This window comes from Sarcophilus harrisii, chromosome 5, assembly GCF_902635505.1.
Source record: "Sarcophilus harrisii chromosome 5, mSarHar1.11, whole genome shotgun sequence".
Classification (NCBI taxonomy): domain Eukaryota; kingdom Metazoa; phylum Chordata; class Mammalia; order Dasyuromorphia; family Dasyuridae; genus Sarcophilus; species Sarcophilus harrisii.
Window position 1 is genome coordinate 39,621,639 of NC_045430.1, and position 288,358 is coordinate 39,909,996.

Genomic DNA, 288,358 nt, shown 5'->3' on the forward strand with positions numbered 1-288,358 from the left:
AGAGGTTCATTATTGAGTTTAGAAGTAGGAGATAGGTGAAGGTAGAGATAAGGAGGGCACTGGACAGAGGATCCAGTGGACAGAGGGTCCTCACATGGCTAGCTTGTTTGGAATCTCTGCAAAGAGGGGTTCCCACCGTGGCCCTTTTATAATGGGAGACTTAGCTCAAGGGGCTTTTGAGTGTAGCCCCAAAGTTGGCTCAGATGTGGATGGGGCTGGGACAGGTCCGGATCTTCTATTGGAATTCAAAGGGACCAGGATTTGTGAGTTAAAGGGTAATTACATTAAGGAAGGGGAAAGGGGTGTTGGGAATCAAAGATAGGAATCTTTCCCACAGCACTTTAAATGGAGCTCAAAACTGCTCTCATTCCCTTTCTCTCTAATTATTACTCCTTATTCTCTGGCTCCTTTCCTACACTTATGAATAGGCTCTCACCTCCCCCATTCTTAAATTTTTTACTTGATTACATCCTTTCTAAGTGCCTTACTACTCTTCTCACCTCCCTTTCTTTCTCCCTCCCTTACCTACAAATGCTCTTAAAACCATTTTTGTTTTCTCTTTTGCATCTCTGAACCCTCCCAAGATATCTTGGGATTTACTGGCTAGATTTCTTTCCAGAAGACCATGTTTTAAACCAAAATCATTATGATTTTCATTGGACATCAACAGGTGCTAGGCCAAGCTGCATTTGCTTATAATTAGGGTCCCAATAGATTCAGATTTAATGTAAATAGCAGCCATTTCTCCTTTGGCCAGAAACCCTGAGGGTCTTCCCCTCCCCTCATTCATTCATTAATTTATATTTTTTTGTTTGGACTAGGTAAAAGAGGAGGTTCTTTGCCTCAATTGCTACCTAGCCTTAGTCATGGAATAAGTGCAGCCTCAGTCAAACAGTGAACTGTTGAAGACTTTAGATTCAAAAGGCCAAGGTCTCCATTTCATACACGGCCATTTCCAGTCATTTAGATCTATATCTTGTTACTGGACCCAGATGGCTCTGGAGATAAAAGTGCAGCAGGTGACTTTGCTCAGCCCTCCCTCATTTTAATCCAAGTCACTTGTATGTCATGGCATCACCTTTCTCCTGTCATGGTCCTCTTCAAGAATGAAGTACAAACAACAACCTCCCTTTCACACCAAGACACAAAAAAGGCAGCCTGTATTCATTGTCTACATTTTTTCACCTCACAGTTACTTCTCTCTCTGGAATAATTACCAATTGCACAGCCTACTTAGTGCTCATTCACTTTGACCTCTGGTAATGCTTAACAACCATCTTTCTCTTTTAGTTTTCAGAATTGTGTTCCCTTCTGGTCCTGACCTATCCATCTCAGTTTCTTTTACTCCTATTCTCCTATTCTTATATATATCTTAGGGCCCTCTTCTCTTCTTCTCCACACTTTCTTGATGATCTCACTGGATATCATGAGTTTATCATCTATGCCGATGACTTACAGATTTCATTTATACATCTTTTATATACAAATATATACCATCCTATTATCTCCCCTTATCCATAAGGACCTTCAAGTCATATACAAAAGAACCTTTATTATCTTTTCTAGTCTCTGTCCTCTTTTTCTAACTTTCCCATTTCTGTTTTAGGGTACAGCTTCTAGTCATTCCAGTTTGTTACTCTGGTCTTCCACGATCTGTTCTCTAACTCATCCAAAAAGCTGTCAACTCTAACAGTTGTAACATGAGAGACTTCAGAGATGTCAGAGAGGTCTGGAGAGACTTACATGAACTGATGCTAAGTAAAATATGCAGAACCAATGATGTGGGGAAAGATTCCAATCTTTGATTCCCAACCCCCCCCTAGTTAATGTAAATTACCCTTTGATTCACAAATCCTGGTCCCTTTGAATTCCAATAGAAGATACGGACCTGTCCCAGCCCCACCCGGATCTGAGCCAACTTTGGGGCTACACCCCAAAGCCCCTCGAGCTAAGTCTCCGACTTAAAAGGGCCACACTGGGAACCCCTCTTTGCAGAGATTCCAAACATGCCAGCCATGTGAGGACCCTCTGTCCAGTGCCCTCCTTATCTCTACCTTCACCTATCTCCTACTTCTAAACTCAATAATAAACCTCTTTTATCAATCTAGCTCTCCGGGCCAATAAATGCTTTTATTGGGAATTCCCTGGCGCTACTAGACCTCGTATACCGCCGTATCCTTGCACCAAATCCAAGAGGGTTGCAGGGGAACTCTGACTCTCTGTACCCCAAACCTGCCACTAGACTTTAACTAAACCCTAATTTCATTTAGGTACCCCAAATCTAGACCTCAGAGAAAGGTGGTATAGACATTCCTTAATGTCATTAGACTATCAGTAACCTCCCTCTATCAGGTTATCCCCACCTAGGTCCCTCCCTTCTGTCATTGTTCTTGTTATTCCATAAAAGGCTTGCTATCCTGATACTCGGGGCTAGACTCTTTGAGATGATAGTCTCATCTAGCCCTGGGATCCATTGGTCCCAGTATTTCTCTCCATTTAATAAATTATTGAATTGGTCTCTAATCTCTGTCTTGCTCAGTTTCTTTTGGCATTACACAAGCAGCATTTATTTTATCCTTAGCTAGTATAATGTCTGGCACACTGTGGACACCATATTACCAAGTTAACCTATATAATTTGTAAATCCAGCACTTGGCTAACACAATGTTGGGACACAGTAGGTAATAAAGAAATGTTGCTGTATCTATCTGTATACCCAGATTTTGCTTAGCACTATCTGGTACACAGTAGGTCCCATGTAAATGATAGCTACTATAATCTGTAACTTCAGCACTAGGTAACACAACACTTGGCTCACGGTAAACGCAATATAATTATATTTTATATATGATTTATAGCCCAGCACCTGACGAGCATAGTTCCTGGCTCACAATCGAAGCTTAACGAATCCTCTCCGGACCTGCCCAGGTGCATGGAGCACCGGAAAGGAAGGAGACTTGAACCCAAGTCTTGCAGAATCTAATCCACTATTTCACATCGCACCCAGCCTGTTTCTCCCAGGGCTCCACAGAGAGAGGTGCGGGAAATCAAGCAAAGAGGGAACTAGGGTGGAGGTAGCGGGGTGTGTTTTTCCCTCCCCCTCTCCTTTCCAATAGGTGGCCGCATTTCCTCTGGCAGTTAGTTGAGGCAAAAGAAACTTTTTTTCATCTCGAGGAGAAGATGGTCACTGCGAAACCGGGGCTGAGGGAGGGTAAAGTTGGGGCGCTGCTCCTCCACGGTCCTCCTCCCTTGCTTTCCGAGGTTGAAGGAAAGGAGGAAGTAGGCTGAGGAGGAGGTGACTACGGGCTCTGCACTCAAGAATCCCGTGCCAGGTGTTTCTTACTGTAATGCCAAAGGTCACTTTTCATGGGGTGACCAGTTCCTCCATTTGTCCTATTTCGTATTCTGCCTTAAGGTTATGACCGTCCCCTCTTAATGGTTGAGATAAAGGTCTTATAGACATTCCTTAATGTCATTAGAATATCAGTAACCTCCATCTATGAGGCTATCCCCACCTAGGTCTCTGCATTATGTCATTGTTAATGTTATTCCATAAAAGGCTTGCTGTCCCCATACTGGGGGCTAGACTCTTTGAGATGATACTCTTGTCTAGGCCTGGGATCCATTGGTCCCAGTATTTCTCTCCATTTAATAAACTATTGAATTGGTCTCTAATCTCTAATCTAATCTAATCCTGCTCAGTTTCTTGGCATTACATTACCTGTCCCCCCCACCGAGGAGACGAGAAAAGTCAACTCTAGACACCAGTCCCACGGGAAACTTCTCCTTTTCCCACTGCAAGGAGCGGGGCTGGAGAAGCTCCAGGGCACTCCTCAGACGCTTCACAGGTAGGGCACCACACGCCGGGAACTGGCCAGCTCCATGTGCTCGCTCAGGACTACATTTCCCGGTATGCAATGCATTCTGAGCATCAGTGCTCACTTCCTCTCCGGTCCCCTCCAGTCGCCTCACTCCGAACTCGGGTCGTAAAGCATCGTCCCGCAGTCGTGAAATGTAGGCTCAGCATCCGGGACTCTGGGCCGAGCCGGGGTAAGAAGAGGGTGGCTTTATAGATCCATTGGGTGGGAACCATCGGGTCGCCTAGCAGCAGCAATTGTCGCCGCCGCCGCCGCCCTCCTCAGGAGAAGACCCGTGGTGGAGACGCAGCACGGGAGCGGCGTCCTAGACTGACAGAGGAGGGCGGGGGCTCTGCGGTACTTTCCCGCCATCACCTCCAGACTCTGGTCAGTGAAGCGAGCCGGGGAGACCTCCCGACTCTCCCTCCCTTCCCCCGCTAGATGCTCCCTGCCCCGCAATCGCCACCCGTACGCCCACCGTTAGACGCCACTTCTCAGGTCCCGCATTAGGAGTCAGTCTGGAGGAGTGGGAGGTGCGGAGGCCTCAGTCACTCTCTACAATCACGGTGGCGTCTCTGAAGATGCCTTGTAGCTCTAACTCCGCGAGGTCTTCCAGAGAAGGCCAGAGTAATGCTTGTCCCGGACTGTGGGGGGCAGGGTCGGGAGCTGCCCCTTAATTTAGTGATCACCACCACCACTTCCCATCACTGTAGGTGAGAGCCCGCTTGTTTTGTTTTCACTGACCCTCCCCCAGGACCCGACTATTCACCTCACCTCTGCCCCCTGGGAGACAGTCGCCTTTCCATTCATTAATAGTTACAAAGTATCTTGCTTGTGTCTGGAGTGTAACTTTGTTTATTTCTGCTGGTTACCTTCCCCCTTCTCATCCTGGGAGCTCCTTGGGGCTTTCTTTTGTTTGCTCCAGATTTAGCTCCATGTTTTGGCATGTAATAGATACCTAATGAATGCTTCAGGATTTAATTCGATAAGGAATCCTCTTTTTTTTTCAAGTAGAAAAAACGTTTTATTTATGTGGAAAAAGCTACAGTAAATAAGTATCCGTGAGAATATTATATTACCTGTGGGTACGAAAAAAAATCAAATCTTCCTCCTTAGCAGCGCAATTCACATTGCAATAAAATTTAAGTCAAATATGCAATAAAATGAAAACGAGTTTTTCTCCATAATCAACATACTGAGAATTTTAGTGTAAAAGATCATGTTAAGTTTTAAGAATCTGCAATCAGTCTTATGGAATATGCTAAGCAAGAGGAGGCGCCTAAAGTGTTCATTCGTTTCATTAATAACAGTTGTATTTTGTCAATACGGTGCACAGGAAGAGAAAGTCACACGAGTTTACTTACATGGTAAATAAAATATATTTAATTTATACAATAAAAAATAAAACGGAGGACATTTTACACAAACACATACAGTAGCTCATGTAAAATCATATAGTATCAGCAAAAAGTAATATGGTTGTTTTACAACTGTACTATGGGTCAAAAAATCATTAATGTCTTTTGCAAGATAAATAAAAGGATAAATCACAGTCTTAAGATTATGTTTGGAAGTTTGTTTTGTCTTACTCCAGAAACACATTTCAAATAGATAAAAATCAGAATGTTTCAGGGTTCACTGGTGCTCAATTTACTTCATATATTGAAAAGAAAACCCTAGATTTTACTCTGAGTTCATTCTCTCTCATGTCTGTTATGTTTTTTTCCTTGTCAGATTTATATATCTGTGCAATATCTAGTACTAAGGGGTCAACCAGATTTGGACCACAAAGTAGTGAACATATGGACCACAAAACTTTTGATACAGTCAGAGCTGGTAATCACTGTGACCTCAGGATTTCAAGACAAATATTTCCATTGCTATTTATGTTGGTGGCTTAAAAAGGTAGTCTGTTGGGAAATGTGCATCGCGAAAGAAGGCTCCACCTTGAAATGTGCTGTTAGGAGGTCGCATAATAATTGTTTGCTGGTGGAACAGGTCATTTCCTACAGTTCCTGCTGAGCACTGGGCTGGAGGTTCAAACTGCAGATCACTTAATTCTTTCTGGATCTGCTTCAGCTCCTAGGTTCCAGGGGTGGGGAGGAGGGATGTTGGGCTCCTCCTGCCTCAGATGCCAGGGTTAGGGTGCAAGCATGAGTGTGAGGAGTGTCCGCACCTCCCCCGCCCCCACTTTGTTAGAAGTGGTTCTTTCCTTCTCCAGATGGACAGGCACTCCCCCATGGCTCCTGATTAGGAATCTTCTTAACTCTTTTCTTACCAGGAGTCATCCACCCTGAAGATGTAACTGCCCCTGGGGATACTATTTAGACTCAGGCTGGGGTCCTCAAACTACGGCCAAGAGACAGAAGCGGCAGCTGAGGACGATTATCCCCCTCACCTAGGGCTATGAAGTTTCTTTATTTAAAGGCCCACAAAACAAAGTTTTTGTTTTTACTATAGTTTGGCCCTCCCACAGTCTGAGGGACAGTGAACTGGCCCCCTATTTAAGAAGTTTGAGGACCCCTGAAATTTTAGAGAGAGGCAACTGGTGGGAGTGCAAAAAGTGTTGAAGTTGGGAAGAATTCTGTGCTGCTTGAGCTTCAGTTTCCCATCCAATTATTCCATTAATATTTCCTACCTGCCAAAGTTGTTGTTAAGAACAAAATAAAATAAAATAACTTGCCATTATAAACACATGAATTTGTATTATTGTGATTATTAGCTTCTTAATGGGTTGTTGTTTATTCAGTGTTTTCTTACTTGGGGTTTTCTTTACCCTGACTAGAGTGGTTTGTCATTTTCTTTCCAGCTCATTTTACAGATGGGAAACTGAGGTAAACAGGCTTAGATGAATTGCCCAGGGTCACACAGCCAGTAGGTGTGATTCCAGGCTTGATACTCTATATGTCTAGCTGCCTGGTGCTCTGTAGACATCCTCAGACCCTCATTTGTACAAATGTAATACAGGCTAGGACAACAGGAAATGGTGGTACCCTGTCCCATTTCCATTTGATTGCAATTCAACCAGGTCTCTGTGTTTTGAAAGCCTTTTGTTTCATGTGTTTAGAGATTATGAATTTTTGTGATAGTGGCATCTATTAAAAACATTTTATGAATAAGTATCATATTTGGAATATTTTAGGAAAGTTTGAACATTTGGAGGTCCATATAATGTGGACATTTATTGTCTGTTAATCCATGAAAATGGATTTCTAATCCAATTCTAGCTAGCTGGTCTTGTGATGTTATATATTCAGAATAAAACATATATATATATATATATATATATATATATATACTCTCTATATATTATATATTCAATTATATATTTAGGTGCTAAATTTTTATAGCAAAAAATGGAATTCACTGTTTGCACCATTTTCTTGCAAACATTACCTTGATCAATAAGTCTGGTCTTATTACTATTGTTGTTATTGTTATTATAATTCTCATTGTTAAGAAATTTTTCCTCAACATCACTTCACATTTTTGCCAGTAGTTGTCATTGCTCATAATTTTTCCTTTTGGAGCTTATAAATTTAATTGGGCTCTTTATTCAAATCACTGTTATATTAAGTATACATCTGCAATAGAAAGCTTGAGATTTAAAGCTAGAAAAGATCTTATCTGTCACTTAGCCCAACTTTCTCATTTTACAATTGAGAAATTAAGGCCCAGATAGGTTAAATGACCTATCCAGGATAACAGTTGGTAAATGACAAAGCCAAGATTTGAACTCAGATCCCCTGACTTGAAATACAGCATTTTTTCCACTGCGCCTAACTGCTTCTGATTCTAGTGGATCTCTTCCAATTTTGCTTTAGTGAATTTTACCCACTTTGCTGTTTTGGTTTTTTTCTTTGTTTATATTAGCCATGTTTTATATCATTATGTTTAATGTAGACATATCGATGTATATATATATATATATATATATATATATATATATTTATTTATTGTAGGTCCATAGACAACAGTGAAAGTAATCAAGATGCCTTTGGATTGGAAAACATTATGGAGAGTTAACCCAGATGATTTGCCTCGCCAAGAAGAATTAGCAGATGATTTACTGGTTTCTCTATCTAAGGTATTTTTAAAAATATATTAAAATATTCATGGTTAAAGTAAAATGCTCTAAAAAGTCATGGACTTCTGAATTGTTAGAACTGGAAGGATCTTTTTACTTTTATACTTGATTGACTTAAGTTTTATGTAGACCATTAAGTGGTAATAAAATCTATCTTCTTCCATAGGGAAGAAGTGAGAGAATAGTATACCCAGAATACTATATACTCAGTCAAAAGCCATTATTATGTTGGGTACTTTTGCTTGTTTACTTTGTTTTTCTTTGTCTCAAGAGAAGAGAGGATAGAATAATAGTAACAGTGAATTTTAAAAAATAAAAGGAATAATGAGTAATGGTTGCTACTTTGTTTACATAGGTTGAAGTAAAAGACTTAAAAGATGAAAATCAAGAAAATGTGGTTCATCTTTTCCAAATCACTCAATCTTTAATGAAGGTTTGTATCAAGCAGAATAATCCTTACTGGTCTTTAAATTATACTTTGTATAATCTACATTATCACATATTTATAAAACTCAAACCCCATTAGCATTCATTAAATGCCTACTTTTGCAAGGCAATAGGAATAAAAGTGTGGGGAGACAGACTGTCATATATATATACATATTAATGGAGTAGCAGAATTTGAAAGTAATAAGAAGATTTGAGGTGGAAGAGATCCACTTAAGAGGGCTCTAGGAAGCATTGTGTAGGAGTAATATTTGAAAATGGATTTTGCATAAGGAGAATACATTTGGAGAGAATCAATTCTTGGCCTAGGACAAAGCTTCTTAGCAACTGTGGGTTGTGATCCCATATCGGGTTATATAACTGAATGTGGGGGCCATAAAATTATGGTTTATTATCAGTAAATATTTGATTTATATACTTATTTTATATACCTATATACTTGGGGTCATATAAACATTTCTCAGGCAAAAAGAGATTGTTTGTGAAAAAAGTTTAAGAACCCCTAGTCCAGGGGACAATATGATAGAGGCCAGGAGATGGGAGAAAGTGAGATAGGGATAGCAGTACATAATCTAGTGTAGCTGGAACAAAGAGTATATTAGAGAAGTAAGATAAGGAAAGAACACATACAATTAGGTTGGAGTTTGATTATGGTGGGTCTTGAATGTTTTATATGGGAGACGAGAAGGAGCCATTGAAAGTTTTTTGAGTAAGAAGTGACAAGTATACTAAGAAGCTTACTTGAGTGATATGAAATCAGAGGGAAGATAATGGAAGTAAAAAGGCTCATAAAAGATGATTGTTGTGGACCAGAAGAGATAATGAAGACCTGAACTAGGACCTTTCAACAACAGTAATAGTGGAAAAGGGAATGGAAACCCAGAACATTGTGGAGATAGAATTAACAGGACTTGGTAGTTAGTTGATTGGGTGTGGGGTGAAGAACCAAGGAAAATAAAAGAGAACTGATGTCAAGTTTTGATGCCTGTAGGTTGTTGGGATTCTTCATAAAAATAAAAATGGCAGGGGATAGACAGGAATTCTTTTGAGGGAGAAGTTAATGAGCTTGGGGTGCTACTAGAATATCTAGAAATGTAGTCAGTAGGTAAATATGGAACTAAAGCTGTGAGAAGATGTTGCTACTAGAGGTGAAGATGTGCATGTGATCTTTGTAGACATGATTATTGAGGCCTTAGAATTGAATGAGATCTCCAAGTGACAGGGAGAAAGGACAGGAATAAGATAGAAACATATGAGATACCCATTTTGAAGGGAGGGAGATGATGGCAACCCAATGGTCAGAGAAAGAATTGTTAGACAAAAAGAGATAATGAATTTTGTAAATTTGTAGATTTGGTAGATTGTAAAGCACAATCTAATAATTACTGTTTGGCCCCAGACATTATGCTAGATCCTCAGGTTACAAAGAGGTAATATGGGGAATTTATATTCCATCTAGAGAGAAAAAAAAAAAAAAGAGAGATAGAAGGATTCATTTTAAAGGTTCCCCGAGTGTCTCTGGAAATATACTGATGATAAGAAGAGAAGGAAGAGAAGGGAAGGGAGTAAATATTTATGGAGCACTTACTGTGTTCCAGCCACTTCTAAGTACTTTTTACAAATATTTTCCAATTTGATTCAGTCATCATATTGACAAAGGCTACAAGTGTTTAAAGGAGGGGAGAAGTCACTGGAGACTGGAGCTCTTGAAAGGATTTGGGTTGTGGTACAAGGTACCCAGTGTGCTATTTTGTAAACTGTATACAAAGATTAAAAAATGAAATATTCCCTGCTTCTTATGATGATTAGACTTAGCTAAGTGAGGAAGAATGGAGATGATATTGAAGAGGTGCTTGGTAACAAATCTTAGAAGTAGAACTGTTGTGTTTGCTGTTAGTATATGGCTTGGTTAAACTTGTATAAGATAAGATGAGACAAGATTGAGGGGAACCATGAATCTCTAGATTTTATTCTGTCCATAATTAGGATATATTTGAGCAGGAGAATAAAGTAGTGATATCATCATTGGATTTGTAGTTAGCAGGGCCTTTTGAAACTATTTAGTCCAGTCTCTTCATTCATCTTATAGTTGGGGAAACAGATTCATAGTGCCCAAGGACATTCAAAATGAAGATTTAGCTCCAAGTCTTCTGGCTCTGGTAGTTTTTGTGCCATTATCCAGTGACTCTCCCAGATCTTCTGGATTTGTAGACAGTTTGTATCTCAAAGCTTATTTTTAAGGCCTATCCCATAGGGTTATTGAGAGGATCAAATAAGATCATATTTTTAAAACATGTAATATTTCAAATTGTATGTAAATGTCACCTATTATTGTTGCATAATTACCTTAATTTACAAGATGGCTTTAATTAGGAAGTCATTACCTTTTCTCTTTCTCTCTTTTTCTCTCTTTCTCATGCACGAGCGCGCACACACACACACACACACACACACACTCACACACTCCTCTTTTCAAAAGACTGAAGAATTTAATGAGGATTGCTACTAAGATAATTTCCATTGCAATAGTTTGCTCACTTAAACTCATAATAACTTCTATGAATGGATAATTAATTTCTAGCACAAATCCTAAATACATTTCTACAGATGAGAAAGATTACATCATAAATCCTTAATTCCCAGGAGTCATGTTTATGATTTAACAGCACTGAGATCCAAACAAGATGAGAAGAAAGGAGAAATATTAAAATTTTCTAATTGGATTTTAAAATGCTTCCCAACTGAGTTGCTCTCTCTGTCACCAGTTTTCTTATGCTCTACTTTCTTGTATATGAGCTAAGTCAGCAACACTAGTATTCTTGCTACTATTCCCATGTCTTTTCACTACTATTCTCCATAACTGGAATATTCCTTGTCCTCCATTCCTCCCCCCGGACCCTCCAAACTTCTGCCTATTCGATACTCTATCTTCTTTTGAGACCTAGCTCAAAATCTGTCTTCTGCAAAAGGTCTTTCCTATACTCCCTCACTATGAGTCCCTTTATTCTGAGATTAACTCCCATTTACCATGTCTAAATAGACAGATTGACAGATTTATTAATAGGTCTACCTACTATAGATCTTATTTATACTTAAATTGTTGGCTTGGCTGTTTCTTAAAATGTCAGCTTCCTGAAAGTAGGGGCTGTTGTTGCTATCCTTTATATCCTTAATCTTTAATTCAGTACATTGTAAATAGTAGGTGATTAATAGGTGTTTGTTGATTGATTGAGAATATTGGAGTGTGCAGAAGAGGGAAGAGTTATACTTTACTGTAGAGGATGCTTAGTTATAGTCTTCTGGCCACCTGCCAAACAAAAAGCTGATGAAGTCTGTCCTGGCCCTTGGCCCCAGGCCTGGCAAGAAGAAAAAGGTATTCAAATATGGCCTATTGTGACATAGATGTATCTTCTCTATAGTCTTCTTACTTTCATCTTAGTAAGATCTGTCAGAAATATTCAATAATGTTGTGAGAGTGCCTGTAAACTGTTTCTCAGCTTTCTCTAACATTTGGAGGCAAATTCATACAAAATTTCAATGGAAGTTTGCTTCCTGAATGTCATCAGTTACATTTTACCCTGATAAGAGCTTAGGAAAAGCCTGCTTGGTCCTTAAACTAAGAGGTATCTTCTCAACCTCATCAACCTGCCTGGAAAAGTTTCCTTTTGTTCAAATTCTTTTTTTGTCATGTAAGTCCCTCAGATGTCAGAAAGGCAGAAAATAGCTGTGAAATATTAGCATATCCCAATACATGTATCTAGATCAGGATGAAAGAACTCTGACAAGAGGCAGATCGTCATGTTTGGAGGCTCCTGCAGTGACTGGGCTGGAAATGTTGAGACTTGAAGATGTAGTAGTGTGAAAAGAAAAGGGGGCATAGTGGATTTAAACAATATCCCAAAGAAATTATCTCTGCAGCTATATAGTTACTTATCATTTATGGATGTAAAGTAAAATGTCAAATAGAATCCCAACCATTCCTTCTAAAGTGGATAACAAGTCATGCTATATTCCTTTTGTTATGTTTAGATGAAAGCCCAAGAGGCAGAATTAGCTTTAGAAGAAGTAGAAAAAGCTGGAGAAGAACAGGCCAAATTTGGTAAGTACCTGGTAAAAAAAAAGTTTAAAATAAATAATGCGTCTTTGAATAATGAGAAAGAAATTGATTTCCCAGAGTCCACAACGAATTGGCTTAATTCGGGTCAGAAAATGTGCACATGCAATGTGACTTAGCATTATGTTTGAATATTTACTATGTGTTGCTAACTCATACTAGCAACTTTTCTGATAATTTTCATATGATTGAGGGAAAAAAATGTATTTTTCTGGGGACAGAGAAATAGACTTTAAAATGTATTCCTTAGTAAATTCAATAAAGTTAAATATTTGTTCTGGTTTCTTTCAACAGAAAATCAATTAAAAACTAAAGTTATGAAACTGGAAAATGAGCTTGAGGTATGTATGTCTACCATGCAATTATGTTAGTCATATCTTTATTAATAATATGAAATCTGTTCTTCTTGATTGGAAAGTTTCATAAATCTTACTTCATTCATATTTAGCAAAATCAGTTTCTTTTGAGGGAGAACCTTCATTGTTAATCAAAATTGTGTAGGCATCTACAGTTAAGTGAGCAAGATTGAACACAAATACAATACCTATAGTGATTGATTCTAGATCACAACATCCTAATGATTGATTCTAAATCACTAAGAATCTTTCTTTGAAACCTGTAATTAGGTTTGACCAATATGGTGATTTTTCATTTTTCTTCATAACTGTTACTGAGAGATGCATATTGTAAAGCATAAAAATTTGCCATTATTACTTCTTTATAGTTATTATTTGGATTGTTTCATGAAGCAGTTTAAAAAACAGTGGCTTTCACTAATACCCACAGCTCCACATGGACACTTTCACTTCTAAGCTTCTAGCCCCAGGGCAGTCATTAACCAGGACAGCAGGGTTCTTTGCAGGGCACTTCCACAGCTTGGCTGTGCAGGCCCATTGGGGATGGGAGTAAGCTCTTTCCCAGAGCACGCCCATTTCTGCTACTCTTTGTAGCAAGTTGGCAGGACTGCTGCCCATCCATACATCAATCCCTGTTCTGCAGAGGAAGCTGGTAACCTCTTGGCCCTGAAGGCAGACCCTACAGGCTTTTAAAAAAAATCAAAAGGACGATTGATAGCTTCTATACAGAATAAGAGCAGGTTTTCAATCCCGAGGAGACTAATAGCAGACAGTCTGCAGACAATTGTTGGTCCCCAACATAAAAGGCTCTTCTAGAAGAGACTATTAAAAACCTTAAAAGAGAACTAGAAGAAAAATGGAGAAAGGAAAGAGAAGCTATGTAAAAGAGCAATAACTTCCTGAAATGTGAATTGGAAAAGGCAAAAAACTCCCAAGAAGTGCAGGGAAACAGAATTCGTGAATTGGAAAAGGGAAAGAATTCCCAAGAAAGTAGGATTTGTGAATTGGAAAAAGAAAATAACTCACTAAAAAAATTAGTGAAATGGAAAAAAATTCCGTAGAGCAAAACAACTCATTTAAAACTCAATTGGACATATAGAAAAAGAAGTAAAAAAAGCTAATGAAAAAAATAAGTCACTAAAAATTACAACTAAATGAATAGAAATGACTGATTCATTGAGACATCAAGAATCAGTCAAGCAAGATTAAAAAAATGAAAAATTAGAAAAGAATGTTAAATATTTACTTGGAAAAACAACAGACCTGGAAAATATATCTAGGAGAGATAACCTAAGGATCATTAGACTTCCTGAAAATTATGATGGAAAAAAAATCCTACATACTCTTTTATAGGAAATCATCAAAGAGAACTCCCCAGATGTAATAGAACCAGAAGGTAAAATAAGTGTTGAGAGAATTCATTGAACACCTTCTGAAAAAGACCCTAAAATAAAAACTCCAAGGAATATTGTGGCCAGATTTCTGAACTATCAGACTAAGGAAAAAATATTACAAGCAGCCAGGAAAAAACAGTTCAAATACCGAGGTGCCACAATAATGTTCAAGAGCCGCCCCCAAATTGGATAAGGTTCTGGAATCGAATTCTGGGGGCAAAAGAACTTGGAATGCAGCCAGGAATAAACTACCCAGTTAAGTTGAGCATTTTCTTCAGTGGAAGAAGATAGACATTTAATGAAACACAGGAATTCCATTTGTTTCTAAGAAAAAAACCAGATCTAAACAAAAAATTTGATCTCTAACCATAGAATTCAAGAGAAGCAGAAAAAGGTAAACGGAACTCTTGAGAATTGTATTTCTGTTGTGATATACATAAAGACCACACATATAATTTGATTTTACAAATATAACATAAAAAAGGGAAGTAGAAATGGAAAGGAAATAGTGTCAGAAAAAGGGAAAAGGGGAGATAAAAAGAGGAAAACTACATCCCACAACCTATCATATCTGAGGGAACTTAGAACTTAGAACATTATGTGAATCTTACTCTTATTAGAGTTGGCTCAAAGAGAAAATAATTGACATATTTGTTGTATAGAGAATCTTCTTTCACCTCATTAAAAAGTGGAAGAGGAAAAAGGAAAAGGAAAAAGAGGCTAACAAGAAAGGGGAAGGGATTTAGAGGGAGGAGGGAGGGATCCTAAAGAGGGAGAGCTGTGTGACTCAAGTGGGGCCCTTAAGTTTAATAATTAACTAAGGAAAGGGGTAAGGAGGGGCAAGAAAAAGAAAAGCATAATCTGGGGATATTATGATGGCAGGAAATACAGAATTAGTAATTTTAACTGTAAATGTGAATGGGATGAACTCTCTCATATAGTGGAGGCGGATAGAAGACTGGATCAAAAGTCAGAACCTTACAATATGTTGTTTATAGGAAACACATTTAAAGCAGGGAGATACAAGCATAGTAAAGGTAAAAGGCTGGAGCAGAATCTATTGTGCTTCAGGTGAAGTTATAAAAGCAGGAGTAGCCATCCTTATCTCAGATCAAGCAAAAGCAAAAGTTGATCTAATTAAAAGAGATAAGGAAGGAAACTATATCTTGCTAAAGGGTACTATAGACAATGAAGCAATATCAATACTAAACATATATGCACCAAGTGGTATAGCATTTAACTGACTAAAGGAGAAGTTAAGAGAGTTGCAAGAATAAATAAACAGCAAAACTATAATAATGGGAGATCTCAATCTTGCACTCTCAGAATTAGAAAACAAATCACAAACAAGAAAGAAATTAAAGAGGTAAAAGAAATTAGAAAATTAGATATGATAGATCTTTGGAGAAAACTGAATGGTGACAGAAAAGAGATTTTCTTCCTCAGCAGTTCATGGAACCTCACAAAATTGACCATAATTAGTACATAAAGACCTAAAAATTAAATGAAGGAAGGAAGAAATAGTAAATGCTTTTTTTAGATCACAATGCAATAAAAACTACATTCAAAAAAAAGGGTAAATAGAGCAAAAAGTAATTGAAACCAAATAATCCTCATCTTAAAGAATGATTGGATGAAACAAAATTATAGACACAGTAACTTCACTCAAGATAATGACAATGGTGAGACATCATACTAAAATTTGTGGGATGCAGCCAAAGCAGTAATAAGGGGAAATTTTATATCTTTGGAGGCTTACTTGCATAAAATAAAAAAATGACAAAATCAATAAATTGGGCTTGCAACTTAAGCTATAAAAAGACTAACTAAAAAACCCCCAATCAAATACTGAACTTGAAATTCTAAAATTAAAAGGAGAAATTCATAATATCAAAAGTAAAAAAAAAACTATTGAATTAAAAAAACTGAGTTTTTATTTAAAAAGAAATCTTGATTAGAAAAAAAGGAAAAAATTTTAGGGGGAAAAGGGGTTTAAATAAAGGAAAGGGTTAACTTTTGCCCAACTTTTATGCCAAAAATTTGATAACCTAAGTGAAATGGATGACTACCTCCAAAAATATAGGCTTCCCAGATTAACAGAGGAAAGGAAAGTAAAATTTTAAATAGTCCCATCTCAGAAAAAGAAATAGAAAAGTTTATTAATCAACTCCCCTAAAAAAAATCCTAGGACCAGAATGGGATTTACATGTGAATACACCAAACATTTAAAGAAAATTAGCCACAATGCCATATAAACTATTTGAAAAATAGGGAAATGAAGGAGACCTACCAAATTCCTTTTATAAATGACATATACTGATACCTAAACCAGGTAATTAAGTTGAAAAACAGAAAAGAAAATTATGACCAGTCTCCCTAATGAAAACTGATTAAAATCTTAAAATAAAAATATTAGCAAAAAGATTCAGAAAATCATCCCCGGGATAATACACCAAGAAAGTAGGATTTATACCAGGAAATACAGGGCTTTCAATTTAGGGAAAAACTATTAGTATAATTAACCATATTAATAACCAAATTAAAAAAAACCTTATGGATCATCTCTCAGAATTTGAAAAAGCATTTGATTAAAAATCCAAAATCCATTTTATTAAAAACTTGAGAGTATAGGAAAAATAGTCTTTTCCTTAAAATAATCAGTAGCATCCATTTAAAACCAGTAGTAAGAATTAATGTAATGGGGATAAACTTGAAACCATTTCCTTTAAAAGATCAGGAGGAAACAAGGGCCCACTATCACCCATTACTATTCAATATTGTATTAGAAATGCTAGCTTTAAAAGAGCTGAGAAAGAAATTTAAGAAATTAGAGTAAGGAATGAGGAAAGAAATTATCACCCTTTTGCTAATGATATGATGGTATACTTAGAAACCCCCAGAGATTCTAATAAAAGCTATTAGAAACAATCTTACACCTTTAGCAAAGTTGCAGGATGCAAATAAACCCACATAAGTCATCAAACATTTTATGTATCACTAACAAAATCCAACAGTTAGAGTTACAAAGAGAAATTCCATTTAAAGTTACTACTTATAGTATAAAATATTTAGGAATCTATCTACCAAGGGAAAATTAGAAACTATATAAAAATAACAAAACACTTTCCAAAAAATAAAGTCAGATCAACCAATTGGAAAAATATTAAATATTCTTTGAATGTTAGAAATATAATAAAGATGGAAAACTACCTAAACCATCTTATTTATTTATATCAAATTCCAAAAAACTATTTTAATGATCTAAAAAATAAACAACAAAGTTCATATGGAAAACAAAAGGTCAAGAATTTCAAGAAAATTAATGAAAAAAAAAGTCAAATGAAGGTGGCCTAGCTTAAAAGATCTAAAATTAAAAGAGGGTTAAAAAACCATTTGGATTGGTTGAAAAGACTATTGATCAGTGGAATAGGGAGGTTAAAGGACAAAACAGCCAATAAATTTAATAATTTAGTGTTTGATAAAACCCAAAAGATCCCAGCTTTTGGGATAAGAATCAATGTTTACAAAAATTTGGGGAAAATTGGAAATTAGTATTTAAAGAAAAGGTATTAACCCACCTAAAATTTAACCAAGATAAGGTCAAAATGGGTTCATGACCCAGATAAAGAAATTTAGATTAAAAAATTGGAAGAGCATAGGATAGTTTACCTCTCAGACCTGTGGAAGAGGAAGGAATTTATGACTAAAGAAGAACTAGAGATCATTATTGATCACAAAATATAAAAATTTGGTTATATCAAATTGAAAATTTTTTGTACAACTAAAACTAATGCAGATAAAATTAATAGGGAAGCAATAAACTGGGAAAACATTTTTACAGTCAAAGGTTCTGATAAAGGCCTTGTTTCCAAAATATATAGAAAATTGACTCTTATTTATAGGAAATCAAGCCATTCTCTAATTGATAAATGGTCAAAGGATATGAACAGACAATTCTCAGACGAAGAAATTGAAATTATTTCTAGGCATATGAAAAGATGCTCCCAGTCATTATTAATTAGAGAAATGCAAATTAAGACAACTCTGAGATACCACACATCTGTTGGATTCTAGAATGACAGGGAAAAGATAATGCAAAATATTAGGGGATTGGAGGGAAAACTGGGAACAGATAAGGGTTTGGAATTTGAACACATCTAGCCATTCTGGAGAGCAATTGGAACTATGCTCAAAAAGTTCAAACTGCATACCCTTTGACCCAGCAGTGTTACTTATTGGGCTTATATTCCCAAAAGAGATTTTTAAAGAAGGGAAAGGGACCTGTATTTCCAAGAAAAGTTTGTGGAAGCCCTTTTGTAGTAGCCAGAAACTGGAAACCGAGGGATGCCCATCAATTGCAGAATGGGTTTATTACCTTGGTATATGAAATTATTATGGAAATTATTGTTCTGTAAGAAATGACCCAAGGATAATTTCAGAAAGGCCTGAGAGACTTTACATGAACTGATGCTATGAAAATGAGCAGGAAAAGATCATTATGTACCTAAACAACAATACTATATGATGATCAATTTGATGGACCGGCCCTTCAACAATGAGATGAATCAAATCAGTTCCAATATAGCAGTAATGAACTGAACCAGCTACACCTAGCAAAAGAACTCTGGGAGATGACTATGAACCACTTCTTAGGATTCCCAATCCCTCTATTTTTGTCCACCTGCATTTTTTATTTCATTCACATGTAACTGTACACTATTTCAAAGTCTGACTCTTTTTATACAGTAAAATAACTGTTTGGACATGTATACATGTATTATATTTAACTTATACTTTAACATATTTAACATGTATTGGTCAACCTTGCCATCTGGGGAGAAGGGGGGGAGAGAAGGAGGGAAAAAGTTGGAACAAAAGGATTTGCAACTGTCAATGCTGAAAAATTACCTATGAATATATCTTGTAAATAAAAAACTATAATAAAAAAAAATGAGAAAAAAAAAAAAAACAGTGGCTTTTAAGCAAAGACTTTATTTTAAAATAGTTTGCTAATTCCAATAGACTTGTGATGGAAAGTGCCATCCACATCCAGAGGAAGAATCATGGAGACAACCTCATCAAATCAAATCAAAGCATAGTATTTTCATCTTCATAGTATTTTCACCTTTTGTTGTAATGACTGTTGCTTGTTTGCTTTATTTTCCCTTTCTTGTGGTTTTTTCCTACTTTTAGTGTGATTTTTTTCTTGTGTAACATGACATATGAAAATATGTTTAAAAGAATTGCATATGTTTAATCTATATCCTATTGCTTATTGTCTTGGGGAGGAGATAGAAGGAAAAGAGGAAGAAAATTTTATAATGCAAGGTTTTACGAAGATGAAAGTTGAAAACTATCTTTTTGTATTTGGAAAAATAAACTACTATTTAAAAATTCTAAAAAAGTCTGCTAAATTAATAGGAGTTTAAGTATAGTCACTAAAATAGGTGAAAATTTTAAATTACTTTTTATCTTAATTTCTATCATTTTAGATTTTGAAATTCTTTTGATTGATCAAATAAAATCTGATTTGATAATGACAAGAGAATTGTATTCAGGCAAATACATTTTTATTTTGTTATAAGATGGCACAGCAGTCTGCAGGAGGTCGGGATACACGGTTTTTACGAGATGAAATTCGTGAGCTAGAAAAACAACTGGAGCAGAAAGACAGAGAATTAGAAGATATGGAAAAAGAAATGGAAAAAGAGAAAAAAATCAACGAACAAGTAAAGAGCCTTTCATTTTCATTCTTTATCTTTCTCTGAAGTCTGGCTTTCCTTGGCACTTATATAGGATATATTGATGATGTTTCCCTTGAGAGACAGGCGTGTATACAAAGAAAGCTGATTTTGGAATCAGAAGATCTGAATTTGAATCCTTACACTGGCAGTAGCTCTGTAACCCTGGGCTGTCACATAATATTTCTGAAACTTGGTTTCCTTATCTGTTTAAATGGAGTTAATCAATGTATAACATTGTTATTTTTAAAATAAGTATATTGGGAATTATATAAAAATATATAAAGGACAGTCTTGGCATTGGGAATACCTGAGTTCCTAATTCTGCTTCAGAACTTTGCTAGCCATAGGACTCTTAAGCAAGCCTTTTAGCTAATTGCTTCATTGTCTTCATTGGTAAGATGGGGAGCCTTGTGTCCCCTGGGATTTTATAAAGAGAACAATGAGACCATATTTGTAAAGCACTTTATTTACTATGTAAGTGACTAAAGAGTATGTGGTTTTACTGATGACCATTAATGATCCAATTTACTATTTATGGTAAAGGAGGACTCACTTGTAGTATTATATTTGTTTAAGATATTGTTGAGCTCTGTGCTTCCCTCTTATACTGTGATTGATGTAGGTCCTAGAGCAGTCTGTGTTTTAGCATTCTTTTGGAGAGTTGAAATCACATGACTGATTGCAAAAATACTCGCCTTCTACTTTGTGCCCATATCTTGGTCATATCTTCATCTCATTTAGGGTGACTATGTCTGGTAGCATCACAAATGTAGCCCCTCCTGCAATTATTATAAAACCTGATATAATGCTTACACAAAGCAGAGTGGGTGACAGTGTTAGGGGAGCATCTTTGACATATACACCACTAACCATAGTGATTCATGACTTTTGTCCTTTCTAGAGGTTTTCACTCTTAGTAGCTAATTCAATTATTCCAGTTGGGCTAGCAGCACATTGATGAGCACTTGGGATCTTGTCTCTGGTCAGAGAGAAAGAAAAAAAGAAGTGTTGAGTAGGAATATTTTCTTATTCTCTAGAGCCTATAATGGAGGCTTCTAGAGAATGAGAAACAAGATTCACTGTTATTATAATCATAACATTATATATTATATTATAATCATATATAATCATTGTATGTTATATCACAATATAGCAATTTGCTCATTTAGTTAGTATGATAGAAGAACTGCAAGTGAAGCCATGTCACTTTTAAGTAATGCTATTTCCTTAGTTAATGTTGATTCAGAGTTAAAACGTATTTGAGGTTTAGCAGATAATAGTAGATCTTAAACTTAAAAGCTAATCATTTCAGTTATTTATTTTAATTTCCCTAGCAAAAAAAGTATATATACACATACACATTTCCCCCTATCCTTGTAGTTCTTCTGTTTATTTACTTCATCTATTTCCTAAGTGGTTTCCAAAAGATTCAGTTTAATATTCATATTTCAGAGAGAATTGAAGTCATGATGTGAGAATTGATTGTTTTTTAAAAGAGAATTTTATTTCAGTTTGATAAGGTTACTACTGTAATTTTCCTAATGAAATTGCTTCTAACTTTTAATTTTAGTTTATTTTATAAATACCTTTTTTATCATTCTAGTTGGCTCTTCGTAACGAAGAGGCAGAAAATGAAAACAGCAAATTAAGGAGAGAGGTTGGTAAAATAAATAGATAAATGTGACATCATTTTATATGTTTATAGTTGGTAATCCTACAAAGTTAATAATTAGGAGTACCTCATTCAACTCAGATTGTTTTTAAGACATGTAGTCTAAGCACTTGTTCTTTTGAATTTAATTTTTTTTATTTGAACTTTTCTCAAAGACTTAGAAATAAGGTGAGAAATGGAGATAATAAATCTGTCAACTCTCAGTAATAAATAGATATTTACTTATGAATTGATTATTATATGGTAATTTCTATGATGACAGGCTAACCATATGCTCAAACTTATGTTATTAGCTCAATTTATCCACTGTTAAAATTAAAAGTTACAGTTGCTTAAATTCTCCCAATTTTGAAAATATTTTAATTGTTGTTTTTAGTATTTATTTAATCTGTCTTTAAGGTAGACAGTCATCTTTTACTTGTTTTCTTTAATAACTAATATTGCATTCTTCTTTAGTTATCTAGAGTAGCACATTTAATGCTTTATTTATCTTTTTTTTCTTTTACTTTAAATATTAATCTCTTTATTTCCATTAATTTTTTTACTATCTTTTTTGGAGAACAAACATCTGAAAAAAAAGGTGAGGATTTAAGGATTTAGAAAATATATGGACATTTAAAGAAAGGCAATGGGACCATTATTTAGATAATAATTTTTATTGCACATAATTTTAATAAGTGTTGGCGGGGGGGACTTTGGTTTATATACAGAATGAACAGCTTCGTCAAGATATCATTGACTATCAGAAACAAATAGATTCACAAAAGGAAACACTTATGTCCAGAAGAGGAGAAGATAGTGATTATCGATTACAGTTGTCTAAAAAAAATTTTGAACTTGTGCAGTATCTGGATGAAATTCAGGTAAAAAAAAAGTGCTGTTTAGTTTTTTTAAGAGTAAATTCCATAATGTATTCCTGATTTTTTTTTTTAATGAATTTGATCTGGACTTTATAATATTGTGCTTTCAGTGAATTGAGACCTTCAGGTAAGAATTGTGTATAATTTATTTTTTCTCCCACACAGTGGTATGGAGGAACCTGTCAGATTAGCATTAATATGTGACTTAATATTTTTAAAAGAGGAAATATTTTTAAAAATAGGCAGTAAGTCAGTCTGTAGATGTTGCATTTCATTTATCTCCTTTGCTTATCTTGGTTGGTTTACTTTAGGACCTTTACTGGGAAGTATCTAGTAGGGCCTCCTTACTAAAATGTTAAAATTTTTCTTTCATTTAATTGGCAAATGTCCATCTACATTGAAATGATATACCTGTATAGAGTTGTCTTTTCTCTAGTAAATATTCAGAAGGTCTAAAATTTAGAATACAGTTCAAGGATAAGATTTAAAATTATTTAACTATGTGTACAAAATGGTATTCATTACTATTTCTGTGATTTTTATCTTTAAAAGAATTTAACAGAAGCGAATGAGAAAATTGAGATTCAAAATGAAGAAATGAGAAAGAACCTGGAAGAATCAGTTCAGGAAATGGAGAAGATGACTGATAAATATAATAGAATGAAAATTATTGTTCAACAGACTGATGATCTAATGGATCAGTTAAAAAAAGAAAGGCTTCAGGTAAGAATTATGCTTAACTGAGGTTGTCTTTCGACATAATGGTATGGAATAAGCTGTGTAATTTTGACTTAAAAACAACTGATTTTTTTTTTTTTTAATTTAATAGCCTTTTATTTACAGGTTATATGTATGGGTAACTTTACAGCATTAACAATTGCCAAACCTCTTGTTCCAATTTTTCACCTCTTATCCCCCCACCCCCTCTCCCAGATGGCAGGATGACCAGTAGATGTTAAATATATTTAAATATAAATTAGATACACAATAAGTATATATGACCAAACCGTTATTTTGCTGTACAAAAAGAATCAGACTCTGAAATATTGTACAATTAGCTTGTGAAGGAAATCAAAAATGCAGGTGGGCATAAATATAGGGATTGGGAATTCAGTGTAATGGTTTTTAGTCATCTCCCAGAGTTCTTTCTCTGGGCGTAACTGGTTCAGTTCATTACTGCTCCATTGGAAATGATTTGGTTGATCTCGTTGCTGAGGATGGCCAGGTCCATCAGAACTGGTCATTATATAGTATTGTTGTTGAAGTATATAATGATCTCCTGGTCCTGCTCATTTCACTCAGCATCAGTTCGTGTAAGTCTCTCCAGGCCTTTCTGAAATCATCCTGTTGGTCATTTCTTACAGAACAATAATATTCCATAATATTCATATACCACAATTTATTCAGCCATTCTCCAACTGATGGGCATCCACTCAGTTTCCAAAAACAACTGATTTTTGAAATTTGCTACACGAAACTAGAAATTTTATTAAATTTCCTTTAATTATGGACAGAAACAAATATATCACCAGAACACCATTAAAGACAACCTTTGGTCAAACTATTTAGAGGAAATTGGATTAATTTTAAAAATAAACATATTGCATGTTCTTCTAATCAGTGATGAGTATGTATGAATATATAGTTGTTTCAGAGGTATTATGAAAAGGGTAAGGGTTGAGACCCTTGTTTTTTTTGGTTTTTTTTTTTTTTTTTTTTGGTATAGGAAAATCCCAGATGACAATTCTCTCACAAATGCAGATTGGCATCTTCTTTGCTTAGAATTTTAAAAGAGTTACCAAGTACACTGAGAAGTTGTGACTTACTCACCCTGTCTGTGCCAACATAAGGAAAACAGTACTGCATCTAAATCTACCATATCTAGTTTATTTGTACATTAAGAATAAAATATTATTTCAAAATTTGTCAAATTGGTAATTTTCAGGTACAGGAACTTACAGAACTTCTAAAGGCAAAAGATGAAGAAGATGATCCCATTATGGCTGCTGTTAATGCAAAAGTTGAAGAATGGAAGGTAGTTCTTCAAAATAGTTGTGCATTTCCCTTAAGTCAAATTTTAGGTAGTGTTCTTCAGAATTTCCAATTTTTATAAAAATGCTTATTATTACTTGATTTTAGACAAATCTGTGTGTATACCTACATGCATTTATGCATGTATATAGTTGGATAAGGGTGTGTGTGTGTGTGTGTGTGTGTGTGTGTGTGTATGTGTGTATGTGTGTATGTATGTGTTTTATCCTTTGTGGAAGCTCTTTTCTAAAGGCTTTTCATGGCACGACCTTGATTCTGGTACCTCCATTCCAGTGGTCCTCTGATATGATTTGACCCCCTAGAAAACCTTCATAGATGATCTTCATGGAATGTAAGTGCCTTCATTTGAGCATTGGAACAGACCTCTCAGGTCATCTCACCCTCACTTTACAGATAAACAAACTGTGAATTAAGTTACACAGATGGGATGTAACCAAGTGCTTCTGGCTCAAATCTTTTCACTATTTAAATTAGGAAATAGTAATGAAGAATTTTTATTTTGAGAAGAGTTGGAAGGTGACGAGCTCTAAACATTACAAAAACAACCAACAAAAATCCTGGAATTAACTGTATCTTGACAGAAAAAAACTGAAGCAAAATTAGCTATCTATGTACTGTTCATGATTGACTGATTAAATTAGGAGTTAAAGTCAATACTAGGTTATAAGAAAGGATAAATTGGAGAGGTTATTATATATAATTATGATTGGTTTAATTGGCAGTAAGGTGGTGCAGTGGAGAGAGTACTGGCTCTAGGGCCACAATGTTATTTCTTCCTGAGTTCAAATCTAACTTCAGACATTTTGGGCAAGTCATTTAATCCCGTTTACCTCAGTTTCCTGTCTATAAAATGAGAAAAATGGCCAGCCACTCAAGCATTTTTGCCAAGAATACCCTAAATAGAGTCATAAAGAATCAGATTAAAAATAACTGAAGAACAAATATGGAAATAAGTTTAAGGGCAGCTAGGTAGCACAATGGGTAGAGCAATGAACCTGAAGTTAGGAAGACTCATTTTCCAGAGTTTAAATCTGTCCTTAGATATTTAATAGTTATATGACAAATCACTTAGCCTTATTTTCTTTGTTTCCTCATCCTTAAAATGATCTGGAAAAAGAAATGGCAAACAATTCCAGGATCTTTGCCAAAAAAACTCCAAATTTCATTATGAAGATTTAGACACAAAACAAAACCAATTAAACTATAACCCAGTTGGAATTAAATTTTTAAAAAGTGGATCGACAGTTATTGTGTCTTAGAGGTATAAAATTGCTTCATGATAGAGAGGAAAATAAACAAGAATGTGTTATTCCAGACTTGAACAAATCCTACATTCCTTTTACAGAGAATTTTGGCTTCTAAAGATGATGAAATAATTGAATATCAACAAATATTGTGTAATTTGAGAGAGAAACTTAGGAATGCCCAACTTGATTCTGACAAAAATGTTATCGCTCTACAACAGGTAATCTCCAAAGTTTCATTTTTCTCCAATATTTTCAGAAATTTGATGATTTTGCCATGTTTTGATTTATTTTAATGGTTTCTCTTTTAACTGTAATAAAAGTATAATATTTATGAAGGGTAAAATTTCCAACTTTCAAATTAGCAAAAATATTTTATGTTTTATGATATTTCAATCCCAAGTATACCGTGGCATTATGTTGTTAACATTTTAACTGTGGTTGATCATGACTTTTTATGAGAGAATAATAGTTTGTACTCTAATTGACTAATGACAAAAAAGAATTTCCAGATAAAATTTAGTTGTTAGTTAAATTTTCATCATTTGTGTCATCCAGACATTATATAAATGAAAGAAAAAGATTGTTAGTTTATAAAAGGATAATAAAGTATAACTAGAACAAAATATCCTTTTTAAGAAGAGCGGTAAAATAGGGAAAAATAAATTCTTCAGGAAAGCATAACAAAGAATTACAGAAAGTTTAAAAATATTTTATAATCAAATTAGATCTCACAGAGTGACAAATTCACTTTCTTTTTTATTGACATAAATTAAATGAAGTATCAGTGAGAAAGAGGTAACCTTGATTTTATTTTGAGTAGATGGAAAAAAAGAGATGAAGAGTTTAACATGTCAGAATAAATTAAGATACCATAATCAAGGTATTTTCAATCAGTTAGCTCATTAATTACTCAACAATGTCTCTTACATTGTGCCAGGCAATGCTGGGGTTTACAAAGAAAAATAAGTCTTCATTGCTGACTGCCAAGGAACTTGCAGTTTATGCAAGGAACTGATCTATTCATGTTTAGTAATTAAGGACAAAACATTATACAGATAGTACAGAATTATTGCTTTTAAAATATTTCTTTCAGGGCATACAAGAAAGAGATGGTCAAATTAAAATGCTAACTGAACAAATTGAACAGTACACAAAAGAAATGGAAACAAATACACTGATTTTTGAAGACTTGAGAAATGAACTCAGACACAAAAGAGGTAGCTAATCATCACTGTAATTCTTGATGAACTGTGTTACTTCCATATAGGAGTATTTTCTAAATCTCAATAAATTTATAATTTGGGCCTTCCCTATTTGAAAAGTATTTGAATTCTCTCTCCCACTTATTGCATAAATGTCATTAGTTAAACAAATGTATAGTTAACTTTTTAAGATACTTTTCCCCCCCAATATATTCCTTCTCTTTTGGATGTTGTCTGTCATCTTTTGGACCAGATCAACAGCAATAAAAAAAATTATTGACATTGAATTTAATGGTTGAATAGAAAAAAAACCCTTAATTTTGGAAAGCATTCATACAATTAGTTTTCAAGGGTAATTTAATTAGTCATTTTGAATAAATCTTTACTGTAGTATGCATATGTAGATCCTTACTACTTCTCATTTTTATTATTAAGTGCTTTATTATTATGAAGTGCTTACCATGTATCAGTAAGGAGCAGAATGGTGGTACAGCTTATAGAGCACTGGGATGAAATCAGGAAGACTGCTATTCATATGTTCAAATCTGACCTCAGAGATTTACTAGGTGGGTGACCTTAGGCAAATCACTCAAACCTTTTTGCCTCAGTTTCTCATTTGTAAAATGACTTGGAAAAGGAAATGACAAATTACTCCAATATCAAGAAAATCCTGAAATGAAGTCACAAAGAATTGGATATTACTGAAATATCTCAACAACAAATATGCCAGTGATTGGGTTAAGGATTCAAAGAAGAGGCAAAAACCATTCCCTGCCCTCAAAAAGTTTACATTCTAATAAGAGAGAAATCCACTGAAGATATAAGAGGGAGTATAATTAATACCACTCATATAGCATGCCAGTTAATATCATACTTTCAATGAAGACTAAATTCTTTGGTGACAATGCCTTTTATGTTTTTTTTCTTTTTATTATTAGCTTCTTGCACATAGTTAATACTCAGTTAAATATTTATTTTTGATATTGTAAAACTTGTAAGACAAAAGTTATTTAAGTCAGTTTTGAGAAATATAAACATGAGGCATTTTTGTTAATTATATTCAATTTTTAACAGAAGGTTGATTAATCCATTATATAAAGGGAAGAATAGTCAACTTTTAATTTTTTGATTATTTGTATTTTTAACCACTAGGTTCTTCAGTGGTATCTCAGTTGAATCATTTTGTAGAAATGCAAAGCAAGCTTCAAAATTTAGAACAGAAAAATAAAAATGCTGAGAGGACAGCGGAGCTGGCTGAAGCTGATGCCAGAGAAAAGGACAAAGAGCTTGTTGAAACACTGAAGCGACTAAAAGATTATGAAGCGGTATGGAATTTATGTTAGAGAAGAAAGAGTTCAGACAGTCTTTTTAGTTGTCTTTATATCATCTTTTTATTGTTACTGTGTTTTATTCACTTGACTTTTTTTGGAAGCTTACAGTGTAATGTTTTTAAGATGTTTTTAAAAATTGCTTTTTTTTCTTAGATATTGTGATTACCATCTAATGAAAATCTTCCTACATGTCACCTTTGCTGACCCATTGGATTATAGTTATACTTTGGGGAAATAACTATTTATAACTGCAGATTTAATTTCTAGCTTTAGCCATGTTTAAAATAAAATCAGCGCATTTTCTTAAGTCCTTGCCAATTTTATCAACATTTATTTTCATTGTAACTAGTGTTGTTTGTAAAGTTATGTTAAGAATGATTTTGGACATAATGTGTTATTTATTTAACACAGGGATTCTTAAACTTTTTCCACTCTTGACCCTTTTTTGCTTGAAAAAATTTTATGTGACCTCGGGTATATAGTATATAAAATAGGCATACAAATCAAACATTTACTGATAATGAATCATAATTTCACAACCTCTACAGTCAGATATGAGACCCCTACTTGATGTTGCAACTCAAAGTTTAAGAAGCTTAGATTTAGTGTATAAAAATAACCTTTGTTTTTGCTTTTTTCTATTTTAGAGGGTTAAGTATATCCTTGGCATCTCAATAGTGGCTGTAACAATCTGTTCTCCTGAAATATTTTCTGGGCCATTTCTTTTGTTTTTTTCCTAAGTATTTCATTTATATGACCTCTGCATTGTTTTGCTTCTAGAATTCTCTTCTTATCAAAGTCAAGGCTTTTAAATCTCTTTATTCTTTATACATAATTAGGAAATAAAAAGTAGTACAAAATCAAAGAATTAATGGTATAAACTGCCACTATGTTTTTGTAGACAATTTGAATAAAAAAACAGTGATTATGTATTTTTAAATTAGATCAGAAATTCCCATTTTAAAACTAATGTTTTTCTTCTTTTCATTCTAAAGGGACTGTATGGTCTAGAAGAAGCTGTGGCTGAAATAAAGACTTACAAGTCTCAAGTTAAAATAAGGGACCGAGAAATTGAAGCATTAACTACAGAAATGAACAAACTTGAGTTAAAGATGAATGATTTCCTTGATGAAAATGAAGATCTTCGGGAACGTCTGGGTAAAAAAAAATGTCTAAAACTTTCTTTGTGGTATAAATTGTTACTAAATATTTTGAAAAGTAAAATATTTTTAGTATAAAGCATTTAGTACAGTGTCTGGCATATAGCAAGCACTATATAAATATTATTTACAGTAATAATACATTTCTACACTAGTAGTTAGAAATTAGAAGTAAATTCACTTATTTACTAACTTCTTGGAGGCCTTGGCAGTGTTTACATCTTTTCATCAGTAAATTGCTTGGTAAAATGCTATTGACTCACAAATTTATGACGTTTACACATTTTCTTTAAAGCTTTTTCAAAGAACTATTCTATTTACATATTTGGTTCATTACAAACAATACAATTTTTTTTGTTTATGTCATCTGAAGTAAGTGTTACAATTTTATCATATTTATTTGGTATCAATGAGAAATTAGTAATTATAATTAAGTACTTTTCTGGAGAATTAGGAAAAAAATACTGTATTATAAAAATTCTTTTCAAGATATTGGAAGGAACTTAATAATCTTACATAACTCCTATCAGAACTGGAGACTCCTAATGTGTATGTCAACTTGATGGCACAATATAAAGTTTATTGAATTTGGTGTGAGGAAGAATTTAGTTCAAATCTTACCTTAGACACTTACTAGTTGTAGACTCTGGACAAATCACTTAACCTGTCTAAGCCTGAGTTTTTTTTTTTTTTTTTTTTTCTGTAAAATGGGGATAATAACAGTCCCCTTCATAAAGAGGCATTTTAAGAATAAAATGTGAAAAAAAAATAAAGTGCTTTTTAAACCTTAAAGCACTATTGTAAATGCTCATTTTAGTCATATATCCTAGACAAATGGCTATCCAGTCTCTACTCAGAGAAAACTGTAGCCCATTACACTTTTGTGGACCACTCCAATTATTAAGATCGTTTATCTCTGAAATTTGTCTCTCTGCATCTTATGGCCATTGTTTTTAGTTCTATCCCTTAGGACAATCAAAGCAATTCTAATCTTATATTTATAAACATAAAAAGGTTTATAAACATAAATATATGAAAATGGTTATAATGTGCTAACTACCCAGAACTATTTTCTTCTTACTAGCATCTTCAATTTCTGTAATCAATCCTTTAAAAATAGCTAATAAATGTTTATTCAATTGATTGGTTTTGATCCTCCTGGACATTTTAGTAACCTTCCTGTAGTTTCAGTGCAGGTATATCAGCTTGTTAAATGTGACTGGACCTGAAAAAAAGAGATTGAGAACTGTTCCAACCTGGCTAGAATACAGTAGAACTACTGTTGCCAACTTTAATCTGGATATTTTGCTTTTGTTAAAACATCCCGAGTTTACACTTAAGTTAAAATTTTAAGTTACTAAAACTTTTATTTTAAAAATATGAAATGTCTAACTATGTCCCCTCTCCATCCCATATTTTTACAATTCATTTTCTGGATACAAGTGTAGGACTTAATATTTAGTCCTTTTCTATGTAATTTTTCAGAAGTGGTTAACATCTTTTTTATTGCTTTTTTTTTAACATCTTAAATATCTTTTGGTATTGTATTAGCAGTCACTATCAACTTTCTGTTATTTGCAGATTTCATAAATATATCATATCAATCTTTATTCAAGTCATTGAAAACACTCAGGCTAAAGATGAATCCCTGCAATATTCACTAAGTATAAACCCAGTGTACTAACTATTATTATTTAGATCTGCCTTTTTAAAGAGCTTGAATCTACCTCATGATGCTGTAAATGTTTTAGCTTAACTGAAGTACCCTTTTTCCTTGAGTCCCATAACTAGAACAAATCTCATTATTTTTGCTTTTTATTTCGCTCTTGCTTTTTTCACCCCACATCCTTTCTTTTATTATAATTATTTAATGTAATTGAAAAAGCCCTGATTGTGTAGTCTGAGGATTCTGGTTCAGGGGCCTTTACAACACACTACTTAGGTGACTGAAACATCAGCATATTAATGAATAAACTGAAGTCTTTCTTTGTTGTCATCTTGCAGTTAATGAAACTAAAAGAGGTAAAGAAGTTGCAACTAAATGGAAGGCCAGAATACACATTTTCCTTAGATTGAATAGATTTGGTTTCACGTACCCAAAGAAGATAAGAAACATAATTTTATGAAACACTTGACAATCTCATCTTAGTTGACACAGTTGACTACAATCCTCTGTGGAGATAACTGTCACTTATTTCCCCAATCTCTTTTTCAGAAAAACCCAACAACAAAGAAATAGCAAGTATTTAAAGAACTTACATGATTTTCCAAACAAAGTAAACAACTTAATAGCTGGTGACATAAGTTTAAAAGTCACCACAGAGAAAGACAGGAAAAAAAACTATTGGCTTAACAAATGTATAAGAACAAACATTTGAGCACCCTATAACTTCATGCTTTACATCACAAATACTTCAAGAAGAATGTTAGAAGGTACTGGATTTGATGAACATAGAACTGTTTTCAAAAGAAAAGAAAAGAAAAAAAAATGCCTACTGCTTCCAGACAACAATAATCAGTAAATCCCTAAGGAATTAGAAAACATGATTCAACATGTTCTGAATAAATGTACACTCCTCCCTGATTTCTATCAAAGTAAACTAGGCAAATAATGTTTGTGATAGCCACTTCCATATTAAGGATAAATTTCTTTCTCTACAACCAAAATAAGTTGGATATAAGCTGTAGTGTGGATAGTCTTGAACTTGAAGTTTGACTAACTCCATCAGGAAGCTCTGGTTCATCTTTCCTTTGTATTCAACTCTCTGCCTTCATGATTTTCTGCCTTCCTTTCTCCCCTTACTCATTCCAATACAGGAAAGATTTGCTTCAGGATAAAGCAAACTTCACCAGTGCTCAAGTATGTATGAACATACTGTTTTCTCTGCACTTGGTCCTAGATTCAATTTCTTTCCATATAGTAAATTCATCTGTCAAGGATTGTTCATTGTCAAATGATCAGTAATTCTTTTCTAGAATCCACTTCTTTGAGTATTATAATTTCTTGTTATAATTTCCTATGGGCAGCAAATAGCTTCAACGGATTGTCTCCACAGGACCCCCTCAATTCTTTGCAGCTATTTTGTAACTTAGGAGATTACCCATTTTTTTAAACTGTCTTGCTAATTTAATGCAAAATCAGTGATAGTCTAGTTGTAGTACTTTATTGACATAGATTCATCTTCTACTATTAAGTCAGTGTTCCAACATTTATTTTCATCAGTAGCATATAGTGGCCAAGAGAAGTTCTAGATTCTCAGCTATATTTTTCTTGCAGGAATGCCCCAGTGCCTTGAATGTCAGAGATGGTCATCATTCCTTACATGGGTTTTTGATATATGGAACCTATAGGTTAGAGCATCTACAGTGATTTTGATATTTCTCAGACATTAATGAATGTTGAACTCATAATTGGTAAACATTGCTACATATCACTGGCTGGTTTCATCTTCTGGTGTACTTGCTTTTAATTAAGCTCCATATCCATTATTTTATCTTATCAGTGACAACCATCTGAAAGGGAAGAATTCCATTTTATAGAAAAGATGAGTCATACTATCTGTGATGTTTCTTTTGGCAAATAAAATTGCTGTCTTGTAGCTATCAGCATATTCCCCAAACTTCTACATTAATATCAGTGGATCCAAAGAGTTTGCTTGGATCTGAAAAATCCCTTACTAGTATGTGCTGATCAAATTCTTAAGGGGTTGCTCATATTTCTTATGCCCCAAATTTTTAAACAGATTAGAAGCAAATCTCATTTAAAATGTGTATATGGATTGAATTTCTTCAATATATCTGAACATAGTAAAGAATCCAAGCAAATGAAAGATGATATTTCTATCAAAAAAGAGAATGGAGGTGACTTAGTGGTTTCATATTATCTACTTTAAGTTATAAAATATTTATGAGAATGATTTCTGCATCTATCAAGGGTATGTTTATTAAAAATATCAACAGAACAACATTCTTTCTCAGTCTTCTAGACTAGAGCACATATTTATTGTCAATATAACCTTTTGTGTCTTTTAATTATTTGAAAACAGCCTTCAGCTTAATAAAACTAAAGAGAATCCTTAAAGATTTTATCTCAAGCAAGCTTCATCATTTATGACAAATTCAACTATTAGAAAATTCTATTTATTGCTTCAGTAATATACCATTGACTCTTTTAAGTGCATTACATTGTCTCAAACAAAAAAAAGTTTCCATATCATTGATATAAGTCCCTAAAACTTGCCTTTCGTAGAAGGCTTTACATTAATTACATAGTGCCCCAGAAAGCTACAAAGGACAAGCCAGTTATTTGAAAATGGTTGGATTGACCATCCACACTGGAAAAAGCAAAGTGGGTGAAGAGCACATGTTACTAAGATTGTGACATACAAGTGAATGTTGAGTTAGCTTGTCCAAATGTATTTTGGGAAAAAACATAGTTAAGATGAGAAATTGTACATGGAATTGTAAAGAGGATTGGGATGGATCTTATTTGGGAAGCTAAATAGTGCTTTCCATTATCCCAGTTGTTTGTTGCCATAGGGGTTTAACACTGGCCAAAGTTCTCTCTAATAATTTAATCTCATGAATATTACATCTTAGAATATTAGAAGAAGAAAATCAAAATTCTTGTTGACTTAACTGGTAACAGATGTTCAATAGATGTAATCAAATTTAAATCTTGAAAATTAAACTAAAATTGATCAGTGATCTCATTGATGTAGAGACTTTCTTAATAGCATAATTTATCTGTGCTTTTCCATTCTTCACAATTCTTGTCTATATCTTCCTATAAATTCATCCTAAAAAGCCTATCCAACATAGTAGAGCTGTTCCTTTCTCTTGACATCTCAATATTTTGATTGTCTCCCTGTTATATCTTATCTTTTGATAAGACCATTTTCATTTTTAATTCGATGTTCCCTTAATGATGCCCTTTACTTCAGTTCCATGTAAAAGTTCCCTATTTATTACTTTGTAGCCTGTCCACTCCCACCATGTGCCTCCATATTGTCTTCTATGTGACACTCATTTTTAATTCTTTGGAGACTGTTTTGTTCCATATCTTAGAGCCACATAATAACAATGGTAGAATACTAATATTGAAAAAAATAGTAGCTTGTTTTTGAGAATAGTTTTGGGCTGTTAATAAAGATTTACAATTTTTCAAAGACAATTCAGCTTACTCTTCTATTTAATTCTTGGCTCAGCTTGTGCTACTTGGCTGAGGAGTGACTTATGTTAAACACTGATAGCTACACTGGTAAATAATGGGGATTCTTTTCTTTTTTTTTTTAAATTTTTTATTTAATAGTCTTTTATTTCCAGGATATATGCATGGGTAACTTTACAGCATTAACAATTGCCAAACCTCTTGTTCCAATTTTTCACCTCTTACCCTCCACCCCCTCCCCCAGATGGCAGGATGACCAGTAGATGTTAAGTACATTAAAATTAAAATATTGATATGAAGTAATGTTCTTTTATCCAGAGACAAATTCAACTCACCAGAACACAGCAATGAAGATATAACTAAGTAGAAAAATGTATGAAGCTATTGAAATAGTATATGTACTTTCCTTGACAGGAAAGACTTCTTAGTAGTTTTTATACTCTTAAATTTGATCTTAGCTGAGTTGGGATATTTAATTTCAGGGCATGTAGTAGATTAAAAATGGCAGGTTAGCAAAGAGGTATGGGAGTACTCTTAGAAGTGGCCAGGCCTCCAGTATAAAAGTTGAGTTAAGGAAAAGTCAGAAAAACTCAAAATCTTGCAGAAAGCTCAGCATATTGTAGCAGTTTGCTATTTGGCCATTGGCCATTAAGTGGAAGAGGCTTTGGCCACAGGAACTTGCGATGATCTGGTATCTGGGCTACTAAATGAGAGTCCATGTTAATGAGATTACTGGTATTTCATAGGATTTTAATATGGTTTACTGTAGCCTCTCAGGGTTGTGGTTCACTGTGATAAACCTGAATTTTTGCCTTGGAACATCTGTCCTATACTGATGATCTCCTATTGGTAGAATGCCCTAGAGATTTCCATTTTGGGATAAGATTCAAGTCTTCCATTCTACATTTCCCTCTCATCTATGTTCCTGATTTATTTACCATGTTAGAAGTTTTCAGCAGAAGATATGTGAGCTGTCAACTCTATAAAAAAGTGCAGCACCATACAGCTCATAGATTTAGAGTTACAGTGGACCTTAAGGAATCATGCAGTCCAGCCTCTCATTTTGTAGATGAAATACTAAGTTCTAGAATAATTTGTCCAAGTCACATATGCTAAATATTAAAACCAGGATTGAAATGTAAAACATTTTTTAAAAACTTTGGTTTTCTGATAACTTTTATTTTGGGGGGGGGTTGTAGTAGGAATGGTAAAGGATAACATTTGTTTAAAGATTTTTGTAACACGAGCTTTGGAAGAAAACCAATTTTCTATAATAAGAGTTATGGTTAAATTTTATGTTGATATAGTGAAATATTACATAGTTAAAACCAACACATATAATGTATATAAAGAAATATGGAAAGAATTGTTAAATACTGCAAAACCAAAACCAAAATCAAATAAGAGAATGCTAGTTATACCATGTAAGACGATGAAGAAATAGGAATTAATAGACATGCACAGAATGTTAATGCTAATGTAAAGAGAGTGATTGAAGAAGTTTTGGGGCACTTTACATGATAAAATTGATTTAATTAAATGTGAATATTTGCAATGCAAAATTTGTCTATAATTATATTTAACATTTAATTTATGATTACTTTTTAAAATAAGAGGTTATATAGTGTTCAATTATATGCAGTTTTATGTACTTTAGTGGGACTCCCATTAAATGTTAATAAATACAACTTTTAAAAGTTAAAAAACTTTTAAAACTTAAAATAATTTAAAAAATTTTTTGCAAAATTTCATTTCCTTATTTAAGATATAGGAGATATAGGGTTGTAACAGTTAATTATCTTATTTATTTCTATGTCAAGTCATAATTTTTAATTCTTTATTTTAGGTCTTGATCCAAAGACAATGATTGATTTAACTGAATTTAGAAAAAACAAAAATCTAAAACAGCAACAATATCAAGCTGAAAACCAGATTCTTTTAAAAGAGGCAAGTATTATGTTTAGGAAATTCTTTTCTTTGGTTAATATAAAGTACAATATTAACAGTTCATATTTTACAGATTGAAAGTCTGGAAGAAGAAAGACTTGAACTGAAACAGAAGATTCGAAAAATGGCTCAAGATAAAGTAAAAAAATCTGGAACTTTAGGTATAGTCATTCCACATTTTTTGAAGCAGGACAGTGCATTGATATGGGGCTGAAAATTTCTTCATTGAGAAAATATTTTTTTCTTCTTAATAGTTTGTTCAGGTTCTATTAGAAGCAATAAAAATATGGTATAATTATTCAACATTTATATTATAAGAGTAGGCATAGTTCTGAAATGTAATCTAATCGCAATAGTTTTCTCAGTTTCTTCATCTATAAAATGGGAAGTTTGAACTTAGGGACTTCTGCAATACATTTAAAGCTCTAAATCTGTTATCCCATTACCCTATGTAAAAAAGACCATCTTAGCCCATACCACCTAAAGACCAAGTCTTTTAGATTTTATCATTTTTCTTAGGTATTCCCTGGTACCCTTAAGAAAATATCTAAGTTCTTTGCAAATAGCTCTGTGGTAGGTTTCCATCAAATGTCCTGCACCTTGTTCCTCTTAATCACTAACTGATTAACTTTCATGTAGAAATATTTACTTCAAATAGTATAATTAGAAACATACTTACTCTTCCAACCCATGGGAGACATGATCTTTCTCTCCCCATGAATCTCCTCATTGTTTGGGGAAGGAGTAGGGTACATAGTTATCTCATTTCTTAGAGAAGTTAAAGTAATGAAACATAATCAGCTATAGTTAAAAATGCAGGGGTAATAATCATGATTTCAAACAAAACAAAGGCAAAAATAGACCTAATTAAAAGAGATAATCAGGGAACTATTCCTAAAAGATACTACACACAATTAAGTAATATCAAATAATTTTACAGCAAGTTTCTCTGATAAATGCTTCATGTCTCAAATAGATGGAGAACTAAGTCAAATTTATAAAAGAGGCAATCCCTAGTTGATAAAATGGCCAAAGGATATGAATGGGCAGTTTTCAGAAGAATAAATCAAAGCTATCTATATGAAAAATGATTTAAATCACTATTGATTAGAGAAGTCAAGTAAAACAATTCTGAGATAAAACTTCACACCTGTTAGAAATGACAAATGCTTTTCTGGAAGGATTGAGGGAAAAGAGATATACTAATAAACTGGTAGAGTTGTGAAGTGGTCCAGCCATTCTGCAGAGTGATTTGGAACTAAGCCCAAAGAGCTATAAAACTGTGCATGCTTTTTGACTCAGTAGTACCACTATTAGATCTATATCTCAAAAAGATCAAAGAAAAAGGGGAAGAATGTGCATGAACAAAAAAGGAGGGGGGGTTGGTTTGTGGTGCCAAAGAATAAGATTTTTATTAATTAGGGAATAACTGAACAAGTAGTGAAGTGCTATTGTACTATAAAAAACATGACATGGGGACGTGGTTTCAGAAAAATATGGTAAGACATTTATGAACTGATCCAAAGTGAAATGAAAAGAACTAGGGGAACAGTAACAGCAATGTTGTAATGATGATCAATGTGAAAGATTTGATGACTACTTTGATCACTGCTTTGATACAAGGTAATTCCAAAGGACTCATAATGAAAAAAATGTTATTCATCTAGAGAGAGAACTGATGAACTCTGAATACAAATTGAAATGTAATTTTCTTACCTTAATTTTTAATTTTTGTTTTTTGTTGTTTTTGTTTTTATGCAATATGACTAATATGGAAATATGTTTTTCATGATTTCACATGTATCATTGACATCATATTCCTTGTCTTCTGGCAGTTAATGGGGGAGGGAGGGAAAAAATTTAGAACTCAAAATTTAAAAACAAAAGAATGTAAAAAAAATAATGAATTTTTAAAAAAAACCATCAATTCTAATATGTTGACATAAAGTCATAGATCATTTAGTATTTACATAGGAATGTGGTAGCACCTATAACCACTGGAGATCATGGAAACATAAACTACCTAATGTGAGTAATTTTACAATTAAGATTCTACTTTTTCTTTGCTTTTGATTTTTTTTTTATGCATTTGGTATGAACAGCTGATGACCTACATATGACTAACGTCTTTAATCAGGAACTGAGAATGGAAGAAAGAAAATCTGTGGACTCTGGAAACATTGATGAATTTAAGTTAAAGGTAAGCTCCTGGAAATGACAATTAAATAGAATTTGTAATAGATTCTGCTGAAGAGGAAAAGGAAAAATTGCTGAGACTTTTTTCCCCTTCCTTTCATTTTGTACTTTGAATATTTACTCTGTATTTTTCTATAGTTGTTAATTTTTATTGAAAAAGTGTATACTTAATGATTGAGACATGAATGAATCATTGTTTACTCTGAATCCAGATTAGAAACTCAGATAAAATAGAATCAGCATATTAGAGAGCACCATGCAGTAATCTACAGTCATAATACTCCTGAAAGAATTTTCTTAGGATAATTATCAAGAAAAATTTCTCAGATGCTTCAAAGTGGAGATTAGGCTCCTTTTGCCCATTTATTGAGTGATTATTTACTTATACAGACCAGGCAGACCATATCTGCAGTCTATAAGAAATTTAGAATCCTACATCTGTAGTCAAGAGTCAGGAAGACCCAAATGACTATTTATATTCCTTTTCTAATTACTGTCTAAAGCAAGCTTCCACAAGTCATCGGGCCCTAGAGAAAAATAGTCACATAGTGTCAATAAGTTCCTTAAATTTAATGAAGCAAGATTCTCCTCTTGCACAGAGGCTAACACTTAGCCAGAAGTCATCAATTTTTTGTCAGCTTATTTACTTTAAAACAGCTGTTATAGAAAAATCACCAACAGTTAAATCAAAGATTGAACAACTTCTTACTTCAAAAAATTTTTCTGCTGATACAAGTGATTTGAAAGATGAAGTATCAAAAGAGCATACAAGCAAAGATTTTGAAGAGTAAGGTTGAAAGTAGTCTTCATACCACAAAGTCTTGGCATAATATAGCCCCAGAAAAATTATCTCATTTAGGTCCTGTTGTATAACAACAACTGTAAAAGGAATTTGTATTTCTTAGGTCTAAGGTAAGTTTCCTTCCATCAAATGGTCTAAGGAGTGGTTTAATAAGTTTCTTCAATCTCAGATTTAACCAAGTTCAGTCTGAATATATTTTTAGAGCATTAAGTACATAAAATTTAAAAACCCCCAGCAAATTCCTTCAGGAGAAGTTGCATTTTAAAAAGTATTAACAACAAAATGTGTATTTAAAAAAGCAACATGAAATCAGTATAATTCAGTATCTTAATTGTTCATCAAATGTTCCATTAGAATTAGCTGATGTTCCAGGATTTGTTGATTTAAGGTAGTACAAAGCAGAGATGCAGAATTAAAACTTAAAGAAACATAGGAGCCAGGCAGAGTAGATAGTGTCCAAATCTGACAATTGAAACAAGAAATTGATTGGACTGATTTGTATAAACATTTCCCATTGTACTTTTTTGAGAATGGAGTGTGTGTGTGTGTGTGTGTGTGTGTATGTGTTGGGGAGAGTGGACAACAATAGGGGAATGAGTACTTTTATTTGTTAAATTTTTTTTATTATTATAGCTTTTTATTTACAAGATATATACATAGGTAATTTTTCAACATTGACAGTTGCAAATCCTTTTGTTCCAACTTTTTCCCTCCTTTCCCCACCCCTTCCCCTAGATGGCAGGTTGACCTATACAGGAATGAGTACTTTTATATTTTTTTTTAATAACCCTTGTTTGTGAACCACAATTAATGGTAAGTAATGCTTAAATGGTGAACCTTGGTGAAAAGACATATCAAATATTGTCAGTCTAAAAAATACAAATCACATTTTTGTTCATTCATTTCTTTCCCCACTGATAGAATGAACATCTTTCAAAGGAACTAAATGAAAAGGAGAGAGATTTGGAAAGGAATAGAATAGTAACAGCCAAGTTCCAAAACAAAGGTGAGTTATTTTTGAATAAAATATTATGTTTACTTCTGTTTTATTTTAGAGCAGCTTTCTTATACTTGATTTAGAATCATAAGAGAATGAATGAATAAACAAAAAACAAAAATTATTAATTAAGAGCTTATTTTCTGCTAAGCATTGTGAATGAGTTCCCATCTCAAATTACTTTTCTTCTTTGGGAAATGTTCGTCAGAACAGGATGATTTGGTCTGAAAAGCGATAGAATTGGTACATGAACAATAAGATTATTTGTGGACCCATCCTTCCTAGAGACTCTGATAATAGGAGTGATTTGATTGTTATTCTCTATGCAAGAAGTGGGAAATGGGAAATCAGAGAATAATCTGGGTAAAGATGAGAAAGGAAAACTCAGTGGTTCCACTTCTCCCAGGCATGATATCTGCCAATTCCATTTAAATGATGAGTCCAGATTAATCTGGATGCTGTAACTCATTTTGTTAGGGAGAGCATTGACTCTGAGGACAGAGACTGGGTTTAATCCCTGCTTCCTAGATGAGTTTGGTTATTTCAGCTCTCTGGGCCTGTTCCCCATCTGTAAAATGAGAGCTTTGAGCTAACTATCCTCTAAGTTCCTCTCTATTTCTGGATCTCAGATTTAAGCTGTTTCCACATTAGAACTGGACAGGTTAGAGTCCAACTTTAAGCACTTCATAGTCTCATTTTTTAGTCATTTATTACCTTAACATCTCGCCTCACAAGGTTTGTGCTATTCAAATCCTTTTTGTTGGACCTAAATCTGTTTCAGTATTCAGTAAATGAGTATTAAGTACTTATCATGTACCAATTCCTGGAGTGCAAAGGCTCCTGCTTTTAGGAAAAATACAGTCCCATGGGAGAGTCAGTGTATAATTAACTGTGTACAAACCAAGTATATATATATAAAGTGAACTGGAGATAATCAAGACAGAGACTCATCCTAGAATTAAGGGCAGTCAGGAAAGTCTCCCAATGTAAACCCCATTTTCTGGAACTGAGAAGGCTTTCCTGATCCTTTTTAATTTAGTTATTTATTTTGATTTAATTATAAATAAATAAATAATTAATTAAATTTAATAACAAACAAGTTGGTTATCTCTCCAATTAGATTGTGAACTCCTAGAGGGAAGAGCCTATCTTCAACCACAGTTTTTATCCTCAGCTCTTAACACAGTACCTGACACATAGTGGTTGCTTTATAAGTGTTTATGGATGAACTATCTAATTTTCTTTTTAAACTGTGAGATAACTAGTTAGATTTATAATGCTAATTAATCTATTTTTAAAAGTTTGTGTTTTTATTGTTATCTTTCTACTCAAATGGTAACCTTCTGTTAGCAGTTTGTGTGTTTCTACATGAAATATTCCTAATAAATCCCTAAGTTGGTAAGAACCTTAAAAGTAATCTGATTAAACTAGTGCTTGAAATAGGAATACCTTTTATAGTTTGTCAGTCTTGTTACTTAATAAACTTTGCTTAAGTTACAATAAATCTTTATCAAAATAGAACAATATATATTTAATTTCAGTAAAAGAACTTGTAGAAGAAAAAGAACAGCTTGAAGAAGGTTTGAAAGAAATATTGCAGACAATCAAGGAATTGCAGACAGAGCCTGGTATTAAAGGAGAAACACCTCTGATCATACCTAGTCTTGAAAAATTAGTTAATGTAAGTTTTCTTCATATGAATGGGTTTATTTTAGTTCCTTTAAGACTATTGCTTTTGGAAACATTTATCCTTTTGTACCTATTGATCTTGGGAAAATAGACACAAAATATGAAAACTATCACCAAGCATGTGACAATTAAATATTTGGCATATATTAATTTTAGCATTTCAAGGCATAGCAGCAATTCTCTGAACTAGTGATGTCTTTATCTCCCTCCCATCATCCCTTATTATTTCTTTAGAGACTTCCATATTCTCATGAAGGGATTTGTCTGCAGCCCAGTCGTAAGCTTTCTTAGTCTCTTCAGTTTGAAGAACATCCTTTTCCATTTTATTGTTACTTAAAGACTAGTGATCAAGCCTGAACCAATGACAGGAAAGAACTGCTTCCAAGTTGCAGGTTTTGGTGGTCAGAGTTTAGAATTTCGGTTCCTGATCCTCATCTCTGTCATCTGTCACTAACACTTAACCTCAATCTTTCCCCCTGTTGTCACTCATAGATCTTTGGCCCCATTCTTATTTTCTGGCTTCAGCCATTTCTATAGTGGGCTCTGGGCCCATAGTCTCTTCCTTTCATGTGTCATTAGTAATTGCTATGGATTTCCTGTGTCCTGATGTGCTCTTGCTGTCAGCCTCCACAACCTTATTACTTGCTCACTTCACCCTTCCACGGCTTAAGGTGGGTCATGACTTGCAGGAAATAGGCATGTAATCAAGGTGATTTCACTTGCTGCAGTTTGACTGTAGGCAGCCTTGTCTGCACCTCCTGGCTACTTCTTCCTCCTCCTCCTTCCTCCTTGTCAATGCCCGATCTCAGCCACTGTAGCTATTGTTCCATATCTTTTTTCCTCCCAACCCCAGCTACATTTTCCTTCTTCCAACCATGAAAAGAGACACTTTTGTTGCATGTGAGAGGATTCAGTCTCTCCAAAATAGGTTCTCTTGGCTGACTGTCCCCATTTCTTCTCTTCTTGACATCTCCACTATCTCTATCTTTGTCTGCTGTGAGTGTCAGTAAACAGTCCACAAGCATTTGTTAAGTACAGACTGTGTACCACATATTATGCTAAGTGCTGAGAATACAAATGCAAATACAAAGAATGGCAATCCCTGCTTTGAAGGAGCTTATGTTGTAAGGGGAGAAGGAAATCCACAAAAGAAGCTGGAATTGGGGGAGAGAGATTTAGAAGAAAGAATGTTCCCCTGCTCCAAGTCATGAAGGGGAGTCTGCAGCCTGGGGAGAAATGTCACATAACTGGTATAGGAGGTAGTTGTCTTCTATATTTGAAATATCTTAGGTAGGCATGTGTGTGTATGTATATGTTTGTGTGTGTATGTGCACATTTTATATGTGTTTTATGATAGACATTAGTATTCATTGTTGGATTGTTGAACAACATCCCATAGTCTACTGTCATAGAATTTGGTTTTGTTTTTAACATTGTTTCATGTGAGATAATGTCTATGTGTATCTATGTATACACATAATCACTCCCCCCCACATACACACTTTTACAACTTTGACATTTCAATGTCAATGACAGTACAGAATTTTTATGTGCTTAAATATGTCCAACCTAATGAAGATCATATTCCAGTAGAGTATGATACAGACGATTTAATTAATTATTCAATCATAACGTGTTATGTATATTAGAGTTCCAAAGGAAAATATTCTCTGTAATTCTAAGATTATTATACCAAGATTCTATCAGTATTTAAGTATTTATTTTCTTATTTAAAACGCATTCTTAATGTATTAGGCTCTAGATTCAAAGAATGCTGCCGGAGTTTTTGATGCAAACTTACATTTGAAAGCCCAAGTTGACCAACTTATTGGACGAAATAAAGAATTAAGAGAAGAGCTTAAAAACGCTCGAAAAGAAGCTACAGATTGCTCTCAACATTTGGCAAAAGTAAATTTAAAGGTATGCAATTTGTTAAATAAAAAGTTAATAGGAAGTTAGAGTTTGAGTTAATAAAGTTGAATTAGTATGAAAAATATATGTTTTTAATAAAAAAATAAAAATAGCCATAGTTAGGTACTTAGTGTGGTAATTTATTAAAAAAAAAAGTTGTTTCTTATTCCTACTAAGAAGTCAGAAATGACTTCTTATATATAAGAAGTTGAAATTTATTTATATAAGTTGAAATTTGTCTGTGAATGTGGGAAAAAAAAAGTGAGTTCATGTCTTCTTCTAAGTAGAAACTAAAGTATGGTTTACATACTTTACACTCTATTTGCATGCTTTCTTTCTCTGATAGGTAGGTGAGTACAAAGGGAGATGTAGAATTATAGATGTAAAGCCTGATTTTTATCTGGATAAAACATTCTTATTATAGTAATTGAATTCTAAGATTTTTTCTGGTTTGTTTTTAGGTGGAAAATCTTGAAAAAGAAATTTGTCTTTTACGTAAAGCAAAAGGATCAAATGTTGTATTCAGAGGAATTGATCTACCAGATGGAATGACACCATCTAGTGCAAATATAATTAATTCTCAAAATGAATACTTGATACATATTTTACAGGTAGTTAACTTTTTATGATTAAATCACATGATTTCTATTGTTATTTTAATCTTAGTACACCATTTGGGAATTCTTTAACTTCTTTATACAGGGATATATTATTAAGTTTTAATGTACTTTAACAAGAAGATTCAGTTCATCTGATTCAGACATATACTTGACCTTTGAGTTAGCCATAGGAGAGGGATGTAGATCTCACGATAACAAATAATTGCTGCAAAGGAACAGTAGGAACCAGAAGAGAAAGAGCTTGGAGAGCACAAAATTTGCTTGAATTCTTTTTTTGCCAGACTCAACCAGTAGGAAGAACTTTTGAAATTAAAAAAAAATTATCTTTTCTTGTCTCTTTCCATTAAAAAGGTAAGATGAAGCATCATTGAACTTCAATTTCTCTGCAGCTTACTGTGATAGTTTTGATGATTCCATTCTTCCCTAAGATGAAATAAGATAAAGTTGAACAGTATGGAAAAAGAACAGAAAGAAACTTTCCATTATTTTATTTAAGGAGTCTATTTAAAAGCCAAAGAAAATTAATCTTCACTTTCTGCTACTATTTCTTTTCACCAATTTATATTATGAAGAATTAGACTTTCTTCATTTATAATTAAGTATAACAACTTATAAAAATTGTTACATTAAAAAGAATTTATTTTTTGAGTTTCTGATTTTAGTGAGTGAAATATGATTCTACATATATTTTCATTTGAGCCTTACAACAATTTTACAGAGCTATACCTTCTGATTTAAATGTAATCAGGATAAAAGAAAGAGAGAAAGACATTTCTTGGTTAGTAAAACTGATGATTATCTGTTATTCTGATTTTGTCATTCTTATTTCCAACATAACTTTAGGAATTAGAAAATAAAGAACAAATGTTAAACAAATTAGAAGATTCACTTGAAGAATACAATAGGAAATTCTCAGTCATCCGGCATCAGCAAGGCTTGTTATATAAAGAGTATCTAAGGTACAACTGGGGAGCTTTGTAGGGGAGAGGAGGGTTTAACAAAGCATTTTAAATTAGAATCAATAAAATGTCATGTTCAGTATTTAAAATACTAATTTGCTATTTATGTGTTACTGTATTAGTTTTTTGTATATAAAAATTTTCACTTTTGTTTACTTCTAGCATGTGTTAACTATTATTAATTTAATTACAAATGTGTTATTCATAGTGAAATTAAATAAAAGTGATTCTTAAGGTAGATAACTAGCTTTGATGTATTTGTATGATCTACAAAATTTTCTGCCTACAAAAATGTGGGACATGTACACATACACATGCACACATAGATATACCCGCTCATATACACATGCATGTACATATATATAATAGTGACTACCATTAAGAGATTATTATCTTTTTTTTTTTTTTTGTAGGAAAATAGGCAGTTTTCTTCTTACTGTCTATGATGGCCATTTTAGAGAACTTTTTTTCTTCCTAATTGTTTTCTGGTCCTTTGAGGTATAAAATTTTTTCAGTAGATAAATATTTAGCTTTATACATTAAAATGGATTCAGATCATTGAAAGTCTTGTTATTTAAGGTGAAGAGTATAAATCTAACTATCTTTTTATCTTAGATCACATGTAATCTTTAAAAGTTCGGAAGTATTATGAATCATTGCTCACAATAAAAGTGATTTAATAAAAAGAAATTTTCTGTATTGTATGTCATAGCTTCTAGCATACTATTCATGGCTTTTGATAAGAATCAAATTTGTAGTGATCATCTGCTCTACCATTGCATGTCTTGGTGTTCTTTTTCCAAAATCTGTCAATCATCTATAGCCTCAGATATTGATTCATCAAACTAAATAGCTTAATAAAATACATTAGGTTTTGGTTGTTCTGCTTTTTTTTTTTTTTTTTTTTTTTAAGCGAAAAGAAAATCTGGCAAACAGAATCTGAAAAACTGAGAGAGGAAAAGAAAAAACTTGAGGATCAAATTGATCACGATGCTATAAAAGTAAAAGAATATAATGTAAGTATCACACTATTCGGAAATAACTCAACATTGCTAATGGTGGGGCCTTTATGAATGGCTTAGGGCAATAAATAACTGAAATATTTCTCCCTTTTTGTTACTCAGAACTTACTTAATGCTCTCCAGATGAATTCTGATGAGACAAAAAAGTTTCTTTCTGAAAACAGTAGGAAAGTCAGTGTCTTGCAAGTTAATGAAAAGTCCCTCATAAGGAAATATACTACTTTATTAGAAATGGAGCGGCATTTAAGAAAAGAAAACAATAAACAGAAGAATGAATTCATAGCCATGGAGGCCTCAGTGGCAGACAGAATTGGCCATTTGCAAAGGTTCAAGGTAAGCTTTTTCAGAATATTTAAGGTCTAGATTTTGGAATTTCTTGAATTTATATTAGATTTATAAGAAAGCAACAACAACAAAAAAGAAATTAAGGGAAAATTACAACTTTTTAAAACATTATCTTTATTAAAAGTTATGTAAGATTATCATTTTTAAAGAAAGATTTTATTATGGTCCTATTTGAGAAAGAGAACAATTATTTTATCCCAGTTTGAGAAAGAGAAGAAGTTTTTTAATTCCATTTACTGTATTAAAAGGATTTTGAGACTCAAAAGAGATGATTGCTTTCCTTTTTTTGTACTAGATGGGTCAAAGTCTTATAAACAATCTAGTTCTTTTGATAATCGGGAAATTTGCATGTATAATACGATTTTGGCAAGGAATAGAACAATTATAAAACCTTTCATGTAGACGACAAAAGAATTGAAATTATGCTATTTCTCGCCAATCCTGATTAAATTAGAAGTATGGTTTTTGAGGGTGTTAGGAAGAAGAGAAGGTAAATAATAAGAGATTTTTTTTTATTAAAGAAAACAATAAAAAGAGGAATGTTCTGGAGAGATTTGTATCAGTTCAAAAATAAGAGTAATGGAATTCAAAAGTAGAAAAAGAACTACAACTTTTTTTGGTATTTCTTTATTCCTCCTTCCCTAACATACCTCTTGGACTGGTTATTGCCACAAGTTTTTATTTTCCCATAGTTCCTTATTTTAAGACACCTTTTCTGTGATATTTTTCTTTTATGCTTTTTCAATCCTATTAGTACTGCTTGGTAGTATTTAGAAGTAAAGGAGAATTAGAAATATTTTTGCCATATTCTGATCATTAAAAAACTAACAATGAAGATTTATATAATTAAGACTTATTTTGGATAGGCAGGGAACTGAATCATTTTTAGACTTTGGTTTCTGTATTGAACAAAATGTAGTACCAAAAAAGAATTTACTTTTGGGTTGAGAAGATAACTTTGCTTATGGTATAAAATTGGCCTATATTCAATGCTTAGCTTAAACAAGATGGAGAGATGGACTATAGTTGTGGATTCCCAGGACTATACAGAGCTGTGTATGTAGGTAGCTTCACTTGTGTGTGTTCAGCTGTTATAAAACAACTTGACTTTTTTGTTTCTGTAAAATTTCTGACGAAGGCATTTATTGATTTTAATTGATATCCTTTTTCTCAAAATAATTTAATCTGACAGTTTATTGCAATAAGAAATATTTTTGAAAATAGTAAAATGTGCTTTGCCAGAGAATTGTTTTTATAAAAGAAGTTCAGTTAAATAAGAATTTTCTTATATATTTTGAAAATCATTCTAATCAACTTTGATTTATCACTGCATAATGTTAGTTCTTTTAAAGTGAAAACCATGTTTATCTCTAAAAGGAACAATCTTGAAATATAACATTGTTACTCTTATTTACATAGGAAACAACCACTTTCAGAATTGCAGCTCTCCAAAAACTTCTAGATAATTGTGTTCCTCTCTCAGAACTTGAATTGGCCAATAAGCAATACAATGAACTGACTGCAAAGTATAGGGACATGCTGCAAAAAGATAATATGCTTGTCCAGCGAATGAGCAGTTTGCTGTTGTTGGAGGTGAGATGGATATAGTTCTTGATTTTTGATAATTACAATGACCTTTCTGTAAGTATTTTCTATTCTTGGAAATCTCTGGAATTTTATTCCCCTGTTCTCAAGGGAATTAGTAAGGGAAATTAGCAATTCCAAGCTTATCAAGTTCAGCAAGTAGAGGAGAAAGGCAAATAGGCAAATAACCACAACATGAAACAGTATATGATCAGGGCCATAAGAGGGGCTCAGATAAGTAGGTATAGGAATTTAAAGAGAATGAGCATGCCCTGCTGAGAAGGCAAGAGAAAGTTGTGTGAAGGAGAGGACACTTAAACTAATATTTGCAATAAATGACAATTATATTGAAACAATCATACTATTGGTCTGAATTATACTTTTAAATATTCAAAGGTATTTCTCTTTTACTTAGTGTGAAAATAAATCCCTGAAAGAACAGATAGATGTCATAAGTAAGGAATTGGAGATCACCAAGGAAAAATTTCATACTATGGAACAAGCATGGGAACAAGCCACGAAATTAGGTAAGTCTTTGCTCATGGAATGAATGTGATACAATGTTGTTTAATTATGTTGTTTAATCATCTTTTGGAATGTCAGTTTAAAACAAAGTTTTCTTACACAAGTGAAATAGTAATTATCTGTATTGACAGTCTAATTGCTTAGATTATGCAGGATGTGGTGGTGTCTTTTAAAACAAATGGACTATATTAATCTTGATGGTAAGGAAGTCCTCAGCAGGATGATTTTTTAAAACTATGTTTTGGAAAATTTATAATGAAATATCTGCCTGACATTTTCTAATTTTTTGTAGTTATTAGCCCAACACAAGTTGTTTGTTAGGATTGTGAAAAAGTCCTAGTTACATACAAATAACAAGCATTAGGTACCTATATTGGTCACGAACTTGCTGTATACATTCTTTCTGAGTTTATTTTTCAGATTTCTTTCTGTCATTCACAGTATTTTTAAAAAATCATTGGCAGTCACAATGTTATTGTTAGTAGCTAAGACCTAGCATTCTGGTGTCTCTGGCAAGAGTATTGACCTAAGAATCTCCTCCTATCTGTGAGCCTTTCCTGGTTGCTGAGTTGGTGATGCCCTCTTTCTCCACAAATTACCTTGGGTAATTAATTATGTTAGCTAATATTTTTGTCTTTGGCCCACTAAGCCAGTTATAAGTTCTCTTATTACAGGTATGGTTTTGGTTCTGCCTTCATGCAGCTTCATGGATCATTAGCAAATTAAACACTGGGGCCATTAACAAACATGGCATATCAAGGAGAGCATTCATTTTCCCTACTCATATTCAGGGCCAAAATCAGTGAGTGAATTATGGAACGTTCAACTTTATTCTTTTTCCTTTCCTTTATTTACATCATTGTCATCATAATGGTGATAATTTTCCTGGTTCTGCTTACTTTCCTATGCAGCATTTTCTGTTTTCTCAAGCTTCTCTGAATTCTAGACATTGATCATCTCCATTTTTGGTCTAGATTTGTGATTTCATTTGTGTCATGGAGAGCACCTATTGAAGAAAGTCCCTCTGCCTATGGCTACTGGCCCTTTTTCTATCCCTCTCAGACTTAAAGTCTTTTAAAGCACTAAAAAGCTTCCAAGTCACACAATTAGACTGTGTCAGAAAGAGCATTGAATATGACTATTTCTGACTCATTGACCAGCTGGTATCCACTGTACAGCGTTGTTTTGTTGTGCCTTACAGAGTAGAAATATTCCATTACAATAATGTGCTACTGTTTGTTTACCTATTCTCCAGTCAGTGGGCATGTGCTCTGGGAAAATACACACACAATGATGAGGGCATTGTGGGGCAAGGAGCACCTTGTATAAAGATTTACAATAGGATCTGGACAAGATTCATTCAAGATGAGAAGACATGGTAGAACTACAACCTATACCAGAAGAAAGAACTCCAATAAAATATTGTCAAAATTTAAGTCAGTTCTTGAGATCCTGTTCAGGCTAACACTTAACATACTCCTGCTTATGAACATAGAAAACTATGTCACCTCATTTAAAAAATTAGCTTCATAACTGAGGAATAAAATTCATGATGAAATATTATAGATTTTTTAATATAAAGTATTGAATTGATTCTATGACATTGGCAAAATATTTTAGAGATTGAAACTTTAGTAAATACGATCTTAAAATTAAAGAAATTGCCTGCGACCAATATGGACTTCATATTGTTCACCATATTTATCTTGTCTTACTTGTTTCATATTCAGATCTTTCGCATTTTGTCTTAATTTTAAAACAACTTATTTAGTTTGACTAAATAATTTTTCATCATAGGAAGTGATTCGGTCCTGCATGAAACTCAAAAAGCTATAACAAACAGTGAAATTGTTTCCATTTCTAAAAAGATTACAATGTTGGAAATGAAGGAACTGAATGAAAGGCAACGTGCAGAACACTCTCAAAAAATGTATGAACACTTACAGGCTTCATTAAAGCAAGTGGAAGAACGTAATTTTGAATTGGAAACCAAGTTTTCTGAGGTTAGATATTCTTATTTTTATCTTTTAGAGTTGAGATTGTAAGCCTAGCTCTTTACGTAATCAAGTAATCAATTATATGATTAATCCGGTCTTTAGATTTTCTTAGAAATAGCAGTTTAATGTAATACTGTTATTATTAGGTAATGAAGATGTTTGAAATCTGAAATTAATGAGTAATCCCAAAATAACATTGTAGCTGTAGCATATATATATCTTTGTAGTTGTGTCACTAGTCAAAGACCTGTGGTTAAAGTAGATACACAGAAAGGTAGTAAGTAATAACACATTATTTTTAGTCATGATGCTATGTGCTTAGAATGAGTGTTTTTAAAAATCCGTGCTGATAAATATGACTTTTTTTCGTTCAACTTTTAACCACATTTTTGTAAGTGATGAATTTTTAAAAAATTAATTTTCACAACATGTCTATCTCGCTTATCTATCAGTTTCAGTCTGTGAAACAACCATCAAGAATGGTACTCGTTCCTTTCAACTATTCAATCAAGAATCTAATGAGGGCTGTTTGGATCTAGCTTCATAAAATGTGAGGTTAATAGGTCCAGGCACTTAGTATAGAAAAAATTTGTTTATTATGTGCACAGCTTAATCATTATTTCTATTGTGTTATTAGGATTGAGTTAAAATGCAGTCTCCCTCAAAAATATCCAACAATATTGAAATTTCTTTTATGGGAACTTGACCTTTTTTCCCTAAGATTTGCTCCAAATTATATGTAGTAATACATATTGAAATTGAATGACATTTTAAATTAGTTTTGGAAATTACTTAATTTTTTAAATGTTTTAAAATAAAAGTGCATAATTTAAATGCTGTTAAGCAGCTAGCTCTTCTATTTGTTTGCCATTTAAATATTTGCATATTTAGATGTATAAAAGATACATAAAAACTTATAAATCTGAGAACTCAACTATATATGAAGGTTGATCAGGTACACAAATCAGAATTATTAGATGTTATTCCTCTCTCCCACCCTACTTTACTTGTGTCATTTTTGGTTCCTACTTTGTCTCCTAAACCATTCTTACTATTTGCCTAATGGAATAATGGGCGTTATTTACTTTTTTCAAGCCAGTGAGAATTTCAGGCATAAAACTGAAAAAAAACCAAACAAGCAACACACAACTTGATAATGAATATATATATATATGTTTTTATTATAGTAACTTTTTATTGACAGAACCCATACCAGGGTAATTTTTTTACAACATTATCCCTTGCACTCACTTCTGTTCCAATTTTTCCCTCCCACCCTCCACCCCCTCCCCTAGATGGCAAGCAGTCCTATATATGTTGAATATGTCGTCGTATATCCTAGATACAATGTCAATGTATGTGTGCAGATCCAAACAGTTTTCTTGTTGCACAGGGAGAATTGGATTCAGTAGGTGAAAATAACCCGAGAAGAAAAACAAAAATGCAAACAGTTTACATTCATTTCCCAGTGTTTTTTTCTTTGGGTGTAGCTGCTTCTGTCCATCATTGATCAATTGAAACTGAATTAGGTTTCTTTGTCAAAGAAATCCACTTCCATCAGATTACATCTTCATACAGTATCATTGTTGACGTACATAATGATCTCTTGGTTCTGCTCATTTCACTTAGAATCAGTTCATGTAATTCTCTCCAAGTCTCTCTGTATTCATCCTGCTGGTCATTTCTTGCAGAACAATAATATTCCATAACATTCATATACCACAATTTATCCAACCATTCTCCAATTGATGGGCATCCATGATAATGAATATTTTTAAAGCCAACTGCATATATTGCACATAGTTAACCTATATTGATTGCTTGCTGCCTTAGGTAGAGGTGGAGAGGAAGAGGGAGAAAAATTTGGAATATGAGGTGGTTTTGCAAAGGTGAATTGTTGGAATCTTTACAAACTGTTAAGCCATTAGAGTTGATAGAGACAATAATTATCTAATTTAGCATGGTTCAATATGATTGATTTGATCTTAGAAGGAGATATTTTGGGCCAGAACTTGAAACAAGGTACTAAGTACAACTGACAGAAACGATGCTTGTGTTCACACCTTTAGCGAGCTCATAGAAGCAAGAAATATTTAAGTACTCATTGGAGTTCACGTGTTTGGGAGATTTCAGGGTTTAGAAAAGATATCGGAATTCACACCTCCCTTGAAGTTCTTAGGGTTAGAGATTACTCTGGGAGATAGCCCATAATCGCTGTCTTTCAGAGGAGGAGTTAAACCTTTTGGAGATCATATATAGAGAGAAAGCTCTTAGAGCTTGGATAGACTTATTCCGGAACATTGACTGGGGTTGGAGAGGAGCACTCTGGGAGGAAGCCCACAAGCTCTCTCTTTGAGGCAAGAGAGATTCATTGCATTTTCCACCTTGGTGCTGGCTGGAAGCTGAAGAAAGCAGAGGTAGAACCCAAGGACAATGCTGCAAGAGCTCTTGGAACCAAGCAGAGAGATAGGCCTCTGAGCTAACCGGGCTATATTGAGGGACACAATAAATGATCTGAACTTTTATCAGCTGGCTACGATTTATGCGATTATTTACTTGTAACTGAAACTAAAGCTGCCTCCAGAAAACCTCACCCAGAAACCCTCTCTCCCAGAGAGAACGATCTTATATTTTAAAGAAAAAAAAAATACAACAGTGAATGTTGAAAACTATCTTTGCATGTATTTGGAAAAATAAAATGCTATGAAAAAAAGCCAAATATTTATCCCCCCCAAAGCAGATATTGCTATCTACTCATCTTTCTGTGTTCCATTTTGATATTTAGATTTGATATTAATAAAGACTTCACTGTGGTTATCTATTTATATCTTCTTCAGAAAAAATGAATATTCTAGAATACAAAGTCTTTTTTCCCCCTTTTGCATTTCTAGTGCTACAAACAAATATTAATAATTCAGTTGGAACAACATTGGAACAAGATATGAAAAACTGACATTTTTTCTACTATTTCTATGTCGTTTACTTTTCAGAAAGATAATAAAATTCTGTGATAGTACTTTAAATCTACTTTCAAAAACATATAAGTAGTTTACTTTTTAAAATTTTTATCTCAGATCAGGTTTTTTTGGCCTAACTTGGAAAGAGTTAGATACAATTAGATAAGGTATGTGCATTTATATATCTCTGCATATGAAACATATATACAAGTCTCAGAAATGCACCTACTCATGAAGTTTTCCACATTTTATCCAATATTTAAAAAAAAAGAAAAGATCCTGGCACAGCCACTATTGAAGAGCAGCCAAGGTCATTTCTGCATAAGAGGGAGGGAAGTATTTTTTCCATATTTCTCCTTTTTTTGAGACCAATGTTGGTTATTGTTATTTTGTAGCATTGTATTACTTTTGTTTTATTATTATTCTTGTTTCTAGTTCACTATTTCACTGCTTTGAATGCTGTTTTTCTGGTTCCTTTTATTTTATTTTTATAAATTCATATAAGTTCAGTTCTTCTGTGCTTTTCTTTATTCATCATATTCATCATTACTTAGAGTGTAGTAATATTTTTCCATCATCGGCATGCACTATAATTTCTTTAACAGACCTTCTGTTTATAGGAATCTTACTTTGCTTCTAGTTCTTCTTCCTTTGGAAAAAGTGTTGTTATAATATTTGAGGAAGAAACCTGGCACACTTGAGTAAAAAGACTGGTTTTGGAATTAGAATTGATAGATTCCATCTGCACTGGTCACTGTCTGGGAGACTTGAGCCACATCATTCACTTTTCCTTTGCTTCAAGTTATTTATTTGTAATCTCAGGAGATTGGGATTTATATGGCCTCTTGAAGCTTTTTTCTATTCTGGCTCTCAGGTCCTATGGTATATGAGGGGAAGGAGAGTGTTTTTGTCATTGACTTCTTTTAATATTTATGCAAAAGAACTAGAAGCAAAATTGATGTCTTTAGGTAGTTCATGTTTATTTAGAGAAAAAGAGAGAGACAGAGACAAATCCAAAGAGACAGTGAGACAGATATAGAGAGAAACACCCACACACACACCCACACACACACACATTAAAGAGAGATAAGAATGAATGTGTGTATGTTTCAATTGTCAACAGCCATTGTTAGCCCTAAAAGATATCCAGCAAAATAGTTAGATGTGTGTTATAATTGTACATACACTTAGAAAATGAACTTCATTTATTCCTTTCTGAGCCTTTTGCTGGCACACCTAGAAGAACCATAAGAAAGAATTAAAGGAGAGGGTGCCCCATTCATGGTTGGCTATTTCACAAAGAAGTGCAAGGTAGTTGAGATATGTGCTCTGTAAAGATCATTGAAATGTTTCAAAAACATTTTAATACTGGACATCTGAATGTGATTAAATTTAATAAGGAGGAAAAAGGGGAAAGATGCATAAATATTCCAAGAGCAACGTTTTAGTTGTCCTTATTTATTTATTTATTTATTTAGCTTACTAAAATCAACTTGGCTGCCCAACAATTGGAACAAACGTTAAGAGATGAACTAGCTGAGAGTGTGAGTAAGCAAGTAAGTGATGCTGATAGGAAGCGGATCCTGGAGTTAGAAAAGAGTGAAATGGAATTGAAGGTGGAGGTGTCCAAGTAAGTACTTTAAATCTTCATCATCACCTACATGTCTTGGTTTTTATTTGTGAAAGTGTGATAAATATAATCCAATAATTTTTTTGAATGAAAAAAGCATTAAGTGACTTTGGAACATAAAAGTCTACTATTGCTTCGGACTCATTTTGTAAGTTCCAGTTATTTTACATTTTTATAAATACTCACACTTGTTAATCTTCTTGATTTTTACATTTAAGTATACGAATATAATGAAAAACTTTATATCTTCAGAAAATTGTTATAGAAACCTTAATGCATCAGATAGACTTTTGCATATAGGGTATAAAATTTTCATTAAATATTCTTAAATAGACTGTTCAGTACTTAAATTTCTAAAGGACATTTTTTAGGAACAGTGAAAAATTCCATCTTTCAGTTCCTACTGCAATTAATTTTTCACTGAGGATAATTTTAAAACTTTGACCCTAAACTCTGGCACTTTTAAAAAGCGATAGAAAAGATGTAGCTCCTACATCCCTCTCAACCCTGAAAATATACATACAGATACATTTTTAATAGTCGTTTTACATCTTATCTAATCATGTCTTAAAGTTTTTCAAAATGCATTAAAGAATATAAAAGGAAGAGAGGGCCAATACTGAATCTTGTAGCTATTCTGTGAAATTGTTGAGAAAATGAGGTGTGGTAGGCATTGTCTCCTTTTAAAGAATAGTAAAAAATACATAACTATTTGGAGATACCCTAGATAAATATATTATATCCAACAGCCACAAATCATCTGGAGCCTTTGGTGTCCTAATGAAAATATTACTTCTTTAGAGTCTTTGCAGTACTATTATATATCTTAATTTACTTCAATTTGTAATTGTATATATAGTATTGTAGAATTATATAGCATTGTAAAAATGTTTCAAATTGACATAGTGATAAGTGATTTTCAAATTGTTTTACTTATTGCCTTTTGTATTTTTCAAATATTACAATCATTTCTCAAATTTTCTCGTATTGAATCTTAACCTTCATAATTAAAAAACAAAACAAACAGCCAATCTAAATGACAAAGCCACCATTCTTCCAAGAGAGGCAATGTATGTTTCATTCTCTATTCTCTGAAACCAATATGGTTGTTTGCAATTAATCGACTTTCAAGTGCCTTTTATTCATGTCTTAATTTATATTTTTGTAGGCACTGGGAATATCCTTGTAGTGTTCTTCTTTTTCCAAATGCAGCTAGCTGTTAAAATCTCAACGTTTATTTTCTCATTCCAAGTCTTGTCTCTTTCCTTGGGCCCTGTTAGCTTTCTTAGAGGCTTTTCTGCTTGGTTCCAAGAGCTCTTACAGCTTGTCTTTTAGCTCTTCCAGCTTCTGCTTCTAGTTCAACTCCAACTCCTGGCTTCTCAGTCTCCTCCACTGACTTCTCACTTCTCAATCTCTTCAAGTCTCTTGAGTGAAACTCTAAGAGCTTCTTATATATGATTTCTTAAAGGTGTGAACCTAAAAGTTGACTCCTCCTCTGAGAAATCGGGAGTGTGGGAGGTGTAAACTTGTGAATCTCCTGACTTGTGAACTCTAATGTGTGAGCTAATGTGCAAACTCTCTTAAAGGTGTGAGCTCTAATGTGTGAATCAATTACATAAGCATTGCTTCTATCAATTCCATTGAGTTAACACCTTGTTTCAAGCTCTGGCTCATAACATATCCTTTGTATCACTTAATTTCATTCTTCTCATTTTTCTCTGAATTGCTTACATTTAACCTGTTGTTTGCTACAACAAACATTTGCTACCATATTTGTTTAGCTATAATCTAACTGATGGGTACTCACTATGTATCTCTGGCTTTGAAAAAAAATTAAAAAAAATAAATGGAAGGTAATTTCAATTATGTCTAATTGTGGGATGTCTTAGTTAAGTGTTAAAAGCTTAGTATTTAATTGCATAATTCCATACTGTTTTCCAGAATTGGATTGATTTGTAACACTGCCACTAATACATTAATGTTACTGTCATCTCACAACCCCTCCAGTTTTGACACTTTATTATCTTTGACAACTTGAAGAGTATAAAAATAAAATTTGAGAGTTCTTTCAATTTATGTTTACCTGATTTGTAGTATTTTTCATGATAATTGATTATTTTTACCTTATTTTTTGAATGTTCTATCCATCCATTTATGCTTATTTATTAGGAAATAGCTCTTAAATTTCCTATAATTGTGTCAATTTTCTAAATGTTTTGCGCTTCTATCATAAATAGTTGATTCAGAGAATTCCCTCTGCCAAGAATCACATTTGGCTTTTCTTCTTAATCTAACTGTTGTTTGTGCAAAAATTAATAATGTTTGTACAAAAAATTTTATATTTTATGTATTTAAAATTTTATGCTTTCCGTTTTTTATTGGGCATGTGTGGTTCAGAATGGTGAGTTTAATAAAATTTAATAAACCATTTAATAAAAAAAAGCTGGAGGTATCTCTAGGTGCAAAACAAAAGTTTATTATACATTCTCACGAGAAGCAGGTGTCCTTCCAGTCAAGTATGCAATCAAAAGGAGGAAGCACTTTTTGGGATAGGTTTATCACTTCAAATAGTCCCTAATACAAATATCCCTTCCACCACTGACCCTCCTCCTCATTGGCTCAGGATCTAAATGCGAGAACTACCCAGGAAATTGAATTTTGGCCAATAGGTATATAACTGCCCATATTTGATCGAGGTAGGAAGAAAATGATGTCATGGGAGAATAGCAGGAAAGTTATGTCCTTGACTCAATGCCTAAAGACTACCCACTCCAACTCTGGGGTAGATGAAGCCTTATTCTATTTTCACAACTGTCTTGAGAGAACTCACTTCATTTCATTCAGATAGGATCATGTAGTAGATAGAATGATGAATGTTGAATCAGTAAGACTTGGGTTCATATTTCAGAAATAACCAGTTATTTGATGACCTGGGAAAGCCAATTATAACCTGTGGGCCTCAGCTCAGTTTCTTCAACTGTAAAAAAGGTGGTTAGACTCGGTGATCATTAAAGTCCTTTACAACTCTGCCTATGACCATATGAACACCTGATTTCTTTCTTTTTTTTTTTTTTTTTTTAAATAATTTCCAAACATTTTTATTTTCCTTTTTATGATGTCTCTTTATGTTTAGGTTATATATCTTTGGAGTTTTTCATTCTGTATATTGCAAAATACTATTTTAAATGTATATGCTGCCAAGTTGCTTTCTAGTTTTATTTCTTGTTAAACAGGAATCTTCCCAATATTTTGTGATCTTGGTCAAAGAATGGACTATTTGGTCTATAAATTCACTTTAATAGAATTGTCATTGTCATATTGGCAGGGCTCTGCCCTGTAATCTTCTCTTCCCTTATTTAAATTTCATTAATTTAAATTATTCTTGTTTGATATTTTATGCATTGTGTAGTTATTTTGAATGAGACTTAACTTTTCATAATTATCTCCTTGATTTTATTTTTAACAAAATGTAATTATTTACTTCATGTGTTTCATAGTAAGCCATCTTTTCATCCTTAATATAAATTCAACTTGATCATAGTAAATGATTTTTTAATAAATTGCTGTGATATTTTTAACAAGGGGTTCTGTAAGAACCTGTTCTTTCCTTGGTAATTGTACTTATCTAAACTTTCTTGTGCTTCTGTGGTTTGGGCTGTTTGCCCAAATGTGGAATGTTCTGCTTGTGTTTTTGTTTTTTTGTTTTGTTTTTTTTTTTTTTAGTTTTCTTTTACAGGAATTGTTCAAAGGGCTCTCTTTGGTTGATGTCCTTTTTAAAAATTTTGTGATTGGGCTCATTTACAAGATACATCATTCAGGGTGTAACTTGACTACTTTTGCTTTTCCCTTTTATTCTTTCTAATGGATGGAGCCAAATCTTGTGTTATTCAAATTTAATTTCCTATGTATAAGAAGGTGTTATCCTACTTGCTTATAGAATTTGTCATTGAAGTAGTTAATTTAATTATTCCATGTCTCTGAGGTAGATATATACAGATTTCTTTACTTGAGGTCATCTATAGATATAGATTCCTGTGTTTCTTTGTTGTCTATATTTTCAAATGTTAGATAGTTTTTTTTATAAAATGTTTCCATGACATTCAGATATTTTTGATTTCTTGAGTTCTTCTGAGAAATCTCTAATCTGTAAATTGACTACAGTTTTTACACAGATGTCATTGCCTTAGATGTCATTGGCTTTGGCTATGATAGACATAAACATTACCTTTCCCCTCCCTCTTTTTCCATATTTTCAGCCACTTGAATATTTTTAGATTCCAATTATTTTCATCATTCTTTGGCCTTTTTGAAAAAACTCACCATCATGATTTAATTTTTCCCCCAGTCTGCTAATAAATTTTTAAAATTTTTTCATTTAGAAATGTAAATTCAGATATGTATACATATATATGCACATATATTCATAATTTGTTATGGATTTCATTTGTTGAATAATTATTTTTGAACAATTCTGAAATTTCTTGTTGTCTATTCTTTTGTAGTAATTACAAAAAAATGTTTCATAAGAAATTAGTTCATTTTCCTTTGTTATATAATTGTCAGGAAAGTTTTAATCTCTAGTTGTTGGCTCTTTTCTGTTCATTTGTCAATTTGTGTTCCACATTTTTATTTTTTTTCCCTTTTTATGTTTCATTCTTATATTCTGTCACTCACTTGCATGCTTGACCTTGGGGCTCTACTGCCATACTTCTTCAGCTTTCTCCCCACTGGCACATGTCAGCCTCCTTGGGGTTAGGACTTCCTTTCTATAACCTGTGGAGAGATAGGGCTGACTGCAGCTGGGTTCCAGTCCCCTTTCCTTTAGGCTTGGTAGAGCTACTTATAGCAGCACCTTGTCTCAGTGCTTCTGTTGACTTGCCTTCCTCTTCAAGGCTGGCATTATTAGGGTATGTGACTTTTTACAGGGTTGGAGAGCAGTGGAAACTATATTCTGAACTCAGTCTGCTGCAGCTTTTGGAGTCCTTAAATAAGGACCCTTTAGACAGAAGCCCAAATGCCATTATTCTTGAAGTGTTGTGAAGAGCAAGCAGAGGATGACTTGAACTGGTTTTTGAACTGTTTTTACAACAGAAGGAGATTCTTAAATGGGCCCAGGCCCAGGCCCAGGCCCAGGCCCAGAAAGACCAGTATTTAGGTTCAGCCTCTTGATATGTACTGTATTTATGACCCTGGAGAAGTCCTACTCTTACACAGTTTTCAGGTAACTCTCTAAACAGAGTTGCAGAGAAGGTCCTGACCTATACTGTTAGAAGAATTTCCCCATCCAAGACTTTCCTATACAAATGAAATCCCAAGTCTAGTCGCTGTACCTGTCTAGTGGGGATTGGGGAAAGCATCTAATCTGCCATCCTGTTGATAATTGTCCTAATATTATAATGTGTCTTGTATTCAAACCATTGCATATCAGCTATAAGTCTGTTTATGTTAAATAGAAAACCTACAAACCAGTCTTAAAGAATGGAAACGCAACATTATGATTAATTTTCAGAAACAAATCCTAATTTTGCATTTAGAAAATTATGTGCCTAAATGGTGTTACTATATGATTGTATGACTTACTAGACTGAAGGAGATTGCTGATATTGCCAAAACTCAAGTTGAAGCTCTGAATTCACATCAACAGTCCAGAGAAAAGGAAGTAGAATCTCTGAGAATGCAAGTGTTAGACTACCAGGTGAGAATAGCACCAATTCTTCACAAGAGGTATGAATTTACTAATTTTTAAAAATCTAGTTGGACAGAGTTCATAAATCACTTATAATGATTTAGAAACTTCAAGGCTATTCACCTTTGGTGGAAGTCTGGTAAAAACTGGTTAGAATATCCTGCAACTGAACCTCTCTGTGGAATAGAAAAGGGGGGGAGAGCAAAAGAGAGTTGGGAAAAAATAGGTGTGTGTTTGTATGGATCTAGCATAGGCCCATGAGCTGATTATGAGATAGATAATACTGAACAAAAGTACATAAATACCTTAAGGTAAGCTATAGTTCTGATTGTTTTTTTTTTTTGTTTGTTTGTTTGTTTTCACATTTGGCTTTTCTTTAAAAAACAAAACCAAAAGCCGTAAATATCTTTATATGCTCTACTCTATTTTTTATTAGAATCACATCATTCCCATAAAATAGGGGCTAGTAGTATAAGTATTGAAAATAATTAATTTGGTATCCCCAAATGAAATGGCTGCTTAATGAAGCCAGGACTAGAATCAAAGTGTTCTGATTGAGAATTCTTTCATTGGTTGATTCAAACTTAGAAGATAGAATGGTCTTTGTAGGTTATTATAGTACGTGCTATACTTGAATTTGAATTGCATTATAACATATTCATAAATACCACTTTTATATGAAAATAGCCTCTTTGAGTGAAAATTTGTTAACTGACAGATATGTTATGTTACCAAACTATGTGACAAGGAAGATAAGTAAGACACAGTTCTTGTCTTTGAACATTTTACCATTTTCTTAAGGAAGTGGAAACATGTATTAGTAGCAACTGTAAAAATGCTGATGCAGTATGATGAGGGCTTATAAGTTTTTAGAGTTCCAAAGAAAAGCAGTTCATTTCAAGGAAGTCTTCTTGGAACTGGTCAAAGTTGAGCTAGGAAAGGAAGCACCTTTCTTTCTCACCCTCCTTAATTTCTTTTGTCACTAGGCACAGTCAGATGAAAAAGCCCTCATTGCCAAGTTGCATCAGCATATTGTTGCATTGCAAATGAGTGAAGCCACTTCTATTAGCAAGTTGAGTCAGTGACTTCCAGCTGCAGAAGATGGAGACCTACAAATTGCGTCTTGAGCAAAAGCTTGATGAGAAGGAGCAGAGTCTGTACTTTGCCCGCCTGGAAGGAGAAACAGAGCAAGCATCTGCTAGCTTACATTCAGGCCTTGCGGCGACAGTTCAGTGGGGCCTTGCCCTTGGCCCAGCAGGAGAAATTTTCAAAACAATGATTCAGCTCCAGAATGACAAACTGCAAGTCATGCAAGAGGTCAGGACTTGTCAGGAGGAAGCGGAGAACCCACTGGAAAACAAAAGCTGGAGCTGGAATTAAAGTTGAAAGGCCTTGAGGAGCTAATAAGCACCTTAAAGGATGCCAGGGAGCCAGAAGGTGGGGTGTTCTTGGTCTTAGATGTTAAGGTTAAAATCGCATGTAGAATTTGTGTAAGATTCTGCTTCCATGAGTCATTTTCAAGCTTGAGGATGTAGGAACAGGTGGAACAGGGTGAGGAGCCTAGCCTATATTTTCCTGGGAATAGAGAACTCCCAAATGAACAAGCTCTTACTTGCAGGCTTACAGACTTGCTTAGAGTATGGAGAGTCTCACCAACTTCCTGAGCCTGTGTCACACACCTGGGATATGAGGGCTGAAAGACCAAAATTCAGATCCTTCCTCTGACATTCAGGTCATCTCATCTCTCAGGGCTTGGTTTCCTCATTTATAAAATGGGTGTGGATACAAGAACTTTTAATGACCCTCTTTTTTTTTTTTTTTTTTTTATTTAATAGCCTTTTATTTACAGGATTTATACATGGGTAACTTTACAGCATTAACAATTGCCAAACCTCTTGTTCCAATTTTTCACCTCTTACCCCCACCCCCACCCCCTCCCCTAGATGGCAGGATGACCAGTAGATGTTAAATATATTAAAATATAACTTAGATACACAATAAGTATACATGACCAAAACATTATTTTGCTGTACAAAAAGAATCAGACTCTGAATTATTGTACAATTAGCTTGTGAAGGAAATAAAAATGCATGTGTGCATAAATATAGGGATTGAGGAATTTAATGTAATGGTTTTATCATCTCCCAGAGTTATTTTTCTAGGCATAGCTAAGCTCAGTTCATTACTGCTCCATTAGAAATGATTTGGTTGATCTCGTTGCTGAGGATGGCCTGATCCATCAGAACTGGTCATCATCTAGTATTGCTGTTGAAGTATATAATGATCTCCTGGTCCTGCTCATTTCACTCAGCATCAGTTCGTGTAAGTCTCTCAGGCCTTTCTGAAATCATCCTGTTGGTCATTTCTTACAGAACAGTAATATTCCATAATTTTCATATACCACAATTTATTCAGCCATTCTCCAACTGATGGACATCCATTCAGTTTCAGTTTCTAGCCACTACAAAAGGGCTGCCACAAACATTACGTGCACATACAGGTCCCTTTCCCTTCTTTATAATCTCTTTGGGATATAATCCCAGTAGTAACACTGCTGGATCAAAGGGTATGCACAGTTTGATAACTTTTTGAGCATAGTTCCAAACTGCTCTCCAAAATGGTTGGACCCGTTCACAACTCCACCAACAATGCATCAATGTCCCAGTTTTCCGCATCCCCTCCAACAATCATCATTATTTTTCCTGTCGTCTTAGCCAATCTGACAGGTGTGTAGGTATCTTAGAGTTGTCTTAATTTGCATTTCTCTGATTAATAATGACTTGGAGCATCTTTTCATATGACTAGAAATAGTTTCAATTTCTTCATCTGAGAATTGTAATGACCCTCTTCTAAATCTGATCCTGTGATATGTGCAAGGCCCAAATCAAAGTCAGGCCTTCCATCTTTAAGGCCAACATTCTATTCACTATGCCACCTGGGTACCTCTAGATGGGAGCTGGGCTGAAATTTTCCTTTTTGATGTTTTTTGGTATAAACCAAGACACAATTGTACTTGACTCCTGGATTTAGTTTTTTTTTTTTTTTTAAGTGGATAACTACACTGGTAGATAATGACAGTGCTACAGATAGAGATGTAGATTTCAGTAAGGCTTTCAGGTACTAGGTGACCTCTGAGCTTCACTTTTTTGAAGATTTTCTATTCAAGTTAATTGTGGAAACAAGAATGAAGGGGAAATGGCAAATGTGATCAAGAGAGCAAACATCTACTAGCACTTTAGACTCATTCATATATAAATAATTTTGGTCCTAATTTAAAATTTCCTTATCATTCCTTGTACTAGGTCTTAAATTAATTTTCTTCATACATTAAAAGCCTGGTTTCTTTAATTTGTTTATATATATCAATTATATATATGTGTATACACACACACACACACACACACACATATATATATATGAAATTAGCAAACTTATATTTCTTTAGAAATACCTTAGAATTCGTAGTTTGTATTATTTGAACTAGTCTTCTAACTAAAAGGAATTAATGAAGTTTTATTGTTGCTGTTTTGGACCTAAGTCTAATTATTGAGAATTGCTTATTCAGATTTGGGACACTCTTTCCAACAGCGAAACATACAATTTATCTAAGTGAGTGTCAGTTGGGTAGATAATTCATTCTAGCTAAAGTATAATGGTTACATTTATTTTATTTCCTCTAACTAGAAAACTTTGAAATATCACTAGATAAAGGAGTTTGCAGTGCACAACTTTATTATGGAAAGCTTGATATATGATCTAACACAATTGAAGTAATTAAAATGAATAGTATTTATGTTTATTATACTCCTTTGTGTGCCTCATATAGTATACCCACACACACATACACATTTATAAACATACATACACATTTCTTTATTTTTTGTCTTGTCTAGGTAATTGATTGGCATATGAAAATAGAAGAACTTCGTCTTCAAGAACTCAAACTCAACAGAGAATTAGTGAAAGATAAAGAAGAAATAAAATATTTGAAAAATATAATTTCTGAATATGAACATACAATTAGTAATCTAGAAGAAGAGATTGTACAACAAAACAAGGTGCATAATTTTTTAAAATTTTTTCTTTTTTTAATAGCTTTTTATTTACAAGTTATATGCATGGGTAATTTTATAGCATTGACAATTGCCAAACCTTTTGTTCCAATTTTTCCCCTCCTTCCCCCTACCCCCTCCCCAGATGGTAGGATGACCAGTAGATGTTAAATATATTAAAGTATAAATTAAATACAAAATAAGTATACAGGTGCATAAATTTAGATGTAAATATATGAGACCCAGTTTTTTTTCTTATAGGATCTTTAAAAATCTGATCTGCTACCCATGTGAATGCTATAAGTCTCCTGACTGTAAGGAGTTCCCATTGTTATTGTAATACAGCACAAATTCAGTTCTTATTGTTTAAATCATTTAAAAAATGAATGATTTTTATAATAGTAAAGATAGAAAGCATGACAGAAATGGTAATATTATGGTTTACACCTTTGCTCAACCTATTTCATTAGCTATTCCAATTACGTATTTGCAAATTTCTTCCAATTTCCTCTTTGTTATTGAAGTAAATTGTTTTTCCACAGGTTCATGAAGAACAGCAGATGACCTGGGATCAAAGAGAAGTTGAGTTAGAACGCCAGCTAGATATGTTTGATAGTCACCAAAATGAAATCTTGAATGCAGCTCGGAAGGTATGTAATGATTAACAATGAATTATGAATAGAACACAAATTTCTTGGTATATAGCAAAATCTAAAATGTATGTGGATGAAATTTTTTTTTCCCCAATCAGGTAAAATTGTTATTTGCTTTATCTTTTGATGTTTAAAAGAGAGGTAGCATTTAAACTATGCTTATAATACACTTGTGAAAAATGAGCATTTTTCTTTATGTTAGAACTGTTTTTTGCAAATTTGTATTTCCCAACAGTTTGAAGAGGCTACAGGATCAATACCAGACTCTAGTTTGCCTCTTCCAAATCAACTTGAGATAGCTTTGAGAAAAATCAAGGAGAATGTTCGAATAATCATGGAGACACAAGCAACTTGTAAATTATTGGAGGAGGTAATTAATTTGCCTTGTGATTATTACATATTAATATGTTACTCCTATGTTGATGTATGTTCATGAAGGTGAAGCTTAGAATTAATTGTTACTTATAAGTAATTTAAAAACATATTCCTGTCACTGCTTTCAAATCCTTTCCCTAATATAACTGATATGAATCACTAAGTAAAAAAACAGAATTGATTTATTTGGATTTTTCTACCTGATCTCTTTTGCTTTTGGTCTTTGGGCATATTGATGATCAGTGACCTATAACGTGGCAGCTAAAAAGCATGAAGTAAATGTCTACAAATACCTGATACTTCACTATTTAATTGAGTATTGTTTCTAAATTTTCATTCTATGTTACTTTATTGTGTGAATCTCATGAATCTGTTCCCTATTGTGTATACTTTGTAAAATGTCACTTGTCAATAAGGACTTAGAAATTGATTTAATTTTTGCTTTTAGCAAAGAGATCCCCCCAGAAAAGCTTTATCTGAAAAATTTAACATAACAATTTTTAAAGTTGCTTGCTTTCCTTCTTATTTTGGCTGCATTGCTTTTGTTTGTGCAGAAACCTTTTAGTATCATATAATAAAAATTATCTGTTTTACTTCCCATGATCCTATCTATCTCTAATTTGGTGGTAAACTCTTCCCTTATCATAGATCTCATAGATGGATATTTTCGTGCTCTCCTAGTTGATCTGTGATATTACCTTTTATATCTAAATGATTTACCCATTTTAACTGTATTTTATTATGTAATGTAAGATGTTGGTGTGTGCCTAATTTCTGTCAAAAATGTTTTTCGAATTTCCCATCAATTTTTTTTCAAATGGTGAGTTCTTTTGCTCAACTCTTGGATCTTTGGATTTATAAAACATAAGTTTACTGTGGTCATTTACTACTGTCTAGTGTACGTAATCTGTTCAATTGACTACTACTATTTCTCAGCCAACACTAGATTATTTTGATAATTACCACTACATTGCTTGAAATCTAGTAATTCTATGCCATATTCTTTCATTTATTCTCTTGATTCCTTGATATACTTGATCTTTTGTTTTTACAACTGAACTTCTAATTTTTTTTTTGGTTCTATAAAGTAATTTTTGGTAGTTTTGTATGTCATTGAATAAGCATATTTATGCAGAATTGACTTTTCATTTAGTGTCTTGACCTACTCATGAGCAATGGATATTTCTCCGGTTGTTCAAGTCTGTCTTTGTGTGATAAGTTATTTTGCAATTGTGTTCATGTAGTCCTTAGGTTTCTTTTGTCAGGTAAGATTCCTAAAGTATTTTATATTGTCTGTGGTTATTTTAAGAAGAATTTCTTTTTATATCTCTTTCTGTTGAGTTTTGTGACATGTAAGTATAACTAGAGGTGACTTGTGTATACAAGTCTTTAACTTCTTTAAAATTCATTGTTTCAGTTTTTTAGTGTATTCTCTAGGGTTCTTTTAGAATATCATCAAATCTTGTCTTGTTTATAACTAGCATATTTCCAGTAAAATACCAAATAATAGTGATTATAATGAACATCATTAATTTTCTTATGTTTTTGGAAAATTTGCATTCCAATAAATTCCTACTGATTTTCATTACAAGTAATGCTTACTTTTGATTTTAGGTTTATATTACTTGAAAGCCTTCATTTATTCTTAGGGTTTTTTTTTTAGTGTTTGTAATAGGAATGGATTTTTTTTTTTAATCAAAAGCTTTTTCTATATCTGTGGAGGTAATAATATAATTTTTGTTGTTTTTGTTATTGATTGTTTATGTTTTTGATATTGATATTGATATCATTGTTAATGATGCTTATTATAGTTTTAATAATGTTGTACTAGCTCTGTATTCCTGGTAAAAATCCCATTTGTTCAGAGTGTATGATTTTTGTGATATATTTCTCTTGTCTACTTCCTAGCATTTTATTTAAAAATTTCAATAAGGAAATTTGCTTGCAATTTTCTTCAGCTATTTTTTTCTCTCCCTGGTTTTGGTATTAAAGTTTTATTTGTGTCATGGAAAAAATTTGGTAAAATACCTTTTCATATATTTTATTATTACTTTTTATTATATATATATTTATTATAGCTTTTTATTTACAAGATATATACATGGGTAATTTTTTAGCATTGACAGTTGCAAAACCTTTTGTTTCAGTTTTTCCCTTTCCCACCCTCTCCCCCAGATGGCAGGTACACCAATACATGTTAAATATGTTAAAGTATATGTTAAATACAATATATGTATACTTGTCCATACAGTTATTTTGCTGCATAAGAAGAATCAGACTTTGAAATAGTGTACAGTTAATCTGTGAAGAAAATCAAAAATGCAGGTGGACAAAAATAGAGGGATTGGGAATTCTATGTCGTGGTTCTTACTCATTTTCCAGAGTTCTTTTGCTGGGTGTAGCTGGTTCAATTCATTACTGCTCTATTGGAAATTATTTGTTTCATCTCATTGTTGAAGAGGACCATGTCCATCAGAATTGATCATCGTAGAGTATTGTTGTTGAAGTATATAATGATCTCCTGGTCCTGCTCATTTCACTCATCATCAATTGATATAAGTCTCTCCAGGCCTTTCTGAAATCATCCTGTTGGTCATTTCTTACCAAACAATAATATTCTATAACATTCATATACCACATTTTATTCAGCCATTCTCCAATTGATGGGCATCCACTCATTTTCCAGTTTCTGGCCATTCCAAATCACTCTCCAGAATGGCTGGATGTATTCACAATTCCACCAACAATGCATCATTGTCCCATTTTTCTCACATCTCCTCCAACATTCTGCATTATCTTTCCCTGTCATTCTAGCCAATCTGACTAGTGTAGGTATAGTGGTGTAGTGGTATCTCAGAGTTGTCTTAATTTGCATTTCTCTAATTAATAATGATTTGGAGCATCTTTTCATATGGCTAGAAATAATTTCAATTTCTTCATCTGAGAATTGTCTGTTCATCATGGTCATAAAATTGACCATTTATCAATTGGAGAATGGCTTGATTTCCTATAAATTAGAGTCAATTCTCTATATATTTTGGAAACAAGGCCATTATCAGAACCTTTGACTAAAAATGTTTTCCCAGTTTATTGCTTCTCTATTAATTTTGTCTGCATTAGTTTTGGTTGTACAAAACCTTTTCAGTTTGATATAATAAAAATTTTCTATTTTGTGATAAATAATGATCTCTGGTTCTTCTTTGGTCATAAATTCCTTCCTTTTCCACAAATCTGAGAGGTAAACTATCCTATGTTCTTCCTAAGGTATTCATAATCTCATTATTTATGCCTAGGTCATGAACCCATTTTGACCTTATCTTGGTGTACGGTGTTAAGTGTGGGTCAATGCCTAGTTTCTGCCATACTGATTTCCAATTTTCCCAGCTGTTTTTGTCAAACAGTGAATTCTTATCCCAAAAGCTGGGGTCTTTGAGTTTGTCAAACACTAGACTATTAACGTTATTTACTATTTTGTCCTTTGAACCTAACTTTTTTCACTGATCAACTAGTCTATTTTTTAGCAAATACTAAATGGTTTTGGTAACAACTTCTTTATAATACAATTTTAGATCTGGTACCACTTTCATTTGATTTTTTTTCATTAATTCCCTTGAAATTCTTGACCTTTTTTTTTCCCCCACATGAACTTTATTGTTATTTTTTCTAGGTCATTAAAATTATTTTTTGGGAGTCTGGTTGGTATAGCACTAAATAGATTAGTTTAGGTAGTATTGTCATCTTTATTATATTTGCTCGCCCATTCCAAGAATATTAAATATTTTTCCAATTGGTTAGATCTGACTTTATTTGTGTGGAAAGTGTTTTGTTATTTTGCTCATATAGTTTCTGATTTTCCCTTGGTAGATAGATTCCTAAATATTCTATACTATCAGTAGTTACTTTAAATGGGATTTCTCTTTGTAACTGTAACTGTTGGATTTTGTTAGTGATATATAAGAATGCTGATGACTTATGTGGGTTTATTTTGTATCCTGCAACTTTACTAAAGGTGTGGATTATTTCTAATAACTTTTTAATTGATTGTCTGGGGTTCTCTAAGTATACCATCATATCATCTGTAACGAGTGATAATTTGGTTTCCTCATTATCTACTCTAATTCCTTTAATGTAATGGGCCAGAACTCTGGAGAAATATTCTTGAGGCAAGGATTCTTATAAGGTGTCAGCTCAATGGAATTGATAAGACAATAGTTATCTAGTTTGGCATGGTTATTAATAGTTTGCTAGTTTAGTATGAATGATTTAATCTTATAACAAATAATGGTTTCCTAGTGATATAATGATTGGCTTTTATTCAGTATGATGAATGAATTTAATTGTAATAGAGTATTTAAGTGGTCAGAGTCAGGAGGATAAAAAAGAGACTTCAAGATAGAGACCCTCGTGGTGGTCTGTCGTCCTTTATTTCTCCACTGAGACCAAGGTCCATATGAAAGTACTCCAGAAAGCTAGCCTGGTCCCAGGTAAAGGAGACAGACTGTGAAGGAGATAATAAAGACTTTGGACTTTATTCCTGACTATTCTTGTGATGATTATTCTGCTGAAACCAAGGCCCATTCAGAGGACCTCCAAAAAGCTAGCCAGAACATTACAATTTAATTTCTTTTTCTTCTCTTATTGCCAAGGCTAGCATTTCTAATACAATATTGAATAGCAATGGTGGTAGTGGGCAACTTGTTTCACCCCTGTTCTTCTTGGGAATACTTCTAGTTTATCCCCATTACAAATGATACTTGCTGATGCTTTTAAATAGATGCTACTGACTATTTTAAGGAAAAGTCCATTTATTCCTATGCTCTCTAGTGTTTTTAATGGGAATGGGTGTTGGATTTTATTAAATGTTTTTTTCTGCACCTATTGAGATAAATCATATGATTTTTATTAATTTGGTTATTGATAAACTCAATTATGCTAATAGTTTTCCTAATACTAAACCAGCCCTGCATTCCTGGTATAAATCCTACTTGGTTGTGATGTATTAACCTGGGCATGATTTTCTGTAATCTTTTTGCTAACATTTTATTTAAGATTTTTACATCAGTATTCATTTGAAGGAGATTAGACTATAATTTTCCTTCTCTGTTTTCATCTATCAGGTTTAGGTGTCAGTACCATGTCTGTATCATAAAAGGAATTTGGTAGGAGTCCTTCATTCCCTATTATTTCATATAGTTTATATGTATTGGAATTAATTGCTCTTTAAATGTTTGGTAGAATTCACATGTAAATCCATCTGGTCCTGGGGATTTTTTCTTAGGGAGTTGATTAATAGATTGTTCTATTTCTTTTTCTAAAATAGTACTATTTAAGTAATTTATTTCCTCTCCTGTTAATCTGGGCAATCTATATTTTTGTAGGTATTCCTCCATTTCACTTACGTTGTCAGATTTATTGGCATAAAATTGGGCAAAGTAACTCCTGATAATTGCTCTAGTTTCCTCTTCATTGGTGGATAGTTCTCCCTTTTCATTTTTGAGGCTAACAATTTGATTTTCCTCTTTTTTTTCTCTAATCAAATTAACTAAAGATTTATCTATTTTGTTTTTTTTCCATAAAACCAACTCATAGTTTTATTTATTAATTCAGTAGTTTTTTTAGTTTCAATTTTAATGATCTTTTCTTTAATTTCAACTTTCATACTTAATTGGGGGTTTTTAATTTGTTGTTTTACTAGCAAGCCCAATTTATTGAACTTCTCTTTCTCTATTTTATGCAAGTAAGCCTCTAGAGATATAAAATTTCCCCTTATTGCCACTTTGGCTGCATCCCACACATTTTGGTATGTCATCTCATTATTGTCATTCTCTTGGGTGAAATTATTTGTTTCCATGATTTGCTGTTTCATCTATTCATTCTTTAGGATAAGATTATTTAGTTTCTAATTTCTTTTTGGTCTATTTTCCCCTGGCCCTTTATTATGTAATTTTTTTGCATCATGATCTGAAAAACATGCATTTACTACTTTTGCCTTTCTGCCTTTAATTTTGACATCTTTATGTCCTAATATATGGTCAATTCTTTTATAGGTTCCCTGAACTGCCAAAAAAAAAGTGTACCCCTTTCAGTTGCCATTCAGTTTTCTCCAAAGATCTATCATATCTAGTTTTTCTAGTATTCTATTTACTACAAAACGCTTTCCACACAAATAAAGTCAGATCTAAACAATTGGAAATATATTAAGTGCTCTTGGACAGGTCGAGCGAATAAAGATGACGATACAATCTAAACTAATCTATTTATTTAGTGCTTTAGCAATCAGACTCCCAAGAAATTATTTTAATGGCCTAGAAAAAAATAACAAAATTCATCTGGAAGAGCAAAAGTTTAAGAATTTAAAGGGAACTAATGAAAAAAAAAAATCAAATGAAAGTGGCCTAGCTGTACCAGATCTAAAACTATATTATAAAGCAGCGGTCACCAAAACTATTTGGTATTGACTAAGAAATAAACTAGTTGATCAGTGGAATAGGTTAGGTTCACAGTACAAAATAGGCACTAACTATAGCAATGTAGCGTTTGAGAAACCCCCAAGCCCCAACTTTTGTGATAAGAAGGCACTATTTGAAAACTGCTAGGAAAATTGGAAATTAGTATGATAGAAACTAGGCATTGACCCACACTTAACAACAAGTTAAGATCAAAATGGTTTCATGATCTTGGCATAATGAATGAGGTTTTAAATAAATAAATTATAAATTAGAAGAACATAAGATAATTTACCTCTCAGACCTTTGGAGGAGGAAGAAATTTGTGATCAAAGAAGAACTAGAGATCATTATTGATTACAAAATAGGAAATTTTGATTATATCAAGTTAAAAAGCTTTTGTAGAAAGAAAACTAATGCAAACCAGGTTAGAAGGGAAACAATAAACTGGGAAAACATCTTTATAGTTAAAGGTTCTGATAAAGGCCTCATATCCAAAATATATATAGAAATGACTCAAATTTATAATAGCTCAAGCCATTCTTCATTTGATAAATGGTCAAAGGATATGAACAGACAATTTTCAGATGGAGGAATTGAAACTATTTTGTAGCCACTTGAAAAGGTCTTCCAAGTCATTATTGATCAGAGAAATTCAAATTAAGACAACTCTGAGATACCACTATATACCTCTCAGATTGGCCAAGATGACAGGAAAAGATAATGATGAATGTTGGAGGGGATGTGGGAAAACTGGGACACTGATACATTGTTGGTGGAGTTGTGAATGGATCCAACCATTCTGGAGAGCACTTTAGCACTATGCTCAAAAAGTTGTCAAACTGTGCATACCCTTTGATCCAGCAGTGTTACTACTTGGCTTATATCCCAAAGTGATATTAAAGAAGGGAAAGGGATCTGTATGTGCCAAAATATTTATGGCAGCCTTTTTTATAGTGGCTAGAAAGTAGAAATTGAATGGATGCCCAGAAATTGGAGAATGGTTGAATAAATTGTGGTGTATGAATGTTATGGAATATTACTGTTCTGTTTTCATAAGATCTAGTTTTCTGTGCTATTTATAAGATTGTGCCAAATGTATCATTCCTGGAGAGAAGCCGGTATCTCTATGCAGGTACAAAAAAATTGTAAGAATATAAAACCTTATCTATGTTCACCTGTATGAGCCATGGGGAATTCTGTCTACTTCCTCCCCCTTTCTGTTTACCAAGAGTGGCTTTTAGGATGCGATGGGCCCATTCCACTAGGGTTTTTTCCACTGGGAGAGGGCCTTTGGGGTACCAAAACCAATGGTGTGAGTGTAATATGAAAGGTGGTACCCAAATAATTAAATTAAATTAAATTAAAAATTCTGTGGAAGTGGTATATAAACTGAGGCTCCACAAGCCTTCAATATAACTCTACCCCATAGTTTGTACCGGAGACCTTTGACCACCAGGAGTCTGAATATCCTCTGTTAGTCTGCAAACTGCCAGGGCAGGTCTTATGCTGCAATCCATACCTGCTGTGCTCCTCCCATCCTGTTAACTATCTGCACAAAGCTGCCAAAAAAAGGGGGCCAGAAGAGCCGTGAGGTAACAGACCTATCAGCTGTGGTGTCAAGTGGTCTTTTAAATGCTTGTTTATGCTGCATCCAATTAATGTTAGAGTCTAGCCCATCTAAGAGAGGGAGTGCCTGTGCTATTAGCTCACCCTTATTTAAAAATGCTGGTGTATTATGTGGATTAGTCACCACAGCCTGAGATTGTTTTGTTGTAATAACTGTGGTATGGACTATAACAGGGTATAAAATGTCAAGCCCACCACAAGTGCTGTTCTTAAGATTGGGTCTAACCTGGTTGCTGGTACTAAAGTTGTATGCCCTGGGTCAATTTGGAAACTCCCCCCACTGTGAAGGGGAAACCCACACCACCTGGCAGAAGCCAGAGGTACTCCTGCTGTAGTTCTGATTGAGTCACTGGAGAATGCCTTCCCTCCACTTGATAAACTTGTGGCAGGGCTTTGAAGTGACCAATCTTCCCACCTTGATAACATTATCTTGGTTTCCCTAACCTTCAGTCCCTCTTATGACTCCTTCAGAAATAGCGAGGGCATCTATTTGAAAGGTACTGGAGCCACCATTCGAATTCACATCTTTTTATCCTCTCCTCAAGGCTTGTGTTCCCATCTAAAGAGAGCATGACTTTCTGGCAGGGGCCCGCAGCCCTAGCTAATTTCCTGATAAGAAGACGGGCTGCTTTTCCTTTACCTACTAATCTCTCAATAGCCACCTGTAGGCGGGCCACAAAATCAGGGAAAGGCTCATCTGGGCCCTGTTTAATTTTAGTCATTGAGCACCTCCGCTTTCCAGAAGCTTGCGTTTTGCTCAGTGCTCGGTGGGCACACTGGGACCCAGCTGCATGTACTGCTGCATCACACTGCGTTTGATCCTCCTTTCTTTCATACCTTCCCACTCCTACTATTTTGGGGAAATCATCTTGTGGGGTGTGGCCCTGCGTCTCTTCCTTAGCTTTTTGCTACGTCTGCACGCAGAATCACCCATGGCAGAGACTCCCCAGGTGTAAGGCAGACTCCAGCCGTAGTCTTCCAACCATTCCGGGTTAATATGGAGCTGGAGGCCAAGAGGGTCAGCAGTTCCTTAACATAGGAAGATTCAACCCTTGTTAACTGCCTCTTACAGCTCCTTAAGCTTCTTCCACCTGATGGGACCCACAGCCTTCCCGGGGCCCGTCAAACACAGCGCAGGCATCTGGCCAAACCCTCGCTTCCTGGTGCCCCTTATTTCTTGTCTCTGTAACATACGTCCGGACTCTCTGTAAATCTCCACAGCCTCCACAAGGGGGCGCGCAAGGGACTGAGGAGAAGCACTCCTCGGCGGAGACCGGCGCGGGGAGTAGTAGAAGGGGAGAGTTTGCCTTGTCCCCCTGTTTGCCTTCTCTTCCCTCATCCTATCCCTGCCTCCTCCCATGGCCCCTCTGGTTTTTCCTTACCTCCCTCTTTTTGCTTCCTCCTTCCTCATCCTATACCTGTCTCTTCCTGTTTGCTTCCTGCTTCTTTCCCGTTGCCTCTTCCTGTGATGGCACATCCACTTCCTTCTTGCCTTACTACTCTCTAACCTTATTGTCTCAGCACCTTCCCATCAGGGAACCTAAAAAACCTGTCTTCCTTCCCAGACTTATTATCAGTATTGGGGTCTCATCTCCCTTCCCATGATTGGACCAGCTGAGTCATGGGGTCCCTGGCCTAATCCTGCCCCACGTATGGGCGCCACTTGTGCGGGACTGAACAAACACTCTCCTAGTTGCCAGGGCCACATTCGCCAGCCTTCGGAGCTTCCTCTGTATCATTCCTCCACTTTTTCCTCGTCTCTCTTCCTACTTCCCTGTTAGATAAGATAGGTGACTACCCCCAATTAGATATTTTTCTATATCTTTCCATATTTAAACCGATTTAGATGAGAGGTATATTCAAACATTGCTAGGTTCTTCCTACCTCAACTCATTTTTCCCCTTAATATAAAAGCTCTTTTTTGTATGCCCCTATTATGTGCAATAATTTTCCCCGTTCCTTTTCTCCCTGACCCTTTCTTTCAGTGCATTCCTTTTTCTTTTTTTGTGATCGTCCCAAACTCATTGACTCGCTCCCATGTCACTTGCTTATGTAGAGATCTTCTTATTGACCTAATAATACTAAACTTCTTAGGAGTTACATGTATCGTCTTTTAATATAAGAATTTAACTTTATTAAATCTGTTAAGATTTCTTTTTCATGTTTACTTTTTTATCTTTTTAGTTTCCTTTTAGTCTTGTATATAAAAGTCAAAATTTTTATTCAGTTCTGGTTTTTTCTTCAGGAAATTTTGAATGTCCTCTATTCTATTAAATATCTCTTTTTTCCTTTGAAGGATTATACCCAGTTTTGCTGGTAAGATATTCTTTTCTTTTCTTTTTTCTTTCTTTCTTTTTTTTTTTTAAAGGCAATTGGGGTTAAGTGACTTGTCCAGAGTCACACAGCTACAGAGTTTTAAGTGTTTGAGGCTAGACTTGAAGTCAGATCCTCCTGACTTCAGGGCTGGTGCTCTTATCCACTGTGCCATCTAGTTGCCCTTGAGTAAGATATTCTTGGTGTAATCCCAGCTTCTTTGCTTTAGAGAATATCATGTTCCAAATCTTCCACTTCTTTAAAATTTAAAGGTAAATCTTGTGTAATCCTGACTATGGTTCTGTAACCTTTGAATGGTTTCTTTCTGGCCACTTTTAGTATTTTCAGTATGACTGGGAGCTCTGGAATTTGGTTGTAATATTCTTGGGAGTTTTTATTTTGGGATCTCTTTCAGGAAGTGATTGGTGAATTCTTTCCACTTCTATCTTACACACTGGATCTAGGACATTGGGAAAGTTTTCTTTTATAATTTTTTTCAAATAAGATGTCTAGACTCTCTTTTTTTAATCATGCTTTTCATATAATCCAGAAATTCTTAATTATCTTTCCTCAGTCTGTTTTCCAGACAACAACTGTTTTTCTATTGAAGTCTTTTACATTTTCTTTCATTTGGCTTTATTTTATTGTTTCTTGATGACTCTCTTGAAGTTGGGAAGGTACCCCTAAAAGTTGGGGTCACAGATCGGTTTCATGGTGTCTCTAAAAAAGAATTTGCAAGCTTGAATCCATTTCCAAGTCAAGGGGGCAAAATTTATTATAATTGTAATGCCAGTTCAAGCAGTCTAAATTCCAAGAGAATTTAGCAAAGAAACAGGAACAAAGAGATACATTTATCTAGTCCTGATGTTATAGATATGCTAATTTTATGGCCCAGAGGTAGAACCAAGGAGTGGTCTCAGGAATTTCATTCTCACTGACCAACAGTTTATTTTTCTAACAGTCAGCAAGTAATTGAGGAATGGTCCACCCACTACTGTCCCAGGAATCCAGTCTGTGGAAGCCCCTCAAGGCCAGAAGACCCCAGAATCAGATAGATTGTTAGTCTTAGGTTGGGTGAGGGGATGCATTCTCCTTAGATTCCAAAGCCAAAAGACTTTGGAATCAGATAGATTGCCAGAACAGAAGTCCCCCAAGGTTAGGAGACCTTAATATTATTTTTGTCTCTCCTAGAAGCTATATTATATCATTTCCCTCTCAAGCATCCCAAATTCAGTTGAGACAAAGGGATAGAGATCTCATCTTCACGAGCTGCTTCATGTTGATAAAGGGTATACGAGCTGCCCCTGCCTAGTGGAGTCCAAAATGAGGAGGGGGAGGCAGCATTCAGAGGGGTGCTAGGTGTCGGAATAAGTTATATGATGGTATTCAGGGTGAAAAAATAGTTGGAAGTTCATAACTTGGAGTTTGGAGGAAACAAATAGTTGTCAGAAGATTATGAAAAAGCTTGAAGAAAAAGTGGTGTAGAAGCAACATGAGTGAGTTTGCCAAAATAATTTTGGAATGGATATCCTACAGTTAAATGTAGGTAAGAGATACTTTCTGGCAAGAAAACAGGAGATAGGTTAAAGTTATTTCCATGTGGAGGTAGCTAGTACAAATGCAGTGGCATCCAGGGTGGAGATGGTGACATTTGGGAATGGGGTCTTTGTAAATATTGCATCAGATTCCATCTGTGGGCTGCCTTGAGGATGCTGAAGGGCCACCCAAAAATCCTGAATGCTCCACTGCCCACAAAGTTCCATAGCTAACTAAACACTAAGGAGTTATCTCCCCACTGGTAGGGGCCCACAGAGCAACACCAAGAGAGATGGAGAGAAAATACTAAGAGCAAAGCTCTCAGCTTTGGAGGGTTGTTAAAGATACACTGGGAAAAGTGGAAAATAACAAGAAAAAAAACTAGAGTGAGGGAGAGGACACATAAAATTTCACTCTTTTCTATTCAGTGTGTTTGTGTTTCCAGGGTTTCCAGGAGTCCTGAGAAAGAGTAGTTTCAGGTCCTCTAGGGGTTCACAGGAATATTCAGTAATGTCTGAGGGAGAATAAGTAACAGGAGTAGCACTTTTAATTCTAGAAACATGAGTCCAGCTAGGGATCCCTTCAAGTTTGCATCTAATTCTCTAGAATTTCTAGGCACTCTAAGGATTCACTTAAAAGTGTGATTCATTTTCTCCACCTTCCAGAAGATTGAGGCCTAAAGGCAGGATGGAGATGATAAATAATCTTAAGTGCCTTAGCCACCTTCTGAGTTAGAGAAATGAAGGTTGGGCCATTGTCACTCTTCAAAGAGCTGGGCAGGCCAAAGCCAGGTATGATTTCTTTTAGCAAACACTTTGATGTCTCCCAATCCTTTTCAGTCTTACAAGGGAAGGCTTTTAACTAAATAGTCAACAAAAGCCAAAAGCAATTTGAAGCTTTTCAAGTTCTAAACTGTGGGGGTATATGTGTAAAATCCATCTCTCAGTTCTCCTCACATATGTACCCTTCCTCCAGATAGGGTTCAGGAGGGGAAGGGTTAACAGCCCTTTCAGAAATTATTTGGGTATAAACTGAATAGATCTGATGGATGTTTAATTATTTCTCCTAGCTTGTGAACAGTCAAGATAGGTTTCACGTGGGATTTGAGAGCATTTTTTCCCAAGCTACCCACTTGGCCAAAAAGAAGTTCCCACAGACTTGCCTCTGGGATTAGAGGCTGGCCTAAAGGTGTTTGAAACCACCCAGAAGGAGAAAGGATATGTCTGCTTTCTTCCTCAGATAGTTATATGAAGGGGTGTAAGAGTCAGGGAGCTGGGGAAGTAAAGGTGCCATAGTCAGGAACAAATAGGCAGCAGCATTGGCAGCTGAATCTGTAAGCCTGTTCCTATTGACCTGAATCTCCCTTCTGGTGCTCTTTATAAAACATAACAGAAACCTCTCTAGTTGGTAGACAGCTTGCAATAGCTATAGAATTTCCCTTGCATATTTAAATAGGATTTTTTGCTGTCAAAAATTCCCTTTCTTGCCATATAGCTCCATGAGTGTGCAAAATGTGAAAATCATATTTGGAGTCTGTATAGATATTAATTCTCATTCTTTTCCCTAGTTCCAAAGCCCTAGTAAGGACAGTGAGTTCTACTTTCTGGGCAGAAGCCCCAGGGGGAGTGGCTTAGCCTGGAAGGGTCACCACAGAATAACCTTGCCTTCCTTTCCTCATTTACACAGAGGTTCAGAGAGTGATGAACAAACTGATAGACAATGTTGGGCCTTTAGACAAAGAAATTTCATAGCCCTGGGGGGGAAGAGAGGGGAGGGGAAGAAGGTAGGGGTTTCTGTGACTGCAACCAGAAAAGCCTCTTGGGTGGGGCTGCAGATCAAGATATCATCTACATTCTGGATAGCCAGGGCCTATCCAAATATATGGGGGCTGTCAGGGAAGCTCTGAGCTACCCAACAAGCAGCCTCTCCAGCGAGGACAAACAGCATCTGGCGGTGGAACTCGCAGACACCAAAGCCAAGCTGCGGAGGATCCGGCAGGAATTGGAGGAGAAATCAGAGCAACTAGTCGATGCTCTGCATGAAATTGATCAGCTGGTGCTAGAACTGCAGAAAATCAAGCAAGAGGATATCCACCTTGGGGCCGATGCTCGATCTGCATGAGCCTACCAGGATGAACTGGTATTATATTATATGTTGGAAGAACAGCTGACCGCTGATCGACCTCGAGGTGATAAAGTCCATGAGCTGGAAAAAGAAAATTTGCAATTGAAATCTAAACTTCATGATGTAGAAGTGGACAGGGACACGGATAAGAAGCAAATTGAAGAGCTTTTGGAAGAAAACATGGTCCTGGAGATTGCTCAGAAGCAGAGTATGAACGAATCTGCCCAACTGGGCTGGGAGTTAGAGCAGCTGCCCAAGAATGCAGACCTTTCAGACGCGTCCAGGAAATCCTTTGTGTTTGAGTTGAATGAGTGTGCCTGGAGTCAAATTTTGAAGCTGGAGAAGGAGAACCAGAGACTTCAGAACACCATCCAAGAGCTGAGAGATGCTTCCCTGATTGCAGAAGAAAGCAAATTAAAATTTGTGGAGCTCGAAACAGAGAACCACCAACTCAGCAGAAAGATTGAAAAGTTACAAACTCAGCTTGAAAGAGAGAAACAGAGCAACTAGGATCTCAAGACCCTCAGTGAGGAGCTGATCAAAGAGATGGAGCAGCTTCAGAGTCACATGGAGACTAGGAAAGACAGATAAAGGACCTTGAACAAGAAAAAGACCATCTCAATCAACTAGGTTGGTCCTTAAGGGAAAGATCTCAGGTCAGGAACTAGCCTCAAGTAAAAGACATTGAAAGAGAAAACAAATCTCTGCATGAAACCATTACGGAGATGAGCAGCAAACTCAGTAAGATTGAATTTGAAAAGAAGCAGTTACACAAGAATTTTGAGCATGTTAAGGAAAAGGTAGAACGGGTGGAATCCGGCTAGAAAGAGAGAATGAAAAGTTGACCCAGAAAATGACGTCCATGAAAATGGTTACAGAGAAAGTCAAAATCCTGGAGAACGAAAATGGGTGTTCTTGTGGTGTTCTTGTTCTTTAAAATATAAGAGTTCTCTCTGGGAGAGAGGTTTCTTGGGGAGGTTTTCTGGAGGCAGCCTTAGTTTCAGTTAAAAGTAATAATCACCCAAATGCAGCCAGGTGATAAAATGCAAACGTTTATTTTCTCCTTCCAAGTCATGTCTCTTTCATTGGGCCCGGATAGCTAGATTCTTAAGAGGCCTATCTCTCTGCTTGGTTCCGAGAGCTCTTGCAACTTTGTCCTTTGCTTCTGCCTCTGCTTTCTTCAGCCTCCAGCCAGCACCAAGGTGGAAGATGCAATGAATCTCTCTTGCCTTGGAGAGAGGGCTTGGGTTATATTCATGACTGTCCATATTAATTGGTGGGGGGTTCTGTTCCTCTGGATTTGCTCCTTCAAGGCACAAAAAAAAAAAAAAAAAGTGAGTCTTTTTGCAATGATATGCAAAGGAAAGTGTCTTTAAGATCTAAGCTAGAAAACTATCATATCCCCTGGGATACTTGTATTGGACTCATGGCTTCTACTGACCATTTGCTCTAATTATAAAAATTTGCAGTAAGAGGAAAAAGCAGGGGCATGATTATAATCAAAAACTGGTACTTCAGGCACCAGCCTGAATGACAGGATAAAGCATCCTTACATCTGTTTGACAATCAATTGTGCAGTAATAATTCCATCTCATAGCCAGACTCAGGAATAATCAGATGGGAAACAAAGAAACAGAACTGGGAAACTGAATCAGAAGAATCCCACCTTAAGCAGAGGCCAAGGTTATCCTTCCAGCTCTTGCCCAGATAAGTTGTCCATCTAGACATTTAAGGAAAGCATTTTTTGAGTAGCTTATGTCATTTCTCTCAAATGGTGGGCTACTGACTTAATGATTAAGCAATCAAATTCAAAACTCAAAAGAATATCATTTACATTCCCAAGAGATTTTATCTTTAATAACAAATTCTACTAATTACAGCTTAGGGATAGATACATTATTTTAAAAGGGTTCCAGGACTTACATGTATACGATTTTTGTTTAACATGTTTTATATGTTTAAACTTATCCTGGTGCAAAGAATCAATGATTAAACAAGCTTATAGAGTCTTAGTAAATGCATTCCTTGTTTAGAAACTATAAATCCTAAACAGGCTCATTTCTCAGAGAAGGGATTGAGCTTGCTATTGCCCACCCCAACTATTATTAGTGTTTTCATGAGCTGTACTGTTTGATGCCTCCTCCCACTCTGTGAAAGGGGAAAAGGTGTTGTTCACCTCATACTTGGAGGTGAACTAATAAGGATTTCACCTCATCCCTTTTGTTCCACATACAATAATTACCAGTTTTAGATTTAACATCATAACAATAACTCCAAATAACTTAGTTAACAATTTTAGAATTTTCCTAAGTAATAGCCAAATAGTCTTAGCTATAATTTCCTTTAAATAAGTTTCCCTTTTATTGTAGGGAGAAAACAAGACAATTTTAAAAATTGAGATAGAACAGATTTTAAAGTTGGCTTAACTTTGTTAGATTCCCTAGATTCTGATTAAATATTCTAGACAAACTGAATTGCCACTTAGTTATTTTCCAATTTATGCGAATCATTTCTGTTTTTGTGAACCAGGAAAAGGGTTAAGGTGCCATTTTTTATTGACAGCGCCCTCAGAAGTCTGACTCTAGATATCCAGAATTTTTTAAGTAGTAGCAAACTGCTTTTCTGTTTCCTAAAGTTCCCAAACTATTCTATTAATATTATTAGTGTAAATAGATTACAATTTACATATTCTTTTAGTGACCTTTAATTAGAGCTCCTTTCAAATTGCTTTTACTATTATATTTCAAATTTCCAAATTATTTTACACACACATAGAAATATCATTTATCAGTTGGTCACATCTAAAAAATCTGTAAAGTTACCAAATACGAAGCAATTATATCCAGTAAAGCAGTTAACATTCATATAGCATGTTTTATGCTAAACACTTTTATGATCATGTGATCACAACTATTTCTCTTTTGCAAATCAGAAAACTGGGCAGAGATAAAATAATTTGCTATACATTATGTAGCTAATATATATCCATAACTGAAATAGAGAATGGTGGTCTTACAAATGCAGAGGCTGACTGGCTTTCTTACCTCACATTGCCATGTTTGGTATTGCGAAGGGTACCTGAATTCTTCCAAGGCAGCTTCTGGACAGAACCTGCTGCAAGCTGTGGGGTGACTGGTGCAAGGATATCCCTTTGATGGTAGTTTCAAGTGCCAGGGCTCATGGAATGCTAACCATTGGACCATACTCCTACTCTCCCTGGGTTGGGGAGATGTTTGGGCAAGGTTGTATGGGATCCCCACAGTTTTGCTGCTTCCCCTATTTCTACAGATGAGGCAGAATTTGAATTCCCCTACCCCTGAGATGAAAAGAGTTAGCAAATAGAGGGACTTGGGCTATATTGATCTTGTTAGCAATACACCCAACTGAGATATACTCAGGACCATTTCGGGGAGTGGAATGAAGATGGTCCCTTAATCCCTTCTGGGGTGCTTTCCCAAAGGAGCAGAAGGGGGATTCTGGACAAGATAGGAGTCAAGGAATGGTTAATAAAAAGTTGTCATTTACCTAGTTTGTTTTTCCATTTTCTTGATTTCAGATGAAATAGCTTACTGGAATTATCCTCAAAAGTTTCAGGAATTTTTCTTGCCATCTTAAAATAACTGTCGAACTTCTAAATCACTACTCTCAAATCTTTGAGAATCTGCTAAGATGTTATTTTAATTTTAATTAGCTAACTTTTTTTGTGTAGTCCCCAGCTTGGCCAGAGCTGAAGTCCACAGGAAAAAGTTAGGCTTTTAAAGAAATTTTCCCAGCATTCTAACTATAGCATAGTTTGCTAGTTGTGTTTTAAATTTTTCCAAGTAACAAAATCTAGCTCACAGAACAAACATCACACAGACATTCTGCACAGAGACATAGACATAGACAAACTGATATGAAAGAGGGCTATCCCATCTTTGCCAAAAGCCATAAAATTTTGCCAAAATCCATCATATAGAATTTTATCTTCTTTGGCATCCCAGAGATGGTGAAAGAGTGGCAAAGGTTCCCTAAGAACTTTGCTGAAAATTGCAAGAATTTCCCAGTCTGAGCATCTCTAGTCAAGGAAAACTTGCTGAAGCATGGAACTTGGGTTGACCCAGACAAGCCTTTTCCAAGTGGCTTGGGGTGTCTAGCTATAGGATTGTGGGAGAAAAAAATAGGGGGCTTATCTTGACAAGAAGGGAATTAAGCAAGGGGAGGCAAGATTCTCCCTGTACTATACCAGGCTATCTATAAAACTCTTTTTTAAATCATTCATCCAATTCTGTTTTTTAAGGCGTTTTTTTTTTTTGGGGGGGGGGGTTGGCTTTTTTTGTGAATTGTTTTTCATTTTCTTCCCTTACTCTCCTTTCTTTTTCCAGTTTTTTCTCTATCACTCTTAATTAATGTTGAAAAACACTTTGTAGCTCTTCTAGGAATTCTTGTTGAGCTTGTGTCCAATTCACTTTTTTTTTTATTTTCTAGGAAGCTTTGCTTATAAGTATTATGTTCTTCTGAGTTTATGTTGATCTTCCTATAGGGAAGCTTTTTAGTAGCTCACCAATAGCTTTTTATGGTGAGGATTTTGTTGTTGTTGTTGTTGTTGTAGTTTACTTTTCCCCAGCCTATTACTTGAAGTTGAACTTTATGCTAAAGTTGCACTTTGTTTCTGTGGTTGGGGTAAAGAGGAGCTTCACTGCTATTTTCATAGCAAGTTCTGGGGGGTTGAAAATTTTCACTTCTTCCAAGCTGATGTGATATGGAGAAAGGTATGGTCACTGGCAGGATTCTAATCTCTTTCTAGCATAAAAAATACTGTTTTTCAGGGCCCCTGCTCCCTTGGGACCAGAAATTATAATGCTCCTCAGGTCCCCTATTCCCTTATAACTACGTATCTCCACTTACACAGTAACTTAGAAATGGGTATAGGCAATGGAGGTTCCAAAGAGTGTTTGGTTGCCTGTCCAAGTCTAGGTCAGGGCTCCTCTGTGGTCCCTTTTTGACAGCATGCCAGGTTCCCTTACCATCTCTGCCTTGAGAGCTCCCAAAGCTGCTGCTGCTACTGTTAATAATCCACCTGGGTTCTGGGTGAACTTCCTCCTCATGTCACAGATACCTCTTTCCAGTCTCCTAAGTTGTCTTGGGCTGAAGAATGTCTTAGTTTGACCTTTCTGGGTTTTGCCATTCTAAAATTCAGTTTGAGTAGTTTTTTTATTTTTTATTTTTTTTTTAAAGTTGATGGGGCAGAATGTTGGAAGCACTCAGCTGAGTGCTTTCTCAGTCATTTTAACTCTATCCCTGCTTTGTTTTTCTTGTGTGGATGGTTAGGCGAATTTCCCTTGAATGGTGTTCCTGAGCTTAATGTCACTGATAAAGTGACATTATCTTATTATCTTTTTCTTTGTGAGGCAATTGGGGGTGAGTTGCACAGGGTCACACAGCTAGGAAGTAAGTATTCAGTGTCTGAGGATGGATTTGATCTCGGGTCTTCTTGACTCCGTGGTTGGTGCTATGTCCACTGTGCCATCTAGTTGCCCCAGTCACCCATCTTATTTGTCACACTTGTCTCTCAATAGTTTTGGAATTTATTCAAAAATCAAACTTTTAAAGAATCAAAATTTGCTATTATTGGAGATAGTCAAAAAAAATTTGTTATAGATTTTAAAGTTAATAACAAAGAAAGGAACACAAAAAGTGTTTCAACTCTTCCTAAGGGGATTATTCAATGGGAAAATATTGAAGTAGAGGCATATTTTGCAGTTTATTAAATCAATTCTATTTCCTCCTATTCACATATAAAGATATGTTACATGATTATTGCAAATATGATAATGTTGTTACTTTGAAAATGCTGAATCTTTCACTTTTATTTTTTGTTCTTTATCTTTTAGCACTTAGCACGGTTCTCAGTACATAGGAAGGGCTTAATAAATGTTCATTCATTCATTCATCTGTATGTGTTCTTAGCCATCATGATCCAGATTAGCTAGATATCACATTCTCCTTGACACTATTTGCTGCTATCTGGAAGAGTATATCTCTTCATCTTCCATCATCCTGCTTTATTATGTGTTAGAAATAACCTTATAAAATAACTGTATGTTGCCTTTTGTAATAGTAAGAATATATAAATATTTGATGGTTAATATTGTCTTTGGACATTATTGACATCCTACATTGGTCACTCATGCAAGAGTTAAACTTTGTAGGTAAATTATAAACAATTCTATGTCTTGTATCTACCTCCATTTTTTTTTTAGTCTAGAGATATTAGATTGAATTAGATTATGGTATTCTCTTTCATCTTTAACCCTTTTTCTAATCTGTTTAATCTTTGCTTTAATTAATTTATGATCTCACAGCACATGTATCTGGTTCTAATATAATTTCAGTATAATTTTCCTTTCTGTTTAAATATAGATAGGTTTTTATAGTTAATCAGTACTTTTTATATCTAGCACTGGAGTTATGTTTAGAACTGAATAAAAAATTGTGTTAAATCATGAGGAAAATATTGTTATTGAGTGATAATTTTCTATGTTATAGAAACTGAAGGAGAAAGAATCTGCCTTATGGGAAGCAGAACAAAATGTTCTCTCAAGAGACAGAATAATCAATGAACTCAGACTCCGCCTGCCTGCAACAGCAGAACGAGAGCGACTCATGGCTGAGCTCAGTAGAAAGGAAGAGGACCCAGAGAGCCATCGTGTTTTGAAAGTTGCTCACCAGGCCATTGCCAACATGCAAGCGAGATTAAATCAAAAGGAGGAGGTCGTAAAGAAATACCAGGATCTACTAGAAAAAGCCAGAGAGGTACCTGAGTTGTAGCACAGTGTGATTTTCATAAAAAGCCTTTTCATGATCACGTCCATTTTACTGCTAAGGAGGGAGAGAATTTATTTTGTAATTTCAAAATGTCTCGTTTAGGAAGAATTACTTGACTCTGATTAGTCAGTAAAATTAGTAAAATTAGTCAGTTTGTGTTTGTGAGAATTTTTTATATGTGTACATAACAAGAGATAAGATGATCAAATAAGTGCTTCTATTTGTGTTTACAAAAGAAAAATGCAATAAAGTGAAGGCAGAAGGGAAAAAATAGAATAAACCTAGTTAGATGAGTAGTTAGAGGTTTCCTGTGGTCTGGAAAGAAAAAAATCTTGAACCTTTAAGAATTTCCCAGAGAACACAAGTGATTTGAAGATAATTTTTTTTTATATGAAGAATATTTTATTAAATGCAAGGGTAGACCCATGTACCACATAATGATGTACTGGTTCATGCAACCTAGCCCTCTGTTGTTCTCAAAAGAGCTCAATCAAGTACAAACACGCATTCTATCTCAGGGATTTAGAGAATATTACTTTTCTTTGAACTTTGTTGAGTTTAGCAGCTAGATTCTCATTCTACACAAATAAATTTTAATCTCCTTTTGAATTTCCATTAGGTAGGCTTGTGTATGAAATCTACTATTTCCTTCCTTGTGCCTAACATGTTGTCTTGCACAAAGAAGGTGCTTAATGAATGTTTACTTAGTAAAACTGCTGATGCTGAAAAATTTATCTGCTGGAGGCCAGCTTTTTAGCTTTGAGCTTATTTTATGTTTAAAATCTTGTCTGAGTCCAATTTAAAGAGTGCTTACCTAGCCAGCCACCTACATTTTAGGGTCAGACCCCTTACACAACAAAGCAGAGAAGCAGGATGCTGTTATACTTCAAATTTTAAAGATTATAAAATATTTATATTACTTTAAATTGAAATTATATGATACTACAGTCTTCAGAGGTAAAGGAACTCTGATTTAATGTTTAAATAGGAACAAAGAGAAATTATCAAGAAGCATGAGGAAGATATTTTCATTCTTCATCAAAAATTAGACCTGCAGGCTGACAGTTCACTTAGCAAATTCAAACAAACAGCTATGGTAAGATCTTTTTCAGTTTTTCTTTTTTTCTTTAGTTATTTTGCTTTAAGTGTTTATATAAGTTTTAAAATTGTATTCATTCCTGTCTGTTTTAATAAAGGCAATATATATAAGTAAATAAAGCACCTTGGCATGTCACTATGTATAAAAAAGGTCTGACATTAAATAGCTTGTACAACAGATAATAGTCTTGTTCCCTAAAACCAGTTTTAAAAAGTGGTTCCATTTCAACCTGTGGTATTTTTTGGTCTGGACCTGAATTTTCATTGATGTAAGGAATTCCCAGGAAGAAGCTTCTGTCTACCAAAAAGCATAAGTCAATGCCTGCTCTGCAACTTATGTTTTGAAGAGTTGTCTGAGTCCTTGAGACTTTGGGTGGTGAGATCAAGGTTTGAATCCAGATCTTCCTGATACCCCAAACGTCTCTCTGCCCACATGCCAGGCAGTCTCTCTGTTTCAACAATGTGAAAAAATAGAAAAGAAGGAAAATGTGACTGGGGCAAATATCTCTAAACAGGCCATGCTTATTCAGAAAGTAGAAAATCATGATTCATCCCAAAACATTAGCCAATTCTTTTAACAGTATTTTGACCTGAAACAACAAAATTTAAATCTGACCGCTCCCAAGAAAAAGAAAATTGTAAGAACTGAAAGAGATATTCCACCCTTCTGTGGTTTCTATGGGATAATTGTGACCCAAAGAGAGTAATTATCTTGCTCAGGAAGCAAGCAAGAAAGTGAAAGAAAAGGCTTCAAGCTCTTTGTCATCTCCATCCTATTGTAGGGCTCACAGAATAGATTGAAAAGTGTATTAGACTGCCATTTCTCTGAGAATGACAGTTTTCTTTCGGTATGGTCAGATTTCATTTTCACACTCCCAAGTTTCTTGGCTTTGAGCTTGTTCAGTAGATAAAAGGACAAGACTGCACCAGAAATCAGGAAGGCCTTAGTTCAATTTCAGCCTCACATACTAGATGTGTGACCTTGGCCTTACCTTCTGTGTGCCTCAGTTTCGTGAGGTATTTGTGGAGATCAAATAAAGAGAATATTTTTTTTTTAAAGCACTCAGCGCAGTGCCTATTACACAGTAGGCACTATATAAATGATGTTCATCATTATTATTACTATTACTGATATTAACATCATTATTTTTTTAAAAATAACTTTATAATATATTAGAAATATTTCAGAGCATAGTAAACTTAATTTTGAAACATTAAAATTTTTTTAACTTTCTAAAATAAAGACATTATAATTTATCATTTATTTTTCTTTCACAAGTATGAAAAAGTCTTTGATATTATTGGTACTTGAAATGTGATTTAAAAAAATTAAAATATAAGTAAATATCTTCCTTACACTGAAAATGTACAGGGAAGGACATGTTGATTGTGTAAACCTTCTCCTTTTCTGTAACTGTTTTCTGTCTAATGAAAAGGCATTGCACATTGAAGAAACTGTATTTCTTTGCATGTATCTTTCCTTTTTTCTCTTAAATACTTACTTTTTTTCTACTTAGATATTATATGTATGTATATATTGTGTGTTGCATACACATGTGCTCTGATCTGTACTTCAGATTCTCTGCAGGTGGATTAACATGTTTCATCATGAATCATTAGTACTTTGATCAGTTAAATGATTCTTTCAAAGTTGTTTGATCTTTACAGCTCCTCACTTTGCTCACTTTAGTTTGCATAAGTTCATATAACTGTTCCCACATTTCTCTGAAATCATCTCTTTACACTGTTTCTTACATTACAGGAGTATTCCATTCTATTTATGTACCGTAATGTGTTCAGCTATTCCCTAATTAATGTGAACTCCCTCAGATTCCAATTCTTTGCCATCATGAAAAGAACTGCTCTAAATATTTTTGTATAAATGAGATCTTTTTTTCTTCATTTAAAAAAAATTTTTTAGAGGTCTTTATAGATTCCAGTAGTGATATTGCTGAATCAAAGGGTATAATGTTCTGGTTGGTTTTTTGGAGGTTTCTGGAGCAGTTCTTCATTTCAGCAGATTAATCACCACAAGAATAGCCAGGTGTTAAAGTCCAAATTCTTTATTTGCTCCTTGCCAGTCTAGTTAGTTTCTTTGCCTTGGGCCTGGTTAGCTTTCTTGAGGCCCTTCAGACTTGCCTTGGTCTCAGTGGGGAGAGCAGGAAGATAAGCCAGCCACCACAAGGCTGATGAAGATGGAATGAATCTGTCTTCTTGGCTCAGAGAGCTTGAGCTCCCACCTCCAGTCCTTTGTCTTCTTGGAGTCTGACTCTGGCTGAGTTTGTCCTAGCTTTATATGCTGTATTTTAATTATATCATCATAGGTATGAATCTTGTAGAATAAGTGTCAATCTTATAGAATTATATTAAGTACTAAGTACATGTACTGAACTAGAGAACTACTAATCACCATGCTAAATTAGATAACCATTGTTTTATTAATTCCACTTAGCATCTTGTAAGAATCCTTGTTTCAGGTTCAGAGTTCTGGCCCATAACAAAAGGATATGAAGTGTTTTATAGTTTTGGGAGGCATAGTTCCAAATTATTTTATAGAATGGCTATACTAGTTCAAAGTTTCACTGAGAGTACGATAAAATACATATTTTTTCCCACTGCCCCTCCAGCTTTTGTCAGTTTTCTTTTTTTTATATATTTTAGCCACCTGGAAGCGTGTAAGATAATTACCTTAGATTTATTTCAATTTGCATTTCTCATTAGTAATTTAGAACTTTTTTTTTTCTTATGGCTATCGATAGTTTATATTACTTCTTGACACTTGTTTATATCTGACTATTTATCAATGGGAAATAGCTCATATTCTTATAAATTCAACTCAATTCTCTGTATATTTTCTTTAATTTCTAGTCATATCCAGTATACTGAGTTTAGCTGCAAATTTCTTGGTATTTACAATAAAAAAGAAAATAAATTGGCCACTGTAGTTCTCAGTGTATGATAACAAAAATATACAAATATCATAAGAAACTAGCTTTAATTGGCTGTAGAGGGCTGAAACTATGCACTGAGGTCGGGACTGCTGAGTGCTTGAGGCTCACTACTAATTGAACAATACTCTATGGGCATATGCTTGGAAAATGGTCCTTTCCACTATCCATACTGGCTCAATGATTGGAGTATAGAGGATTGTAGGAGGGACTAGGGAGTGCAGTAAGACCAGCGAGGGACACACTCTTGGCAGTGGACAAGGGAGAAGGCAGTCTGGTGGCAGAGATTCTGCTTCCATCATGTTCAATCCTGCGTCTAAAGACTGAGAATAAAGATTAAGGACTTTTGCTTATCCTGCCTCCGGCTGATTCTGGGGTATCCTGGGTGCTAGCGTGGTTGTCACAATTGACTCTTCAATCAGGAAAAGAATTTAGTAGCTGGATCTTCATATTGGTATTGCTAAGTTAGTGTCTTCAACTGTGGTCTTATAAATGACACATGTTATTTATCCATGTTAACATGGATTTTTCTCATATTGGCTTTCTTTTAAGATTAAGGATAAATATTAAATTTAAAATTTAGTTCCATGTTATTTGTTTTCATGCTACCCCTTGTCCATCCTTTTCACATCCACCCAGGTAACTCTTCTTGCTTCTCCCATTCATCAATAATAAACACTCTTGTAACAAATAAGTACCATTTATTCTGCTAAATAAATAAATTGTCAGTGTCTAAAATATGTACATTCCATTCTATACTCCCTCTATTGGGAAGCATGAGGTTTTCTTCAGTCTTAGTGTTTTGAACTCATGATGGGACAGTGAATTCATCAGACATTGTTGTACAGTATTCACCAGGTTCTTCTTATTTTGGCCTATTATGCTGGTCTTCACAATTTTCTCTAAATTTTTCTCATTCAGCATTAATATTAGTAACTAGTGAAACTTTATGATGTCTAATTAGTCATTTTTTCCATATGCATTTTTTAAATATTGAGGACAAATTAGTTATATGTTTACATCTAGAAACAAGAAAAAGAGCTTAGGGTATTGTTGAATGCTCAAAAAGTATTCTTAAGAAGAAGTCTATGGTTTGACAGCTGTCTGGGAGTGTGATCAATCCTATCATAAATATAACATGGAAAGTTCATCTCAAAACTAAAATGTAACATTCTGCTCAGTTGATGAGTATTTAGTATTGAGCAACCCTGTGTATATTGATGCATAGTGAATCTGTAATTTTGTAATGATAAGGCATGATAAAAATTCAGATTATAGTGTTTGAATAATTTAGAAATAAAATTAAAATGTGGTTATTGTAGTTTTGTGTTAAACATAAAAATGATGAACACTATCCATATTTTATAGGAGTTAATGAAAAAACCTTCTGTACCAGTTGCTGCCAGCAAGCATTTTCTGCGTCTGGCAGAGATGGAACAAACGGTTGCAGAACAGGATAATTCTCTTTCTTCACTTTTGACCAAAATGAAGAAAATGTCACATGAAATAGATATACAAAAACAAATCACTTTAACCAAAGTCAAAGAATTTGAAAGCACCCGAACCCGGTAAATGTTATAAAGTTGTTGTGATTACTATTGGAATGTGTACCATGACAGGTATTAGAAAGCCTAAGGTCAAGTCTTGCCTTGGTCCAATATTGAGAGCTGATCTTTCTGAAAGCTATATTTGTATCGATAGTTCTGTTTTTCTGTCATCCATATTTATAACCTTTCCCTATCACAGAGAATCATCTATTAAAAAATTTTTATCATTGAGATAATTTATTCTATTTTGATTAACAAATTATGATTTTTAAGGAAAAGTTTTCTCTCCAACAGCAATAGAAACTTAATGGTAGTTATAGATAAGTGATCTTTTAGCATAAAAACTTTATTTTTAAGAGCTATAGTAGTTTTATTATTTTATACTAGTATTTATACAATTTTACAAAATATTATAGTATTTTAATTATATAAAATGTATCTGAATAAGGCCACTTGGATGTATTTTAATTGTTATCTATAATATAGTGAGTATATAGAAAATAATCATGTATTTGGATTAATTCTTATGCATTATTTAGGCCTGGTAGGTAAAGTAAATGTTTTATATTTTAAAATCCTTCTAATTTTCATTTGAAATATCTTATTCAAATTTTACCAACCCTCATATTTACATTAGCAACAAATACAGTTAGATATGGTATATTTTGTGACAGTTATTGGACTTTTGATGTTTGTTCGTTGAATTTATTTTGTCCATAATCAAAATAAATCAGACTAAAGTTACTTCCCTTTCCCTCTACACCTACTCCTCCATAAGTCAGGTTTTAAGAATTTGCATAATTGTCTAAATAATTGTCTTTGCATACTCTTTCTTTAGCTATGCCTACTTGTGCATACTAGAATTAGACACAATGAAAAGATTAATTATCTTCTTTTCACTTAACATTGTAAGGAACCAAAACATAGTGTTGTTCCCAACTACCCAAGAAGCCATAGGCTTGTTAGACATATTGCTTTTATTGCCAGATATATTATTTTTATTCAGTTGTAATAGCCACTTATAAAATTAGGTAATAGAGTCTTTGGAAACTTAGAACTTTAGTAACATTTATTATTTGGCAATAACATTTTTTCTCATGATGATTAATAAATTTCATCATAGTTTGGAAAAATTTAATATTTTATCATGGGAGCAAAGTTGGCATTCAAACTGTATTTAATTGTTGAAGCTTGTGAAAACATTGATGACTAATATGGTCTCTATCATAGACTATGACTTGAATAATAGAATTGTGCAATCTCAAAGCTTTGCAAAGTAAGCACATGAATTTGGAGAAGAGCCCCCTCACTTAGCAATCCTTGTTGAAGAAATGTTTCCTGGGACAGAATATTGTTCTTTTCCAGTTTTGAAAGCTCATACTTATAGGAGTCTCTTTTTGCATTTGTGATATAATGAAGGAAGCTTTTTTGTTCATTTAATCCCAGAAAACATTCACCTAGCAAAATCAAGGTAATTTAAATGCATTTTTGTTGGCTTGTCCTAGCCTTGAAGAAAATCATGCAGAGGTTGTGAAAAAACTGCAAGCTGAGATAGAAGACTTAAAATATTCTATGTCCCAGACAGAGAGAGAGTTGCAGTACTTTAAATCTGAATTACAGGTTCAGAAAGAAGCCAACACAAGAGCTCCAACAGCCACCATGAAAAATTTAGTAGAGCGGCTCAAGAGCCAATTAGCCTTGAAAGAAAAACAGCAAAAAGTAAGTATTCAACATCACAGTTATTAATGTAAGAAAGTATGTGGTATATTGCTGTCATTTATAAGGTAATGTTAAACTATTTGCTTTATATATTTCAGCATTTTGTTTCAGTTGAAAAGAGCTTCTTGATTTCTTATTAATTGCTAAATTCTGGAAAATATGGCCTTTACTAAATTACATTTAACTCTATGAAAACCTGTTTTGCCCAATGTAAGTGCTTTAAATGTACTCAGTAAACTAAGAGAAGATAGAGGTATTCTAAAACCAGTTTGCGGCTTCCCTTGATGACTTGAAGTCCCTAGGCTAAGATTGCTGTAGCCTTTGAGACTTGATTTCCCTTTCTGTATACCTTCCTCTCACTAGGTTTTCTTCGCACTCCTCTCTCTTTGTCCTTCTCTGTCCTCCTAAATCTCTTTTGTTGGATCTTCACCCAGGTCATGCTTGTTCAATGGATGGAGATTCTCCAAGACTTATTCTCGGTCCTCTTCTGTTCTTTCTCTATATTATATTGCTTGGTGATTTCATCAGTTCTCATGAACTGTTATCCTCTCTAATCCCTCTCTTACCTCCATTCTCTCATTCCAACCTTCTATTAGAGATCTTGAAGTGGATATTATGTAGATATGTTAAATTCAGATGTATTCAAAACAGAATTCATTTTCTATCTTCCCCAAAACTTCTCTCTTCCTAACTCCCATCTTATACTTCTAGTCACCCAGATTCTTAATTTGGGTGTCATTCTCTGTAATGTTCTTGTTGGTTTTCTGGTGGTCTCTGGGGCAGCCTTCTTTTCAGTAGATTAATCTCCACAAGAATAGCTAGGTGTTAAAGTCCAAATCCTTTATTTGCTCCTTGCCAGTCTAGTTTCCTTGCCTGAGGCCTGGTTAGCTTTCTTGAGGCCCTTCAGACTTGCCTTGGTCTCACTGGGGAGAGCAGGAGGACAGGCCAGCCACCATGAGGCTGATGAAGATGGAATGAATCTCTCTCTGGGTCCCCTTTCGAGTCTGTGTCTGGCCCTTCTGACTCTCTCTCTAAGCTCTTCTGAGTCTGTCTCTGGCTCTCACTCTGACTGAGTTTGTTACAGTTTTATATGCTCCATTTTAAGTATGAACTAATTATTATATTACTAGGAAACCATTATTTGTTATAAGATTAAATCAATCATACTGAACTTAGAGACCTATTAATCACCATGCTAAACTAGATAACCATTGTCTCATCAATTCCACTGAGTTAGCACCTTGTAAGAATCCTTTATTTAAGTAGAGTTCTGGCCCATAACAATTCTCAACTTTCTCATCCACCATATTCAGTTTCCCCCCCAAATCCTGCCTTTGTAGCATCTTTGGTACATATGTCCTTCTTACTTCCCACCATCCTGGGGTAGGTCCCCATCACCTCACACTAGACTACTGCAGTAGCCTCCTGGCTGCTCTTCCTGCCACAAGTCTCTTTCCCCTCCCTCCAATACATCCTCTTTTAGCTGTCAAAGTGATCTTTGTGAAGCACAAGCCTGACCATGTCATTCTACTATTCAATAAATTCTAGTGGTTCCCTGTTAGTTCCAGGATCAAATATAAAATTCTTTGACTTTTAAAACTCTTCGTAATCAAGTTTCTTTCTATCTTTACAGTCTTATTATTCTTTAATTCCTTTGTCATATTCTAAAGTCCATCCAGGTACATCAGCCTTCTTGCTATTTCTCACATTAGATAGTGTATTTCTTGAATTTTTTATCTTTTCATTGACTTTTCCCATGCTTTGATTCTTGCCCTTCTTATGTCTATCTCCTGACTTTCTAGCTTCCTTCAAGCCTTAAATTCCATCTTCTGCAAGAAGCTCTTCCCAAACCCTCTTAATTTAATGCCCTTTCTCTAAGACCATCTCCAAATTATCCTACTTATAACTTATTTTCCCATATGAGGTTGTTTCTTGTCTTCCTTATTAGATTGAAGACTTATTGAGTGTGTGTATTTTTATTTTTTGGCTTTCTTTTGGTTCACAAAATTTAGCATACATCCTTTTACAAATAAGCAAGTGATAAATGCTTGTCAATTTGACTTTAAAATCATGTTCACATCCTGAAAGAACTTGTAGATATGATTGTTCAACCACTATCAGGGCTCTTTGAAAAATCCTACAAATTGGAAAAGGTGCTACAGGATTGGAGGACAGATACCTAGAGCAGCAAATATTTATTCTGTCATAGATATGTGGTTGAAAGGAGCATAAATTTAGAACTAGTATGGACTTTAGAGGGTATTTAGTCTAACCTACTTTTTCTAGATGAAAATCCTGAGGTTCAAAGATATAAAATATGTTTTAGGTAGTAAGTGAGAGAGCCACAATTTAAATCCAGGTTGTCTGACTCCAGATGCCATGGGATAATCCCACCACCTCTCATCCAGTCATGATTAATTCAGTGCTTTAGAGCATCTGATTTCAGAGTGCTTGGGGTTTTTAGCTCTTCATTTGGTTGGAAACTCAGTCCTAAATCCTTTAGCTTCTTTTTACATATATTAGAACAATCTCTTTAACATCTTAATTCCTTTCCTCCTAAAAAAAAAAAAAAAAAAAAAAAAAAAGTTTACTCAGTTTGGTTTTTTCTTTCAGCTTCTCCATAACTTTTTATAGAATTGTCTCTATAAACTTCTTTTCCAAAGATTTCCTCATTTAAAAGAAAAATTTTAAGATTGTTCTTGTAAGAAAGTTTGTCATTACTCCCATTTTTTTCTCCCACATATTCTTCATCGAGTCCTGTGATCAGGGGTAATGCACATGCATGGATGCCACAGGGAGAACTACTTTACTTCAAGCCATTTCTCTAGCACCATTTTTAACTTTTAGCACAAACACTTTCTGCAGTATCAAATTTAAGTTCTTAAAGTTATGAAACCTATCTGAGCTCCTAAAGAGACAAATTTAGTTTCCCAATATTTGGCACTCAAAAAATGGTTTATATGTGTATCAAATAAAGATTGAAATAGATGAGCCATCAGCTAAGATTTTATAATTTAAAAGGAATACTTTTAGAAAGTGGGGTTAGCTTTACTCTGTACCAGTGGGGACAATTTTCATCTCAGTCAACTCAAAGAGGCATCAAAATACTGAAATAAATACATACATGAATATGTATTTATGTTTGTTTTATTAAAACCTTTTTCCTTGAGTTATTTTTAGAAATTCGTTATGTGTGTGTGTGTGTGCGTGTATGTGTATGTGTCTGTGTGTGTGTGTGTATTTTAGCAACATTTCTTTCAAATCATTATTTTTCTGAAATGCTTTTTATGGAATCGAATATCCTTAGGCCCTTAGTCGAGCCCTTTTGGAGCTCCGAGCAGAAATGACAGCTGCTGCTGAAGAACGCATTATTCTTTCTGCGTCCCAGAAAGAGGCAAATCTCAACGTTCAACAGATTGTTGATCGCCATACTAGAGATCTCCAGGTGAGCACCAGCATTTATTTGTAAACTAAAAGTTTTCTTGAAAGACAAGTTTATTTCATTATACAGGTGAGCTAACCTAGTGAATGAGGTACAATATATAATATATTTGATTGCACATTTTTTAATGGCAGAAAATTTTATTTTCTGTGTCATTTAGGCATTTATGTGATAAGTTAAATTGTTTCTTGTAGTATAGGACATAAAGAGAGAGGTTGGTCAAAATATTGAAAAATGTAAAGATAATTTTCATATTTTCCCTAGGGCTCACAAGTACTCTATCCTAGCTCTGTATGAAATTACTTTTAAAAAAATATTGCCTTCACAAGCCTTCAGTGACTCAGTTCTACAAACCTAAAGCCTGTTCCCGAGTGCCAGCTCTAAGAAGCAGCTAGCTGCTATGATAGAGAGATTGGAAATTCTTAAGTGGCAGAAGGTTGAATATCTGAATTTGGGAGGAACCCTTCTCATTTTCTTCAGATGGTGAGAGGAGCCAGTTCAGATCCTCTCCTTCACTTTACCCTGATACCTTAAGCTTTCTAGAACTATAGCACTTATTTTTATCTTGGGTTTGAATTCTCTAGAGAAAGGAGCTGTTTCTTATCATACCCTTATTAAAATTTCTTTTATACTCAGAGGATGTTATAAATGCACATATTTTTGATTTGTGAATAACAAATTATTTTTTTCTGGTGATTGGCTTTCCCACTAAAGAGTTTCCTGGCCTTTCTCTACAGAGGTCAGATTATATGTGTAGTTATGGTTCAAGACCATAACTATTTGTAGAAGATTGCATTTTTTGACAAGAAATGCTAGGAAAAATGCAATTTGACAGAAATTAGTTTTAGACCAACCAATGTATATGACAAGTAGCACAATAAGTGGGTAAACAACATGAATATAACAGGTTACATCATTTAAAAAATAAGAAAGTACAGGGTATACTTCACCACTACAACTAAAAGGATAATGCTTAAGTTAAGAATAAAAGGCAAAATAGACCATTTCAGTTATCTATAATTAAATTTTTACTTTTGAGAGAAGTTAATGAACAAGGATAAAAAGAAATCTGAATGCAGAAAATATTTGCATTAAAGATCACTGCTGTAAGTTCAGTATCAAAACTTTATAAGAAATTGACAGAAACATAAGAGATATACTTCAATATATGAAGTGATTTTCTTTTTTAAAGTTTTTTTACATTAAACATGTTAACATATACATTAAATCCTATATATGTATACACATTTATACAATTATCTTGTGTACAAGAAAAATCAGGTATTAAGTGATTTTCAAAAAAAGAATTGCAAAGTATAAAAACATTCCAAATCTGTCATAGAAAGGCATTGCAAAGGAAAAAAACTGAAGTTTTGTTCTGCAATTATTGGGCAGCAGGGACAGAAAACTGAAACAGTCATGTCACACAAAGGCTTTAAAAAGATTGGCAGTGCTCTTAGGAGAATGATGACTTGGTTCAGCCATTTTAGATATTTGTTGGAATCTTTACAAAGTGTTAAACCATTACAGTTGATAGAGACAATAATTATCTAATTTGGCATGGTTCAATATGATTGATTTGATCTTAGAAGGAGATATTTTGGGCTAGAACTTGAAACAAGGTACTAAGTACAAGATGCTTGTGTTCACACCTTTAAAGAGCTCATAAGTATCTAAGTACTCAATGGAGTTCACACATTTGGCAGATTTCAGGGCTTAGTATGGCTTATTATGAGATATCCGAATTCACACCTCCCTTAGGGCCAAAGAGCACTCTGGGAGATAACCCAGAATCCCTCTTTCTCCAGAAGGAGGAGTTAACTTTGGGAGATCATATATATACAGGAAGCTCTTAGAGCTTGAGAGAGTTTTCTTGGGAACATTGACTGGGGTTGGAGAGGAGCACTCTGGGAGGAAGCCCACAAGCCCTATCTTCGAGGCAAGAGATTCATTGCATCTTCCAACTTGGTGCTGGCTGGAGGCTGAAGAAAGCAGAGGCAGAAGCCAAGGACAAAGCTGCAAGATCTCTTGGAACCAAGCAGAGAGATAGGCCTGAGATAACCGGACTATTTGAAGGACACAATAAAAGATCTGAACTTTTATCACCTGGCGGTGTTTTGGAAAAAGAACACCACAAATATTGGCTTAAAATTATGTAAGAAAGGGGACTAAACTGTTGGCACTTTTGATCTAGCTAGCAGTTTCCCTGCTGGGCAGATAATCCAAGGAGGTCAAATAGAGAAATCAGCACCCATTTTCTAATAGAATATTCATGAGAGTTCTCTGTAGGTTAGCAAAGGCTGGAAAGAAAACACATGATCCCAAATTAGGGAATGATAAAACAAAAAACAAAACAAAACCACACAAAAAAAACATTGTAGCATGTAAATGTAATTGATAGATTGTTGCATGATGAGAAATGATGAGTATGAGGAATTTAGGGATATGGAACATTAATATGTTTTGCTGCAGTGAAATAATTATATCTCTGTATATATGTATGTATGTATCTATCTATCTATCTATCTATATCTATCTGTATAAAATGGCTACAATAGTGTGAATTGAGAAGATCATAGTGAAACCAAAGCCTTAATGATGGAAAGGATAGTGATGGTTCTGGGGAATAGATGATGAAACATTTCCCCAGAGTAAAAGACTAATGGGCAAAATGTTGTATACCTATCAAATATAGTTGCTATCTTGGCTACATGCCTTTGCTCAATTTTCTTATTAAAAAGTTTAATTTTGGGATGCATGTAATCAAGTGATTTTGCCAGAAAGAGTTGATATAAAAATAGTTAATCAGTCTTATTTTGTAAAAACAAAACATGACATTAACAAAATATTTCTCTTTCTCTTTCCCATCTCTGTAAAGATTCATATAGAAGATTTAAGTGAAAACCTTCTGAAATGTAAAGAAGCTCTTAAAACAAGCAAAAGCAGAGAGGACTCTCTGAATAAACAGTTGGATGACTTAAACAGGGAAATGCAGAAAAAACAGAAAGCTTATAATAAAATACTAAGAGAAAAGGAAGAATTAGAAAAAGAAAATGAAGAACTGAAAAAGCGAATTAAAAGGTTAACCTTTGGATTGCAGGTAAAGATTTTCCATGTATATAATATTTTAACTCTTACTTTAACGATTTATGTGGCAGTAGAGCAATTTTTGTATATACAATTTTTCTTCAACTTGTCATTATTGAAACTCTACTTATGTAATCAAAATTGGTTATCAGATCAGTTTGTTTAAAATGGCTATCTTTTATTAAGTGACATTTAGAATTAGAGTAGTAGCAATAGTATGCCTTTTTCTTACTGAGGTACAGAAAGTTATACTTGGTAGTGCATACTTAGTATAGTATTGTTTATTTTTATTAGATGTAAAAATGTTTTCAAAATATTTCCCATAATAAGATGTTACTTTACATTTTATTTTGGTATTTTATTGATTAAAATGCATGTGTCCTTTAACTTTTCAGAGCAAGCCTACTGTAGATAACAAACAGAGTGTGATAGATGAACTTCAGAAGAAAATTAAAAATTTAGAAAGTCAACTAGAAAAATTTAGTGATGAAACAGAAGCAAAAGAAAAGGTATGTAAAGAATAGTTTATCATTATTATTCAAGATGTCCTATATATTTTTCTTTTTTAAAGTGTATTTTATTTGAAGAAACAGAATAAGCAAAAAGAAAAACAGAAAAGAAATACAAAACAAAAGAGAATAAATATTATCATGTGCCCAACTGAACATGGAGGATTCAAAATATATAACAACAAATACCAATTTAATTATATATATATTAGTAGAAGAAATTATATTCATGAATGTCTGGCTTTTCTTTATTTCATTGTGAATTATTCTTTTTTTCTCTGTGGCACACCTTAATTTCCTTTCATCCCCTCCCCTGCAAGGAGGCTATAGTTAAAAAAGGATATATATATATATACACACACACACACACACACATATATATATATATATATACACACACACATATATACATACACACATAGACATACATATCTATCTTTCCTCATTCTCACAAGTTCCAAGCAACCTACAGTTAAGAAAAGATATATATGTATATATTTGTAGATATATACATTCACATAGAAACATACACACCAGATACACACATGACTTTTCTATCCCTCCTGACTCATTAAATTCTGTTCCATAACTTGGCTACTAGGGATCCCTCCCTTGTCTTCTTCCCTCATCCTTTCTGCCTCTCTCTCTCCCCCCATATCTTTTAATAGATTTTGGAGGGTGCTATAGCTTCATGTATATGTAGTGTTGCCTATTGAACCCATTCCAGGTTAACTAGTTTTTCAGAACTACTAGCCCTTCCCCCCTTCTCCCACCTAATACCTGTGTCTCTTCCTCTGCACCTCATTGTATAACATTACTGTTTTTATCTTTTCTCTGCCAGTGTTTCTTTTGAGCTTACCCTGTCGTTTATGTAAATCTTAAACATAAAGTATATATTTCCTATATAGAAAAAAACATAAATAATTTGTCTATATTTAAACAATTTGTCCATGTCAACATGTTCCTTTAAATTGCTCTTTGATATTGACTCTCACATGTTAAATTTTCTGTTAAGTTTGGGTTTGGTTGATAGAAAGTCCTGAAAATCTGCAAGTTTGTTGAATGTCCATTTTTTTTCTCATAGGAAATTGTAGAAAGATTTTCTGTATATGATATTTTTGGCTGAAGGCCTAGTTCTTTTGCTTATCTGTAGATATTATTCCAAGACCTGAGGTCTTTTTATTGTAGCTACTGATAAGTCTTGTAAATTATAATTGTAGAGATAGCATATTTGAATTGTTTTTTTTTCTTGTTTCTTAAAAAATTTTCTCTTTGATTTGGGGGTTTTCAAAATTTGGCAATAATAATTCTATGTGTTTTCCAAAAAGGGTCATTGATGGGTGTTTTCTATTTCAGCTTTCCCCTTATGTTCAATCATTCCTGCACTATTTTCTAAGATTGTTTCCTGCATTATTGTGTCAGCATTCTCTTTTTGGTCATAATGTTCTAGCAGGCCAATTCTTATAATTTCTGGTTCTGATCTTTTCTGCAAATCTGTTGTTTTTTTTTTTATGAATTGTTTCACATTTTCTTCTGTTTTCTCATTTTTTATAATCTGTTTGTTATTTCTTTATCTCTCATAGCTTCACTGACTTCCCCTTGCCCAATTCTAATTTTCAGAGTTATTTTCATCTTTGACACTCTATACCTCTTTTTTTAATTGGTTAAATTTTTTTCATAATCTTCTTGTTTTTCTTGGATGATTTTACATTTTTTTAATTTAGTTTTTCCTCAATGTCACTCATTTGTTTTTTGAATTCTTTTTTAAGTTGTTCTATGAATTCTCTCTTGTCAGGGAGCCATTTCACATTACTCTTTTTTTCTTTCTTTCTTTCTTTCTTTTTTTTTTTTTTTAAATTAAAGTATCCTCTGAAGATGAATTCCAGTTTTCCCTGTTTCCATATGTTTCAATGATGGGATGCTTTCTTTGTTGGTTCATGTGCCTCACCAGGTGCTGGCTCCCTCTTAACCAGGGCCATGTCTCAGCAGCACAACTTGGCCCGGGGTTCCCAATCAGCTGGACTCAAACCCCAACACCACAAATAGTCTGGGAAATACAAGTTTCTGTGGTTCTTGGTGAAGTTTCAGCCACAACCAGCTAGCCTGAAGGATTCCCACTTGGTGTTTCTGTGAAGTTGGCCCTTAGGTGTTTGCAACTCAGACAGGTTAATCCCTGTACAGGGATCTTTCTTCAGATCTTGTCCAACTGTATCAGGACCACCCCTGTTATGTCCCAAATCTTGGTTTTTCACTAGTCTGTGTTTGCCCTGAGGTGCAACTTTGTTCTGTTTGTGGGGGATATTGGGAGAGCTGAAATTTGCCAACCTACTGTGCTGTCTTCCCAGAATTGTCCTTCTATATTTCTTGATTATCTAAATTGCCCTATCAGTTAACAAATGATGGCCTACTAAATATTCAGACCTGTGCTATGCTCTTTGTGCAATATAAAAATATATATTATACTTTTCCCTTGATAGTTTAGGACTAGTTGGAGAAACCCCCACTACCAAATAGGAGACAGAAAAAGCTTAGCTAGGCTATATGATGCTGAACATCAGCACAGAAGGCAAGCACATAAGGGAGAGATCACTGGGATCTGGAATTGTCAGACCAGACTCAGCCTGGGCTTTTAAAGCTAAGTTACTTCAATAGCAGAGGAAAGCATAGCATTCCCAGTGGTCACTCAATCAACATTTATTAAGCGCCTGCTGTGTTCCAGACACCGTAGTGAGTCCTGGAAATACAAAAAGAGGTAAAAGACAGTCCCTACCCTCACAGGACTTCACAGTCTAATAGGGAGATAGTATGCAAACAGACAGGCATGCAGCCTGTACATAGTATAAATGTGGTGGAGGTTCTGTCATTGCTGACTCTTTGTGACATCATTTAAGATTTTCTCAAGAAAGATGCTGGTTTGCGATTTCCTTTTCCAGTTCATTTTGCAGATGAAGAAACTGAGGCAGAGGGAGGTGGTGTGCCCAGGGTCACACCTCCAGTAAGGATCTAGGCTGGACTCCAGTCTTGGTACTCTGTGCCCTGGGGTGCCACCTACCTGCCCACAGGAGAAGTAGGAAATAATAGTTGTAGAATTAAATGGAACTGGGAAAGATTTCCTTTAGATGAGGTTTTAGTTGAAACTTATAGGAAGCCAGGAAAGCCAGTGGGTGGAGATGAGAAAGGATGGGTGTTCCAGGCCACAAGGGCCACTGGATCAAAGACTATGTCTAATGTCCGGGCTAGCCCTCTGGAGGGTCTCAGCACGGGCCTTGGTCTTTAGGTGGAGAAGTGATGAAGGCAGGAGAGCCACCATGGGGCTAGTCAAAGAGTTCCAAATCTTCTTTGGACTCTTTTGTGTCTTAGATTCTCAGTTCTCACAGCCCTTAAATACCTTAAATACATCACTGAGCATGCCCCAACTGTGAGGAGAGCCGCTACATCACTATATCACACTAAGTATGTGCTTAACTAGAGAATTATTATCTTATCAGTCACACTGAGTAGGTGCTTAATTATAAGCACCCTGCGGTCAGTATCTTAAGTATACCTTTTCAGAGTTCTGGCTCTCTACAACTATGAGCTAGGGAAGCTCTCTAGGAAGAATGGGACGGTGTGGAGTGGGGGGAGCAGGAGATGTGGTCCATCCTGCCTGATGAAACTAGAGGTAGACAGCAGGAGAGAGGAGAGCTCAATCTCAGCTCCACCAGCAGGAGAGAGGAGAGCTCAATCTTGGCTCCACCACCAACTTGCTGCTTGACTTCTTGCAATCCATTTGACCTCTCTACTTCTCAGTTTATACTAATTAATCCTAAGTTCCCTTCCAGCCCTAAGAGTCTAAAAGGTGATGTAATTATAAGGCACTGGGTTGACACACCTTGTCACAACTGTGAGAGGCAAGTAGTAGGGGTATTATTATCTCCATGTTATAGATGAGGAAACAGAGGCTTGGTGATCTTAACTATCTTGCTTATGATCATGTGGCTATTAGGTGTCCAAGGGGAGACTCAGATCTGATCCTGACCGTAGAACTTTTCCCACTATTTTACTCTTTTAAGAGACCCACTACTAGAGAATGGGAGGTTGTGTTAGGAAATGGTAGAAAGAGCAGTAGTAGGAGAATAGTTTGTTACAAAAGTTCTTAAAGGTCTGGCAGAGAAGTTTACACTTAATGCAATAGGGAGTAACAAGGATTTTCTGAAAATTAGTCAGACTCTAGGTGTATGTGATAGTTGAATGTGTGTGTGTGTATAATTGAATAATTAGGGAAATAACAATAATCCTAGTTGAGGAGTGTTTGGAGTGGGGTGACAGCAATGTGAATGGAAAGGCCAGAAGATCTCAGATACATTTTAAAAAGAAGAAATGACAGACCTTGATGATTAGAGGGTGATTGGAACAGGGAAGAAAATAGCAGCACAGTATTAACAAGATACATTTACTTGAGAAATTTAGGAACAGGAAAGAGGAAGCGTGGTGGAGTACATTTGGGTAAATGTGAAAGCAGGTAGAAATGGAAATGATACTGCCCTTGGAGTCTACTGCATTGAAAGAAAAAAGGAATAGGTTAATTTGGGAAACAGATCATAATCCTAGCAAAGATGCAATGTAGTAGTGTTAAGGAACTTCACTTTTCCAAATGGTTGCTTGAGCTTACTTTCTATCAAAAGCAAAGCAGGTAATAATTTTCTGACATGCCTTAATGATAACTTCTTTCTTCAAAAGATATAGGAGCTATAAAAGGGAAGTTTTCTTTTGGATTTGATTCTCATTAATAGGGAAGAGCTTGCTGAATGGTTGAGAATGAAGGGAATATTAGGGGAGCACCTAAGTGTTTAATGAAAAAGAAGAGGAAACTGAGACTAGTTTAATATGTACCCTGGATTTGGTGGGGAACAGATTTCTTTGCATGCAGGAGGATAAATAGGATCTACAGGACTAAAATTCTACAAGAGATCAGCCCAGTAGAAAGAGGAAACCTTCAAGAATGAAATCCTGTTGCAAAGAGAAACAGTTCCAATGAGGAAGAAAAAACTGCTTGGAAAAGATCAGTGGTAGTTTACTGACCAACTGGGAGTTTAAAAATATTTATTCACCAAGGGGAATAAAGGAGAGGTAATAGGATATGACCTTAAAGAAATTCTCTAAGGATTACTGAAGCTCAGAATGAGGGGAAGGTGAAGGAAAATAAGGAAAACCAAAAGGAATCATGGGTTTTCTGTTCTCATGGTGGAAGGGACAGGATCTCTAGTAAGACTGGATCGGGTGATAAAGACTGACAGCAGAGAGCAGTCAGAGCAGTTCAGTTTATACTTTGCTTCTTTTTCTTTGCTAAATAAATGATTTGTGTGCTAGAAAGGGCAGGGCAAAAGTAACTCATAAACAACTGATAATGACTCAGGTATTTAAGGAGATACTTGATGAGTTCATATCATTTGATCTAGGCAGGTTCCATACCTGGCTTTTGAAAGAACTGCCTGGTAGATGAATGGATGTGTATGCTGAATCATAGTCAGCGGCTTTTGAAAGGCTGGAGATCTGCTGCATAATTAGAGGACAGATATTGTTTTAAAAGTGATCAAAAAAGGAAAAAAAAAAATATATGTAAGTAGTATTGATTAATTAACCAAGCTTTTCTAGTACCATATTTATTGATTGACTACTAAGTACTCATATCTTTGCTAGGTGCACATGGATTAAGGTGATACTTCATGTCACAGGTTTGTTTTTTTTTTGTTGTTGTTAATCTTATAATATAAATAAAATCTAATATTTTTTTTTCTGCTGTTATTTTTACAGAAATGTCAGGAAGAATTAATTAGATGGGAAGAAGGTAAAAAATGGCAAGCTAAAACTCAAGGAATGCGAAACAGATTGAAAGAAAAAGAAAAAGAAGTGGATACTCTAACCAAGCAGTTGAATACTGTAAAAGAGCTTTTGGCCAAGTAAGGTTAAATTTATTTCTGAACCTCATTAAATGAAAAACATCTTTTCAATTAATTTAAAGCAACAGTATAACATTAAGGTATCTAAAAATAGACATAATCTATATCATTCGTTCTGATTGTAATCTAGAGCTGTTTTTGTTTTTAAGAAATGTATTTTAAATGTTTTTTTTTATAAGAATTATGTGAATGGTATTCCTAGTTTTTAATAAATTAAAATCAAATATCATCTTTGATATATTCTAAGTAAATATATATAGGCATATGTTATTAATAATGATTTACATCTTAAATTCCACAGGTCTGATAAAGATAAAATCACATTGCAAAAGAAACTAAAATCAAGTAGAGTGACTGCTGATCGAGTTATGGGAGTACATGCTTCAGATTTAGAAAAAGAATTAGAAGAACTTAGAAAAACAAATATTGAACTAGAGAATGAAATAGGCCATATGAGGTAAGCTATTTTAAAGAATGTTTCTATTTAAATGAAGTACAGAAGTTTGAATATAACACTCTTTTCTGAATCTTTAAAATATGTTCACCTACTTTGTGTTAAAATGACAGTTTTCTGTCAAAACTCACTTAGAATAATAGAATTGCAGGATTAGACAAGGCCTCAGGGATCTCTTAGATCCTACTTAAAGCATAATACTTTTAATTGACATTTTTGTTGTACTTTCAAGTTTGCAATTAAGAAACCTTTTCCTCATCTTGTATATTATATACAGTTCATGAATTCTTTCCATATCAAAGCTCATTTGCTCCTCACAGTCTGTGAATTTCATTTTAGAGGGCCATTTCTTGTGGTCCAGTACTATTTCATTACGTTCATTTAGCCCTGCCTTAGTTGATAACCAGCTGCTTTGTGGTTCTTGATAACTACAAAATCTGTTGCTACAAGTATTTTGGTTTATGTGGGGCCATTTATGTCTTTGGGTTCCTCCTTGGAGTATATGAGCATGACTTTTTAACATAACTGTGCTAAGTAGCAATCATTAGAAAGCTATGGTTTTATGTAAGATGTAAACTTTTCCCCTTTCTGACTCCTTGCAGGATGCATCAAGCTCTTCCTCGAGATTCTGTCATAGAAGACTTACATTTACAAAATAGATATCTTCAGGATAAGCTTCATACTTTAGAGGAACAGCTTTCTTTAAAAGATGCATTTTCTAAGCATTCAGTAAGTCTGATTTTATTTTGTTAAATGTCAGTTGGTAAAATAGGAATCACTTGCTAAAATTTCAATTTGCTTAAGAATCCTGCTAGTTATCTTTCTTTTTGGTTCTTTTCTTTCATTTCAGAGAGTTAATTTGTAAATAAACATGGTAGCATAACTCAAGTGATTGTTTCTTGTCCAATATTGGCAAAGGTATAAGACCCACTATGCATTCCTATTCATTATGAATATCTAGTATGGCTTACTTTTGCTATTACCATTGAAATTGTTCGTGTGTGTGTGTGTGTGCGCTTAAGAAGCAGAGTGATAAAGTAGAAAAAATTAGGCACCATCATTTCCAACAAATGAACTTAGTAGGTGCCTGTTTTTTTCTTTAAAAATGACTCAAAAAATGTGTATTTATTTGGGAAAGCCTTAATGTAAAACATTCAGTACAGGTTTCTTTTCTATCCTTTTTTTCTATGTCTTCTTTTCATACTTCATCTTGTCTTTTTCTTTAAAGCAGAGCTCTGCACGTGACATAAACACTGTCTCCTCTCTTGCTACCCAAACTAGTAAACACAAGTATTTTGTCTTTCCCAAAAAGAAAAGTTTATTTGGGAACAAAAAAAATCCTGTAACAGTCTTCTCAGTCAAAAACATCAAGAAAAGAGTTGGCAATGAAAGCTTGAATGATCAGTCCCATCAGATACCTAGCAGTGGGCTGCCCTATAGTCAATGTGTTGATGCAAGCACTAAACTGGATGAGGCTCTGGGACCTACTTCTTTGGAGCCCTCTGATCCCAGGGAGTGCAGTCTGTTGAATCCATTCAGGCAAACTGATGCTGACCTGGGACATTTTACACCTGATTTTGAAAGTGAACCAGATGGAGAGAAGGAAAGACTGAATCAAGGTTGTTACAGAGATGGAAATGGAGTACATGGAAGTCAAGAAGAGAAAACAGAAATGATTGAATGTGTACAAGGAAACACAGAAAAGATGAGAGACAGATATCTGTTGGACCCAGAAGAATCTGCTATAGGAGAGGGTGAAAATGCTGAAGGAAAAGATGGTGTAAATCCACTTTGCAAAGAGAATATACAAACAGAAAATGATACTGAGGGGATCAGATTAAGCCAAACATCTTCTGGGAAAATTGTTCAGGTTTGATAACAGAGGCAGTCCTTAGCGAGATGGGTGGTATGATACCGAAATGTACAGAATGTCTTCTTTTCACTCTTGATTTTGGGTATTTGTGTAGCTAGACTTCTTTCCAAACTTGTAGTTTAATTTAAATTTTCCAGAAAATAGCATTTTTTTTTAGCATGGCAGGAATACAATTTATTTTTAGTTGAAATTTCTAATAACTAGTTTCAGTTTTTTTAGTGTTAGTATATATTCAGAAAGCAGTTTGATGTCTAAAGCCACAATAGAAATTTTCCAAGAAAATTATTATTTGAACAGATGAAATTATAAATGAACTATTACAGGAAATGCCAATTCAAAGCAGAGTGGTAAACAGTATTAACAATAACGTCGTTACTGTGGATGTGGATAATTCATAGCAACATTACTTTATAGATCTGATTACAACATGATTATCTTTATCATATGTACCTTTTTTCATCCTTTGTGTTGGGATAATAATCATTTATGAAGAAATAGTTGAAGGTGCAGTGTTTGCATTGTAGTATGGAAGAAGAAAAGTCCAGCTGAGATATAATTGAGCTCTTTGAAATTTTCTGATAATAACCAGCCATTTAGTAGCATTACCACTCTCCCTGTCTTAACAACTTCGTATAGAAAAATCCACCATTTTCTCACCATAACAAATACTCCAGAAGTAGGAATAGACACAATTCATATGTTTGGTGTCTGGCATTAGCTTCTTTCCCTCAGGTTATATGCACTTTCATTTCCTGACTTACTTCACTTAACAGAAGCTTTTCCTCATGCCAGGACTGCAATCCTTCATCTTCTCTAAATCCTTGACTCCCCAAGCCTTAGTTCCTGTGCTACCTTCTCCCTGATACCTTTCCCTCAGTTAATGTTTTCCTTCCCCCAATTATGTTGTAATTTTGTTGCCTTCCCAGTACAAAGTTAACTCTGAGCACAAAGAACTATTGGGTTTTTTGTCTTTGAATCCCCAGTGCCAAGTAAGTGCTCAGCACTTAAGTACTCAGCTTAATGGAAGATTATTGACTTGCAGTTATTTTTATTTGCTAAATAACGACAATAATGGACACTCTGTTGTGGTGTTTCATCTTTCACTCTTACAGGATAAAAACCTGATCTGATGACTCCTTACATAATTTAAGATAATTTTTTTCTAGAATCTAAAGAAATCAACTCATTTAGAAATCCTTTTTTTCCCATTTCCTTACTTTGATTTTCCCTGAATCTTCTATAATTTATCTGCCTTCCTTTCACAAAGATCCCCTTTTAGAGTAGGTATTTTCTTCTGCAGTTTATTAAACATTTCTTCCTATTTTATGTTCTGAAGCCAACAGAATTTGGTGGTAAGTCTAACAGAGAACAGTTGCTTCAGAAGGAAAACCTGAAGGTCTCATCTGAAAACATTGAACTAAGATTTCAGCTTGAACAAGCAAATAAAGATTTACCAAGGCTAAAGGTACATTTCCCTATATTTTAGAAATATACTCACAAAATCTTTGTTTTTTCTATTGTTGTATATCATCCTAGCTTGTAAGAAATAAAAGTAGAAAATCCTTAATTATAACCATTTCAATTTGCTGATAAATGTGTACTCTGTGTGTGTGTGTGTGTGGGGGGAGGTGTCTGGGTGTGTGTGAGTGTGTATGTGTGTGATTGTTACTTTGGAACATAAGAAAATTCATTCACACCTTTATTAAGAATTGACATATTGTAGTATAAGAATATACTCATTTGTAAGAAATTATGTTTTGTAAATGTCACCAGGTATATACTGGTATTTATTTAACTCTGATTTTCCTAATCTAAATCCGTCTGCTAATATGTAGTTTCCTTTTTGTCTCTGCTACCTAATAATTTTTAAACTATTTTTTTAATATAACAAATGAATTATTAGATTTTCCAGCCTCTAAATGCTATAGTTGGGTATCAATTGAAGCAGTTCTTTGCAAGATTATTCCTGGTCAGTAAATGAGAAAGCAAACTAAACAAAAATGTTTATTGATTGATTTAACTGAGTAATTTTCTGGGCTATTTCATCAACTTCAGTGAATTATAATTTGTGTTAGAAATTCAAGTGTATCAGTATAACATACCAATATAGTAATGCAGTTCTCTTAGCTTATAAATAGACTGGCATTTAAGATGTTTGTTGAATTACTGAATGGAATTAAATAGGAATTCATTATTTCTTTCAATTCCTAAGATTGCTATAGAAGTATGGAGACTAACTTTTGGATCTGCTGGATTCTCTAGACGACTTATAGATTAAAATAAAATACTATGCTCTTCTTTTCACACTTTGTAGACTTTGTAAATTCATAGTGATAAACTCTGTTAATAGCCCTACCATTGCCCCCGTAGCATCTCATAACAAGTTCAGCATATATTTGAAGCCTCTTATCATAAGAAATTTACTATTTCATGAGCTGGTCTATTTGGACTGTAATTATTCAGAAGTCATTTTGTTCAGAAATATATCTTCCTTTAGCTTTGTTTTCTAAGTCCAAGCAGAATGGTATCATACCTCTTATATGATATTTTGTAAAATAGTTGAAAACAATCTTGTCTGCTATAAAAACTTTTGTATTGCAGGAAAAAACACATTATTATGATGGTAGTTAAGGAGGGGTTACAATCCAGGGAAAATTTCCTTTAAGGTTTTATGATGTTATTTTTGTTGTTTTATTTCGTTAGAGTCAAGTGAGTGATATGAAAGAAATGTGTGAACTTCTGAAGAAAGAGAAAGCAGAAATTGAACGGAAACTTGGCCAAGTTAGAGGGGTAAGTTAATATATATATGTTGTGACCTTGTCCATTTAGGATTCCTGACCTGAAAAGGAGAAAAACATTTCTTCATATAAATTACTTAAAAAGATGGTCTTTGGCTACTGCCCTCCTTAGCTTCTTTTCAGGAAAATGATCCTTTCCATAAAATAAATTGCTTTGTCTGTTTCACAATATAAAAACATGACTTACTGTCACTGTTTCTTTGAATAAGTAGGTCAAACCTGAAATTCTCATTCTAGCATGTAAGATGCTGAGATCAGAAGGATAGCAGATTCTATTTTCTCTTTAGACTAGACAACTGTTCTAATAATAAAGCTGCTCCACCTGCCCTATGCTGGACATGATCTCAGAGACCTCAGAGGTCATCTATCTGACCCAAAGCTGAGTCCCAAAGTCTTCAGCCTTTGCTTTAAGACCTCTGCTCTGCTCATTTCTATCTTCACAACTTTGGGGGCTTTCTCTTCCATTTGATACATTTTTCTTCCAACTTTCTGCCAAGTCACAGATCTCTTCTCATTCCTGATGGTGAAGGTTTCCACTGACAGAGTTTGATACATGTATATACTTATTTTATTCACTATTCAATTTTATCTGTTGTTATATTGCACTTTAAAGATGTGTTAGGATTCTTACAAGGTGGAATTAATTGTCAGTGGAATTGATGAGATAATGATTCTCTAATTTACATGTACTTAGTACTTACTATATAATTCCACAAAATTCAGAACTTTAAGAGAGCATATATAAGGAGGAGCTCTCAGGGCCAAAGAAGAGAAGCCCATTAGAAGGTCTTGGAGGAGGAGACAGATTCATTCCATCTTCCATCTTTGTGCTGGCTGGAGACAGTCAGAGGGAGCTAGAAGCAAAAGCTGGCAGAGACAAAAGACTAGCGGCAGGAGCTCTGGGAACCAAGAAGAGAGATAGGCCTCTATTAAAGCTAACCAGGTCCCAGGAAGGAGACAAGACTTTAAAGGACACAATAAAGGATTTGGACTTTAACTCCTGGCTGAATTTGAGATGATTATTGAACTGAACTGAAACTAAGTCTGCCTCCAGAAGCTTCCCAAGAAACCTGCTTCCAGATAATACTATATTTCAGAGAAGAATATTACGAAGATGTTTCTCACCACTGATACACAGGAGTCAGAACAGAGATAGAGTCAAATCCTTTACCAGAGACATAGATATGTGACTGTTGGCAAATCAGAACCTTTCTGAGTCTCGGTTGTCTCACCTGGAAATGGGTCTTATAATAATTAATACCAATAGAATCCACCCAGGGAGTAGAGTTGTAGTAAGCATTGTTAATAAGATAAAACATGCATGATAGAAGCAGCAGTGCAGAAGTTCTGGAGATAAGGACCCTCTTCTCAAGACATTTGTCCTTTTCCTTTTTATGTTCCCAAGTATGATACCACAGTGGATAATGCCACAGTGAGTGCTGAGTAAATGATGCTCAGGGAACAGGATTACCAGGGTACTGTAAGACCAGGCAGTTTCACTCACACAAACACCCTAGTTGTCATGACTTCCTGTTTATCTCTTTTTAGAATATAAAATGTCATAGGGTGGATTAGTATGATAGGCCCAGGACAACCTCGTTATATTAGGTTAGTTACTTTATCAAGTTGCACAGATATGTTTCCCCTGAAGTCCTGCTCTGAGGCCTAATCACATGAGAAGACAAATGCTGGTGAAACCTAAGCTTCAGGGGATCTGACAAACAGACTTTTTAATGGAAGTCTGACAATATGCTTTATGTCTGTTACCTGAGGACCAGCCTTGCTAAATTTCAAATAATGTCTTTGGGTCACCTGCAGGATGATGACATGTTCGGTCTCAGAATGTCTTCAAGACAATCTGCTGTGAAGTGATAGGGAGCTCTCTTCTGGGTGGAGCAGGGTGCCTCCCTACTGACAGAATCCCAATGCCTTGAAATGTTGAAGAAATGCATTTCAATGACTAGATTTAAGTAGCATTTGCATCCTTTGTGATCATTCATCAAACATGGGAATATTTATTAACAACAATAATAGGAACTGGCACTTGTATAGGATTTTTTTCAAGGGGCTTTATGTATATTCCCTTGCTGGGGTATCAAGCAACCATGTGGGACAGGTATGACCAGTATGATATTCCCCACTTACAAAAGAGAAGACAGGCTCAACTGAGTCAGCGAGGCAGCCCAGTGGCCAGTGCAGAGTATGGAGTCAGGAAGACCTGATTCTGAATGTGGCTGTGTCGCCTGAAACAAATCATTCAGCTTCTCTGCTGGGGCCTCAGTTCTGTATTCTGCAAAAGGGGAATGGTGATAACACTTACCTCTCAGGATTGTTGTGAGAATCAAGTTAGACAACTCATAAAATGCTTTACAGAACTTAAAAATTATACAAATGCAAGATACCATTATTGTCATTATTATTTTTTATTGCTAAGAGTCCAGTGACTTTGCTTCTAGTCACAAAACTAGTAACTCTCAGTGGTAGTGTTGAAGCCCAGGCTTTGTGAACTCCAAGTTCAGCACTCTCTCTATGATACCAAGCTGTCTCCCTGTATAAAGTGTATCAGGGCATTTTCCTTAAATCTGTCCAAATCCAGTTTTTAGGTTTTTTAATTTAAAAAGTCCACTCATATTCTGGCATAACTGATCTTTCTCTAGGACTTAGAGATCACATAGAGTCTGCTCTCCTGGATTAGGCGAGAAATTCCTTGGGCGTTCTGAGTCTGCATAGTGAACCCTGTGTTTAATGTTATGGCATTCAAATAAAATAACATATACTCTCTTTTAAGTATAGAAACTTTCCCTATTGTGTGTTTTTGTAATACTGGATCTTTTATTTAATGTACAAAAGTGTTGTTTCTAGCAATGATATAATATAGTAATTTCATACAATTTTTTTGTGTAGTCTGGAAGAAGTGGCAAGACAATTCCTGAACTAGAAAAAACTATAGGTTTAATGAAAAAAGTTGTGGACAAAGTCCAGAAAGAAAATGAATATTTGAAACAAGCATCAGGAATAATGACAAGTGAGAAAATGTCTTCTCTTGAGCTTGAAAATAAAAATTTGAAGGTAACATTTATATTTTAATAGTTGTTTGTTCTGCTGTGCAAAGCTTGTAAAATATGTTAGAAAAGTTGTAATTATACTGCATTACTTTATTCTTTATAAAACCATGTTAGGCTTTTTTTTTTAATTCATTAGTCATTTATATAAATGAGACTCTGTTGTACAAAATCCTAGTTAAGTGTGATTTTGGAGTAAGAATGAATAACAAGGATGAGTATAAAATCGAATTGGCTGGAACAAGAACATGGGACTGAGTAGGTAGATCCATGTAGATTTCATATTTGTTATAGCATAAGAGAAGAGGGCTTCATGAGATTTTACTTTGAATCATATAAATGTAGTCTCTAAAACATTTTGTATTGAACTTATAAAAACTTTATTCATGTTCATTTATTTCCCCCCCACCTTTTTTTTTTTTTTTTTTTGGATGTGAACTTTTAAAATTTAGAGTGAATTAGAAAAGTTGAAGCTTCATCTTGGACATCAACTGAGCTTGCAATATGAGTTTAATGCCAAAGATCCAGAGAGTGTCATGGTTGAAATTGACAGTCTTCATAAAGAACTTAAAAAAGTATGCATAATTTTATTTATTATAACTATATTTTTGGGCTTTTTTATGACAGATCTTTTAATTCTTAAACAAAAAGAAGTACATATTCAGTGAGATGCCCTGTTATAAACAGCAAAGGCAGTTTTCACAGTCCACACCCAAGGGCATGATATGATGGGAGTTTTTACTTAATTTCTGTTCCTCTTAATTCAAGAGTTCCTAGCTATTTTTGGCATCGCGATTCCCTTTGACAGTCTAGTAAAACTCATGGACATCTAATAATAGTATTTTTAAATGCATAAAATAAAATACACATTTTTAGAAAGAAAACTTTTTATATTGAAATAGTTATCAATTTTTTTTAAAGTGGTTAGACTGAGATTAAGAATCTTAATGTATGGGAGATAATGTTGATGCATCTTATATCTGTTCTTTTCTAGTGTTTCTATATTGCCTATACTACTTTTGCTCCTAATTTTCACAAACTTTAGTTATCTAAGCCTTCAAAAATATTTAAGTTTCAGTAGAATCCTTCATTCCTTTTCTATCACAGTAAGTTGTAAAAGTGAGAGACTTGGAGGAATCTTCACTGTCATGGACTACAATTGGATGATGGGACAGTTTTTTCTTTCCCCTTCCTTTTCCTATTGTAGAAATTATTTTGTGATTTGAGCCCAATAGCTGAAGTCCACAAGGATTTTTCTGAAAGATTCATTGTGCTAGAGTGAAATTTTGATAACATATAATACAATACAAGCATTTATTAAGTACCTAGTATGTTTAGAGACTTTTGAAATGTTGACTATATAATCAATGATACGAGTATGTATTAGGAACTTGCTATGTTCAGAATCCTTTGTGGGGGCAGGAGAGATACAAATTTTTAATATATTATTATCCCTGTCTTCAGGAGAGGGTATACATAGATAATGACAATATCATGTGATAATTCAGTAGAGAATTATTTTTTACAATGTCATGTAAGAGGAAAGACTTCCAAAGAGACATGGTCATATTAATACTCTTAAAGACTGAACAATGACATTCATAAAGGATCTTTATGGAATTGATATAGAGTAGAGGACTGTGATGACTCTGTTAATACCTAATAGGATGAGTGAAAAGTTAAATCAGGAGAATGAAGTTACAATTACCATGAGTTCTCCTAGAAGATTGATGGAGGGAGGTTGGGCTAGGTTAGCTAGACTTGCTAATAGTCATCAGGCGCATATTAGTGGAAGAATTATTTGGAGGCCTTGAGTTAGGATAAGGGTTCGGCTGTGAATGGATTCGTAGTTTGTGTTGGCTAGACAAAAAAGTATTGAGGAGGTAAGCCCATGGGTGACTATTAGCACAGTAGCACCTATGAAGCCCATAGGAGATTGTATAAGGGCTGCAATGATTACTAATCCTATGTAGCTGACAGAGGAGTATATAACATTTTAAAAGAAGGCACTAGAGGACATTCTAGACACATGGTACAGCTGGAGTGGGGCAGAGTACCCAGGAGAGGAATGAACTATGTACCCTTCTTTGGACTGGAGTATTCCTAGTTTCTTGCAGGATTCAGCTTAAATAGTCTCTATCTTAAAATCTTTCTAGATCTATTTGGTACTTCTCTCCCACAATTGCCCTGTTTATCTTGAATATATTTTGTATACACTTATTTTTTGCACATTCACTCATGTTGTGTTCATTTATATAAGCTCCATAGGGCAGGGATTGTTTCCTCATTTTGTCATTATATTCCCTGCACTTTTCCTCATGCCTTATTTGGAATAGTGGAATCGTAATTTCAGATTAGATCATCTAACAAAACTCTTATTTCATATTTGAGAAAAATGAGTCTCAGAGAGGTAACATAACTTGCTCCTCAGGGTTGTATGGCTCGTTTCTGAATTGAGATTGACTTCCAAACCCAGTGCTTTTCTCTATCATACTTTCCTCTTCATGTGGTCCCTGGAGTTAAGAAGGTTGAACTTTGCTATAAGTTATTTGGAGTAATAATGTGAGGAGATATAGTACATTTATAAGTCTGTGCTGCATTTCATTAAGCTCTTCTCTCTGAGATACTAGTACTACAATTAATGAAGTCTTTTTTTTTTTTAAATTTTCTAGCCATAAATTTTTCCTTGCATTAGACAAATGGATATAACTATCTCTAAGACTGACCTAAAGCAGAGGGAGTTTTTTGGAATCTTGATGTTCCACATAAATGAATAGCAGTTATAAGAGAAAATTTCAATGCTAGTGATGTTTATTTTTTTCTGCTAAAGCATTAAATACAAAATTATGCAGATATCAAAAACACTTATTACTCATCACATTTTTTTGGTTAGGAAAATGATTTACTTTTCTCCATTTGGTACCCGACTTTATCCCCAAGTCAGTCTTCTTTATTTTCACAAGTTTCTAAATACCTCAAGTTTTGGACTAACATTTATGGGGACTCTTAATATTTTAAGCTCCTAAATGTTTATCTGAAATAACGTCGTTTCTCATTTTGCTCTGGAAAATTAGGTTTTTGTTTTTTTTTAATATCACAAGGGAAAATATTATAAAACACTAGATATTACATGCCAGAAAGGTAGTTCTGTAGGGATAATCAAATAATCCAATTTTTTCAACGTTTAGTAACTGAAATATACTCTATTAAACGTTCAGTCAACATGGTTTTTGGTCATGGTTAGGTCACAAGTGTAGGAATATGGGAGTTCAGCTCGAAAAGACAGCTTTTGCTCTTCTAAATTATCAACTTTGTGACCACTCTTACAGAATTTATTACTGCTAATATCCTCATTAATCACTTCTCTGATAGAAGGTAGAAACTTCTGAGATGCTACAGATGGAAAAAAATGACTTGGAGATAACAGTTGAGAAGCTAACAGCCGAGCTGGAAGAGATGAGAAAGAGAATGCATCTGATTGAAAGCGGAAATCTACAGCTGGAACGGGCTGAAAGGCAGAGTTTGAAATCAGTCATTGACACAAGGTAAGAGAAGGTTTCAGAAGACTGGCTTGCCTCCTTCATTATTTTTAAAGATGTGAATCTGTTCCATCAAGTAGCTCCAGTGATGACATGGTTTGGATCCTCTGAACAACAGGGATTTGATATCCTTGTTAGACAGTGATTGTTATTTGTTTCTGCTATTGCCAATGGGGCTAATCAGATTTCTTCCAAAAAATTTAACTACAGGATTTATTTAAAATATCAAATGAAAATTGAATTTTATTCATTACCTCATTCTACCATGGTCATTGTCATGAAATTCAAATTTTCAAAAAAAAAAAAAAAATCACCAGACCCTCACTGCTGTTTCTATTTTTTTTTCCGATGTTTCTTCATTCAACAAACATTTTACAGCTACCAGGTATGGGATATTCCACTAAGCCTTGTGGGAGATAGAAAATGACAAATTATAATGTTTTTTGTCAGTGATTTGAGAGTTTCCTGCATAGTAGGGTAAGGTGTGATAAAAGGTAAAACAAATACAATTAAAGGGTTTGAGCATTTAATGGAGGAAGGATAAAGGAGCCATGGACAAGGGATATTAAACCTTGAAGTATGGGTAGGATTCCAACAGGTTGATATGACGAGAAAAGGATTTCAGAGCTGAGGGGGCATCATGAGGAAAACTGTTGAGATGGGGAATGTGGAACATATTCAGGAAATAGTTAGAACAGCCCTGTGGCTGGACATTGTGGCTCACATGCCCAGAATTCTATCAGCTCAGAATGACATTCACCTACGTATGAGGAGTACTCTCCTTTTGCCTTGTTGGGCCTTCTGGTTTTTTAGCCCCTCTCCTCTACACAGGTGCCAGGAGAACCTCCTTGCAACAAACTTAGAAATATAATCAGGACCAAGAAAATCAGTCAAGGAATTCTCACTATCAGGAAAGGACATTAGATTACTTTTATAATGTTATTTATTTTTTCTACTCTGCTTATGGAATTGTTCCTTCACTAAAAATCTAGAAATACTAGAAATCTGTAAATATTTTCTTTGGGAAATCTATACTTTAATGTTATGCCTCCTTGCAACTGATACTTTTTACAGCATAATGCTCTCCATATAGTAAACCTTCTAACTTTTTTTTCTTAATTATACCCCCAAGACTGAGACTCTTAAAAACTTCCCTGAAGATATCTGCTCAGAGCAGATCCTTAAGGGAGAACTACAACATATAAGATAGAATTCCATGCCCTTATCCTTGATATTTAAAAAAAAAAAGGAAGAAAAAACATCCAATTCTGTTGCTTCAGTGTAATGTTATAGCTATGAATCCTGCAATAAATCCAGAGATTCACTGATCTTAAGCAGCTCCTAAAGGAAGCAACAGAGAGAGAGAGAGGAGCAAACCAAGAAATATAATCAGGACCTAGAAGATCAGGCAAGGAAGGACTTTAGAGTACTATGCGTTCTCTATGAGTGTTAGTCAGGGATACTGACCCCTGAGATTGGGACTGCTGTCAGAGGAAGTCTGGATGATCAGATGTTTAGATGGCACTGGGATTTCATGCACACTGCTATACGTGCTTTGTAGAGACTCACCAACTGCTTCAGGCCTTTCATTCTTTGAATATCTCCCTTTGAATTACCAAAGCCTGCCTATCTGTGCTCTGTTGTTCTCTTAAAAGGCCATTTCCAGGGGCAGCTAGGTGGTACAGTGGATAGAGCACCAGCCCTGAAGTCAGGAGTAGCCAAGTTCAAATCTGGCCTCAGACACTTAACCCTTCCTGGCCATGTGACCATGGGCAAGTCACTGAACCCTAGTTGCCTTAAGGAAAAAAGGTCATTTACTTCTCCAGCAATATATTGCTTTTTATTTCACTTGTCATACATAAATCATGCTTTTAGCCACTATCCATTTCTGTAGTCACTTGCAATTTGATTCAAATAAGGAAAATGCTTCCATGGGGCTGTGATGGGAAGCCCTTCCAGGTATCTACATTTCTGCACCGTTAAGTCAGCCAGACTCAGGTAGACAGTACGTGATCATACCACCAGCCTAAAGATCAAAAAGGATGAAAATCTGAAGAAATTACAAGGTTGTATGTACATGTGTATGGAGGAAAGTTGTAGAGCTGAAATAATGCATGCATGTGCCAGTTGAAGAAGCTTCTGTTGCTTAGGATTGAATATCAAATACCCAGACTAATTTCTTTTTTATTTATTTATTTTTTTATTTAATAGCCTTTTATTTACAGGTTATATGCATGGGTAACTTTACAGCATTAACAATTGCCAAACCTCTTGTTCCGATTTTTCACCTCTTACCCCCCACCCCCTCCCCCAGATGGCAGGATGACCAGTAGATGTTAAATATATTAAAATAAAAATTAGATACACAATAAGTATACATGACCAAAACGTTATTTTGCTGTACAAAAAGAATCAAGACTCTGAAATATTGTACAATTAGCTTGTGAAGGAAATCAAAAATGCAGGTGGTCATAGGGATTGGGAATTTAATGTAATGGTTTTTACAGACTAATTTCTACAAGGCTACTGGCCACAGTGTCTAATCCTGAGTTTCCACTCTGTGTACTGTTCTTATTGTGTTTTGTTGCCAGAAATCATCTTTTGCTTCCTCTTTGCAACCTACTCTGACTTTCACCAGTTTTGGCTCCGTGATATACTTTATAAATAATGGGTCTTAAGTCCTTTTGCTACCTTTGGGCAGCTGGGTGGTGCAGTATATAAAATGCTGAGTACACATCTGGCCTTGGATACTTATTAGCTGTATGAATCTGGACAAGTTATTTAACCCTGTTTGCCTGTTTTGTTTCCATGAAATGAAAAACCACTCCAGTATCTTTGCCAAATTCCAAATGGGATCCTGAGTTAGGACGACTGAAAACAACTGAACAACAGCCTTTTGCTACTAGATCCTATGCATAGTCCTGCATACTCTATATTCCTGCTTACATCTAAAATTATTTTAAGTATTAGAACAGTACCCTAAGTATTATAAGAACTCCTCTGCATGTTTTTCTATTAATTTTTCCTATATCATCCTTCTTGTGTTTCAGGTTAACCACTGATGTAGAGAAGACAAAGATCAAATTAGTTCATCGAGCAGGAACTAGTCAAGAGGAAATTGAAGGGGAAAATATTGTTTCTGGTAATGAATGTATGCTGAATATATTATTGCTGAGTATTAGACTTGTTTTAGTTTACTTTTATGAAGGCACTCTGAATTCTGCTCCATTGGTTTCCCTCTCTAAAGCCATGAGCCAGTCATGGGCCTTTTTCATTCTAAAATCAAATTGCCCCACTTGTATCATTAGGCTCTTGACACCATTTGGTGTATTGTGTGTCCATTGGTGTATGTGGATATATGGTGTATGAGGATGTTGTACTGACTCCTTTCTAGGATTGTGGCTCCTAAAAACATGTACTTGAAGTACATGTGTTTAAAATGTAAATTATAATTTATAATATTTATAATGTATGATTTATAATGTATAATTTATAATATATTTATAAGTCATTTACTTCCTCTTGCGTTCTTTAGTCAGATATGCTCTTACCAGCCTTTGAACCTCTCATTACTCTTATTTCAAGACATATGACAAGCATTTTGAAGCAAGGCACAATCACATGTCTCATCTTACCAAGTTTTTGGTCCCTGTGAGATTAAATTTGCCTCCTTATTTTACTTCATTTTGCTTACTACCTTGTTGTGAATTTTTGAAAAAGTCATGAGTTAATAATGCTTCTGTGGTTTTAGACACCAGTATTAAACTTAAATTTCATTAAAAATTTGTATCAAATTATGATTAAGATCCTTTGACTTAGATAACTTGTCATATGCTGAGGGATGTTCTGTGGAATCTGCTTTTATCTGTTACTAGTTTTTCTTTTTCCCAGTCTCATAAGGAAAAAAATACATATTTTTGTAGTTTTTCTTCCATTTTCTGATAACTGAAATGCATTTTCAGTAAAGTATGAAACCTATTGACAGATTGAGGTGAGAATCTCATTTATTACCTAATTATTTCTGGTTTTCTCTGGCTTTTTTTCTATCATCTTATTCTTTTTATATTCTTAAAAATTTTACTCACAATTTCCTTTTTTGTTACATTAGTCCTTTCTGATTATATCCTTCTGTGCCCAGAAATCTATCCTTTGTGACAAATGTTTTAAGAGAGAAAAAAGTGGTTCAGCAAGACCATGCTGATCCTGTGAGACAATGGCGGCAATATTCCATATCCAAAGCCCTCAGTCTCTCTTCAGTGAAGTCTTTATAAGTAGCCATAGCCATTCCAGTCATCAGCCTCTACTGATTTTATCTTGTTCTCCCACAGCCCATATTCTGTTTGATAATCACTGTCACTTCTCATCTCCACAAATGAGGGTCAGTCTCAAATTTCCCTCTACCCCGTTTGCAATTCTACTTTATTATCCCTGTCATACTAAAAATACTTATAAAGTATCGAAACTCATAGGTTATTCAGTTTTTCCTTTCCCTTTACTGTTCAAGTTTCTTTTTCTCCAAGTCATTTTTTTCTCATTCTTTTCTTTTACCACTCACAGTTCATTTTTAACATTTCAAATAGTTTTTCTTGACAATTGTGTTTGCCTTTCATGTGGTTACTTGTATCAGTTGCTCACTTCTGGTTTCTTTTTTTAATAAGCAATACTTCAAAGAGTTCTCCTTGATGTGATGGTCTGCCTTTTTTCATTGCCAATTAGGCTATCTTGCAAGATTTTTTTGGGTTACACTTGAGCTTCAAGACATTTTTATGTTCATTATAATTGATGAGTAACCTTAGTTATAATAGGTATTCCTTTGTGTTTAAAGACTTTTTGGTTTTAAAACAGGCATTCTCTTGTAATTGTCAAACTTGCCTAGTTCATGTTTTGAAATTTTAAGTGGGGCTTTTCTGTAAAGGGGTTTTTCTAAAGAGGTGACTGGATATATTGTTTTCTAGGTGGTTTTCATATATTAATAATGCAATATGTTATTCAGTGTTTGATATTTTTAGCATTTGGAGACCTATAATTATCTCTGTATGTGATGTCTTAAACATTCAGTTATAGGAGCCAAAGTAAATGTTTATTTTCTGTTATCTTTGTGGTCAAAAGCAGTTCTCTTTTTTTTAGAGCTACTTCAGAACCTAGGATTTGCTAAGTTTTTTTTTTTGTTTTTTTTTTTAATTCAGCATCAAAAGCATCTGGTTCCTGACCTCTTATTCCTAATTTATTTTCAGTTTTATTTCACATCTAAATCATTCCTGAACTTGTTGGTTTTCTTAAATTTGTGAGCTAGGTTTTTATAAAAGGCTCTTTAGGCTTTTTGATCACCATACAGCTATGTGTCTCTGGTATCCTTCTTTTCTCTTCAAGGAGTTAGGGATTGGGTGGTGGGGAAGAAGGGGAAGAGAGGAATTGGGGAGGAAGGGGGGTGAAATTATGCTGTAGATCTTGAATGGGACTTCCACTGAGTCCCTACTATGAGGTAGTTTCCTCAGTGAAGTTCCTAGAACAATGAAATCATAAGATATTATTACAAAAAGCAAAACTGCTACTATATTCCTCAGTTGTTAAGAATTTCTCCCCTGTGTCTAGGAATACACAAAATTCTCAAAATTTGGCTTCCCATGGTTATCTGCATCTAATGAGCATCCAGTAGTCACACTTTTAATACCTATATAGGATGAAATGTGGCCAGAAAGTTACGTTGAAGGCCTAAGACACTGTAAAAAAAATTTTTCCATTGTATCACTTTTGAAATTCTATATATTAAGTTTGAGTAGAATGAATGGTTACATCATGTAAATTAGCATCCCAGCATTGTATTTTTTTGTACCTAACATTGTCCTTTCTTTGAACAGATTTTGAAAAAATAAAGCCTTCACAGGCATCTCCAATTTTAGATCCAGAAAAGGAAAAGTTGAAGGTAATTTAGTCAATTTTTCTAAAAAAAAAAATTTCAGAATTACATTTGATACTCTTAACATTCATGTTAAGCCAGCTGTTATTTTTTCATGATCCTTATTTTGATAGTGAACATTTATAAAAACAAAAGATCTGAAGAAAAATGTTAAGGAAATATTTTTATCCAGTCATGAAAATGTTTATTGGTTAATACTCTTATATTAATTGGCAAATGACCAAAACTAAATTCTTCATAGGAAAGCCACTGAGATGAAGTTAACCTTATTTTACCTTCTTTTGTACTACCTAAGTATATGTTGCATGTATAAGTTATTTGTATTAGTAGCCAAGATAGCTATTTAATTTGAGGGCAAAGAAAACATTTAAAGTGAATTCTTAATTCTTCCTTGCAGTTGGAATGTTGTAATGGGCATCCCCACATTTTTTTTTCCATTTTGAATTGTCTTAATGCTTAAATTGATAACTATTTAAATTTTAAATGTAAGATTTGGAACGTAATTTATACAGTAGATAATAAATTTCATGGGTTTTTGTTAGAAACTTGCATTTGAGAAAAGCTTATGGAGGAAAAATGTATACCTTCACAAATGTCTTTTTATATCATTAGCAATTTATAAATTATACCACTTTGTTCTACCTTTCATCTTTAGTTTATTTAGTTCAAATCTTAAATAGTTCCTATATTTTATTCCTCTACATTTTAATGTAACTTGTTCCTATTAGGCAGAAAACAAAAAGCTTAAAAAAGAACTGAAGAACTTGGATCCCTCATTTTTTGAAGAAATTGAAGACCTGAAGTACAATTATAAAGAAGAAGTTAAAAAAAATATCATCTTGGAAGAGAAATTGAAACAACTTTGTGAACAGTTCCATATTGAATTGGAGAGTGCTGCTAATGTTTTTGAACATCTGGAAGCTGAAAAATAGCATAATAACTTAGCGAACTATTTTTTATAGAAGTTGTAAATAGTAATTGAAAGCAATGTATTTATATGAAATATCCTTATTTTTTTGAGTTTCCAAAGCTGTCATAATGTTCTTGTAATACATTAAATGTTGAGCTGACCCCTAAAAGGGGATATACATAGGCAATTTAAATACTATAATGCTTCTTAAATGAGGTTGTTAGTTTTTTTAACTTGGTTCCCAAAGTAATGTGCTACTACAGAAAAGATCATGAAACTTTGAAAATAAATGATACAAAAATATTTGGTCTAATATAGTCTTTGTTTGAAGAAGGAAAAAAAAATATAAAACTGTTGTCCTTATAAACCTTTCATGCAAATATGCACCAATTATGTTTTACTATGTCAAGCATCAAGATTTATACTTCAAGAAAGAAAGTTTTATGTTTTACTGTCAGGCTTCAAGATTTATACTTTAAAGAAAGTTTAAAAAAAAAAAAAAGTCTGCCCCTAAATTAACTTTTAATTAACACTAGCATATAGTTAACATTTTAATGTGTGAGATATTTCACTTTTCAACCAGGCAAAAGACTCAATATTCAAAAGTAATAAAGATAATAAAAGCTGGTTTTCAATTGCATTTTCACCTCAAATACCTACATCCAGTTTTATATCTTTGAGTCTGCCAAATTTTTGATTATCTAACTTTGAAAAATGATTAAACAAACTCTTGGAATCAAAAGCACAGTCAAATTTGTTCATGTTCATATTAATAACAACTGGTCGTGAATTCATGTAAGTTTCTGGAATGGGCCACCGTAAACCAAGATGATGACGATGAACCTATTAAGAAAAAAAAAAAAAAGATTATCAGCATTTGCCCATAAATACTAAATTCAGAATAAAAGTAACTCAGACTAGAGTGCTAGAAGAAATGAATGTGGTCAGGGGGAAAATTCCTAAAAGATTTGTCATGGCCTTCAATGTCATCCTTGATTCGAAAATCTCAATACCAAGTAAACTTTCAGGAGTTTGGTGGAACTAATCTTAATCTAAAGAAGGCAAACAGACAAACAGTGCAATGCCTAAGGGGAAGAATTCTGGCAAAGGAGGGAAGAAAAGGGGTGGGCAACTTGTGGGAGTGAGGGTGCAGATAAGAAGGCTCAGGGTCCCAAAGGTGGTAGAAATGCAATAAAGATCCGATATATTGCTTGGAGAGTACAGTGAAAATAAAGTCTAGCATGGGGGAGATTTGGGCTCCATGGAAGGCCCGTTCCAATAAGTAGCATTTTCCTTGCCTGTCAGTGCCTGTGTACACAGATCCTTCAGAGAAAACTAAATTTGGATACCACATATCATAAACTCTGATAATTGTGATTTTTTTTTTTTTAAAGTAAACAATTTATAAAATTTGAACCTGGTTCAAGATCAATCTTCCAATTGTCAGATGCTGCATTACTGCTGAATTAAATTAGTCCCACCAAAACCCAATCCCCAAAACCTTTGGCAAATACAGCAGTAGAAGAAATTATTTTTATTTGAACTGGAAGCAGGGTGCTTTTCATTTCTTTAAGTAAAGGAGAAAATAAAACAAAAAACAGTATTCTGGGATATTTCTGTTTCTTATTGTGAGGAAGTTTAGACAAGCTGTTTTTATATAATTACCTTGATTAAACAGCCATCATTGCAATGCCAAACTATTCCTTCAATTTTTCCTTCTCTACAACCTTCAAACCAAGACAAAAGGTCTTCATGCTTCAGTGTAGGTTGGTTTTTTATTTGAAATGCTCCATGTGGTACAAGAAAATGTATTGGATGCTTTTTGCTTCCTAATCCTGAAAGACAAAAATTAACCTATGGTGTTAATTATATACATTAATTTGTAGACAATTCCACATACCCACACAAACTTTTTAAAATAGCTAGGAAGAAGACGAGTCAGCTTATATGAACAGAAGTAATTTCTCAAAGAACACTCTTTGCTAGAATTTCATTGTTACTCCTGTCTTCAAATGTATCTGGCTGGTCCCAAAAGACAAAATAAGGACCAGTTGGAAGTTGTAGGGAAGTAAATTATGGATCAACTCAAAAAAATCTTCCCTAAAATTAGAACCATCAAAAAAATTGAAGTAGTTACATGCTAAAGTAACGATTCCCCTATCAGTTGATGTTTAATTAAGGAACCATAAAATATCATATGGAGCATTCATATTTAGATTGACTTCTCAGTTGTCTTCCAATTTAAAGATTCTATTGATTCTATCTCCAAATCCATTCCCTATTAAATTATAAATCTGAGAGTAGAAATCACATCTTATTGAATTTTGTGACAATCTTTAGTCAACTAAATACAGAATATATCAAAATCATTCCCTGACCCAGGCTTCACTTTGCTTTTCAATTCATTTCCCCTTTCATTTTTTTCTCTCTCACCCCTGATAAGTCTTTTAGATGGAGGAGATATCACTATAAATTATATAAGTATCCCCCTCTTACAGAATTGTCCAAATTCTATCATTTTAAGCATAACAGACCATTAAGACTTAAGTTATTCAACCTATGGAGTTCTGTCTCTACAACTAGACTGAAAAGTCTGTCTAGGACAAGGGCTTTTCCCCTTTTCTTTTAGATACCTCTCATCCTCTGCCCCCATAATGTTCACCAGGCAACTAGGAGGTGCTGTGGATAAAGTTCCAGGTTTGAAGCCAGTAAGATTCAATTTTCTGAGTTCAAAAATGGCCTCAGACACCAGCTGTGTGACTCTAGGCAAGTCACTGAATCCTACTTGCCTTGGTTTCTCATCTGTAAAATGAGGTCCCAAAGAGTCAACATGACTGAACAACAAATAATTATGTTCAGTAACCAATTTATATTCAATAGTTGATAAACACATCTTAATTTTAAATTCATACCTAATTTAAGTGCACCAGGAACAATTTAATTACAATCAAATGGATCCAAAATGCATAGTAAACTGATGAAGATAAATCTTATTTTATACCTAAGACAGAAAACATCCCCATTTAGATCACCAATAATACTGAAATTATGCATTTTTGGTGGAAAGAAATGTTAATGATGTCATAATTTTAGAAGATTTTTAATCTATAAATAATCTATTTTAAAATGGGATACATTCTTGTAGTAATTAACTCTAGAAAAGCATCTATAGATCAATGAATAGATATTTTATCAAATAACAGATTGGGTGACAGCTGCTGTGTATTAGATGCTAAGGATAAAAAAGACAAATAAACAGGCCATGCCCATGAGAAGATTATATTCTGTATGGAGAGATACATATAAGGTATAAACAAATATAAGATGCACTTTTAGTAGGAGGGGCACTAGTAGCCGGGGAATATGAATTAGGCAAAATCAATATTAGAATATTTAGTTACTGTTGACTGACCAAGGACCAAACCTAGTGAAGGAAACAAGTATCAAATCAAAAACAACTAAATCACAAGGATAACACTACCTCATCAGTGGCTGTTTCCCCAGGGTGCCCATGATGCCCTGATCTCCTGGGAATCCAGGAAATTCTAACCAGTAGAACACTTCACAGACTACTTGCCACAGAAAACACAAACAGAAGATTTTCCTTGAATATACATCAAAACCTTCAAAGTCATAGAGAAGACATACAAGAAAGGAACCTAAAAAAACCTTGAGTTAACTGACTAAGCTCTCTGGATCAAACACCACTCCTACTTAGGTTGGTTTTTGTTTTGTTTCTTGCTCTGCTGTAGCAGAATAGTGATGACTAGTCCTTACACAGTATTTTTAAACTTATTATGTATATATTCTTTAATGTTCCCACTCAGATGCCGCCATAAACTTCAACTCTGGTATTTTACTCCAACATACTGTTCAGTTCTATATTCCTTTAAATTCTTTGTTATATCTGTCCATTTCTAAAAAAGAAACAAAGTTTCACAGCATTGTTTTTACCAATTTTTTGTAACTCACCTAATTTTACCTTTATGAATTTGCCATATCATTAGGTATGTATACTTAGAATATGTATGTATATTAAATAACATGTTACATGCACCTAGTTAAGATAAATAACCTGAGGGTTCCTTTAAATATATTTTCTAGTTCTGTTTTAATGCTGTGCTTATTTTGCTTCTATTAGTATGATTGCAACTCGGGCTTTCTGAGGGAATATAGCCTCTCACTTTCATCCCCTATTTTAGATGCTCGTAAATTAGCTGTTTCTTATACACAGAAGTTTCTTGGGTTTTGTTTTCTTATTCATTCTGTTACTCTTTTTGTTTAAAATATTCATGTAAATTTATTATTTGTTAGACTTAATGTTCTCTATTTTTGTTGTATTGCTTTTTGTGTATGCTGTTACACTATATTTTGATAGATATAATAAAGGGCCAGGGAAAAAAGAAGCAAAAATTAATTGGAAACTAAGTAATCTGATCCTAAAGAATGAGTGGGTGAAACAACAAATAGACACAATAATTTCACCCAAGAAAATGACAATAATGAGACAATATACCAAAATTTATGGGATGCAGCCATTTAGGGGAAATTTAATATTTCTAGATGTTTACTTGCATAAAATAGAGAAAGAGAAGATCAATGAATTGGGCATGCAACTAAAAAAGCTAAAAAAAGAACAAAGTAAAAACCCTCAATTAAATACCAAACATAAATTCTGAAAATAAAAGGGGAGAAAATAGAAAGTTAAAAAAAAAAAAAAACTATTGAACTAATAAAACTAAGAGCTGGTTTTATGAAAAAAACCTGCAAAACAAACCTTTTAGTTAATTTGATCAGAAAAAGGAAAGAAGAAAACCAAATTATTAGCATCAAAAATGAAAAGGGTAAACTTCACCAATGACAAGGAAATTAAGAGCAATAATGAGGAGCTATTTTGTCAAATTGTATGTTAATAAATATGAAAATGTAAGTGAAGTGGAAGAATACTTAGAAAAATATAGCTTGCCCAGTTTGACAGAGGAGGAAATAAACTACTTAATTAGTCCCATTTTAGAAAAAGAAATTGAACTATTAATCAACTCCCTAAGAGAAGATCTCCAGAGCTAGATGGATTTACATGTGAATCCATCTCATTACAAGCCTCTGAATTAATGCCTGACTGAAAAAAAAAAAACAAAAAACCCACAATCAGTTACCAAGAGAAGACATCCTTGAGATTTGCCAGGAAAGGTCTGTTTTTGCTTGAGGGCGGGACAGTTTTAGATCTGGCACAGGCTGAGGCAACAGCAGTGAGAGTTCGGGCAGGAAGCTCACAGCCGAGCAGACCGGAGGGGGTTGGGGTGTGATCTCAGCTGTCTCTGCGGGGAGAGCTTCACTACAGGATTGGATACTTGCCCTGGCAGCAAGTCAGTAGCCCAGCAGAGAAGCTAAAACACCTGGGGTGAAGAATACAACCCTCAAACAGCTGGAGTTCCTTGAGACCGCCACCCCTCCCCACAGCTGCCCTCAGCACGCCTCAGAGTCTCAGAGTGCAGGCCAACACAGTCCTGCTATAGTGCCTCGCTGCTGCCCCTGCCCCGCAGTCTGTAGAGGAAGCCTGGAACGCACCCAGCCCTCCCCAAAAAAAGCAGATTCCATTTTGGGTTTTTTCTCCTTTTTTCTTTGCTAGTTTGTCCCTAATCTTTCTCTGACAAAATGAGCAAAAAGTTAAAAAGGACTTTAACGATTGACAGCTTTTATACAGACAGAGAACAGACTCTAAACCCTGAGGAGACTAAAACAGATTATCTTCAGGTGAATCCTCATTAGAGGAGATCATCTGTTCCTCACACAGATGAATCTCTATAGAAAAATTAAAAGGCTCTCACAAGAGAGCTAGAAGAAAATGGAAAGGAGAGCGAGGCTTGGCAAGAGAGACTGAGAAGCTCATTCCACCATTTAAAGACAGAGTGGATAAAGAAAACAAATCCTTGAAAATAGGATTAGTGAACTGGAAACAGAAAAATAGCCTACTAAAGAATAAAATGGGGAAATGGAAAACATTCCATAGAACAAATTGACAATTAGAAAAGATATAAAAAAAGTGAGTGAAGAAAAACACTTCATTGAAAATAAGAATAGAACAAATGGAATTGAATGGCTCAAGGAGACAAGAAGAATCAATCAAGCAAGACCAAAAAAACCAAACAATGGAGAAAAATGTGAAATACCTTCTGGGAAAACAACAGACCTTGAAAACAGGTCTAGGAGAGACAATCTGAGAATCACTGACCCCAGAAAAAATACGATGAAAAAAGAGCCTGACACCATTTTCCAGGAAATTATCAAAGAGAACTGCCCAGAAGTCATAAACAGAGGGTAAAATAGACATTGAAAGGATTCATCATCACCCACTGAGAGGGATCCTAAAATCAAAACACTAAGAAATAAGTGGCCAAATGCCAGAACCCTCAAACAAAGGAAAAAATACCCAAGCGGCTAGAAAACCAATTCAAATATAAAGGAGCCACAATAAGGATCACCCAAGATCTAGCAGCATCCACATTAAAAGATCAAGGGTCTGAATATGATATCTCGGAAGGCCATAGGAACTCGGTATGCAAACTAAAAATAACTTATCCAGCCAGAATGAGCATCTTTTCCAGGGAAGAAGATGGTCATTCAACGAAATAAGTGAATTTCACCTATTTTTGGTGAAAACCAGAACTCTAACAAGAAGTTTGATCTGCAAATATAGAACTCAAGAAAAACCTAAAAAGGTAAAAAGACATCTTGGGAACTATTATTTCTGCTGTAAAGATGTATAAAAAATACATGTATACCTTGTTCTAGAAATTAGAGGTGGAAAGGACATTGTATCAGAAAAAGGTTAAAGTGGGGGTACTATTATATCTCACAAAGAGGCAAAGGAAACCTATTATATCTGAGAGAAAGAATGGAGGGGATGAATATAGTGGGTATTTTACTGCCATAAGAATTGACTTTAAGAGAAAAAATGTTAGACATATTCAATATATGGTGAAGCTTCTCCCATCTCATTGAAAAGTGAGAAGGGAAAAGTGAAAATAAGCTAAGCCAGAAGGGAATACAGAAACTGAGAGGGAAAAGAGTAAGATAGGGGAGGAACTCTAAGGTGGGGGGAAGGATCCTAAAAGGGAGGGGCTGTGAGAAGCAAGTGGTGCCACAAGTTTAATACTGGAAGGGGGTAGGGGAAAGAAGGGAGAAAAGCATAAATAGGGGTTAACAAGATGGCAAGTAATACAGAATTGGTAATTTTAACCATAAATGTGAACGGGGTAAACTCCCCATAAAGAGGGAAGCAATTAGCAGAATGGATTAAAAGCCAGAATCCTACAATATGTTGTTTACAGGAAACACACCTGAAGCAGGAGATACATGCAGAATAAAGGTAAAAGGATGGAGCAAAATCTACTATACTCAGGTGAAGTAAAAAAAGCAGGGGTAGCCATCCTGATCTCAGATCAAGCAAAAACAAAAACTGATCTAATTAAAAGAGATAAGGAAGTCTTGCTAAAGGGTAGCATAAATAATGAAGCAATATCAGTATTAAACATATATGCACCAAGTGATGTAGCATCTAAATTCTTAAGAGAAATTAAGAGAGCTGCAAGAAGAAATAGACAACAAAACTATAATAGTGGGAGATCTCCACCGTGCACTCTCAGAATTAGATAAATCAAACCACAAAATAAATAAGAAAGAACTCAAAGAGGTAAATAGAATACTAGAAAAGTTAGATATGATAGATCTGTGGAGAAATGAAATGGAGACAAGAAAGGAGTACACTTTCTTTTCAGCAGTTCATGGAACCTATACAAAAATAGACCATATTAGACATAAAACCTCAAACTCAAATGCAGTAAGCAGAAATAGTGAATGCATCCTTTTCAGACCATGATGCAATAAAAATTACACTCCAACAAAAAGCCAGGGGAAAGTAGACCAAAAAATAATTGGAAACTAAATAATCTCATACTTAAAGAATGATTGGGTGAAACAGCAAATCATAGACATAATTAATAACTTCACCCAAGAAATGACAATAATGAGACATCATATCAAAATGTGTGGATGCAGCCAAAGCGGTAATAAGAGGAAATTTATATCTCTAGATGCTTACTTGCATAAAGTAGAGAAAGAGAAGGTCAATGAATTGGCTTGTAACTAAAAAATGCTAGAAAAGGAAACAAATTAAAACCCCAGTCAAACACTAAACTTGAAATTCTAAAAATAAAAGGAGAGATCAATCAAAATTGAAAGTAAAAACTATTGAATTAATTAATAAAATTAAGAGTTGGTGCTATGAAAACCAACAAAATAGACAAACCCTTTAGTAAATCTGATTAAAAAAAGGAAAGAGGAAAACTCAAATTGTTAGTCTTAAAATGAAAAGGAGAACTCACCACTAATGAAGAGGAAATTAGAGCAATAATTAGGAATTACTTTGCCCAACTTTTATGGCAATAATCTGACAACTTAAATGAAATGGAAGAATACCTTCAAAATATAGCTTGCCCAGATTAACAGAGGAAGAAGTAAATATCCTAAATAATCCCATCTTAGAAAAAGAAGAAAAGCTATTAACCCTAAGAAAAAATCCCAGGACCAGATGGATTTACATGTGAATTCTACCAAACATTTAAAGAACAATTAACCCTAATGCTATATAAACTATTTGAAAAATAGGGACTGAAGGAGCCTTACCAAACTCCTTTTACGACACAGACATGGTACTGATACCTAAACCAGGTAGGCTGAAAACAGAGAAAGAAAATTATAGACCAATCTCCTAATGAATATCGATGCTAAAATCTTAAATAAAATATTAGCAAAAGATTACAGAAAATCATCCCCAGGATAACACACTATGATCAAGTAGGATTTATACCAGGAATGCAGGCTGGTTCAATATTAGAAAACTATTAGCATAATTGACTATATCAATAAGCAAACTAAAAAAACTATATGATCATCCTCAATAGATGCAGAAAAGCATTTGATAAACATCCATTCCTAATAAAAACACTTGAGAGTATAGGAATAAATGGACTTTTTCTTAAAATAGTCAGGAGCATATATTTAAACTATCAGTAAGCAATATGCAATGGGAAAACTGAATCTTTCCCAGTTAAGATCTGAGGAAGAAAGGTGCCCACTGTCACCATTATTATTCAATATTGTATTAGAAACACTAGCCTTGCAATAAGAATTGAGAAAGAGATTAAAGGAATCAGAATAGGCAGTGAGGAAACCAAACTATTACTCTTGCAGATGATATGATGGTATACTTAGAGAACCCTAGAGATTCATCTGAGAAAGCTCTTAGAAATAATCCATAACTTTAGCAAAGATGCAGGTTATAAAATAAATGCCCATAAATCCTCAGAATTTTTATATATCACCAACAAAATCCAACAGCAAGAGATACAAAGAAAAATTCCATTCAGAATAACTGTCGGCAGCATAAAATATTTGGGAATCTATCTACCAAAGGAAAGTCAGAAATTATATGAGCAAAATTACAAAAAACTTCCACACAAATAAAGTCAGACTTAAACAATTGAAAATATGAAGTGATCCTGATAGGTCGTTTTAATATAATAAAGATGACAATACTCCCTAAACTAATTCATTTATTTAGTGCTATACCAATCAGACTTCCAAGAAAATATTTTAATGATCTAGAAAAATAACAACAAAATTCATATGGAATAATAAAAGGTCAAGAATCTAAAAAGAATTAATGAAAAAAATCAAATGAAGGTGGCCTAGCTGTACCTGATCTAAAACTATATTATAAAGCAGCAGTCACCAAAACCATTTGGTATTGGCTAAGAAATAGATTAGTTGATCAGTGGAACAGGTTAGGTTCACAAGACAGAATAGTCAACTACAGCAATTTAGTGTTTGACAAACCCAAAGATCTTCACTTTTGGGATAAGAACTCATTATTTGACAAAAACTGTTGGGATAACTGGAAATTAGTATGGCAGAGCTAGATGGATTTACATGTGAATTCTACCAAACATTTTAAGAACAATTAATTCCAATATTATGCAAACTCTGGAAAATTTTGGAAAGAAGGAGTCCTACCAAATTCTTTTTATGACACAGACGTGGTGCTGATACCTAAACTAGATAGGGTCAAAAAAGAGAAAGAAAATTATAGACCAATTTCCCTGATGTATGTTGATGTAAAAATCTTAAATACAATATTAGTTAAAAGATTACAGAAAGTCATCCCCAGGATAATACACTATGTATGACCAAGTGGGATTTATACCAGAAATGGAGGGCTGGTTCAATATTAGGAAAACTATCAGCAAAATTTGCTTTATCAATAAGCAAGCTAATAAAAATTATATGATTATTTCAACAGATGCAGGAAAAGCATTTAACAAAATCCAACATCTATTGCTATTAAAAACACTAGAGTATATAGGAATAGAGTTTTTCTTAAAATAATCAGTAGCATCTATTTAAAACCATCAGCAAATATCATATGTAATGGGAATAAACTAGAACCATACTCAATAAGATCAGGGTTCGTGAAACAAGGTTTCACCACTATCATCACTACTATTCAATACTGTATTAGAAATGTTAGCTTTGGTAATAAGAGAAGAAAAAGAGATTAAGGGAATTAAGAGTAGGTAATAAGGAAACCAAATGATCTGCAGATGATATGATGGTATCATACCTTAAGAGAATCCTAGAGAATTAACTAAAAAACTACTAGAAACAATTCACAACTTCAGCAAAATTGCAGGATAAAAAATAAATCCACAGAAAAATCATCAGCATTTTTATATATTACCAACAAAGCCCAGCAGCAAGAGATACAAAAAATTATATTTAAAATAACCATAGATAATATAAAATTAATATAAAATATAAAAAAAATAAAATTTTGGGCGCGTCTACCTGCCAAAGCAAAAAAACTATATGAACACAATTACAAAACACTTAATACATAAAGTTAGATCTAATCAATTGGAAAAATATCAAGTGCTCATGTGTAAGCCAAGCTAAATTAATAAAAATGATAATATTACCTAAATTAATCTACTTATTCAGTATCATACCAATCAAACTCTCAAGAAATTATTTTACAGAGTTAGAAAAAATAATTAACAAAGTTCATTTGGAAGAACAAAAGATCAAGGGTTGAAGGGAATTAATGAAAAGAAATGCACCATGAAGGTAGTCTAGCTATACTAGACCTAAAACTATATTATAAAGCAGCAGTCATTAAAACCATTTGGTACTGGGTAAGAAACAGAGTAGTCGATCAGTGGAATAGGTTAAGTTTACAAGACTAAGTAGTCAATTACTATAGTAATCTAGTGTTTGACCAAAAAACCCAAAGACCCCCGCTTTTGGGATAACAACTCACTATTTGACAAAAATTGCTGAGAAAATTGGAAATTAGTATGGCAGAAACTAGGCATTGACCCACACCTAACACCGTTATACCAAGATAAGGTTAAAATGGGTTCATGATTTAAACATAAAAAGTGATATTATGAGCAGACAATTTTCAGATGATGAAATTGAAATCATTACCACTCATATGAAAGTGTTCCAAATCATTATTAATCAGAGAAATGCAAATTAAAACAACTCTGAGATACCACTACACACCTGTCAGATTGGCTAAGATGACAAGAAAAACTAATGATGAGTGTTGGAGGGGATGCGGGAAAACTGGGACACTGATACATTGTTGGTGGAGCTGTGAACGAATCCAACCATTCTGGAGAGCAATCTGGAATTATGCCCAAAAAGTTATCAAACTGTGCATACCCTTTGACCCAGCAGTGTTTCCACTGGGCTTATACCCCAAGGAGATACTAAAGAAGGGAAAGGGACCAGTATGTGCCAAAATGTTTGTGGCAGCCCTGTTTGTAGTGGCTAGAAGCTGAAACTGAGTGGATGCCCATCAATTGAGAATGGTTGTAAATTGTAGTATATGAATGTTATGGAATATTGTTGTTTTGTAAGAAATGACTAGCAAGATGATACAGAGAAGTTTGGAGAGAATTACATGAACTGATGCTGAGTGAAATGAGCAGAACCAAGAGATCATTATATACGTCAACAATGATACTGTATGAAGATGTAATCTGATGGAAGTGGATTTCTTGACGAAGAGACCTAATTCAGTTTCAATTGATCAATGATGGACAGAAGCTAGCACCCAAAGAAAAAACACTGGGAAATGAATGTAAACTGTTTGCATTTTTGTTTTCTTCCGGGTTACTTACCTTCTGAATCCAATTCTGTGCAACAAGAAAACTGTTTGGATCTGCACATACATTGTATCTAGGATATACTAGGAAATATTCAACATATATAGGACTGCTTGCCATCTAGGGAGGGTGGAGGGTGGAGGAAAATCGGAACAGAAGTGAGTGCAAGGGATAATGTTGTAAAAAAAATTACCCTGGCATGGATTCTGTCAATAAAAAGTTACTATAAAAAAAAAAAAAGAAAAAAAAAAAAGCTATCAAAATGAGCATACCCTTTTATCTACGGGGCTTTTATTCCAAAGAGACTGTAAAAGAAGGAAAGCAACCCACATATGCAAAAATGTTTGGGGCAGCCCTTTTGTAGTGGCAAGAAACTGGAAATTGAGTGGATGCCCATCAGTTGGAGAATTATATGATATATGAATGTTATGGAATATTATTGTTCTGTTAGAAATATCAGCAGGATTTCAGAGAAGCATGGAGAGACACATTAATTGATGCTAACTGAAGTGATTAGAATTAACAGAACAATTATACACAGCAACAGCAATATATGATGACCAATTCTGATGGACATGGCTCTCATCAATAATGAGGTGATTCAGACCAGTTCCAGTGGTCTTGTGATGATGAGAGTTATTTACACCCAGAGAGAGGACTGTGGGAACCAAGTATGGATTACAATTTAGTATTTTTCCTTTTTTTTTTTTTTTTTTTTGCTGTTGTTTGCTTGCATTGTGTTTTCTTTCTCATTTGTTTTTCTTTTTGATCTGATTTTTCTTGTATAACATGATAATGTGGAAATATGTAAAGAAGAATTGCACATGTTTGACATATATTGGATTACCTGCCATCTAGAGTAGGGGGATGGGTGAAGGGAGGAAAAAATTTGGAATTTAAGTTCTTGCAAAGGTAAATGTTGAAAATTATCCATGCATATATTTTGAAAATAAAAAAAAAACTAATTAAAAAATTAAAAAATCCCCCCCAAAAACTTTTAAAGCATCACTTTCAAAAGCTCACTTTTTTTCTAATCATCTGTATCTTTAATGTCTTTGTAGGTCTTACGCAATCCTCCCCATTTTCTGCTACATCATTCTTAGAAACATCTGTTTTTATAGGATCATAGATCTAAAGTCAGGAAGGAGCTCAGATACCATTTTCCCAACATCTTCATTTTATAGATTAGAAAACTGGGAGTCTAGAAAGTAGAGTGTCTTGCCTAAGGTCAAGACACATTCACATTCTACAATCCAAAGATCCTACTGTTGTTAGATATATAATAAGTATTTGATTACAAAGCAAAGAGAGAAAGGCTTCATATACTTAAAAATTTATACCAGCCATGTTGTTGGTATTACTAGAAACAAAACATATGCCCACTGATCAGGGCATGACTCAAAAAACTGTAGTACCTGAATATCATGAAACCTTAGTGAGTCACAGTAAACTGCAATGATGAAGACAATAGAGAAGCATAGAAAGGCATGAACATCTGATACAAAATAATGGAAACAAAACCAGGAAAACAATAGATACAATTAATTATATAACCACTAATTCCAATGGCTCCCTGTTATATGTAGTATCAAACATGAAATACTTAAGCGTTTAAAGTCCTACACAACCTGGCTCCTTCTTATATTTTACTTCCCTCTTTGTGTTCTATAATCTTATGAAATGTTTTTTACATGCTGTGTAAGGCTATTGCACTGGTTCTTCTCCATGCCTGGAATGCTTTCCTCACCTCAGCTCAAATCCTACCATCTGCTAAAGCCATGGAAACATGGCCCTCCCCTATTGTCAATGTCTTCCCTCTGTGATTTTCCAGTTTGTCACGTTTATACCTTCTATGTACATTGTGATTTGTATGCTGTCTCTCCAGCAGAATGTGAGTTCCTTGAAGGCAGTGGTTCTTTTTGTCTTTGTACCCTCTTTAGCTGGCACATAGTAAAGAATGTAATAAATGCTGAGTATGATTTCTCAATCAAGATAAAGGTACTGCCACCTCTTATTTGTAGACTTGTATGAATACAGAATCCTACACGTTTGAATCTTATGATTTTTTGGTGATTTTTGATGAATTGTTTTTTCTTTCCCTTTCTTTCTGATATTCTGCCTTATAGGTCATTTCTCTGAGATGGAAATTAAGGTAATGTAAGAACAAAAGAGATCAGTAAAACATAAAAATATATATCATTTTTGAAGGGAACAACCAGATAAATCATTGCTGTGTATTGGAATTTACTCTGTATCTCAGGGTAGTAACTAATTTTAATCATGAGCAGTCCTAGCCTGGTGGAACCCAAGTTAAGCGTCTTATAAATAAATGCTATTCAGCCCAAACAGCAGTCACAAGTATTATCTCCCAAAATCAGCATAAATTAACCATTGTGTGCTGGACTAGCATCTTCACATTCCCTCTTGTTACTAATAAAATAAATAAGTAAAAGTCTTTACAGACCATAAGGATTTCCATTAATGTTTGTTCCTATAAGCTCCAGTGTTTGTTCCAAGAGATCAGACAATGGCACTGCACTGATTTCCAAAAGTCCAGGGTCATCAGCATGGCGATTCAATACTAGTGCAAGTTCAAACTCATAACTGACCACAGAGGAATGCCAGCAATACTGTTTGTTATTTTTTTCTACTGGTACCCAACCTATAAACAATGTGGTAGAAAAAAAATATATCAATTCATCAAGTTCATTTTGTTTGTTTTATAAATACATACATGTCAAAAAAAACTCAATCTGATTTATATGAGAAAGGAAGCTTAGAAGCTTCCCTAATTCTGTCCATTTGAGTTACTGACATAGAGAACAATCTTTTATGTAACAGGGCATGTAAATTAGAGAATTACAAAAATTTAACCCTAGGGAAAACGAAGAAATCATCTAAGTACTACTCTTACTTTTAACATTTGATCTTTGTCCAACAACCATTATTGGAGGAAGTTAACCACAGAAGGCTTCTAAAAGCACTGACTGGACACTTTCTGGAAGATTTATCAAGACATGAATAAGTGTTATAATTTCTATTCAATGGAAGGAGCATCCTCACCCATGAAATTATCCACCGGATAATTGTACAGATACTCCTGATTTCATACCCTTCTGTAAATGGTGGGCTTTTCTATAAAACCATCAATTAACGTTTGATTTGTTACTTTTATACAACATTATACTTCAAGGGATCTCTGATTTATTCAATGTCAGTGCCCCTCTAATGGTAAAGTTGACAATTCCCATGTAGTTCTCCTTGTCCTATACTACTTTATTTCAACTTAACTTGTAAATCTGCATAGAGGCCACTTGGTATGTTGGGAGAGTGGTGCTCCTCTTGGACTTTGACCATTATTACAGGTACCAGTACAAAATGGGGTTATGATCCCTTCCTTTCCCTATATAATTGACCTCATTTTCTAGGTTGTATCTTTTTGAAGAACTCTTTTAGATCACTAATTGCTTTCAAGTCATTGTTTATAATATACTGGAGTCTATTAAAATGCCCATACCTTTCCCTCCCCAATGGATCTCACAAACCTTGAGAGATTGTGGCATTCCCTGATCCACAGTGACATATAGTAATATCAGTCTTAAAAAGAGGGGTTTGTTTCAATGAGAAGGTTAGGGTTGTAAAAAATGTGCAGTTTTCCACTTAGAATCCAATTTACTCTCTTCCTCTAGCCCATCAATGGTTTCTATACAATAGATGTGTATTGACAGCCTAATTTAAGGTTGACCATGAAATTGTATATGATGGTTAGGATAATTTATTTTTTCTGAACAAACTGTTGGCTAAAGTCTTATATGTCTGTGGCATTTAGAAGGTCTTGTAAGGCTCTGTGGCTTAATTCAATGAGCACATCTTCATCCAAACAAGTTCTGGAGGAGATCTCTAAAAGGAAGGTTATTTCCATTTAAAATACACACTAGAAATAACCTATGACAAGGGTAACACCTTTGGTGTGCATACATCTTGTTTTATAGCTCACTTATAATCAGAGGACTATCAACTTTATCACTGTTGGTGAGGAACTAGGGTTAGGGTTAAATTTTGTTCTACTAAATCAAATCTTTTTTTATAGTCAATAAACAAGACAAATAAAGAACTATTCATAAATCACTCATGTTTGACATAGATGGCATAAAGGATCATTTATCTTTTCCTATCATTTCTGACTGAATTTAAAAAAAAAAATCTTTCCACAAGTAAACATAAAAAAATATTAGAAAAGAATCAGACTTTTATACCCGGTATATGCCCATTTTCATCAGGTACTGGATTTCCATTTAACTGTTCTATATCCTTTGCTGGAATCCAATACTCTGGAATAGATTTGAAATCCTCTTCAACATTCCAAATAAATTCTTAAAGGAAAAAGAAATGAAATTATTTATGGTAAACACTTTTTTTAAAAGCATAAAGCACCATACAAATACAAATTATTATTAATAGCAATCTGATATCAAAAGCTTTTTGGTACTAACTCTGGAGTGGATAAACTTGAGAAATCTTTCCAATCTTGTGTTATTTATAACTAATTTATAAAATCAAAATTCTCAATTTATGTAAAACAGAGCAAAATTCAATACTTTGGTTATAAATGTATAAATCAGTACTTTGTAGTTTTTAATAAAATAGTTAACCATACTTCCTATACAAAAATAAAACTAATCAAAGAAATGTGATTTAAAAATAATAAATAATATAGGCTTATAAGTTTTTTTATACATTTAAAAATATGTTCACTATGTACAAAAACAGATCACATAGGCTAGAGACAGAGACTGGACCTGTGAATTCACTAATATAATACACTTCAAGATGGAGCCACTAACTTAACAAATGCAGATCCTTAAATTGTCTGCAACTTTAATAGTCTTAGCTGCCTAGAGGTTTGAGAGATTAAGTAATTTTTCCAGTAGAATCATATGGCTTCAAAAAAGAAACTTTAAAATTATTTTTCTTCTAAAATCCTTATTTAATATATTCTAAGAAACAATTTTTTAAATTGCCACCACAACAAAGATAGTCATTTGAAAATGTACCCTATTTTAAACCACCAAAGTAACAATATATACACTAACCTTTTGAGTTTTCCTTTGAATACAGGAATCTTTTAAACCTTTTCTCTGCTTGCTTATTTGGTTTCCTATCTAATCGAGCCCAAAGATATGGCTGACCTAAAAATTCAAGAGTCATTCACTTAAAATATGTTAGGAAAAAAACATTTTACATAAAATTTCTTATAATGTGGCTATTTAGAAAAGATAATTTAAGTGCTGCAGAAACCTTCACTGAAATGTTGAAAAGGATTTAAAGATATGCAGTCCCACAGAACCCTGTGTGGGATCTTATATTTATACATAGAAATGGACATCTTTGGTTAAGAAGGAATATTAATGAAGTGTAGATCATGGGATCATAGATTCAGAATTAGAAAAGACTTCAGAGATTACTTGGTCCAACATTCTCATTTTTAAGATGAAAGGTCCTGTAGTAAAATAAAAGAAAATGATGATGATGATGATGATGATATTAATCAATAATTAGTAAAGGTGAGTCATAGTTTGAAACTAAGTCATTTCACTCTAAATCCAGTGCTGTGAGGGATAAGACAGAACTGAAGAAATCAAGTGATTTTATTTAAGGTCCCAAGGGTGATGAATTACAGAGGCAGGATTTGAATCCAAGTCTTTCTTCTGACTCACAAATTTTCTCTCTCTGTTGTATCATACAGTTTCACATATGTTCTACTGAGAAGACCAAGAGGGAGCATGGGAAGATCGGAGTAGGCAGGAAAAAAAATATCAAAAATTCAGTCCACAAAAGCTCTGTTCCATTGTCATCATTTAGTTCTAGTTGGACAATTCTGTATCATGGACCAGAAAGAGAACTAAGAGTGATCAGAACAAACACATCATACCACAATGGAAATATGATCGAAAGCAAAGAGCCTGATTACTAAATTACTAAAGTTAATTCTTGTATAAAAGAAAGAAGCTTTTCTTCACAGAAATGTAAAAAATTAAAATAGCTATTAAAGTCCCAACAGATTTTCTATAATTCCCTCTTAAAGTAGATGCCAGAGTTCTCTTCCAATTGCAGCTTTTTATTATGTTTAGCTTTCTTCCTCACATTGAAATTTACATATCTAATATGATGATTACATATAAATATGACCATTAGAGGTGATCCCAGCAGTCCACAAAAAGACTTCATGATTGAATGAGAAGGCCAAAATAACTATCATTTGGACATTAAATTATGTGTGGGAAGGTGTGCAGCACATTGCCAGCAAATGGCTCATACACGCCAGAAGTAGAAAAGCAAAAGAGAGAGACTGTGTGAGGGATGCAATGGTATCTACATTAAGATTAAAAAGCTATAGGGAAATGTTTCCAGGGTTTTTGATGGACACTTTACTGAAGAATGAGAAAGTTTTGAGGAGGAGGTGTCACCTCCACAAATGGGGATTTGGAAAAAATTGTCAAAAGACAATGATAGGTGATTGGGAGACTTGTACAACAATGTTCATTCCATAGCTAAGAGAATGGCATGAACAAAGGAACAGACAAGGAAAAGGACAGAAATGGAGGGCAAGGAGTAAACCAATCTGGCTGCAATGTATACAGTACACGGTAATATGATATAAAGCTGGAAAAGCGAGTTAGGGCAGACTCGGAAGAGCCTTGAATGCTAGGATGAGGAGTTAATGGTATTCAGGCAGATCATCTAATTAAAGGCTGAAATATACCATAATGCTCATCTATTTCTAGACTATCATTTTCAGAAATGATAACTGAGACTCAGAATATTAAGCAACTTGCCCAACATCACAAAATTATTCATTTTAAAAGCAAGTGCTCTCACTGTGAATTCAGTATTCTAAATGACTAGACATAGGAGTCTGGAGAAACCTGTGATCAAATGTGACCTCTGATACTGGATGTGTACCCACAGGTGCTCTAGCCTCTCTGGATCTCAATTTTTTCATCTCTAAAATGAGCATCATAAAGCCTATAGTATTTGCCTCCCAAGGTTGTGATGAGCATCAAATGAGAGAAAATATATAAGGCACTTTGCAAACCTTATATATAAATGCCAGATATTACTGTTACTATCATGATTTTTATTTTCACTATCACAAAGAGAAGACTTAGTGTCTTAGTTTCTGTGTAGAGAGGTTATATAATCATTTATAAGATGAGCAAGATAAAGGATACACTGGAGAGGGAATAGGCCAAAAGTAGGAAAACCAAATGGGTCTTCTTCTTCTAAAAATGGATTAGGGGAGAAAAGTGGAGCTGGTTCCAGGAACAAGAGGATGTTGAAGGAAAACTTAGGTTTCCTCTAAGGGAAAACCTCAGCTAAACCCCTCATTTTATACTTGAGGAGACTGAGCTCCAGGGAGGTGAAGGTGATTTACCCACATTATACAGGGAGTGTCAGAGGTGGGACTGGAACCCAAGTCTTCTGACTTCAGAACTCATGTTCTTTCCATGTACCAGCCTAAGATTAAGCAGGGAGCATCAATCAAACCTGATTTCGATGGATGTTTAGAGATCCCACTAAAGAAAGTTACATAAGACGCTAAAGAGTCTTTGGTAGGGCAGCTAGGTGGTACAGTGGATAGAGCACCAGCCCTGAAGTCAGGAGGACCTAAGTTCAAATCTGCCTCACACATTTAACACTTCCTTAGCTGTGTGACCCTGGGCAAGTCACTTAACTCCAATTGCCTCAGCAAAAAAAAAAAAAAAAAAAAAAAAAAAAGTCTTTGGTAACTGGAGCAGTGATGAAAAGCACTATTACCAGGAAAGCAGATGGGAAAAATTGGCCTGGGCGACTAACAATGTATTGGACATAACCTAGGGACAGACCTTTCGTGATAAAATAAGACTACAGGTTGCTATCTAGCAAACCCTTTAACATTTCAATTTAACATCTTTTTTTGCAACAACATTAAGAAAAAATAGGACTCAACGTTCACGCTAAGATGAATAAACTCTAATACCTTACCTTTGTAGGTAGTAACATAACAACATGTTCCATCTACTTTTTCAGTGGGAATGGCATTGTATATATCTGCATCCAATGCTTTATAATTTATAGTTTCTGTAGCCAAAACTTTAAATGGCTTAAGGAAAAAAAAAGAAAACATGATTTTAGAAATACAAGATATTCTTACTGTTCTCTTTTACAACCTTCACTTTGTGTCACTAAAGCTTATTTTTTTAACCTCCATTTTAAGAATTACTAAATTCTGTAATATCCCTAAGGTCCCACACAAAATATTTTTTCCCTTTTTTAAACAGAATAGACAATAAAAAATAAATTTTATTATACATTCATAATAAGGGATTAGAGATTGGATCACTTTAGTTAAAAGTTATCATCAGCCAAGTTCTTCATGTCTCAATGGAAGATCTGTATCTTTATCTCCATTATGGTCAGGTCTCTCTGTATTCTCCTACAGCCATGCTCAGAATTTTACTTTCTTTTCCCTGGGACTTCTGCCAGTTCCAAAAGATAATGATTCTTTCTACTCCCCTTGACTTTTTGAGTGAAATATAGAATCACAGATCAGTTCCAATCATCTTGTGATGAGGAGAGCCATCTACACCCAGAGAGAGGGCTGTGGCAACTGAATGTGGACCACAACATAGCATTTTCACTCTTTCTGTTGTTATCTACTAGCATTGTGTTTTCTTTCTCAGTTTTTTTTCTTTTCTTGTTGATCTGATTTTTCTTGTGCAGCAAGATAATTGTATAAATATGTATATAAATATTGGATTCAACATACATTTTAACATATTTAACATTTATTGAATTACCTGCCATTTAAGGGAGGGGTGGGGGGGAAGAAGGGGAAAATTTGGAATGCAAGGTTTTGCAGGGGTCAATGTTGAAAAATTACCCATGCTTATGTTTTGTAAATAAAAAGCTTTAATAAAAAAAAAAGAAATATAGAATCAGCAGAATACCTGAAAGCTAATCTGGATCAAAATGCAATATATTCCATATTACTTTATATGGATATTAACAACCATGTAATTATATTATTTCTACACAGGAATTTCAATATGAATAGGTAGGCTAGAATGTCTTCTGAAGATATACTTATTTTTAAATGAAACTTTTATTTCTGCGGCCATTTCTCAGTCACACCTGACTCCCTAAGACTCCATTTAGAGTTTTCTTGTGTGCCATTTCCTTCTCCAGCTCATTTTACAAGAAACTGAGGCAAACAGGGTTAAGTGATTTGCCCAGGGTAACACAGACAATAAGTGTTTGAGGCCAGATTTGAACTCAGGAATTTTTCTTTCATTATAAACACATTTCTTAAAAGTTAATAGGCTTCTGTCCTCAGCATCTATATCTTTGAAGCAAGTTATAACATACTTCTTATTGTTAATCACTGCTTTAACAGTGTCTTAGCCAAACAATTACTTACTTGTTTTATCTTTTCCCAATATGATCATTAGTATTCCAGAAATTCCCTCTATTACTCTTCATTTTGACGCTATTCTGATAGTTTTCACATATGGTTCTGAACATTTTAACATAATTATGTGCTCCTCAGAGATCACCTAGTCTAACCCAACTGCTTTTGCAGATAAGGAAGGCCCAGAGTATTGATTTTCCTGAGTTCACATAGACATTATGTGGTAGAGCCAAGATTGGAAGCCAGACCCTGACTCTAAATTCAATTGCAGTTTTATTCTAACACATAACCTGAGTTTTATTCTAACACATAACCTGGAAGTATTAATCAAATCACAAAACATTTATTAAGTACCTACTATGTACAAGGTATTATATAATAGGTACTAGAGATACAAAAAGAAAAATATAAGTTTACACCCTCAAACTCATATTTTTGGGTCATATATGTAAACTATATAACAAATAAATGCAAGGTCTTTTTGGGGGGTAGGGAGGAAAGCACTGTATTTGGGAGTTCGGTAGAGACTCTATGTAGGAGGTAGCATCTGAACTGAGTTTTTAAGCAAACAAGGGATTCTAAAATCTGGGCTTAATAGTGCATTTCTGACTTTTTCCTATAATTAATTTCTTCTCCAGGCTGACTGTCACTGGACAGTCCTTCAACTTTCTTCAACTGATTTTTCAAATGGTATGGCTTTGAGTCACCTTAATACCCTAATACAGAGTGCCCTGCACTCTGAATGTTATCAGCTTCCCAACAGCTGTTACAACAGCTATGCTTAAAACTGAAGAGGCATTCCAGAGGTGACATTCTAGATGGGGGCCATTCAATCCTCCACTTCTGGTTTCACAGAGACTTTTCTGATGACAACTATTCTGACACATGAGACTCAGAGATCCACAACCTTTTCAACTCCACTGGCTTTATTTCAGTGAGAATTGACTGTATCTCAGATCTTACAGTGACTTAGAATGGATCTCCATCTGTGGCACTGGGCAGCAGGAAAATAAAGAACTCAAATTCCTCCTTAGACTCTTAATTATCTAAATTTAGAAAAATCACTTAAATTTTCTGAGCTTCAATTTCTTCATCTATAAAACTCTGACAAAGCTGTTGTGAGGATCAAATGACAATATCTGAAGTACTTCTGTAAAGTATATGTCTATACACTGCTTCAAACCATAAAATGAACTATTTTTCTGATGATTATCAGCATTATCATCATCAATCAAAAGGTGTGAACTTAGTCAAATCCCCTTAAACGAATCAAGACAAAGTTATAACAACCAAGTTATAACAACCAATGTATTCAGTACTGTAATTAAGTTTCAGTAATTTTTTCTCTACTTTGACACATAGTTAAATTTTTGTACAATACTAATTGGCCACAATGATGTTCTAGTCTTCCTTTTTTCCTACATGCAGCTTACTCAGGATTGTTACCTTTCATTTTTCCTGATATTTTGTTTGCTTTTTAAGTTTTTGTTCATAGTGCTCATTTCAATTTGGGGCCATCTCTTAAAATCCGTTATTAAATGTTTTTTACCTATTGGATTTAGTTTTTTTTTTTTTTTAATATTCATGATGACAAACAGAAAAATATATCAAAGAAGAAAACAAAACTGTACAGATACTTCAGGTACTTCTAATTTATCTGCAATATTAACAGTTATTGAGTGCTTTAAAGTTTGAAAAGCACTTTACATTTTAAAAGTCATTTAATTTTCTTTTGAGAAGAGTCCTGTTAGATTAGTGTTATCCCTATTTTACAGGTGAGCAAACAGTGCTCAAGGTTAAGTGACTTGTCATCATATCCCTGGCATCAGAGATAGGATTTAAATTAGGTGACTTACTGATTTTAAGACCAGTGCTTTATCCACTATCCTAGGTCGTCCTCTATCAAAGGGTCATCTTCATTTTGGGGGTCAAAAGGGGAACGAGATAAAAATTTTACTCTGAAAATTGCCATAAGAAGCTTCAGATTAAGACTATGTCTGATCTTACTCTGTGAACAGTACACTCTAAACTATTTTAAAGAATTATAATAATTATAAAATATTTAGACTTAATAAAATAAAATCATCCTTTATAGAGAATCAAGTCAATTTATGAATTTCCTTTGCATGAAAAGTGGTACTGACAGAAATATCTTCAAAAAAGATCTTGATGCTTATGTTGAATAGAATTTCCATAAGGCATTTTCACAGGAAATGGATGTTTGAATACTACATACTTTTCTAAATGAAACTGACATCAAGGAAAAAATTTGTCAGCATACTAGAACTCATAAATGAATTGTGAGCATCTAGAAAATGTCAATATAATCACAAAGAGCCAGGCACCATGAGTTTCTCAACAAATTCATCGAAAACAAACTCATTTCCCTTTTGGCAGTGTTGCCAACACCAGAGTACACCAGAGACATTTAACAATATCTCCCATGCTGTCCTTAGGAACAAGATGAAAAATATTAGGTAGGTAGATTACTATCTAGAAACATAACAAAACTTAAAAAGTATTGATTAAACTAAAAAAAGTCTTTAATGTAGCAGCCTATTCTATTCAAAGGTTTTATAAAGGAGTTACTCAGCTGTGTTGTAAAAGTAGAAAATCTCTCAAACATGTGAATAGCATAAAGCTAGCAATAATAACAAATACAGATGAAAGAATCAGGATCCAAAAATATTTTAATAGACTAGATACCATAAAATGAAATTTTAATAGGAATAAATACAAATTATATTCTTGGTTTCAAAAAATTAATATACAGGAAAGATAATCTGGTCAAAAGTATTTTTAATCAGTGGTGGTGGTATGTGAATAATATAACATGATAGTCAAAATAGCTAATGCAATCACAGACTCATTGTTCAGAATTTGAAGGGTGAAGATTTCATGAATTGTGCCCCAAGTATACTACTTTTAGAGAATTCTATGCATTTCTAGGTGCCACAGTTCCTGGACTATCATCCATGTCCTGTCCACTATGTGAATTGGTCTGGCTATTTAGCAATTAGGAACTATGTTATTAAATTTGTGCTCTATTAAAAAAAGCTTTATGACCCTATTAGGCCTATCCTCCAAAAGAGATCAAAGAAGGAAAAAAAAAATCCCATATTCACAAATCTTTTTATAGTAGCTTTTTGTGGTAAGAAAGAAATGGGAAAATAAGAAAAAATAAGGAAAACAATTAATTAGGGAATGGCTAAATAAATTATATGAATGTAATGAAATACTACACTAAAAAAATGACAGTCTCAGAGAAATTTGGGAAGACTTGCATGAACTGATGAATGAGGCAAACAAAACCAAGAAAAGAATTTACACAATAATAAAATGTTTTTAAAAAGGCTTAAGAACTCTACACAAAGCAATGATCAACCATGATTTTAGAGGACCAATGATGAAGAATGCTATCCATCTCCTAATAGAAAAGCATCAGACTAAATAAGGAAACAAGACATTTTTGGACAGAGCAACTATGAGACTTTCCTTTGATTGGCTATTATGCATTTGCTACAAAGGTAACATTTGTTTTTTAATTGAATGGGGGAAATGGAAGAGAGAAAAAAATTCCTGATCATTGAAAAAATTCTTTACAAATATGTTTCTTGAGGTCAGGAAATGTCTTGCTCTTTGTACTTAACATATTCAGTGTGCCTCTTACAGTGTCTGGAACATGACACATAAAAGATGCTTAATAAATGCTTGTTGATTGAGTGGAGGATATTCCAAAACTGGTGGACATCCAGAGGTGGTTTACTGGGCTAATGAAGTAACTTGAAACCACACCATATAAAGATCAGTTGAATGTATTGGGAGTATTTGGTCCAGAGAAGAAAAGACATGGGTAAGAGAGGAGAGCTATCTTTAAACTGTTTGTAGAGCTATCATGTGAAAGATGAATTAAACCCATTTTGCTCCAAAGAGCAGATCTAGCAACAATAGTGTGATATAAGGAAAAACTTCCTAACATAGGTCTCCAAAATTGAAACAGTCTACTACCTGCCTTTGAAGGCAGTGAGCGCTCCCATAGTCCCAGCAGTGAGGAAATTAAATGGCTATCAACAGCTCATGTGGGGACTAGAACCAGAAAAAGAAGGTAGGAGTAGAGAAATAGACTTGAAAATCATCAATGGATTTCAATTCAAAGATATTAAGTAGTATGCAGTATCTGAATGTATGCAGGGAAGGTAGGAACCATTGTGATGGTTGGATCCAGTCCAAGACATCCCAGATGATGTTTTTCAAAACACACTTGCCCAGTAAGCATAGTGGATCCAAAGAAAAACAGAACTACATACAGAATAATTTCTGGAAACTATTTTAAGTCCTTATCTTTCATGGCAATCTAGAAAGCCAATTGCCAGTATTAGCCATCAACATATCCATATGGGTAGGACTTGTAAAACTTGTTCTAGGTAAATTAGTTTTGTCTCCTTATGCTTAAATACACACAGACACTAAAAATTCTCCAGTTAAAGGTAGGATATCTTGGAATTTCCCTAAAAGAGATGCTGAAGAAAACAAACATCTGAAAGCAAGGGCCTATATGGCATAATGGATCAAAGCTTCTAAGAACCAGGAACATCTGGGTTTAAGACCACTTCTATGTGACCCTAGGCAAGTGCTCTATGCCATCCCATATGGGATCATGTAACTGCATGTGGGGGTTGTTATTAAAATTATTCTTTATGTACCCCATGCCTATTTTATATAGCTATATTCCTGGAGTCATATAAAAATTTCTTGGATACAAGACAGTTGTGAGTGAAAAAAATTTAAGAAATCCTGTTCTAGGCAGTTCTATTAAACCATAAATTTAAAAGCAGGTATCTCAGAAATAGAAACTTGAGTTTCTACATCTAAGAGGTACCTCTATCGATGAATCACAGATCTAGCTCACATGCTTTGGATCTCATTTGCTTTCAGCTTCAGGGAATCATTTCTCCTCCAGTTCCTTTCATTATCATCATTTTCTATGCTTGCGCAGCTTTTTAAATAGCTGTATGTACGTATTTTTGTGCAGTGCTCCCAAAGTCTTAATAAAGTTTTGAGCTAGATTAAACGGCTGAATGTAGCTTAGACAGCTAAGGCTTTGGGGGATACCGCCTGTGTGTATGCATATGTACGAATGTATGTGTGTGTGTAAAAAGACAGAGGATGGGGAAGAAAGACGGGTAGATAAGAGATATAAGGTCATGAGGAGAGGGAGGAAATAAAAGTAAAGAGTAAAGAGAAGGCAGGGAAAGGATGGGAGAGCAGACCTCGCTCAGTGACTACGCTGACAATTCACCTTAGAGCTGGTCAAAGGAGCTAATCGGTTTCTTTATATCTCCAGTCTCTCTGTCTCTGTGTCTCTCCACATCTCTCTCCAGGTCTCCCTCTCCCCTCCACCCTCCCTTCCCCATCTTTCACTCCCACACCCACCAGCCTCCCGCCCCGCCCCCGCATCAACCCAGATCCACTGAAATGAGAAACCCCTTTGGCTCCGCCCCTGTCCCCGCCCCCCCCAGGGGGGTCCGCCGGCCCCCTCCCCCTCGGCATCAATTTCCTCCCCTCAAGGTGGGGCGCCGCTACCTGATGCTCCCTTTTGACCGACGGCTCGTCTTTCACCTCCGTCACAAATACGCAGGGCACCTTGCTCTGCACCGAGCCCAGGCGCCGCATCGCGGGCCGCAGCGGCCCGGCCCGCCGGCCCGGCGTCGCCCCGCGACCCCCGCCGCTCAGATGGCCGGCAGGCAGGCAGGTGGCCAGGCAAGCGCGAAGACGCCCGAGTGAGGGAAGAGCGAGCCACAGATGGCCCACGGGCTCGAGAAAGGGGGCAGGTCGGGGGCGGGGGGGGGGTGGGGCTCTCCTACGATGTCCAATCACAAACATCCTCTCCCACGGAAGGCGGGGAGAGTCTCCCGGAAGGAGCGGTCCTTCCGCATCGACCGTTGGGAGTTGTAGTCAAGTTGAGGGTTGAGGGGAACTTCCGCGTCCCACCTAGTCTCTGCGCTAATTAAGGCCATGGGCCGTTCAGTCTCTGTGCTCACCCGGCCTCCGAACCCAAAGGTCAACGAAGTAATTAACCCAAATCACATAAAATGGGAAAGTGTCAATAACTCAACGTGCAATATGCCCTCTAGAACCTTCCCGGTGAAATATCTGGGTCCTCAGTAACTCAACGTGCAATATGCCCTCTAGAACCTTCCCGGTGAAATATCTGGGTCCTCAGTAACTCAACGTGTAACTCAACGTGAATATGCCTCTAGAACCTTCCGGAAATATGGTCCTCAGTAACTCAACGTGCAATATGCCCTCTAGAACCTTCCCGGTGAAATATCTGGGTCCTCAGTAACTCAACGTGCAATATGCCCTCTAGAACCTTCCCGGTGAAATATCTGGGTCCTCAGTAACTCAACGTGCAATATGCCCTCTAGAACCTTCCCGGTGAAATATCTGGGTCCTCAGTAACTCAACGTGCAATATGCCCTCTAGAACCTTCCCGGTGAAATATCTGGGTCCTCAGTAACTCAACGTGCAATATGCCCTCTAGAACCTTCCCGGTGAAATATCTGGGTCCTCAGTAACTCAACGTGCAATATGCCCTCTAGAACCTTCCCGGTGAAATATCTGGGTCCTCAGTAACTCAACGTGCAATATGCCCTCTAGAACCTTCCCGGTGAAATATCTGGGTCCTCAGTAACTCAACGTGCAATATGCCCTCTAGAACCTTCCCGGTGAAATATCTGGGTCCTCAGTAACTCAACGTGCAATATGCCCTCTAGAACCTTCCCGGTGAAATATCTGGGTCCTCAGTAACTCAACGTGCAATATGCCCTCTAGAACCTTCCCGGTGAAATATCTGGGTCCTCAGTAACTCAACGTGCAATATGCCCTCTAGAACCTTCCCGGTGAAATATCTGGGTCCTCAGTAACTCAACGCAATATGCCCTCTAGAACCTTCCCGGTGAAATATCTGGGTCCTCAGTAACTCAACGTGCAATATGCCCTCTAGAACCTTCCCGGTGAAATATCTGGGTCCTCAGTAACTCAACGTGCAATATGCCCTCTAGAACCTTCCCGGTGAAATATCTAGGTCCTCAGTAACTCAACGTGCAATATGCCCTCTAGAACCTTCCTGGTGAAATATCTAAGTCCCTTCCATTTTTTTTTTTTTTTGTGAGTGAAATGAATGAATATAATACTAATCCTATGTGCGTCATAATGGTAAATAAACCCTTTTACAACGATCGATCCTCACAAGCCTGGAAGCTAGGCGCAAATATAATCCCCATTTTACAGAGAGGAAACTGAGGCAGACAGATGACTTATCCAGGGTCACACAGCCACTAAGTGTCTGAAGTAAATTTGAACTCAGATCTAGAATCCAGTCTTAGTATCCCATCTTCCTCTTTACTTAGGTGAGTAAATGAATAAACAGCTCTCTTTATTCATCTTTTTCCATGGGCTAAGCAACGGGGATACAAAAAGTATTGTTTTGAAATTGCTCAGAAAAGGTCACTGGAGAAAACATCTGTAGTGGTTCTCAAACTTTTGTTTTCAGTATCTTTATCCTATTTAAAAATGATTGAGGATCTCTCCAAAGCGTTTTTGTTTATCTGGATTATATTTATAGACATTTTCCCCTATTGGAAATAAAAATTATTTTTTTGAATTTGTAGACTCTCTCAAAGGGTTTCAGAGATTCCCAGGATTCTTTAAACCATACTTTTGAGAACCACTGATCTGGAGGATACTCAAAACCTAGAACAATGTAGCACAAAATTGGTTTCCTTCATTTCAACTTGTTAAAAGATTCCATTGGACATCTGACAGTAAGCCACTGTTTGGAATTGTTGATCCATCTTGTTCTTTCCTGGGAAAGGGAAAATATATTTGTAAGCAAATCAGAAACTATTCTGATTATCTACTAGATTTCAGCATCAAATCCCTCATGAGTGGCTTATACAGGGAACATCAGTTAGTAAGTGTCCTAAAATACCAAGTTTAAGAAAATTGAAAGAAATTAAAGATTTCCTCAAAAACATTTGATGTGTACTTAAGAAATGTCCTCTTAATATTCACTTTAGTTTATTATGTTGTGAATAATTTTGTAATACAAAGCCACTTGATTTTCCTAAAATTCTCACAAGAAATTACTTTTTGGAAAATAGGAAATTAAAAAAAAACACCAATTGAATCTTTTGCTTAAGATTAAGAATCCTTTCAGGTTTAACGTTTGAAACATCTATTGGGTCATGACAGCCTAATTTACTTTTTACAAATGCACACATTTTTGATGAAAGAAAAAATCCCATTGCTGATGCTTCCTAATTTTTTTTTCTTTTGATCCATTAAGTTGTATGTTATGGTTGTAAGTTCAAGGCTTCAAATGGAAAATAACTTGGGCGGAGACGGGGATAGAGGTGGAGTATTCAACTATTCTTTAAAGTCTTTTAATAATGTGTCAAGACACAATCATTCCTGTAAAGACCTGATATTTATATACAATAAACTAAAAGGACTCTAAGATGGCATTATGAATAGAGAGCAGAGCTTGGAGTCAGACATTCCCCAAGTTCAGAGGCCTACCTAGACCTCAGAGGCCTACGAGCTGTATGACCCTGAGCAAGTCACTTTACCTTATTGGCCTCAGTTTCCTAATAAAATGCCTTGAAGAAGGAAATGGCAAACCAACCACTTCAGTATATCTACCAAGAAAACTCCAAATGGGAGCATGGAGAGTTGGATATGACTGAACACAACTAAACAAAACAACATGTATTAAGTGAGGGCAGGAGATAAAACTGCCATCCTAAAATAAATTCAGGTCTTTTAGACATTGACTTAAATAAAATTCAGGTGGAGACAGGGATAAGCTGTATTATTTTCTTGGTATAGTCTGGAAATCTCAGGTCTACCAAAGCTGGTCAGCACCTTCTCATTCACATAATAGTTGTAGCTGCCTGAGGTACTGACAGATTAAGTTACTTGTCCATGCCCACATAGTACCTTGTCCAGGGGTTGGACATGAAAGTACTTTCTAGCTTTGAGACTAATTCTCTACTATCCCATACTGCTTCTCAGAAGTATTAAACTAAAATTATGGAAACTTAACAGGTATCATTCTTCTGAAATATGAGCATTACGATTTAACATGTTCAATTAAATGAAACTTTTCAATTTCAAGAACTAATTGAATATACATTTGATAAATAATGATATCTGATCCCACTTTTTCATGCATTCTTCAGTCTAACTGAAGTTTGACTTTCTTCTTACCATTCTTTATATAGGTTTAGACAAGGTGTGGAGATCTCATTGTGATTCAGAGCTACAATATGCAGCAAGTATGTCTGGTGTTTTGCTCAATTAGATGACAAAAATCCAAAGAGTATATCCTTTCTTTGTAAGAATCTCTGACCAGTAGAATGTACTTCTCCTCCAGGGCAGGAAATGTACTAGATATTCCTAGTTTAATATCTTGCACATAAAATAAGCTTAAAATGAATGTTGATTGATGAATATAACTGAATCTGTGCAGAGTAGTTTGCCAAAGGGCAAAAGATTCTGAGGTCCGGGTTATGATGATGATGATGATGATGATTATGAATTAACCATAACCAATTAGAGAGGATGAAGGATGGAGAAAAGACAGAAATTTGCTAATTGAATATTTTGTTTTTTCAATTACCTTACATTTTCCTATGGGAGAGTAATGAAGCAAAGAAACCCCACATATGGGTCATCCAACACTGGCATGAGCTACTTCAAATGAGCGTTAATATCAAACATCCGCATCTCTTTGTTCCTGCAAAGGGATAAGCCAAAGCAACTTTTGCCTTCTCTGTCGGGAAGGATAGATATTTAAATAAATAGCCACCCACAACTGCCATTTCCCAAACTGTCACAGAACCTTTCAAGTTCAACATTCTCTCACTTCTGGGGAAGGACCATCACCTAAAACATTCCGCGTGCTGTTTGAATAGTAGCAGAGAGGCCACCAATCTCTCTGTCCACATGTACTCCCCATCACACATGCAGCAATTTCTTCAATGTCTGCAACACAGCCGTGGGAATAAGTCCCTGGCAGCAGAGGTAGCTGTCCATGTCCACTGTCAGCCCCAAGATCACCAACTCACAGCCACAAACTGGACTCCTACCCTGAAGGGGGGCACTCACCAGTACTGCCTGGATCTCTTGGGCTGCAAGAAGCAGCAAGGCATAGCTGCCAGCCCCAGGTAAGTGATACAGCATTGCAGGCTATGGTTTGGGAAAACCTTCTTGAAGGGACTTTGGTTTGAATATTCTAGCATGCAACCAAGTCTGGCATCACTAAGGTGACATAGAGTCTGAACACAGATCCCCAATGGGGAAAGCTAAGTTTCAGTCCTTTTCCAGCCACCCTTCTTAAATCTTACTTGCAAGAACTAAAGTTCCATTAACACTGGATGTCTCTCCCCTTGAAAGATTGAGCTTCCTGAATAAAGACTTTTAGTGTTTTCTCTTCCCTAGAGTGATTGAATTATCAGAAGTAGAGCTATTTACTCTTCTTTGCCGTGTTAAGGCTCTTAGCCAGCTTGGCCTGGATTCTCTTTCAGCTGTGTTGAGGTGGTTGATGACTGTTCATTCCTGAATATAATGTTGCTCTATGATGTAAAATCATCTCTTTGAAAAATTTGTCATATATATATATATATATATATATATATATAGACACACACACACACACACACACACATACACACACACACATATACATCAGATTCTCATAATGGTTGTAAACATGTTGCCACATGTAGCCATGCAATAATGGACCTTGGTAACAGTATTTGAAAACAATTTCAAAAGCAGCTGCTTGTCCATAGGTGAACAGGCCATTTATTTGGAGTCAATGATCATTTAAAAATGTTCATTGGGGGTGATTATCCCAGTAGCCTATGTGCTTAGGATGGGTACTTCGTTGTTCTAGAGTTAGAAGGTAGGGTGAAATGAGAGCCAAAACATTTTTCCTATATTTATTTTATTTATATTTTCAAGATGTTATCCAAATCTTTTATTTTCTTTTTCCTCAACTAAGTTTCTAAAGCAGTTAACATTTAAAAAAAAAAGTTCTGTTCAAAGTGTTTTCCTAAATGTTAAGATATTTTTTGTTGTCTTTTTATAGTATATAGGTATATATTTATATGTATGTATTATTGGTCTATGTACATTCTTTCTACATTATGAAAAAATTTTAAACCATTGTATGCAGAAAGGTTACTTCATCAACTATTTTAACCATCTAATGTAGAAACTTTAATTTTTCTTCATTTAAATCTATCTTTAAAAACTTCCAGCAAAGTGGGAGTGCATTTTTATTTTTAAAATAATCTCTTTTCTGGAAAAGGTCCTTCCCTTGTTTTCTCTTAAGCTCTCCTCCATTTATATTTTCATTATGATAGCTTCTCATAGCTCTATCAGAACACTATTGACAAGACCTCCAAATTATGTTTCATTCTGAGCATGAGACATTATAATATCTTACTATAAGAATTCCCTAACTATGTGATCCAATTTTTGAAAACTTATACTCAGCAAATGTTCTACTTGTGGGTAAAAAAACTTTTCTCCTTGAAAGGAGGATTAAAAAGGATTAGAATACAGATACATGATGAATAATCTTTATTTTCAGGTAGCTATTGTTATATATTATCTCAATATGACTTTAATTTCCATCTGTCATAGTGGATAGCAGCATTCAAATACATATTTGTACAGCAAATGGATTCATATTAAACAGGAATATTATACCCTAGAACTTATATTTTTAGATATATCCAAGTCATCTTTAAAAATAAGATATCAAATACCTCTCATTGTTATGAAGTATTAATTCCTTTCTCCCAGATATGTTCTATCACTTAGTTTGATTTTTTAACTAAAAGATTGGTAGAAAAATATATTATTGTATTTTTTAATATCTATCTTAGTTAATAATATCACCCTGGAATTAGGAGTAAAGGAAATACTGTGACATTATTCCTTAATGTCAAACTGGCTAACAGGTACTTGTGAGGTCATTTATGATGAGCACATAATGACCCAGGTAACAATGAGAAAAATTCTGGAAGTTTGAATTTGTGTACTGGCTAGCAACCACTTTCAACATTTCTGCAAAGCGAGAGAAGGTATCTTCTGATTTAAAATTTTGTTAAGAATTACGTATTGCGTAATACACTGTCAACAGGAGGTCAGTTTTAAAAGGAGATTACTACTGATAACCTGGACAAATCTGGAAAAGAGAGTTTTTTATTTTTTATTTTTCCTTATACACTGAGACTTCTTAAAATTACATTCCTGCAATTCTTATATAAGGACAGTGGAGTAGCAGCAAGAGAGGTGAAAATGACAGAAGTTGGGAATGACTGCTATTTCTTTTTTTATTCCACATGCATAAAGGTAAATATTGTACAAATTTACAGACGTTCACATCTCTTAGCTTTCTGGTAGAGAGAGGGAAGATATAGCATAAATTTGCATGACCAAATCAACATTAACCAGTTTTTATTTTTGTTTTTTGTTTTTACTTACCCATATATTTATTATGGTAAAGTTGATTTTCTTTAAGGAAATATAGAATTTGGTATTTTTAATAATTTGGCTGAAATCACTGCTGCCTACAACAGTCATACTCAGAATGTCTTTTAAACCACATATATTTTCATAGTGTACAATCTGAAGTTTTTCTAGACTTTGAATTGCTAGTATTAGAATGCTATTTCATTGAAAACTCTGCAGAGCATATGGCTCTTGTGATTAATGGAGATCATAAGTGTGGTGCCAAGGTTACATGAATTAGCTCTGTTTTACACACTCAGTTGAATTCAGGTCACCTTCAGACTCACTTTAATGAGTCCAATTCATTAAGTAAAATAATGACTGTGTTTTGCTATGTAATTTTAAAATAGTTCATGATTTTATAGTTTTCAAAGCACTCTATATAGTGCTCTTAACACTGAAGGCATTCAATAAATGTTTGTTGAATGAATTAATAAATTTAGTGGATTAGCAAGGGTCCCTAACTTTTAAAGGAAAAAAAATAAAAGTAAATATGTTCAGATTGGCAAAGTTATAATTCTCCCTAACTTAAATTAGTTCATTAAGTCATAACATTAATATAAGTTCACCGATAATTGATTTAAAACTAGAGGAAAAAACACAGATTATTTAATGCAATCCTGCCCCCCTCTCCTTTATTTTATGAGGAAATTAAGACCTAGAGGAACTTAAGTGATAGGTCCCATTCAAGTAGAAATGACAGAACTGAAATTTAAATCTGATTATCTGATTTCATATCCACTACTTTACTATGCAGATTCATATAAACAAGGGGTTTGAATTAATAGTGCCAGTAGATTTAGAAAAAAAAGTCTAAATATATGATTGAACCATACTACTTATGTAAAAATAAAGCAGAAGAAATACTTTCTGGGTCTAATTCAGCTATAATGGATCCAAGAATCCACTATCATAAATATGGGATAGCAGAACTGTTAAGCCAGTTCTACTTTGAGAATATCTACATATTATATCCACAGGAAAACCACAAGGGAAAAATTTTTGCAGGGGACATAGTAGAAATGTTATTGTGAGAGATATTTAAAAATGAAAAGTCAGGAGGAAGAGATCAAATATGGAGAATGTGGTGAGGAATGTCCTGGGACAATCGCTTGTCAGTCTATCCCTCTGACTACAGAATACTGAATCCAAAGTTAAACAATACTTTTACCATATAATAAAGACGAGAGGGATAAAAACAAAGGAATGAGGTTTCTACACTATGGAAAGAATGCAGAATTAATGATTTTTGGGGGTGTATTAATGTTCTTATTTGGCTTACACCTGATTTTTAAAATACTACATGCTTGAGAATAGAATAACAATGTAATAATTATAATATAGCCCAGCTTTTTAAATGGGAAAAATGGAAAATACATACATAGAAAAAAATAGAAGAAAAATAAAAATAGAAAAATAGAAAATAGAAAGATATAAATATTAAGATTCATTCACCATTTTCTTAGATGCATACTGACTAGTAAAAAATGCATGAAGTCCATAGACACTGGTTTGAGATCTCAATTCATAAACAGGAATCTTATATGCAAGCAGAATCTGCCTATTAGGCCTCCAAATATTTTTTTCCTAGAAATTTGAGGTTTTCAGAATGCTAATAGCATTCATGCATATTCTATCTCCGGGCTATGGCCTAGGTTATCACTAATCTTTTGTGCATCTGCCTGATAAGCTGCAGATAAATAATCATATATATATGTATATATTTGCATGTACATATATATTTATATGTATATAAAATCATTTTGCCAGTAAATTTTGGCATGCAATATTAAATACCACTATACATTATTTTGTAGTGTTCTTTAATTCTCCTTATACAACAGTCTCACCTAACAATAAATTGAAACAAGCCGTCAAAGATTTTGGCAAGTAGTGTTACATTTCTGGTATTTATTTCGCTAATGGCTTTCTAAATTAGCTATAAGCATATTCATTTTAAAAATCATGAGAATGATAGGTACAAATAAGTGACCTACAATTATTGTTGACCTCTAGCATCAATATATTGTGAGTTTTCTGCACTGTTTACTTTTTTCTCTTAGGGTTCCCAGTGCCGATTCCGACACTGTGAAGAAGCCCTTGGCAGTGACACTGTGTGCTCATTATGGAGAGAGGGAAAATGTTTAGATCCACTTTGCAGATTTAGACACATGGAAATGCAGGTAGAATTGCTCCTCCTCCTCCTCATCGTCATTCTTTGTCAATAATATAGCACGTTAGTAATCTTCTTGACCTACATCACAACATGACAGGGAGATGATGTTACTCCTGCCGGTGGCAAATAATGGAATTGATGACGGTAGCTTGCTACTGAACTTGAAATCTTAGGCTAGTACATAGGAATATGTCATAGGAACCTCTGCGACCTCAATTCAAATTTAGGGCTACAATATTGACAGCAGGACAAAATCCCCATTGATTAAAAAGCAATCGCTTTCATTTGGCATTTTTTGTTGCTTTTTTTTTTTTCTCTTACGAAATATTGAGTTTGTTATGAATACGGCCTCTGAAAACTCCATTTCTTCCCCTTTTTCTCTAGCAAAACTGCAGCATTTCATGCTTCTGGGAAACTCAGCCTCTTGGTTGTGTGAAGATCAGTTGTGTGTTTTATCATAGCAAACCCCGTAATATCAATGGACTTTTTTTGCCACCAAGTAGCAGTGAGTATATTTTCTTAATAATATTTGCATGGCAGATTGAAATCTGAATGTAAACTTCTACTGTAGCTGGAAACCATCTGTCTAGGAATTGTGATGTGGGATGGCAGACCACTGAAAATATCATGAGTGATATGACTCTGGCAATGTTAAATGGAAGATTCTATCAAAAAGCATGAAATGAGGCTTGGAACAGACCCTCAGACTACTTATTCCTGTGTCTGGTGATGTATCAAAGGGGAGATGATATATCTCAGGTCTAATAGTATGTATCCAAGGTGTTTTTTTTTTTTTTTTTTTTTTTTTAATCATTGGAGTGTGATTAAGTCATTGACCCCACTGGATCTGTTCTAAAAAAAAAAAAAAAAAAAAAAAAAGATAAAAACAGGAATAGCCTTTCTCATGTGGGTTATGACCATATCTTGAATCACTTGTGACTGCTTTTAGGAGCAAAGAAATGTCCATAACCCCAAAGAATAGCCCACATAAACATTTAACTCCTTAGCAGTTTTGTCTCCCTACTGTATGTAACACCTAGAGGCATCTAGGTGGTAGTGCAGTGACTAGGACACTGTATGTGGGACCAGGGTGATGTGAATTTAAATCCAGTTTCATACTTGCAAGCTATGTGACTTTGAACTTAACCTCTTGTCTGCCTCACTTTCCTGGTCTGTAAACTGGAATGATATAACCTACCTCCCTGGTTTGATATGAAGATAAATGAGGAAAAAGATCATTAAGAACTTTGTAAACTTTAAAAGTACTATTTAGATGCTAACTATTATTATTATTATTATTATTATAATCATTATGGGAGCTAGGTGGCATAGTGGATGGAGCACTGGCCCTAGAGTCAGAAAGACCTGAGTTTAAATCCAGCCTCAGACACTTAATATCTGTGTAACCCTTGTCAAGTTACCTACTTGTTTGCCTCCATTTCCTTATCTGTAAAGTGAGCTGGAGAAGAAAATGGCAAACCATTCCAGTATGTTTGTTAAAAAAGTTCCATATAGGGTCACAAAGAATCAGACATGACCTAAGTGACTAAACAAAATTATTATTATTATTATATAGAATAAGTGACCAAGACAGGTCCAGGGCCCTTTTCATCCAGCTTAATTGTGCTATGAAGTATGAGGGGCTAGAAAAGCATTAAGTGGGAATAGTGCACAATAATTTGATACCTCAATTGTGAAAAACTTTTCCTTGAACATGTGACTATTTGGGATTCCATGATGCTTCTCCTACCATATTGTCCATGGCCATTTCCTTTTAGTAAGGTTCTACAATACAAAGTTTGCCCATATCACCAAATTTTTTTTAAATTTAACAACCCACACTACAACATAAATGAGAAAGCTTGGTGTCTTATTTTTCCTATATCTGCCTTGTTTGTATGTGGTTGTTTTTTGTGTTGTGTCACCTCTATTAGTCTATGAGCTTCTTAGGGGTAAGGACAATCATTTTTGCCTTTCTTTATACCCCCAGATACTTAGCATAGTAATTGACACACAGTAGGTACTTAATAAATGCTGTTGACTAAGTGATAGTGTTGTGTAGTAATGATGAGATAATGTTTGCATTGTGGAAGAGATGGCAAAATTTGGGAATTTGAGAGAATCTGCTTTAAAAGCCCAGTCAGCTCTTTCACAAATTCTATTAAGTGTGGCTCAGTGAAATGGACATTCAATTTGGGGTCAGAGAACCTGGAGTTGAGTCTTAGATCTACTTTTGACTATCTCTTGAGTCCTTGAACAGGGCATTTCATTTCTCTAGATTTCAATTTATCTGTTTAAATCCTGGTTTAGACTAGGATCTAGGGGGTGTGCGACCCCCCCTAGGGTGTGCTGGTAAACGTTTATCAACTTGTTCTCCAAAATTTCAGGACATATTTTTTAAGTTTAATCTAAATTATTAGTATTATCACTTTCCCAAGCCTAGACAATTAACAAAACAAATCAAATCCTGAAGATGGTTCTCAAGGAATAGCCTATTAGGAGTTCTCCAGCACACTACTACCTGTGAAGGTTCCTTCTAGTTCTAAGGCTGTATAGTTTTTATTTGAAAAAAATGGAGTAGGGATAGATAATCTCTAAGGTCTCTTTTAATTAACTCTGGCATTTAGGATAACTTCCAAATGAACTTCCAGATGAAATAACACACATATAGCACTTTGAAACTTTAAAATAGTATAAAAAGATATTGTTACTATTGTTTAAAGAATGAATAAGAATTTTGAAGGTAAAAAGAATATGAGCAAAATAGAAAGAGGAAAAAAGTCATCTATGTTTATTAATAGAGATTAGAACATATAAAATACATGTGGGGAAATATCAAGAGATGTATTTAGAAGGAGCAGCTAGGTAGTACAGAGCACTGACGCTGGAATCAGGAGGACCTGAATTAAAAATCTGACCCAGGAATTTATTAGTTGTTTAAACTCTGGCCAAGCCATTTAATCCCGATGCCTCCAAAAATAAAAACAACAAAATGATTGAGGAAATAAGAAAGAAAATGAGATCACAGATTGAGGATCACTAAGGTGCCAAAAAAGGAAGAGGAATTTTAAAGAAGCCAGAGGAGGTAGAGAAAAGCATAGCATTTAAAGAATAAGAATAGGAATTGGTCAACAGGATCAAATATCACAAAAGAAGGCTAGAGGGTTGAAAAAAACCGACTCTGGATTTGGTGATTATTATAGCATTGACAACTTGAAGAGATTAAATTTAGTCAGTAACAACAGTTTTACCAAAGGCTTTCACAAGATCATAAGTTCCTTGAGGGAATCATCTTCACCATTCTGCCAAATAATAGTGCCATGAACATAATAATTACTAAATAAGTGTAAAATATGCAGCATAGTCTTGATACTATGGCTGTGACTAGCAGTGAAGTACTATTAAAAATGAGGACAATTAATATCGATGACACGGAGACTGGATCTGAGATGTAAAATACATCTTGTCACCTGCTCTCTTCAATTAATAGTCCCATTTTTAATTGGAAGTTGGGAGGGGCATATGTAAAGAAAGCTATTTAAAGTTATGAAACTTGGGGTGAGTCCTAACCTCTTCTACTTGTTACCTTTTGTAAAGTTAGCCAAATTTATTTTAACTCTCTGGGCCTCAGTTTCCTCATCTGCAAAATGAGGTGATTGGATTAAATGAGACCTTGAATTGAAGTACCTTTCAGCTACAAATTTATAATTCTGTGATGACAATGTATCTTTAATTCAATCTGCCTGGTATATCATTTCAGATGTTGAATTTAAGTGTTTTAAAAGGTTCATTCATTATTTTTAACAATCCATTACTTGATTAGAGAAAATTACTTAATCCCAAAGTGGGGAGGATTTGCTCATTTTATAGATTCTATAATTACAGTTCTAGAACTTCTATAGGAGAAAGTGTTTTGGGGACAACCATTCCCCCTGACACCTGCCCATTGTGATGAGTAGACAAGTCATTCCATGGGGAGTCTTTGAAAAGGGAAGGTTTTCTTAAACAATATTTAAGTTAATGAATTTCTATGCTTTTCTGAGGGAAGAACTAGATTACCACTTCTAATTGGTGTGATTAACCATAATGCTTTTTGGATTATAATTACCCAAAAGATATAAGCAAAAAGGAGTCCTAAAAACAAAACACCAAAAAAACAATTAGTTTTGAATTTGTACCCCAAACAATTTTATATATTGAATATTCCTAGAGATAAGAAACTTATAGCTCCAAACATTTCTTTTAGGGGATCAGAGGTACAAAATATATGTAGTAGAATGAGGATTTGTTTTAAAAATTGACAAGGTGGAGAAAGCAGTACCTCCCATTCCAGTCATCTGTGGCTGAAGTGACAGTCTTCGTCATATAAGAAGGATGAAGTTTCTAACACCAAGAACTCTATAAAGCATAAATGACAAATCTAAAATTGAGCACAGTGGTGTGGAGCTATCCTGGCAAGGGAAAAATAAAGGTTTCAGAAACAATTGCCTACTTGTAGAAATTCATCAGAGACAAGTGTGTTCTCAACCAATTCCCCAAAACACAAAGATAGTTGGTGTTTGGGGACTTAAAGGAACAACAACATAACTAGAAACCAACATAGGTAACTCAACATATGTCAAGCCCTTGATGTACATCAATCCAACTACCTAATAAAGCTGCTGCCCCAGATTGGCTGCCTGCTATCATATGTCCCCAAGCACTATTAAAAGCCTAGTAGAATGACAGAGATAAAACAAAGTGTTGAATTTCATGCTTGGGTGCAACCCAAATGTACTTCATTATAGGAGGTAATTGAAAGCAAATCACAAACCTCAGGAAAATGTGACATCAATATGTATTGTGAGCTCTCAGGGAGATATCTGCCAACTTGTTTTGTATTGTATTTAGCAGAGAGCCCCACACAGATAATAAGCCAAATGCATTTGTTCTCTTGATGGTGGTGATGACAATGACTTTTAAGTTTTGGTGCTTGTTATAGAAATGTCCAAATAGTTCAGTGTAGAGTGTGGAATGACAACATCCAGAAATACTTCAAATTGATATTCATTATTTGAATTTCATCTTGTTTCCCCTTTCCTAAGGAAGGCATAGTAGGAAATATTTTTTGTTACATGGGAGATGGAGGAAGGGAGATACTAGGGGAAATGTAGACAGAAAACAAAAAAAATCAATAAAAATTATTTTTAGAACAAAGGCCAAAAAAAAAAAAAAAAAGAATTTAATTAATGTAGTAACTGAATAGTTAATTCTGTAAAAAAGTTAGTGTGAATGAGTCCCTTAAAAGGAAGTGCATTATTTGAATTCACATCCCATATTTCCTTCAGGTTAGAACAAATTACTATATTTTACATAATCAAAACTTCAAATAGCACAAATTTGAATAATATGACCACTGAAGAGAATTCATTATTTGCACTAATCAAGACCTAACTGCAAAATATAGGGTATGAAAACATGACTGAATGGAGGAGGGTTTTGTGTATTTTGGGGAATTGTGCTATTCTAATACAATTTCAGGTTTAGTATCATGTGATAGTTTGTAATACTATGAAGAGTAGAAAGAGTTACATTGGACTTAAATTGGAAACCTCTTGCTTTTACATATTCTGTGTATAAGTCACAATACCTCTCTGAGCTTTAGGTCTTCATCTGAAGAATGAGGGAGTTGAACTAGATGGAAATCCTTTGCTACATTAGTTAGATCATGGTCTTTACTTATGAATGGTCTTTGTTAACAATTTATAATTTAATGCATGCTTTATATAGGTATATAGTAATATGAGTATATGCTTTAAAAGGAGTCATTAGCCTTGATAGTACTTCACTTCTCTCTGCTAAGCAAATGTTTGCTGGCAAAGGTGGTTTCTGGGTTTTTTTTTGGCCTACTTGTATTGTTGACGCTTTTCTATTGAATAAGCTGCAATAAAGAATAATGATAGATCAATAATATCTTTATGGATTAACAATCCACACAAGAAAAACCAAGACCAAGGTGAAAGTATATGGTCCATATGGACTAGTGATAGCATTAAACTAATAGAGATGTATTTATTTCTACATCTTATCTATCTTAGACACATATAGGTGACAGACTATAAACTTGTTGCAAAATTGAGTATAGGAGATAAGTTGATTTAAAAAAAATTTTAAATGTATGTATTTAATGAGGCAATTTGGGTTAAGTGACTTGCCCAAGGTCACACAGCTAATAAGTGTTAAGTGTCTGAGGCCTGATTGGAACTAGGTCCTCTTAACATCAGGGCTGATGCTATATCTACTGCACCATTTAGCTGCCCTTTCCACTTGCAAAATAAATACTCTGTATTGTATTTGGTTACCTTAAGTTACTACTTGCCACACAAACCCTTCTTTTCAACACTAATATTCTATTCAACACTAATATGCAATATGATGAACCACCATAGAATATCCTAATAATCTGAAGAATGAAAGTTCCAGGTGACCCCAAGAGCAGTTACAAAATGCATGGTGGGTAAAAGATGTCAGTAAACTACCAAGAGTGACCTGTACAAAAGAAATAATGTAAATACATCATGGACATTACACGGATTGAAAAAGTAGAGAAAACAGTTATGTAGGTAAGAGGTTGAACAAGCCTGAATGGTGTACTGGAACCTAAGAAATACTAAAAGATCCAGAAGAAAGTAGTATAATGTGCTTGTTTGAACCTCTTTAGAGAATTTATGGAATGACATAACCAAGAATATCAAGAATAGGTTATTATTTGTATGAGTGAATGACATTAACCCCCCTTATGAGATCACAGTTCCACCAAATGAATAGGTATAAACAGAAAATATATAAATAGCAAAAACTTTACTAATTCACAATTATTAGGGTAGGATATCAGGATGAATTGATATAAGGTCTAAGTCATGGAATAGTTTTGAATAATATTATTATAATTTTAAATTAAAATTTGTAATTAATAATTAAATAGTTGACAAATGGAAATTTTTCTTGGCTTACTTTAATGAATGGCTAAATGTCCTTTGTAAGTGGCCCATTAGTAACTTGAATGTAAATGAATGCAATTTAAAGGAATTGTCTGGATGTTCGAAAGCACTGTGCATTTAAGGTTAGCTGAGTATCCTTGAAATTTTCTAGCAATTTTCTTTACAATATTGATTTAATAAACCTTTAGTAGTTAGTAGCAAGGTAAAACATCAAACCACATAACATAAATCAGGGAGGTTTCAATTAATCAGATTTTATTGAATTACTTGACCACAAAATGCCCATGAATTTCAATTGAACTCTTATTCCAAAGCATCTACTTGGATTTTTTCTGTAATTTTTTTTAAAGGAATCTAATGGTGTTTGTTAATCAAGTGAGATATTTATAAAGCACTTAGCACAGTGTTTGGCACATTGTAAGTACTGTATAAATGCTTCTTTTCCTTTTGTCCTTTTAAAGAAATTAATAATTGAATGAAATGCTAAATTTCAGTTAGAGATTTGTGAAAAATAAAGATATAATTTTTCCCATTCAAGTGCATGGGCCTTGTGGAGTCCATGGACTTTCAAATTAAAGAACCCCAACATAAGAATAAAGACTAGAATTGGTAGGTTTTATCAAGTGGTGGGGTTTTGTTTTGTTTTTGCATTCTTACTTGGCCAGGCAGTTCTCATAAGCTTTATATCTAAACATATGCAACTTTGGAAATTGCTGAGATGGAAAGATTTCCCCACATAGGATTTGCTAGAATTTTCTATGGCTTCCCATGTGCTCACTGTGTAGATCTACCTATGTCAGCATTGGACCAGAAGCATCAAATTTGAATCCTTTTTTTTTTTCTCAATTTCTTTTTTTTTTTTTTTTTTATTATAGTAACTTTTTATTGACAGAATCCATGCCAGGGTAATTTTTTTACAACATTATCCCTTGCACTCACTTCTGTTCCAATTTTCCCTCCCACCCTCCCCCCCCTCCCCTAGATGGCAAGCAGTCCTATATATGTTGAATATGTCCTAGTATATCCTAGATACAATGTATGTGTGCAGATCCAAACAGTTTTCTTTTCTTTTTTTTTTTTTTATTTAATAGCCTTTATTTACAGGATATATACATAGGTAACTTTACAGCATTAACAATTGCCAAACCTCTTGTTCCAATTTTTCACCTCTTACCCCCACCCTCCCTAAATGTCAGGATGACCAGTAGATGTTAAAATATATTAAAATATAACTTAGATACACAATAAGTATACATGACAAAACATTATTTTGCTGTACAAAAGAATCAGACTCTGAATTATTGTACAATTAGCTTGTGAAGGAAATCAAAATGCAGGTGTGTCATAACTATAGGGATTGGAATTCAATGTAATGGTTTTTAGTCATCTCCAGAGTTCTTTTTCTGGGTATAGCTAGTTCAGTTCATTACTGCTCCATTAGAAATGATTTGGTTGATCTCAGTGCTGAGGATGGCCCTGATCCATCAGAACTGGTCATCATCTAGTATTGTTGTAGAAGTATAATGATCTCCTGGTCCGCTCACCTCACTCAGCATCAGTTCGTGCAAGTTCTCCAGGCCTTTCTGAAATCATCCTGTTGGTCATTTCTTACAGAACAGTAATATTCCATAATTTTCATATACCACACTTATTCAGCCATTCTCCAACTGATGGACATCCATTCAGTTTCCAGTTTCTAGCACTACAAAAGGGCTGCCACAAACATTCGTGCACATACAGGTCCCTTTCCTTCTTTATAATCTCTTTGGGATATAATCCCAGTAGTAACACTGCTGGATCAAAGGGTATGCACAGTTTGATAACTTTTTGAGCATAGATCCAAACTACTCTCCAAAATGGTTGGATTCTTCTACAACTCCACCAACAATGAATCAATGTCCCAGTTTTCCCACATCCCTCCAACTAATCATTATTTTTTCCTGTCATCTTAGCCAATCTGACAGGTGTGTAGTGGTATCTTAGAGTTGTCTTAATTTGCATTTCTCTGATTAATAATGACTTGGAGCATCTTTTCATATGACTAGAAATAGTTTCAATTTCTTCATCTGAGAATTGTCTGTTCATATCCTTTGACCATTTTTCAATTGGAGAATGGCTTGATTTTTTATAAATTAGAGTTAATTCTCTATATATTTTGGAAATGAGGCCTTTATCAGAACCTTTGACTGTAAAAATATTTTCCCAGTTTATTGCTTCCCTTCTAATCTTGTCTGCATTAGTTTTGTTTGTACAAAAACTTTTCAGTTTGGTATAATCGAAATTTTCTATTTTGTGATCAGTAATGATCTCTAGTTCTGCTTTGGTCATAAAGACCTTCCCCTTCCACAGGTCTGAGAGGTAAACTATCCTATGCCAAACAGTTTTCTTGTTGCACAGGGAGAATTGGATTCAGAAGGTAGAAATAATGCGGGAAGAAAAACAAAAATGCAAACAGTTTACATTCATTTCCCAGTGTTTTTTCTTTGGGTGTAGCTGCTTCTGTCCATCATTGATCAATTGAAACTGAATTAGGTCTCTTTGTCAAAGAAATCTACTTCCATCAGATTACATCTTTATACAGTATCATTGTTGACGTATATAATGATTTCTTGGTTCTGCTCATTTCACTTAGCATCAGTTCATGTAAGTCTCTCCAAGTCTCTCTGTATTCATCTTGCTGGTCATTTCTTACAGAACAATAATATTCCATAACATTCATATACCACAATTTACCCAACCATTCTCCAGTTGATGGGCATCCACTCAGTTTCCAGCTTCTAGCCACTACAAACAGGGCTGCCACAAACATTTTGGCATATACTGGTCCCTTTCCCTTCTTTAGTATCTCCTTGGGGTATAAGCCCAGTAGAAACACTGCTGGATCAAAGGGTATGCACAGTTTGATAACTTTTTGGGCATAATTCCAGATTGCTCTCCAGAATGGTTGGATTCGTTCACAGCTCCACCAACAATGTATCAGTGTCCCAGTTTTCCCGCATCCCCTCCAACAATCATCATTATTTTTTCCTATCATCTTAGCCAATCTGACAGGTGTGTAGTGGTATCTCAGAGTTGTCTTAATTTGCATTTCTCTGATTAATAATGATTTGGAACACTCTTTCATATGAGTGGTAATGATTTGAATCCTTTCTGAGTGTGGTCTGAGCCAGATTAAAGTGTAATTTGGAAATGTTTAGCAAGATAATACAATATGACAATGCTGATTTGTGATTTTCTAATTCAATATGACAATGCTGATTTGTGATTTTCTAATTCAATATGTGGTCTTCAGGGATCTATTTCTATTTGACTTTGCTGCCATTGATTTAGCCTATATCCTAGTCCTCATTATCATAATGAGAAGAGTAATGTCATTCCTACTTACCTGCCTTATAGAGATATTATAAGAATGAAGTAATATTACTTTGAGCTTCTCAGAAGAAAAGGACTCCAAAAAGTTAAGATAATTTGTGCTTTTTAGGAAAAGTAGGAATGCTAATATTTGCTACTCCTCAAAAAATGTTAGATTTTTTTGACAGTAGCTTTGTGTTCTCCCCAAAAGGAGGAAGGTGGGACATTTTTAGCAAAGCATGCAATTAATGTAGGGCAAAAGATTTGAAATTCAGCATTCAGACTATATACAATGAAAAAAGACTGGGCTTTTGTAATTTTCTTTCTATAGATGTCACACTACAAAAAGAAACCCAGGAAGGAATTCTGCCCCCTGCCCAGAGTCAAGAACCTCTGAAACCTCAGGAGAATATTTCAAGACCCATTCATCCTCCATTGGTCATAACTATTAACTTTGAAGAAGAGGAGGATGAGGAAGATGAAGATGAAGATGACAAGGAGAACAGTTAGTATGACCTTCCTTAGATCTATGATGTATGTAAAGACCCTTACACTGTTCTCTATTAACTTGTCATAATGTTTTATAGGTTTGTAATAACCATTTTTCTGATGGAAAGTGGATGTTACTGAGAAAATTGCTTTCGTTTTCATAACTCTTAATTTATTGTTCTAATTTAATAGTCTGAATATGTGGATCCTACCTATCAGGAGTAAATTCCTTAATTGGTGGAGATATATTAACTTTCAACACTACTTATGTTTTCTTTCTTATGTACCAGGGATACACTAGTTGTCAGACAAAGTTAATATGACTCTCATGTCATCATGGGAATTTGGAGATGAAATTTTCTAGGGCAGACTATGCAAATATAGCAAAACTCCATTATGAAATACCTTCCTCTATTCCATGATTCAGTCACACTACAGATAAAATGAAATCAACCAATTGAATCAATTTGTCTATTAAATACCCATTGTATACAAGACTATGATCTGTGATTATGGTCCCTCTATACAGAAAATTGTAAAGCACATTGTGTTCTCCCTCAGGCATGGGAAACTGGAAATTAAAATGCTTTCTCCATTCCCTAAAATCCATTATTATGAGTGTATTTTCTTTTCTTTGGACATTTAAAAATTTAATTTCCCAACTTTAGAAATTTCATTTGTTTCCTAAGCATCTTTAAAATCTTTCTCTCCGGTATGTTCAATGTCATATAGAATGTCATATAGAATGACTTAAATTTTTATTTAAACTAGTAGTAAGCATAATTCTGCTCTTGAATGTCAGCAACCAAGACAGTCTTTTTTTCAACCTAAATCAGTCTTCTTTTATCTCACGTAGACATTATTTCATTGTGTACGGAAAAGTTGTTTTTGTCTTTCCAGTTTTTATTCTTTTGACTCATGCACTAGCTAGGTCCTTTCCTTGATCAAGAACTTTCAACAGTTTGTAGGATAGTAGATTTAAAACGAAAAGGGACTTTTAAGATCAACTTGTCCACTGCTTTTGTTGTTCAGTTCTATTCAACTCTTTGTGACCCCATTTGGGATTTTCTTGGCAAATGAGGAACCAAAGGCAAATAGGGCTAAATGACTTATCCAGGGTCATACAGCTTATAAGTGTCTGAGACTAGATTTGAACTCAGGAAGATGAGTCTCCCTGGCATGAGGCCTAGTACTAGCTGCTCCATCCATTGCTTATAGAATAAATTAAATCAACAAAAATCTATAAGCATTTATTAAGCACATGTTATATATCAGGTACTATGTCAAGGACTGGGGAATATAAAGAAAAAGAAAAAGCTTAAGCAATTCTTTTCTTCAAGGAATTTACATTCTCAAATTCTTAAGCCTGGAATTCAAGTCTCTCTATAAACTGGTTCAAGCCTACCTTTCCAAAATTAAACTTTATAGCCTTTTCAAGTAAACCCTCTCTTCCAGACAGGTTAGACTAAATCTCATATTGTGAGCCATGGTTATATAATATTAATGAAAAGTAATGTACCTCAGCTTTGTGATAATTTTTTAGCTATATGAAGAGGCAGTATGTTATAGGGAATAGAAATCCAGCTGGAAAACCTGGAATAATCTGCATTCAAGGCCTACATCTGACACATCTGGCTGTATGACTCTAGGCAAGTCATTTAAATTCCCAATGCTCTTGGCAACTCTTTTAAAACCATAATAACTTGCATCAAAAGTAGGTATACCTGCTCAAGTAGAGGAAATATCCCTGTTCAGGGAAATCACATTTAATTCCCAGGTCCCAGTAATATAACAATGACAATATGCCTGTTGTATTACATTGTTGGTTATCTTTAGAGAATGTGTGTGTTCATAATTCCCCTACTGGATTGTAACTTTCCTTGAGGAAAAAGACTGGCCTTATTTTTTTTTGTATCCCCATAGTTTCTAGGGTACCTTGTATATAGCAGTTCAAGGAAAAATGGTTGTGCATCACCCTCATTTCCTTTCCCTGTATCTTCCCTTCTTTTTGAATTTTAATGTAGACCTTTCTGGGGACATTACCATGACCCCAAGGAATGAATTCTAATGGGAGTGGTGGTGAGGAATTCATGGTAGAAAGATGTTAATAGAGAGCAAAGGATGAGAGGATCAGAGATTTACAGCTAGGAAGTACCTTATCATTCATTACCTAATACTTTAGTTTTAGAGAAGAAAAATTGAGAAACAGATAAGTAACTTGTCTAAGGTCACACAGATGCCAAATGACAGAGCAGGAATTCCATCTTATGTCCTGTGACTCCAAATTCAGTTGTGTTTTTCTTTTTGGGATGCATCATAGACTTTAAATTCTTTTAGAAAACATTTACTAAATTCCTTGGTTATAGTAAGAACTGAAGAAGACAGCACTTCAATGTTTAGTTAATTGCAACTAGTAGGACTTATAAATATGCTTATTTGAATATTTGAATATCCTGGTACCCACATTGATATGGTAACTCCCTCCACTAGTGTAGATTGCAATAAGTTCAAACCTTTTCAGTCTGTCTTTTTGGCCTTAATATTCTCCTTGTAGTTTTAACATCTCATTCATTGAAGGTTTGCCCAACATGAACTGGAGACCTCTCCTCCTAGGTTTTTTTTCTTATTTAATCCATTCTAATTCAGCACTCATTATTCATTATTATTATTGCTTTTTTTTTTATTCTTATATATTTCTTGGACATTTACTATTCCATTTGTCCGAACATACATTGTTGGTAATGTGCTATAACCTACTTCCCCGACCCACTCCTTATTTTTCTAGCTTATCCTTTTGTTCACTCAAAATGCTTATCTTAAAATAAAATACTTTATTTTATAAGATGATGGTGTTCTAGGTTTCATAACATCTGGTGCTGATACAGCATCACTAAAAGAATATTACTATTAAAGAGCTGAGCCTTTGTTTCAGAAAATAGTAATGAAAACACTACTTTACTGCCCAAATGTAAATCAGCTCAGTCTTCCTCTGAGTCCCTTTTGTGTTCATCTTTTTTGTCCCTGAATAGTGTGTGCCTGTATCACAGAAGGCATATGTCATCTCTTTTTTCCACTGTGGATCATTAGTAGTCTGGTGGTGTCTCGAGTAGTTCTGGACCTCATCTTTTAATCTTTGATGAAATCAGCATAATAACAACTACAAATGAGTGCTTTTTGGGCAGATGATCTCACTATCTAGGTTTGATAAGGAAACTTTTCTTTTGAGCTCTGCATTAAACATTCTCTATAATGGGCCTTTGCTTATTGGCTTTTGGTGTATTTTTTGGTCAGTAGGGAACTTAGTTTTTCTTCCTTACTTGTAACAAGAATGATAAATATGCTATATATAAACCATGGCCAACAACCCTAACTTGTATTTAATCAAGAATGTCCTCAATATATATGTAGCTTACTCTTATAAATATTTTAAGATGAAAAAAACCCCATAAATTAAGTTACTGATAAACTTTGGATCACTTTTGTGTTGTGAAATAATTCTGTTCATAATATTTTCTTAATCATTTGATATCTATATCTCTCTTCTAGATATCTTAAAATCCAGTTTCTTAATGCATTCAAAATAGTATAGTTTTCCAAAGTGTAGAAATGCATTCAAATAGTGTAGACTTAAGCTTGTCCAGCTGTTTCCTCTCCTTTTCTTCCTCTTTTTTCATTATCACTGGGTAATGAAAATAGTTTTATGTAGAAATGATACTTATTTCATACGTCATCTGTGTTATCTTTGTTTTATCTCTAAATGCTTCTTGTTATAATCTGACTTAATTGCTTAATTGGGACTCATAAAGCTTTCTGCAAAGTCATTTTTCCATTGCTCTTCCATGTTTTGGGAGATGATCCTTCTCATAATCTTCCACCATACACTTAAATAAGTTTTTGAAAATGAGTTCATATGCTAAATCAGTGTTAGTCTTGCTTTCAAGTACAAGTATGTGATTTCTGGACTCTTTGATCTCTTTGTTAAGTAAACTATTTTACATGAATTAAACCTCTCTAGAAAACTTAGTTATTAGAACTTTCTATATCTAGATACTTGAATTATATATATATATATATATATATATATAGGCAGATTTTTTTTATTTATATGCATTATAATATATATGTGTATATATAATTTTATTTATCTTATAAAATATATCAGTATATACTTATATGTATATATATATAATTAAGGGGAATTATAAGTATATATGTAGTACTTATGGTACCACATGTAACATATATTAAATATATATATACACTTATACACCTATAATGTCCCTTAAATAACAACATAGTAAGTGCTGCCTATGTATTTGTGCATAGAGACAGGGCCTTTGTATAAGCTTTCTAAATGTCAAGAGAGAAAAAATAGCAAACAAAAGCCTCTTTTTAAACTCTTTTCCCTATTCATTGGTTTATTCACCATTCTTCCATTTATTAAATGGCAGCAAGGAGAAAGGGCAACATATTGTATGCAAGGGGAGTTAATATTTCTTGTTAGGATCACACTAGAAAATACAAACTAGTTGATCAATATAAGAATGGATGCTAGCTTTACTACGACCTTTGTTGGCTTATAAGCATGTCTATATCCCTATATATATATTTCTTAGTTTTTCCACCCATCACCTGTAAAAGAGAGGTTGTGCCAGATGAATAGATGCAGAAAGTTCTTATGAAATACTAAGGACTTGACATTTAGATTTAGCCAAAAGCCCTACTCTACCCTACAATGGGAAGCAGGAGAGGAAAGAATTGGGCTTAATGTATATAATTGGTGGTTTCTCTTATCTGAATCATATTTTATTCTTCCTTCAGCATGACAAGCATGAACATTTATCTGGATGTAAATTTCACTGATTTTTTAAATTCTGAAATAATTTCTTTTAATTTTAAATTAATTTAAAAATTAAAAGGAATCATCGCACAGTAAGGATAACAGCTGTGGTTTTTTTCTTTCTAATTTATGATAGAATTTCTCATAGACTTTGTCTATGGGAGACAATTTACCTTTGAAAAATATATCCTGCAGATGCTTCTAGTTTGTGGACAAAGACTCCAGAGGAAATTGAAGAAGAAAGGGCCATAAAAGAAATGTGCTATAAGTCTGGTAAGCATTTTGGTGATGGTGTGGGCTTTTTTCTAGTTCTGTGCATGAGCACTATACTAACCATTATTTTCCTTATGGGGAGATTAGGTGAATACTACAGATTTCACACTCCTCCAGACATTTCAGCAAAAAGCATAACATCAACAGTGGAAAAAGAGTTAGCAAAACCCTTGGAAAATGGCAATGAATTGCAAGAAGGTAAGCCATTAAGTGACAGTACCTCAAAATGATGCTTAGGTCATATCTAGTTCTCTGACATGAATTACTTATTTAGTAAGAAACACATGAGGCCAGAGTCTTTTTTGTTTGGTTGATTGGTCGTGAGGTAGCTCTGTGATTTCATTTGTGTAGTTAAGCTCCAAAGCAGAAATTCCTTCCACTGATGGCTGATAATTACATTCTTTAAAAAGTTCTTTGGTCCTAGCTGTGTGACCCTGGGCAAGTCACTTAACCCCAGTTGCCTCAGAGGGGGAAAAGGTTCTTTGGGGTGCTGAAAGGTTAAAAAAACTTAACTAATATTTCACAGACAGTGATATCAGAGGCAGGAATTTGGCCTGGGTTTTTTCTGACTGCAAGACCCAATTCTCTATCCACCATATTACTCTGCGTCTCAGGACATAGTTTTAAGTGGGATAAAACCTGTTTGAAGTGGGTAATGTTTTTTATCATGTGTCCTAAATTCAATATGAAAATCTATCAAGAAATGTAATTATGCCTTCTTCCTAGGCATAAGAATATATAGATGAGGATTTCTACAAACCTTACGATTTTGCAGCTGTTTTGCTGTTCACATTTTACCTTACAGTAACAATGGTGAAAATAGGTGAAGATTTTTCTTGTTGAATTGATAAGCTAATTGAAAATCCAGCAAGGCTCAATGATTTATGTACAATTCCAGAAGAAAGTCAGTGGCTGAAGTCAGGATTGGGTTTTTGGCTTTTGGGAACTCTCACTCTTCTGACTATTCCCACTTTTTTTCTGTAATTAATGAACAGAACTAGAGTTTTCACTTGGGCAGTCAGATGGGAATGTTCTCTTTTCTTTAACAGATGAAATATATGCCTAATCTCAATGTGTATAGAATTGATTATGTTAAAGTTGTCTGATAATATCAGTTAGAAACAGGAAAACACAGTAAAAGCCTATGGACTCAATGAAACTTCACATTCTCGCCCCTAGGATGAGCTTTAAAACCAGTTTTGCAGCAGTAGCAGGGATTTGTGTCAAACAGACCCAGCAGGGAAAGTCACCAGGGTCAAGGTGGGTAGGGGTAGGGAAATGGCTCCCTCATGCATGTGGTTAATCCACCCAGCAGACGATCTGCCTGCTTGTCCTTTATCAAGCAATCACTGGATTATTTGGGATACTCTTTAGCCTTCTGATAGCAGATGTATGTACTCTTCACATCCCATGGCAGATGCAGTCCAAGTTCTGAGGCATTTAAAAGTCCCTTGAATCTATTCCTTCTAAACAAGTGATCCCTCCATTACATGGGTCTATGAACTATTCTATGATATCCTCAGTGTAGGGGAATTACTGATGTGGGAACTCGGTCTGTCAATGGAGTTGTCACACCTTGGTCTTTGACTTAAGAGTTAAATCCTAGGGAGTTGCTTGAGGTATAGAGAGGTTATAGGTGACTTTTACCCAGTGTCACACAGAGCAATTGAATGAAAAGTGAACTGATTTGGAGCTAATTGGACCTGGATTTGAATCTCACCTCTGACACTACCTGTGTGACTTTGGGCAAATCACTTGACTTCCATCAATTTTATCTTCCTCCTCCCCATAAGGGGCTCCCTTCCAGTTCTGCATCTATAATTTTAAGTTTTCCACATAGCTAATAAGTGTCAGAGGTGGGATTTGAATCCAGGTACTCCTGACTATAAGCCAGATACTATAGCCGCTAAGTCAATGCTGCCTCAGTCATGAAAGAGAAGAAAATGGTGGTAGAGGAGGGCAGGTGATTTATAAAAGCCTTCTTGCTTGATTTATACTATGATTTTCACCTAAATTACTAAAGACTAAGAAGATATATGAGAAAATGATGACAGTCACTTCATTTCCACAAGAGCAGTCAATAATAGTAACATGTAACAACTTTTGCTAAATCTGAGATTTCTGAATAGGAGTCAAAACAGGAAATATTCGAAAATGCCTTTAAAGTCATGATTATAAAAATCATTTAAATAAAATCAAAAGTAATTTCTATTTCATGTTCAATGGAGAAGAAATAGTTTTAAAATGTCAAATTGCCAATTCATTTTTAATTGATCCAATAAGAAAATAGTCTCATTTTCCTCCTTGTTAATTATGTAACTGATCTAAACAGTCACGTACTTTATTATTCATGAAATTACTGTGCAAACAATACTTAGGTCATATCCTAGAGTCTTGCTCTCTTCTCATAAGCATGTTACTTCTATAACACAATTCCTATGGTGATCTACACTTTAGAAATATAGCTATTGACATGTCAATCCCTCCCCTCCCCCTTTTTTGTGCCATTTTAGGGGATGGTCTAACAGTTCCAACGAAGTTCAATATATTTGAAAGACAAGGTGAGATAAAAGCATCATTGGATGGAAAACCAAGAACTGACCTTGCTGCTTTTGAAAATGGAGGTGACTTCATACAAATTTTTTTATATTTACTACTAATTATGTCTGATATTCCATTGACCACCATACTTATTACTCTTAACAGACATGTTAATAAGCAGGTCTCATAATTGTAAAATGATATTCTTTGATCAAGCCTATGATTTTCATGTTATTGTTCTCTTTAAAGAGGATGATTTCCATAACAATAGAAAAATTAAATTTTTTTGGTTGATGGTTGGTAAATAATGCTTGTTGCTGTGAAAAGGTTACATTTGGATCTATAAAAGACAAATCACTTATTCATATTCTTTTATTAGTTTCAGGCTATTTCTTAATCTCCATATTTGTCTTTAGTAATTGGAATTGTTCATATTCAATTCAATAATAAACATTTTAACTACAATCTAATGTACTAGATTTAAAAAAAAATGACCTTGTCTTTAAGCAGTTTAAAATCTAATAAGACAGATATGTATAAATATAAATATGAGATAAGATGTAATGTGTCATAAGGAAAGTTTTAGATTACATGCTCTAGGAAATACTTTTCCTAGCAACACTATTAGTCCTACTCAAGTATTTTGAACTAGTCCTTTAAATTTTAAAATTTTTATTTACACCAAAAAGGCAGGGAAGAATGATAAAGAGAGATAAGGAAGAGGAGGAGAGAGATATAAAACTGGTTTCAAGTCAAGTATCGAAAATAAAAACTGAATATTTAGATATTATGTCAGAGATGCTCTTCAAAAAGTGCACCTCCTTTATTCTCTCTTGTTTGGCTACCTTCAAGTTCCAAACTAATTTATTTGCTCCTTTAACTTTTCCCTATGTCTTTGACAGAAAATTGAAACTAACAATCAATGGCTAGTTATGCTTAGGGAGATGATTCAGGTGTATTTCAGTTGTATATGACACTCTGAAAATTCCTTTCTCTCCAAATGGATGAAAGAACTAAGGTGGCTGTGGATAGTCTGGAGATGAGAAGAATTGAGAAGGTCATGTTAGTTGTTTTCACATCTCCAAAGCACTGCCATGTGTAAGAGGAATTTGATTTATTATAATTTCAAGGGACAGTCTTAGGACCACAGAGTAGAAGTTGATAGTGAGGGTGAAAGACTGGAGTAAACAAGATTTCCTCTCAGTATAAGGAAAAATTTGTTAATTCATGAAATTTGAAGTAGAATGAGTCGATTTGTGAGGAGATGAATCTCTCCTTCCTGTAAATTTTTAAAGCAAGTCTGGAAAAATTTTGTTGGGATTATCAAAGAAGTGGTTTGTATTTAGAGAAAAGAGTGAAAGTAGATGACCTTTCAGAATCTTATCAACTTTGTAATTCTTAGAGTGGACATTGTCTACATGAGATACTAGAGTATGGTGAATTTATTTGGAGAATATGGGTTCTAATCCCATCTCAGCCATTTTGCTTTCTTTATGACTATAGGAGCATGCCATTTCTCCTGTTGGGGGCCCAGTTTCTTCACTGAATATTTGAAGAGATTGAGCTCTAGAGGGCCTTATGTCACTTTCAAATTCTAAACCTTTGGGTCCTATGATATGGCAATGAGTGGAACTGGGGAAATACTATTGCTTCAATAACTTGTTCTAATGCTACTGAGAAACCAGATGATTACAAAACAAACTAGATAGACTAATAAGCAAGTTACAATATTATCTTGCTGGGTCAGTTTCAGGAGGGAACACGTCAGTAACTTGTAGGAACCTAGAAAGGCTAGGTTCTTTCTGCAGAAGATGGTAATACTTGAGCTTAATCAAAAGAAAATACCAGGAATGGAAGACAACTGGTATCAAGGAACAGAGGGAAGTAAAAAGGCTGAGGGCACAGTAAGAAGACTGGGAAGGCAGGAAAGGATCAGGTGATCAGGTTGTGAAAAACTTGAAATTTCAAAGAAAAAAATTTTTTTTCTAAAACAACGTATGAAATCAGAGTTTCTTGAACAGTAATGCTGACAAGTCAAATTTGGCTTTGTGGAGTGTGGATTGGGGTGAGAAAGAAGAGCCAATTTAAAAAGCCATTTCCATAATCCAGGTGAAAGGTGGGACAGGCTTAAAATAGAATGATAGATGTGCAGCAGGGAACATATGTGAGAAATATTAGGAAAAAACAAGATTTAGCAACTTATTGGATATGTGGGGCAAGTGAGCAGAAGAAGTTGAAGATGTCACCAGAATTGCCTACCTGAATGACTGGAAGGATGGTGGTATCTTTGACAGAAACAGGGAAATTTAGAAGGTGATGAGATTGATGAACACTGAGATTTAGGGTATTTGAGAGAATATCAAAAAAGTTCAGAACTTTAAGAAGCCTATGTACTCTAAAGAGAACATGTACTTTACTCTCAGAAATATATTGGAGTATTGTTCTGGGTGCCACATTTTAAAAGGGTCATTCATAGCATGGCACATACCCTAAATCGGGCAACTGAGGTTAAATTAGTTGGAGAAAAAGATTATTTAAGGAAGACATAAAATTACTTTCATATATTTAAAAGGCTGTCATAGGGATGGATAAGGATTATTCTGTATAGCTCCAGAATACAGAATTAGAAGTTGTTGTCATTTTAGTTGTGTCCAATACTTCAACATCCTATTTGAAGTTTTCTTAGCAAAGATACTTCAGTGGTTTTCCATTTCCTTCTCCAGCTCATTTTACAATGAGGAAACTGAAGCAGATAGGGCCTTAAATGATTTGCTATAGGGTCACATAGCTAATAAATGTCTAAAGTCAATTTTGAACTCAGGAAGATGAGTTTTCCTGATGCTAAGCTCAGTGTTCTATCATGCCACCTACTTTCCCCCTTAGAATTAGAAATAATTAGAAATATTTCACTCGACTTTAAGCAAGGATTTCCTAACAATTAGAACTATTTTTTTTAAAGATGCCTTGGTAAGTTACAAATGAACTTCCCAGTCACTAGAAGTGTGTCCATCAAGCAAGAGGCTGGTCACCTTCAATTATTGGTCGATGTTTTTTTTTCTAAATTGGGTGATATGTTAGGGAAGATTACTTCTAAAACTCATCATCACTAGGATTTTGTGTTCCTCCAATGCAGGGGGTGACTGTTATGTACCACAAAGGATCATATTTCTCGGAGTGGATGAAAGTGAAGCTTTAACTGAAGAGAACGAATTCATGATGTCAAAAGGTTCAAACGGTAGTAAAGGTAAGAAATCTGGATGACTTTTTCATTAATTTTGTTTTCATTTATAATTGGTTTGGACGCATGTAATACTCTATCATCATATATTACAGATGTTAGTTGAATATCCCAACATAACTCTAAAATCATTTTATTTAATTAAATTAAAAATCTACTTGAAATTTCCATGGAAAGTTCAAGTTGCATCTAGAAAGAAATTGCCTTCTTATCCCTTTTTATGTCTTTAATTAAGGGAATATGGTATGGAAATAATAAAAAAAAACTCAAAATACTTCTTTTGAGTGGGAGCAGCATTTTGAGTTTTACTTTGACACAGACACATACTGAGAATACTTAACAAGGGATCTTTCCACCCAGGCTGCAAGTAGCTATTGGCTGTTAGTCAATAGGAAAAACTGTTTTTTCCCTTAGTTCCCTGAATACTACCCAGTGCTATCTACTTCTTTATAATACCAATGTTCTCAATTAGCAAAAGAATAGTTGAAACATTTTTTATTTGAAGTCAGAAAAAAATGAAAATAGATTTATTGAAAAACTGACATTATTCATATGAAAAGCAAAATTTCATTAAAAGATAAAATTGTGAGAAATGTAGTATGTTAAGAGAAATATTGCAAGTATAGATGAACAGAAGTAGATTGGTAGGTTGATATTCAATCAATTAGACTAAAAATGGTCCCTGTCCCCCAAAAAACTTATCTTCTAATGAGAGAAAACTTTATATAAAAGGGAGCTGAAAAGGGGTAGGGTATAAGAAAATGAAGATACCAAAGTGGAAGCATGGTAGAAGTTCTGGGAAGATGCCAGTACTGTACTTGGAGAGTAATATCTCAAAGGGAATTTTGAAATGTTAAATTCAGAAAGTATTTTTATTAATTCTGACATTTTTTTCCTCCTTCTTCCAAAGATATCAAGGACAGTTCTCATCCAAAGCGTCCGGTGACTACAAGACCAGTACCTACAACACACGTATTAAATGCTACTGAGAATATCAACACAAAATGCAAAGAGGATCCTTCTTCAAGTGAGATGTCCTTGGGTATATTTGAACTACATCCTACATCCAGTCAGTTCATGAAATAGACCATCAAAAATGATTATAGCTCAGAAGTAAGAGACAGGTCCTGAGAATGAAGGAAACAAGATTCTCTTGGTATCTCTGTGAAATATAATACGGTTTTGAAAAGTGTATATAATCTTTGTTGACTTCATGTCTGGAAAATTGAGATATCAATTAGCTATCACCTAGGATTGTTTTTTAGGATGAATGAACAATTAAAAAAATAATTGAAAACAAATACCATATAAATACTTATGATTTTGGAAATTATTCATAATGAATTTCCCGTCTTCAAGGTTGACTTTTCTTTACAGTCTATAGTGTCCTTGACTAACTCCTTTGATATAAATAGGGAGGCAAAACAGTTGGAGAAAAAAGTTACCCACTGCTATACTGTAATACTTTCACTCCCCATAATCCATAATAATGTGGCCATTTTCAAGCCTTCTCTTACCTTTTCAAGGCCCAGTTCAATATCCATAGTGTTTTATCATCTTATGAATTTGCCTATTTTATTAGAAAAAACTGACACCATTCATGATAAGGGCCCATAACTTTACTCTTCCATAATCAAAGCTTTTTATCCAATAGAAGTATAACTCTACCCGTGTGCACTTCTTCCTCTCCAGTGTCTTCTATGACCTTGTTCTTTAAATCATTATTTCTACCTCATCGTCAGTCATTCCTCTTACTTGACTCCTTTCAGCCTACAAACATATACAGATCTCATTAATCCTAAAATACATACACATAGGCAAGCATATACTTGCCTCCACAGTATACTTCTCAAGCTGTCTACCTATATTATTCTCCTTTTCAGTGTTAAACTTCTAGGAATAGTTATTTCTTAGTGCCCAGTTACTACTAACACACTCTAGTCTAGCTTTCATTATCCTCACACCACTACTAAAATGTTTCTTTTCAAAGCCAAAGTCTTTTTGCTTAACCATCTTTTTCACCCTCTCCTTCCTTTTTTCCTTTCTTCTTTCTTCCTACTTTGCTTGCTTCTTTTTCGGTGTTCTTGTTTCCTTTCCCTTCTTTCTTTGTTTCTCTTTTTGTCTTTTTTCTCTCTTCTTTCTTCCCTTACCCCTCTCTCTCTTTTCTTTCCACTGTCTTTTTTCCTCCCTCTCTTCCCCCTCAGCAATTATCAGTTCTATCCATCTTCTTTTTTTTCCCCTCAGTTTCTATGATACTGATCTGATTCACCTCCTACTAGTTTAGCCTTTCTTGGATTGCTTCTATGATTTCTCCTTTACCACACCTTCTCTCTATGATTCATTGGTGGTTTTGTCCATTCTCATGACTTCAGTGGTCATACATATGTTTCTCAAACTCACATAAGCAATTTCTTAGTCATATGTTTGGGAAAGCATGCTGAACATTGAGGACACTAACTCTAGCTTTTAACATATTCAAACCTGAAATACTTTCTAAACCTGCCCCAATTGTTATTTTTTAAAATTTCTATTGATGATGCCACCATCTTTCTAACTCAAACATAAAAGGCATCTTTGGTTCTTTCCTCTTCCACAGCATCCAATCACTTGCCAGTTTTGTCAGTTCTACATCCCCAATATTTCTCAAATATATCTCTTCTTTCACTTAACACTTAACATTTATATTGCTATCTCTCTAGATAAAGCCATCACCATCTCTTAACTGGTCTATTGCAGTAAAATGCCTATTGTTTTTCCATCTCATCATTAATAATTTTAAATTAATTTTATTATGAATTTATCAATCATCAATACAAATATAAAAAATTTAAAAGATTATATATGAAACTGAGAATTAGTTACAATGTTAGTTGTGTACACACACACACACACACACACACACACAATATGGTAACAAAATTGCCCTATTTGCCCTTTTGAACTTATTTTTTTCTGTGTATTTTTGTGCCTTATTGGTGCCCTTTACCTTATTTTCCAATTCATTGCACTCCTTTTCCTTTCTCCACCCAAGAAGTACCATTCCTTGGAACAGATAAATATAGTCAAGTAAAATAAGATAGTAGAAAACAGAACCTTGAGGAATGACTATTGTTTTAAGGGTATGAAGAGCAACACAGAGGAAAGCTTCAGAGAGGCTGAAGGAAAAGTTGTATAGGATAGTGTCACAGAATCTACATCTGAATACTTAAATTTTTAATCTGTGTATTTTGTTCCATAAAGGCATAGCCAAACCCTTTGATAAAGAGTTTTAAGAAAGTAAGATAAGTTAAAAGCATATGATCAAACTTCTTGAAGGTTGGGGTTTATTTTTGGCCACAATAATAAAATACTGAAATTGTTCAAAATATCAAGCCCATTGCTACTTAATAATAATGTGCCTATTCAATGGTATAGACTTAGATATGGAATATATTTTGTTTTATTTGACTGTAGTTCATACATTGCTTTTATGAAGGGTAACTATTTTTTGCTGAAGAATGTAATTTGCCAAAAAAAAATCTTACTATTTAATGCTTCCAAAGTAGATTTCTGAGTTTTTTTTTTAAAACTTCCTTTTTTCTAGAAACCTTCAGAATAGAAATAGTATAGTTATTTCTTTTCCTCAACTCACTTAAGTGTAGATATATAATTATCACCTATAGTAATATTTGAATGAAAGCATCTCAAAAAAAATCAACAACTTTAAAATAAACTCTTTTCTTCTTCAAGTGAATGATGCTCAGTCAGCGAGGAAACCTAACTTTAAAGGGGTGAAAAAAAAGAAATGGATTTATGAGGAACCAAAGAATCCCCAAGGCACAGGGACAAGGAAAGGTAAAGTATTAAATTATTGAGAAAAGACATTTTTTATAAAAAGTAAAACAACTCCACTAGGATATCCCACCAGAAAAAATAAAGGAATCATTTTTTTTTTCTTTAGACCAAATTGTAGTTACTTAATGAGACTTCATTTTTATAACTTATTCTTCTGATAGTCATGTTTTGTATCCATTTGATCTCTGCTTTCCTTCAACAGCAGCACAGGCTCCAAACCCCAAAAACAAAATGAGCTACCAACGAAATGATAAAAACAGGAACACGGAGAATGCATCCTATGTTCATGTTCAGAGAGAAACCGTAAGGAGTGTTTCATTGAACTCACCAGCACGTGGTAGGCCAACAAATGGAACTTATAACAAAGTCAATGTTAACAAGGAACCCAAACTCAACCTCTGTCCAGGTGAGGCTCTTTAATTGACCACATCAACTATGACGGCCGATTTAAATTCCTTTAGTTTGATTGTGATCATCATTGTCAATCTAGCATCCTCTCATTTTGCAAGCATATCACCAATCTTATTTCTATAAATGAGAAAAAGTCTCATTGTTGCAAGCATTTGAAATTTTAAAAGGAATCTTGGGAGTTGTTTGTCCACCTGAATGAATGCCAAAAGAATACAGCCCATACTTGGGAGATATGGTCAAGCAATTTCTTGGTCTCTACTGGTTGGCAGAAACCATGTTCTTAAAACTAATTGAGAAAATATACTCCCCTCTTCTGTAGGTTGATCTTGTATAGTTAGTTATGCTCTTTTTCCCCCCACTGTCTTTAATGCCCAATGTCTTTAACTTTGAGAAACCTAGTCCTGAAATGTTGTCAATATCTTCTTGACTTCTGTCATTAAGTTCTAGAGCTCCAGTTTGGATGGCAACAAGAGTTGCAGAAGGGACCTTAAAAACAGAGACCATCTAGAGCAAGTTGAAAATAGTCCGGTAAATTTTCCTTGTGAAACGGGTCTTATGGCCATACTGGTTCAGATTATGTTTCATTTCAGTCAGGGAAATTAATAAAGAGATAGACTGTAGGGGCATCTTCATATGTCTCATGTCACGTAGAGAAGTTTTGACATTGCATGCCCTGGAGTTCTACTTCAAAGAATATTTCCCCCCTGCTTTATGTCACTCTTGTGGATTGTTTGTAAGAGGTTGACATTCTTGCTCTAGTAACTTGCAGTGTAATTATCACTTTCAGTCCAGTGGCTTAGCTCTTCAGCAGGCCTTTCTGATTACTTTCTGAAAGGGTTAGTTTGAGGGTTAACTGAAATCTTTTTTGACAGTTTCATCTCTTGTACCATGCATAGATGACTAGCTATCACATGTTGCATGTAAATCATTTGATCATGTAATAAAACAAAATCATTGTACTGTGTCAGCAAGGCAAGGCCTTGGTGAGGGAAAAATCAATCTTTTCCTCCTTTCTGTTGATGAATTTTGCCCTTTTGAAGACTGGTTGTAATTCTCTGAATTTAACAAAATGTCACTCAAGTCTATTAAATTCCGTATTAGGGTTTATACCTGCTGTGAGAATGATTGGTGGAATTCTGAGTATTGGATGCTTTTGAAATGGTTAAGTTATACTGACATGGCATTTCTTTCATTGAAGGGCTTCCTCTTATTCTTTGAATGTACCAGGAGGGTTACAATGTCCCACTCCTTATTATTGATATTTTCTTTTCTGGTAATACATGTTTTCAATGTTTCTTAGATTTCTTTTCATATGCAAGTAATCCTTGGTAATAATGCTTATGACTTTTGTTGATTGTCTTTTGAGAGTTACTTATATTTTTAATTCTAAGATGCACACATATTGCTCTCTGTTCTATCAATGATGAATAGGGGGAAAGCCCACAATTATTAAGCACTTCTTGTGGGCCAGGCACAGTACTAAGCAAACCAAGCCATTGCTGCCTTAAATGAGTTTACAGTCTAGTGGGGGACTATATTTTGGATAGGGAATAATTAATGTATGGAAGAAATATAATAGAAAACATTTTGCTCCTTTATAAAGCTTCCAGTTGCATTTATAAATGGTCAGACTTTCTCCATTTTATAGAAGACAAACGACTTACCCTATCATCACAGGTTGAATTTGGGACTTTGGTTTTTTTTTTTAATCTTATTCTCAGTATGTCTTACATGTAGCTTGAATTAATGAGCCTTTTTCACTACCTTTCTTGGTAAAATGCTCCTTGTCTACTCCATTACTAAAGCTCTCACGTCCCTTTGTCCAGATATGTGAATCAGACTTTTGGTCAGTGGAGAGCTCTGGGGCAAGAATATTCAAGATAAATCCTAGCTTACCCACTATCCTTGCTTCTTTTTTTCACTGTGCCTTCTTTTTCCCACCTCTATCTGTTAAATGTGAGCATGTGAGCATTTACACTTCAGAATAAGCAAATGATAAAAATCAGGGCTTGGTTTATACTTTGCTGATTATCTAGATGTAAGAAAGTGATAAAATGTTAATAATTTAACTATTATATTATTAAAATTAATAATTTAAACTTAAAAATGTGTCCTGGATACATTTTTTGGAGGGCAGGGAGCTGATTGTTAAAAGATTTTCTCTCATACTTTTGGGGTAGGGAGTGATAACAGTGGAAGGGGAAAGAGTGTTTATCAATGGGTAGCTGTCATAATGAAGACAGGAGTGGATGGAGTTGGTCAGAATTTTGTTTAGAAATAGACAATGAAATTATTTCCTTACTCCATTTCTGTTATCATTTCCTATTTTCTGCATAGTCTGTTTTGCTTTAATACTTTATTACATCCATTGTCCTTTCTCTCTCCTCTCTAGATATTCACAACTTTTTTTCCATATTTGTCACTGCCTATTATTTGTCTGGACTGTCCTTGCTTAGTTGATTAATAATGCTTGTCACCCCATCTGGCATATTGCCATCTTCCAATACATTGCTAATATAATCATTTATACTCAATATATGATTTCAACCAACTATTAATTTCTTGTATTCCATTTTCTTATTGTGGCTCTTCTGTTGCACTGTATTTAACTTGATGTGCACATGAAACTTCAATAACATTTTTTTTTAAATCATTGGTATGCTTTTTACACTTCTCTTGAGACATTGGTGTAACACAAAAGCTTTTGTGCATTAACTACAGTTTAGATTTTAAAACGTGCATTTAAAGCCCCATCACAAAGCTTTTGCCTCACACCTTTTCTGTCTTGTTTCATATTACCCCCTTTCATATCATCTGTATTCCTGCCAAATTGGATTAAGAAATGCTCTCTGAATTATAACTGTCACCTATTTCCTGCCTCTGAAATTCCCCAAGTCTAGAACTTAATCCCTCCTGACATATTTCCCCACCAATGTTCTTTTTTTTTTTTTTTTTTTTTTTTTTTAAAGCTTACTTTAGGGCCTCTTCCTCCATAAAGACTTCCCTGATTCCCTCTTCCATCAATTTACCTTGAACACTTTTATTTGAATATCTTCATTCTTCCCACTTTCCCCGGTATTTAGTGACTTTGTACATTATTATTTTCATTCCTAGACATAATCAGTTTTTTGAAGTCATAGTATGTGTAACATATTTATTCTTATCCACAACATCTAGTATAATGTCTTTACAATAGTAGGTGTATAATAAATACTCTACTACCTGGAATTCGTCATTTGCATTTGATTTCAAGAGATATGTTCATTGACTAGAGAGATTTTTACTGAGATAGCTAACAAAATAGCAAAACAATATGGTCATACAATTGGTTGGTACAATATTTTTTTCATGTTTGAAACTAGTAGGACTGGTACTTCATTAAGTTAAGATTTAATCAATGTCTGCAATATGAGAGACTATGAATAGTAGTGGTTAGGAAGCTGGCTTTAAAATTAGTAGCTGACACATCCTAGACAAATTGTGGAAGTTCTCGGTGGCCCAGGCAATTCTTGAAGACCACTTTGTACAACAGGGTCAGTGAAGGGAGTTCTCTAAACAAAAATTTTTTAGACCTGTAAAATCATAAGTCTAATCTAAAACTCTATGGTAGTTATATATTCTGCATTGTAGTTTGTAATCCCAAACTGTAGAAGTTTACAAACTATAATACAAAACACTTCAAAAGGATTATTATAGTGTTATTGGATGATTAAGAGCCAATGAAACCATTTCCATTAATGACCAATCCAATTCAGCAGGCACTTAAAATGTACCACTTTTGCAGGAGATACTGAGCAAGGGATGAGGATATGAAGACAAAAACCAAAAAAATCTAGATGTTCTGTTCATAAGAAACTTACAAAGATGGTAATCCTTACTTTATAGCAAGGATATGTAAAAGGTTAAGAAACAATAAAAACAAGTCTGAAAAAAGATAAAATGTGTGATTATGTAACTAATGTAATGGTAGAAACAAAAAGGTAGAAGCAATTGTTATTATTAAAGAGCCATTGGAATGGTTGAAAAGACCCCATGATAGAAGCATTGAAACAGACCTGTTTGATATTTATGGATTTTCATAAATGGAAAGAATAGGACCCATAGTAACTCAGATTGACTCTTGTCAATTAATTCTTATGACAATTGTATTCCTATGGTAATTTCAACACATACTAGATCAGACTGCTGGGCAGCTGGTAAAGACACTTGTTCCCCGTTCCTCTGACTTGAATGACCTTGACCAACAACTCCTAGATATTTACTAGCTATAAAAATGAACATTAGAAAAATGCATCTTTCCACAGGGATATGTTCAGTATTGGTAACATCTTTGCAGCTTTTTGGGATATCTGTATGTATTGGTTGTTTCTATAAAGTATGTGATTGATTGCCTCTTTGTTTTTCTTTAGACAAATATACCTCAACATCCTATAATGCTTCAACATGGAGAAAAAGAATTCCTTTTTCAAAAACATACTCAAAAACTGAAAAGATATATTCAGGTAACTCACTCTACTGATTTTGAAATTTTAGGATGAACAATAAGTTTTGAATTTAAACATCAAAAATAGTTTGGGACACTTCACTTCATGAAGTCAACACTATTTTTATAAGAATATAAGATGTTTTAATTTCTAATGCAGTAAATATCAATAGTTATAAACCACATAAACAAAAGCTCTTTGGGAGTGCTCAGTAATTTCTAAGAGTGTAAAGCCATCCTCAAGACCAAAAAAGTTTGAAAACTACCAGTCTACTATAAAGATTTTGTCTATTTTTCTTGTAGAATCACTTCTTACTTGTCTAGTTATTCTTAGGCAATACTGAAAAATATTTTGATATTTTTCTTTATAAGATGTATAATGGTTACAGTGATTTTTACAGTTTATTAAGGCACAATATTTATTAAAAGGTTTCCAACGTCATTGATAAGATGACAGTTTGCAACTGTACATTTAATCTACTTTGGAGAGGGGGTCCCTAACCATATGCAAAGTCTCATTGATACCAGATACCTAATAGACACAGATTGACTGCAGATCTCTCAGTCCACATATCCTGTCACTCTGGGGAGTATCCTGATATTCATTGGAACCTCTCCTGGATACGAATTTGCCTTGCAATAGATTCAAGAAACCTGCTATGTTTTTCTACTTTCATTTCTTTCTTACAGCCTAAGCTTGATCTGGGACACTATTGGAGAATCCTTTTTGTTCCCTTTCAGTGTTTTTGAACCTTTCCAAGCAAGTCCTATTTTAATGGGAGCCCAATTGGATTAAAAGCCCAGAAAACCCACATTGTAGTTTGTAAGCTTCCAGAACATTCCCTGAAAATTACTAGGACAAGTTCAGGTTGAAGAAATTCCCTTTGACACAAAACAACTACTATGCCCTTATGTCCAGCTGATCTAGAACCACCCTCCTGAGAATACTAGACAAACTTAGAACCATTTTGGAATCCTGGGTTGCAGACAGGGGAACTCTTAAAGAAGTAAGAACTTCTGAGGCCATTTAGCCAAACCCATTTTTCTGAGCAAGATTCCTTTTCATAATTTACCCAATAAGGGGTCATTAAGTCTCTGCCTAAAAACTTCCAGTGACAGAAAACTCACTACTTCTCAAGGTAGTCTATTCCAGTTATAAATAGCTTTAATTGTTGATTTTTTTTTCATGACATGAAACTAAGTTTTCATTTTGGTTTTCATGATACTTTGAAGGGAGTCAGCCACCCAGTAGTTGACCTTTATCAAGCTTCAGGGGAGTAGTAGTTGGTTGTGTTTCTTTCATTCTTTTTCTCCTGTCTCCCTCAGCTCCCCACTTTTTCTCCTCAAACACAACTCACATATGTAGACAGACTTCAGAGTACTCATAAACCCATATCATTTTAGAGTTACAAAAGATCTTAGAAGTCAATCTCCAGTTCAATTTCTTTCCCCATCCTATTCCGTGATACTATCCCTTACCTCCAGTTTTTCACACTAAAAGTTTTCAGTTAGTGTTGAATTTAGAATTATAAAGTAAAAAAATAATGAAAAGAATAGAACCCTAGCCCTGACAAGGGGGTCTTACATGGAAGCTGGATGACCAGCTGTTGGGGATGGAAGAGAAGAAATTCTTAGACATTGGTTGAATGACCTCTGAGATGCCTTCTGAGTCTGAGATTCGGTGATATTAAGCTTGGAGCCCCGAAGAATATTAAAATGCTTAAGAAAAGTTATTGGAAGAAATAATTTTTCTGTGTATATCTTATTATTAGAGCCAAGAAGAAATGGAAGCAAGTAAAACAGGAGGTTGAGAGAAGAAAAGGAGAAAAGAGAAAAGTGCTGGACATCCTATGATTTACAATCAAAAATGATAAAAATGCAAATTCAAAGAATGAGATATTCAAGTACTTCATACTATATACTGCTATAGCCAAAGATGATAAAATGCAAATTCTGAAAATAAGATGCAGGAAGTACATTGTACTGTTTGAAAAATGATAAAAATGCAAATTACAAACAGATAAGCTGCATGTGTATTTATACAAGTCTGGAATTCATTCAATGCATTTGTCATGAAAGTTTAATAAAATTCAAAAGTTTGACAATTAAAGTCATTCTTTAATTGTAAACCAAGTTATATTGACCACAGATTGAAGGGTAAAATTGTGTCTTTGATCTGTGTTACCAAAATATTCCTTATGAAAAACCCTCTCCTTTTCTTTATCTAGATTTCAAAATTGGGCCCTCAGAGGTGACATCTGATGAAGTTAAAAACTAATTGAATGAAGGTCTCAGGGCTACAGTTTGACTGTGATGGGTTATTTCAGAGGAATTCCAATGTAAACACCAAACTTTGATGTGTTCTAGACAGAGACAAAGGTTTGTTAAATATACAGGGCAGTTGTTGTACAATGTATTGTAATGGGTGCCCCCGGTGCAGAGCCAATGAGAAATGCCACCTTCAAAACTGGATAGAATTAATTGAGGTGAAAACATTCCATATAATGGAAATAAAAAAGAAGCTATTCAGAATGGGAAACAGGACAAGCCTGAGAAGAAACCCGGAGTGTAGGGGAATTAATATTTCTATTTGCATGCATCTCTGGCTACCGGTAGGATATTGTTCAATTTTTATTGGGGGAAATCAGGGTTTTTTAGGTTTTTGTTTTTTTTTTTTACTCTTTTGTAAAGATGTGATTCCAGTTTTGTGGAGGAGACGGGGCCCACCATTTGTGGATTGTAGTGGCATACTGTCTAAAGCACTCATCAAAACCTGGGGAGAGAGAGTCAATTGTTTGAGAAACAGAAAAATGAAATTAGAAATTGTGTCAGTGAGACCTGCATGTGATGATTTAAACTTATTCGGGGGAATCAGGTGACAAGCTGTTAACTGGACAGTTGATAAGATGACATATATCCCCACTTAATAAGCAGCTCTGTGTTTCTGTAACTTCAAGTAGTGATGAAATAAGGAAATATTCCAAGACCAAAAGTCATCCTTTAAATGTGGTGCAGCCCCAACATATATGTTTGCTTTGTGAATGAATATATAGTCTTCAGCCCATTGCTGAAGAGTAGATGGGGTATGAGAGACAACCTCTCAGAAAGGCTTGGCCATAATCATTCTGAGTATTTACCTGTATTGTTCCTGAATAAGAGGAAATTGTGATGGTACTAAGCTCTGTTTCTGAGAACAGTAAACAATGACTCTGAAAACCAATTCTGTCTTTGTGTGTCATTCAGGGATGAGACTGATGGGATAAATTGTGAACCAAGAAGCTCGAACCTGAAACCAAGGCCTAAAGAAGATGAGGAGGGGGAGGCCAACAAATGAGAGAGAAAAATAACTGTTGATGCGGGGGATATGAAAGAAAATAGAAATAAAGGGGAAAATAGGGGCTTTTTAGAAGAACAAGAGTAGACCAACAAGAACTATCCCTTGACTACTGAACTAAAGAATGAATTTCTGGGAAAGGAACTGGCTTTAAATCAAAAGACCATGGGACAGATTTAGGAAAAAAAATACTCAGAGGATAGTCTAGCCCTTTTAAAATACACTATTGAACCTGGATAGAATAACCCTGAATATCATTCTTTAAGGGATAAGGGATCTTAAAGTAATTTACATGTGTCATGTAAACAGGTTGATATATCTAGTTAATGTTTTGCAGTTTTTCAAAATTCACATTCTTATAAGTCAAGCCTTATGACAACCCTAGCAAGACCCCAATCTCCCTTACCTGTCCATGCTCTGTACCAGGGATTGCCAGACGAACAGGGATGGAAACAAAGTCAGCAGATGGAGAAGTGTTCACACTATAGTTATTTTATCTTCCTTGAAGTCAATATGATAGCAGAAGGGAATTTTCTGAATGGGATTTTGGGGCACTGTTCCTATATATGTATTCATTTATTTTGATTTGTTAATGTCAAGTATTAAGTGTCTAACACTTACCAAGCTCTGTGGTAGGTGATGGGGATACAGACAGAAAGAATGAAACACCCCTATTCACATGGAAGTTTACATTTTAATGAGGGAGATAAATACATAATAAGATTATATGTAAAAAGAAGTGAACTTAAAATTCAGTGTTCCAAAATCTTCATTAAGATGTTTATTAATACCCTGTGTTATATGTATATATTATATGTTTATATATATGTGATGCACATATCATATACATATATGCATTTACATAAAGTAGTTAAATAGAAGGCAGTTTGGGAGGAAAGGAATTAGAATTTGGGGGTGGGCTCAGAAAAGGCTTCTTGAAATAAGTCTTAAAGGAAGAGAGGGACCCCTCTGATGCCCTGAGGGCATGAGGCAAGGAAGAGGGAGTGCATTTCAGGTGGGACAACTGCAAAGCTCTGTATACTTAAATACATTTCCATAAATAAGGTACCCTAAGTTTTCAGTTGCTCCATCTTAAGTCTCTACCAGGTTCTTTGTCTATCCATATTCATTCACTTTTCTCTCATATGACCATAGTTTCATAGTTAGGTTCTGGTTGTTTTTTTTTTTTTAATTAAAAAAATTATTTGATGAAGAGCCTCCTAAAATTCACAACTTTGCTTTGTTAAATAGCACAATGATTTCTTAAGGTGCTTTCAAGCTCTGAATGTATGTGCTTATTACATTGGAAATAGTTTAACAGATAGTTGATAGAGTGCAGAACCTGGATTTAGGAGCCTCTGAGTTCAAATTCTTAATCATCTACTGTGTAAGAGTGGACAAATCACTTAACTCAGTTTCAGTTTCCTCATCTGTAAAATGGGGATAATAGTATCTACTTCATAGGGTTGTTGTGAAGATCAAGTGAGTTAACATTATGAAGCATTTTGCAAATTATAAAGCATTTTAAAATATGTAATTAAATTTAATATTAAATATCAATACAAATTAAATTTGCTTTGTGACTTTATCCTTAATTTATTATATAAACTATCACATATATATCTATATACATCTATATGCATATATTATACACATACATATATCACTTCTTGTCAGCTTGACATTAGGATTATTTTTCCATCTCATCGACTTTTCCTCTAGTCTTGGGTAGTTTGTAATCTTTTATTTTTGGCTATTTTTTTCTTTTGCATTTTTTCAGATCTTTTTAGATTTCTTTCCATTCCACACAATTGTCTGCCTTGATATTATTGTATATTTTTTCATCAGTGTACTTGTATTTAACTATCCATTCCCCTATTGTTAGTCATCTAGGCTGCTCCCAGTTTTTCATTATTGTACATAATGCTATCATGAAAATATTTGAACAATGGACTTTTTAGATTTTATTTCTGATGACATGTTGAGGGAATATTCCCAATGATAGTCATTAGGCCAAAGACAAATGCTCAAGGGAAAAGATAAAAATGTAATATTTTCAGAACACAGATCAATAGTTTGAATTGAATAACAACAGACAGCTTATAAAACTAAATGCAAACAAAAATTAAGAAATAAGAAAAATAATCATTGAAAAATAATAATCCCAGCTATCAAAATCTCTGGGATACAGTCTTAATCTCACTAAGTACCTTCACTAAATTCCTACATTCTGGAGAGATTGGATTTTTGATTCACTGGTATTGAGACATAAGTGAGGAAACTCCTTTTGCCAATGCAGGTCAGCACCACCTCTGCAATTTATAGTTAAATACCTAGAACACTGAGAGACTCAGTGACTTGATAGGGACTACACAGTATGTGTCAAAGACTAGATTTAGATCCAGATCTAACTGGCTTTGAGGCTAGATCTCTTAGACAATGTGTGACAATTACCTCACCAAGTATTCAAGTATTCACATTGAGAAAAAAAGAAAATGATCTCCATTTATTCCCCAAGACACTAGAAAAGAACCATATCAATCCAAAGAGTTGAAACCAGTTACAAAATCTCCTTCATCGAGTCTGGTCTCTAGTCTTGTCTGGCCCTCAAACTGGCTCCATCTACTTCTTAATTTGGGTCATCAGAGCAGAGGAGTTTTGAATTACTTTTGTGTTCATTCAGACCATGTGATTTTAGAATCTCTATGCATTTCTCTATTGTCTCTCTCCTTCTTCCTTTTCTCCTTTCTATCTCCCATTTCCCTCCCTCCCCTCATCTCTTCTCCCTCCTCTCTCCTGTCCTCCTCTCCCTTCTTCCCTCTCTCCTGCTCTCTTCTCTTCTCTCCCTCCTTCCCTACTCTCCTCTCCCTTTCTCTCCTCCACCTCCCTTCATCCCTTCTCCTCTCTTCCCTCCTTCCCTCTCCTCTTCCCTCTTCCTACCCTCCCTCCTCCTCTCTCTCACCTTTTTCTACCTCCTCCTTCCTCTCTCCCTTCTCTCCCTGCTCTCCCTGCCTCCTTTCCCTCGTCCTCCCTCTCTTTCCTCATCTCTCCTCTCCTTTTCCTCGTCTCTCCTTTCTCTCCCTCTTCTGCCTCCACCTCTCCCTACTCTCCCCTCTCCTCCTCTCCCTCTCCTCTCTCCTCTCCCTCTCTCCCTCTCCTCCTCCCTTCTCTCCCTCTTCCTCCTCTCTCTCCTCTCCCTACTTCCCTCTCCCCTGCCTCTTCCCTCTCCCCTCTCCCCTGCCTCTTCCCTCCCCTCTCCCTCTCTTCCCTCTTCCCTCCTCCCCTCTCCTCTCCCTACCTCTCCTCTCCCTCCTCCTCCTCTTCCCTTCTCCCTCCTCCCTCCCTCTCCCTCTCTTCCCTCTCCCTGCTCTCTCTTTCCTCTCCCCTCTCTTCCCTCTCCCTCCCTCCCCTCTCTTCCCTCTCCCCTGCCTCTCCCTCTCTCCCTCTCTTCCCCTCTCCCCCTCTCCTCTTCTCCTCTCTTCTCCTCCCTCCTCTCCCTCTTCCTCTCTTCCTCTCCCTCCTCTCCCTCTCCCTCTCCCTCTCCCCTCTCCCTCTCTCTTCCCTCTCCTCCTCTTCTCCCCTCTCCCTCCCCTCTCCCTCTCTTCCCTCTCCCCTGCCTCTCCCCTGCCTCTCCCCTCTCTTCTGCCTCTCCCCTCTCTTCCTCTCCCTCTCCCCTCCTCCTGTCTTCCCTCTCCTCTCCCCTCTCTTCCCTCCCTCTTCCCTCTCCCTCTTCCCTCCCTCTCTCTCCTCTCCCTCCTCTCCCTCTCCCCCTCTCCTCCTCCTCCTTCCCTCCCTCTCTCCTTCTTCCCTCTCTCCTCCCCCCTCTCCCCTCCTTCTTCCCTTTTCCCTCTCCCCTCCTCTCTCCCCTCTCCCCTCCTCTTCCCTCTTCTCTCCTCTTCCCTCTCCTCTCCTCTCTCCTCTCCCCTCTCTTCTCCCCCCTTTCCTGTCCCCCCCTCCTCCCCCCTTTCCTCCCTCCCTCTCCTCCCCCCTTTCCTCCCTTCCTCTCCTCCCCTCCCTCTCCTCCCCCTTTCCTCCCCTCCCTCTCCTCTTCTTCTCCCCTCTTCTCCCACCCCTCTCCCTCCCTCTCCTCTTCTTCTCCCCTCTTCTCCCTCTCCCTCCTTTTCTCTCCTCCCTCTCTTCTCCTCCCTCTCCCTCCTCCTTCTCCCTCCTCCCTCTCCCTCCTTTTCTCTCCTCCCTCTCTTCTCCTCCCTCTCCCTCCTCCCTCTCCCTCCTTCCCTCTCCTCCTTTTCTCTCTTCTCCTTCCCTCTCCCTCTCCCTCTCCTCTCTTCTCCTCTCCCTCCCCTCTCCTCCTCCCTCCCTCCTTTTCTCTCCTCCCTCTCCCCCCTCTCCTCCTCCTTCTCCCTCCCTCCTTTTCTCTCCTCCCTCCTTTCTCTCCTCCCTTCTTCCTCCTCTCCCTCCTTCCTTCCCTCTCTCTCTTCCTTCTCCTCCCTTTCTCCTCCCTCTCCTTCCCCCTCTCCTCTCTCCCTCTCTCTCCCCTCTCTCCCCCCTTTCTCCCCTCCTCTCTCCCTCTCTCTCCCTCTCTCTCCCCCCTCTCCCTCTCTCTCCCCCCTTCTCTCTCCCTCTTTCTCCCTCTCCCTCCCTCCCCCCTTTCTCCCTCCCTCCCCCCTTTCTCTCTCTCCCCTCCTCCCCTTTCTCTCTCTTTCCCCCCTCCCTCCCCCTTCTCCCTTCCTCTCTCCTCCCTCCCCTCTTTCTCTTCCTCTCCCTCCCTCTCTCTCTCCCCCTTTCTCTCTCTCCCCCTCCCTTCCCCCTCTCCCTCTCCCTCCTCCTCTCCCTCTCCCTCCTCCCTCCCCCCCTCCCCTCTTCCTCTCTCCCTCCCCCTCTTTCTCTTCCTCTCCCTCCCTCCCTCCCCTCTCTCTTCCTCTCCCTCCCTCCCTCTCTCCTGCTCCCTATCCTCTTCCCCCCTCCCCTGCTCCCTCCCCTCTCCCCCCCTCCCCTGCTCCCTACCCTCTCCCTCCTCCCTGCTCCCCTACCTCTCCCTCCTCCCCTGCTCCCTACCCTCTCCCCTCCTCCCCTGCTCCCTACCTCCCTCCCCTCCTCCCCTGTTCCCTCCCCTCCCCTGCTCCCTCTCTCCCTCCCCTCCCCTCCCTCCCCTTCCCTCTCTCCCTCCCCCCTTTCCTCCCTCCCCCCTCTCCTCCCTCCTTCCCTATCTCTTCCCTCTTCTCCCTCCCCCCTCTCTCTCCCTCTCTCCTCCCTCCCCTCTCTCTTCCTCCCTCCCCTCTCTCTCCTTCTCTCCCTCCCTCCCTCTTCCTCCCTCCCTCTCTCTCTCTCCTCTCTCTCCTCCCTCCTCCCTCTCTCCTCCCTCCCCTCCCTCTCCCTCTCCCTCCCCTTCTTTCTCTCCCCCTCTTTCTCTCTCTCTCTCTTTCTCTTTCCTCCCCTTTTCTCTTCCCCTCCTTTTCCTCTCCCTCTCCCTCCCCTTTTTTCTTCCCCTCCTCCTTTTCCTGTTCCTGCTCCCCCATAACTTATTCTTGTATGTTTTCAATTTGCTGTTTTTTTTAAGCTGATAAATGTGATAAAATTGTAGATCAGCCCAGTTGCTAAGCTCTGCTATTGCTTGAGTGCAGCTTTCTGTGGGAGTTATTAGAAACATCTTCAGGGAATAGAAGGGAGGGAGGAAAGCAAGAGAGGAGAAGGAGTGGGGAGAGAGCTGCTGTGGAGACTGTGTCAAAGGAGAGAGTTATTGATTTATTACAATCACTTCACAGGGCAGAGCATACATTTACTGCAGTTTCTCAGGGCATCAAATCAAGTCAGGAACATGGGAAGCTGACAAGCTGGCAGAATCAGGTATACATCATTACCTGAACCTTGGTTTGAAAAGTGACCACTCCTAGCTGCTATTGTTTGTTGAAAGAAGACTGAGGGAGTGGTCAGAGAGAAAGCCAATGTCTAGAGGAATGGTAACCAGGCCCCAAAATAGGATGGTGCAGTAAAGAGAGGATCTACTAGTTCTGCTAGCTCAGCAATCCACCTGCAAGCAAACATCACTGTTACTAAAGTAAAATATGAAAAAACAAATTCATGAAAACAGGAATGACTCTGGATCATTATTTTTGTCTAATTTACTCTTCTAAAAATTGTCTTTACCTTTTTCTTGCCACAGGTAAAAAACTTCAAAGCTTCTCTGACCCTGATAAACCATTATCAGCCTTTCTTTTTGATTTACAGATATAGAAGGCAAGGCACTGATGCTACGGGGACAGATATTTTCGGTAAAGAATATCTGAAGTGAATGTGGTTAAGGCAGAAGACACAAGGAAGAAAATGTATGTAAAAATGAAGGTAATTATCTTGTGGGATTAACTGAGTGTAAATAATAAAAGTGAGGAAGGAGCCTTTACCTGGAGGGGAGTGGACAATGCCTTCAGATGTTGAGTTGAGTTTAATTATGGGACAGAGAGACAGGGGACAGGGACAATTAAGTTCATTCCTCTGAAATCCAAGTAGCTAAAGTTAGTGGGAAAGCTTGATAGGTGGAGATTCAAGCCAGGAAATCTGTGTCAAATCAGGAGGCAAGAGAACAGCCCATTGAGCTATTTAATCTTGGAAGTTTCAGTAGTTTTATGTAACTGTTTATTTTCTTTGTTTCCACTGACCACTGACCACTTGGAAGAATTGCTCATCAAGCAAGCCACTTCCTCATTAAGCCACAGTTCTCAATGCTTCAGTCTTCTAGAGAGACACAACCCAAGATGAGAAAGAAGACATACAAATGAATCAGCATATAATGCTTTTATGTTTGTGAAGTGCTTTACCTATGTTCTCTCGATCCTTACAGTCACCCTATAAGGTAAGTGATAAAAGTTTTGCAGTTAGTAAGTGTATAAGACAATGGACAGCCAGGTAGCAAAATGTATAAAGTTTCAGCCCTGGAATCAAGAAAAACTGAGAAATCTGGCCTCAGACACTTATTAGGAGTGTGATCCTGGGCAAGACATTTAATCTTGGTTGTGCCTTAGTTGTCTCATCTGTAAAATGAACTACAGAAGGAAATGACAAACCACTCCAGTAGGCAAACCCTCCAGTAAGCAAACCACTCTAATATATCTGTCAAAAAAATAACCCAAATAAGGTCACAACTAAAACGACTGAACAACATAAAATGTATGAGGGAGTATTTGAAACCTTTCTGATGTCACATTTAATGTCTTACTGCCTCTCCTAGTCACTTAATGTTTGTTAAATTGGAGAAGAAAATTATAAAATTCTCCAATTGGAGCACAAATGAAAAATATTGGTAATATTAAAGAATAAATTATATATCTGAGCCAAAAATTTCAAAAATACTTTCTCTACCTTTAAAATTGAAATTTAATACTTTATATATCTCTATGTTTCTTCTCTTGATAAAAAGCAGAGATTTTCATTTTCACCTTTATTTTCTTAGTGCCATATCTTACATATTGCAGGAGATTAATAAATGTTTATTGATTCAATGACATATATCCAGTATATTCTCCACAAAATTAAATCATATAATCTTAAACATGGGAAGAATTTGAGGTCTTCTGTGAAGACTGAGTTAGCATCCTGGTTGCCTTTGAACTAGCTGGAGTCAGGATAAGCAAAAGTCTTTGGTCTTTATTCTCGGTCTTTAGGGGGTAGAAATGAACAGGATGGATGCAGTATCTCCACGATCTTCTTTCTCTTCATCTACCACCAAAGTGGCTCTGGCTTGTCTTACTCCACCCCCTAATCCTTCCCACAATTCTCTGTATACACCAAAAGATTGAACCAGCACAGAATAGTGGGAAGGGCTATTTTCCAAGCATATGCTAATAGAGTATTGTCCAATCAGTAGTTAGCCTTAAGTGCTTGGTTGTCCAACCTGAGTGCATAAACTCAGAATTTCAGTCCTTTACATCTCCCACTTTCTTTTGTTTTAGAACATGGGTGGTCACACCATCCCTGCCTTCTCAGGAAGGTGAGAACCCCCCAAAAGAGGTGATCACGCCCTCCCTGACTTCTCAGGAAAGGAGGTGAAAAAAGCTGAAAAGGAGGTGATCACACCCTTCTCCCACCCCTGACTTCTCAAGAAGGCAGGTGAAAGCACTAAAAAGGAGATGATCATGCCCTCCCTCACATCTCAGGAAGGGAGGTGAAAAGCACCAAATGGAAGTAGGGATTGCTAGTGGGTTTCTGGGCTGAAGGGTCTTATTAGAAACTGGTACGTACAAACCCATCAGCATGGGAGGTATTACACAAGCACATAGCAATAAAGCACAGGCTATTAGTGATGACTCTCCCCATACCCAGTGCAGGCTCAATGTAGTGTAACAAACATTAATTGTATATGCAAGTAGTGATATAACAATGTAAATCAACATGGTGTTGTAAAAGATTTCCAGAAGTCCTAGAAGGAAGGTATACAAACAACAGTTACACATACGCCTTCTTCAGCCAAGAGATAGTCCAAAACCAATCTATTGTCCATTGCTTTATGTGTCAGGGAATCCAATGATCCCCACAAGTTTTTGAAGTCCTGTAACAGTCTTTTTATGTCTCAGAGAATCCAATGATTCTTGAGGATTTTCAAGTCCTACAACATTATCATGTCTCAGAGAATTCACTAATTCCTGAGGGTTTTCAAGTCCAACAACAGTTGTATCATGTCTCAGAGAATCCAGTGATTCCTGAGGGTTTTCAAGTCCTACAAGAATCTTTTCATGTCTCAGGGATTACAATGATTTCTGAGGGTTTTGAAGTCCAACAATTTTTGATATCCATAAGTCAAATGCCATAACTGCCATGCTCTTTCAGTGGTGGGCACAGTCAGTGATGGAACCACCTGATGTTTCTTAGGTCTTCTCCTTTGTTTTAAGGGTCTGCTCCATCTCTCTCTGATGGACAAGGCAAATACGGCTTGTTGGCAAGCATCTGATTCCTTCTCCATCTGTAGAAATACAAGCAAACCCTCTCCCCCAAGCAGTTAACCTATCTGGTCCCTTCTATTTACCACTTTCTGGGTCTCTCCACATCACCTGGAGATTATCTAAAGATAGTGGAGCTGCTCGCACTGCACACTGTCCTTCTGGTGGATTATGAAACCTGTCTGCCAGAGCCAATGTATTTTTGTCAAAAATCAAGAAGTTAATAATATAAAGAGGTAGATTTAGAAGTTCTTTAGGGTTACCTGTGGCTCCTCCTTTCTTTCGTTTTTGGAGGAGTGTCTTAATGTCTGTTTCTCCTCTCTACTATTGCCTGTCCTTCAGGCTTAAAGGGTATGCCAGTGGTGTGTAAAATCTTATACTGTGAACAAAAGTGTGCAAAATGTTTAGAAGTATATGCAGGTCCATCATCTGTTTTTATTTCTTGTGGCAGACCCATAATTGCAAATGTTTGTATAAGGAATTCAGGGACTACTCAGGCTATCTTTTTTGCTGCTGTTATTGCAAAAGTGAATTCTGAAAAAGTGTCTACCACAACATGGATAAAAGACAAACAACCAAAAGATTTATGATGGGTCACATCCATTTGCCAAATTTCACTGAATCTCAAATCACGAGGGTTCTTCCCTGGAGGCAGTGTAGGAGTGTGGAAAGGAAGGCAAGCTGTACAGGCTTTTACTATGCTCCTAGCTTCCTCTCTTGTTATTCCAAATTGTAAACATAAAGCTTGAGCAGCCTGATGATATTTAAAATGAGATTCTTGGGCTTCTTGAAATAAAGGAGTATTGGCCAACATAGTTAGAGGGCTATTTGCCTTTGAATTACCACCAAAAATAAGACCTGGAAGTCCACTATGAGAGTGGATATGCAAGATATAAATCTTACCTGGATGCTTTCTCACTTGCTCTTGAAGTTCCTTAAAGAACTGATATATATTAGAGGCTATAAATTTTATTTGGGCTTTGGCAATTCTTTGTACCACACCTATTGAATAGGCTGAATCAGACATTATATTTATATTTCCTGGATAATAAGAACTATAATGATTGCATACATTTCATTCTGCTGAGTGGACTGAAAAGGAGTTCTGAATACTTTCTTTATAGTTAAGTCACGAAGAGTATACAGCACAAATATTAAGTTTGGATGCATCTGTAAAGATAGTTGGTCCTTTAAGAGGAACTTTAGAAACAATTTCTTCAAGAATCCATCACCAATTATGTAATAGTCTGGTTATCTTTAATGGAGACCCGTGTGTAAAATTTGGAGCCATGGCTAATAAAATTTGCCACTCTGGAATGGTTTTCACAGCATACATTAATTTGTGCATTGGTATAAAAGGTGTATATCTTGAGTTTTATCCAGATAATTGCTCGCTTAATGGCCTTTTAAAAAACATTCTAGCCACATGCGCTGGGTAAGGAGTAAGACTTTGTTCTGGTTGTGCTGGAAGGTTCACCCACTCTATCACACTGTGTCCTTGATGGACTGCTGTGGGTGCCTCTTGTGTAGCGAAAACTGTATTTCCAAGGGTTTTTGAGTGACTCTTTCAACCACATTGGATAAAGCCAGTTCAACTTCTCTTGAAGCCTCTTGAGCTTCTTTTGTAAGCTGATGTGGTAAGTTTAAAGCACTGTCTCCTTAAAATGTCATATAATGATTGCAATTGATAGGTAGTCAAGCCTAACATTGGACACATCCGTTGGATATCTCCTGTCAATTTCTGAAAGTCATTTAAAGTGTTTAGTTTCTCTGTTCTTAAGGAAAGTTTTTGTACTGTAAGCACCTTAAGGTATACTTGATATCCTAAATATTGAAAATGAGCATGTCTTTGAATTTTTTCTGGAGCTATGTACAATTTGTAGTTCCTTAGTGTTTCTGTGGTCTTTTGTAGAAATGCTTCTAACATTTGTTCCTCAGGTGCACATCCCAATATATCATCCATGTAATGTAATAACATTACTTTTGGAAATGCTTTTCTTACTGGAGTAAGAGCAGCAGCAACATACATTGACACATAGTAGGGCTGTTTTTCATTTCCTGTGGCAAAACTGTCCATTCATATCTTTTATAAGGCTCAGCTAAGTTAATGCTGGGCACTGAAAAGGCAAATCTTTTCTTACCCTCATTATCTAGAGGGATAGAATAGAAAAATCCTTAATGTCTATAACCCAAAGAGACCATTCTCTAGGCAACTGAGTAGGAGATGGAAGTCCAGGCTGAAGAGTTCTCATAGTTTCCATCTGTTTATTTACCTTTCTTAAATCAGTCAACATCCTCCATTTTCCAGATTTCTTTCTTACAACAAATACTGGTGAATTCCAAGGACTTAGAGAAGGTTGTAAGTGTCCTTGGTCAAGTTGCTCCTATATTATATCTAATAAGGTCTGAATTTTATTGCTACCTAAGGGCCACTGTTCTATCCACACTGGTGTATCAGTTTTCCACTGGATAAAAACAGGTGAAAGTGTTGGCAGGCCTTCAACAGCAGTCCTGCCTAAAAAAACAAAATATTCATTTGTAATCCTAATTGTTGTAAAATGTCTCTTCCCCATAGATTGATGGGGATTTTTTTCAAATATAAAAGGAGTAAAAACTCCTGTTTCACCTTCAAAAGTCCATCTCAAAGGGATAGCACTAACTTCAGCTGCTATTGATCCTCCTTTGCCAGACATGTAGGTGTCTGCCTTAATCTTTGGCCAGTGAATGGGCCAGTTGGCACCTCTAATGACTGTACGATCTGAACCAGTGTCTACCAATCCTTCTAATGGTATGCCATTTATATAGATGGTGAGCATAGGTCAATCAGCTGTCATAGCTGCTGTCCAGTATATTCCTGGATTTCGTTGCTTGGAGTCAGAATCTGGGTGACTATCACCAGATTGCCTATTAGGAGTCTGTATCAGTAAACCTGATGCCATTACTTCTCCTGGTTGATAAGTCACACATTGTCTACCTGTATTAGTGACTGGGGGATATTATCTACACATTCCCCAGTTTCCCACATCAGTGGATGGACACTGTTTTGTAAGTACTCTCAGGAGGTGAAATGATCAAGCCTACTGTGCCTGGAGGCAAGGGATCCATAAGCTAGAGAGGAACAGATTTCACTTCTGGGGGGGGGGTGGTATCTCAGTTGTCCCAGCTTCATACAACTCTATTCTCCCCAATTGTAATCCCTTTCTCCCATCAGGTTGCTTGCTGGCTGATTGGTGATGTCTGGGTACTGAATTTCTAGGCACTCTCTGGGTGTAGCATTGGCTGCCATCATGCCCCAAGGATTTTTTGCCTTGGGCCCTGGGGCTGGGCTCCTGATCCCGTTTCCCTGAATCAGTCTACATTCTGATGCCCAATGGAAGCCTCTTTTGCATTTTAGACATTGGGTATTGGATCTTGTTCTCCCACCTTGTTTTCTCACTCTGTCTCTATGCCAATATTGAGCTTTCAGATGCCCTACTTAACCACATTGAAAACATTGACAAGTCTCTCTGGAAGTCCCCTGCCAAAAGGGACCTTATCTACCCATGTTGGGATTTTGGGAAGTCTGCATCATAGCCTGGCTATAAAAGATATTTGTGCCCACTGAGGCACAGCGTCTTACGATCTCCTCTAAATGAGCACATCCTTGCAATAGTCCTAGTATAATTCTTCTATAAACCTCGTTAGCATTTTCTTTAGCAAGTTGCCTTATCATAATGTCTGTTACTGCATTTTCACCATTAGTTCATATGATAGCTGTCTGCAAATGTCCCACAAAATCAGCAAAGGGTTCATTTGGCCCTTGTGCAATTTTTTTGAAAGCTACACCCTTGTCATTTTTACCAGGGAGAAAAGCCTGTATTTTGATAGCAGCAGCAGCAATTTGCTCATATGCTGCTATGGGGTAATTAATCTGTACTGAAATGTCTGCATAAGAATCTAAACTTGTTAGTTGGTCATAGGTGATTGGAGGATTAACTCCACTATGACTATTTTGTTGGGCTTGTATCCTACAGAGCTCACTATATTCAGAAAGGCACAAGAAGTTTTGTCCAGGTTCTAAGCATGTCCTTGCTATAGATTTCCAATCCCTAGGGGTTAACACTTCATAAGCCAAATTCTGTAATAACATCTTAACATAAGTTGATGTAGCCGCATAAAGAATGCAAGCCTTTTTCAGGTCTTTGAGGATTTCTATATCAAAAGGAGTGTATCTTCTACTTTCTTGACCTGAAGAGTTAATCTATTGAATCACAGGATACATTCCTATTTTCAAATCAAGTATATCCTGCCCTTCTTCTGTGGTTTTAAGGTAGTGCCTTTTGCAATCTAGTTATAGGAAGGGGTGATTGCTAGGGGGGAGGTGCTGGTGATATTACTGCCTCTCCCACTATTGCTCCTCCCTCCATCAAGGAAGGTTAAGTTAATGGGGGCATGTCAAGAACCAGTTCTGGTTTAGGCGGGGTTGAAGCTGCCTTGTGAGAGTGAGAATCACCACGCCCTTCACCATGCCCTTCAACTTCACTTAAATCCTCATGCCCTCTGGTGATATTGCCATTAAGCTGTCCTTTGTCTTCCTCTTTTTCCTCACACTTCCACATCTGGCTATTCTTAAAACTTTTTTTTTTTTCTTGCAGGAATCTTTAAGGCCAATTGTATTATGTTGTATATATATAGAATGTTTCCTTGGAAATTGAACCAGGACCTTTGTCATTGTAGTATTCACATAGTTGATCTCCTACTAGTTTCCAACTATCTGGCCCTATATCTTCTTCCTTAAGAACCAAAGGGACGTGCGTTCTAATGTACCCAAGAGTCTAGTGATCTGCTCCCAAGTTACAATTAAGTCTTGTCCCTTGATCAAGTTAAGTATGCTTTCTATAGTGTCCCCTTGAGGTGGGGATGAGGGTGGGGTTGGGGCTGGGGGGAGAATCTTTTCCTAACATCTGCCCCATTTCAGCTAGAAAAGGTAACTAGTTTAGCCCTTAAACAAAGTAAGTTCCCTGTTTGTCTATTAAAATACCCCATTTCCTGGTCGCTGGGGACTTCTTCAGTGAAATTAGGGTCCTTGATCCACATGTTGGTCACCAAATGTGAAGATCGAGTTAGCACCCTGGATATCTTAGAATCAGCCAGAGTCAGGATATGCAAAAGTCCTTGGTCTTTGTTCTTGGTCTTTAGGGGTAGAAGTGAACAGGATGGACGTAGGATCTCCACAACCTTCCTTCTCTTCGTCTACCGCCAAAGTGACTCTGGCTTGTCTTACTCCACCCCCTAATCCTTCCCACAATTCTCTGTATACACCAAAAGATTGAACCAGTACAGAATAGTGGGAAAGGGCATTTTCCAAGCATATGCTAATAGAGTAATGTCCAATTGGTAATTAGCCTTCAGTGCTTGGTAATCCGACCTCAGTGTATCATCTTCTAATTTAGTTTTTCAGGGTCAGACTTATTAGACAAAAATCACACAGATTTAATAGGTAATAGACAAACAGCATATATTGATTTAGTAAAGCTGAAATTTAGTAAATCTTGTGTGACATTCTCGTGAAGTATGGAAAAAAGTGATAGAATTCATAACTGGTTGAAAGATAATACCCAAGAAATATCTAGCTGGAGGGAGTTCTCTTATGGGTTTTGTTCTGTTTAATGGTATGTTTCTATAAAGTTTATTACTTGAGTAAAGATATTAGTTCTACATTTATTGAATTTGTAGATGCAGCTAAACTATAAGGATTATCTAACACATTGGATGAGAAAATCAATATAAAAAAGATGTCAACAGGCTTAGAATGATGGGTCCGATCTAATATGATTAAAATGAAAATAATTCATAGGTGAAAGGTTCTACATTAGAGTTTTTGTTGTTGTTCAACTCTTTGTGATTCTGTTTCGGGTTTTCTTGGGAAAGATAACTTGAGTGATTCACCATTTCCTTCTTCAGCTCATTCTATACATGAGGAAACTGAGATACAAACAAGGTTAAATATCTTGCTCAGTGTTATATATGATGTGTATGAAGCCAGATTTGAACTCAGATACTCTTGATTCCTAGCCTGGCACCCTATCCACTGAGTTGGATAGAATTGGATCACCTAGTTGCTCCAAATTAGGGATTTTTACAAATATATATATATATATATATATATATATATATATATACATACAATTTATATGTATACAAAACATATTATATAATATATATGTATATATATTATATATATATGGCAATGTGGCTAGAAAGTATTTTATTTGAAAAACATTTTGAGATTTGAGTGACTTACAAATTTAGTGCTGAATCAGAAATTTCACATTCAACCAAACAAGTGAATGAAATATTAAGCTATATGAATAGAAGTTGATTATTAAGAAAAAGGGAAATGATACTCAGTGTGTACTAGTTATATTATCATATTTGATAGTTTATATTCAGTTCATGAAATCACTACTAACTATATTATTCTAGAAAGGATTGAGGATACAATTTGAGTTCTTGGCCAATAATTTTTGAAGTCTTGAGTATATAGAAGCTTGGAAGGAGATAGGTGAAGGGAAAGGGAGAGGGGGAAGAGGGAGGAAGGAAAAGGGGTTAGAAAAAGAAGTGAAGGGATGGGGAAAAGGAGAGAAAATAGTATGACATTAGTCAAGTGTCCTCACTAGTCTGGACTACAATGTTGTTATTTTTTTAATTTGTAAAAAAGAAGAGCTTGGAATAGATCAAAGCTTTGTTCTTAAACTGTGGGTTGTGACCCTATATAGGGTTGCATAACTAAATCTGGAGGCTTACAAAATTATAATTTATTATCCGTAAATGTTTGATTTGTATACCTATTTTATATACCTATACACCCAGGGCTGCATAAAAATTTCTCAATTGAAAAAGGGTTGTGAGTGGAAAAAGTTTTAAGAAGCCCTGTTCCATGTTATAGTTACTTGACAGGTTTTTATTTGTGCAATAGTGACTTCAAGGTAAATTCATAGTTTTTGCATGAAAGTGATTGCATCTCAATTTAAGATTGTGATCATTTTACATTTCTAATTATAGTTTACATTTACACAATGTAAGAATTCTTAACCTAGAATCTGTGAACTTAAATTGTTAATAACTATATTTCAAAATAATGTATTTCTCACCAGACTGCAATCCAAAATCCTCCATCATCCTTCACCCATGGATACCTTCCCTCCCCCCCAGCTCCTTGCAATTTCCTTGATGTATTGTCTCCCCCTTTAGAATGTAAGCTTCTTGAGATAGGACTGTCTTTCTTTTTGAATGTACATATCCTCAGCACACTTAGTACAGACTTTGGCACAGAGTAAGTTCTTAATAATAGCTTGTTGAGGGGCAGCTAGGTGGCACAGTGGATAGAACACTAGCCCTGGAATGAGGAAACCCTGAGATCAAATACAGCTTCAGACACTTACTAGCTATCTGACCATGGACAAGGCACTTAATCCTGATTGCTTCCAAAAACAAAAATTAAACCTTAAAGGTATAAAAATAAAATAAAACAAAAGCTCGACCAACTGACTGACAGAGGGTTACAAAGGAAACACATTATTTTGAAACACAGTTATTAACAATTTGCAAAGCACTTTTTATGCATTATCTCAGTTTATCTTAACAAATTTATGAGACAGGTGCTCTCTATACTGATGAATGTTGAGGGTGTCCCCAAAATCTGAATGTGTGATGTCCAAGTAGAGCTATAATGCCTGAAGTCAGGAAGATCTGAATTCAAACAGGAAGATCTAAATTCAAATTCAGACTCAAATATTTACTAGTTATGTGAGCCTGGGCAAATCATTTAACCCCTGCCTGCCTCAATTTCCTCAATTATAAATTGAGGATAATATTCAAGTTTTTTTTTTTAAATCCCTCAAGTCAACCCACACTTATTAAGTGCTATGTTTCAGGGATTGAGTTAAGTTCTGGAAATATACATGAAAACAAAAAAGCAATTCCTGCCTTCAAGAAACTTACTTTTTTAATGTCTATATAACACTTAGATTTTGGGGACATTTTGTATACCATATAGAGCAGAGTTGAAGTCAGCACAGGGGCTGCTTGAGTGAACCAGAACCTGGATCTCCAGCCCCTTACTTCTGCTTGTATTTCTTGTCCTGGTTATAGATAACCAAACAATGATTTTAAGATAGATTTTTCTAGCTATGGAGGTAACTTCATGTATTTGAGGGATTGGAAACTTCTGGCTCTTCATGCTAGAGTAGACTGGAAGTAGAAAAGTTTATTGCAACTAGACCCTTTGTTGAAAAGATGACCATCCATGTATACTTATTGTGTATCTAATTTATATTTTAATATATTTAACATCTATTGGTCATCCTGCCATCTGGGGGAGGGGGTGGGGGGTAAGAGGTGAAAAATTGGAACAAGAGGTTTGGCAATTGTTAATGCTGTAAAGTTACCCATGCATATAACCTGTAAATAAAAGGCTATTAAACAAGAAAAAGAAAAAGAAAAAAAAGAAAAGATGACCATCAACAGGAATTGGGCTCAAATCATGCATGCTATGGATGGCCAAACTTAGATAAGAGTGTTCAGCCAATGTGCCAAATATGTGACAATGTGTTCATTTATATGTCAGGCACTATTCTGAGCTCTGGAATACAAAGAGTCCCTGTTCTCACGGAATGGGGAAAACAACATGCAGACAAATACAGTGGCATCTACTTCTTGGGGGTAAGGACTGGAATCCTGAATCTGGGACCCTGGATCTGGAAAATCTATAAACCTTTAGCCTTCATACTAGGGAAGAAGCCTGATTTTTTTCTTTTTCTTTTATAGGATGTTTTCAGTACTTTATTGTAAAATTTAGTCACAGGTAAAAATGCTAACTTTGCTACCTGTTGACTTTTATTTTATTTTTGTAAACTTTAACTTTTTACTTATTTTAACATTAAAAAAGAAATTATATATGTGGTATTAAAAGAAAATATATTGACATTATACAATATATTTTATGTATTTCTGAATTTCTACACTTTTTCTGTGCCATCTGCAAAACTCCCTCAAAATTCCCATTTAATTTCTTATGTGGATGCATGATATATTGAAACTTCTATGGCGAAAGTTGAGATGTGTGTATATACAAAGTAAAATATAAATAAAACATAATTAAGAGAGAGAGAGAGAAAGCACTGGGATTAAGACAGATTGGAGAAGGCTTCCTGTAAAAGGTGGGATTTTATTTGGGAATTAAAGGAAGGCAGGAAGGTCAGTAGGCAGAATAGAGGAGGAGAACATTCCAGGCGTGGGAGAGACAGGCAGAGAGAATACTAGGAGCTGAGAAGAGTGTCTTGTTTATGAAACAATCAGGGGGCCAATGTTACTGGATTGAAGAGGATGTGTAGGTAAGTGGGGTGTAAGAAGACTAGAAAGAGAGCTGGGGCCAAGTTATAAAGGGCCCAAGATCACAGGAGATCTGAGATGTGTGGGGTTCACTCCCAGGTCTTCCAAGTCTAGCTCTTTATCTTCTAGATGCAAAATGAATATGTCAGAGTCCTCAAGGAGCTAATATCCTACCAGGTCTAATTAGATTCATAATAGGTAAGTGTGTGACAAATTAGACTAAATAGCTCCTCTATGCCAGGTATTGTGTTAAGTGCTTTACAAGTATCTCGTTGGATCCTCCCAACAACCCTGGATTGGATGGTAGCTACTATTATTATCCTCATTTTACAGTTGAGGAAACTGAGGCAGAGTGCACTTAAGGTCACACAACTAGTAAATTCCTGAGATTGAATTTGAAGTCAGGTCTTCCTGACTCCAGACAACAGTGCTCTGTGCATTATTGTGAATCCCTAGCCTTCATCTAAGAGAAACAAGATGGACAGTGAATAAATACAATGAGGGAGAAAGGCCAAATCTTCCTGAAGCTCTCAGAGGCCAATGGCCAAAGTGCTAGGTCCTAAAACAGATGTCCTGGATTTGAATCCCACATTTGACATTACTTACCCATGTTGACTTGGAGCCAAAAACTCTCTTAGCTCCTTGGGGATCTCAATTTTTTCATCTGTAAAATAAAACACCACAAGCAGTGTAGCAGAATGAACCTGAGTTTCGGATCCTGGTTTGGTTAGTTGATACCTGTATAACCTTAAACAAATCATTTTAAGCTTTTTTGGTCTCGATTTCCCCATTTGTCAAAATAGAAATTTGGCAACACGATCTTTAGGGCTCTTGCCAGCTCTAAATCTACAACTCCCTTGACTACAAAAATGTCTAGGATCCATTCCAGCTCTAAATTCTATGATAATTACTATAAAATGAATAATACTGACTTTTATTGTATTTTTTCTCAATATTTTTGCTGTCAATGAGAAATACTAAAAAGCATAAATTTCCAAAATGGACATAAATTTACTAAAATCTCATTATCAGAATCAATTCAATCTAAACTAGCAAAGCATTATGTATGGGAGCACTGTTCTAGGGTACTAAGCGTAGAAGCACAACCACAAAAGGGTCTCTGCTCTCAAGAAACTTACATTTTTGGGAGGGAGGAGGGAAGGTCCAGCAGCTATACATATACATATTTACACACACATAAACGCATGTATGTATGCACATATATTCAGAACTGTACACATATACATGCACAATGCACACACATGTGCACATATATATGGATATGTATAATGTGTATATGTGCATATATATGTATATATACATGCATATCCATTTGTGAATATATAAGCTAAGCTTATACATACACAGCTATATATGCATATACACACATGTAACACACATATATGTAATCTATGAGTTATACTTAATATACACACATATATGTACTTCTGTACATGCACATATATTCACATGTACACTTGCGTGCATGTAATAAATACATATGTATACATGTATATGTATATAAATATTGATGTCCATGTATGCACAATTATGAATATATAAGCTATGCTTATATGCGTACATATACATGTATATATGCCACTATACATATATACTTGTATATACATATACACAGATATATACACATGTATAAATACATATGTGAGCTATGCTTATATATACACACATTCTGTGTATATATAAGCATAGCTCACATATATATATATATATATATATCATACATACACACAGACACAGACACAGACACACACACACACTAAAGCTATACTTAAAAAGTAAGTAAAGCACCAACATCTGTGGGAGATTAGGAATAATCATAGCAAGATTTCAGGAAATGGCAACCAGGTTTTTATATATATATATATATATATATATATATATATATATATATATAATTATATACAAAAATATATTATTGAAAGTGTCATTCCCCCATTTTGAATTATCAACAAATAGAAATAGGTTCATATAAAAATTATTTTAAAAAGAAAAATGTCTCAAATTACAAATATTCAGTACAGCTAAAGAGAAATTCATCAGTGCTCTGAACACTAGGGGTCACCATCATCATAGGAATGGAAAATGAAGATTTTCAACAAAATCCCAACAGCCTGACTTGGTCTGGGGTCCATTTATTTCTAGCACATTGATGCTAGCAGCAGGACTTCTCAAAGATGAAAATAAACAAAGAGTAACCTTTTCACTGAAAAGAGACTATAGCTAGGCCAGATAATTTATTTGAAATCATAAGGATGCAGGGAAGCTATACTAGAGTTTGTTTGTTTGTTTGTTTTATATTTGAAAATAAAACAGGTAGACAGATGGAGCTAGGGTCACTCTGGGGGTATATTCTTCTCTTGATGCCCTTGCCTAACCCACATTGGTAATAACAGGTTGCATGTGTGCACTGAAGGGAGAAAGCCCTTCTGTCCCAGTCCAGGCTGGGGGGTGGTTGTCTTCCAAAAGAACAGTATGCAACCTTTATGTTTCTTCTTGGAAAGGTGACTTTTGGAGTGCAAGGACCTACTTAAATCAAATATAGCTGGAAGGGCTTGAGGACATGTTAGAAGTGTTAAAATCTGGATATTAAAAGCTTCTATCAAGGGATGATGCAGGAAGAAATAAAATGAGAGTCACGTACAGAAATAGGGCAGGAAAAAAGCCAATACAAAGACTGAGAGAAAACTAATAAGAAACCTTCAGAAATGTAAAAAAATGAAAAAATGTTGAAAATGGAGCATTTGAATCTGTGAATAACGAGGAAACAGACAGTCATGGGATATGGAGAGCAGTAAATTAGACAGCAGGAGGTAGGATGACACAGATAAATTAGCTGTCAAAAATAACAGGATAAGGTATAAAACACATTAAAAAAACACACACACAAATAGATGGAGAATGGTTACCTTTGTTGAATATTTTATTACTTGATATAGGAACTTCAGCCATTTTGATAAATAAATTGAAAAGTTTCTGGGTTTTACTACAATTTCTCCAGGCATTGTTTTACCCTCTGCTGAAGTGGTAGTGTGTGTCTGGGCATAAATTTAAGCAAGATGATATATTTCTTGACTATGGCTTTTTTCTTTTTTTCTTTTTATGTGGTGCTTGTAGAAAGGCATTATAAAGTGAATAGTCTATATATTTTGTCCCTGTTGTAGAGATATGGGATGAATGCCCTGTATTGGAACACTCTAAAACCTATTGATTTCAGTATATGGACTAAAATCAATGGAGCTCCAGGATTTGCTGTGATAGAATTCATATTGGCTTTAGAGTTGAAAAAAAGAATTCTAATCTTAATTTTGCTAGTCAGGATAGGAGCTTTATCTTGTGTTTTGTTTGTTTTTGAGGCAAGGGGGGTTCAAGTGATTTGTCCAGAGTCATATAATTATATCTGAGCTTGGATTTGAACTCAGGTTTTCCTGACCCTCAGGGTCAGTATTCTATCCATTGTACTATCTGACTGCCTCAGAGGATGCCCCAGAGATTTAGAACTGAGGGCCAGTATAGGGAATATACTCCATCCATCTCCTTTATTTTACAGAGATGGAAACTGAGGCCCAAAGGAGGTTTCCTTTTGCCTAAATTATCAGTAATTTTAAGTGGAGGAGCTATTGTTTGAATTCCAGGTCTCTGACACAAGAAACAGTATTTTCCCCACTGTGTCCTGCAGCTTACTTTTCCTGTGATTCTGGAGGAAATCACTAAGATGTTCTGTGCCTCAGTTTCCTTAGCTGTAAAAAAGAGGGGAGTTGGACTACATAAACTCTTAAGATAGAGCTCAGTTCTAGATCTATAATCCTCTGATTTGAAGTAATTAAAGTGATAGAGAGAGGTAGTATGATATATTGGATAAAAAGTTGGCTTTGAAACCAGAAGAGATCTGAGTTCAAATTTTGCCTGGGACACACACACTGGTTATGTTTAGAATTGATCAATTATAAACACTAATTAATCATCTAAATAAGGCACTATACTAAGAACTAGGGAAGTTAATCAACTTCTCAGTATTCTATAAGTTTCAGAGAAGATACTAACTATCTCTCAAACAATTAGTTGAGGGAATCTTCCATTTTGGAATTCCATGTACAGGTACACTTCCTATCTCCTATTTACCATGTGATAGAAAATCCAGACTCAAGCAATAACTAAGATGTGATTGAACAAAGGAAAATTAAAATTGGCCCATATTTGCTTCATAGTTAACAATCATTGGATCACTTTAAACTACCATTACCTTAATGCCTTTAACAATTCATATCAGAGTCACACCTAGTAATTTTCATACTGGAGAAAGCAACATGGAACACAATTTTAAAGACAAATTATGTTGAGGCTATCAGAGAGACCACAATTCTTCCATATGAATGGGATTCAAAGACCTTGTGATGCTAGTGCTCATGGATGGAGCTTTTATGTTTTGGCTTGTGCACCTATGGGGAGCTACTACCCAATCGCAGAAAAACTGCAAAATGTCATTTGGATGGAGACTTAATTTCAACATCTCATTAGACCAAGAAAACCAGGAACATAAATTTAGTCAGGAATGAATGTTAGGGATCCAAACTCCACGTTTTTATAGATAAAACTGAGATTCAGGAATGTGAAAATATATCATTTTGTAAATCCTTAGGAATAAGTCATTTTACTACCTCTCCTCAATCCCTCTTAGATTTTCTGGTAGAAGGCCACCAATTTGATATCTGAATTTTAAAGGCATTTACCACTAGATGGCAGAAAGAGACGTCTAAATTATTGTATCTCCACAGATTAGCAGACATTGACCTCGGAGTTTGCATACACTGGACACTGTCAATCTTCCTTCTTTTCTTTGAATAAACAATTAAACACTCAATATAAATATTAGTAAACTTGTTGCCTTTCAGAAAGACAGAACTGCCTCCAATTATATTAGATTACTTCTGCTTTTGTTTTTACCCATTAGGATTCTTGTTTAAACTTACTGCCCAGAGTATTTGGTTGTACTCCTTCCAGCACGACTCTGCACCAGTTGAGCCTCCCCAACTGTGTGGGTTGTCTAAAGACCCCTAAATAAGGCACTCTGCTGTACTTAATCATATTCTCTCCAAGTGGCTATTTACCCACAGCCAGCTATTGGTGAAATGAGACATCTTTGTCTCTATTCCCTTCTCACCTAATTCCAAACTGAACTCAATCTTTGGACAAGAAGTTGGCAGATGTCCAGAATTTCTCAGTGCCCAGGACCTCTCCTGACAAAATTCAATCAAAGAAGAATATTTAATGAATGATGGAATTATGCATTAAAAAGTCTTTTCTGTTGTATGCCTTCTAACTTCTTATTCTGCACTATATCCAGAAAAGAACAAGGACTTTGCAAGAGTAGCAATCCTAGGTTACTTTAAGCAGATAGTCCTCTAATGCCTTTTAATAACTTACTCTAGAGCCATAGCTAGGAAATTTCATATTGGGGCAAGAAGATATAACATACACTAAAATAAAGTTTTAAATATTGAGACTATCTTGGAGACTGCAATTTGGTCCTATGAAAAGAATAAAGAGTCCCTGGGGATACTACTCTTGTGCATGGAGGTTCTAGGATGGGGCAAGTCATTACTGATGGCTGCTACTTAACAGGAGAGGCAAAGGTGAATTTAACTTGACACTAGTAGGAGAAAGAAAGTGCCCTCTTATTATTCATATTTTTTAAAAAAAGATTTCTTTTAATTGCTTTGTTTCATTTCTATGCTTTTGAAGTACAAATATTATTAACACACTTAAAATTTCAGTGTCCTATAACAAAGCCCATCCTAATCATGACTTTGACTTACATTCTTTAGTTTCATGGACAACCTGAATACTCCACTATTCTACACACAATGTTAAGAGGACATCTCCGAGATACTAGGTGATACTCCTTTGGCATATTTATGAAAGAAAGTGAACAAAAGTTGTTCACAATAAATGAGCATGAATGAGTTGCAATGTATTCTGTGGCAGGGACTTCCCAAACTGATGAGATCACAGATTCATTGAAATATTGAAAAATAATGAACTATGATTTATATCACAGAAATTCAGTTTATATACAATGTCTCAGTAATATATTTGTGGGTCAATATATTTGTTGACTTCATTTGTTAACAAGAATTTCATCTAATCAAGCTAAAATTCTGAATATTTGCTATCGATTTTAATTTTTAGAGTGAAGTTGATGACTTTGAACAGTCCTGCCCCAGTTCATTCCAATTCACTGAAATATCAAATATCACCTTTATGATGTCATTGGTCCTCTATGCAAGAAGTTCTGATGTCTACCATTTATATTTAAACTTCTGGCAGTCCTCAAAAGGTTTGTAAAATTTTTCACATAAATTATCTAATTTGACTACTGCAATTATCCTGAACTCTTAGTATCACCATTTTACTGATGGAGAACTGAGGGTTAAAGTAGTGGTGATTAGTTCAGGATCAAATAGCTTGTTAATGTCTCAGGCAGGATTCAAACTTAGGTCTTTCTTAGTCTAAATGTAGCATTATGTTTCCCATTATGCAGCCTTACTGCCAAATGACATTGGTTCAAATAAACCAAGAATTTTGTACCAAGCTTCTCTTTAGCCCTGGTTTACTTCTGAAAGATCTAGTAATGTGTGTCCACTAGAGTATCTTGGTACTTTGTTTGCATTGTCAGCCAGTTATATTTAACAAATGCCTAATGTCCATGCAAAGGGAAAGTGTTGGGATAATAGTTTAATAAGCCTTTAAATTACAACATAGAGCTTTAAATTTTTTCTAATAGTCTGGATAAAATGAACATATTGATTTTCCAAGAATGCTATTTAAAGATGTTAACTCTTTGCTGTCAGTTCTAAAGCACACCTGAAATCATAGGCTTTTAGAATAGATGAATAAGCAAAATGGATCTTGGCTAGGTAGGTGGCCTGGTGGATAGAACTCTGGGTTTTAATCAGAAAAATCTGATCTCAAATTTTGTCTCAGAAACTAACTCACTGTGTGTCCTCGGGCAAATCACTTGATAGCTGTTTGCTTCAGTTTTGTCAACTGTAAAATGGAGAAAAAAACAGCACCTACTTCTTAGGTGCTTGAGGAGCCCTTAGCATAGTGCTTGGGATACTATAGGCACTTAATAAGTGCTTGTTGCCTTCCCCTTCTTTACTTGGTACCCAGACCTAAAGACCCTTCAGTTTCATTCTCAAAGGATCCTGAACCCCTACTTCCTTTTATGTAGAATTTACACAATCTATTAAAAGTCCTTGGCAAAAAATAATTACTTTCTAAGGGTCAAGTCTGGCAATGTCATTCCCCACTCCAATACCTTTAAGTAAATCTCTATTGGCCTCAGTCAAATTGAGATCTGTTGAAGATCTTAGCTTAAAAAAGGCCAAAGTGTTTCCCATTTTATCCAGGGCCATCTCCCGATATTTTGATCTATATCTGGCCCTTGGACCCAGAAGGTTCTGGAAGGGAAAGTGAGGATGGTGACTTTGCACTGTCCTCCCTCACTTAGATCCAATTCACTTGCATGTCATGGCATCACTTCCCTAATATCATAATCCTCTTCAAGAAGAAAGGATAAGCAACAACCACTGTTTTTGTTTCTGAAGTGAAACACTTTTTTAGCTAGGAATTGAAACTCTAATCTCTCTTCCAGGCTTACTTCATCTCACTTTCCTTATCTGTAAAAAGGGAGAGGAATTGGAGCAGCTGAACTCTATAGCTCTTGTAATTTCCTTCATGTCCTTTATATTCCAACTCATTTAGATTTCTTGCTATCTACTTCTGCAAAGAAATATTGAATTTTCTCACCTCTTTTTAGTGACCAAGAAGAATTCACCAGAATAATTACAAAAAATTCATTTTTGTTTTTAAATTTGCATTGTTGTAGTCATTGTATGTGTTATTTTTCTGATTCTGTTGACTTTGTATGCCTATGCTTCTCTATATTCTTCATAATTATAGTTTCTTATGGTACCATTATGTATTTGTTAAGCCATTATCCAATGGATGGAAATCTATTTTGTTAGCAGTTCTTTGCTATTGCAAAAAATTGTCATAAATGTTTTGGTGTATGTGAGACCTTTTTTCTCTTTGACTTTCTTGGGGTATGTACTCATATACAATAAGTAGGATCTTTGGGTCACAAGGTGTAGTCTGTGTGATATTTGCTGACCTTTCTGATCTTTGCTTTTCAGTCATTTTCAGTTATGTCTGACTCCTTGTGACCCCATTTTGGATTTTCTTGGCAAAATTATTGGAATGTTTTGCCATTTCTTTCTCTAGCTCATTTTACAAATAAGGAAACTGAGGCAAATGACCTTAAGCGACTTACCCAGGGTCTAGTAAGTATCTAAAGAGATTTAAATTCAGTTCCTCCTTCCTTCAGGGCCATCACTCTATCTACTGTGTCTTAGCTACCTTATTCTTTGCTTATTTGCTGACAATTCACTTAACTTCCCTGGGTCTCAACTTCCTCTTATGTAAAATAAGATGTTATAGAGGAACTTTGAGTTCTCTATCTGTTTCAGATCTATGAAACTATTTTATATATTCCATATTGTATCTTTGGCTTCTATGGCTACCTGGAAGGCACTGCCTCCTCATCTGCACTTTTCACAAACCTTGCCTTCCTCTAAGGCTAAGTTGCTAACTCTTCTGTGTAAGTCTTGTAGTTAAATAGAGCATTGGATATGCAGTCTGGAAGATTTGGGTTCAAATACTATCTCAGCCATATTAGTTGTGTGACTCCAGTTAAATCACTTAATCTCTTGAAGTTGATTTCCTGGTTTATAAAAGGAGGAGACTGGACTCACTAATCTCTTAAGAATTCTTTCAAATCTAAATCTCAACTTCTAATTCTAAATATATGATACTATCATTCTTCCTTCCCTAACTCCAATAATTAATGCTATACTCCTTGATTTATCATTACAGAAACTCATCTCATCTCTTTTCTGTCATCTTCTCTATATCATAATTGTTTCAAAATATAAAATCATAATAAAGTTTCTTTAGAGAAGGGAATATTTTCTTTTTGTCTTCATAGGTTCAATACTTGGTAAAATACCATATGCATTTCCCTTCCAGTGTCTTGACCTGTGATAACCAGGCTGTTATCTCTGTGTGTTAGCTACATGAAGTGGAGGAATAGGTCAAACTGAAGGAATTTGGAAGTCAGATTTGTGGAAACATCCACATATATGCTGAAGACCTTAGAATTCAGAAAGCAACTGTGGTATAGAGAAAGACTGTGAGACAGGCACCTTGTTGAATCTCTTGTACATTGGCAAAAATTAATATATAAAAATTTGTATATGAAGGACAGCCAGATGATACAAGGAATAGAGTGCTGGGCATGAAATCAAGAAGACAATTCAACTCCAATCTCAGACAAGAATTAGTTGTGGACTCTGGGCAAAACACTTAAACTCTGTTTCTTCATTTAAAAAATGAGGATTAAATGAAATAATATATGTAAAGTAATTAGTACAGATACTTAACACATCCTTCCTTCCATCTTTCCTTCCTTCTTCTCTTCCTTCCTTTACTTCCTTCCTTCCTCTTTTTCCTTCCTTCCTTTCATTCTTCCCCTCTTTCTCCCTTCTTCCCTCCTCTCTCCTTTCCTTTCTTCCTCTTTCTCTCCCTTCCTATTCCTTCCTTCTTTTCTTTTTCTTTTTTCCTTCTTTCTTCTTCCTTATTCCTTTCTCTTCTTTCCTTCTTTCATTCCTCCCTCTCTCCCTTTTTCCCTTCCTCCCTCCCTTCATTTTTCCCTTCCTCTCTACCTCCCTCTCTTCCTTCCTTTCTCCCTTCCTTCCTTTCTTTTGCCTTCCCTTTCTTGTTTGCAGGATTTATCAGTAGATTCTCTCTCCCTTTCTTCAGGAGAATCCATCAGGAACATCCCACCACTTGCTAATATTTTCTTATCGAAGAAAAACAGTAATAACTTGTTATTTAACTCTTACCTCTTGTTTGCTTGCTGTTTGCAAAAGATATTTCTATTAACTAATAGCAATAATAATTTATATTTTCATATATCTTTCCAGTTGGCAAACTAACTTAATGGAAAGAGCATCAGGATTGGAGCCAGATTGGAGCTAGATGAGACATAGGAGCAAATACTGATTCTAGCATTTATTAGGTATATGACCATGGGCAAGTCACTTTGCTTCTACCTGGACTCAGTTTCTTACTATACCACTCATTTAAACAGGACATTATGAGATCAAACAATATCATAATACCATTAATTTATACCTGAAAGTTATCTTGGAAATCATCTGATCTAACCCTTTGATTTTATAGATGAGGTAACAGATTCAGAAATGTGAGAGTGACTTACCAAGGTCATAAAGATAATAAACTATCAGAATTTGAAACTAGAATTTTTGAATCCAAAACTAGTATTCTTTGCTGGTCTTTGCAAACCTTAAAATGCTACAAAATGACAACCTTTCTTACTTTCCTTGATTCTTCCAACAACCATGAGTGGGCAGTTTTCATTAGCCTCATTTTATAACTGGAGAAACTTAGACTCAGCAAGGTTATGGCACTTGGCCAGTGTCACACAGTAAATGGAGAAGGCCTCCTCCATAAGTTTTCTGGCTCTAAGGGAATTGGGTTGGGGAACTTTTATGAAAGACCAGCTTATCAGCTTGAAACTCAGGTAATGATTCACACATAGACCTCCATCTGAATTGAACCTTTGAGTGCCACAATGGAACTCAAGGAAGATGCCTTCAAATTGGTTATTTATAAAATGCTTAGCACAGTGCCTGGTTTAAGTAAGAGCTTAATAAATGATTATCCTGTATATTCATCCATCTGTTCATCCAAACATCCATCCATCTATCCATCCATCCATTCATTCACCCACCCCTTATGTTCCATCTCTACAAATAAGTCTGGGAAACTTGATTTTTACACATAGCTCTTTTCAGAATATAGAAAGAAAAGAAAGAAAGAAGAATGGGGAAAAGTAGGAGAGAGAAATCTTCAAGCATCTTCCTCTTCATTATTTTCTGTTGGAAAGTTGTCTAATACTTAATATTTCTTACCTTGAGGCTACCGATTCCTGCTGCTTGATTTAAGGTATTAGGAAAACCACCAGCTTGCTTTGTGCTGAAATTGCCTAAGAATAAACAGCCTCGTGAGCCGAACGCTTCTGGGTTCTCATTGTTTCATTCACCTCTAGTTTTCCTTTGCTATTTGGTAGCTTCTTAGGATATCACAGAGTATACTCTTATGTCTTACAGTATTAATGATAGCAGTGGGAGTCAGGGGAGACTTTTGCTTGAAGATGTCTTTATTTGAACAGTGCTAATGTAACCCTCTTGAGTTTCAGGGATTTTTTCGTTTAGTTTCATTTTTTTCTTCTTCTTCTTTCCTTTGCCTGGTAGAAGCTGCAATTTGCCATTTCTTGCTGCTACTAACATTTCCTCTCCTGCTGACACAATGAATTAAGGTTGTTATTAAGCTACCAATCTATTCCTTTGGGATCACCTTATTCCTCCTATCTGTAGGTAGAGCCTTTAGGGGAACCTGCTGTGTGTGACTTACAAAACCAGGAAATGTAGCAGAAGCCAGCATTCACCTTCCATGTTGTCATTCCATTTTCACTGAATTCCCCCTTAGGTACTGAGCACATAAAATAGAAGACCCTTGCCCTCTATGAGCATATGAGTTATTGGCATTCTTGAAGATGAATGAGGTCACAGACAAACAACTAAACTGTTAAGCATCATTAAGAGAATGCAGAGATGGGATGATTCATAGAGATAATACCTTTAATACCTTCTGTACAGTTTTCCAGTCTTCTGGTCCTTAAGCACTCTTGAGTATTTCTCTTCAAAAAGATGGAAATTTATTTAGAATAAGTACTGTGATCCAAACTCCAATCCATGTTGTTGAATATGTGTAATCACAGTTTAGGTACTGGCAAATAAAGTCTGTAGGATATGTATCTTTCTAGCATATTTTTGACTTAGATCAAGACACTGGATGAACTGTAGTTTTTATTTGTTTATATTTTCTGCAGAAATAGTATTTACTCCCAAGAATGCATCTCTGAATGAAATTTTGCATTCTCAGGCATTATTACATTTAGAAGTACACCTGAAATAGTGCTTAAGGAATTTAGAAATGTGGAGAGGAAAGTCCCTTCTTATATTCCTTCACATCCATAATCATTTGTCTAAAAACTCAAGTGATAATTGAGGGTATTACTCATTTTGGGCAGATAGTTGGTCTTTAATACTGTGCCCTCCCCCCCGCCCCAATCTCTCTCTCTCTCTCTCTCTCTTTCTTTCTTTCCTCCCTTCTTCCCTCCCTCCCTCTAGAATTGTAGTTGTTAAGTACATTATTCAGAGTTCTTTTATTTCAAATTTGTCTTTATAATGTCATATAAATCATTCTCCTGATTTTGCTTTCTTCACTTTGCATCAATTCATAGAAATCTTTTCAGATTTTTCTGAAACCATTGCCTTTGATTTTTCTTGACACATAGTAAATGCCTTTTGTATTTTCATTTTTTTTTTTCATTTTCTCAGGGTGGAAAATCTAGAGTAATACTATAAGTCTAGATAACTCTCTTAAGTTCCCCAGAGCAGAGAAAAAACTTATTGCAGAGGAAAGAGAAGGTGCCTGGTAAATTTAGGGGTAAATATCCTTTGTTATATTTTGTAGATATGTAGGTCGTACAGTATATAAGGAGTAAGACTTGGAATCAGGAAGACCTGAGTTCAAATTTTACCTCATATATTTACATAGTTGTATGACTGGACAGCTCAACTTTCCTTAGTCATAATTCATTCATTTATAAAATGAGGATGATAATAGCACCTACCTTACAGGGTTGTTGTTAGGATTGAATATGATATATTATCACGTATTATATAATAGAATATTTTAAGTGCTTTGTAAACCTTAAAATGTTATACAAATGATGGCTATCACTATTTTGTTTTGTTAAGGAAGGTCTACAGTTCATACCTTTTTATCCTGATGGGAGCTGAGAGCCCATTTTCTTTCCTTTTCTTAATTTATTTTATTTTTTAAGATGTAGACATGAGGCAGGTTTTAATGTTGCCAGAAGGAAATTTTTTTGAGGGGTACCAAGAAAAAGAAAAATTTGAGAATCCTTCAAAATGTAACCTGTAACCTATGAGCCATTATTGAAATTCAAAGTTCAGTCTTGAAGATTTTTCACACAAATTTTTTTTCAATCATAACCTTATTGAGGATTTCCTCTGAAAATATCAGAATATCTCCCATAAATGTTAGAATAAAGCACCATGTAAATGGGGGATGAGATACTCTATAATACTTGGACACAGTTTTTATATTAGTAGTTAGTAGTTCTCTTTCTACTAATTCTTCAAAGGTAAAAATGATTATTTCTTATTCTGGAAAGTGAGGAAATACTTTTATTTTACTGATTGATTGTCCAAACTTATTTCATATCTTGATCAAATAGAAATTTATAATTTCTTATGAAATATGATGATAGTTGCAAAAGCACAAATCTTAATTTGTATATATATCTTATATATACTTATAGCTTAATTATATGTATGTGTTACATTATTACAATATATGTAATATGCTCATATATAATGGGTAATTATCAGATGTTCCTAATAATGATTAATAATTGGGTTAAAAAGCAGTCATTATCTTTTAAAAATCAAACCAATTCCTGGGTATTTATTCCAGCGATTCGATATAGTTTTCAACCAATGATTGATAAATAATACAGAATAAAGTGAGGCATCAATTTTCAATTTCATACTTTCTGCATGACCTTGCGTGAATCCATTTAACTTCTCTACCTTCTTCCTCTATAAAATGATGGTGTTGGACTACATTACTTTTAAGGTATTTAGAGCTGGTATAGAGAGAGGTATTTAGACCTATTTCAGCTCTAAATCTATTATCCTATGTTCCTAATATATGTTTGGATATATGTTTATATATAAATGAGAAAGTTTCAAAGGGCGAGAGATGTCGGTATGAATCTCAGAGAACATATAGAATATCAGAGCTAGTTAAACTAAGTTTGATGCAATTCAGTCCATAATGCTTAGTTTGTTGCTGCTATGATCTTTCCAATATTATATGTGTGTATATCTTATCTTTTCTTATCTATCTGTGCGTGTATATGGTATGCTTGCTTTTTAGACTTTTTGTAAATACAAGTTCTTTGTGAATACAAATGAACAGTCTTGCTTGCAAGAAAAGGTAAAAATAATTATACGCATATTGATAGTGATAGCTAAGACTCCCCCCCCTCCCCCTTATACATATACTCTTCCTCTCCCCCTACTTCCTGGCCACTTAATTATTTAAACTAGCATTCATATATAGAATCCAAAGGGAAAGCTATGAGCCCCCATCAAAGGATCTTTGTTCTGTCAGTTGAGAGTATAGCCAGAGGCCATTCTCCTGGCAATGGCCAAGCAATTTAGAGATAAAGAGAACTTCCTAAGACACTTGTGTCCAGACCAACACTTAATTATTTTGCATACCTATGTAGTTTTAATTGCTTCCTGCTATTTTGGCATTACACCCCTTAAACATACCAAAATGCTCTTCCCTAGTCTAGGAAACATTAGAACTGCATATATCAGCATCCGTTGAAGTCTAATTGAAAACTTTTAAGACTTTATAACCTCCAGAATTGCAAGTATATTTTTGCCTCTTGTGAATGAACCTTGAGTATCATAGAGAAAATGAATATTAGATCCTATTTATCAATTCTTATTTCTCTCTATCTTTTATCCCTTGTAACCAGTTATATAACAAGATTGACTATCATATTACTTAGAGTAATTTTAGCAGATTACACATTGATTTTCCATAAGTCACTCCTCTGGAATCTCAGGAAAGTAGAAATGTCCTTTTTATGTATCAAAGATGAACTTAAAAGGGAAAATTGGGAAGTATTGTTGGGTGTGAGTTCGAGAAACATAGTTTCTGGGTAATTAATCATTTTATTAATCATGCTAGCAGATAATTAATAAAAAGGGATGCCAGGGAAGTCACTAAATGCTCATATGCCCATGAAAAAGTAGGTGTTCCTGAGAGAGGCAACCTACTCTGATTGCTTAACAATTAATGAGAAAATGAATATTCTAATGATACATATTCTAATGGGCTGGAGGATTTGATTCTGATCACTTACTCTTTGATTTATCTTTTATCCAGCCTTACCCCTCCAACCCAGGGCAATCTAAACAAAAGGAGGTCCAATTCTATTGACTTGGTGGAGCACATTGAATCATAATTCATCTTAGATCAAATTCTTTATAAGGTTTTTTAGTTAGGTGGAATCATTCATCCATGATGAAAAGCATGTATCCTGACGATTTAGAGAATCTCATCTGTAATGTCCAGGCTAGCTTTCTGAAAGTCCTCCCAATGGACCTTGGTTTCAGGAGGATAGTCACCATGAGAATGGTCGGGAATAGAGTCTAAAGTCTTTATCATCTCCTTCACAATCTGTCTCCTTCATAGTCTGCTCACTCTGACTGACTGTGTCCCCAGTTCTCTCAGCCCTTAAATACCTTATTATAATTACATCATTATAGCATACTGAGTATGTGTGAACTAGAGAACTATTACATCACCATACTAAGTACTAAGTATATATGTAAACTAGAGAACCATTATCTCTTCAATCATACAAGTATCCTTGTCTCAAGTATACTTCTTCAGAGTTCCAGCCCTCTACACTCATCCATCAATAAGATCCTTCAGTTATGAGAGAGAAATAATCATTTCTCTCATTGATATTAATTTCTTTTTATCCCTGCCATAAAATAATCTGACAGCTTTGTGATGATAATTTTTCCTTTTGGATTTTCTTTTATTAATTTTTATCTTGGGAATATTGCTTAGAAATAGTTTACTTTCCTTTTGTTTCCCTCTACAATGCATCTTCCCTCATAGAAATTTTCCATACTCTTCAACTGCAATAATAAAGAAAAAGTTTTATACTTTGAATTGGGAAGGGAAGCAACCTCTTAGATACTGCCCTTTGCATTGACGTTGATAAATTTCCCCAATCCTCTGCAGGTGTTGGGGCAGGATTAAAAAAAAACAACTTTTTTTCCCTTCTGTCTTCCTTCCCCAATCCCCAAATCCTACTCTTTGATGTTTATTTCCTTGGGAGTTTTGGGGCTTTTGTGGATATGCTCACATCTAAGATGGAAATACCCCTGAGGAGATGCTCATCAATTGGAGAATGGCTGAATAAGTTTTGGTATATATGATTGTGATGAAATGTCTTTATGTCTCTGTTTCTCCTCTCTACAAGTGCCTGTCCTTGAGGATTAAAGGGTATGCTAGTGGTGTGTAAAATCTGATACTGTGCACAAAAGTGTGCAAAATGTTTAGAAGTATATGTAGGTCCGTTGTCTGTTTATTGCTTGTGGCACATTCATAATTGCAAATTCTTGTAAAAGTAATTCAGTGAATATTTGAGCTGTCTCTTTTGCTCTGGTATTTGCAAAAGTAAATCCTGAAAAGCTGTCTACTACAACATGGACAAAAGACAGATGACCAAAAGATTTATGATGGGTCACATCCATTTGCCAGATTTCATTGGGTGTCAAACCATGCAGGTTCTTCCCTGGAGGGAACATAGGAGCATGGAAAGGAAGGCAAACTGTACAACCTTTTACTATGCTCCTAGCTTCCTCTTTTGTAATCCCAAAATGCAAATGTAAAGCTTGAGCAGCCTGATATTTAGAATGAGATTCTTGGGCTGCCTGAAATAAAGGAGTATTGGCTAACATGGTTAAAAGGTTATTTGCCTTTGAATTTCCATAAAAAAATAGGACCTGCAAGTCTACTATGAGAGTGGACTAAGATATAAATCTTACCTGGATGCTTTCTCACTTGGTCTTGAAGTTCCTTAATTATATATTAGAAGTACAAATTTTATTTGAGCTGTGGCAATTCATTGTACCACACCTACTGAATAGGCTGAATCAGATATTATATTTACATCTCCTGGATAATAAGTAAGAGCTAGCATGATTGCATACAATTCAGTTTGCAGAGTGGACTGAAAAGGAGTTCTGACTACTCTATAGTTAAGTCATGAGAGTATATGGCATGAATGTTATATTTGGATGCATCTATAAAGATAGTTGGTCCTTTAAGAGGAACCTTAAAAATCCATTGCCAATCATGTATTAGATGGATTACCTTTAATGAAGACTTGTGTGTAAAATTTGGAACTGTGGCCAATAAAATTTGCCACTCTGAGATGGTTTCATAGCATACATTAATTTGTGCATTAGTATAAAAGGTATATATCTTGTCAGGTCTTATCCCAGATAATTGTACTACTCACTTAATGGCCTTTAATAAAATTCTAGCCACAAGCACTGGGTAAGAAGGAAGCCTTTGTTCTGGTTGTGCTGGGAGGTTCACCCACTCTATCACACTGTGTCCTTGATGAAAGACTGCTGTGGGTGCCTCTTTTGTAGTAAAAACTGATATTTCCAAGGGTTTTTGAGTAACTCTTTCAACCACATTGGATAAAACAGTTCACCTTCTCTCAAAGCCTCTTCATCTTCTTTTGTAAGCTGATGTGTGGTGAGTTTAAAGCAGTGTCTCCCGTTACAATGTCATATAATGGTTTTAATTGATAGATAGTTAAGTCTAGCAATGGATACATCCATTGGATATATCCTATAAATTTCTGAAAGTCATTTAAGGTGTTCAACTTCTCTGTTCTTAAAGAAAGCTTTTGTATTTTAAGCACCTTAAAATTACTTCATAGCTTAAATATTGAAAAGGATAATTTCTTTGAATTTTTTCTGGAGCCATATGCTATTTGTAGTTCCTTAATGTTTTTATGGTCTTTTGTAGACATGCTTCTAACATTTGCTCCTCAAGTGCATACCCCAAGATATCATCCATGTAATGTAATAACATAACTTTTGGAAATGCTTTTCTTACTGGAATCAGAGCAGCAGCAACATACATTTGACACATAGTACATAGTATGACTATTTTCATTCCCTGTGGCAAAACTCTCCATTCATATCTTATTTATAAGCTCAGCTAAATTAACGTTGGGTCCTGAAAAGGCAAATTGTTTCATATCCTCTTTATCTAGAGGGATAGAATAGAAACAATCTTTAATGTCTATAATCCAAAGAGGCCATTCACTAGGCAACTGATTAGGAGATGGAAGTCTAGGCTGAAGAATTCCCATAGTTTCCATCTGTTCATTTACTTTTCTCATATTAGTCTACATCCTCCATTTTCCAGATTTCTTCTTTTTTACAACAAATACAGGGGAATTCCAAGGACTTAGAGTAGGTTGTAAGTGTCCTTGATCAAATTGCTCCTGTACTATATCTAATAAGGCCTGCATTTTTTCACTTTGTAAGGGCCATTGTTCTACCCACATTGGTGTATCAGTTTTCCATTGAATGAAGGTGAGTGTGTTGGCAGGCCTTCAACAGCAGCTCTGCCTAAAAAGCCAAAATGCTCAATTGTAATATTCCTAACTGTTATAAGATGTCTCTTCCCCATAGATTGATGGGGATTTTTTTCAACTTCAAAAGGAGTAAAAATTCCTGTTTCACTTTCAAATGTCTATCTCAAAGTGAAAGCACTGATTTCAGCTTCTATTGATCCTCCTGTGCCAGATATATAGGTGTCTGCCTTAATCTTTGGCCAATGACTGGGCCAATTGTCATCTCTAATGACTATACAATCTGCACCCTTATCTACCAACCCTTTCAATAGTATACTGTTTACATAGATAATGAGCATAGGTCAATCACCTGTAACAACTACAGTCCAGAATATTCCTGGATTCTGTTGTTGGGAGTCAAAATCTGGGTAAATATCACCAGATTGCCTATTAGGAGTATGTATCAGTAAATCTGAGGCTACTACTTCTCCTGGGTAATAAATCACACATTGTCTACCTATATTAGTGACTGGGATATTAGCTACACTTTACCCAGTTTCCCAAATCAGCATATGGATAGATACTATTTTGTAAGCACTTTTAGGAGGTGAATTTGTCAAGCCTACTGTGCCTGGAGGCAAAGGATTTATAGTCTGGACAGGGACAGATTTCACCTCTCAAGGGGATATCTCAGTAATCCCAAGCTGCATACAACTCTGCTCTACCCAATTGTAATCTCTTTCTCCCATCAGGTTGCTTCTTGGCTGATTGATCATATTGGAGTACTGAACTTCTAAAGACCCTGAGTGTAACATTGGCTGCCATCATGCCCCAAGTGTATTTTGCCTAGGACCCTGGAGCTGAGCCCTGCTTTCCATTTCCCTGAGACAATCTACATTCTGATGACCAATGGAAGCCTTTGTTGCATTTTCGACATGGGGTTTGGGGTCTTGTTCTCCCACCCTGGTTTTTCACTTTATCTTTGTGCCAACATTGAGCTTTCAAAAGCCCTACTTTACCACATTGAAAACATTGATGAGTCTCTCTAGAAGTCCTTTGCCAAAAGAGGAACCCTGTCTTCTCATGTTCAGATCTTGAAAAGTCTGCCTCATAAACTGGGTATAAAAGGTATTTGTGCCCAGTGTGACCCAGTGTCTCATGATCTCCTCTAAAGGAAGGAGCATCCTTGTGTAGTCCTAGTATAATTCTTCTGCAAACCTAATTAGCATTTTCCTTAGCAAGTTGTCTTATCATGATTTCTGTTGATACATTGTTACCAATAGTTTGTATGACAGCTGTCTGCAGATGTCCCACGAAATCAGCAAAGGGTTCATTTGGACCTTGTGCTATTTTCTAGGAAGGTTTCCCCTCTATTTTGTCTTCATAGGGGGGTACCCCGTGCTTTGATAGCAGCAGAAGTGATTTGCTCATATGTTGTCAAAGGGTAATTGATTTGAGCTAAAGTGTCTACATAAGGACCTATACCTGTTAGTTGGTCAAAGATGACTCTTATATTAATTCCAGGTTGCCTGTTTCTTTGGGCTTATATTCTACAGAGTACACTATACTCAGAATGCCACAACAAGTTTTGTCCAAGTTCTAAATATGTCCTTGCTATAGATTTTCAATCATTAGAGATTAAAATTTCAAAAGTCAATTTCGCTAATATCTTAACATAAGATGATGTAGACCCATAAAGAGTACAAGCCTTTTTCAGATTGTACAAGCCTTTTTTCAGATTTTTAATAATTTACAGATTAAAAGGAGTGTATCTTCTTCTTTCTTGACCTGAAGAGTCAAACACTTCAATCACAGTTATGCTTCTATTTTCAAATCAAATGTATCCTATCCTTCCTCTTTACCTTTAATCAGTGCCTTTTGTAATCATGTCATAGGGTGTGGACAAAACTGCTGCATGGGTACTGCTGCTGATGTCACTGCCCCTCCCACTTCTCCTCTTCCCTCCATCCATGAAGGCAAAATTGAGGGAAGAGGGTCAGGAGATGGGGAATGCCCTAAGGGAGTCTGCTTTGTTGTAACTGAGCTGTAAAAGTGAGAAGCACTACACCCCTTAAATTCATCAGCACTGTTCTTAACTCCTTTCTTGTCCAATTCTCCATGCTTTTCAGCTCCTTTGTCAGTACTATCCCCCTCCTCCTGCTCTTTTTTCTCATACTTCCTTGTCTGGCTGTTCACTTTAAAACTTTTCCTTTTTTTAGAACTTGTGGGATTCTTTAAAGCCAATTGTATTATATTGTACATAAGGAATGTTTCCTCAGGAATTGAATCAGGATCCATGGCTTTGTAATATTCAATTAGTTGCTCTCCCATTATTTCCCACATATCTGACTCTAATTTTTCTTCCTTAGCCAAGGAGACGTGCACTCTAATATATTTGAGTCCAGTGTCCTGCTTCCAAGTTATCAACAAACCTTGCTTCTTTATTAACCTAATTATGCGTTCTACACACTTCCCTTGGTATGGGAGAAGCTCTTTTCTTAGTATTTGCCCCATTTCAGAGGAAAAACAAAAGTGACTAGTTTAGCCCTTGCCAAAGTTTCCTGCTTGTCTATGTTTATACTCACTCTATTTCCACATCACAGGGACTTCTCCACTGAACTCATCGATCATGTCAGTCAAGCTGCTGAGTGTAGGGCTTCATGTCTAGGGCCCCACATTTAGGTGCCAAATGTAATGTCCGGACTAGTTCTCTGGAGAACCTCAGGATTAGCCCAAGTCCTTGGTCTTAGTGGAAGAATGAAGGAGGCAGGAGACTCATGAGGAGCAAAAGTGGAGTCCTCTCTGTGTCTGTTGATGAGACTCTCCTGTGTCTGTGACTGAGGGTCTCTGTTCCCAGTCCTCTAAGCCCTTAACTACCTTAGTACAATTACATCACTACAGCAACTGAGCATGTCCCAACATAGAATCATTACATCACCATGTCATACTAAGTATATGCCAACTAGAGTGATTACATCATTACATCACACTAAGTATATGTTAAGTAGAGAACCATTATCTCAACAATCACACTGAGTAGAGGCTTAACTATTAATATTAAGCACCCTGCTGTCCTTGATTCAAGTATACCTTTCTAGAGTTCTGGCCCTCTACAATGCTCCATGGGAAGTGAGCTAAATTATGAATCTAGAGATCGAAATATACAAAGAATGAAGGGAATTATGCCTTCCTATGCTAAGGAATAAATTTCTATATTTGTGATTTTACCTTTTGATGTAAATATTTATTCACAAAAAAGTTCTATGCTATAATGTAATAGGATGGGATTAGAACAAATTGTTCTTTTGAGCTTCTTTGATCTGAGACTTCAAATTTCATGGCATTAAATTTCTAGAATCAGTTTTCATTAATAGATGTTCTAAAGTTAGCATTTGTCAAATCCAGAGTTGCCATGTAGCAAATGGAGCTTTTTTGTATGACCTCAACATTTGGAGGGTTTTTCTCCCATGTTGACTATCATCCCATAGATCCAAGGACTTCCAGGGGCACTAAATATAATTTCTTATAGAAGACTTCATGGGGAATGTATTGACCCCTTTCACATTATAATCATGGTGGAATAAGTATGCCTACTTAGTGCTGCTACATATCTCTTTCCACAGTCTTCCATTCCTCCATAACTACAAATGAGGAAATTACTCTGCTCTATGCAGCTAGATAGCACAGTAGATGGAGAGCTGGGACTAGAATCAGGAAAACCTGGCTTCAAATCCAGCCTTAATTACACTTATTAGTTTGGGACCCTGGGCAAGTAACTTAACCCTGTTTGTCTTAGTTTCCTCATCTGTAAAATAAGCTGGAGAAGAAAACAGCAAATTAGTTTCGTATCTTTGCCACCAAAAAAAAAAAATTTCCAAATGGAATCATGAATAGTTGGACATGATTGACAAAGGACTTAATAAATGTAAATCAACACTTTCTCTTTAACTAGTCTTAAGAATTACCCTTGAATACTGATAAGTTAAGTAATATAAACAATAACAACAGCAGCTAACATAACATGCTTTACAAATGTTATCTCATTTGAATTTCACAATAGTCTTGGGACTGCTATTATTTGAACTTCATGGTTGAGTAAACTGACCTGAAGAGATATGGGGTTTACTATGATTAGTAAATATCTCAGGCAGTATCTAAACTCATCCTGAAAACTCCTGATCCAGCTTTTTTTTACCCTAGGGTGACCCCTTTGTTGTTTGATACTTGCCAAGTCTATATCTTTAAGTCCCTATCTTTATCATCTAAGCTATCTGAGTCTTAATGAGTAAAGAGAATGGGAGAACAGATGACAGAAGTGGAGGTATGAAGAAGACAAAGATGAATAATTAATTTGGCTTCAGGCTAGCTGGAGTTTCAAGGATTATCCTTTGAAGGCTGTGCTCCAGGATATCTCATATCCATATTCTTCTTTGTTCAATGGTGTGGCCAGCATTGAATTCCATTGAAAAGCATTTTATAGATTAGTAGAATGGTAAGGATTTAATATCTGACTGAATGTCAGTGTGCTAGGGGAAGGAATAATTAGAATTCATTTTAATATTTTCATTAGAAAACTTTAAGACTAAATAAAAACTAAATTGTGTTATAATAAATGTTACTATTCAAAAATTAAAAAAAGTCTTTAAAAAAAAAAGAAAAAAAAGAAAAGCATCTCATATTGAATTCTTTGAGTTGTAGCGTCACAATGGTGCCTCAGTTTATTTCCTTCACTAAATTGCTTAGTCATAATGAAGATTTGGAAGATACTTAAATAGAAAGTAATTTGTGTCTGTCCTGAGTCTGCTTTGGCATTTATCTACTTAGTAAATGGGTTTTAATCTATTTGCTCTGTTGTTATCATTAAAGTCACATTTGTTACTATGCACTGGATTGTCTTTCCCTTTGTCTCCCATAATAGAATCCATTTAAATCCCAAGCCTCACCAATGATTCAAAGCATATCAAGGAGGAGACATAGTATTCCATTTACAGATAGAATCAGGATTGATTTTGTCTTCAGAAAAGTTAGTCATGTGACATTATATTGAACATTTAACATATCTGATCTTAGTTATTTCAACTGGAAAATGAAGAGGTTAGACTAACCAACTTCCAAAGTGCTGTCCAATGCTGAAATTTTTCTGAATTAAGATGTTGTAGCTTAGTGCAAAATAAATTGGGATCAGTGGATCTGGATTCATATCCCACCTCTGCCAGATTTGACCACCTTACTTAATATCTTTAGTTTCCTCAAGGTTTCTTCAAGCTTTAAAAATATGATCTATATTCAAAGTAATTACAGGGTATCCCATATATCTTAAGGCAATTTTAAATTCAAAGATTGTTTTATATGTGTATATATATATATATATATTATGTATATATAATATATGCCATATCTACACATATTTATATTTATGTATATATCTATAGACACATGTGTGGTTTTTGTGTGTATATTGGCGTTTTTCTTAAAAAGGATTAAAATGACATTATGTTGCAGTCAAGTTACATTGTATCTATGACCAATCAGACTAACATTGGCTCTGAAGGTTCTACTACAGGTTGGGCACAAATAGTCCATGTGAGCATTTGGGGTAGAGATATTGATATTTGCACATCTCATATCCTTTTGAGTTACTGCAATTCTGCTTTGCCCATAGAGCTTGATATCTTTAATATGGGCATGCCATGCTGTGTCATCTTTTTCCAGGATCTCCCATTACACAATTCCAAAGTTCTTCAGAGAGACCTTGAAAGTGTCCTTGTATCACTTCTTCTAATATGTGAGAAGCTTCCTTGCATGACTTCTCCATAAAATAGTTTTTTAGACAAACGTTTGACATTTAAGCAACATAGCCAATCTATCTGAATTTCATTCTCTGCAGTAGAGTTTGCAGTTTAGCTCAAGAAAGAACATTGCTTGGTACTTTATCCTGCCAGGTGATACAAAATCTAACTTAAGACAATTCAAATAGAAATGATTCAGTTTCCTGGCATGGTGCTTGGTAAATTGTCTAGATTTTACAGCCATACAACAATGAGGTCAGCACAATGGCTCTGTTAACCTTCATTTGGTAGACAACCCATTATCTCTTCTTTTCCACACTTTCCTTTGGTGCCCTCCAAACACTAACCCTTGCCATATATGTATATATATAAGTGCACAAACACATACTTACACACAAAATATTGAATTTTAAATTCTAAGCTTAGAATTGCCCTAAACCAGTTGGAAAATCCTGTATAAGATAATGTGCATGTATACAAAGGAAGGGTGCTTAGGAGAGGCCTTCCTTAGAAGGTCATACTTTAATGAACCCCTAAAAGAAGCTTGAGACCAAAAGGAAGAAATTCACTTTTAACATATGCAAAGACATGGCATTGGAAGATAGAATGTAGCATATGGAATACTTCAAGAAATACTATTTGCCTGAAATGAAAGTAGGTAAAGGATAATAATGGACAATAAATCCCAAGGATTATCAGTTGAATAACTAATCATAAGCTTTAATAATTTTCCTCTATGTTAGGCAGAGATCTAATTGAAAATCTAACTATTATATGTAGAGGATAGAAAATTAAAATAAATTTGAAGTAGACTTTCATTGCTATAGGAGACTCTTGATGAAGAAACTCTACCTGTGCAGTGCCTGCTGTAGAGTCTTTTTTTTTTTTTAATTATAGCTTTTTATTTACAAAAACATGAATGGGTAATTTTTCAACATTGATCCTTGCAAAACCTTCTGTTCCAACTTTTTCCCTCCTTCCCCCTTCCATCCCCTCCCCTAGATGGCAGGTAGGTCAATGCATGTTAAATATGTTAAAGTATCTGTTAAATACAATATATGTATACATATTTATACCGTTATCTTGCTGTTCAAGAAAAATTGGATCTAGAAAGAAAGAAAAAAAAAACCCGAGAGGGAAAACAAAAATGCAAGCAAACAACACAAAGAGTGGAAATGCTATGTTGTGGTCCACACTCATTTCCCATAGTTCTCTCTCTGGGTGTAGCTGATTCTCTTCATCACTGAACAGTTGGAACTGGTTTAAATTATCTCATTGTTGAAGAGAGCCACACCCCTCAGAATTGATTGTGCTGTATGTAGAGTCTTTAGATCTCCCTCTTTTCCATAATTAAAAATTCTTTGTTAATGGACCTGTGAATTAGTGTGTTCCAGAAAGAAACTTGAAATTATATCATTAAAACGGATGAAATATTCCTACTTTTTGATTCGAGGAGGTTTGTGTTAATAAGGTTCCAAATTTACACATTTTAGGTTGCAATGAAGAACTGGAAACAAAGTAGATGTCTGTCCAATAGGGCCTTCAAAATAATCATGGGAAATATGATATATTTAATATCACAGTTTGGCTCAGTTGTCAATCAGCAACAGGCTAGTGGCAGTTTTAATTGTCTTGTACTGGAATGGCATTCTGGTTCTGATTGCTAATTTGGTATGTCAATAAGAGGGATATCATGTTTAAAATATCCAGCAAAGGTGATTGAGAAGAAATGATTAGATTGGTAGGAGTACTAAGAAAGATTGGTGTGACAAAAACCCAGAAAAGGAGAGAGTATTTTGAAGAGGATAGAAGTGTGAAGATGAAGAGAAGTCCATTATTTGGCAATTACAAGATTGCTGGTAACTATGAAGGGAACAATGTTGGAGAGCAATCAATGTGGCTTCTCCCTTCCCCTCTTCTGATTTAACACAAAAAGGTCTCAGTTAAGATTCTGAGTATACAAAGTGTCTAGTAATGCCCTGGAAAGAAATAGAGATGAGGAATCCAAATCTTATTCTGGGTTTGGTTCTTAGCAGCTGCTATGATACCCAAGACATCAAACCAGCCTTAGGCAATTCCTTGATTCCTTCCTATGAAGTACAGATGCAGGTTAACCTAATTATTAGCTGGGGTGTAGAGACACATGACAAAAATAAGTTTCTTTTCTGCCAAGTCCTATAAAGACAATCCAGGGGGAGACATACAAACACACACCACAACACTTGGAGGCAGGCATCCCAAGTATCAAGGAAAGGTAAACCTTTGGCTTACACTATGTGATCCCTTCTTAGTGTTCCAGAAATGAAAACACACAGATTCATACTCTGCAATGATGTCCCTGGAATGATCTTTCTTCCCTTCTGTGACTACTGCTCTCCCTAATTTTTATTAAGTCCCAACTAAAATTCCATCTGCTATAGGAAACCTTTCCTAAACCCTCTTAATTTTAGTTGTTCCATCTTTTAATTATTTATTTTGTATATAACTTGCTTTGTAAGTATTAGTTTGCATATTGTTTCCATTATTAGACTGTAAGCTCCTTGAAGACAGGAATTGTCTTTTGCCTCTTTTTGTATCCCCAGCACTTAGTATGCTACCTGATACATAGTTGACATTTGATAAATATATATTGGTTGAGTGACTGATAAAAGGGAACTAGAAATAGATCAATAGCATAAAAGGTCACTCTGAGGTTGACTTTAGTTGACTGCTTCCAACAAAGCTCTACCACTGTGTAGTAATTCTCCTCTTGCTCTTTAGGTCTCTCCATATTAACAGTCAATAGAATTGTGAGGTGAGTGTGAGTTTCACTGTATATATTGATCTATTTACTTTCTGTCAGATATCTTTATCCTATAACCTCAACGCATTTTCCTGTGTTCAGCTGTAAGAAGTAAAAATTACTAACATATTCTTAATCCCCCAATGTGGGTATTGGCCTTGGGAGTGGTGTTATTGTTTCAGGGAGCATGTTGTTCCCACTCCACCAAGAGATCATATTAGCCAAAGGATTTGTCTACTTTGTCACCTGCAGAAATGATATTAGATATTATAGTTGTAGCAAATTAATCACTATTATTAGAGTTCTGTGTAATAGAGATATTATAGTTGTAGCAAATTAATCACTATTTTTATTATATTCTGTGTAATAGATTTTTTTTTTGAGAAGGGGGCATGAGTGGTCCAGCCTTATACTTTTATCAGTGTGAGAAGCTCCCATCAATGAGATACTAATACATATTGGTAACTCCTCTGTAGTAAATTATTTCAAAATATTGCTCGGGGCATTGATAAGAGGTTAAATGACTTGTATAATGGTCATATAGCTATAAAGTTATAACAACATTTTGGTACACAGGCTGAGATTCACAAATGCATTTTCAAATCAATCTGAAAGTTGAAAAGTAGGAGGGGGATAGGTCAGGTAGACGCCCATTTAGGTTTACAGAGGGGCAAAAGCATACTACTATCTGGTAACTTCTTATGTTACCTATTTATTCTTGCTAATTACATGCGACATTCAGTTATTTCTAGGTTGCAGTTATGTATAAATGCTGTAGGAAATCTGTTAAATTTTGGTGCCTTGGGGCAATGCTACAGTTGCCCTATCCTAGTTATGGCTTGGGATATTTCAGGACTTGAACCCAGGTTTTTCTGACTTCCTTCCTTTCATTACTACATAAAAAAAATATAGACTGATGAATGTCCTATATAGGATATGTTGCTTTCTCCAAAACATTTTACACGTGGGGAGCATATGCTTGCAATACAGTGATCTGCAGGGTATCCATAATTCAGTTTTTTTTTTTTAGACTCAGTGTTATGCAGTTGGCTGTCATCTGGCCCATCAGTTGGTGCAGCATTCTATTGGTTTCTCATTTCCCACAGGCAGTATTTGTAATGGCCTGATTATGTGTCCAGAATTCGGTCTGAGAGGAAGTAGCTTATGAGTTGACTGTTACTATACTCACTCTGTGGCTACAGCCACAGAACTCAGTAAGATTAGGGGCTCCATTTCCCTGAGTCCGAATCTTTGTTAAAAATGCAAATGATGGAAATATCACAGTGTTTTAGGAGTGGAAACAAAGAATTACTTGGCATTAGATAACCAGCATAGTCAAGCAGGCTTTTTGAGAACCATGGGAATGCTTGTCATCTGAATATATAGAAGTGAAATAGAAACTTCTAACTCAAAAGGAAAGAAAATACCCCAATGAAAGAGCAAGGTGCTGCCAAAACACAGACTTCAGTTTCCAGTACAAATGAGTAAGAATAAGATGCTTTTATTAGTTTATGGGGAAGATCTGAGGAGGTTTCACACTTAGGATTTCATCTGTGAAGGCAACTTTTAGTGTGGAAATCCCTTCCACCAAAGTATCTCGCCAACTTCTTGGTAACATTTCTCAGACCATGAAGTATTTGAGTATTTGAGCACTGAGAGGTTAAATGAATTAAGAATGATAATAGTAATAATAGCTGACATTTATAAGTGCCAGGTCCTTTGGAATTATCTCACTTGTCTTCACAACAACCTTAGAAGGTAAGTGCTCTTATTATTCTTATTTTACAGTTAAGAAAACAGAGGCAAGCAGTGGTTGAAAATATGGCTCAGGAGATGCATGAGATGAAATTTGAATTTAGGGCTTCCTAACTCCAGGCTCAGAGCTTTATCCATTATATCACTTAGCTGCTGGTCTGAACCTAGGCCTACTTGATTGTAAAACTGACCTTCTTGCCACTCTGTCAAGCCACTTGGATACTTTGGAATTAAATAATTTCATTCAAAATGAATGAAAAAATTCTGAATAAGGATGAACAGATCCTGTTTTGACAACAAATGAATTACACTCATAATTGTTATTTTAAAGCAATTAATGTTGAATTGGTGTAATGCACTTCAGTTGCTATTAGAAATATATATGTACAACCTATATAAGATTGTTTGATATGTTGGGGCGGGGGGGAAGGGATATAAGAGATGGAGGGAGAAAAAGATTTGAAGTCAGAATCTCATAAAAATGAATGTTGAAAACTATCTATACATAATTGGAAAAAAATGAAATAATATTGAATAAAAAACTCCATAGGATATATGATATCTTAATAAATTAGATCATCTTATAGTTTTTTTCTCTTCATATGGTAATTTTGTTACTTGATAATTATGTCAGTTAACATTTATTATGTACTTGAAGATTTGCAAAGCACACTACAAATATTATCTCATTTTATCCTTATAACACTTACAGACCTAGAAAGCTGATGAGATTATTATTCCCATTTTACTGATGAGGAGAACAAGATTGAAAGAGATTGAGTGAGTTGTTGTTGTTCAGGGTCATATACACAATAAATGTTTGAGATGAGATATGGGACAGTCAGAAGAGTGTATAATATAGTACAATCTTGTGAACTAAAGAAAACCCTTTTTCTTGTGCCTTATCTGTTAATTGAAAGCCCCAAAGCAACAGAAAACTAGAATGAGTCAGTCCTATGAGGGCACTGTGGCAGAACCAGGCTGCAGCTGTCCAGAGCAGTGCCAAAGCATACACTGTGCCAAAATGCCAGTAGGAGGACTTGGGGATAGCTGACTCCAGATTGGACATCCCTGCCTGGGTGGCAGACTATTGCTCTAGGCAACTTCCATCTGCATGTCTCACGTAGTAAATAGGCAATTCAAAAGGAGGTTTAAATGAAAAGTACTATCACATTATCTAGAACTGCCAAGGCCAAAAAAATGACCTTGTCAGTTACATCTATTAACAATCATTAGGGAAGTAAACAAAAATAATACTGGGCCATTTTCAGGGAGCTTGAGGAATATTTAGAAATCTTTTATTGAAGCCATGGTCATCCCTCTCCCTTTGTTATTCCTCCTCCCGCCTCCCTCTCCCATGACAATAGCATGTAATTGTAATATTTCTAATTGAGTCCCAATTATCTGTAGAAGAGACATTTGGGTTTGGTGAGATTACTATGGCAGGTAGGAGCATGGTTTATTATTATTAATATTATTATTCTGAATGCTAGAGGAAGTCACTGGAGTTTGTTATCAGATGTGCAATCAAGGAGATTCATTTTAGCACTTTTACAGGGAATGGATTGGAGTAGGAAAAGACGAGGTAGGGAGAAGAATGGGAAGATTATATCTCAATGGCCCAAGCAAGAGGTGATTGGGGCCTGAATCAAAATCACTGCCGTGTCAGTAGGTTTCTGAAATAATAGCATTATTGGGATGTTTTTAAGAACGTTAGAAGGGAGGACATGAAATTATGTTGCTTTCAGGAAGTTTTCTCTGGATTTATCTCCATCTGTCAAATTTGGTATAGCACTTTCTCCTAGGGCTCAACATTTATGACTTATTGAATGGTTGGGCTTGGTTTTTAGCTACTTTGTGTCAAAACTTTTGTACTCAAGCATTTTCTCACTTACTAAATATGTAACTGATCACTGTTGTTAATGATTTAAGGAAAGGTATATATTTCTCTGAGTTCCTTTTCTTTCTGTGTTTCTCTCTCTCTCTCTCTCTCTCTGTCTTTCTCATATTCCTAGAAAAAAATATAGATTTTCAAAGACTATTCTATCTAGTGCTTGAAGCCTTGTTGTGTACTATATATGTGTACATATATTGTATACATATAGATGTATGTGTATTTACTAGGTATATGAGTAAAGTTTCAAGTTTTAGTAGATTGTATAAAAATTATATATCTCTGTGAAATGGGAGATATATCAGTTATTATCACTAAGAAAATTTCAATTTTATGTGACTCTTTGTCAACCCATTTGAGGTTTTCTTGGAAAAGATGTTTTCTTCAGCTCATTTTATAGATGTGAAAACTGAGGCAAAGAGGGTTAAGTGACTTGCCTAGGATCACAGAGCTAGTAAGTGTCTGAGAGTGGATTTGAATTCAGGAAGATGAATCCTCCTGATTTCAGACTTGACACTCTATCCATTATGTCACCTAGTTACCCACTCTAGATATATACATCTATTTCCTTGTTCTGTGCTTAGTATGCCCTGTGCCCTGTGCTTAGTATAACCAAATGAAATCTTTAAAATAGTGGAAGATTGGATTACCTCAGTTTGCTAGTTTTATAAGAATGTCTTAGGTTAAAGTCCTCCTCCAGTGCCTTTTGTGTCAGGGAAGAGATATTTGGTTTTTGAAGGCTATGATGTAAGCTTCAGTAAGTTCTCCCAAAGCTTGGAAGAGATTCTGGGATCTAGTGACAGATATGCATGTTTCATCTAAGGACTAGGATAGTTATATTGAGAACTTCTTCACCAGATTGGCTTCAGGGTGATGATTTTTTTTTAGCTACTACCACTCACACAAACCATCTAGTAAGTCAGAAATGCAATTAGTGGAGGAAGTACTCACACTGATAAAATCACACAGATAAATGGATCTGTGATAGTACAAGTGATTTTATTGATATCTTCTTGCCCTCCAAAAAAACCAAAACCAAAACCCCCCAAACCAAAAACTGATCTATGAAAATATCCTTACCAGATTGGATTTATCCTAAAGCTACAAGATTGGGTCAATCTTAAGAATACTATAAATATAATGAACTGGCCATGTTAATAACAAAAACCATAAAAGCAATATGATCATATATTGATATGATACATATATAAGCAGAAAAAGCTTTTAATGAAACAGAACACTTTCATGCTAAAGTCATTAAGAATATTAATAAGTGAAAACTTTCTTAATATGATAAATTTTATTGCTCTCTGCTCAAAGATTTTGTGTTATAAAATGTGTAGGAAACAAGGAAGAGATGTATTTGGAAATGAAGTTTATATAAAAACAAACATACCATTTAAAAAAAAAATAGGGTTTTGTTGAGGTCCGTTAAAAACAGCATTAGTTACTGATTTAAATGTGTATAACATCCAACGAATCAATATTATAAAGTACCTCAAGGTTTTTTTTTTTCTTTCTTGTCTAAAATGCCATTATCCCAATCAATTAACAAGTATTTCTGTAGCAGCTCCTATGGGTCAAGTACTGTCCTAAGCTCTAGGGATTCAAAAATATAAATGAGACAGTCCCTGTCTATAAGGGACTTGCACCCTCATTGTGGGATATATGTATATATATAAATACATATAAATTATATATATATATATATGGATACACACATATTATATATATATATATATATATATATATATATATATATATATATATATATTTGGGGGGGATAGGGTACAGTTGGGAAGATCAGGAAAAACCTAAATAGAAGGTCATATTTGAAATGAGCTTTGAAGCTAAATGGAATTCTAAAATGAAGTGAGAAAGGAAGGCTACGTGGTAGTGGCATAAGCTGAGCAAAGCTGTAGACACAAACACACACATATATATACATAAGATATTTAAATATATATACATACATTGAGCGAGAATGTTTTTATTGCAAATTAGAGATGCATGATCTTTAGATTCTTTAAAACTGGTTTTGATTGTTCCATTTTGTAGCTGTGCCTATAGTTTCTTTCAAATTGTTTCGACTCAATTAATTTTAATTCAACTCAATTTAATTGAACAAATATTTATTGAGTCCCTCTGCCTATTTACTATGAGTTCAGTGTTATTGGGGATTGGAAATTGAATAAATAAGACATCAAGCCTACCCTCAAGAAGCTTATTACATTCATCCAAAGAACAGATAGCATTGATTTCAAATCTCTACTTTACCTGCTCCTATTATTTTCCAGATTACTTTGTGTCCAGGTGTTCCTCATACACAAGGCTCAAATTCCTTAGGGAAGACAGGAGTTATTACTATTTTTTGAATACCAACCATGTGCAAAACGTTGTTCTAAGCACCGAATTATTATACTGCCTTCCCAGAGGATTTGCAAATGCACAGGAAAATAAATGGATTCAAGACAAACCAAGTCCCATGGTTCCACTGTACATATAAATGAGGTACTGTATAAGCACCTTAGGTGAAAGATACACAGTTCCTGATATTATTATAACTATTTTTTTGGTCAAGCTTTACAAGATGCCTCATTATTTTTTCCGCCTATTAAGCCAGACTGTTAGTAGGAGGGAGCTTTGGATGCAGGTAGATCAGAATTTTCTCAGGATAAACAGTAAGTTGGAGTAAAAAAAATGGATTTGGGTTGACATCATTAGAGAATTACTCCCTAGAGTACCCATAGAACGCTGGGGTAAACAAGGGAGCAGACAGAGATATAACTTTGCTTTGAGATCAGGGACTTAGTTGTGAGGGTAGCATATAAGTATGTTTAGACTACATAAAGTATCAATTATGATAAACTGGGGAATCTTTAGAAATGTATAAGGATACAGCACTGGACCTGGAATCAAAAGAATCTGAGTTCAAACACTTACTAGCTGTGTGACTCTGGACAAATCACTTAACATAATTGCCTCAAAAAAAAAGTGATATGAGAGAAATAATTGCCAGAACACATTGGAGGAAGATGACTCTGGCATAGGATTAAAGACTGAATTAGATGATATTTAAAGTCTTTTACAACTCCAAGATTTCATAAGTATGTAAAACTATTGAAAGAAACAATTGTATGAAGCCTGTAATACATGGATAAATAAAAAAAGTCTTCCTCCCCATAGGTGATAGCTCAGCATGTCACTCTTTATAAGATGACACTTTATTAATGGGTTTCTGGTAAACATTTATCTTTTTTCAATTTCATTAAAGTACTGTAATTTCTGGGTTTTTTTGTTTTTATTTCCTCTCTTTCTAGAAACTTGGTAACCCTGAGCTTGATATTAAAGGTCTCTGCTTGGTTTTCTCATCTATAAAAGGACAGTGTTAGATTCCATGAATTCTCAGATATCTTCTAAGTCCAAAGTTTTGCTATAATGACCCATGATCTTATAATCTTGTCTTTTATCTTCTCATTCATATTATATATCGCTAATCTTTCTTCATTCTGTGATGCAGGAAAACTGGCCTTTATGCTGTTCCTCTCATGATACTTTATGGAACTGATTTTCCCCCTTGTCTTTATTAAAGCAGTCTCTCTTCACCCTGATGTCTTAGAATCTCATTTCCTTCAAAGCTCAGCTCAAGAACACCTGCATGAGACCTGTCCTCTTGTCCCTAGCTGCTAGCCAAATCAAACTCAAGTTCCTATTGTATACTAGACACTGTTCTAAGAAAGGCAAAAGCAATTTCTTCCTCCCTAACATTAGTGTCTCCCTTCCCCATTGTCCTTTACCCCTGCTACCAAAATTTTTGTTTACCTCCCAAAATTTGTTTATTTTTTTTGTCTATTTTGTAGTCCCTTTGCTGGCCTGCTCAAAGAATGTAAACTTTCTGAGGGGCAGGAACAATTTCTTATCTATCAATTTATTCATCCATGTATCCATCATCTACCTATCCATTCATCTATTGATCAATCTACTCATCCATCTATCCTCTATGTATACATCCATCTATCTATTCATCTATATATCAATAAATCTATTCATATATCCATCTGTCTATTCATCTATCATTTAATCTATTCATTCACCCATCTATCTGCCTGTCTTTTAATCAATCTATTCATCCATCCATCATCTATCTATTCATCCATCCATCTGTCCATCTGTCTTAATTATCTGTCTATTGAATTTAAACCTTCAGAACTTGGAAAATTGCCTAGAATATTGTTAGTTGTTTCAGATGTGTGACATTGTTTGTGTTCCCATTTGGAGTTTTCTTGACAAAGATACTGGAATGGTTTGCCATTTTCTTTTCCAACTCATTTTACAGATAAGGAAACTAAGGCAAACAGGATTAAGTGATTTGATGAAGTCACACAGCTACTAAGTGCCAGAAGCCAGATTTGAACTGGTAGATGTCTTCCTGAATTCAGACCTGACTATCCACTGCCTACCTAGAACATAGTAGATATTTAATAAATGATGGCTGATTGATCGATTAACACAAGATCTGAAAACTTAATCAACCAATTTGCTGGTAGTGCATATAAGGTGATTTTAGGAAAAGAAAGACTCTCTGGACATTCCAAGCAATCAAAGCGTTTTATGTGGAATAGCACCTGACATATAATTACACTTTGGTGATGAAAAGGAAATGCATCTTAGGTAAATGGAGTGTCTTTGGAATGAATTCATTTCATTATGCTCTGCTCTTCTTTTAATGGATAATGTGCACTGACAGCCTCTGAGTGAAAATACCTGGAGAATCCCTACAGCTTTGGTAAGGACTCACTGGAAATATTTCTAAGATTTTCAGTTATTTACAACTTAATCCAAATAACAAGTGAGGAACAAGTTCAGAAAGTACTTTGGAGAAATTCTAAGGAACTGAGACTTCAGGGACTTACTAGTATACTTTACTTTTCTCTAAATATTCTTTTTATTTTTCTTTCTGCTTATTCTTGGTTCACTGTTCTTCCCAAATGTTATTACATTTTTTACAGTCTCTTTTGGTGCCTTCCATCATGTTGCTTTTCTAACTAGAGATTTTTCAAGTAAAAGCCTGCCTTGCTTTTTATAGATTTTTACTGGAATACTATTTGTTCTGATATTCCACTAAGGTATATTTCAAAATGTTTTACTTGGCTTCACTGAACAAAAAATATTTGGTTTTGTGCCATTTTAGGATCTTTTTGGAGCAAAAGATTCTTTTAAATTGTTCATCTAGCACCATATGCATGATATAAAACATTCAGTTTGTTTGGTTGATTAATATGCTCTATTGGGAAGAGCACTGGTTATTAAATCAGAAGACCTGGTTTTGAATTCATATGACTCCTGGGACCCTGGGCAAGTCACTTCCCTTTACTATACTTACATTTTCTGAACAATAAAATGGGTTAGACTTGATCACTAAAAATTAATTCCATACTTGAAATCCTATGACCCTTAGAACTATACATTTGGCTCATATGATGTGAAACAATAGGTCTGGGTCAGAGTTAGGTTGTAGCATGATCCAGACACCTTTCCTGAACTAGGAAAAAAAAAAAGAAATTCTTTCTCTAGTCTTTATACCTTGTTCCTGAGACAAGTAGGGCACACTTTCTTGGAGTCCATACAGTCAGCTGCCTTGCCCTTGAGATCTGATGACTAGTCAGAGCAACATCAGTAAAAGCTTCAAGTGCCCAGAAAGGTTAGGAACGCGAATCTGTCTGACTTTTACCTCATGTCCAATTGTTAAGAGCTAACTAATAGTATAGTTTTGCTTTTGACAAAATCTTATCAGAAAGCTATTTGTAAGGAAAGTGTCAAATTCCCATCCAGGAAAGTGCATTCAATTATTACTGAAAGACATAGTGATGGTTCATGGGATAAGAGGGAAGAGACTGCTTTCTGTTGTTAGTTAATAGGGCAGGATCTTCCTAATTCAGTTCATCTCTCCCCTAGTGACTCAATTTTAAATAATTTGAATTGAAGATTGTAGAATTTTTGCTTACAAATTTAAGGGAAAGATGAGGAGCAAGGTATAGAGCAAGAGAGAAAGTAGAACAATTACATATATGCAGATTCAAGTGTTAGTAGGAAAGGTAAAGTAGGGGGAAAACTCTCAGACTTCCATTCTCTTTTCTTACAGTTAAGTCAGAGATTGACTGCTCTTCTTTCTCTGACTTCTTGTCAGATGATTCACATTCTCTTGGTTTCTCTGTCTCTCTGTCTCTGTCTCTCTGCCTCTTCTCTCTTTGTCACTCTTGTCTCTCCTCTTCTTCCTCTACTTCCTCCTTCTCCTCTTCTTCCTCTTTCATCTCCTGCTCCTCCTCCTCTTTCATCTCCTGCTCCTCTTCCTCCTCCTTCATCTCCTGCTCCTCTTCCTCCTCCTTCATCTCTTGCTCCTCCTCCTCCTTCATCTCCTGCTCCTCCTCCCTCCTTCATCTCCTGCTCCTCCTCCCTCCTTCATCTCCTGCTCCTCCTCCTCCTCCTTCATCTTCTGCTCCTCCTCCTCCTCCTTCATCTTCTGCTCCTCCTCCTCCTTCATCTTCTGCTCCTCCTCCTCCTTCATCTTCTGCTCCTCCTCCTCCTTCATCTCCTGGTCCTCCTCCTCTTTCATCTCCTGGTCCTCCTCCTCCTCTTTCATCTCCTGGTCCTCCTCCTCCTCTTTCATCTCCTGCTCCTCCTTCTCCTCTTTCATCTCCTGCTCCTCCTTCTCCTCTTTCATCTCCTGCTCCTCCTGCTCCTCTTTCATCTCCTGCTCCTCTTTCATCTTCTGCTCCTCTTTCATCTCCTCCTCCTCCTTCCTCCCTCCTCTTCCTTCTTCTTTCCTTCTCCTCTTCCTCCTCCTTCTCCTCTTCCTCCTCCTTTTCCTCCTCCTCTCTTCTCCTCCTTTTCCTCCTCTTCTCTTCTTCTCCTTTTCCTCCTCCTCCTCCTTCTTCTTCTCCTCCTCCTCCTTCTTCTCCTTTTCCTCCTCCTCCTCCTCCTTCTTCTCCTTTTCCTCCTCCTTCTCCTTTTTCTCCTCTTCCTCCTTCTCCTCCTCCTCCTCCTCCTCCTTCTCCTTCTCCTCCTTCTTCTCCTTCTCCTCTTCCTCCTCCCTCCTCCTCCCTTCTCCTTCCTCCTCCTTCCTCCTCATCCTTCCTCCTTCCTCCTCCCTCCCTCCTCTTTCTTTCTCCTCCTCCTCCTCTGTCTGCCTACCTGTGTCTTTTCCTCCTCCTTACCTCCTCCTCCTCCTCCTTCTCCTCCTTTCTCCTCCTTCCTCTTCCTCCTCCCTCCTCCTCCTCTTTCTTTCTCCTCCTCCTCTGTCTGCCTACCTGTGTCTTTTCCTCCTTCCTCCTCCCTGCTCCTCCTCCTTCCTCTTTCTCCTCCCTCCTCCTCCTCTTTCTTTCTCCTTCCTCCTCCTCCTCCTCTGTCTGACTACCTGTGTCTTTTCCTCCTCTTTCTTCCTCCTCCTCCTCCTCCTCCTCCTCCTCCTCTTTCTTTCTCCTGCTCCTCCTCCTCCGTCTGCCTACCTGTGTCTTTTCCTCCTCCTCCTCCTCCCTACCTCCTCCTCCCTACCTGTGATTGTGTTTTCACCTAGAATTCCGTATATCAATATAATCATGAACCCACTACATACATGCATGCACATACACATACACACACATATACACACACATACAGATAGATAGATGTTTGCATCTATGTATATATAAACACACATACCTCACTGTATTATTGCCCATTGTCATCAGTTTGACTTCTAGTCAGTGAATAGATAAACTGGGGACACTAAAATATAAACAAGAAGAAATCCCTTTCATAAGTTGTAATGTCTGGGCTAGCTTTCTGGTGGGCCTCGAGATCAGCCTGAGGCTTTGGGCTTAGTGAAGGAGTGAAGTGAAGGAAGCAGGAGGGCAGCTACCACATGGTCAAAGATGGAGTCTGGATTTTGGAGTCTGGAGCCTAAAGTCTTCTCTCTGGCTGAGATCACTGTATCTGAGAGAACCATCTCTCTCTGGGACTCTCTTAAATACCCCAGCATGACTACATTACCATATCACATTGGGCATGTGCAACTTGTAGAACATCACATCACCACATTACTCTAAGTATACTCCAACTAGATGGATCACATCATTACATTATATCAAGTATGTACAGAGAGAACCACCATCTCACACCACTACAAGCACCCTGCTGTCTTAGATTCAAGTACAGCCTTTCAGAGTTCCGGCCCAATAAGTGGAGTCAAATGGGTCTGTGATCAATACCTGCACCCACCCCAGTCATGTCAAGGAGATCAAGCACAACAACAATTCCTTGTGGAGGCTTCTTTTAAATAGACATGATGGTCCTTACTACAAGGGAATTGAAAATTAAGGAGAGAAAGAGTATACAGATGGGGGTAGGAAATGGTCAAGGGATAAAATGGAGAGAAGGGAAGAAAGAATAGAGGTCTGAAAGGGAAAAGAGAATTGGGAAAGGGATGGAGAAAGATGAAGGGAAAGGGGGAGTAAGGATGGAGGGAGGAGAGATGGAAGAAAGGACAGAAAGGAGATACAGGAAAAGGAAAATATATTGGGGAGGGGAATGGGAAAGATTATAAAGTATGGGAAATAAGGAGGGAACTTGAGGGAAACAGTTGGGGAAAAAAGTTTGGACTGGGGAAAGTGTTTGGGAGGCAGGAGGAGAAAAATTGGGGAAATTTTGGAATTTGGGAGAGGAAGTGGTAGAGGGAGGAGAGTTTGCGAGATTGAGAATTGAAAAGGAGAGGTTGAAGGGCAGGAGAAAAAGCATCAGAAATGGGGACCTTCAGTAGGGGTGAATAGACTGTGAATATACTCTTAAGAAAGATATGCAAAAAGAGAGTTGACATAGAGGATTTCATCAGCAAACTATGACAAGAAAAGAGGCGGAAAGTCTTTTAGTGAGACTGAGGGGTAACTAGTGGATGTCCCTCAGTTTCATTGATATCTGAGCAATGTCATAAAATATAGAGGAAGGAAGAATTCCCTCTCCTCTTAATGCATTGGGTTGTTTTCTCTATGGAACATTTATGGAAAACTTGGGCTAATGTCTTACAGGATGAAAAAGTGTGGATGGATTGTACCTGTTTTGTTGGCAAGAGACTACCCATATTGATGAGATCATTCATTCAATAAATATTTATTGAGATTTTATTATGTGAAAGGCATTGTGCTAAGCGCTTCAGGGAATATAAAAATGAATAAGTTATAAGTTGGTGTGAGGAGAAGCCAAATACTTGAATAACTATAGTATAAGACAGAATATGATAAGTGCTGTAAGAGGGGCATCATCAAAATGCCATGAGAATTCAAAGAAAGGAAAGATCATATCCAATTGTGGTATAAGTCACAGGAGATATCACAAGGGAGGTGGCATTTAGGCTAAGCCTTGAAAAATAAGAATGGTATTACTGGGAAGAGATGGGAGGAAATGTGTTGTAGGTAGAAACTATGGCAAATTGTCCAGTTCAGTGGATCACAAGTTATGGAAAGAGGATAATGGAAGAAAAAGTTGGAAAAATAGAATAGTTCTAGAGCATAGACAATCTTGAATGGCAGGCTAAGGAGATTTATCTTAATTTGCTTGGTAATGAAGGTAGGCCATTAGGTTGCACAATGAATAGAATGCTAGACCTGGAATCAGAAAGACTCATCTTCCTGAGTTCAAATCTGGTCAGACACACTTACTTAGCTGTGTGATCCTAGGCAAGTCACATAACCTGTTTGTCTCAGTTTCCTCGTCTGTAAAATAAACTGGAACGGGAAATGGGAAATCAGTTCAGTATTTTTGCCAAGAAAACCCCAAATTGGATCACGGAGAGTTGGGTATGGCTGAAGTGATTCAACAACAATATTCAGCAACAACAACAACAACGTTGTTATCTCACAACCTTGCATCTTGCAGACCTTACTAGTTATATCATAATTAGCTATAATTGGGCATACTTCTGAGCTTTCAATTCTCATATTCAATACGTATGATGTGTTATAACAATTGTAAAGCACAGTTCTAATGATGATTCACCCTTTTCCTAGGAGAAAGATACATGATAGGAAGAAAGGAAACAAGTATTAAATGCCTACTATGTATTAGATGTTGCTGAGTGCTTTATAAATATAATCATATTAGGCAGGTAGATGGCATAGTAGAAAGATCACTCAACCTGAATTTAGGAAGACCTGAGTTAAAATATAGGCTCAGACATTTATTGGCTATTGTGACTTTGGGCAAGTAATTTAAGCTCTTGTCTAGTTTGGTTTCCTCACTGATAAAATGGAGATTGTCATAGCTTTTACCTCCTGGGGCTATTATAAGGATAAAATGAAACAATAGTACTTTAAATAAAGTACTTTGTAGAATGCCTGGCACTTAGTAGGTGCTTTGTGGTTGTTCGGTTGTGTCTAACTCTTCATGACTGTGGACCATAGGATGCCAATATTGTCCATGGGGTTTTCTTGGCAAAGATGCTGAAAAGGTTTGTCATTTTCTTCTCCAATTATTTTACAGATGAGTAAACTGAGGTAAACACTGTGTAAGTGACTTGTCCAGTCACCAGTAAATGCCTGAGTCTGAATTTAGGTTTTCCTGACTTCAGGTCCAATACTCACTCCACTGAGTATCCAGATACTTCAAAATAGGTGCTTAATAGAAGTTTAATTCCTTTTCCCCTATTATCTCATCTGATAACTATGCATCCAGGGATATTAGCAAGTCAATTAGTGCTCCTAGTAACATCCTTCCCAATTCTAAAATTTTGTGATTCTCAGGAATATATTTTCCCCCTTTTGCTAGGATTTTAACCAATACCTCTTTGATGAACTTCCTCTACAAATTTCTCTATCTACTTAGTCCTCATTTTTACCAATATACATATCTTTTCCTTTAGTTATTCAGACACTCTATCAAATCAAAAAATCAAGATCCTCCAAAATTCTGGATCTCTGCTCCAAAGTCTTAGTTTTCCAAGATGATCTTAAACTTTACTCCTATTTCCTCAACAATGGCAACTCTTACATATGAACCCACTTCCTGTATCCTTATCTGTTGCTTCTATTCCTTTTGTTAAAAATTGGAGTTGTACAATCCACCCCATCCTAAGAGAGATGACTACCTATAAGCAGCAATAAAAAGTCAAGATAGACAGAGGTCATTTAATCTGCCTAAAGTCATCTTGCAAACACCTTAAGGTATTTACAACCTATTAGTATATTCTACTGAACTGTCACCCTTAATAGATTGTCAACACCTTGAGGCTAGTGACTATTTCACTTTTGTCTTTCTGTCTCCATTACCTATTACTGTGTAAATGTATAGTGAATATTTATTAAATGCTTATTGACTAATTGACATGAATAAAAATTGCAATAAGTTGAACAGGCTTGAATGGTTTGCCCTCTGTATCACTGGATACAGGAAGGAATGTTCATTAATGATTATTTTTCTTTCCTCAACACTTGACTCAAAGTCAAGGGATTTTGAGTAGCTGATACTTCCTAAGAACAAACTAAAAACATAATTTTGTGAACAAATATGAACAAATTTCCTCATTTTGTTTTTCCTATGGTGAACAATCACATTAACAATAAATGCTCTTTTAAGTACCACTAAAATGCTCCCATGCAATTATATAAGTGCCATGGTTGCAAAAGACCCTCCTCTGTGGCTTCCAAATTAATTTTTGGAAAGACTAGTAAGTTGTCTTTCTGATTGAATTATCATAGAGTCTATAGAGTTCATAGAGTTTAAACACTGTCTCTGCCTACTCAAAACCAAAGAACACAATTGGGCAGGGCAATAACAGACAGACATACATAAAATAAATAAATAAAAAATTATGCCCTCTTGTAAGTTCATTAGAGAAAGACCTTAATTTAGAAAGGTCAAGATCACCTACTGCATCCTGATGTACTGCCAGCTGTCTTGACTTTTGTCTTGCAACTGGACTTTGATGACTTTGGAAAAGAGATTGAGAGTAATGACTTTATGTAGCTCTGTCCCATTCACATCAAATTCATGTGTAATTCATATGATGTAATTTTATTTTTTCTGAGGCATTTGGGATTAAGTGATTTGCCCAGGGTTACACAGCTAGGAAGTGGTAAGTGTCAGAAGTCACATTTGAACTCAGGTCTTGCTGACTTCAGGGGGGTGCTCTATGTCTTGTGCCATCTAGCTGCCCCCATGTCATTGGCTTTCTTTGAGAAAGAGAGTTGATCAACAACAAGAGCAACAAGAACAATAAAGTGGTGCAATAGGTAAAGTAGTGCGCCTGGAATCAAGAAGACTCATCTTCCCGAGTTAAAATCTGAGCTCAGATACTTATTAGCTATATCATCCTGGATAAGTCACTTAACCCTGTTTGCCTCTGTTTCCTCATCTGTAAAATGAGCTAGAAAAGGAAATTGCAAGACACTCTAGTATCTTTGCTGAGAAAGTCCTAAATGAGATCATAAAGAATTGGACATTACTGGAAATAACTGAACAATATTAACATACATTCATTATAATTGTCACAGGGTGTGCTGCAGCTCCCTCCTCAATTCTCTTTACATACAGATCTAACATAGTAGACTAGGCAAAGGCCAAGAATTCGAACAATCTTTGCCAATTCCTGTCCTTCACCTGCCATCTTGCATTGTCCTGGCTATGTTGTTCTAGAGCTACATGTTTTCTCAGTTTGGCCTCCTCAGGCTTCAGTTCTAACTCCAATTCAAATTCTTGAGGGACAATTCTACTTGAGGTTGTAGTGTAAGGGGGTGTTCCCAGCATAAGGGGAGAAGAAAAAGATACCTAGAATGCTAACATAAATCAAGTACTGAAATAGATAGCTTTATTGCTTGGCTTCCTTCAATCCCATCTAAATAGTCTCCCTTTTATAGAAAACCTCTCCTGATTCCTGTTAATTATAATGCCTTTCCTCTGTGGATTATCTTTAGCTTATTCTATATATTGCTAGCTTTTATATAGGGTTTTCTTTTTTTTTGTGTGTGTGCAAATTGTGTTCTTCATTAGACTGTGGACTGCCCAAATAGGGACTAATTTTTGCCTTTCTTTGTATACCCAAAAATACATATTTATTGACAACTTCCCTTTAGATTATTCTAAAATTTTCAGGAAACTCTAGTGAGGAAAAGTAAGAGAATAATATATGAAATTCAGTATGGAAAAGAGCAAATTCAGTCCTGTGGATGAGTCATCTGTTCCTAAGCCAAGAAAACAAGAGCAACATGGGAGCCTATACTAATTTCTTTGAGTTTCTACCAAATGGCACTCACACTTTGGAGTAAATGGTCCAATTGGAGCAAAGCAATGTATGCCAAAGAGGAATGCTTTAGCTGTGTTAGGCTTTGCAAGTTGCAGTTACATGATTAATTACATGGAAAAGATATGAAAATTTTATTAATTTAACATTTTGGTAACTGGGAAATTAATTGTAGGATGAAAGCATCTCTTCCAAATGAATGACTCCATTAAAACATTTAATAATCTTCATCTCACTGAAATATATTCCACTGCCGAAAATCTTCTTAATAATTAATCTGGGATAACTGCTGAAAAGCTAGATATTTTCCATTATTACTTTAAATGGATATATTAAATTAAATGTTGTAGCTATAAGTATATCAATGTCCAATCTTAACAGAGAAATTCTTTTAGAAATTTCCAAAGGCAGCTTTCCTAACGGAGGTAATCAAATCATGGATATATTCCTGCTTTCTGGTAATAACATGTGCAGTTACTTTTGAGAGATGTGTTAAGATTCAGTCATAAGCCATAAATTATTAACAGAGTGCAAAACCAAGTACTGAGTGTCTGTGTACATTTAAAAACACTGACTATTTCTTCATTGGCACTGGGGGAGTTGTTAGAATTATCTATAGCCTCCATGGTTGGGATTTTCCACACAGTAACATGGTGGGTAAGACTTCATTTTACTCAGACAGACTTATTATGATAGATAATTGTTGAATAATAATGCTTTCCAAGTATTGCTTCTATACAGTGGTTTGCATGCAACAAACCTCTGTTATTTCATAAGGTGGTAGCTATATGTGACTGAATTTGATTGGTCATATATAAGAAATCTATACTGGGAAAACATGAAAAGTCCTTTGCAAACCATAAATCACTATGTAAATGTTGTTTCTCTTGTTGCTATTGTTATTACAAATAGGGCATGGAAATGCAGTAGAAAGAGTCCAGACTATTCCTCAGGCTTAGAAAGCACACTCCCTCCAATTTTGCCTCAGGGGATTTTTCTAATCTCTCCAATTAATCCTGTCATTCAACTAAAAGAATAGAACAAAATTTAAGAAGACTTGGATTCAAATCTGTATTTTATCTTCTAATACTTTCAAATGCTTAGTGGCGACCTGAGCTGGGGCAACTCATTTATCTTGTCCGCCTCAGTTTCCTCGTTTGTAAAATGGTTATAATAAAAAAATTTGCCTCTCAGTGTTGTTGTGTGGATGAAAAGCAATTGGCAGAGCTAAAGGTGCTATGTAAATATCTGCTGTTAATCATCATCATCATCACAACAATGTGAGTAATAATTTATAAAGCATTGCACAAATTACAGAGAGAGTCTATACAAAACAATAGAGAGTCGTTTCAAAGTTAGGAAGACTAACTTTCAAATCCCAACTTTGATGATTGCTATGATGATTTGATGATGATGATTACCTGGGCCCCAGGGTGAATCACTTAACTCCTCTGTTAATTTTAACTTGCAGGTAACTCTCTAAGAAGGTAAATTGCAGCAAAAGTGTCAATGTTTGGTAGGGAAAGTTTTCTTTCTTGTGAGATTCTTGTATCAATGAAAATTCAAGATTTAGTCCCAATTACCCTCTCTAGGAGTGGGAAATAGTCTATGGGTCATATAAGGTCCATAGAATCGTTTGGTTTGAATCTGCCAAGGCAACCATTTGTATTGATGAGATGAAAGCTAGGTACAACAACTTCCCACTGCTTGAGTTTCTAAATTGATAATTTTGTATGGCCCATGAATGACGTTATAAATATTCAAATGGCCTTTGGCAGAAAAAAGGCTCGCCATCCTTGCTTTATGTGATCAAATGGTCCAAGGGTTTGATTGCTTATTGTCAGATACCAAGTAGTAATTTCTTGATTTTAACTTTATATAGCACTTTATTTTCTTGTGAAGTGAAAATGACCCTGGGTTTTTGGATTATATGGCAGGAGAGCCCAAGGTTTAATAGATTATAGCAAGCTGTGAAAGCACTGAATCTAGACCCGGGGATGTCCTGCTAAGAAGTGGAGAGGATAATGTTAATAGTAGTGGTACTTTTTATTAAAGAAGTCAAGATCTCTTGAAGATCTGAATTAAGTATAAAAGCGTTATGGTACCTTATATGTCAGGAAAAGTGATAGAATGAAAATTACAATTTTTCCAATGAGAGCATTTTAGGCTTCTTGACCTATTCATTTATTGAAGTATTTAAGTTTTTGTCTCTCATCTTGTTCAAAATTTAAATCTTGACAGGTTGAAAATTATAACTCGATAGAATGATGGAACTTCCCACTTTTTCCTGAAGGGAGAAAGTCGATGGTGTCTGAGTAAAATATCATAAGAAATATCATACAATGAACTTTTTCAAATTATTCAGTCAATTCCAAATGATTTCTTTATATTTGCACTCTCTGCATTGAAAACTTGACATGGTCTTAATAAACATTGTTTGGAATAAGCCTTAAAATTTAGAAGTTTGACAAAATTCCTTTATTTTGTTTTATTTTATTTTCACCATAATTTTTATGTTTATATTGCTTATGTTTCCCAATAGATTCCTCCTAGAGATAAAACAAAGTATAAAACAACAAAGTATAAAAAAATGAAAAAAGAGCTAAATGTCACAAATATATATTGGATTTCTTGATGTGAAATTTAGCTCCTTTCCCATCTTTTCTTATTTACCAAGCATGGTAAGCATCATTTTATAGCTATTAGTTTTTGTACTGTTCTTGGTGCTTTTCTGGAGCTCTTGGGAGCAGCCTTCTTTTCAGTAGAGTAATCACCACAAGAATAGCCAAGTGTTAAAGTCCAAATCTTTTATTATCTCCTTCACAATATAGTTTCCTTGCCTGGAGCCCAGGCCAGCTTTCCAGAGAGTCTTTCAGACCGACCTTGGTCTCACTTGGGGAAGTGCAGGAGGCTAGCCCCCACAGTGGTGTGAGATGAAGTGAATCTCTCTGAGTCCGAAGGCTTGTGCTTCAGCCTCCAGCCACTACAAAGGTGGATGATAGAATGAATGTGTCTCTGGGTCCATTCTGAGTCTGTGTCTGGCCCTTCTGAGTCTCTTGCGAGCCCTTCTGAATCTTTCTCTGTTCTGACAGGTCTTGGTCTCAGTGGGGGAAGTGCAGGAGGCCAGGCCAGCCAAAGTATTGTGAGATGAAGTGAATGAATCCTGCTCTGAGTCTGAGTCCCAGATTATATGTTCTATACTGAGTATAAACCAATCATTATATCACTAGGAAACCATTATTTGTTATAAGATTAAATCAATCATACTGAATTTAGAGAACTATTAATCATAATGCTAAGCTAGATAACCATTGAATCATCAATTTCACTGACTTACCACTTTGTAAGAATCCTTGTTTCAGAGTTCTGGCCCATAATATCTCCCGCTTTCTTTTGTTTTAGAACACAAGTGGTCATGCCCTCCTTGACTTTTCAGGGATGTGAAAACCCCAAAAAGGAGGTGATCATGCCTTCCCTGACTCCTCAAAAAAGGGGTGAAAACACCAAAAAAGGAGGTGATCACGCCCTCCTTGATGTCTCAGGAAGGGAGATGAAAATTGAAGGGATGAAAAGGGAATCCAATGATTCCTGTGGGTTTTGAAGTTCTGTAACAGTCTTATTATCAGCCATGCTCTTTCATTGTCAGATGTTTCTTAAGTCTTTTCCTTTGTTTTGAGGTTTTTCTCTCTTTCTGTCTCTCTCCAATGGACAAGGTGAATATGTCTCATTGGCACCCATCTGATTCCTTCTCCATCTGTAGAGATACAAGCAAACCCTCTCCCCCAAGCAGTTAACCTATTTGGTCCTTTCCATTTACCACTTTCTGGATCGCTCCACATCACCTGGCAATTATCTAAAGATAGTGGAGCTGCTCACACTGGACACTGCCCTTCTGGTGGGTTATAAAACCTGTCTGCTGGCACCAATGCATTTTTATCAAAAATTAAAAAATTAATGGTATAAAGAGCTAAATTTTGAAGTTTTTTAGGGTTAGAGAACTGTGGCTATCCTTTTCTTTTGTTTTTGGAGGAGTGTCTTAATGTCTGTTTCTCCTCTCTACTATTTCCTGACTTTGAGGATTAAAAGGTATACCAGTGGTGTGTAAAATTTGATACTGTGCACAAAAGTGTGCAAAATATTTAAAAGTATATGCAGATTCATTATCTATTTTTATTGATTGTGGCATACCCATAATTGCAAATGCTTGTAAAAGGAATTCAGTGATATACTTGAGCTGTCTCTTTTGCTGGTGGTATTGCAAAAGTAAATCCTGAAAAGCTGTCTACCACAACATGGATAAAAGACAGACAACCAAAAGATTTATAATGGGTCACATCCATTTGTCAGATATTATTGGGTCTCAAACCATGTGGGTTCTTCTCTGGAGGGAGGATAGGAGCATGGAAAGGTAGGCAAGCTGTACAGGCTTTTACTATGTTCCTAGCTTCCTCTCTTGTTATTCCAAATTGTAAATGTAAAGCTTGAGCAGCCTGATGATATTTAGAATGAGATTCCTGGGCTTCCTAAAATAAAGGAGTATTGGCTAACATAGAAGGCTATTTGCCTTTGAATTTCCATAAAAAATAGAACCTGGAAGTCCACTATGTGAGTGGATATAAATGATATAAATCTTACCTGGATGCTTTCTCACTTGCTCTTGAAGTTCCTTAAAGAGCTAATATATATTAGGGGTACAAATTTTATTTGGGCTGTGGCAATTCTTTGTACCACACCTACTGAATAGGCCAAATTAGATATTATATTTGTATCTCCTGGATAATAAATAAGAGCTAGCATGATTGCATACAATTCAGTTTGCTGAGTGGACTGAAAAGGAGTTCTGACTACTCTATAGTTAAATCATGAGAATATACAGCACAAATGTTATATTTGGTTGCATCTGAAGGGAGTTCGTCCTTTAAAAGGAAACTTAGAAATCTTTTTTTCAAAAATCCATTGCCAACTATGTAATAGCCGGGTTCTCTTTCATGGAGACCCATGTGTAAAATTTGGAGCTATGGCCGATATAATTTGCCACTCTGGGATGTTTTCACAGCATACATTAATTTGTTCATTGGTATAAAAGGTGTATATGTTGTCAAGTCATATCCCAGATAATTATACTACTCACTTAATGGCCTTTAATAAAATTCTAGCCACAAGCACTGGGTAAAGAATAAGGTTTTGTTCTTGTTGTGTTGGGAGGTTCACCCACTCTATTACACTGTGTCCTTGATTGCCTCTTTTGTAGCAAAAACTGATATTTTCAAGGGTTTTTGAGCAACTCAACCACATTGGATAAAGGCAGTTCAACATCTCTCAAGGCTTCTTGAGCTTCTTTTGTAAGCTGGTGTGGTGAGTTTAAAGCAGTGTCTCCCCTTAAAATGTTATATGATGGTTGTAGTTGATAGGTAGTTAAGCCTAACACTGGTCACATCCATTAGATATCTCCCATCAATTTCTGAAAGCCATTTAAGGTGTTCATCTTCTCTGTTCTTAAAGAAAACTTTTGTACTGTAAGCATCTTAGGATATACTTCATACCCTGAATGTAGAAAAGGAGCATTGAAATTTTTTTGGAGCTATATGTGATTTTCAGTTCCTTAGTGTTTCTTTGGTCTTTTGTACACATGCTTCTAACATTTTCTCCTCAGGTGCACACCCCAAGATATCATCTATGTAATGTAATAACATAACTTTTGGAAATGCTTTTCTTATTGGAGTAAGAGCAGCAGCGACATACATCTGACACATAGGGCTATTTTTCATTCCCTGTGACAAAACTGTCCATATCTTTTATAAGGCTCTCATATCCTCCTTATCCAGAGGGATAGAATAGAATCCTTAATGTCTATAACCCAAAGAGACATTCTCTAGGCAATTGAGTAGAAGATGGAAGTCTAGGCTGAAGAGTTCTCATAGTTTCCATCTGTTCAATTACTTTTCTTAAATCAGTCAACATCCTCCATTTTCCAGATTTCTTTCTTACAAGAAATACAGGGGAATTCCAAAGACTCAGAGAAGATTGTAAGTGTCCTTGGTCAAGTTGTTCTTGCACTGTATCTACTAAGGCCTGAATTTTATCACTTGTTAAGGGCCACTGATCTACCCATACTGGTGTATCAGTTTTCCACTCAATAAGAACAGGTGAGAGTGCAGGCAGGCCTTCAACAGTAGCCCTACCTAAAAAGCCAAAGTAATCATTTATAATCCTGTTATAAGATATCTCTTCCCCACAAATTGACGGGGATTTTTTCAACTACGAGTAAAAACTACTGTTTTGCTTTCAAATGTCCATCTCAAAGAGGCAGCACTAACTTTTGCTGCTACTGATCTTCCTGCACCAGACATATAGGTATCTGCCTTAATCTTTGGCTAGGGACTGGCACCTCTAATGACTGTATGATTTGCACCAGTGTCTACCATTCCTTCTAATAGTATGCTACTTACATAAATAGATGAGTCAGCTGCCACAGCTGCTGTCTAGAATATTCCTAGATTCTGCTGCTTGGAGTCAGAATCTGGGTGACTATCACCAGATTGCTTATTAGGAGTCTGTATTAGTAAACCTGATGCTACTACTTCTCCTGGTTGATAAATCACACATTGTCTACCTGTGTTAGTGACTCGGATATTAGCTACATATTCCCCAGTTTCCCACATCAGTTTATGGATGGACACTATTTTGTAAGTGCTCTCAGGAAGTGAAATGGTCAAGCTTACTGTTTCTGGAGGCAAGGGATCCATAGGCCGGACAGCATCAGATTTCACCTCTCCAGGGGATATCTCAGTAGTCCCTGCTGCATACAACTCTATTTTCCCTAGTTGCAATCCCTTTGTCCCATATGATGGCTTCTTGGCTGATACATCTTGTAATTCTTTTCTTCTATCAGATTGCCTTTTGGTTGATTGATCACGAATTTCTAAAGACTCTCTAGTTGCCATCAGCATCCATCATGCCCCACCTGGGGCCCTGGAGCTGTGTGATATGATAGATCTACCAAAGCAAATTGCCACTCATTCACACATTATCTTGTATAATTCTTTCCCCATATCTTTTTACAAATTGTCTGCATATATGTACATGTTATAGTATTTATCCCATGAAGGACATTCAATATAGTGAAGTGGGCAAAAAGATATATTATAAGAGAAACAAATATAGAAAAAAACCATAAGAAATAGACTGGATTATTTTAAAATTTGGTAGATTATAAAATACATTTTCTCAAGGAAGGATGACTGTCTAGAGAGAATCTTCATTAATGTATCTTTCCCCAACTATAGAAGTATTGTTATATGTTTTAAATTAAATTTCTTTAAAAATTATTTAATTCTTATGATTTTTCCCATTCTGGCTTTCTTCCTGGTTCCTAGACTTTCAAACTCTGTTGTATCATCCTGGAACTTGATTCAGTATCTAAAAAAATTATTTAATTCTTATGATTTTTCCCATTCTGGCTTTCTTCCTGGTTCCTAGGCTTTCAAACTCTGTTGTATCATCCTGGAACCTGATTCAGTACCTGGACCCTCAAATTTCCTCAAAAATCTAACTATCCCTGTAGTCTTTTCAAAAAGGAATGTCCTACTGTAGTGTCTATTCCTTTTTTCCATTGGTAAAATTTTTCTCGATCCTCCATTTTGTGGAGGGGATCAGGTGACCTTATTCTCCTGGCCTTGTTTTTAGAGATTTCAAAGTTATATTTTTATGTCAGGAATCTTTGTTCCTTCCTTTTTCCTCCCCCTTTCAGTTCTATTTTTTATATGTTGTGTTTCCCCATTAGAATGCTCCTTGAGGACAAGGACTGTCTTTTTTGTTTCTATTTATTTTTCCAGTGCTTAGCTGAGTACTTGGTGTGTGGCTTAGAATGGTGAGGGGTCACCATTTAATAAAAAGCTGGAGAGATCTTTTGGAGCAAAGCAAAAGTTTATTGTATGTTCTCATAAGAAGCAAGCATCCCTCTAATTGTGCAAGCAATTGAAGGGAGGAGGCATGTTTTGGGACAGGTATGCTTTAAATAGTCCCTAACTCAAATACCCCTTCCACCACTGGCCATCATCCTCATTGGCTAAGGTTCTTATATTCTAAATGCCAGAACTACCCAAGAAATTGAACTTGACCAATAAGTATATAGTTGCCCATATTTGATTGAAGTAGGGAGAAAATGATGTTATGGGAAAATAGCAGGAAGAGGGCTTAGGTAAGCCCTTGAGTCAATGCTCAAGGACCTTCAAGCCTACTCCAACTCTGAAGTAGAGGAAGACATTCGATTTTCTTAACTGTCTTGAGAGATCTCACTTATCTCGTTCAGTGGCATATAGCAAAAATTTAAATATTTGTTTCCTTTTTTCCATAGTTATGTTTAGCATTTCATCACAATCAAAACTTACATTTCCAAATGATGGGCATACCCTATACTCTCAATTTTCAATTTTTTGTTACCACAAAAACAGTTGCTATAAATATTTTTGTAGGTATTGGTCCATTTCCTTTTCTTTGTTCTCTTTTGAATACATCCATAGTAGTGATATTGCTGGGTCAAAGGCACACACAGTTTTATAGTCCTTTGGGCATGTCTGAAATTTGAGTCAGGAATTTTTAATCTAGAATGCAGAAAGTTAAAAAAAAGGGCATGATGGTTATCTTTGAATATTTGATGACTTATTATTTGAAAAGATGAAAAACATAATTCTGTATTGTTCTAAAGGACAAAACTAAGAAGGACCAATAGGTTAAAGTTGTAGGGAGATAGATTTTTGATTCAATGCAAGGGGTAATTTTAAAGCAATTTGAGATGTCCACAAATGGGCATGTTTCATAAAGCCATGAATTCCTTGTGATTGTAAAGCAAATCTTGGAAAACCTCTGTTAGGAATATTATGGAAAATGATTCCTCATTAGGAAGGATTTTGGAAGAAACACACTCTGAAGTTCCCTTCAACTAAAATTTAAACACTTTATCTTGATAATTATCATGTCATTTAAAAAAAAATTAGTTAGAATTTGGTTATCTAAGGTATAGATGATTGATGTATGTCTTTTTCTAGTCCCTTCTGTTCTATGTATTATTTTAAGTATTGCACAACTATTTAGGGGAGAAGAGAGAAAAAAAGAGATGGCTGGAAAGAGAGGAAGAGATGAAAGAAAGAGAGAGAGGGAAAAGACATAGGACAAAGAGAAAAGCAAGGACAGAGAAAAAAAGAGGTGGAGAGAGAGAGAGAGGGAGGGAGAGAGGGAAAAAGAGAGAGAGGTGAAACTCCAGACAATTAATTTCAGGAGTGCTAAGGGGGAATGAGGTTAAAAATAATGGCCAAAATGGTTATCCATGCATTTCATGATGCTGAGTTATTCCTGTTCTCCATTACCATGGCTAATTAAGATTTGGATGCATATTTAACATCTATAAAAGAACAGTAAGAATTTTGGAGGGTGTTTTTTTTTCTATTATTCATAAATACATAGTCACTATTAATACTCAGAACAAGATTGACAGGTCTGTTTCTATTTTGTTCCAATTTTCTCCCCCCTCCCCCCACCCCAATGGATTTTTTGATGCTAATACAGGATATAGTAGCAGGGATTTTAAGATGAACATGGGAAATGTGTTGTATTCCTTTTAAAGAATTCATTTTCTGAACTTGTCTTCATTTCCCTTGATATAGGAAGCTTGCAGACTCCCTGCTAGTTTAGATTTGTAAAGTAATTATTAAAAGCCTTTGATATTTATAAAGGATCCAAAACCTTCAAAGTGATTAATTATTGATCCCTTGAATGAATCACCCCATTGGGCCATAATAAATATTTAATATGCTCTTAGAATGAAGTGATGCATTTGCTTGTAGGTTTTTATTATATTGTGTTCCAATGTTTTTAAAGTTTGGAGTATAATGTCTTACAATTAGATGAAAACCTCTTCTATTAAACTTATTTTATTTTGGTCTTGACATAATATTTCATATGTTATTTTAAAGAAGCCAATAATGAAAAATATTTAAGAACTATGTATTCCTTAACCAAATAGAAATGATTTTTAAAAATTATCTGCTACTTTGGATAATTTATGCCTCTGGTCTCCTGGATTAGCTGGCAGAAAGGTCATAGTAGATATAGTAATATTGGTACAACTTTTCATGATCTTGACTAGTCAAAACAATCAAATAAAGCCTTTTATTTTTATTTTTAAAGCTGGGATTAAAGTATGGATCTATTTGGGGAACTCCCAGTATGCAAACTCCCTCTACTATGCTTGTTAGTAATTTCTCTGTAACTTAGAGAGTCTAAAGAGAATTGTCTGAGAGATTTTATATTATATCATTTGGTGACTTCATTATCTTCATTGTCATCTCCTGTGGGTTCAATTATCATCTTTATGCAGATTATTCTCAGATCTACAAATCTAAACCTAGTCTCTCTTATTAAATCTTAACATCATCACCAATTAGAAATCTTGAACTGGAGGTCCCATATGTCCTATGCTAATCTCATTACCTTTTCCCTCAAACTACTCTCTCTTCTGAACTCCCATTTTATTGTTAAGGACACCACTAGCCTTCTAATCTCCCAGGTATACAACTTTCTATTCTTGACTCCTTACTCTTACCTCACATATTCAATCAATTGCCAAAGCTTGTTGATTCTACCTTTGCAGTGGTAGTACCTTTCCCTGCTCTCCACTTACTCAGATATCATTCTAATTCAGGACCTTATCATCTCTCACCTTGAATATTATAATAATCTTCTTCTAATAATTTCCCTGCCTCAATTATCTCCCTTTTCCAATGTTTTCTCCACATAGTTGTCAAGGTAATTTCCCAAAGCATGACCAGCTGTACTATGCTTTCTAGAGCTCCCAAAATGGGGTGCTAAAATATACCATCTGGACTAGCTCTCTGGAGGATCTTGCGACCAGCCTGAGTCCTTGGTCTTAGTGAAGGAGTGAAGAAGGCAGGAGATCCATGAGGCTGATCAAAGATGGAGTCCATTTTTCAAGTCCCCTCAGCTCTTAAATACCTTAGTATCATTACATCACCACAGCACACTGTGCACGTATTAACTATAAGCATCCTGCTGTTGATATGTAAATTCCTCTTTACTGTAAGTATCCTTTGCTTCAAGTAGAACACAGGTAGTCACGCCCTCCTTGACTTCTCAGGAAGGGTGAGAGCATCAAAGGGAGATGGGGAGCCAAACCAGACATTGTCAGCAGGTTCCCTCTGGGCTGAAGAGTCTTATACCTTACCCAGAGTTCCCCCACTATCTGCGAGCCTCTACAACCAGCTCAATATCCTGCTTAATCCTCCTCTGTCCTTTTACCTCTAAACTCCAGTGGCACCCTATAATCTCTAGAATTCCTCTTCTGGATTTTAAAATTCTTTACAACCTATTTTCTTTCTCCATTTCTAGCCATCTTACACATTATTCCCTTTCATGCCTTATTCCAGTCAGTAACAGTGGTTTAGCTGCTGCTGTTCTGTAATTATGTTCATATAATTTTCTAGTTCCCATCTCTGTGCTTAACACTCTTTCTCTACATATTGATTATTTATACCTCATTATTTACATGCTGTGTCTCTCATTAGAATGTGAGCTCTTTAAAAATAGAAATAATGTTTCTGTCTTTCTTTCTACCCATAGTACTTAGCTTATTGTTGTTCCTTCCTTCTTGAAGAAGACCATGACAGAAGGAGGTGATACTGTGAGATGCAAATGAATTGGATTTGAAGGAGGGAGGGCTGTGCAAGGTCATCTGCCTTACTTTCCCCTCCAGAGCCATCTGGGCTCAGTAGTCAGATATAATCAGGATGATTAGAGATGGCCCTCGATGCAGAGCTCGAGATCTTTAACAGGTCTGTTTGAGATCAACTGCCATTCCAGTGCTTAACTTAGTGCCTAAGTAGACAATAAGTGCTTAATAAATAATAAATACAAAGTGACTGACCTATTGTTCAGTTGTTTTAGTCATGTCCAGTTCTTCCTGACAATTTGTGGTTTTCTTGGCAAAGATACTGAAATGGTTTGTTATTTCCTTTCCTACTTTATTTTCCAGATGGGAATGTAAGGCAAGTTAGGATCAAGTTAACTTTCCCAGGGTCACACAGCTAGTAAATGTTTGAAGCCATATTCGAACTCAAGCCTTCTGGACTCCAGGTCCTGTGCTATATCCACTGTACTACCTAGCTACTTAGAAGATACTTAATAAAAATGCTTGTTGATATATTTATTTGGAGGAATTTATTCCCACTTAAGAAGAAAAAACAATGAGTAATATTCTGGCTCACCTATCAGAATTTTTCTTGAGTCTGTTGAGAAGAATTTTCTAAGCAAATCAATAGTGTAAACAAGAAAAATGTCTGCTTAATTAAGAGTGAAATTCTTTTTTTTTTTTAACAGCAATCACATTTAAACAATGAATCATTTTGATTTGCCTTTTCAAGATTCTCTAATACATATAGTAATATATTCCTTTGAATAATTAGCAACTATATACATTTATTTTAAGTATTTCATTCTTATGGATTTTTATGAAATCTGATAGACCCTTTGCTTTCAGCTTTAATAGCAGATTTGTGATGTCATTGGTTTGGTTACTTCTTTTACTCAGAGCATTGTAACCCTTTTATGATTTATCAGAGAGTTATTAAGAATCATAGTACAAGAAATCTACATATAAAGAAACTGAGGCTAGAGAGAGTCTCAAGATTACAGTTTTGAGGTTGACAGTCACCTCAGAATCTATCTAGTCTAACCTTTTATTTACAGAAAAACAAATTGAGACTGGAGAGGGGGAATAAAGAACTTTCAAAAGTTCAAACCAGCAATCTGAAGAGGATTTGAATTCAGAACCTCCAACTTCCCTCTTTCATCTTTTTTTGGTCTTTCTTGTTGCATCCCTCTCCCTTTGCTTATTCCTCTGTTTATACTAACTTCTGCCCATTTTATCTTTTCATTTTAATAAGCATTTATTAAGCATCTCTTGTAAAGCCACAAAGCTCTCCTACTACCTCTATTTTATAACTTTTTCTCTTTCCTTTCTCATTTCCCCTCCTTTTACAACATGTCCCCTTCCTCTTTCTTTTCTTCTAATTTCTCTGTTCTTCCTTCCCAACTCCTTCCACATAGTTCTTAGGTGAAACTCTACGATCTATTACTTCCATTCAAGAACTTTAGCAAATATGAAACGTATTTTCCACATGCCCCCATGGAAAGTTTTTTTTCTGATACTTCTATGATAGGAGGAGAAATGCAGAAGAGTAAAATGAGAAAGAGTAACCATGCAGAGAAAGATTCATATGAAGTTTCCTTTAAGACAAGGACATAGAAAAAATGAGGGTAAAAATGCATGAAGCATCATGGCAAACAAACGGCACTGTCTGTAGAGTTAAAGGAGCTGAGTTAAGCTATGGACACAACTATGTAATCTTGAGTCTCAGTTTGCTCACTGGTAAAATGAGAGACATGGGCTTAGATAATCCCTGGGGTACCTTCTAGGTCTAGATATATGATACTATTTTAAAGGAGCATAGCAAAGAACATATGGCAGGAAGACATTCAAGAAACTCTTTGCCTACTTTTACTGCTCCTCATTTCTCCCAGATCAAAACCTTTCTCTGTTTCCCTTTCCCAATATTTACTGAATACTAATCCAGTCTACTTTTCAAGCATAAAAACCTTCCAAGTCTTTGATTTGCAGTCTCTTTCTCCCATTCATCCTCTATATCTCTTTTCTGGATCTTCTTATAGCTAGACTGTATTGTCTAAAGAACATTTGAGAGGTAGGAGAAAAGAGTAGATGCATGAAAAAGAAATTTAAGTTTGGAAACTGCCTAAGATTTATAGATGTTCAAGATGATAAACTTATTTTATCCAAATGGGGGGAAAAGAGAATATAATAATTTAGGAAACACTATTGCAATGTTCTTCCAGATCTCAAAAAGATTAGAGTGGAGAAACTCTTAAGGGATCAATAACCAGGGTGTTTATGTATGCCATATGGAAATATTTCCTGTGCTAAATAAGTGCACTGCTATTTAAATGGAGGATAAATGTTATGTTTGCAATATTTTTATATAGCCTAGGAATTTTTTGGTTCCTAAACATCTGGATCAGAAATCAAAGTTAAACTCACAAAATTCAAGACTTTTGTAACTGTTGGAGAATTTGTTATTTATATAGTTTTATACTTTAAAACATAAGAAAGTGAAAAATATTTTCTTTTTGTTTTATAGAAGGAAATGTATTGTTATTCTCTTTTCCAGACTTGTGAATTTAAGTTGTAGTTAAAGCATACAATTGAAAAAATGTTATTTTATACCTCATAAACACAAATACCAGCATATCACTAAATCTTAAATCACATATTAAAATAATATATTTTCTATAGAAATAAAAAGTTTAATTGAAACTGACATGCATGGTATGAAATTTGATTCTTACAATCATTTCCTCCTTCCTCTCCTTTTTTTATTACTTTTTTTATTTCTCGTCATGACATAATATCATGTACAATCCTGCAAAAGACTAAAAAAAGAGCTCTTTTTTTTTTTTTTGAAAAGCTAGAACAGCAAATAGGTTATTTATTAAGCAATAGTTCTAGTTATCTTCTTGACTTGGACACTCTTTCAATTGGTTCAATTAATAAATCAATAAACATTTAATAAACTCCTACTATATACCAGGCACTGTGCTGAGTTCTAGGGATACAAAAAGAGGCAAAAGATACTCTCTGTTCTCAAGGAATTTACAATTGAATGTTGGAATCAAGATACAAACAAATATATTCAAAGCAAGCTATATGCAGAATAAATTAGAACTAATTAACAGAGGGAAACCATTAGAATTAAGAGGGGTTGGGGAAGGCTTTTTATAGAAAGTAGGATTTTAGTTGGGATTTAAAGGAAGCCAGGAAGATGAGTAATCAGAGTGGAGGAAGGGGACATTCCAAACATGAGAGATAGTCAGAATGCCAGGAGCCAAGAGTGTCATGTTCATAGAAGAGCAAGGAAGTCAGTGTTACTGAATTGAAGAATATGTACCAGGGAGTAAAGTGTGAGACTGGAAAGGAGGAATGGAACTAGATTATGAAGGGTTTTTAATGACAAAAAACATTTTGTATTTGCTCTTGGAGGTAACAGAAAGTACTTGGAGTTTATTGAGTAGGAGGGTGACATCTTACCTAAACTTTAAGAAAATGATTTTTATCAGTTGAAAAAATAATAGGTTGGAGTGGAGAGGCAGACTCATTAGCAGAATATTAAAAAATAATCCAGGTGTGAGGCGATGAGGGCTTATACCAAGGGGATGGCAGTGTGAGAAAAGAGAAAGGGGCAAATTTGGGAGAGTTTGTAAAGATGTAGTGAGGATCCCAGGATTATTCCTAGATTGTGAACCTGAGGGACTGGGAGGATGTTGATGTCTGCAATTATCAGGGAATAGTAGTAATAGGGAAGGTTGGAAGTAGGTGAAAGTTTAGATGGAAAGATGATGAGTTCTTTGTTGGACAATTTAAGTGTAAGATGCTTATTGAAATCCAATTTTAAATGATTAAGATGCAGTTGGAGATGTAAAATTGGAGGTCAAGAGAGATTGCTATAGGAAAAATTCAGCATAGAACCCATCTATTGCTTATCTTGTGATACATTTGTACTATAAATCCATTATAGGGAGTTCAGTCAGTAAAATGGAAACTTTGGTAGATTTTTTTTTTTAACATCAAGTAGTACCTACCCACGAAGCATCAAAGTTTGTCAAACTATTATCTCACTTAACCAATTTGCCTCTTTTTCTGTTCCAGTATCTCTTGATGTTACATTTTATGATTCTTGCTACAATTAATCATTATGATATATTGCAGTTTGCAATTATCACAATTTTTGTCATTGCCCTCTTGGGTGATTCTTCAGAGATTGTGATATTCCATGATTCATGATCATATATCATAAGAATTTTGATATTAAAAAAAGGGGTTTTCAGCCAGAGTTTGTGGTAGTATGTGCTTGTAGTCCCTACTGCTAGAAAAGTTGAGACTGGTAGATTGCTTGAGTTAAGAAATAATAGTAGGACTAAAATAACCAGGTCATCACATCAATTCTAGCACCAACATGGTGAAATTATAGGATTGTAGGACTACTGGGCTGCCTAAGGAAGAGTGAACTGGCCCAGATTAGAAAAAAGGATCAACTTAAAGTTGCAATGCTGATAAATATTGGGATCTCCATGAGTGATTATTGTTCTTCTAGAGTAAATAGGGAGAACCAGTTTCAAAAAATTAAATTAAATTGAAAAAGATGGATTTTCATTTTGTGGAGTAGGCTAGAAAGATCATTGAAACTTAATATAATCTACTCTCTGCCTTCTATTCAGTTCTGGGATCTATTTATTATTCACATGTCAGTATTTTCATGATGAATTTTCTTATATATCAAAGGTGATAAAAATGCCATTTTTAGATTCTGACAACTCAATATAGGTATCATAATTAGAAAACATTCATTTTCTTTTTATTATTGTTCTTTCCCTTTACATTGTCATTGTCATGGAAGATTGTTTTACTTTTTCTGTTTTGTTCACTTTGCATCCATTTATATGTCTTCTTCCAGGTTCCCTATGCATTTGAGATTATGAAATTCTGAGGTCTTGATGATCAAGTGTCTGACTTTAGCTCTCATGTCAATTAAAAAATCCCTTTTATAGAAAATTATACTAAGGATTGTTAAGTTGCTATGTGCTGTTGTCATTTTCTTCGTCCTGTTCATTCTTACAGATATCCCATGGGAAATGTAACATATGAATGGGGCTTTCTGAAAGTGGAGACAGCCTATCTTATTTGAAGAAATCACTCTGACCTCACCCCTTAAAGTTGCTACTCATTTACAGTGAAGCCAGTGGAGAAATAAATGTCACCTACTCTTGAGAACCACAAAAAGCTTTAATTTACCCTAAATACTTTTTTGATTTTGGATAGGACACATGGCCACCTGAGTGAGTTCAAGACTGCTCAGTGCTTGATTATTATTATTTAAAAAAAATCGTATATGTTCTTTACTCATTATCAAAGTCAACTAAACTCATGACAAAAAGTAAAACAATTAAAACATGTTACAGTAACTACCATATAGATTATTTGTTCATGAATTGTGCCAGCTTTAGGCAATCTCGAAACTTAGAATTTTTCAGAGAAAGTTCAGATAGGTACCAAACTGAAAAGTTTTTGTACAAACAAAACTAATGCAGACAAGATTAGAAGGGAAGCAATAAACTGGGAAAATATTTTTACAGTCAAAGGTTCTGATAAAGGCCTCATTTTCCAAAATATATAGAGAATTAACTCTAATTTATAAAAAATCAAGCCATTCTCCAATTGAAAAATGGTCAAAGGATATGAACAGACAATTCTCAGATGAAGAAATTGAAACTATTTCTAGTCATATGAAAAGATGCTCCAAGTCATTATTAATCAGAGAAATGCAAATTAAGACAACTCTAAGATACCACTACACACCTGTCAGATTGGCTAAGATGACAGGAAAAAATAATGATGATTGTTGGAGGGGATGTGGGAAAACTGGGACATTGATTCATTGTTGGTGGAGTTGTGAACGAATCCAACCATTTTGGAGAGTAGTTTGGAACTATGCTCAAAAAGTTATCAAACTGTGCATTACCCTTTGATCCAGCAGTGTTACTACTGGGATTATATCCCAAAGAGATTATAAAGAAGGGAAAGGGACCTGTATGTGCACGAATGTTTGTGGCAGCCCTTTTTGTAGTGGCTAGAAACTGGAAACTGAATGGATGTCCATCAGTTGGAGAATGGCTGAATAAATTGTGGTATATGAAAATTATGGAATATTACTGTTCTGTAAGAAATGACCAACAGGATGATTTCAGAAAGGCCTGGAGAGACTTACACGAACTGATGCTGAGTGAAATGAGCAGGACCAGGAGATCATTATATACTTCAACAACAATACTATATGATGACCAGTTCTGATGGACCAGGCCATCCTCAGCAACGAGATCAACCAAATCATTTCTAATGGAGCAGTAATGAACTGAACTAGCTATGCCCAGAAAAAGAACTCTGGGAGATGACTAAAAACCATTACATTGAATTCCCAATCCCTATATTTATGCACACCTGCATTTTTGATTTCCTTCACAAGCTAATTGTACAATAATTCAGTCTGATTCTTTTTGTACAGCAAAATAATGTTTTGGTCATGTATACTTATTGTGTATCTAAGTTATATTTTAATATATTTAACATCTACTGGTCATCCTGCCATTTAGGGGAGGGGGTGGGGGGGGGTAAGAGGTGAAAAATTGGAACAAGAGGTTTGGCAATTGTTAATGCTGTAGTTACCCATGTATATATCCTGTAAATAAAAGGCTATCAAATTAAAAAAAAAAAAAAAAAAAGAAAGTTCAGATAGGTAGATCCTGACCCACTGTCTATCATTTTCACCAGGAAGAAGATAATGTTGCCCAGTACTATTCTGCTTCTTTGAGTAGGGCATTGGGTGTCAATATGTAATCAGTTGTGGAGGCTCATGCTGTGGGCCAACTTGGCTTACTTATGGTAGCTCTCAATGGAAGCCACTTGTAATGTGAATTCAGGTACTAACACCTTTATTATCATCAGTCCATCCCACCACTTGCTCTGCTTTGGTTATAACTCTAGCTTCTCTTGGCTCAATACCCAGAGGCATATGACTGTCTTCTCATGAGGAAATGGATAAAGGGCCAAAGGATGTCTCTTTCTAACCCAGTACCAGTTTGTATTTCTTTTTCCCAAAATTGATTGCTATTATTGAACTATATTGGGCTAATGCCCAAAAGGACCTCCCAGTGATTAAACAAAATACTCACATATAGGCTTCATGAGGAAGGACAGATGAAGTGCAGAGATAGGTAGTGGGTGAAGTACATCTCCCTAGAAGTCAGTGACTGAGGCAAAGCTTTATTTGTCTTGAGCTACTCGATGTTGACCTTCATTTTCTTGAGTTTCTTAAATGCTATTTTTCCTGGTTCTAAAAAGTCTTGAATTTAATCTTCTTTAAATCTAAAGATACTGCAAGGGCTGTATATTATCAGTATATTCTGGAAGTATGCAAAATTCATACTGCAGCAATCAACCATGTGACTAGAAATGTGATTTGTTTATTTTCTGGACGAACACTGAATATAGAGTAGAGAATGTCTGTGAATTTGTACTATCATATCTTATCTTGTATCTATCACATCTTATCTTGCACCACACAAGAATTAAGTTTTATAATCAATATTAGAATAAATTCCATGTTCAACTAATATCATAGCTTCTCAGTCAAGTTATAATTAGTCTTAATTACCAATCACGTAAGTCTCATGATGTTCTCTGCTTACATTATTGTGGTGTATGTACACACACACACACACATACACATACATACACACATAGTTTCCTCTGCCTTTGAAAAGAAATCAGAGGATATCACTACTGCCCTTCTTTCCTCCTTTCCCCCTCCTCTGGTATCCTTAAAAACTCAGCTTATTGAGCAAGAAATACATCAACCTCAAACGGAAAATGTCCTCTGACAAGCTGCATTTCACCCACTTCATTACATGACAAGCCATGATCAATAATACCACATTTCCCATTTTCACTTTCATTTTGGCATCCCTAATAAACAGATCAATTAAACTGAACTTCCTGATTTTGTAAGCAATTGGTGCAGCCTAAGGAGAATCAAGAGGTGGGCATTTTTATAATTCCCAATTGTAGAGACCTAACTGAAAAGTCCTCTGAGTTTCTTTAAATCATGGTGTGGTAAGAGCAGTATCCTAAGATATTTCTCATACATTTTAGGCTAGTTGTTTTTTTTTTTCCGAAAAGGTTTTGAAACTCTTCTAGATTTAATTGACTTTGGGGAGTATGATTTGGCCCATTAATGTAACTTCCTGGTCATCTGAATATAAGGAGACTGGAGATAATTTCTTTCTTTTGAGACCATGGACCAGCAGGATAGGTGATACCAGGAATCTGATCTCATTTGAATCATTTATGAATATCTTGGATAAAAATCCTTCTCCAGATGTTGGTAACTGTTACATAGACTAAGAATATCTTATTTCATTCAAATTCAGACCTAAATTAACAAGAGAATCAGCCTCAGTCCGGCTTAGCTTGTGATGCAGCAGCTCATAGACCTTAGAAGGCATCAAGATCTTAGAAGGCATTTTGTGAATGAGGAAATCAATGAATTTCCTAAGGTCACACAGGTATTAATTTTAAAGCTCAATTAAGAACCCAGGTCTTTTGCTTCTATTTCCTACAATGCCTCTCCCTGTGTAATAGGCTTTTGCTCCCAAGGGCAAGCTAACTTGATAACTCTTAATTCCACAAAAATCTTCATTAGTTCGGGATTTACTAGCCCACAAATGTGAGAAAATTTACATAATGCTAGAAATAAGTGATACATAAGTGAAGAATGATGTAAGTATCTTCCTTACTCTAGGGAATCTCTCAGAGGTATACCAAGTCAAGACATAGAGCAACAGAATAAACAGGTACCTATGAATGGAACAATAAATGATACCAATAAAATGTCATTGTAATATGGAGAAAAAAGTGGGGGAAATGCAATCACAAAATAGAATATGTTAATAAAATATAGTCAGCCATATCCTAGTGTCAGTCAGCCTGTATACTGGCTTTGCCTTAAGTCCTAATTAAATCACTAGTACCTCTATCCTGAACCTAAGAGACTACCTAGGCAAGAGGCATTATCCTTCAGGATTTCTCTCCTACCAGACTTCAAATGAAATGGAACCAAAATGGGCCTCTAGAATTTGATTCAGGGGGAGCTTCAGACATTGTCACCATTAAACAGAAGCTCCCTAAATAAAAAATGAATTTCCTGTACGCTATTTTGACATAGGTAGACACAGACAAAGCTCCAACTTCTTTCTCCAGTCTTCCCATCTACTTTACATTGAGAGTGAAATGAAATGCTGCCCAAGTCAGAGAAGTGATAAAAGCCAGGAGGGACTTCAGAGATCATCAATTTTGTCATCTGTAGAATGAGGGAGCTGGATTTGATGACCATTTTGTGCCTTCCAGCACTAAATTATAATCCAGTTGAATGAAAGAGATGCCACAGTTCCCTTTTATTGTCCTGCCTCAGTTTCCCTAATTGTTTTGCCTCAGTTTCCCTAAATTGTTCAGCCTCAGTTTTCTTCACACAACAATTAGCTCTCTTATCTCTAGATTTTATTGCCTAACTCAGGTTAAGTGTGAATTTTATTGCTCTTTTTCTTTAATTCTCCTAGCAGGCCTTTTCTCAAGAAAAAACCTGTCTGACAGTTTTAAAATAGCCATGCTTTTCTGTTCCTTTTACTTACAGATCAGTGCAAGGGAGGGTGGGAGTCCAAACTCTGGTGAGTGGGAATCTCCAGGCAGGGACTATCAATCAGGTTCTGAAAAGTTGGGGGTAGGACCATAAATTCTTGATGACTTAGGAGGAATTAGGAGTCAGGAAGTCGGAACTCCCCCTTATCTTGAGTTTACACATTGACAATTTATAACCTTAGAATAAGTAGCCCAGAGTTATATCAGTCTTAATGAACTGCAGGGGGCGGGGGGAGTTGGCAACAAAGGAGCTTGAGGCAGAACAATTAAGGAAAACTGAGAAAGAACAATTTAGGGAAACTGATGCAGAACATTAGGGAAACTGAGGCAGGACAATAAAAGGGAACTGTGGCACAACATATGAACATAGAATTTGGGCTTTTCATTTAGTAGACTAAATACAGGACTTTCATTTAGGGGATTAAATAGACAGTGATGATGGATTTGGAGCCTGATTTGTTCACTAATTAGCTGTGTGACTTCTCATGTAATTATTTTATTTCTGAAACTCAAGGGTTGGCGTAGAAGATCGCCAAAGTTATTCTTTTTCTTTTTCAGTTTTCTTTTTTATTATTCATATTATATTTATATTACTTTTATAATAGAATCACTTACATTATTGATGTCATATTATATAATACAAATTTCTATTATTTTAACAATATATATTATAGTCATATGATTTCTGGAATATAGATTATAGTCATTATTTCTGGAATGTAAATTATAGTCATATTTCTATAACATATCAGAGCATGGTTAAAATATTTCTATAACATATAGTCATAGTATTTTTATAATATAGGATGTGGTTATAATTATTTCTAGAATATAGATTATTGCTATATAATTTCTAGAATATAGTTATGTCATTTTTAGAATATAGATTATTATTACATTATTTCTAGGATATAAATTATTGTTATATCATTTCTAGAATATAGATTATGTGTATGTTATTTTTAGAATACATTTTATAGTTACAATTACTTCTAGAATATAGATTATTGCTACATTATTTTTAGAATGTAGGCTAGAGTTATATTATTTTTAGAACATAGGTTATAGTTGTAATTAATTCTAGAATATAGTTATATTATTTTAAAAATATGTTTATTTTTATATAATTAAATTTTATTTATATGAACTTGACAAATTTGATCACTTTCTTATATAAAGAAGTGTTTTTGATATATGATACCATATATCTCTATTGTGTAGAATATTTAATTTTACATTCATAACAAACCTGGAAGGTAGATGCCATTGTTATTCCCATTTTGTAGATGTGGAAACTGATATAGTTGGACCCTGATTTGGCTACTAATTAGTTATATGAATTTTCACCTAATTATTTTGTCTCTAGAATTCAGAGATCAAGTGATTTGTAAAATAATAAAATAAATAATTTTCTGAGGTGAGATTTGGACTGGGGTCTTGCTGCTCTAGGTTCAGAGCCTTTATCTATTAACCTATGACCCCCATAAGTCATTTGTTCTCTCTCGGATTCTATTTGTTCATAGTTAGAATGAGGGAGTCACTAATCTGTCCATAAAGATCCTTATGAGCTATATACTGACTTAATTTTAAAATGCAATGTTATATTTTATTATAATGTTATTTATTTTTCCAAATATTACCCAATTACATTTAAATTTGGTTCAGGCCACACTTAGAAATGTGTGACACAGGCAGAGTGTTTGACACTTTTGAATTAAATCGTCTGTAGGAAATTATTATCCCTTTGTTTATCTCCAGGCTGGGTGCAGATGCATCATCAGATTCCTCCTCTTTTTTGTCTACTTTCTCCAGATTTAGTGACTTCTCAGTAATATTCTTTTCATAAAAGATAGTTTTTTTTTAATCTATAGAGTACCTTAGTAACTTAGCCTATTATTATTATTTTAGTTTTTCTTTCCTTTTTTGGAGTCCTTAAAATTTCATTAAATCTTTAATATTTAATATTTAATATTTAATATTTAATATTTCGTGCTTTGAATGATACCTTATTTTTCTTTCTTTTAAACCTCAGCATAGTTTCTTCCAGATCTAAGATTCTGTGATTATCTGAGAACAAACTAACAAACAAACAAACAAAAAACTCTGTTTCTGTCAGTCTCAGTCTCAATCTCTTGGTCTCTCTGTCTCTGTCGGTCCCTCTATCTTCCTCTCTCCCTCTTTCTCTTTCTCCCTCCCTCTCTTCCTTTCCTCCCTCATTCTCTCCTCTTCCCTTCCCCTGTTTCTTCCTCCCCCTCTTATCCATTCTGTCTCTGTCTCTGTTTCTGTCTCTGTTTGTCTCTGGTTTTGTCTCTCTCTGTCTCTCTGTCTCTTTCCCTTACTCTCTCCTCCTCCCTCCCCTCCCATTCTCTTTTTCTTTCAGTCTCTCTGTCTCTGTCTCCATCTCTCACTCCCCTTTGCCTTCCCTCCCTCCTTCCCCTCTCTCTGTCTTGTTGTCTCTTATTCTCTTGTCTCTGCCTCATTTTCTCTCTGCCTTTCTGTTTGTTTTTCCTTCTCTCTCTCTTTCTCCATACATACTTATATACATAATACATACATATGTACCTACCCACCCAACTATATGTCTTGTGTCGGTGAATACTAAAATCCTTCCCTGATATATTGTCATAGTATGAAAACGAACCTGTGTTTTTACTTACCTTTTCTACTTGTTTCCTTTTTGATGCCCTGTTATTTTTAGTTGCCTCTTCTGCTTATCCCAAACATTTGATAAGTTCATAATTCCCCATAGATGAGTAGGGAATCATAGCACCAAGATAATACCTCTTGGTGTTGGTATCTTTCTCCTCCATCTGCATCTTTTTCCATCCCATCTCAAATAATCAAATGGATCTGAAATCAGTCAGGTTGTATTTTGAATCAAGTACTGCACCTGGAGTGAGGAAGATAAAAATTCGAATCCTACCTCTTGACACTTCATAGCTGTGTGACCCTGGGCAAGCTACTAAACCTCTAAGTGTCTCAGTTTCCTTATCTGTAAAAATTGACACCCTTAGGACATTTAAAATTTTTTATATTTATTACCAAACCAATAAACATTATTATTTCTGTATACAAAGAAAACTTTAAAAATATGTGATATTCATGATACAATGGTCCTATTCTGTAGAATATTTAATTTTAATCTCATAACAGTCCTGGGAGGTAGGTGTTAATATTATCTCCATTTTGTAGTTGAGAAACTGAGGCACCAAGAGATTAAGTAACTTGTACCTATGTTTATTATAAGGATTAAAAAAGATAACACATATAAAACACTCTTACAGCACTCTTATAAATGTTATTAGTATGTAATTATCTCACAAATTAAGGAGTTTGCTCCACTGACTTGGATTACAACATATCCATGCTTTCTTATCTTATGTGAGTCCTATCCATGCTGTCCCCAAAGTTTGCTATATGTAATCTATCAAATATGATAGAGGATGACATGATGAAGATATCAGTCAATCACTCTGGCCATCCACCTTGTATCCCTTCAAATCAGCCCATTCTCCCTTCTTCTTGTACAATTTCTTATTCTCATTCTTTTCCAAAGATCTTCAGTTGTATCCTTCTCATAAGCAACTATTTGTTTTCATCAGTTTACTGAAAGAAAATGTGTCCCAGTCAATGATGGGACTAAATAAATGACAAAATAAATGGGAAGTGAAAGGACATGAAGTTTGAAGTCAGATGGTTTGTGATTGAACCTTAATTCTGCTATACTTTTGTGACCTTTTACTTGTCATTTCTCATCTCTGGACCTCAGTTTCCCTATTTATCAAAGGATATTATTGGATCATACATTCTTTAAGGTTTCTTTTAGCCTCTAATTTTGCAAATCAATTCTACTTGTTAGAGATTATTGTAAAAACATCTCTTCCTTTGGAAATTGAGTTGGATGTTCATCAGTGAGGGAAATGGCTGAATAAGTTATGGTGTATGAATGTAATGAAATATTATTGTTCTGTAAGAAATGATGAGCAGGCTTATTTCAGAAAAGCCTGGAAAGACTTTACATGAACTGATGCTAACTGAAGTGAGAATATTGCACCCAACAACAGCAAGATTATGTGATGATAAACTGTGATAGAGTTTGCTCTTTTCAACAATGAGATGATTCAAAGCAATTCTAATATACTTGTGATGGAAAGAATTATCCACATTCATGTGGATCCAGAGATCCACATATGGGGACTGAATGTGGATCAAAGCATAACATTCTCGCCTTTTTTATTGTTGTTGTTTGTTTGCTTCCTTTTTTTCCTTCTCATTTTTTCTTTTTGATTTGTTTTTTCTTCTGCAGCATTGACAAATAATGGGAATATGCTTAGAAGAATTGCACAGGGATTTATATATTGGATTGCTTGCTGTCTTGGGGAGGGGGGAAAGAGGGAGAGAGGGAGAAAAATTTGGAACACAAGGTTTTGCAAAGGTAAATGTTGAAAGCTTTCTTTGCATGTGTTTGGAAAAAGAGAATGCTATAAAAAATAAAGCAAATATAATAATAATAATAGCAATAGTAAATATGTTCATCTTATAACCAAAGAATTTTGAATATTACTAACTGATTAAGACAAAAATTAGGTTTAGATATATGTCCTTAGTACAAAGAATGACTCTGAAAATGCTTTATTCTTCTAAATTTGGTTAACTGTTTATCATTTTCTTCTCATCAATCTGATTTATTTATCCTGTAAACAGAGAGTTGTTTTTTAAAATGGTAAATAGGGGCATTTAAGGCATTTGAGATAAAAGAATGGCAAAAGTCAGTGCCCTTGTGTGGCTACGTGCATGAAGTAGATAAAATTAGGCTGTCTTGTTGCATGGACTATACAGTAGCTCACACTGTGCTGGGAATTAGCCTAAATTAAATCGAGATCACAAAAAGCTTTATATGCCATTAGCAGAAACTGTGGTTATCAATCCTTTCACTAATGAGAAGTCAGAATAATTGAGAATGAACTGGACTAATGCATCTGTAACTCTGAGTGCAAGTGGCAAGTGTGGCTGGAGAATTTTGCACTGACTAATTTTTATAGTTCAGCAGCTCTGCCAAATGTACAGTATGTGGGAGAAAATGAGATTCTATTAAAGCTTTTGTTCCCCTCCAGGGACCCACAAAATGTTAATTTTGCTTTCTCCTATGCAGGGCCACAATCACCCTGGGTTTGAGTCACTTTGGGAATGAGTTCTTTCCCCATCTCCAATCCTTTCCTACTTGGAAAACTCATTATGCTTTTCACAGGAATGTTTTAAGAGCAGTGAACCAGGAAGGGTAAAGCACTGAGAACAGAGAGCCTGCTGAAAAATATTAATACCAGTAAGACCACATTACATGAAGTCATACAATCCATTTAACACTCCTTTTCTCTTTATCCAATTATCATGGTTTAAACTTTGGCTCCATTTTAGTTTTGGGTAGAATTTTGGCTATAAGCAATCCCATATCCATTGGATAAATAGTTTTTGAATATTTAGTATATGTATGATACTGAGAGAACACAAATGTATTTGAGAGGATTCCTATACGCATGGAATTTCAGTCTAGTTAGGAAAATAGCAGCACCATGGCTAATGAAGTCAATGAAGAAAAGGAAAAGAAATAATTGCAAAAATTATTCAAAATAAATGCAAAGTACTTTGATGAGAGGAGGACCAAAAACTGGGGGGAAAGCTTCATGTAGAAGATGGAATTTGAGCTATATCTTTGTGGAAGCAAGTGATCCAGAAAGGAAGAGATGAAGAGGGAGTAGTTTTCTTCTTTTTTCAATTGTGTCCAAAACTTCTTAACCCCATTTAGAGTTTTCTTGGCAGAGAAACTGGAGTGACTTGCCATTTCCATCTCCATCCCATTTACACATGAGGAACTGAAACAAACAGAATTAAGTGACTTCACATTTAAAAGGTTATTATTGTTTGTCCTTCATTCTCAAAAAGAACCATGACATTAAGAAGATGAGGCCATTACATGCAAGTGAACTGGATTTAAGTGAAGTAGGGTTATACAGGCTCACCTGCCTCACTTTCCCTTCAGAACCATCTAGGTCCAGTGGTCAGATATAGAACAGGATAACTGGAGATGCCCTTGATGTAGTGGAGGACTTCTAATAGATCTCAGTTTGACTGAGGCCATATCTATTTGGTGATTAAGATGAGGTAGCAATTAAGGCAAAGAATGGCCTTTTTCATCTAGTCAAAAAATTATCTAAATAAATAATTCTGAGAGGTTTCTGGCCAAAAAAACATTTAAAGAGCCAATCCATGCAAAGCAGAGGATAGTATGTTGTATATATGGAAAATAGTGAGTGGGATAATTTGGTCAGAATGATGAATGTCTGAAGAATAATATTTGATATACCTGGAGATATGGGATATAAAACAAAACTATGGAGAACTTTAAATGACAAATGAGTTTTTTATCCTAGACAAAACTGACAGTTTTCAGGCAGGGAAAATCACATAGTTCTAACTATTCTTTAGGAATGTTGATTGGGCAGTTGAGTGGAGGATGGATTAGAAAGTAGAGGATGGCAATAACCAGATTAAATGCAATTGAAGAATAATTATCAAAATAAATTTAAAATATACAAGCATGTAAATAATATTAATTTGTGATTTTCTAATATGCTACTGTGGGGATCCTTAACTATGGTTTAATTTTTATTTGCATTTGAAACTATTGGACCATAGAATACAGCTATAAAAGCTAGGTGTCACTGAGATTTGGCAGGCTGTGATCATGGCTAGAATCTGCAACAACTCTGTCTTTCACAACGCTCTAAGGTTTACAGAACAATCTCGATATGTAGGTAATGCAAATACTAATTTCCCAACTTCATAGATAAGGAATCCAATGATTAGGGAAATTAATTGATTTGCCTGGGATCACACAGCTGCTAAATATTGGACTTCAAATTCAGAATCCTACCATGAGGAAGATTAACAGTTTAAGAATTAAATGGCTTATTTTTTAATGAATTAATTTATATTTATTTTTGTTTTATTACATTTTTATTTATTTTGTTAACATTTTGCTATTACATTGTAATCTAGTTCAGTTGTTGGGATAATGATTTCATTTTTTTTTTAAAAAAGAGAATAAGACAGTAACATGGAGAATGATAATATCAAATATAACTGGAGAGAAGTACATTAGGAAGTTAATAAGAATAGCTAGCATTTATAAAAGTGCCTACTATGCACCAGGCATTATGCTAAATACCTTATAAATATTATTTCTTAACAAAGATAGAATACAGTTACTATTGTTATCTCCACTTTATAGTTGAGGAAACTGAGGAAAATAAAGTGACTTGGCCAAAGTCAAAAAGCTAGTAAGAATCTGAGGCTGTATTTGAATTCAGGTCTTCCTGGTTCCAGACTCAGTGCTCTAGCCACTGTATCAACTAACAAAAACCAAAATGATGTCTGAGGACTGAGAGTGAAAGTCATTTTGAAATAGGGTTATATTTAACTTGGACTTTTAAAGGATTTGTAGGCATGCAGGAGGTAAAAAGGGTGTGCACAAAAACATTCCAGGTATAGGGGTTACTGTAAGTAGACATAAAGAAAGGAGTCCAGTTTCTTTGAGGTTTATGTGATGCTGGAGGAAGTAATGGAAACTATTTTGAAAGTTCTTGGTTGAGAAGTTTGAATACTACCTAGTAAGCAACTGCAGAATTTTTGAGCAGAGAAATGCCATGAGCAGTTTTATAAATAAGCAAATGGAAATAGTGTTCCAAAGCCCATTGGGATGGAAATCCTTCCATATAAATGTGCTGCCCTATTTGAGATGTAGAGAAATCCAACTTCCTTCTGCCCTCTTTGGTAACGCTTCAAGTTTCAAAACACTTTGGCTACTTCTGATTTTTGGCTTTTAGAGTGAAGATGGAAGAAGCCAACTCTATCCAGCTTGTTACTCTACAGACTTCAGGGAGTCTCCTTAAGTGAGATCCATGAATTTCTTTCTTGGTAGAATTGAATTATCTTTCTTCCAATAGTGAGTTCCTTCACTCTGTATTATCTGGCATATATTATCCTAAGTACATCTCCTCTGATTTCTATTTTGCTATTATTTGGGTAAATGGATTATTTTGTTATTCACTCTGTGTATTTACTGTGGAAGTGGTATTTGTTGGGAAATGATTCAAACCTTGGATATAAAAATTGGATACCTTTTAACCCCCAATATGATGATATAGGGATAA

The 288,358-nt window shown here is 35.2% G+C and overlaps 3 protein-coding genes, 1 long non-coding RNA gene and 1 pseudogene across 17 annotated transcripts; 2 read left to right on the forward strand and 3 right to left on the reverse strand.

The window, feature by feature from the left end:
• The first annotated feature begins 3,999 nt into the window (after positions 1-3,999).
• Positions 4,000-126,640, forward strand: CEP290 (centrosomal protein 290). The gene is given in 58 exon segments (XM_031940152.1): positions 4,000-4,244; positions 7,820-7,944; positions 8,300-8,377; positions 12,421-12,490; positions 12,800-12,846; positions 19,841-19,984; positions 21,603-21,656; positions 22,231-22,251; positions 22,382-22,534; positions 23,084-23,254; positions 24,477-24,566; positions 25,929-26,048; positions 26,924-27,047; positions 28,185-28,357; positions 29,359-29,521; positions 36,540-36,640; positions 36,714-36,801; positions 38,743-38,840; positions 40,560-40,644; positions 42,177-42,316; positions 44,080-44,244; positions 44,697-44,846; positions 45,699-45,814; positions 46,728-46,830; positions 46,939-47,169; positions 48,601-48,774; positions 49,181-49,292; positions 51,088-51,293; positions 55,723-55,874; positions 61,458-61,569; positions 62,547-62,641; positions 62,643-62,738; positions 62,740-62,825; positions 62,828-62,920; positions 62,923-63,011; positions 65,454-65,618; positions 66,155-66,262; positions 66,501-66,635; positions 87,217-87,483; positions 88,484-88,591; positions 92,910-93,109; positions 94,594-94,807; positions 98,115-98,252; positions 101,128-101,349; positions 101,732-101,845; positions 107,639-107,784; positions 108,086-108,241; positions 108,841-108,967; positions 111,448-111,576; positions 112,815-112,901; positions 115,814-115,978; positions 116,424-116,546; positions 119,344-119,516; positions 120,830-120,887; positions 120,889-120,918; positions 122,481-122,652; positions 125,369-125,433; positions 126,156-126,640. Coding segments are annotated over 57 exon segments (7,302 nt in total). The 5' UTR covers positions 4,000-4,244; positions 7,820-7,848; the 3' UTR covers positions 126,360-126,640.
• On the reverse strand, positions 5,534-7,734 carry LOC105750784 (annotated as a pseudogene).
• Positions 124,652-153,846, reverse strand: C5H12orf29 (chromosome 5 C12orf29 homolog). The gene is made up of 7 exons (XM_023504328.2): positions 153,605-153,846; positions 146,596-146,713; positions 143,664-143,759; positions 142,827-142,943; positions 141,035-141,232; positions 128,003-128,172; positions 124,652-127,180 (listed from the first exon to the last, which is right to left on the reverse strand). The coding sequence occupies exons 1-7, from the start codon at positions 153,692-153,694 to the stop codon at positions 126,986-126,988; spliced, it is 984 nt and encodes a 327-aa protein (XP_023360096.1). The 5' UTR covers positions 153,695-153,846; the 3' UTR covers positions 124,652-126,985.
• Positions 153,847-155,682: 1,836 nt separating this feature from the next.
• On the reverse strand, positions 155,683-158,668 carry LOC116419302. The gene is made up of 3 exons (XR_004229579.1): positions 158,434-158,668; positions 157,707-157,823; positions 155,683-155,888 (listed from the first exon to the last, which is right to left on the reverse strand). It is a non-coding gene; the product is annotated as an uncharacterized LOC116419302 (long non-coding RNA).
• On the forward strand, positions 158,002-221,154 carry C5H12orf50 (chromosome 5 C12orf50 homolog). Of its 14 annotated transcripts, none has more exons than XR_004229571.1 (17): positions 158,847-158,993; positions 160,370-160,453; positions 162,676-162,795; positions 163,173-163,293; positions 173,451-173,624; positions 178,644-178,721; positions 178,809-178,919; positions 181,235-181,345; positions 184,396-184,506; positions 185,411-185,542; positions 188,230-188,334; positions 188,540-188,740; positions 193,155-193,247; positions 202,749-202,862; positions 203,194-203,370; positions 214,059-214,153; positions 221,030-221,154. XR_004229571.1 is itself a non-coding variant. In XM_031938518.1 (14 exons), exons 2-14 carry the CDS (start codon positions 160,400-160,402, stop codon positions 196,489-196,491), a joined length of 1,434 nt encoding a protein of 477 aa, XP_031794378.1. In that variant the 5' UTR covers positions 158,847-158,993; positions 160,370-160,399; the 3' UTR covers positions 196,492-196,804. The 14 variants fall into 14 exon arrangements, 4 of the variants coding, with proteins under 4 accessions (XP_031794378.1, XP_031794376.1, XP_031794377.1 ...); XR_004229574.1 differs by having other exon boundaries at positions 185,411-185,527; positions 221,030-221,152; XR_004229569.1 differs by having other exon boundaries at positions 188,537-188,740; positions 221,030-221,151.
• The last annotated feature ends 67,204 nt before the right edge of the window (positions 221,155-288,358 follow it).

Coding starts and splice junctions, on each gene's coding strand:
- C5H12orf29 (XM_023504328.2), bottom strand. CDS start 153,694: ATGCGGCGCCTGGGCTCGGTGCAGAGCAAGGTGCCCTGCGTATTTGTG. Junction 146,714..153,604: donor CGGTCAAAAGGGAGCATCAG/GTAGCGGCGCCC, acceptor TTTTTCCTTAAG/CCATTTAAAGTTTTGGCTAC. Junction 141,233..142,826: donor TGAAAATGGGCATATACCGG/GTATAAAAGTCT, acceptor CATTGTTTATAG/GTTGGGTACCAGTAGAAAAA.
- C5H12orf50 (XM_031938516.1), top strand. CDS start 160,400: ATGACAGAAGTTGGGAATGACTGCTATTTCTTTTTTTATTCCACATGC. Junction 181,346..184,395: donor TGCTGCTTTTGAAAATGGAG/GTGACTTCATAC, acceptor CCTCCAATGCAG/GGGGTGACTGTTATGTACCA. Junction 193,248..195,000: donor AACTGAAAAGATATATTCAG/GTAACTCACTCT, acceptor TCTTATTATTAG/AGCCAAGAAGAAATGGAAGC.